Raw genomic sequence first — 249,623 nt, forward strand, 5'->3', positions numbered from 1 at the left:
AAGAAAACCCAAAGATGTTTTACCAATACATTAAGAACAAGAGGATAGCTAAGGAAAAGGTAAGAACTATCAGGGATGATAAGGGTAACTTGTGTGTAGAAGCAGAGGATGTGGGTAGGGTTTTAAATGAATATTTTGTCTCCGCATTCACAAAGGAAAGGGATGATCCGGATGTAGTAGTTAAAGAGGAGAGGTGTGAAATATTGGATAAGGTAAACATAACGAGAGAGGAAGTACTAGCGGGACTGGAATCCTTGGAAGTTGATAAGTCACCAGGGCCGGATGGATTGTTTCCTAGGCTACTGAAGGAAGCCAGGGAGAAAATAACAGATGCTCTGAGGATCAATTTCCAATCCTCACTAGATACAGGGGAGGTACCGGAGGACTGGAAGACTGCAAATGTAGTACCATTGTTTAAAAAGGGTACGAGGGAAAGGCCAAACAATTATAGGCCGGTCAGTCTAACCTCGGTGGTGGGCAAACTATTAGAATCAATACTGAGAGATAGGATAAACTGTCACTTGGAAAGGCATGGTTTAATCAGGGATAGTCAGCATGGATTTGTTCAGGGAAGGTCATGCCTCACAAATCTGATTGAATTATTTAAGGAAGTGACAAGGAGGATTGATGAGGGTAGTGCAGTGGATGTTGTCTACATGGATTTTAGTACGGCATTTGACAAGGTCCCATATGGCAGACTGGTCAGAAAGGCAAAAGCCCATGGGATACAAAGAAATGTGGCGAATTGGATCCAAAATTGGCTCAGTAACAGGAAACAAAGGATAAAAGTCAATGGATGTCTTTGCAAATGGAAATCCGTTTCCAGTGGTGTGCCACAGGGCTCAGTGTTGGGTCCCTTGCTGTTTTGCGGTATATATTATTTATTTGGACTTGAATGTAGGGGGCATGATTGGCAAATTTGCAGATGATACAAAAATTGGCCGTGTAGTTGTTAGTGAAGAGGATAGCTGTAGACTCCAAGAAGATATCAATGGGTTGGTGGAGTGGGCGGAAAAGTGGCAAATGGAGTTCAACCCGGAGAAGTGTGAGGTAATGCACTTAGGGAGGGCAAATAGTAAAAGGGAGTACGCAGTAAACGGGAATATATCGAGAGGGGTAGAGGAAGTGAGAGACCTTGGAGTGCATGTGCACAGGTCCCTGAAGGTGGCAGTACAGGTAGATAAGATTGTGAAGAAGGCATACGGAATGCTCTCTGTTATTAGCCGAGGTATAGAATACAAAAGCAGGGATGTAATGATGGAACTATATAAAACGCTGGTAAGGCCACAGCTGGAGTATTGTACACAGTTCTGATCACCACATTACAGGAAGGACGTCATTGCTCTGGAGAAGATTTATAAGAATGTTGCCAGGGCTTGAAAATTGCAGCTATGAGGAGAGATTGGATAGGCTGGGGTTGTTTTCCTTGGAGCAGAGGAGGCTGAGGGGTGACTTGATTGAAGTGTACAAAATTATGAGGGGCCCGGATAGAGTAGACAGGAAGTACCTGTTCCCCTAGCAGAGAGTTCAAGAACTAGAGGGCATAGATTTAAGCTAATTGGCAGAAGGATTAGAGGGGAAATGAGGAAAAGCTTTTTTACCCAGAGGGTGGTGGGTGTATGGAATTCGCTGCCCGAATTGGTGGTAGAGGCAGGGACCCTCAACTCTTTTAAAAAGTACCTGGACCAAAATTGCTGTAAGCTGCAGGGCTACGGACCGGGTGCTGGAAGGTGGGATTAGAATGAGCACCTGGCTGTTCCTCGAGCCGGTGTGGACACAATGGGCCGAATGGCCCCCTTCTGTGCTGTATCTTTTCTATGGTTCTATGATACCACAGGTTCAAAACCGGAATAATTGGTTAGTGTACTCTAATAGTATCAAGTTGCAAAATAATCATTCCTCACTTCCAGCGAACAGTATAGCATAACACTCTAGCCTGGACTTTCTCTTCTTACTACCCAGTAATTTCAGTGGACGCAGGAACGCCTGCCCTAAAATGGAAAGACGTATTTAAATGAAGCTGTAAAGATATGGTGATGTCATATGTCCCATTTTCCATCATTACCGGCTCACTGACACTCAAGAGATAATCATATCTGAACACAGAAAAATATCCAGGGTTGCTAGGCACTGGGGAAAAAGCAGAAACAAGTCTAAAGAGCCAGAAGCAGATATTATGAAGCTCTGCAGGATCCTATTTCTCCACCTTTGGTGGGAAATATTACTACATTTTTTTTGCTGCTGTCAACTTTGCCATCGGCCTTTCTACTGTTTACTGTGGGGCTGCCTTTCCCCCAAACCTACTTCAGAGAAGACACAAAAATAACTTTGCACAATGGAAAAAGAGCAGGAGGGATGGAGGGAGGCTATGCTGGGCTGCACCAAAGACAACATGGCATTCACCCCCCCATCCAGTACTTCCACACGTGAGGATACAAGCAGAGGCCCCAAGGGTAGTCTGTCCCCATTTGGTCAAGGAGCTGCAGCAGCCTGAAGAGGATGTGGAGGACGACCTTCCCTGGCTGCAAGGCACATTTGTCCCACACTAAGACCTCTCTTGACTGCCAAATCTGGCCACTGCCACTTCCAAAATCTTGCCAAGAAAACTGTCTGCAGACACGAGTTCTGTGCAATCGTAATTTTAATGAAAACCCATGGTGCGTACGTGCCTAGTGCTTCTTACCACTGTGCTTCCCTTTGGTGCCTGTATGTGCAGTGTGAACTCTTAACCTCAATATAGTGCTCCTGTGGCAGGAGGGTATGAGATAGTTGGCTGATGTGTGTCAATATGAGCCCCCTGGGACTGAGGTCTCAGGAAGGCTAAATCCCAAGATGGACCTGCTACAGGTTGCACCTCTTGTGTTGCTGCCTGGACAATCTAAGTCTGCCTTCTTTCTACCAGCTTTGGAGGGGACTGTTGAGATGGTTGCATGTGAGACTATCCTGAAAGCCAGCACCACCATCTGAGCATATTCCTGTCATGTCACTAGTACCAGGCACTGGCTCTGCATGGTCACTGATCTTTGGGAAAGCAGACCTAGTGGTTCAATGACATCAGTGAGGTCCTAGAGGAAACTTCTCCCATCTCCAATCCCTTGGAGGCCAGGGGACAATCTGGTACCCCAGCAGTCTGACCATCCATGGAATAGGGACAAACAACCCTTAGGGCCTCTGTCATGCGGGCCCCCTTGCTGATGCCTCTGGAGCTGCCACCTCCCTATGGGGGACTACAGTACAGCAAAGCCATGAATCAAGGGACCACATACGTAGGTAATAGACTCCTCCAATTGAACTGCTAACTGCTCCCCAGTGCCTGTACATGTGTTTGATGCTCTGGAAGCATCTTTCTTTTAAATGTAGCACCTGTGAGATCTGGGTCCTCAGACTCTTGAGCCAAAGGGTGATGTATTCTGGCCCCCTGGTCGGCAAGATCTTCCTCATCATCTTCCATCTCTTCCCATCATTCGTGCTCTGTGCATCAGCCAGCGCACTTCTCTCTACTTTACTCTTTCTTTCTACTGGGTAAAAGGGAAGGAGGTAATACTGAATTTGTTCAAGATATTGGTGAGGTCACAGGTGAAGTATTACAGCAATTCTGGGAATCCTATTATAGAAAAGATATTGGAGCCATAGAAAGAGTATATCAAAGATTTACTACAAGGATACCAGGAATGAGAGGTTAAGGTTATGAAGAAAAACTCCCAAAAATTGGACTTTTTTCACTGGAACAGTTAAGGGTGATAAAATTTCAAAATTATGAAAGATTTTCTGACTGATACAAATCCCCTAACAAAACTGGTGGAAGTGAGGATAATACATTAGGGATGAATGAACTTGTTGGAGATATACTTTGATTCAGGTCAGAAAAGGATGTAGCAATAACCAGATTCTTTTGGGATTGATCCAATCCGAAAAGTGATAAAAATTAAGTCATGTGATGTCTCGAGAATGGCCCAAAGAAATGTTTGCAAGCTGGTGTCCTGGGTGGGGGTGGGGACGAGGGGCGGGGAAGAGGGGCGGGGGGGTGAGCACTTTGAAGAAAGGTGGCATCGGTGTCTCATTTTGAGAAAAGTACATAACTTCACTCCTGCCTTCAGCAGTGATGCTTTATTCATTCGAACTGATATTAATAACGAGAGCTTGTTTTTTAATTCATAAAGTAAATGCCACATGCTCAGGTTACAATGTTGGTGCTTAGTTCATCATCAGTTTTTCCACTTTTTTTGGTTTCTCCTTATAATACATATTACTATTTTTTTTCTTGAAGAAATTTTACTACATTGATAGCAGTTCCATCTCTCCATCATTTCTCTGAACCTCTTCACTGCTTCTGTTCTGTCAGATTGCTGGTGTGACATCCAGCCTTGAATGAGCCAAAATTTTCTCCAGCTGAACATCAGCAAGATTGGAGTCATTGTCTTTGACCCTCGGCACTTACTCTGTACCTTGTCCCTAACTGGCCATTGCCTCAGGCCAAACAAACTGATAGCAACCTCGGCGTCCTGTTTAATCCAATGCTGAATCTGTGGCTCCCTATCCTCTCTATCACAAAGACCGCCTACTTCCACTTCTATAACATCACCTGCCTCCACAGCTACCTCAGCCCATCTGCTTCTAAATCCCTTATCCATGCTTTTGTCACCTCGATTTGACTATGGCAATGCTCTCCTGGCTGGCCTTCCATCCTCCACCCTCTGTAAACTTTCGCTCATCCAAAGTTCTGCTGCCCATATCTTATCCCACGCCTAAATCCGATTCACCCATCTCCTCTGTCCTCACTAATCTACATTGGCTCCCTGTCCCACAATACTTCTAATTTAAATTTCTCGTTCGTGTGTTTAAATCCCTCCATAGCCTCTCTCTTGCCTATCCCTGCAACCCTCTCCAGCACGACAACACCCTCACCCCTCCCTATCTGTGTAACCCTTGTTAATTGTATCCATGTGTTTTATATCAATTAGTGTTAATTGTATTCAGGAGGAGCATATCAATTGGGAACTCTCTTGTATCCATTTATAAGAGAACTGATTTAGGATGTGGTGGTGGTAATGTGGATCTCTTTGAATAAAGGCTTGGAAGCAACTGAAGACTAGGCTCTAGTATTCCATCCTTCACCACTTGGCTATCCAGTTTGTAGTATGGTGGCAGAGAATGGTCGCCTAAAGGTGGGGGTTGGAAATTATGATTTTTTTTTTGGACTTAAAACAAAACTTGAAAGCCTAGTGGCCATTATGGAAAATGGCAGAAAGCAAGTTTAAATTGTCGAGGTACGATTTTTCTCCAATGTTCTCGGAGTTTGAACCGTTTGACCAGTGAAAGAATGAGGTTGATATGTGGACACTGGTTACTACTCTGCCAAAGAGAAATCAAGGCATGGCCTTGGTGTTGTCACTTCCTGAATGAAGTAAAATCAGAAGTAAGGTATTTTCTTAGATGGAAGCAGATCTTTTGGATAATGATGGATGTATGGTATTTTTCGATGAGATCTGTTTTGCTGAAAATAGGGTGGATTAAGCCATCAACTGTCGGATTGTTTTACTAAAAGAAATACATGTACAATGAAATTATTAGAGATCCTGGAGAAGGGTCACCTCACAATGTAATACTTTGAATAGTATAAGTTGTACAGAGTATGGAAGTTTTGATTTTTGAAGTATGAGTGTGAAGTTTAATTTTTTATTTAGAGAGAAGGGAATCTGTTAATTGTATCCATGTGACTTATATCAATTAGTGTTAATTGTATTCAGGTGATGCGTATCAATTGGGAACTGTCTTGTATCCATTTATAAGTGAGCCGATTTAGGGTGTGGTGGTGGTAATGTGGAGCCCTGTGAATAAAGGCTTGGAAGCAACTGAAGACTAGGCTCCAATATTCTATCCTTCACCACCTGGCTATCCAGTTTGTAGCAACCCTCTCCAGCACTACAACCATCCATCCCCCAAACTCTCCATTCCTCTAACTCTAGCCTCTTGTGCATTCCCTACTCCCTTCTTCCCACCTTTGGCAGCCATGCTTTTAGTTGCCTAGCCCTACACTGTGGAATTCACTCCAAAAACCCCTCCACCTCTCCATCTCCCTCTCCTTCCCTAAGGTCCTTTTTAAAATACAGCTCTTTGCCACCACTTTTGGTCACTACTCCTAATCTTCTTTGGCTCAGCATCTATTTTTTTGATTCCACCTCTTCAAAGTGCTTTGGGATGTTTTGCTACGTTAAATGTGCAATATAAATGTAAGTTGCTGTTGCTCCTCTGTACTCAAATTTCAGAAATGTAATAACAGCCTATAAGAATGAAAAAACAGAAAAATTAAATAAGAAACAGAATTTTCAGTGCTGATCAGATCTTTATCAATTGAGAGGACAGCCTTATCCAAAACTGAGAGGATATACTTAACAGGAAAGGCTGAACAGGCTAGGATACTTCGCTCTAGAAAAGAGAAGACTGAGGGTTGACCTGATAGAGGTCTTTAAGATAATAGGGTTTGTTAGGTTAGACGTGGAGAAAATGTTTCCACTTGTGGGGGAATCCAAAACTAGAGGTCATAAATATAAAATTGACACTAATTAATACAATAGGGAATTCAGGAGACACTTCTTTACCCAAAGAATGATAAGAATGTGGAACACGCTACCACAAGGAGTTGTTGAGGGAAATAGCATAGACGCATTTAAGGGGAAGCTCAATAAGCACATGAGGGAGAAAGTAGCAGAAGAGTATCCTGATAGGGTTAGATGAAGTAGAGGAGGCCGTGTGGAACATGAACACCGGCATAGACCATTTGAGCCAAATGGCCTGTTTCTGTGCTGGAGTTTCAATGTAACTGAGTAGCTCCAAAGCCTATTATCACCTACGTTCTTCAACATGAGATTCCATTTATTTTGTTATAAATGTCAACTCTGCTCTGGAATGCATTGTAGTGAAGCAAACTCTAGAGATCCTCAATCCATTGACTGTCGCTGGGGATAGAGTCTTCAGGCTGCATGATAAACTTATCTTGTGATGTGGCTACAGAAGTACACTAGATCTCCTCACATCCAGGAATCCAAACTGACAGAAACCTACTTTCAGAAAGCTCCCTACCTTCTTCCAAAGCTTCTTACGCTTGGGCACTTGAATATCACATGAAGCACAGTTCAGACCTTTCACGTTTCAACATCTCTCATTTACCAAGCTCAATCAAAAGTTGCAATACAGTATTAATAGCGGTGCATAAAATAAAAGATTAAAATCAATGTACATAAATGCTGTAGTCTTTTTGTATTGTTATACTGGATTACTTTTATAATTCTACTCTAAACTTTTATGCCCTTTTAAAATTGGTATCAATACGAAACATTTGCTACCTTACCCGTGACCGGCTCTTGTTTAACAAGAAATGTCTGTCCACTCAAAAGACTTTTATCCCTGAAATAGTAACTCACAGGTTTTCAAACAGGGAAATGTTGAATAATTTTTGAAGTTTAGAAATAATATTTTCTTGATTGTTTCTGTGAACAGGTCACATCCCTTATGATCAGAAATCTGCATTATTTTGCTTTCTGCTTTTGTAGAGTCTATGAGCTGGGAATTAACCCAATTCTGGTGCCGCTACTAGAATTTACATGGGATTCCCGCTACATCTTCAGGACATGTGGAAATATTATACATGAACTTTTTTTTTTATTCGTTCATGGGATGTGGGCATCGCTGGCGAGGCCGGCATTTAATGTCCATCCCTAATTGCCCTTGAGAAGGTGGTGGTGAGCCGCCTTCTTGAACCGCTGCAATCCATGTGGTGAAGGTTCTCCCACAGTGCTGTTAGGAAGGGAGTTCCAGGATTTTGACCCAGCGACGATGAAGGAATGGCGATATATTTCCAAGTCGGGATGGTGTGTGACTTGGAGGGGAACGTGCAGGTGGTGGTGTTCCCATGTGTCTGCTGCTCTTGTCCTTCTAGGTGGTAGAGGTCGCGGGTTTGGGAGGTGCTGTCGAAGAAGCCTTGGCGAGTTGCTGCAGTGCATCCTGTGGATGGTACACACTGCAGCCACTGTGCGCCGGTGGTGAACTGTAGACAAAGCAACTAATCATGTTTATTTATAAAATACAACAAATTAGATTACATGACTAATAACATACAGTTCATCAGAGCTCTCACCAATCCTTCCCCACAAGTTAGAAGTCTTTGGAGTGAAATAGCCACTCAGAGTAAAAACTGTCTCTTAGAACGAAAACAAAGGCCTGAGAACTGGCAGAGTGAATTTTAATAGGCCAGCCTTCTTGTACCCCTTGGTCAACAGGATGCTGGCCCTGAAATTTCATGAGGGTTCTCCCACCATAACTTTGTTGACAGACCAATAGAACCCTCCAAAAAAAGACAACGATCTGGAGTAAACGGGTTCCACCGGGTCTATGCCAGATTTTTAGGGGCTCTGCCAGTCTCCAGCCAGAGTTACACAGGAGACTGAGAAAACCCTCATGGAATTTCAGGGCTTTTGTCTCAAGACATATCCCCCAGAAAGGGAGTTTCACATGAAATACATAAACCAAAAACTCACAAATTATTTTATTCTTAACAGCTTTTAGAATTCAGCAAAAACTAAAACTGTGCCGACAGATCCTGCTTTAATCCACTTAATGTCTTTGAAGAATGTTAAAGATATTAAAAAATAGAAATACAATAGACTACCCTCCTGAAACTTCAACTCATCAAAAACTCCGCTGCCCATATCCTATCATACACCAAGTCCCGCTCACCCATCACTCCTGTGCTCCTGACCTACATTGGCTCCCAGTTCCACAATGTCTCAAATTTAAAATTCTCATCCCTATGTTTAAATCCCTTCATGGCTTCACCTTTCTTTATCTCTGTGACCTCCTACAGCCCTATACACCCCTCCAACTCTGGCCTTTCATGCATCCCCTCCCCCTCCCCCTCCCCCCATTCCCTTTGCCTCACCATGCCTTCAGCTGTCTAAACAACACCGACTGGAATTCTCCCTTTAAATCCTTCCACCTCTCCATTTCCCTCTCCTCCTTTAAAAACCTCTTTAAAACCCACTTCTTTGACCAAGCTACCCCTCCTAAAATCTCCTAGTATGGCTCAGTGACCAATTTTTTGATTATGCTTCTGTAGAATGCTTTGGTATTTTTTCTACCTTAAAGGCACGATACAAATGCAAGCCGTTGTTGACTAGCACTTTGTAGCTTTAAGACGGTGTACGGCCACTTTCATGCATAGCATTATTATAACCATGACAAAACCACATTTAAGTCTGTTATTACACAATGATGTAATTCAAATAAAGAATTCCTAATTTTTGAATTAAGTGGCTGCAACCAATTTGCAGAATCCATCCTTTTAATATTTGCATAATACAGACACAAAACACAGAATGCAAATTTGACCTGGTATTTACACCACAAGTTAATTTAAGACTTAATTAAATCAGTAGCATTCCCCAAAACAAAGGGCAGCTACCCCTTTGAAAGAAACAAACCACATTCATCTAATTTAACCCTTGTTCACTTGTTTGGAAGGGAACTGTTAGTATTTTTTCTCTACCAAAAAGTACAAATTTTATGATTTTGTGACACTGACAATTTAGTTTCCACAATAACATCTGCATTTTTCTTTCTGTTTCTCCCTCTTTACCTCCATCTGTCTTTGTTTCTCTCAATTTTTCTCAGAACATCCTGTAGAACCAGCTCTCCTTTAGTCTCAATACAGCTACACAACATGGCAGTGTGTGTCTCTCTTTTCATATAACATATGAACACATATAAATGCTGTTTGAAAATGACCACCAACTAACATAAACCTTTGATTTTTTTTTGGATCTGTTCATTTTGATTAATGTGCACTCGATATTTAATTCTGATATAAAGCATTTCAGGTTATAGTGATCCAGAAGGCAAAACATTCTCCTTCAACATACCTTAGATGTGTAAATTTAATATATTATTAAAAAAAACATTTCATCTGAACCATAAATCATTTCACTTATCTACAAGTCACCCCAGCATCCTCAGAATGTGTACAGTCATTATGTCCAATTATTGCTGGACAATTCCAGATACTGTCTTCTTTGCCAGTACACAATGTTTCATCTAGCCATATTGGCCCTACACCTGCAAAAAAAGCACTAAAATCAGTTTCATTGGTTAACAAAATATGAATAGATTAACTGCAAGACAATACTTTACATAAGCTCTGACTGATCACAGTTTAATTACAAATTTTAAGTAGAAAACTGTTTAAAGGAATCCAGAGTCACTACGTGTCATCTACTCAGCTTTGAAGAGGCCACATACATTATACTAGTTATGTTTTGAGAAGCATTTCAAAGATGTGACCTATATCATCTGTGAAACTGTAGATAAAAGCTTAATTATGCAAAACTAATAGTGGTTTCAGTAACCCCTCCCATACTAGATACCCTGATTAAAATTAATACAGTTCTATACTTCAATAGGCAGAAGAGTTCAACATTTCTGATCCCAGTGCAATGTAAATAACTTTAAAGATAAAGTTGGAATCTTAATTATGATGATTACACAATTATGTAAGCAAATTGGCTAAGGCAGGGCCAGAGATGAGCGATATTACGGAGGTGGAGTAGGCGGTCTTCGTGATGGAGAGGATATGGGGTAACTATCTCAGTCAAATAGGACACAGAGGTTGTGAACAGTCTGGTTTAGCCTGAGGGGGAATGGAATCAGTGGCTAAGGAATGGAGTTTGTGGCGGGAGCCTAAGAAGCCCATTGGTCTTCCCAATGTTTAATTGGAGGAAATTTTGGTTCATCCAGCACTGGATATCAGACAAGCAGTGTGACAACACAGAGGCAGTGGTGGGGTCGAGAGAGGTGGTAGTGAGGTATAGCTGGGTGTCATCAATGTACATATGGAACCATTATCTAGTGCCTTTAATTTGGAGAAATGTCCCGAGGCACTTCACGGAGACAGAGTCAGAAATAAATGGCACCAAGTCAAAGAAGAAGATATTAGGAGGGCTGACAAACAGCTTGATCAAAGAGCTGAGTTAAGGAGGGTCTAAAAGGAGGAGAGACAGGTGGAGGGGCTTATCACAGAATTCCAGAGCATTGGGCCTAGTTGGCTGAAGGCACTGAAGTATACTGGCAGCAAAGGTTGAGCTGAAGTTTACGGAAAGTGGAGGATGGGAGGCCATTCAGAAAAGCATTGGAGTAGTCGAGTCTGGAGGTGACAAGGGCATGGATAAGAGTTTCAGGAGCAGATGGGCTAAGGTAGGGGCGGAGGCGGGCAGTTACTGAGGTGGAAGCTCCGCTCGGCTCGATTATGACTCTGAGGTCAATTTGGTTTAGCCTGAGGCAATCGCCAGGGAGGGGGGGATGGAATTGGTGGCAAGGGTACGTATTTTGTGGCAGGGACCAAAGACAATGGCTTCGGTCTTGCAATGTTTAACAGGAAGAAAGTGCGGCTCATCCAAGACTTGATGTCAGATAAGCCGCCTGAAAACACAGAGGCAGTGGAGGGGTTGAGAGAGGTGGTGGTGAGGTAGGGCTGGAGAGGTAGAGCTGGGTGCCATCAGCATACATATGGAATCTGACCCCAGATCTACAGATGATGTCACCAAGGGAAGCTTGCAGATGAGGATCAAGAGGACCCCATAGGTAACTGAGAGATTGTGAAGAAAAGACATTACTGAAGATGCTCTGGCCACAATCAGATAGGTAAGAGTGGAATCAAGCAGGGGCAGTCCCACTGAGCTGGACAACAAGGAAGAGGCATTGGAGGATGATGTGATCGACCACGTCAAAGGCTGCAGAAAGGTCAAGAAGGATAAGGAGCAATAATGCAACATGGTCACAGTCACAGAGGATGTAATTTGTGACTTTGGTTAGGGCTGTTATGTTTCTGTGGCAGGGATGGAAATCTGATTGGAGGGATTCAAAATGGAGTTGTGAGGAATGGGCAATAAATGCTGGCCTTACCAGCGGCGCCCACATCCCATGAACGAATTTTAAAAAAAGGAAGAGGGTTACAGATTTGGGAGGTGACAACACATTCAAGGACTTTGGAGAGGAAAGGGAGGTTAGAAGGGGGCAGTAGTTTGCGAAGACAAAGGGGTCAAAGCTAAGTTTTTTGAGGAAGAAGCTGATGATGTTGGTTTTGAAAGGTAGAGGGGCAGTACTTGAGGAGAGGGAACCATTTACAATGTCATCTAACATGGGCACCAGGAAGGAAAGTTGGGTGGTTAGCAATTTATTGAGAATGGGCTCGAGATCAGGACATGAGTCTTAATGACTTGATGGGGTTGGAAAGGGCATGAGGGTAAATAGGAGCAAAACTAGAGAAAGATGCGGGTTGAGGCAAGAGCAGGGTGGAGCCTGGGGAGAGGTTTGGCTTGGTGGGAAAGGGGAAGGGGAAGGGGGAGAAAGCAGTAGAGGCAGCTGAAGGAATAGTCTCAACCTTAGTGACATAGAACCACAGGAACCGCTATTGCTGGTATTTACCTGTTCCAAATTTAGAATTAGAATGAATAGCAGATGCATCTTGGTACCCAAGCATTTTGCAAACTACTGTTGCATCTTGAAAATCCCACTTATCGTCACAGATTGTTCCCCATTGTCCATCATGGAACACTTCCACTCGACCTTCATACAAGCTCCGCCCATTTACCAGCCTCACAGTGAGAGGAGAACTACCTAGTGATGATAAACAGAGACTGTGAACAAAACAGGAAACCAAATTTGCACAGACATGTTCGAATGATTTTTTGCTATTGACACCTACTTTGTCATTTGCCTATTGCACCATCGACTGACAGCTGCCCACTAACACCTCACCCCTTCCAGACAGGGCACAATTACTTTTCCATTGAGGTTTCCCTCTATGTTTTCTTCTTGGATAAAGATGAAGAAGAAGAGATGGAGCAATGGAGGGAGCCTAGGCTGGTGATGCTGCGCCGTAGACAGATGGCACTCCCTCGCAGATATCCCCATAACAGAAAATACAGGCAGAGGAGCTCCTACCTGCATTTGGTCGAGGACTAGTGCCTCTTGAGGCTCTGCATTACAAAGGAGGCTGTCACAGAGTTATGCTGCAAGCAGATCCTCAGCCCATCTCCACTGTATACATCACCCTGCCAGTGACTATTAAAATCACCACCGTCCTTAAATCTGATGCCAGAGGGTCATTCCAGGCTGCTAATGGAGACGCTTATAACAAACAATCAGTGATATATTATTCTCTAGAGCTAACAATTTCATGGACAACCAGCGCCAACATTATTATTAATTCTCAAGTTTTGGGCATCACTGGCAAGGGTGGCATTTGTTGCCCATTCCTAGTTGCCCTGAGAAGGTGGGGTTAGGCTTTCATCTTGAACTGTTGCAATCCGTGTGGTGAAGGTGCTCCCACAATGCTGTTAGGTAGGGAGTTGCAGGATTTAGACCCATCGACAATGAAGGAAGGGTGATATATGTCCAAGTCAGGATGATGTGTGACTCAGAAGGGACCTTGGTGGTGATGGTGTTCCCATGCACCTGCTGCCCTTGTCCTTCTAGGTATTGGAGGTGGCAGGTGTTGCCTGACAAAGCACTGCAATTTTGCCAAATGGCAGGAATCTTCGAACTCCAAGAGTTATCGATGTGGCCATATACACCCACTTCATCAATGGCCAGATGTGCACCAACAGGAAAGAATACTATTCTCTCAATGTGCAGCTTGGATGTGCTCACAACTCTCTAAATAAAAAAGTTTCTCCTAAATCTCTTGCACTTAATCTTATATTTATGTCCCTTCATTCTAGACCCCTCAACCACTGGAAGCAGTCTGTTTCTATCTACCCCGTCCCATCTCTTCATAATTTTAATCATCTCTATCAAATCACTGCATAACCTCTTCTGTTCTAATGAAAATAATCCCAGTTTTTCATGTATTTCTTCATATTTCTACTTCCTCATACCAGCTAGCATCCTAGCCTCAACATTCTTCCTATACAATGGAGCACAAAGCTGCACACAGTATTCTATCTGTGGTCTTACTAAGGTTTCAGATGGTCACCATTACATCTTGACTACCATATCTGGCCATTAGTGCTTGTCCTGAGTACCAGGGCCACACGAGAAGACGACTTGCTGTGTGCCAGGGAGATCCACTTGGGACTGAGATGGCCCTCCTATCACGTCAGTTAAGTGCCTGGATGGATCTGCTGCTGGCCTCACCACTGATGCTGCTGCAAGGGCAACCTGGCCCTGCCTCCTTTCTGCCACGTATGGGCATTAGGGTAAGGAGAAGCTGGCAGGAGGGCATCCGCTGCTATCCTGACTGTACCATCATTTGAGCACCCCCCTGCCATGCCATTATTACTGGGCGTAGCTAATGATTCAGAAAAGCAGATTGAATGAACCCCAGTGTCATCAGCCCAAATTAAAGAAAACTAACACAAGTGCCCCCTTATTTTGCGGTGGCACAAACAATACAAAAGAGAAAAGAAACTTATTAAATTAAATAATAATGCTAGTGTCCCTATCCATGACACATGCCAGTCCCTGCGGTGCCCACCGGTCGCAGAAGGCCTCAAGCGTACCGGCGGACATCGTGTGCTCCTTCTCCAGGGCCGCCCTGGCACGAAAAAAGCCACGGAAGAGAGGCAGGCAGCCAGAGCGACCGCTCCCACAGGCCACGTCCAACCTGGACCTGTGGATGGCCACCTTGGCCATGTCCAGGAGCAGATCCACGAGGAGATCCTCCGACTTTCCCGCACCTCTCCAAGATAGGCGGCCAAAGATCAGGTGCGTGGGACTGAAGTGCAGCCAGAAGTTGAGGAGCAGCCCTTTCAAATATGGAAGAGGGTCTGAAACCTCTCGCACTCATTGTAAATATGAAACACGGATTCATCCAGGCTGCAAAAGTCACAGGTGACCTGGGAGTCCGTGAAGTGACTTACGCCTGTTCCTAATGTTCCTATGTTCTCCTTTATAAAGAATGCAAAAGTGGGAAATACCTTTGGGTACCATAAAAGGCATGCAAATGAGATGTCTGCATGCAACCAAAATGGGGATGGTTAAGTGACTGATGCACGTACCAAGTAATTAGATCCCATGTGAGGCTTTTAGTAATGTGATTACATGTGATTACATGTAAGGTTGCGAGTGAAGAAACACTTCCAAGTAAAGGTCTGGGATATAAAGGGCACTGCGTTGCCTCCTGGGCAGTGATGCGAACAATTTCAAATGCTTTAACAGAGTGTGAGGGATGACAATTTTGCAAATTGCACTTCAAAGTATTTCATTGTATGTGAGGTGCTTTGAGACATTCTGAGACATGTGTTCAGGTACAAAGTAAATACAAATGGTTTCTATCTTTTACTTTTCCAACATTCTATCATTGATCAATTTTGGCCAGTGATAGTGCCATTTTCTCTGACTTGATATGATTTAATTTAATTATGCCCCTTTTCTGAGAGGATTTTATCTAACCCTTTATTTCAATGATATTTTAAACCCAAACCAGAATTATGTTGTGAGACAGTTTTGTACTGCCTCCTACAGTAATTCATTTAAAAATATTTTTTACATATCCTCAATTCATTTCTTAGCCCACAGATTTCTCTGATAGTTTTTATTAAAAGCACTTTTGAAAGATCTAGTGAATATATCAGATCTATTTGAACACATTTTTAAATCTAACATTAATGGAAAGCATATACTGAGGGATTATTAAATAAGTATATCTTTTTAACTTTCTGCAACATAACAGCGACTACTCTTCCTCAGGTAATGTTATAGTGACTCCTTTTATAGAAACCCACATTGAATCCATTCCATTCAGTGATTTTTACTACAAATATTTTTCCATTGATAATTCATTTGTTCAGCCTACTAAGCAAATCTAATGTTCCCGAGGATGTATGTCTGTCTAAAGAGGAACAGGAGCAGTAGCGTATGCAGTGGCATAATGCTGAAAAAAGGCCAATAACAATAATCTCGCACTCAACATGTAGGTTCAGAAGTTTTGTGTGGCTGATCTAATAGCCCAACACAAATCTGTATTGCACATTATCTCATGTGTTTTGGTGAAGGCAAAGGAGACACCTGCTCTGACATGGGCAACAACATTATTCAGCTTCCCAATGATATCTAAAGTAACAAAAGCCTGGATCATTTGATCATAGTTGTCTGGATAGAGCTACGAGACAACTACAGCAGAGAATACACTATTGAAAAGACAATCTTCACTCAAAAGAGGAACAATGTAATACATTGGACTGTTTCCTCCTCAACATGTTTTTCGATATGAACAGCTATCATAACCATGACTTGGGTCTATGGCCACCAAAGTATCATGATCATGGTGTTGGGTAGGCATCATCATGACAGAAATACAGTCTATAAATGTGTATACCTGGAGTATTTCATAGTTGCTGTACTGATCACTCACTACACTGTCTTCAAAAACATGAATTTCTGTCCCAGAAGAATCAGCAGAAACAGCTTGCAACAATCCATATCACTTAATAAAGCAAGTGTATACAACAAAATGTATGTCATAATCACCAGCTTCACCAAGAGAAACTCATCCGCAAGATGTTTCCAACAGTTTTGTATTGGATGAAGCTTTCAATGTGCTTGAATTTAATTCTTCTTATTATGCTTCATTGTGTTTAATTTATAAATAATTATTTTATTTAAAGTAGCCTGTACAATTCTGCAGAAGTCTTTCTTAATTCATTGTGTTTAATTTGTAAATAAATATCATACTTACCACATACAACACCAATTGTCATATTTATTTTACCCTTGCTGAACCCGACTAAAAGTTTTTTTAAAAGACTTGCATTCATATTGCACCTTATCCGATCTCTCCAAAATACCTCGTAGAACATTACACCCAGGGAATTTCCTTTTGGAATCCAAGAGCACGGAAGGAAAAAACTTGCATTTGTATAATTTCTTTCGCATCTTCAGATGTCCAAAAATTCTTCACAGCTGATGAATTACTTCTGAAGTGTATTCAACATTGTAGGAAACACAGCAGCCAATTTACGTACGGTAAGGTCGCACACACAGTCAATGAAATAAATGACCGGTTAATGTTGGTTTGTTGAGAGATAAATGTTGGCCATGGCACTAATGAGAACTCCCCTGCTCCTCTTTGAATAGTACAATAGGATGTTTTATCCACCTGAACCTCCAGCAAAGCAGCACACCTTAAGTACTGCACTAAAGTATCAGCCTAGATTATGTACTCATCTCCTACACTGAGACTTGAACCTGCAATCTTCTGATTCAGAGGTGAGAGTACTACCAACTGAGCTAAGCTGACAGTCAAGAACAAAATAGCACAGCATCTATCTCATGGATATTTCTGCTGTTCAAACAATATTGCAACCCTGTGCCATAATCCAGCAATAATATCAGCATTCTGAGCAAAGTTCACACACTCTGACCTGCCTACCTGTTTCAGACGGGAGGCCACTTGTAATATGCAAATCAGTCTCCTATGACATACATAGGATGCCAACAGCAATTCTGAAGGACGAACGAGTGGCCATGCTCCATCCGCCAACTGCCTATTGTGCACCTAAAATTAAAATTGGCTCCCATGTCTTTTCAATTCAGGTGCTAACTGACCTGTGTATATTTCCTGCAATTCTTTTATTTTGAATTTATCTATTGCTAACTGCAATAGATAAATTTAAACAGCAATTATGTTCTTTATGATGGCAGCCACATAGCATTGTCATTTTGTACTTACGTGTATTGTCACTTTCACCCTTTTCGCCTTTAACTCCAGGAGCACCTTTTAGAAAGAAAAAAAATAACTTGTATTTATATAGCTTTTTTTTTCAAAAAATATACTTTATTCATAAAATTTGCAGCAGTACATACAATACAGTTGTCATATCACTTTCCAAATGTACACAATACAGATTATACAATTTGCACGTTACGTCAAATGCAGTACAATGAACACATTGGACATAATTACAGTTCATGACACTCTAGGGTGTCTCATTGCATCATACTCAACACAGATTATTGCTTACAGATTCATTTCTGGTCCATTTCAGATTCATTACAGGTACATTACAGCAATTTCAATTTTACATTCTGCCCGAGGGGGTTTTTCCCTGATTGCAGCCCCTCGGTTTACAATGGCGGGAAGGCTCTAAACAGTTGCCTTTCCCCACAGTATTTATATAGCACCTTCCACATCCTGCTGTACCAGTATTGCTTGGATAATAAGAGTCCAAATGGGATAGAGGAGCAAAGGGGTACAGATACACAAATCACTAAAAGTAGCGACAGGTTAACAAGGTCATAAAAAAGGCAAATCAAGCACTAGGATTCATTTGTAGAGGGAAAGAATTGAAAAGCAGAGAAATTATGTTAAACTTGTATAGAACCTTAGTTAGACCACACATGGGGTACTTTGCACAGTTCTGGTCTGCATATTATAGAAAAAATGTAGAGGCATTAGAGTGGGTGCATAAAGATTCACAAAGATGATACAAGAACTGAGAGGCTGAACAGGCTGAGGCTCTTTTCTCCAGAAAAGAGAAGACTGAGGGGTAACCAGATAGAGGTCTTTAAGATAACAAAAGGGTTTGATAGGGTAGACGTAGAGAAAATGTTTCCCATTTGTGGGGGAGTCAAAAACTAGAGGTCATAAATATAAAATAGCTGCTAACAAATCCAACAGGGAATTCAGGAGAAACTTCTTTACCCAAAGAGTGGTAAGAATGTGGAACACGCTACCACAAGGAGTAGTTGAGGTGAATAGCATAGATGTATTTAAGGGGAAGCTAGATAAGCACATGAGGGAGAAAGGAATAGAAGGATATGCTGATAGGGATAAATGAAGTAAGGAGGGAGGAGGCTTGTGTGGCGCATAAACATTGGCATGGACTAGTTGGATCGAATCGGCCTGTTTCTATACTGTAGTTTTGATGTAACTCGATGTAAAGTGCTTCACAGCCAATTAATTACTCTTTAAAAATAGTCACTGTTAATTTGCAGGCAAATGTCAAAACCAATTTGTGTACAGCAAGGTCCCACAAATAGCAATGAGATAAATAATCTGTTTGGTGGAGTTGATTGAGGCATAAATGTTGGCCAAGACACCGGGAAAAACTTCCCATCTCTTCTTCAAATAGTTGAGCATAATCCAGCAATAACATCAGCATTCAATCGTAGCTTTCAAAAAGGAATTGGATAAATACTTGAAGGGAAAACATTTGCAGGCCTACAGAGAAAGAGCAGGGGAATGGGACTAACTGTTTTGCTCTTACAAAGAGCCGGCATGGGCTCGATGAGCCAAATAGCCTCCTTCTGTGCTGTAACCATTCTATGGTTCTGTTTTAAGCCAGCTCCCAGCAAATGATTTAACGGATGCAGCTTTCATCGTAAATTAAAATTGGAAAACTCATTATTTACTTTACAATGGAGGTCTCACTATTCAGAGCTATATTTATCACTACATTTATAATATTTAGCAATTGATGGAAATGACCTGTCAGAATCAATCCTGGAAGGGTAGCAGTATAATTAGATATACTACCAGAGATACTCCTCATAAAGTCTCATAATCTTCTCACTGCTAGGGATTGGACAAGCATATATCCATAGCAAGGGATCATATTTCACTCTTCACTTGTCTGCCAGGGTTAGAGTGGGCATATACCTAGTACGTAGCCACATACCCTCTTCCCATTAGACCAGGGATAATGGTGCAAGGCAAGGAGGGTATTAATGGGACAAGTAAAGAAACAAAAGATTGGTCTAGAGAGATGTAAATGGCAACAGCAGAACCATTACTAGCACCTGCTGTCCAAAAGAATGTGAGCAGTGGTTATGATCTGAAGTTATTGAAATCAATGTTGAGTCCACAAGGTGCCTGATTGAAAGATGAGGTGCTGTTCCTTAAGCTTCCGTTGTGCTTCATTGGAACAGTGTAGGAGGCCAAAGGCAGAGAGGTCAGAGTGGGAGTGGGAACGGGATGGAGAAGTAAAATGGCAAGCAACCGGAAGGTCAGGGTCACACTTGCGGACTGAACGGAGGTGTTCAGCAAAGTTGCGTTTGGTCTCCTCATTGTAGAGGAGACCGCATCGTGAGCAGCGTAAACAGTATACTAAATTGAAAGAAGTACAAGTAAATCGCTGTTTCACCTGGAACCCTGGACGGTGGGAAGGGAGGAGGTGAAGGGGCAGGTGTTGCATCTCCTGCGCTTGCACGGGAAAGTGCCACGGGAAAGAGACCGGGTGTTGGGGGTGATAGAAGAGAGGACCAGGGTATCGTGGAGGGAATGGTCCCTTCGGAATCTGAAAGGGGATGATGTGTTTGGTGGTGGCATCGCACTGGAGGTGGCAGAAATGACAGAGGATGAAACGTTGAATGTGGCAGCTGGTGGGGTGGAAGATGAGGACAAGGGGGACCCCATCATGGTTCTGGGAGGGATGGGAAGGGGTGAGGGCAGAAGTGCGGGAAATGGGACGGACATGTTCTAGGGCCCTGTCAATTACAGTGGAGGGGAATCCTCAATTGAGGAAAAAGGAAGACATATCGGAAGCACTGATGTGGAAGGTGGCATCGTCAGAACAGATGCGACGGAGACTGAGAAACTGGGAGAATGGAATAGAGTCCTTACAGGAGGCAGGGTGGGAGTCGGTGGGCTTATAATAGATATTGGTTGACAGCCTATCTCCAGAAATGGAGATAGAAAAGTTGAGGAAGGGAAGGGAAGAGTCGGAGATGGACCATGTGAAGGCGAGGGAATGGTGGAAATTGGAAGCAAAGTTGATGAAATTTTCCAGTTCGGGGCGAGAGCAGGAAACGGCACCGATACAGTCATCAATGTACCAGAAAAAGAGGTGAGGGAGGGGACCTGAGTAGGACTGGAGCAAAGAATGTTCCACGTATCCCACAAAAAGAAAGGCATAGCTAGGACCCATACTGCTTCCCATAACGACACCTTTTATTTTGAGGAAGTGAGTGGAGTCAAAGGAGAAGTTGTTCAACGTAAGAACAAGTTCAGCCAGGCAGAGGAGGGTGGTGGTGGAAGGGGACTGGTTGGGCCTCCATTCAACAAAGAATCAGAGGGCCCACAGGCCGTCCTAGTGGGGGATGGAGGTGATGGGGGAATGGACGTCCACGGTGAAAAGGAGACAGTTAAGGCTGGGAAACTGGAAACTGTTGAAGTGGTGGAGGGTGTCAGAGGAGTCACGGATATAGGTCAGAAGAGACTGGACAGAGGGAGAAAAAATAGAGTCAAGATAGGAAGAAATAAGTTGCGTGGGGCAAGAACAGTCTGAAACGATGGGTCTACCGGGACAGTCCTGTTTGTGGATCTTGGCAAGAAGGTAGAAACGGGCTGTGCAGGGTTGGGGGACTATGAGGTTGGAGGCTCTGGGGGGAAGATTTCCAGAAGAGATGACGTTAGTGGCAGTCTGCGAAACTAGAGCTTGATATTCGGCGGTGGGGTCATGGCCCAGGGGGAGGTAGAAGGAGGTGTAGGAGAGTTGTCATTCAGCCTCCGCAAGGTAGAGGTCTGTTTGCCTCACAACAGCGCCACCCTTGTCAGCAGGTTTAATGACAATGTCAGTGTTGGACCTGAGAGAACGGAGTGCTGTGAGTTCAGAGGGGGGTAGGTTAGAGTGAGTGAGGGGAGCAGAGAAATTGAGACAGCCGATGCAACGCCGGCAGTTCCCAATGAAAAGATCAAGAGGGGGTAAGAGACGAGAGGGAGGGATCCAGGTGGAACAAGAATTCTGAAGACAAAAGATGAAGGCAGCACCATATCACACATCCAGGAGTGAACTTAAACCCAACAGCATGTACTGAATGGAGTTTGGGTTGGGTCTTGCAGTAATTGTTAATAATTAAAAGATCTGCATATTGCATAACCTTTTTGAGTGCACTGACACTTCTAAAAACATCATTTTACATGGAGAATGTGTTGTTCTTAACATAATATAGTCACACCTCCAAAACATTGGATATCATCCCCATGATGCTATACAGGGTTCAACACTGCAATATTCAGTATTTTGAAGGGGATAATGGGAGTGACAGCTAATAGCAAGACAGTCGAAGAGGTTAAACAATATTTTATGATACAAGTATGAAAATTCACCTGATCAATATATCAGGGATAATTTTCAAATCTATGCTGCCACCAAGCATCACTGCCATCCACAGCACATATCGGAGATTTGGGCACCCGCTGCCCATGATTTTCCAATGAAGAGCAGCATATACCTGAATTTCCAATATGCACTGCCAGCAGGTGAGGCTCCCTAAGGGCAGCACAGACCTGTAAAATTACCCATTGTTTAAAAATAGTTGCAACCTGTGCATAATGTTTATTGAGAATGCTGTATTTTATTCTGTCTCCCTTTAAAATAATTCCACTTCAAAACTAGGGTGTAAGATGGCCTGGACTATGGACTTCTCCATAGATATCATCTGTGATAGACTTATGGGAAGTGCACATGTGTGGCGTACAACTGACCATGACTAAACTACCCTTCCCCTTCATTCTAAGATGGATTGCTCCATTGACATACAAAGCTCCTATCCAGCTGACTTGTTTAGACCTATCAAAACTCACACACAATGACCCACCATTACCACGCACATCATTGGAGCAGATCATCATGATATCACATCAGAAGACAGATCTACACATCTTTACCCAATCCCAAAGGCACCAGGGGTTAAATTCGGGAGCGCCCACTTCTGGCCGCTTCCTTGGCCTAGCGTAGTGCCTCGCACACAAATGGTGAGGTCCAAGGAGCCCCAGACATTGGGCCTTGGACCTCATCATAATGTAGACGGTGCTGCAGTAGGAGGCCGCACAGGTAAGTGGTCAGGTCGGATCGCTGGGGTTGGGTGGGTCGTGGAGAGAGTAATCAGGGTCCGTGGAGAGAGTAATCGGAGGCCGTGGAGGCTGCAATCGGGGCTCGAGGTGATTGCGATCGATGGTCAAGGGGGAAGGTCATCGGAGGTTGGGGCTAGGGCCTGGAGATCAGGGATCGCGGGACCACGAGTGCCGACGATCGTCATGATTATTGTGGTAAGTACTTATCTTTTTATTTCTTTATGCGATGTTTAGGGTTAGTTTTCTCTGAGCAAACCAATGTTGCCACAGGGACCTGAAGGAGGTATTAGGCCCCTTATTTGCATATGCAAATGGACTAACATCTGCTTCAGGCGTGGGTAAAGGATGCCTCCTGTTATGGCAGGCAGCACACTTCCGGTCAGAAGTGTGCAGAAGCTGCCTGTCTGCCATTTTGGGCCTTAGGAGGCCGCGTAGAGCCTGTAAAACAATCTTAGAGGGTGCCAAGCATAAAACATGGTAGCAAGAAGCTAGCAGAAATACAGAAAAGGCTCATTTGGAGCAGACTCAAAGCAGGTGTTTGCTGCATGACTTGTGAATCATTTGGTCACGAAATTCAGATCAGGTTTGGTGCAAAATTCAGTTTAGGCTGGGATTTCAGTTCTAGAGAAGGATTTACATCTGAGATGTTAGCTTATCTTGCTTCTTTTTAGATATTCACAGACCCGTTGTTTATTTCCAGGCATTTTCTGTGTTCTACTCAGAGTTCCAGAATTTGTAGCATTTCTTTTTACCTCTCAATTGAATTAAAGTCAAATACAGATCGTGAACTAGCAAATTCTCAGTGTTTTTTACAGTTTGGTGCAAAATAGAGATGCTTGATTGTTGCCACACTAGAAATACCAAATCTTATCTGGGGACTGTGCTATAAAATAGTTTTCCAAGTCTCTGTACAGAGCAGTAAGTTTGACAAACTATATTACTCTGAATGAAGAAGCAGTCGCACTTATTCAAGGCCCACTGAAAGGTTATCCAGATACTCTGCTTTCAGTCGCTCGACTATAGCCATATTGACACTTGAAATCAAACAAGAAAGTCCTTATTAATTAGAAGTTGATAACTTACAATCAACCAATTTGAGCTGGAAATAACAATGTGCCTTAAATACACTCTTAAGAGATCTTAAGGATTCCCCAATCAGTGGCTGCTCTCTCCTTGAAGTTGATTGTCTAACATAAGGAAAATTTGTGGCTGGTGCTTTTTGTGAAGCCATTCATAAAATCTCTAAGGGTCTCTCAAGTGGTCTCTCCTACAGAATCAATAAATCCATCCAGAAAAATATTGGCATCTTTATCATCTGATCTGTACCAAAAAGACCTTTCAAATAATCTTGGATAAAATCACAACCCCATCTTTTTAAAATCCTCATCAATTCATTTCATTCTTCTTGAGCGTTGACAAAGGAAGAAACCTTTACTTTAGTTTTTTTAATGATGACTAGTCAATAGAATAAAGATAACAAATGGACTGTAGGTGAAGATTCTTGGACAGTTGGAAGCAGTGAAGGAGGAATTATGAAAATATCAACAGTGACTTGGTAACCTTGAGCTTTTCCAAAATATGAAGGTGGCTATCCAACGAGCTCTTACCGAAGTCCCTTTGAACATTTAACCACCTACCACAATTAATACAGCCACAAAGGCTTTGCATACATGCATCATATTTTTCACCCATTCACTTAATGATATATTTATGCAATCATGAACTTAATCTATTTAGAAGAATGTTGCAAAACTTTCAAACTATGTTAAGAAGCTTGTTACCCATAGTTCCATTCATAGCCACCACATTTTTGCAATCCAAAGGGCAACATTCTTGCAAATATATAATTTATTATTATTAATGGGTTTAATCTACAGGGCCAACTGCTCCGCAATATTTGATAAGCAGAAACCAGACATGGACAGATGGAAAGTGGTTTGGGCACTGAGACTTGATCTCTGACACAAATTGGTGCTTATGCCCAGTCCCAATTTGTTCTTAATTTAATGATTACAGAGAAAACTACTACTGTTATATTTAAGTAATGGTTATGATTTAAGTAATTTTTTTCTGTTTTACTGCATAAAACAGTGTTGGATTTGATTTCAACTACTTTATGTGTTCATGCAAGATTGCATCCTTTGGAAAGTTTCAGTTTCAACACTGTTCAGGTTGGCAGGCTGTGCAGAATGATCAATAGAATAGGAAATAATTACATACCAGGATGTCCCATTGATCCTTTACTTCCTGGAAGTCCAGGATATCCAGGAAGTCCACGGTCACCTTTGATTCCAGGGGAGCCAGGAAGTCCAACTAGCCTTGGGAATCCTGGAAAACCTAATCATTAAAAGTAAACAGTCGGGTTCAATTATGAGGAAATCTCTTTACTGCTACCCCCACTCTGTCTACAAGTGAACCTCATCCTACCACAAGCTCCTGGTCCACAGTCTTTAATTCTGGATTTTTTCATATTGTCTCTTGCCTGCCCTCAGTTTAAAACTGCTACATCTTGCTTAATCTCTATCATATCTATGTAACCCAGAATTCCCTTTATGACTATTTGCATGCATGTTTTGGCTGCCATCCTGACCCAGACCCATTACTTCTATCTCCCTTTTTTGGCCCTCCTTGAGCCCTACTCTGTTCTCTCCTCCTCCTCCCCTCACCCAGACTTTCATGTCTCCCCTCTCAGCTCTTTGTCCCCTTTGATCCTAATGTAATCCATCACTACCCATCAGGCTACGTCCACTCCTGCTGCCATCAAAAGCTTGAGACACCTTGAACAAGGCAACTGATTCTTTGTGTGCCCTCTTGGCATTCTCCAATGGGTCCTTTGTGGCACCCATTGCTGCCTTTGTTAGAGTAGCAATTCCAACCGCCCCAACCTCCAATCTCACCAACTTTTCTGCCCAGCATGTTTCATGGGGGCTAACCACCCCAACCTCCATCCTGTCCTGTTCGTTCCATCCACTTCTACCCCATGACCTCTGCTGGTCGATAGAAAATCACCACTCCTCTCTGCATTTCCCTCCAGAATGTTGCTCACTCGCGAATAAGGCCATTGGCGTCCACAACTTCATTGTGGACGATAGTATTGACATCCTGGTTTTGGAAACATGGTTCATGTGTGGTGACACCATTTCCCCTACCGAAGTCTTCTGGTGATTTGCTATATCACAGCTGACTCCTAACTCCAGGGTCTGGAAAGCGCTGACAGCATAGAAATTCAGAGCAGTAGTTACCTTGACTTCCACTGACAGCGCTATTGTGCTTGTTGACGTCGACTGCAAAAGGCTTCAACAAGCATATTCAAACATTAACAAACCCGTAACAATGTTTTTATCCCCTCTCCACTTTTGTTATTTATCTGCATTTTATGAAAGGGAGGAAATCACTGTTAGGTATTAGTTACACAGTGAATGGTGATTGGATATAATATGTTAAAATGCAAATAAAAGGCTATAAGATGTTAGCAGTCCAGCAACAGTTTGACAACTCTGCTGCAGCTTGTATTCTTGTATTTTAAAAAGCAACCTTTAACCATCTGCGGCAATTAGTCCCTATAATATTGCATTTCTGCATTATTGTCGCAGGTAAAATAGCAATGTAACTTTGGTAATTAATTTAAACAAGCTTGATGGACAATCCTACATTTTCCTTTAAAGATAGGATAGCAGTTTGGTACAACCTTTTGAACAGAAATGGTGTTTAAAACCCCCAACTGTATCTACCGCCAATCAAACCGGCCCAATGTAATTTTAAGCGAATTTATTGAAAACAGACTTCCTTATAAGTTTACAGTTTCCATCTGTTTTGTGATAGTTTACACCATGCGAGAAATACAGGCCATTGTTTTATGACTAAAAGAAAAATTCTTGAAAAGCAGAATTGACCAACATCAGTTGCATCAGAATACCTGTGACAGGTAAAAATGTATGAAATGCTTGCTGCAATACTATTGGCCTTGAGTCACTTCACGTTGTAATGGAATGACTGCCTCCACAGCAACCAAGTACAGTTTCCTAGGACTAGTAAACAACCCACAAAGTATTTTTTTATATAGTCTGAGTGTGCATTTGTGCCATTACTGCCCTGAGAAAAAGATTGATTTTTTTTGTGGCATAGTTCCGCATGATCAAACTAATACTCATGACACTGTTGAATGTGCTTTTTGGTGTATCAAAATCAACAATTTTCTAAGGTCCCCAGATAGCAATCAGGACTAAGAATCCTGGTTGATTTTTTTTCTCTCCCTAGCCATGAGCACTAACACCAATTGTAACATCCCAGCTTCTACCCAAGCTTTATCATTTATTTTATAATATTGATTATAGTACTTCGATCACAATCAGTTTTTCATTATTTAAATCATAAAATCGAATGCTATTGTTAAATTGTTTCTCGTATTCTGCACAAAATACCTCTTAACCCTGGAAGTCCAACTTCACCTCGATCTCCTGCATCACCCTTTTCTCCTTTGGGCCCTCTGGGACCTTTAAAAACATAACATGAGTTAAAAAAAGAAAATATTGGAAATGCGCGGCAATCAGTCAGCTCCCGTAAAGATAAAGACAGGTTACAACGTCTCAGGGGCATACCCTAAAATGAAATTGATCTCAGGATGATATGGCTGGATAACATGACCATAAACCCTTTTATTTCATTCCACTTATTCAGATCATTTGACCATTCCTTGCAGTTTTTTTTTCTTATTCATTCTCGGGATATGGGTGTCAGTAATAAGGCCAGCATTTATTACCCATCCCTATTTGCCCTGAGAATGTAACTGAATGTCTTGCTAGATTACTTCAGATGAAAGTAACCGCATTGGTGTGGGACTGGAGTCACACATAGGCCAGATCGGGTAAGGACAGCAGGCTTTCTTCTCTAGAGGACATTAATGAACCAGTTGGATTTTTACGATAATCCAACAGCTTCATGGTCACTTTTTCCGATACCAGCTTTTTATTTCTAGGTTTTGTTCTACTGTAGTTTGCTGCAGTAATCTTCAGAGTTTAGCATGCATTTGTGAATGAATCAACCTGTGTTCTCTTAGTATGTCTCTAAAGTATACTTTCTACAAAATATGTTAGAAATGTTTGCTCCCCCTTTAGTGCTTTTAGACCAACGAGGGAGCTTCCTTTTTCCACTATTTGGGGGCTGCCTTTAACAATCTGCAAGGCCTGGAACATTCAAAATACTTTAACCAACAGGAGAAGAAACAGTCAAAGAGCAGTCAGCGCAGATTGCAGAAGCATGAGGATCCAGTGGAGTAGACCAGACCAGGAAAAGGGAAGCACCGGCCAGCCAATCTTAATATATTTTTAGTGTAAGGCAGGGTGATATGATTTGTAGTGTATGGACCTTGAACTTGTAGTGTATTGACACTCTAATTTTTATCACATATAGGTGTCCAGATTTTTCTTTTTAATAGGGAACAGTGCACATGGTACTCACAAATCCTGTGAGGTTTGCAGTGATTTAGAATGTTCCCCAATAAACGTAAAATGTTGATTAGAAAAGAAAGTAAATATAATGGACATAGTGGGAAATCCACCTTGGGCAGTATTGCAAATTGGGCAATGTCAAATCCACAGCCCTTTTTACACTCCACCCGATATTCGTTTCAATGGAAACGAATATCGGGCGGAGTGTAAACGGGCTGCCAATTCGCTATTGCCTGTTTTACACTATTGCCCAAGATGGATTTCATCCCCAGTGTCTGCTCATGATTCTGCAGAGCCCTAAAGTCTTTAATCATACACAGCCCTCTTTCCAATTATAGCACATGGATCTGGCCCCTACCCCAAATGTTTGGACAGCCCTGTGCCAGTATATAAAGTTTTTGAGCCACATCTGTCACCCTTTGTCATTTATGCAAATTTCTGTGTCACACACTAAAAAAAGTATTTTAAAAAAAGAGGAAAAAACAAACCTTGCTGATTTCTTCTGACCTTGGGGAGAAGCCAGGAATTTACAAGCAGCTGCCAATCTACAGGGAAACTTCCCCAGCAACAGAAAATATTCTCTAATTGACCTGGGTGTGGACCTGTGTAAGTAGCTTCTCGTTGACCTGTGCCTATGTACAACAGCTAAGGTCTATCACAAAGCTCCACCTTAGCAGCAGAATAATACGTTATGTGTTACATGGTACAAAGCGCCTTTCCTGATAAAACAGAGCATCCTCCAACTTAGCATGAGCAATACCATAGTAGATTGAAAAGTTGTAATCAGATTTTTATAGCACATCCTGACTGTTTCAGGCTTGACACTTATCCTCTTATGCACTATTTTTTTTTTCTGCTGTCAAAGAGGCTTTTGGAGCAGTTATTTTAGAAGTCACTATAATTACAATTGCAAGACCCAGCTCATTGTGGAATTTAAATGTCTTGAGCTCCAAGTTCAGTAATCAAGACAGCTGGTTGTTGATCTGTGAACCTATAATGGCAGCCATTTGCTGATGGACCCACAGCACATATCAGTGGGACAGGTTTCTGCCAGCTGTGAGACCCAATATAGAATTTGGCACAGAAGGAGTGCAGTCCACCCATTGTGCCTCTGCCGATCCTGCCTCCCCACCACAACTATCTACTCTAATCCCATTTCCCTGAATTGTAATATTTTTCCAGTGTTTATCCAATTTGCTTTTAAATGTTGTGACTTGCTTGACTTAAATATTCACCTTTTGCTAAAGGATTTCATATCCTAACAACCATTTGGGTAAAAAAGATTCCCCTACCTCCTTTCCCTACTTTTCCAGGACTAATCCTAATTTCATGCCCACTACGGTAGCATAGTGGTTATGTTACTGGGCTAGTAATCCAGAGGCCTGGACTAAAATCCAGAGTCATGAGTTCAAATCCCGCCACGGCAGCTGGCGAATTTAAATTCAATTAATTAATTTGAGGAGAGGTTGAGTAGATTGGGACTCTACTCATTGGAGTTCAGAAGAATGAGAGGCGATCTTATTGAAACATATAAGATTGTGAAGGGTCTTGATCGGGTGGATGCAGTAAGGATGTTCCCAAAGATGGGTGAAACTAGAACTAGGGGGCATAATCTTAGAATAAGGGGCTGCTCTTTCAAAACTGAGATGAGGAGAAACTTCTTCACTCAGAGGGTGGTAGGTCTGTGGAATTTGCTGCCCCAGGAAGCTGTGGAAGCTACATCATTAGATAAATTTAAAACAGAAATAGACAGTTTCCTAGAAGTAAAGGGAATTAGGGGTTATGGGGAGCGGGCAGGAAATTGGACATGAAGCTGAGTTCGGATCGGTCAATGCCCTGTGGGTGGCGGAGAGGGCCCAGGGGCTATGTGGCCGGGTCCTGCTCCGACTTCTTGTGTTCTTTAGATTTGTGGTTGGGATCAGATCAGCCATGATCTTATTGAATGGCGGAGCAGGCTCGAGGGGCCGATTGGCCTACTCCTGCTCCAATTTCTTATGTTCTTATGTTCTTATGCCCCCTTGTTACTGATTCACCAACTAGTGGAAATAATCTTTTCACTATTTACTCTCTCAAACCCTTTTATAATTTTGAACACATCTACTAGATCGTCCCTTACTTTTCTCTGCTCCACTGGTACAGCGCTATGTTTTAAAGGCTCTCATCTTAACAATACCCTCTCAATCCTGGTATCATCCAAATGAATATACATTGCAGCTTTATCGTGGATCGAAGAGAGTGCAAATTCCTAAATGAATGAAGAGACTCTGAGTTGTTAAATTTATCTTAGGGACACTGAGTTTTATGATTTGAAATCATGTGCAGGAAGAGATTAGAAGCAGTGGCTTCTGCCAGACTCTGCAGTTTCATATGCTGACTTGCTTTTGGTGTTTAAAAATTTAAAAGGGCGATGACATGTGAGTGTGAGGCAGGGACGCAGAGAAACTTTGGCTTTATGTTATATTCTCTGCTGAATTATTTTGCTACATAAAGAAACTAAGCAGGCTCAGCCGAGGCAATTGTTTATCAGATTTCTGCTCTGCACATTGGAATTATCTGGCTATGTAATACATGAGTGTTTTCTCAAATATTTGCTAGGTGTGCATGGATAAAATTCAACAAACTCTAAGTTAATCTACTGTTAAATTATAACTTTTAAATAAAAGTTGGAAATTATTTTCTGTCCACTTGCCTTTGATACTTCCCAGTTTTATCTCTTGTTCCCTCATCTTTGCTCGAACATCATTTTTTTTGCTGGTCTCCACAACCTTTCTCTGATTTCCCTGCTGTTTTTTCTCCATGATTTTTCACGATCTTGGATCGTTGCTGCTCCTTACCATCTTTTTGCTGTTCTTTAAGCAAGTCTCTTTGCTAATCCCTGCTGTTTTACTGAAGGTCTCCTTGACCATTGAACTAGATTAATTCCTGGGATGAGAGGGTTGTCCTATGAAGAGAGGTTGAATAGAATGGGCCTATACCCTCTGGAGTTTAGAAGAATGAGAGGTGATCTCATTGAAACATATAAGATTCTGAGAGGGCTTGACAGGGTAGATACTGAGAGATTGTTTACCCTGGCTAGAGAGTCTAGAACTAAGGGCATAGTCGCAGGATAAGGGGGCGGCCATTCAAGACTGAGATGAGGAGGAATATCTTCACTCGGGGGGTTGTGAATCTTTGGAATTCTCTATTCCAGAGGTCTGTGGATGCTGAGTCATTAAATATATTCAAGGCTGAGATAGATAGATTTTTGGACTCTAAGGGAATCATGGGATATGGGGATTGGGCGGGAAAGTGGAGTTGAGGTCGAAGATCAGCCATGATCTGATTGAATGGCGGAGCAGGCTCGAGGGGCCGTATGGCCTACTCCTGCTCTTATTTCTTATGCTCTTATGTTCTTAAATACATACTGATGATGTATAATTACCTCGAACTAGGGTAATGTTCTGTAAAACCAGCGAGTGCTCCCAGTCCTTCAGTCTCAGGTCTTCAGTGACATTGTTTAAAATGGTCATCTCTGCCTTCAACTCCTTCTCCAAATTGATTTGAGCCACCCTCACGGTCTGTGCATCATCAGACACATTTCTCACATGCAGAACGAGTTTTTCCAGCTTCTGCTGTTGGACAAAAATGCTTTCTATGCAGGTGGTATTCACAGAGCGTGTTGTTGAGATAGCACCTTGAACACGATGATTTAGATGCTGGACTTCACTCTGCATTTCCTGTAAAGCTTCCCCATGCATTTCAGTGGAATTGAACATCAAAACCATGTTGTAAGTTTCCTCTTCACTATCCTTTTGTAATTGCTGAAGATTGTTGTCTAAATAGTTTAATGAACTATTCAGCAACTGGGCTTGAAGAGCAATCTCCGAAAGTATATTTTCCATTTTCACATTACGTTGAATGAGTTTATTCAATGCATCTTTCTGCCGTTGCACTGTCTCTTTAAGCCCTGCAGTCTCTTTTTCTAATTCACTCAAGTTCTTGCCATTTTGGCCTGTTTCCAATCTCATTTGAACTGTTTTGCTTTCTGTATCTGGACAAATTCCTGAATTATTCTCTTTTCCTGATGATTTCTGAACTAGAGAAGTAAATGGAAAAATAAAAAAAGTTGTTTGTTAGAGGAATTGCACAGAGGGCAAGGAAAAGGTGGGTTACTTAAAAAAACATAATGGGTTGTGACTTCCTGAAAAGAATAAACATGAAGTGATGGTGATCCTGATGGCCCAAAGGTGAGCCAGGAATGATTGCTATTACAGTAATCACTCCAGGGTGCATGATTATGAAGAATAAGACAATGCACAGCACCAAAGATGTGGGTTTGTGTCTGCAGTGCTGGGTTCCCAATCTCAGATGGGTCACTGCAGAGACATCCCAAGCAGAAACCAAGCATTTCCAATTAGGGGGGAAAGGAAAATCAGAGGGCAATTTGTCACAGGGCATAGGCACGAGCATTCGGGGGATTAGGGGGATGTGCTGCCCCATTTTTTGCTAAGGGGCATGTCCTCCTCCTTAAATCCTGAAATTGCCCCTGATGCCCTCCACAACTCTTCATATGTAATTGTGCCTCCTTCACAGGGCCCCTCTCACATGCCCCTTAGCTGCCAGTTCTGAGTGGCAATAGCAGAGGTCATCCATCTTCTTCGCCACAGTCAGTATGTAGTCCAGGGAGTCTACAGAAGGGGAAGCAATAACTTGGAAAAAAAACATAAGTCCACAGACCACAGCAGCGGCATCATTTCATACACTTTTTAATCTAGCATTTTCTACTGTAATTCAGGAAAGTACAGGTATGCCTCAGAAGGTACCTGGGATAATTCTAGATCACTTGTGCTGGCTCCTTGGTTCCAATTTTGCAAGCAAACCTCCCAATGCACTGTTCTACCCAGGGCAAGTGATCAGTGCAGTCAGGAGGTTTGTCCGCAAGAGAAAGTCAGGAGCCCACACAACCATTGCAGGTGATCGGGAATTCGTCCAGATCGATCAGGAGACTTATAAGATAAAACAACAGTATGTTCATATTAACAGGTGACTAATACCCCAAGTACATGCATGTCCTTTATGCTGGGTCAGCTGCACAATATAACAAGGCAAATGCCTGAAATTTCCACAAGGGTTCTCAGCAGGAGATTGGCAAAATCCCCAGAGAAACAGCGGAAAAGGCTAAAAACAGCTGTTCACGCTATTGCTCCAGGTTTTTTGTTAATCTTCCACTGAAGTTATAGCGAGAGTTTAGGAGAACCCCATGGAAATTCTCCCCAAACAAATCTCTTCTCATATGGACTGATGACCAGTCCTACCGTAACAAAGTAGTTACATCACAGCAACTTCACTGTATCAATACTCTAGAAATACATCTTTTTTAAACTCTAGCAAAGTGTTTGAAAACATTTGGATTAAAGTATGATCCAGGGGTGACTCAGGGGGCTGAATTCTAATTCCATTGGTGGTGTTAGCAGCAGGGCAAGACTTCAGCCCGCTCACTGACTCCGTTACTAACACATTGAAGTTTCCTCCCAGAACCCTCATTGGCCACGCAGGGTGGGTTAGGAGCAGTAATCCTGCTCCTCATTGAGTTACTGATGCAGGAGGGAGGGAAATCGAGTGCTGCTGCAGCCTTCAAAAATTGTAAGGAATCTTACAACACCAGGTTATAGTCCAACAGTTTTATTTTAAAATCACAAGCTTTTGGAGATTATCTCCTTCGTCAGGTGAGTGAGTGAAAGGTTCTCAAATCGCATATCTTATATTAGGCTGGGACACGATCACACCAATCAAAGGTGTCGTTGGTGTTCAGACAGGTTAGCCACGGAAAACAGTACATCCCAGTATACTGAAAACACAATGGGTCAGATTACACAGACAAAGAGAGAAAGAGAAATTGAGGTGGGGGGTGCGGGGAGCATCACTTTTTATCAACAACAAGCACAACAACAAGAATGTCTGAAGGAGCTGCAGCCTTCGGGGGCAGGGGGCAGCAGTAGGAAGGGCTCCCAGATTCTCAGTTGTATCTGTGGCGGTGGTGCTGGCTGAATTCAGGGCGAGAAGGGCAGGAAACCAAATAAGAGGATGTTTCGAGGGAGATTGCAGAAGCAGTCAGTGCAACATCCACCACTACAGGAACTGCCACACAGTGTGGCAACAGCTTCAGTGACCTCACAAGGATGGCCACAGTACGTTAAGGCACCGTTGCCAATCCACTTCCTGTTCCATTAATAGAGGCTTTACTTTCTTCCTTACCTCTCGTACTCTGTCATCACCTTGGTCTCAGGGAAACTCCGCACTCAAGTATTAACAGCCTGCCACAAGGCGTTCTGCTGCTCTTCAAGGATAGTTCAATTAAAGGGACAATGCACCTGCATCTCTCATCATTGTGGGATGGATGGACTCATATGGGGGGGGAACAAGTCGCCATAGCACTCATATTGTTTTAACATTGTGCTCTCTCCCTTCAACGGAAAAGATGGCACACAACCACCGGTAGAAAACTGCAACTGGGGGAAGAACATTGAAAATCCTGAGTCTACATGAACAGGAAGCTCTGGAAATAATTGACAGACAGACAGAAGAGGCTGTGAGAGACGGCAGCAGAAGGGTGATAAAGGCAGGACGAGAATCATCATCCTCCAGTGCTTTCTCAAAGTATTGCAATGCCTTCATACTCAGCCACTATTTCTTCAAGGTCAAATATCATTGTGTGCACAGCTAAACAAACTCTTGTGTGTTTCATATCCTAGGGGATGTCTTGCAGGAAGAGGCCGGTCACTCCGATGACCACCTGAGCACTGCCACTTCCAAATCTGCAATTCCTGCCACGTCATCACCAATTCTGACGAGGACTCTCGCCTACAGACACATCATCACAGAGACACCCTCTCGGCAGGAAGTAGTTGGTGAGTCAAAGGTTTTCATCAGGTAAAACACTCAACACTGCTGAGAATGAGGACCTGGGAGTGGAAGAGAAGGAGAGTGCTGTTCCTTCATGTAGGATGGAGAAATGACTACCCTCAGCTGAGAAACCTAGGGACCCATATCTTGGGCCCAATCTTCAAAAGACTGTGATTATGGAACATCGATCTCATATGCAGGCAGCGGAGGCAGTTTCCATGCATGTGATTGAGATCATGGAGAATTGGGAGGGGTTGACTACCCACATCAGCAACACATTGCAAGAAGTTTCTCAATATCCAGAACACCCTGGAGATGTCTGCAGCACCAAGGTGCCACAATGAGCAAGTAAGTGAGCTGGCACAAAAGAAGGAAACAGTGTTAAGAAGTAATTGTGGATAGGGTGGGTGGATTGTTTGGCAACTTCATTTGAATGTTGTTCTACTAACTAAACACAGCTTGACCACACAAAGTTCTCAGTTCATTTCTATGTATGTTTGCAACTTTTGGCAGCTATATGGTGGTAGGGGAAATGTAAACTTCTGACTTATGAAGGAAATGGGCAGAAGTCTTTTTCAGTGGGGGACTTTTTGAGAGTGTTAGGGGGAGAACAGGAAGACGTCAAGTGGCTTTATTTGATGTGTCAAGTTTTATTCATTGAAAGCACTGGGCTATAAGTTATGTCCACTTTGCTCTGATTTCAGGCTGTCATGTTTCACGTCCTCTGCTTCCTGTACAGCCTCTTCATGCTGTGGAAAAGGAGGCCCTTCCACTCCCCTCTAATCACTCCCCTTCAGCTTCCGGAAGCAGCAAGCCTTTTTTCATTGAGATGTTATAGTACACAGCAAGGTGCAACAATTCTGGAGACTCTTGCTGGGCTATACTGCAGAGATCTACCAGATTTATCCAAGTACCTAAAATAAGACTTCAGAATTCCTATAGACCGCTCAATCACACATTGTACCACCACTGGTCTCATTATATCTGTTGTGCCCTTCTGTCTGTGGCAGCGTTACTGGAGTCATTAGCCATCATCAATCAACCAACCTGATACACAGCTTTGAGTCATTGGGGCTGATAAGTAGATGAAGCTTCCTCGATCATAGGCATTCACATGCAGGATAAGGCGATTGACACTGCATACTAGCTGTACATTAATGGAATGAAAATCTCTCCTGTTCATGAAATATAAGGGTTGACATATGGGGCTTTGAGTGCCATGTGCGCGCTATTAATTGCTCCTTGCACCTGTGGGAACCCTGTTGGTCTGTATCAGAATTGAAGCTTTCTCTTCTTTGTTTTTCTGGTTCCATTAGGCAGGATATGAGGTGTGCAGCCTGCCTGAAGAGAGGATTAGCCACCTTCTTTATGAAATGGTGAGCTGCTGGCTGAAGGTCATCAAATGCTGCCTGCAAGGATCGAGTAGCAAAGAAATTCAAGGCAGTAGGAGCTTTAACTGCTACAAACAACGCTGTTCTGTTGGTAAAAGTGAGCTGCATGTCTTCAGCCAGGAGTTGATACATGTCCACAATACCCTCCAGGGGGAGCACAGCTTTTTGAGGCAGTGAACTGAAGAGAAATCTAAGTAAGACTTCTTGGGGTAGAAATTAATCTAGGCCTGTTTTTGGGCCCAGATTCAACACTGCACAAGCAGGGAGCGCCCAAACAGGGAGGCCCGAGGCAGTCACAAAATAAAGCCTCAGGCCTCATGTACATCTTCAGGACGAGCAGCCAACGCCTGTCACGCCTCCACAGGCAGCTCACACAACAAGGAAAATGAATTTTGGGCCATCGGCAGAAGCCCTCAGGTAAGTGGTTGGATCGGGCAACAGGGAGTGACGATCACCAGGACGGTGAAGTCAGGAGCACTCCTGCTCCCCCTAGCTTCACAGAAAGGTTTTTTTATTTTAAAAAATTAAAAACTTATCCGTAGTTGGTAGTTGCAAGGGGCCACTGAAGAATTCTGAGTGGGGTCTCTGTTCATCGGTAACAAATTTTGTGGAGGGGTCCGCCAGTAGGCGGTAGGTCTTAAACTAACACATTCAAGGGGCCCAATGCCTGTTTTAGGCATCCACCCAGGACATCCCCCTTGTTCTGTGAACCCTGGTGAGTGGATATCTGCCGGTAGGGAACAGACACCTTCTGTGATGCCTCCAATCTAGCCTCTTCCATCTCCCCATCCTCCTCCTTTTCAAAAAATAGGAAATTGGGAAATCCGTAACCTGAGTCCAAAACTGTACTTTCTGCAGAGCTGATTCAATAGATCAGTTATATCATGACAGACTCTCCAGAGCATGAAACATCTGAAATTGAGGTGCAGCCAAAGTAGAACCAACCTCCTCAATGAGGTCTGAGGATAGCACTCTGCAGCTCCCACCATCGCTAATAATAGCAGTAATAATTTGGATTGAATTCGGGGAAGAAATTAGGGAAAGTGGAGCAGGGGGTTTGCCAAGCCCTCTTGACCCCACAGGACAACCTACAGGTGAGCGTTAAAGGAAAATGGCGCTACTTCTGCAGGATAACTCTGCTTGTTTTTACCGGCATAGTTCAGGTGGTAACCATTACAGCCCCATTTAATTCAGTTTTGCGGCCCATCGCCGCCTGAAAACCAGGGCGGTAAATCAAAGGAAAATCCAGCCCAGCATATTTTATTTGTGGTTTAATTCATTTTAGGCACTGCACTTTTACATTTTGTTGCCTATGGAATATTTGGTAAAGACCATGGAACATAAATGGACCCAAAATCATGTTCAATTGGGAACAGAGCGATAGGAGCTGGATGGCAGGCTATAAAGGGAGATGGAATTGGCCTGTGAAGGCACTGAATTAGGATGGCATGGCAAACTGAAGGAGCTGCCTATCCTTTCCTTATTCCAACATAATTGCCCTGAAATTCCATAAGGCTACCATCAGTCTCCCACCTTAACTTCAGTATAAACTTTCCCACCGTTTCTCTAGGGTTTCTGCTGTTTCTCTGGGGTTTCCACAGGTCTCCTGTCAAAGTTATGGCGGGAGACCAGGGGCAATCTACGGAATTTTAGGGGATTGTGTTGTTTGTGTTTTGTTTCTTCATTGTAAAAATAACAATGTTTGGGGCGGTCTGGTTAGCAGTAGAACACTGAGCAGCTGACTCACAAGATCTTGAATTCATATCTCTATCTTGACAGACATTCTGACTCTGGTTGAGTCTCAGCTCTGCCTCTACATGGAGCAGTGCACCACATTCACTCCAAGAGGGAAGAAAACTGTCAGAACCAGGTGAGCACAGTCTGCAAAAAGGATAGCTCATATGGCTGATCACAAATTAACGAGTTTGATCAGCAGATGAAACAGGTGAATGAGGAAGTGTACTTGTGATAGAGGCATCTGTGAGGGCTTAGACATGGGAAGAGGAGGTGAAACATCAGCTCACTATACTAGCACATTGTAGATGAAACAAAGAAATTTTTACCTGCCATGGCCACAACTGATACTAGGATACAGAAGACTATCAGGTACAGAGCAATCACTGCTGTCCGCAGGGTCCAAGATGGCATTGGTATATTGAGGTAAGCTCTGCTTTCATTTATACTACTGAGCTCTGAAAAACAGTGTAACTTTATGACATATAATATACTTACATTTTCTTAGATGAATATTTGAAAAGATTAAAAATTAAAGCGAATTAGACCAAAGTCTTTCCAGCATTTTAAAAATCAATTTACAAACTATTAACCCAGTTGCTTCATTGTGAAAGTACCAACATGCTTATGCTCATGGCCTCTACCTCTTGTTCTCTGCTCTCTCTCCTCTTATGATCAATCCTATGAGGGATCTTCTCCAACCTGACTGTGCCAGTTCTGATGAAAGGTACCACTTGAAACATTAAGCTATCATTCTCTTTCAGATAGTGATTGAACTGCTGTGCACTTCCAATATTTTGGTCTAGAAATTCCCTGGGAATGCAATGCCGGTAGGTACACCAGGATTGTGCCTGCCGGTGACCTCCCCTGCTGCTCCCACTGAAGTGCATGAGGTCAAGGGGAGGGGCAATGAAGAGCAAGTCGTTGGCGGTGTCTCTGGAGCGCCCACCCCCGCCCCGACCCCCACCAGAGAGACTGGAAACATTGGCCTAGGCTTCCCAGACTGGTGGGTTGCCGGTGCCTCCCCAAAAGGGGAAGAAGCTGCTCTCAGTGGCCCCTTGCGCGAGGGCTGCTTGCAATGTTAAAGAAAACTTTTCCCTGGATCTTTAGGCTCCAGACCCTGATTCTGAGATAAAAGAATATCAGCCCCTATCGGTGTTTATTTGAAACTAATATTTTTTCCGGATAGGACAAGCAAACTTACATCCAAATCAAACCCATCGCCAAACTGAGGAAAAATCCACAGAAGCGATGGACCTGGAGTAGAAAATTGCAGGCTTTTATAATATAAATATAAACCTAAAGGACATAGAATTCAGTGTTCCCTAAAGGTTACTTTGAAATCCTTACGGCAATTAATTGTAATTATCTGGAAATCCTGAATTAGTTTCTTTTGTATAGGATGCCCTAGTTAAGCTTGAAAACTTGTTGATTCTGGCTTGTGCCTAAGGGCTTTTCTTATAGACACAACATGGTACAGCAGAGAAAGTAAACTAGATAAAATCCAGAACAACAATTCAAATTCCTTACAGTAATGGCACTGTGATGTTTAATGTTCTGTTTAAATTTTACGATATTTGTAAAGCAACTGGAAGTTCTGGATACAACAGAGGCCAGCTCAAAGTAAATTTAAACTTGCTAGTGTAGTTTAAGAAGGCATGAAACAGAAATATTCTTCCTCTTCCTCCCTACCCTGGAATGATAAAGATGACAAAAAACAGAATGTGTTGGAAACATTCAGCAGATCAGGCAGCATCTGTTGAGAATAGACAAGTCAACATTTCGGGTATCTTCAGCACAACTTCATCAGACCCTTCTGTTCTAATGAAGGGTCCATACCCAAAATATCAACTAATCTGTTCTGTCCATAGATGCTGAGTGTTTCCAGCATCTTCTACTTTTGTTTCAGATTTCCAGCATCTGCAATATTTTACTTTTTACAGTAGCCCAGAGAATATTCTAGCACCACTAACTCTCCCAAACAATTAAGTCACAATTGTCTCCTCTGCCTCAGTTTGGGAGCAGGAGTCAGCACTGGTCGATGCTGCTGTATTTTCTACTTCCTGAAATAGAAGCACATTGCTGAGGAAGTGGTGACTAAGGAACATTAACACAATGTTTAATTTTCTCAGCTCAGCAAAAAATATTCAGAAAAAAAAACAAGTAAGCATTTCTATGCAATGGGATAAAAGAATTCTTATTCCATTCAATTGTAAGGTTTTGCATTGAAATATTCCTAATTTACACTACTAGGTTCATAGCAGAATATTGAATATTAAGACAATTAGGGTGACAAGGACTTGAATACTCTGGCACACATAAGTAGATGGATGGTAGTGAAGGGGCGCATTCCCGCACTCCGCCATTGGTGGCCGCATCTTCAGCTGCCTAGGTCCTAAGCACAGGAATTCCCTCCCTAAATCTCTGTCACTCTCTCCTCCTTTAAGTCACTCCTTAAAACCTACCTCTTTGACCAAGCTTTTGGTCATCTGACCTAATATCTCTTTCTGTGACTCAGTGTCAAATTTTGTCTCATAACGCTCCCGTGAAGAGCCTTGGGATGTTTTTACTACGTCAAAGGCATTATATAAATCCAAGTTGTTGTTGTATAGACAGTGAGCAGAAAAATCATCGCATTCAATTCGTTGAAATGAATGCAAGCGGAGGGAAAGGTGACAAACACCATCTTTACAGATGGCCAACAGCCTATTAGTAATGTAATGTTTGTTGGCAATTCAGTGAGTTCCCAACATTCATACAGCCTTGAACAATGCCCCACAGAGGAGTAAGATGTGAGAAGCAGTTTCATTTTCAAGAAGAACTTGGCATGACAGAAATTGCACAGAGCCAGTTCAGGCATACTGAATCTCAGTGAACATAGATTCCACTATAATTAATGACTTGGAAGAATGGTAAGTATTTAACCTATATAAAAATTTTATTATTGTGGGAAATAGAGCAGAATGAACAACCACTGCCTTATTGGATAGCATGAGGTTGTTCCAAATAGTATTTATCTCACAAGACAATTCCCCCCCACCCCACTTTAAGTAAAAAAAAAAGAATAAAATTCAAAATCCATGGGGTCAGATTCTGCTTTTAAATTATTTGGGAGCATCAAGATTAAATTAAGTGGGATCAAGAAAGAACAGAAAGAAAAAAAGATAATGAGTTATGTATAGAAAAGGGGATAGAAAGATACAAATACAGAAACAAATTCCTTCTCAATAATTATAAACTTTAAATGTACTTACTATCATCACATAAATTAATTTCTGAGTGAGAGTTAGAAGATTGCATCATACTGGCTTCTTCTTTCAAGTTTTCCAGTAGAGTAATATTATCGCTGCCCTCGGGCAATTTCTCCCACTTTGCCATATCTTGGTACCGTCTGGCTGAAAATAAGGCATTCAGACTCAGTGAATGGGCATATATATACACCTGAATAGATAAAGATTAAAGCAGACATGGTAAAGCACAATGGGGTTGTAAATATATTCCTACGTTTTTAAAATATAATTCCATTCCCGTATTCACTCAAAATTTAAGAAAAGAAAGACTGAGGAGTTAAATACAAATATCGCAGACATTATTTCAACTCTAGAATATTTGCTCTGACAATGCTCTAAATGGTGGGATACAATAGGCTTCTTTAGAACAGTCTAACATTCAGAGTCACTGATAGATCGTCTCGGCCTTTTACCTAAAATTACATTTATTTTTCACAATCCACACTTTGTTTTTTTTGTGTGTATCAAAGCGACAGATATCAAAGTGAGGGATTGGAGTATCATCAACCAGCCACAGAACAAGCACAGCATGGGTAAATCTTCAGACATAGAGGAAAACGGATGTCTATTCCATCCCAACATCTTTGCCTTAATACTGAGCTCACAAAAAAAGTGCCTAGTATATCAGTGTGACTTTTTTTAAAATTCTGCTTCATTCATCATTATGACCTTGAGTAACATGGCCAATTTAGTCCAAATATACTGAATTGTGGATGGTTCTTTGTTATGGGCCAGCACCTACTAATAACTACATCAGGGCTGCCCAAACTCATTCTGTATCAGAACCTTGCAGCCAGAAAACAGAGGTGAATTTCATAATATCGGACTGAGCTGGATTCCTAAACCAGAACCCAGAACTGAAAGCGCAGTAGGTTAACTTACTCTGTTTTCCAGTCTCCTCCCACACCCTTTAACTTATATCTGGTTTTTAAAAAAAATCAATGGCATCAAGATTTATAGCCATCTTGTCTACTACCGTAGTTTATTTGAAATGCCTGCCAAGTAGTGGGCTCCAGATTACACATACCCTTCTTTTCAATGGTTACTAATGAGCAGCAAATGGAGAAATCAGCTTCAGTTTGCAATCAAGAACAAGACATAAGGATGCTGGTGATCCTGGGATGATTATGTTGGCAGAGGTGCCCCCTCCCTCCCCACCACCAATAATCACGGCACAGTATTCAGACTAAGAACAACAGTGGTCAGTGTGTGATCACCCACTAGTGGTGTGCTGTAGCAATGGCTCCACTAAGTGTCGGCCAGATCTGTTTTTTTAGTGAAGGGATATGCAGAAAGCTTCTTAATAGTTGAAAGGTTGAGAGAGCCTAAGCTGCCCTGGAACATGACCCGTGCAAACACCAGTGGTGTACTAACAGTGTGAGGAACACCAGTTAACAGCATGCAGATAAACCACAATTATAGCGGATTCAGTGGAAGTTTGATAGGGAATTTGAGGAACGGAGTGGAAATCAGTACGTGCATGTAAAAAGAACCCAAGATAGGGGGGAAAGAAAACAGAACCAAGGAAAAGTAACCGAGGTATGGAGAAACTTCCTAGTTCTTCCTAGAAAGAACTAGGAAGAGAGATAGCAGAAAATGAAGAAAAATTGCACGAAAATAGAACGTCCTGTATTAATGAAACAAAACAGTTACAAAACCATCTATATTAAAATCCTTTTGCTATGACACATGCACACAAATAAATTAAAATTTCATAGAATTTAACAAATTTAACAAATATATAGCAAGTTTTTACATTAAATATTGCTCAACCCAAACCAAATCTAAATCAAAGATTCAACAACTACTCACAAGGTTATTTGAATTTTTGTATTTTGGAACCTTGAGGAGAACACTCTAATCTTCACACATTAGGAACACAGAGTAGAAGAGAGCTCTCCTCAGTGTACTCCACACGCAATCACAAGACTGCGTGAGTGGGATCTAAGATATGATTAGTTCGCAGCACAGACAGGCAGGTCTGCGATCAAATCAAATGCAGGTTGCAAATTTTATTAGGGTATAGGTGTAACAAAAAAAAAACAGGGTTTGTTCAACTGGAGAGGGAACTTAGTAAAACTGTCATATAAATCTATAAAGATGATTGTCCTGGGTCTTCTATGGACAATTGGATGGCAGAATTTAATTAGTCCAGGAAAACAGGCCAAAGACCATGAATATAAACTTACTGTAAGTAATTATTAGGATTAATGTACTTGACGTGTTTGAAGTACTGACTATTAATCCATGAATGGTGATTTCACGGGGTTTAAATGGGGCAAGTATAATGCTGTCTAGAGATTGAGGAGTGATTGGTAGAAAAATAAGTGAGTCAAAACTCATATTTGGATGTGGTTGTGAAGAACAAGTAGTAACCCTTAAAACGAGATAGTAGAGGTGGTAACCAGTATAGTAGAGAGCTTTTTTCACAATAATTTCACTGTAGAAGATAGCTGTAGGTAATTAGAGTGACGAGTGTACTTGAGTTCAGGGAGAAAATGATCAGAAACTAAATACTTATTAACATACTAGGCTCAGATAAAATGTATTTTAGAATGCTTAAAGAGTGAAGTAGAAGAGAAATGTTGCAAAGCTCATTGAAGGTAATTGTAAAAAAGAGTAGGATGTTCAGAGGTGATGGGTATCACTCAAAGGGATGCAGACAAACTTAGAAACTGGGCAAATGAAAGTCAAGTGTTGTTTAGCATTGAGAACCACAACTTAATTTATAGTGTAACAAAATATAATAACTGTAATTTGTATTGAAGAGTCTATCAATAAATGAAGTGCAGCAGTTAATACAATTGTCACATTGCCTGGCAGCAATTGCCAAGTTAATTGGATTGCTAGTGTATAAGTAGATCCATTAAGTAGAAGTCTGAGGATAATACACTAAAAATCTATAAACCATTTGTGAGTACACACTGGAATATTGAGTCAGTACTTATGAAGATACAAAGGTGTTAAAAGTAAGTTAGTGAATGTCCACAAAGGATGGGCATAATCCAGATTCATCATGGAGCAAAAGGATACATGGTCAGTGCCAAGGCATAAGAAAATTAAAATGGTCAGAGCAGCTTATAGTACAAAACCTTGCAAAGGTGAGTTGCACAAGCTGAATGGACTTTCCTATTCTTACCCTCTGTTCTTATTGGATTAACACAGTAAATAAATAATAATTTAAGTGTTATCATGTTGTGAGTATTAATTGAGATGGATCTGCTTCAGATTTCATAGTTAACTGAGCATTAGTGTAAGTAAACAGCAAGGACACTTTTGATATAAATGTAAGAATGTTTTGTTCACTCTAAAATCATTTTAACATTGTTTCAATGTACATGCATTGATTTGGTTGTGCTGTACCTGATCACCTAGTGATGTTGATTTTAGGTAATCACTTCCTGTAAATAACATTGCATTGGATGAAAATCCGGTTTGCTAATCAATATTCAGAATACCTGCTCAGATATCTATTTGTGCTGCCTGCTTTGCCTTACCTTTTTGGCCAGTATACTTTAACTAGCATTGCTTTTCTTTTAAATTGTAGCATCTTATAAGTGGTTCTGTAAAATTCTATTCACATGTGGTATAATTATACTAGATATGCTTATCCTTCACTGAACACAAATCTATTTGACCTAATACTAAACTCAGGAGAGCAATTTTTACAAAGTCATTAGAGGATTGTTTAAAACTGAAATAGAGACTTGTATACAAAGGATGTAGGATATAACTTGTCCATATTTGTTCCTTTCCAATGACTTGTCGGCATTCCACCATTTCTAATGAAGGTTGGAACGGATTAATAAACTGCAGCTCAACCATCCGATTTGAATATTACAAAAGGACAGAATGCTTGCCTCTGTGATTTTGGTAAACTCCACAAACAAACGAAATCAGCAAAAAAATTCATAATTGTTAAAGACTGCACTGTGCGCATTTCCTAGTTTGACTGTGACTGTCCTACTTTTGTTGACTGCATTCTAATTTTAAAAACAAATCCGATAGCTTAATGCCCCGAGTACAGTGTGTGTTCATTCCTCCCTCACCACCAAACACTCCACGTAATGTCTGACCCTGAATAGGAACTGCGATTTCAGCCCATACCAACAATGCCCCCCACCCCACCCCCTCCCAACATGTAACCCTGAACAAGTGCCAGAGTTACTCAATAATGCTGATATCTTTTTCCAGCCAGTACATTGTCTGACCCTGAAAGGGAACAAATTCAAAATCTGTGTATTGTGTGTATTCTACTCAAAAAGGATTCTGTTGGAGCACCTTTTGACCATGATTTTCACAACTATAATACTTACGTTTTCAAGTATATATCAAAATATTTATTTTTATATAAGAGTAGGTGCCATCAACAATGAATGAAACAAGGGATTATGCTTTCCTGAGGCCATCATAAGATCCTGATGAAGCAAGAGACAAGAAAGACCATTCGGCCATCTGCTCCATTTCTTCTACAGACCATGCGTAATTTCCCCTATTGTGGATTCTACTCAATTTATTAATCTCCAGAAGGAAGTTTTTGTAAAGTTTCTCCCTGTTCCAAAAATATCTATCTTACAAGTTACAAGTTATTTTTTCCACCTGTTTCTTTTCATTGCCTCTCTATGATCGAAGCAGCTCGGAAACTATTGTAGTCCCATGTATTCCATGTAGTATTTGATCATCTCTTTTTATACTCACTTAAAAGTGCTCCTAGCCATATATTTGTCTACGTTTTTTAAGGGTTTAATTAGCAAAGAACTCACTGTTTGTGCTAAGAGTTTATCTCACACATTCACTTTTCTAATTTCTAGTTTTGCTTGAGGCTTATTCATTTTGTATTCACATCCTCTAGTTCTGTTCCCACAATCCAAACAAAGTAGTCTGCTTATCATTACTTCATCTATGTCCCTCAGTGTTTCAAGGATCTGAATCATGTCCTCTCTCAATCTTTTCCCCAGTAAAAACAATGCCAGTTCTATGAGTCTGTCTTCATAACTTCGAACCTAGGTCCTTATGATTCTTCTCTGGTGTTAATTTTTATGTTTAAAAACATATTTACTTAATTGCTGCATCGAGCCATTTTACATTCATTATGTATCATTCAAAGCAAACATTTAAAGGTTTTTTTGGACGATAGAACAAAAAAAAAATATGACAGAAATTACCTTTTGGCCACTTGCTTTCTACAAAACTGGAGATCCACAGAACTCTGGTGCTAAAGTAAAGGAAGTAATTTTTATGGGAGCTGTTCGGTAAATTCGTGTTCAATTCCAGCTTGGTTAAATGTTAAATTTCTGGATTCTTTATAAGGTTCACCTGAAAGAGTTAGTCTGCGATGCAATCTCTGGTTTGGGGAAATGAAAGAGAGACCAGTCATCAGTTTCTGGATTGTACGTTTGTAACAAATTTCAAAATCCCATTATAAGATCTTGTAAGAATCAGAAAAGATAGTTTACAAGTCTTGGTAACACCTTCCTTATTTTTAGAGTGAAACATTCTCCACACATCACAGGAGTGGGCCCTTTGTCCTGTTAATCTTGGGTAGTCACATGGATGAAATGTAGACTGTGGTCATAAACTTTATTGTCAACATGTGATTGGCTATTCACACCATCAATAAAAGGCAGTTAGTGCACCCAAGCGTCAATTCATGGTCAAAATTGTCTTACATTTGCCAAACCTTACTCTTTGGTCCTGACTCCTTTCCAGGGTCTAACCTTCTGGCAGATTAAGTCCTCTCTTAAAACCCCACCACAATGGCCTCCTCCTCCTAAGTTTTAGTACTTTGTTACAAATATACAAAGCAGAAAGTTGTGCCAATTGTTAGCATTTTTATAAATACTGTAAGTTCAATCAGCATTTGATTGAGAGAATTCCAGGATGCGGCTGTTGTTTGGATGCAAAGGAGTTTCAATCCAACCTCTGAGCTCTGCGAGGCTGTAACACTGGAGAATGCATTCCACCATCCATGTAGCTATGTATTGTTTGTTTAATGGTTTTGATTCCATAGGAAATGAATAAATTGTGGCTTACATAAATGTTCCATGCATTTAGCATAAAATTGTACAGCTCTAAGAACATCTAAGTAGCTAGTAAACTACGTAAACCAACACTGTCACCAGAACCAAATAGCATGCTGTATTGGAATGCCCTCACACAAGGGGAGATGTTGACTGGCCACACGGATAGCTGTCCAGGTGCTTGGCAATTTTCAACATCTGGAGGTCTTGTATGTGCTTCCAGCTGCTCAAAACCACCATGTGCAAACATGCACTGGCAGGAGACCTCCTGTTGTTAAAGAACTGTCCACACTTAAGGTGACAGCCCTGGGCGTTTTGGACTGCGGCTCCACAGGAGCTGAGAATGGAGAGGCATGCTGTCACTGCCAGCAAGGATCCTCCTTTTTAGTTTTCATTGCTATCCTTACTCGCTTTCTCACTCGCAAAGACATATGTTCGACAACTGCAACATGGCATGGAATATATTAACATCTTACCTCTCTTAGAAGATCAAATGGCTTGTACTACATTTTGCTTTCCTCATTCAATAGTCTTTCCAAGATGAGGTGGCTGTGGCTGGTGAGAACCAGGAACCAAGGACTTCACAGCTGGTTGGTCATGTACCTTACACAACTCAAGCACCATCACAGATGTTAGCACCCCAAGGCATTTGTACAATGAGTTTAAGAAGGGAGGACTAAGTGAGGCACCCATCACAAGTGAGAAGGATCAAGTGGAAATGGCAGCCAAAGAACAGCAAGCTGCTGCCCAGGAGCACAGCCTCAAACAGTCCTCCAGTGCTTAGGCAAGGAATTGATACCCCACTGCGTCTGCCGTCAGAGAGATGAATGATCGATGAGCAAACGGCATTCATAATATTTTTTGAAACCGCATTGGACCACCTACAAGGGTTGTTGGAGAAGGCACAGCAATGTAACTCCAACCTCAGCAGCAACGTGAACGATTTTGTCAACTGCAGTGCATCATGGAATTATAAAATGGTTACAGCACAGAAGGAGACCATTTGGCCCATCAAGCCCATGCTGGCTCTTTGTAAAAGCAATCCAGTTAGTCCCATTCCCCCGCTCTTTCTCTGTAGCCCTGCAATTTTTTTCCCTTCAAGTATTTATCCAATTCCTTTTTGAAAGCCACAATTGAATCTACTTACACCACCCTTTCAGGCAGCGCATTCCAGATCACAACTATTCGCTGTGTAAATAAGTTATTCCTCATGTCGCCTTTGGTTCTTTTGCCAATCACCTTAAATCTGTGTCCTCTGGTTCTCGACCCTTTCCCCAAGGGAACAGTTTCTCTTTATTTACATTATCAAAACCCTTCATGATTTTGAACTCTTCTATCAAATCTCCTCTTAACCTTCTTTGCTCTAAGGAGAACAACCCCAGCTTCTCCAGTCTATCCACGTAACTGAAGTCCCTCATCCCTGGAACCATTCTAATAAATCTTTTCTGCACCCTCTCTAAGGCCTTCACATCCTTCCTAAAGTGCGGTGCCCAGAATTGGACACAATACTCCAGCTGTGGCCAAACCAGTGTTTTATAAAGGTTCAACATAACTTTCTTGCTTTTGTACTCTATGCCTCTATTTACAAAGCCCAGGATCCCGTATGCTTTTTTTAACCGCTTTCTCAACCTGTCCTGCCACCTTCAAAGATTTGTGCACATATCATATCCCGGGTCTCTCTATTCCTGCACCACCTTTAGAATTATACCATTTAGTTTATATTGCTTCGCCTCATTCTTCCTGCCAAAATGTATAAAATTTCATCTGCCATGTGTCTGCCCATTCCACCAGCTTGTCTATATCCTCTTGAAGTCTATTACCAACCTCCTCAATGTTTACTACACTTCCAAGTTTTGTGTCATCTGCAAATTTTGAAATTGTGCCCTGTACATCCAACTCCAAGTCATTTATATCAAAAAAAACAATGGTCCTAGTACTGACCCCTGGGGAACACCACTGTATTCCTTCCTCCAGTCCGAAAAACAACTGGGATATGCAACAACTTCATAGTCATCTGCAGGTGAGCCCAGAGGACAGAAGGGCCAAGTCCAGATGAAATATCCCTCACAAATGCTGTGACTGGGGTTATGGAAACCATGGGCTCCAATTTACCGGAGTTTGTCACGACTGGTGAAGGGCCGATTAGGGACCATAAGGAGATCTGCTCATGGAAGCAGTGGGCATGGCTGAGGTATTAAATGAGTACTTTGCATCAGTCTTTACCAAGGATGAAGATGCTGCCAGAGTCTCGGTAAAGGAAGATATAGTTAAGATATTTTTTATTCGTTCATGGGATGTGGGCGTCGCTGGCAAAGCCAGCATTTATTGCCCATCCCTAATTGCCCTTGAGAAGGTGGTGGTGAGCTGCCTTCTTGAACCGCTGCAGTCCGTGTGGTGAAGGTTCTCCCACAGTGCTGTTAGGAAGGGAGTTCCAGGATTTTGACCCAGCGACGACGAAGGAACGGCGAGGGTGGTGAATGGGGTATCAATCAAGCGGGCTGCTTTGTCCTGGATGGTGAGGAACTTCTTGAGTGTTGTTGGAGCTGCACCCATCCAGGCAAGTGGAGAGTATTCCATCACACTCCTGACTTGTGCCTCGTAGATGGTGGAAAGGCTTTGGGGAGTCAGGAGGTGAGTCACTCGCCGCAGAATACCCAGCCTCTGACCTGCTCTTGTAGCCACAGTATTTATATGGCTGGTCCAGTTAAGTTTCTGGTCATTGGTGACCCCCAGGATGTTGATGATGGGGGATTCGGCGTTGGTAATGCCGCTGAATGTCAAGGGGAGGTGGTTAGACTCTCTCTTGTTGGAGATGGTCATTGCCTGGCACTTGTCTGGCGCGAAAGTTACTTGACACTTATCGGCCCAAGCCTGGATGTTGTCCAGGTCTTGCTGCATGCAGGCACGGACTGCTTCATTATCTGAGGGGTTGCGAGTGGAACTGAACACTGCAATCATCAGCGATCATCCCCATTTCTGACCTTATGATGGAGGGAAGGTCATTGATGATGCAGCTGAACGTGGTTGGGCCTAGGACACTGCCCTGAGGAACTCCTGCAGCAATGTCCTGGGGCTGAGATGATTGGCCTCCAACAACCACTACCATCTTCCATCGTGCTAGGTATGACTCCAGCCACTGGAGAGTTTACCCCCTGATTCCCATTGACTTCAATTTTACTAGGGCTCCTTGGTGCCACATTCGGTCAAATGCTGCCTTGATGTCAAGGGCAGTCACTCTCACCTCACCTCTGGAATTCAGCACTTTTGTCCATGTTTGGACCAAGGCTGTAATGAGGTCTGGAGCCGAGTGGTCCTGGCAGAACCCAAACTGAGCGTCGGTGAGCAGGTTATTGGTGAGTAAATGCTGCTTGATAGCACTGTCGACGACACCTTCCATCACTTTGCTGATGATTGAGAGTAGACTGATGGGGCGGTAATTGGTCAGATTGGATTTATCCTGCTTTCTGTGGACAGGACATACCTGGGCAATTTTCCACATTGTTGGGTAGATGCCAGTGTAGTAGCTGTACTGAGACAGCTTGGCTAGAGACGCAGCTAGTTCTGGAGCACAAGTTTTCAGCACTACAGCCGGGATGTTGTCGGGGCCCATAGCCTTTGCTGTATCCAGTGCACTCAGCCGTTTCTTGATATCACGTGGAGTGAATCGAATTGGCTGAAGACTGGCTTCTGTGATGGTGGGGATATCAGGAGGAGGCTGAGATGGATCATCCACTCAGCACTTCTGGCTGAAGAGGGCTGCAAACGCTTCAGCCTTGTCTTTTGCACTCACGTGCTGGACTCCACCATCATTGAGGATGGGGATGTTTACAGAGCCTCCTCCTCCTGTTAGTTGTTTAATTGTCCACCACCATTCACGATTGGATGTGGCAGGACTGCAGAGCTTTGATCTGATCCGTTGGTTGTAGAATCGCTTAGCTCTGTCTAAAGCATGTTGCTTCCGCTGTTTAGCATGCATGTAGTCCTGAGTTGTAGCTTCACCAGGTTGGCACCCCATTTTTAGGTACGCCAGGTGCTGCTTCTGGCATGCTCTTCTGCACTCCTCATTGAACCAGGGTTGATCCCCTGGCTTGTTGGTAATGGTAGAGTGAGGAATATGCCGGACCATGAGGTTGCAGATTGTGCTGGAATACAATTCTGCTGCTGCTGATGGCCCACAGCACCTCATGGATGCCCAGTTTTGAGCTGCTAGATCTGTTCTGAATCTATCCCATTTAGCACGGTGATAGTGCCACTCAACACGTTGGATGGTGTCCTCAGTGCGAAGACAGGACTTCATCTCCACAAGGACTGTGCGGTGGTCACTCTTACCAATACTGTCATGGGCAGATGCATCTGCGACAGGTAGATTGGTGAGGACGAGGTCAAGTAGGTTTTTCCCTCGTGTTGGTTCGCTCATCACCTGCTGCAGTCCCAGTCTGGCAGCTATGTCCTTCAGGATTCGGCCAGCTCGGTCAGTAGTGGTGCTACCGAGCCATTCTTGGTGATGGTCATTGAAACCCCCCACCCAGAGTACATTCTGTGCCCTTGCTACCCTCAGTATTTCCTCCAAATGGTGTTCAACATGGAGGAGGACTGATTCATCAGCTGAGGGAGGACGGTAGGTGGTAATCAGCAGGAGGTTTCCTTGCCCATGTTTGACCTGATACCATGAGATTTCATGGGGTCCAGAGTCAATGTTGAGGACTCCCAGGGCCACTCCCCCCTGACTGTATATCACTGTACCGCCACCTCTGGTTGGTCTGTCCTGCCGGTGGGACAGGACATACCCAGGGATGGTGATGGAAGAGTCTGGGACATTGGCTGAAAGGTATGATTCTGTGAGTATGGCTATGTCAGGCTGTTGAAGAATAGTCTGTGGGACAGCTCTCCCAATTTTGGCACAAGTCACCAGATGTTCGTGAGGAGGACTTTGCAGGGTCGACTGAGCTTGGTTTGCCTTTGTCGTGTCCGGTGCCTAGTGGTCCAATGCCAGGTTTTATTCTTATTATGATTTTCTTTAGCGAGATTTTACAACTGAGTGGCTTGCTAGGCCATTTCAGAGGGCAATTAAGAATCAACCACATTGCTGTGGGTCTGGAGTCACATATAGGCCAGACCAGGTAAGGATGGCAGGTTTCCTTCCCTAAAGGACATTAATGAACCAGAGATAGACTGGATGGGCTAAAAATTGAGAAAGAAGAGGTACTAGAAAGGCTAGCTGTACTTAAAATAGATAAACCACCTGGTCCGGATGAGATGCATCCTCGGATGCTGAGGGAAGTAAGGGGGCAAATTGCGGAGGTACTGGCCATAATCTTCCAGACATCCTTAGATACGGGGGTGGTGCCAGAGGACTGGAGAATTGCAAATGTTACAGCCCTTTCAAAAAAGGTTGTAAAGATAAATCCAGCAACTCGGTGGTGGGGAAACTTTTGGAAATGATAATCCGGGACAGAATTAACAGTCACTTGGACGAGTGTGGATTGATTAGGGAAAGCCAGCACAGATCTGTTGAAGGCAAATCGTGTTTAACCAACTTGATAGAGTTTTTTGATGAGCTAACAGAGAGGGTAGATGAGGGCAATGCAGTTGATGTTGTGTGTATGGATTTTCAAAAAGCGTTTGATGAAGTGCCACATAGTAGACTTGCTATTAAGATTCGGCCCATGGAATAAAGGGGTCAATAGCAACATGGATACGGAATTGGCTAAATGACAGGAAACAGAGAGTAGTGGTGAGTGGTTATTTTTCAGACTGGAGGGAGGTGTGCAGTGGTGTTCCCCAGGGGTCGGTGCTGGGACCACTGCTTTTCTTGATATATATTAATGACTTGGACTTGGGAGTGCAGGGCATAATTTCAAAATTTGCAGATGACACAAAACTTGGAAGGGTAGTGAACAGTGAGGAGGATAACGATAGATTTCAAGAGAATATGGACAGGCTGGTGGCATGGGCGGACACGTGGCAGATGAAGTTTAATGCGGAAAAATACGAGGTGATGCGTTTCGGTAGGAAAAATGAGGAGCGGCAATATAAACTAGAGGGCACAATTCTAAAAGGGATGGAGGAACAGAGGGATTTGGGAGTGTATGTGCATAAATAGTTGAAGATGGCAGGGCAGGTTGAGAAAGCAGTTAAAAAAGCATGCAGGGTCCTGGGCGTTATAAATGGAGGCATAGAGTACAAAACCAAGGAAGTCATGATGAACCTTTATAAAACAATAGTTCGGCCACAACTGGAGTATTGTGTCCAGTTCTGGGCACCGCACTTTAGGAAGGATGTGAAGGCCTTAGAGAGGGTACAGAGGAGATTTACTAGAATGATTCCAGGGATGAGGGACTTAAATTATGGTGATAGACTGGAGAAGCTGGGATTGTTCTCCTTGGAAAAGAGAAGGTTGAGAGGAGATTTGATAGAGGTATTTAAAATCATTAAGGGTCGAGACAGAGTGGATAGAGAGAAACTGTTCCCATTGGTGGAAGGGTCAAGAACCAGAGGGCATAGATTTAAGGTGATTGGCAAAAGAACCAAAGGTGATACGAGGAAAAACTTTTTTACACAGCAACTGGTTAGGATCTGGAATAGGGAGTGGTGGAGGCAGATTCAATCATGGCCTTCAAAAGGGAACTGGATAAGTACTTGAAACAAAAAAATGTGCAGGGCTACAGGTATAGGGCAGGGCGGTGGGTCTAGCTCATGTATAGAGCCGATGCGGACTCGATGGGCCGAATGGCCTCCTTCCGTGCTGTAACCTGCTATGATACTGTGATCCTATGGAGTTGACAAGCTGATGGATCGGTTTGCCAAAGCCATGTTGGCGGGCTTCACATTCCTCAATGATAGCCTACTGCCTGCTCTCACACAGTTCACTGGTCATCCTGCATAACTCACACTTTAGACATGGCAAAGGAAAGGACTGATGAGCCAGCTTCCTGAAGGTGACCATACATATATCCAACCCAGCCAGCTCCCTCAAAGGAATAACGAAGTACTAGTTAGCAGGCAGGCATTGAAAGCCTCTGCCTCCTCAGATGTAGCAGGACTATCTCATTAACATACACCCAGAGATACAATACCACCACCAGTCCTTGAACCCTGCACTGAACACCAGCAGCTTACCACCACACTTGCTCCTCCCACTCAGAGAGCACTTGGATGTAGCATTAGATTAGGAAGCAGAAGAAACACACCTTATATGGTCACCAGGGGGAGGGATAGTGGTAGCTATTAGAAACTTCCAAATGCAAATGTCAGATAATGAATTATGAGCATTTTATTTCTCTTTTGTGTGCACAATTTTTATTTGGAAGGGCCATATTATGGTCCCAAGTGATGGTAAGATGGTGTGAGATGGCAGTTTAGCTAAAGTAGATGGAAATGTCCAACATTATGTGGTGTTTTATTCACCTGCAATACCTGTGCATAGGTTGGATCTGGGAATTACAGGGAGCAGTTAGCAATAAGAACATAAGAACATAAGAAATAGGAGCAGGAGTAGGCCAATCGGCCCCTCGAGCCTGCTCCGCCATTCAATAAGATCATGGCTGATCTGATCCTAACCTCAAATTTAAATTCATGTCCAATTTCCTGCCCGCTCCCCGTAACCCCTAATTCCCTTTACTTCTAGGAAACTGTCTATTTCTGTTTTAAATTTATTTAATGATGTAGCTTCCACAGCTTCCTGGGGCAGCAAATTCCACAGACCTACTACCCTCTGAGTGAAGAAGTTTCTCCTCATCTCAGTTTTGAAAGAGCAGCCCCTTATTCTAAGATTATGCCCCCTAGTTCTAGTTTCACCCATCCTTGGGAACATCCTTACCGCATCCACCCAATCAAGCCCCTTCACAATCTTATATGTTTCAATAAGATCGCCTCTCATTCTTCTGAACTCCAATGAGTAGAGTCCCAATCTACTCAACCTCTCCTCATATGTCCACCCCCTCATCCCCGGCAATGAGTGTTTACCACCAATCTTGCTGGTTGCACTTCTATTTCCAACTCTTCATCCCGCTTGTCATCCTTTGCTACTGCTGCACAGTGGGCCTCCTCCTCGTCCTGCTGCATGCATACTTCTCTTTGTATTGTGAAGTCACGCAGCAGACTGATTGTTTTGAACACCTTTACTGGGTTATAGAGAAGCGCCCGACCTGAGCAATCCAAACATTGGAATCTTAGCATCTTAATAGTATGCCCAACAGTATTTGTGGTTGTGGCATGTGCCTCATTGTATTTATGTTCTGCTGCTGTTTGGGGGCTTCCCAATGGGGTCATCAGCCATGTTACTAGTCAACCAGCAAACGTCAGTCTATCTGAGCCTTCCAATGATGCAGATATGGTGGACTGCATCATGGGTGCTTGAGACTTGAGCTTGAGGCAGTTGATAGTCCATCATGGACTGAGACTATTGCTGTTTATTCTACATCATATTAGAGTGAGAATTAGCAGAATTTCTGAACAGGTTGCCTATAAGGATAAAGAATAGGTGACATTGTTACAGGAAAAAGTTTGATTTTCTTTGCTGTTTATAGTCTGTGGCTACATCATATGAACATACAAAATTGACAGGCAGGAAAAGACCAGCTGGTCCATCAAGCCTGCCCCACACCATGATGGCTGGAGCATCATGACTAAACACTTCCTCACTGCCACCCCCCCACCCTCCACCCACCCCCCCCCCCCCTCTTGCCATGTAATCTTCTGGGAGAGGCAAAAAACAGAGAAAAAAAACAAGGGCCAATAAGGGAAAAAATGCTCTGGAAAATTATAATAATGATTATTATTGTTATTAATAATAAAATGATCATAGAATATGCATCAACTTCACAGCTATCAGAGGACAGAAGGGCCCAAACGTAATATCCCTCACAAAGGCTGTGACTAGGGTTGTGGAAACCTTGGGTTCCAATTTACCGGAGTTTGCCACTACTGGAGTTGACAGGCTGATGGACCGGTTTGCCAAAGCCATGTTGGCGGGCTTCACGTTCCTCAATGACACCCTAAAACCTGCCTCGAAATAAGGTATTTACACAAATCAATGAATCACACTGTGTTAAAAAGCTCAATAATTATCCATAAAAGAGGAAAGAAAAATCTATTATTGCCTCCATAACTAACACCAGTGGTCTTAGTATGGTGTATGCAGTAAGAAACATCACAGACGTACTGTGTGTCTATCTCTATGCATAACCCTTAAGGAGCATACTTTCCCAAATCGGTATGCTGGAAGATACCGATTTTGGAAAGCAGTCGTCTAATTTGTGTTGATTTTTAAATCTTAAAGAAACTAACTGCATTTCACAACAAACTTCTAACAAATAGTTCAGCCTTTATTTACTAAAAACCCTTAGATTTAGCTGTTATGTTTTACAAATTAATTTGTACAAGAAGTTAGCTTTATTTTTTTTAAAATTGAAATTACTAGTAACATAGTAACTGCTGGTGCTGCTCTGGGAATGGGTAGCTTTAGTTGTTGCTCACCTGCAGCACCTGCAGAGCTTTGTCACTCCAACAACAACTTTTAAAAACTCAATTTAAAAAGATGTTTCATCTTTGATCTTACTTCTTCTGTACCATTTTTATAAGCACAAGTGATGTAATACAAAAATGATCAGAATGCAAAATTCAGGGTTCAACTGTTTTATTAACCTCCTCAACATCTGGAGTTTATTATGTCACAGACTCAAAACAGTGAGTCATATTCCTTCACTCAGCCCTTGCACTGTTCAGTCGGGCAACATATGTTGCGATCTGTACAATAACCATGCTTACACAGCTTTTAATCCATCCTCTTGGGAACCAGGACACTGACATATCCTAAGTCTGAGATTTATCATAGGGGCACTGAATCGAATTTAGAATCGCGTTATGAAAAAAATTAAAAATCACACTGATTTACAATCGCCGTAAAAAAAATCAAAAATCACTGATTTATAATCAACATAAAAAATTAAAAATCACACCAATTTATAATCACCATACAAAAAATTTAAAATCATATTACTTTGTCACATTATTAAAAAAAGTGCAAAGTCACTAAAACCTTTTTAAACCAAGAGATGCTCCCAGCTGATAGTTTCTGCTGATTATGAAACTCCTTCCAGTTTCACTGTCCAACCATTTTCTGAGGGGAGAGTAAACAGAGAAATAGAGGACAGCAAGACGAGAATGCCATGCTTGGGAGAAACCTTCCATTTCAGTGGCTGTGGAATTCCCAGCATTGTCACCTGGAGAGAGAACACAAGGACATGAACAAGAGGACATTCAATCCATCAAGCCGGTTTCTTCCCCAGACCACGTACAATCCACTCTACCATTGAGTCTACACAACCATTTAATCTCCTGAGGAAACTTTTACAAGTCCCTCCCTGTTTCCCACAGGTGAATCAAACAAATTCCAATATCCATTCAACCAAGCGCTCATCTGGTTAACTTCCTCAGTATGACATTACGGTAGTTCAGCTGTTCAGAAACCTTCATGTTACATGCAGCAGTTAGACTTCTCTATCTGTATTCATCCTTTTAACGTTTGATCTAATTTATAGCCAGATATATCCAGATACTTATCTTTTGAAAAAGGTTATTTGAATTTTTGACCCTTGAACTGGGAATCTATTCCATGAACAGATCTATCAAATCTCATTCATCTGCAGTGAGACTCACTGATTCCATTTTAAAACTGCAAGCTATCTTGAGCATAAGGAAAAAAATGGATGAGCTAGAAGTGGCGGTAAATAGGGATCTAATAGAGTTACTGAAACCTGGCTAAAGAGGCTGAATGCGGAACAAATGTGCAGGTTTATGTGTATGTGGTCTTTCAAAAGGCGTTCGATAATGTACCACATAATAGATTTGTTAGCAAAATTGAAGCCCATGGAATTAAAAAGGCAGTGGCTGCATGGATACAAAGTTGGCTAAGAGACAGAAAGCAGAGAGTAGTGGTGAACGGTTGTTTTTCAGACTGGGCGGGAAGTATACAGTGGTGTTCCTCGGGTTGGTATTTGGACCACTAATCTTTTGATGAATATAGCAGAAAATATAACGTATATCAGGAGCAAGAGAAGGGTAAAGAGGGACTATAGATCGGTCACCAGTAGCAGGGGAGGAAATAGTTTCTGAGGATAGGAAAATGGCAGGATGATTAAGTCATTACTTTTTATTGTTACCAAAGTCGGGTGGGGGGGGGCGGTTAGAAAGAGATGCCTGGGCTGAGAAAGGAGTACAAGAGAGTCAGCAGACAGAAATGAGAATAAGGATTACATATCAAATGGCAACGTGCTTGGGGTTACAAAGCAGGAATAGGTTGTTAAAACAGTTCAGTGTTTACAGAATGAAGAAGGCAAATAAAACATTGTGATGTGTAGCTAAGGGTGCGACATAGGTCTAAGGGGCTGTTACTGAAGTTGTATCTAGCCTTGATGAGGCCACATCTACAGTATCATATTCAGTTTTGACCCTCGCATTACCTGAAAGATGTAGAGGGAGCACAGCGGAGGACTATGAGGCTGATTTCAGGAATTAAAGGACCAAGTTATGAGCAAAGGTGATCTACCCGGCGACTTTAGTCTCTGGAGAGATGGCGGGGACTTGACAGAGATCCTTTCATAGATATAAAGAATTTGAATTCAGGACAGTTCTTCTGTCAGGCACAGCATCCGAGGACCAGAAAACACAGTTTAAAGTTAAGGGTATTAAAAAAATATAAGCAATTCTTTTTTGGTAAGAAGGTGGAGCAGATTACCATCAGGGGCGATGGAACCACGACAAGTTTTTAAAAAGGACTGGATGAATTCCTATTAAGAAAGGATTGTAGGGATATTAGTTCCAGAATCATAATAAGGAAACTAAGGTGTGGTTTGGAAGGGATGCTAGATGGACCAATGATCTTCTCTTGTGTTTGAATGGGTTTCTGATCTATTTCACTCTTTTTGATTATGTAAATCCCATACCTAACATTTCCCTAATGTTAACAACAGCGTCCATATATTCACTATGCTGTGAGCAGAAAAAAATTGCAGTGATAAAGGACCAAGAAAGAAGCAGTGAATTGGAAGGAGAATGAGTGGGAAAAGTAACGCCAATGAAAAGTGCTGAGAGCTAAGGAACTGTCGATAGCCAGAGATAAAGACTAAGGTGTATTCAGAGTGACAAGAGAGGAACATAGTTAAAGAAAAATATATAAAAGTGAGATAAAGGAATAAAGAGCATAAACAGAACAAGTAAAAAGCAAACATTAATGAATTAACAAGACAAAAAGAAACAGGCAAAGAAAGAGAAAATGAGGAAGGATTATCAGATAACTCAGCTTTGTTATAATCTTAGAACAATAATTACAGGACTTGAGTAACTTCTTTGTATATTTAGCAACTTTCTAGATAAATACCAGAGGCAAAAGCAACAATGGAATTTCACTATCCGCTGTCCATGGGACTGACAGTAGTCACGGAGATGTCTGTTGTCCAGCCCCTCCTGTGGTGCCAGAGGAGGCAGCTGTGAAAACGCCTAAAAAGGCCAAGAAGCAAACATAGAAAGAAACAAATCCTAAATACTTACCTTAGTGTCCGGTGAGATCTTTGGAGATTCCAGTTCTAGGATATTGTCAGTGGGCCACTTTGTGAACACTGCATAAACTGTTGATCCCTTACTGGTGTACCTACAGGCAAAGACACATCGTAAATGTGAACACTGAAGTAAAAGCAGAGACTTCAGGGAAATGTGACTGAAGAATAACAGCAAAGTCACAACACATTAATATTTCTACTATAACTGTTAAGCTGATTCTTTGAATATTCGATCCATAAGAAACTATCCAAAGAAATCATAAGACTATTGAACTGTTTAATTTAATAACTTTTTTTTCTCAATTTCCCCTAAAGACACTAAAATCAGTTACAATAAATTCATTATTTAACACAATTTATACTGGTTTTAGGTTTTGCATACCCATTATACATTTCCAAGGCCTCAGGTATTACTGAACACAAAGTCAGTTGCTCAGAAATTCATTGACAAAGATTCATGGGGAACATGAGTGCTGGGACTGTGCAAAGATACATCTGAAATTTGACAGAAAAGATAGAAGCAGAGTCTCACGAAACCCAATTGACATAACATTACTTCCACCAACTTAATATTTAGCAATTGCACATAGGTACAGTAGCAGTAGAGTTCTAGATTGTCCTTAGGGCATTTTCACTGCTCAGGGCATAATTCCTGGGTTTGGAGCTTAAGTTCATTAGGCCTAGGGTGGGAATCACCAATGAAAAATTTTGCTCAAAAGTAATGATGGTTGGGAAATGATGATGAACAAGTACCGATACATAATACGCTGCTACACATTTGGCACCAGTATGAAAAGCTATATGTGAGCTCCCTTGATGGCTGTCAGTAACTGCACTGCATGGTGTGAAAGACTATAAGTGCATTGCAAGACCATTAAAATCTCAAGACTGACATTCAAATGCTACACTATGTCCCAGTTTTCCAATTGAATTTTATTATATTGGCACGAGCAGATACTGAATAAGAAATATACTCGATCAGAACAGATCAGGATGTTGCTGTAGAAACACTAAAGTCAATCAACTTAGATTACTCTCTGAAAATTTGTCTAATATTTCTTTTTTAACATTTGTAATTTTTCTTACTTTTGTTGACCAAAATCCTTCTTCTTTCTTCAAACCCCTCCATGGCCACACCCCATCCCACCCTACCTCAATACTCACTTCCAGCTGTATATCCCTGCACACACCGTCCACTCTGTGCTTTCGTTGCTCCACGACTCTCTCCACTCCATCGTCGGTTACTGTTCCTTCAACCCCTGCCCTCTAGAACTCCCACCCCCACCACCTCTGACCTGTCATCTCTCTTTCTCTCCCTCAGCCTCTCTTTTTCCATTTCCCCCTTTTGCTTAGTGTCCACTCTTTGTCCATGGCCCTCTCTGCATGTCAGCAGTGCCAAAGAAATGCAAGTTGTTGTATATTTCTTGTTTTGTCTTTAAACATGAAGTGAAAGTGTAGATAAGTATGAAGAATGGTGCACTAAAGTGAATGGAAAAGAAACAGTTGTGCTATAGTTAACCCTGATAGACATACCATACTATATTAGTAGCGTTCTCCATCTGAACTCGCCATGGTTTTGATGCATATATTGCTTCACCATTAACACGTAGCCATTGTCCGAGGCCACGCAACCTTTCTTGGAAAATGAGAGGGATCATGCCATCTTTGGTCGGACCAATGTTGAGCAGTAAGTTGCCTCCGTAACAGACAGTGTTCAGTAAACTCTGAGAGAAAGAGGAAAGAGAGAGATTGAGCTATTGTCCAATTGATCCATAGTTCCCATTCTAATCCTTGGCCTCATAACAGCAATCGCACATTCAGTTTTTTCACATGTTCACAATATCAAACACATTCAGAGAATTCACCCCATTACCATTGTCTACACCACCCCATTTTATGCTAAATAAATAGATCTAATTCCATATGATTAACTAGCTTTGAAGGGCAAATATCTTCACAAAAATAAGTAGCAAACTTATTTCCATTTATTTGCAAAACCCATCAGCATTGATGTAAATCGTGTCAAAGCACATCATTATGTCACTCAAGTGTGATGAAAATTCTAATTTATCTCACAGCTCTTTTCTCTCCCTAAAAAAAATGGTTTGTCAGACACTTTTTCACATAAACTACACCTCTTTAAATGTAAAGAATTACTTTTTGCTGCTGATTGTTACAGCTCGTCAATTTTCTCCCCTCCTCCTCTAACGATGTTGGCTCCTTGCAGGAGTTGGTTTGACAAACGATTTTCAGTACCTTAATCAAAACCCTAATATTCATCTGCGAGTGGTGGTATTGAGAATCAACAGTAGGGGCATCACAGCTGAACCCAACATCCATGCACTCTCAGCATAGGCTGCTTGTTGGTGATCAGAAGCATCCTTCCCAAATTGAGGGGCATTCAGGCCAATTATAACGTCTCAGCACAGACTGGGAATCAAACCAGGAACCTTCCTGATTTAAATGACTCAGATACTCAGTAGATAAACTCTCTGATTCCCTTAGACAGCTTTTGTGATCCTCTTGTTAGCAAACCAAACTCACACCATGGGGCTATGAAGCTTCACCTGCATTTATTTTCATTCTAGTGATGTTCACCATTGATTAACCAGGAGCACATACACTGATAATGGATGGCAGGTCCATCACTTCACTCAGCTGCATGTTTCTGCGATATCCCCATGACCATTTGTCGATCGAGGTGCACATCTCCCATTTGTGGTTTTGCAGCTTGCTTGGGCTGAATTTGTCCTGACAGTTGTAGAACCCGCCATGTTTACAGGAACAGCCAGCTCCCCAGCGGTCATTGGTTACCACAGTATCCTAGCAACAGAAATAAAGATGCAAACAGACTGAAAACTGAGGACAAGTGCAAAATAGTAAATATCCTGAATTATTAATTCTTCCAAGTATTCATAAGTGAAGAGATGAGCAATATGTTCCCCCTCCCACCCCCCAAAAAGGTATCCCAAGTAAAATCGAAGACTTCAGTAGAAGTCCAATAATGCCTTAAAGGGCTCAAAACAAATAAATCCCTGGGGATTGATGGTATTTTCCCATAGTGCTGAGAAAGACTAGGGAAGAGATTTGTGAGGTACTGACAAACATTATGACTGAGTCACTGGACACTGGGGAGGTACCAATAGATTGGAAACAGGCTATTGTGGTACACATTCAAAAAGGGTGGCAAGACAGATGCATGCAACTACAGATCCATTAGTCTTACTTTGATTCTATTTAAAATAATGGAATCAATTTTTAGGAGTAACCTGAGAATTATCTGTACAATAATAACCTAGTTAACAGCAATCAACATGGATTCAGAAGAAGATTCTACCTCAACTTCTTTGTGGAAAGTCTTATGATATGTTGTACCTAGACTTCCAAAAGGCTTTTGACAAAATTCCACGTGAAAGGCTATTAGTTAAACTCAAACCTGTGGTAATTCAGGATAAACCTTAGGAAAGGATAAGAAAAAGTCCAAAAGGTGAGAAACAATGAGTACTCGTTAGAAGCGTTGTGTTGGAGCGGGAGGAAGTTCTGAAGGGGTGCCTCGAAGCTCAGTGTTAAGACCACAACAGTTTCTGATTTACATAAATGATGCAGATTCAGAAACTCGATGCAATGTAGTCCAATTTGCAGGTGATACCAAACTAGGAGGGGCAGTGGAATTGGAAGAGGCAGCTCAGAAACTACAGAATAAGCTGGACAAACTAGGCAAGTGGGCAGAACAATGGCAGGTGAAATTTAATGCAGGCAAATGTAAAGTGCTGCACCACAGGAAGAAAAAATTGGTGGCACATGAATGATGGAGAAACAGCCACGAATGAAGCTGAAAGAGACCCATGCATTTTGGTAGAGTCAATGCTAAACATGTGTAACCAATGCAGAGCAGGAACCGACAAAGCCAATAGAATGTTGAACTACATAATCAAAACAGTAGCACATAAATCAGAAAAGGTAGTGATCAAACTGTACAGTGCTCTAGTCAGACTGCACCTTGAATACCATACCCAGTTCTGGTCACTAAGAATCAAAGGAGATATTCAACCACTGGGGCAAAGCCACAAGGCTGATCTGTAGTATCAGGGGTCTAAGTTATGAGGAACGACCAGAGATACAAGAGCTTTTCAGTATGGAAAGGTGATCTTATAGGAGGTATAAAAGATAGTCAAGGGAATGGCAAAGGTAAATCTGGAATATTACTTACAATTAGGTTGTGCGAGTAGAACAAGATGATACAGATTCAAACTAATAAAAGGCAATTTTAGGGCTGAGATCAGGAAATGCTCCATTCACACAATGGGGTCATTTTAACTTTCAGTGATGGCGTAAAACAGGCAAATATTGGATCAGGCATCCATTATACACCCTGTCTGATTTTCCTTCAATGGATAGAAAAATCAGGTGGGTGTATAACACGCGGCCTGTCCAATATCACCCATTTTATGCCAAAGCCAAAAGTCAAAATTACCTCCAAAAAGTGAGCAACACTTAAAATGGACTTCCAGAGAGCAGTGGAGGCAAAAATATTGGAATAGTTTCGGGAACAATTAAAAGTCACAATGGAGGGATTTTAGGATATTTCTGGTGGATGAATTTAGATAACTGAATGGCCTTCCTTAATTATAATCCTCCGTAATGATCTTGTGAATTTTGTTAATAATTACCTTGACAGGGCTATCATTATAAAGCCAGGCCAGAAATCCAGTGGAGTTCCAGTACCAATCTGGTGCTTCCCAGTCTCCATCTGACCAGATTATATCTGGTTTATACCTGTCGGGGGGGAGGGAAACAATTCCAAGTTATTCCCAGAGTGTGACTATGGAAAAACAGATCTGATTTACCAGTGAAAATGGGTCTCACCATTAGTTGTGATGACAATTCAATTGTACAAAACCATAGCACCTTAACCAACTTTAATGCAACTTCCATATTTTCCCTTAAAGACACACAATATGTTTACTGTGTTTGTAATATGATTTATGACACTGTGATGTTGGTGCCATCAGTCTGTGTCTACCCTGGATTCATTTTTACCTAGAGTTAAAAACTAACAAAAAGGAATTGCAAAAAATTCATACTAGCTCAATTGCTAAATTTAAATCTAAGATAGATAGCTTTTTGGCAACCAAAGGTATTAAGGGATATGGGCTAAAGGCAGGTATATGGAGCTAGATCACAGATCAGCCATGATCTTATCAAATGGCGGAGCAGGCACGAGGGGCTGAATGGCCTACTCCTGTTCCTATGTTCCTATATCACAGTAGATATATGCCTGGAAATGATGCTGTAAAATGTAACTGTGCAAACACCTCATTATTTGTGTGGAATTCATTTGTCTGCTATTTTAGCAGAGATGTTACACTGTTTGCAAAAAAGGAATTTCATGCTTTCATACACCAATATCACACTGTATAATTTCCAGGCCAGTTTACTTACTGGGGGGCAAGAAAGTCACCTTTCGACTGAGATGTTGGAGTGAGTTATTCCAGTCAATTTTAGAATTAAATCTGCCTGAAAAATTCTCCAATACATGACACACCCTTTCTCTCTCCTCTGCCCTCAACACCATTTAAGCTGATAGTTCCAGCTGTAAAGCAGATAATGGAAACAGCCATTTGTGCTGTTTGAAATACTCTTGCCTGGTAAAGGCAAAGAGTGAATTGAGTCTGAAGTAAATGCCATCTCTCCGTGCAAACACTCTGCTTTTATCAGCAATCAGATGCACTCATAGACAATATTGCAAAACTCTAACATTAAGACCACCATATCCCATTACCTCGTGACCAGATCGTGCAGCTCTGGCAGTGTTTTTTCCACAACAAATTTCTGGGTCTTGTAATGGTTCTGTTTATCGTACAAGTAGAGAGGGTTAAACCACTCAAAGAGAGAATGGTACACTCCATAATATAAATTCCTGTTGCAACAGAAAAATAAGTTTGATACATTAAATTTCAAAAAGCACCATTAACTTCTTTTTTAAAACTTTGACAAATAATTGGAAAAAAACCACAGAAAACAACTATAAATAATAACAGGATCAATCTTATTACCCCTTTGACATAATAGGTAGGGCACCAGCCGGAGATTGTACTAGTGAAGGAACTGGAGCCCACAGAGCATTTGAGAATCCACAAGGTTATAACTACTAGAGGTGCTGAAGATCAAGAGGTGTAGCAGTGAGGGGAGGCAAAGTGAGAGTCATGCCTCCAATGCACTGGCTGAGACTGTACTGAGGGAGGAGGAGAAGGAGAAGGACAGAGAGAGCTACATGAGGCAGACAGTGGGCTTTGAAGAGTGCTTTAAGGACTTTCTGCGGTTTAGCTAGGACATTATCCCCAGCAATGCATTTCAATGGCTCAGGCTCAGTGAATAATCCTCGGTCTTTGAGAATAGGAACCTCAGCTAAATGTTAACAGCTTCCTTTAGCGATTCCTCTTTCAGGCTCAGTACAGCCTTTGACTAATTTCATGTGTTTCTTTCTGAAGTTTCAAAAGCTGTAAATGGAAATACTGCACTTTTGGCAACTTAATCAGCAAGTTTCATTTCAGCTCTCTTCAACACTATGGGGATATTCCTATTGAATTTAGAAGATGTCACAGAAAATAATGGTGTTGATTTTATGAATGTTAAACCATCAGTGATCATAATACATTGCTGTTGTTCTATTTAACATTTCTGTAAATACCAGAAATAAAAAGAAAATCACATCACCAGAAAGTGTGTTTTAGGACAAGGAGGCTGGAAGTGTCTACATAGTTGCAGGTTCCCAGCACAGGAAAATCTAAACACATTGGACCACGGTACTAATTCCCAGAGTATTTCCAATTTTGCATTAAACCTTTGGCACTGGCTCAAGACGGCAGATTTCGGCACCAGTCTGTCCACATTCTGTGGGCTCATCATGGGTTTCTAATGTCAAATTGTATCAGTGTGATTATAAATACACTGCAGTTTCTCCAAATACCTAAAATTAAGCACAAACCGTTTTCGAACTGCAGCTGCCAGATCACCCACTAGATCTCGATGCGGACCCGTGTCAATTGAGTTCCAGTTCCAGGACACAGGCGATCCCCAGTTTGTGAAACCTTCGTGGTGTTTGGTCGTCAGCACCACATACCTGAAATCACAAACCACAGGATAGAAAGCTGTTGGGAATTACACAGGGTTACAAACATTTAATACCAATGTCCCTGGCACCCCTGAATAGATCCAGATTAACTGAGGAGATTGAACAGCAGTCTGTGACATACTGCTGTTAACTCAAAGTAACGTCAGCCTTATGAGAAGAAAAAGGTTTAAAACAATCTTTGCACAGATTGATACTTGATGTTCTCTTCAATTCAAGTTTTATGTCTGGCTTTTAATTAAAAGTTTTGTAAATTGGAGTAAGTTCTATGGAGATGTTGTTGTGTTATTCTAACCAATATATTTTCTGAGGCCACACAAGTGACATTAAGAAATACGCGCACACAATGTGTAGCAACAAATCTGCAAGAATGATGTAGCTAACGTACAGATTTAATGTGATTCTGGGAGAGTTATTTAGGTAACTGAATCTAGATTTACAAACAACAGCACTAAAAAGGGACTCTTCATAGAATATACCAGTCCCTCACTGAGGATGTGGGGTCAGCCAATTTTCACCTCGTATGAAAGACTGTAGCATAATCCATTGCAGATTAAATTCAATCAATATTACAGTGACTATGTCACAAATATAATGTTTCAGCGAGGACATTACAGACGCATCAACTAAATAGAACATTCTAGCCATCAAGGTCAGACATGAAAAGTGAGGTGGGATCTTCCACACATCAATAGGACAGATTTCATTTTTAACAATATATAAAAATAATGGATGTATACAATGGATTGCAAACAAAATAACCTCATCTCTGGGTTCAGATGCAATAATCTCATTTACAACAACATCGGAACCCCTTTAGTTGTATTTTCCTGTATTTGCTCCACACATCTATCATCATCTATACATTTTACTCCATTGTCCAGTAATGAGCCCAGAACAGAGGGATTTGATGGAGTACAAACCTCATTTGGGATGAAGTTTGTGGGAGCACAGGCTCATATTGTTGGAATGAGGGATCAAAAATGCTTCCAGTGATCTGCCTTTACTGTCTTCAGAAGCCGATGGACCTACTATGTGCTTCCAACATTTTCTGCTTTTACCTCTATCATTAGCATGGTACAACTCTGATTAATTTATTGAAGGAATAATTCATACTGATTTGCTTCAGTGTTCACAGTGAAGAAGGAAGAAACAATACGAAAGATTAGTGAAGGGTAGAAAGTTAAAAAAAAGCACAATAAGGTACCTGATGCCAAGACAGTTTCCATAAGAGTGTATTGAAAGTAATAGGCAAGGAAATTTTGGATGCATTAGTTCTAGTCTTCCAGAGCCACTGTGAGCAATGTCATGGGGAATCTGCTAAACATACATACATACATACACACACATATATATAATATATATATATATATATTAAAAAAACCTGGATTTGGGAATAGAGGGAAGTGTACCCAAGTTTGCAGATTATACTAAGCTAGGAGGTATGCTGAATTGCAAAGAACAGGAAATAAATAATTCGGTTAATCAAGCGAATGAACGATGGTAGATGCAGCTTAACATAAAGTATGTAGTCGGACACAAGAATAGCAAATAGGAGTACAATCTAAACGGTAAAGCACGGGAAGGGGGGAAATAGATGAACAAAGGCATCTCGGGGTTCAAGTACATAAAAGTCATTAAAAGCTAGCTTGCAGATACAAAATGCAATTAAAAGACAAATGTTATGCTCGGCTTCATCACAAGTTTAGAATACAAGAGCAAGGTAGTCCTACTGCAATTATACAGAGCACTGATCAGACATCATTTGGAATAGTGCATTCAGTTTCGAGCACACACCTTAGGAAGGATATACTGACCTTGGAGAATATTCAGCAACTATTCATCAGGATGATACCTGAGCTAAAGGGACAGTTACAGTCAAAGACTGGGTAAACAACAACTTGCATTTATATCACGTCTTTAACGTAGTAAAATGTCCCAAAGCGCTTCACAGGAGTATTATCAGACAAAATTTGACATCAAGTCACTCAAGGAGATATTAGGACAGTTGACCAAAAGCTTGGTCAAATAGGTAAGTTTTAAGGAGCATCTTAAAGGAGGAGAGAGAAGTAGAGGGGTAGAGAGTTTTAGGAAGGGAATTCCAGAGCTTGGGGCCTAGACAGCTGAAGACCATGTCAATCACGGATAAGGCCATCTCTGATCATAAGAACATAAGAAATAGGAGCAGGAGTAGGCCATATGGCCCCTCGAGCCTGCTCCACCATTCAATCAGATCATGGCTGATCTTCGACCTCAACTCCACTTTCCCGCCCGATCCCCATATTTCTTGATTCCCCTAGAGTCCAAAAATCTATCAATCTCAGCCTTGAATATGTTCAATGACTCAGCATCCACAGCCCTCTGGGGTAGAGAATTCCAAAGATTCACAACCCTCCACGTGAAGAAATTCCTCTTCATCTCAGTCTTAGATGGCTGATCCCTTATCCTGCGACTTTGTCGCCTAGTTCTGGACTCTCTAGCCAGGGGAAACAACCTCTCAGCATCTACCAGGTCAAGCTCCCTCATAATCTTATATGTTTCAATGAGATCACCTCTCATTCTTCTAAACTCTAGAGAGCATAGGCCCATTCTACTCAACCTCTCTTCATAGGACAACCCTCTCATTCCAGGAATTAATCTAGTGAACCTTCGTTGCACTGCCTCCAAGGCAAGTATATCCTTCCTTAGATAAGGAGACCAAAACTGTACGCAATACTCCAGGTGATCAGAGATGGCCTTATCTGTGATTGACATGGTCTTCAGCTGTCCAGGCCCCAAGCTCTGGAATTCCCTCCTTAAAACTCTCTACCTCTCTACTTCTCTCTCCTCCTTCATAAAGCCTTGTACAACTGTAGTAAGACTTCCTTACATTTGTACTCCAACCCCCTTGCAATAAAGGCCAACATGCCATTTGTTTTCCTAATTGCCTGCTGTACCTGCATATTAACTTTTTGTGTTTCTTGTACAAGGACATCCGAGTCTCTCTGAACACAAACATTTAATAGTTTCTCACCATTTAAAAAATATTCTGTTTTTCTATTCTTCCTACCAAAGTGAATAGCCTCACATTTCCCCACATTATACTCCATCTGCCACCTTCTTGCCCACTCACTTAACTTGGTCACATCCTTGAATCCCTCTCCACCCACATCCCCCTTCCCCCTCCCAACCCCACTTCCTTCTGTGTCCTCCCTTGGAAAAAGCTCACCCCCAAGTCACTAACAAAGACACTTTCAAATTCCCAACTGTCTAGCCTTTGGCCCTCCATTCACCATGACATTTCTGCAGCTACCAATCTGCTCAATCACACCCTCACCTTCACCTCTGATGCCCTTGTCCCCTTTAATACCATTACTCTCTCTCACCCTGGTATGGCCCTAATCTCTGCTCTCTTAAGTCCAAGGGACACAGACTTGAAAGTTTATGGCGGACAACTGGTTTAGCCATTCATCGCCAGATCTTGCTGGACCACATAAAGCACTATCGGGTCCTGCTCTCCTCTGCCAAAACTGCTCACTGGTCCAGGATCATCCTGGAATGGTAAGATAACCCCCTGCTTCTCCTTTCCACTGCAAACCATCTTCTTAAATCGCTCTCCCCTGCCTCCCCAACCCACACCTCCAACAAAAAGTGCGAGGAGCTCATGGAATTCTTTGTCATTAAGATTGAAACCATCCGTTCAGCTGCCTCTGCCACTTCCCTCCCTTCCCCTAGCCCACCAAGCCAAACTTCCCCTACGGTTCACCCCGCCCTCTCCCTGAACTCACATCTTTCTTCCCTCATGCCCTCTCCGAGCTCATCTTGACCATGAGACCAACCTCCTGCTCCCTCAACCCTACTGCTGACCACCCAACTTCCCTTCCTGGCCCCCATGTTGGCTGATGTTGTTAATGGTTCCCTCTCCTCAGGTACTGCCCCCTCCCCTTCAAATCTGCCGTCATCACACCCCTCCTCAAAAAATCCACCGTTGACCACCTCTGTCCTTGCAAATTACTGCCCCATCTCCAACCTCCCTTTTCTCTCCAAAGTCCTTGAACGTGTTGTCGCCTCCCAAATCTGTCCCCATCTTTCCCGCAACTCCATGATTGAATTCTTCCAATCAGGTTTCCAGCCCTGCCACAGTACTGAAACAGCCTTTCTCAAAGTCACGAATGACATCCTATGTGACTGTGACCATGGTAAACTATCCCTCCTCATCCTTCTCGACCTGCCTGCAGCCTTTGACATCGTTGACCACACCATCCTCCTCCAACGCCTCTCCTCCGTCGTTCAGCTGGATCCGACTGCCCTCACCTGGTTCCATTCTTATCTATCCAGTCGTTGCCAGTGAATCACCTGCAATGGCTTCTCTTCCCGCTCCTGCACCATTACCTCTGGAGTCTCCCAAAGATCTATCCTTGGCCGCCTCCTAGTTCTGATCTATACGCTGCCTCTCGGCAACATCATCCGAAAACACAATGTCAGATTCCACATCATAGCTGACAACATCCAGCTCTACCCCACAATCACCTGCCTCGACCCCTCCAGTCTCTCATTTGTCACATTGCTTGTCCGACATCCAGTACTGGATGAGCAAAAATTTCCTCCAACTAAATATTGGGAAGACCGAAGCCATTGTCTTTGGTCCCTGTTGCAAACTCTATTCCCTAGCCACTAACTCCATCCCTCGCCATGGCCACTGTCTGAGGCTGAACCAGACTTTTCGCAACCTTGGCGTCCTATGCGGCCCTGAGTTGAGCTTCCGACCACATATCCGCTCCATCACCAAGATCGCCTACTTCCACCTCTGAACATCACCCGTCTCCGCCCCTACCTCAGCTCATCTGCTGCTGAAACCCTCATCCATGCCTTTGTTACCTCTAGACTAGACTATTCCAATGGTCTCCTGGCTGGCCTCCCATCTTCCACCCTTCATAAACTTGAGCTCATCCAAAACTCTGCTGCCTGTATTCTAACTCGTACCAAGTCCCATTCTCCCGTCACCCCTGTGCTCGCTGACCTACATTGGCTCCCAGTTCGGAAACGCCTCGATTTTACATTTCTCATCCTTGTTTTCAAATCCCTCCATGGCCTTGCCCCTCCCCATCTCTGTAACCTCCTCCAGCCCTACAGTCCTCCGGGATCTCTGCGCTCCTCCAATTCTTGCCTCCTGCACATCTCCGATTTTAATCGCTCCACCATTGGCGGCCATGCCTTCAGCTGCCTAGGCCCAAAGCTCTGGAATTCCCTCCCTAAACCTCTCCGTTTCTCTACCTCTCGCTCCTCCTTTAAGATGCTCCTTAAAACCTACCTCCTTTGGTCATTTGTCCTAATACCTCCTTATATGGCTCGGTGTGACATTTTGTTTGATAACGCTCCCGTGAAGCGCCTTGGTACGTTTTACTACGTTACAGACGCTATATAAATGAAAGTTGCTGTTAATGGCTATGGAATAAAAAGCAGGAAGTTAGGGTTTAAAAGAGCTGTCAAGATTAACAAAAATGGCACAGCAGGCTTCATGAGTGGAAAGGCTTACTCCTGTTCATATGTTCCTACTGGGAATCAAAACACCCCTTCCCCATATTTTGAGGAAAACATTTCCAGTGTGAATGCAGAGAGGAAAAGTGTTATTGGGGAAGCTTCTCACACCAGAGAAGGTTAGGGAACAGACTGGGGAAACATTGCCTAAGAAAATTAAATTTCTAGGGATAATCTTTTTGGGGTAGAAATTTAGCCGGGTCCATTTTTGGGCCCAGAATTGGCGCTGCTCAAGCTGCAAGCGCCCCAACCAGGAGGCCAGAGGTTGGGCTGAAATTGGGCCTCAGGCCTCATTTCAACAATTTAGATGAACTGCTGGTGCCTGTCGTGTCTCCACAGGCAGTTCGCCGTTGCAGCACATGAATTTCGGGTGGGTTGCCTCACCGGCAGCGCCCCCTCCCCCCCCATGAAGGATATACCAGCTTTCAAGAAAGTCTAGCGACAATTCACCAGGATGATACCTGAGATTGGCCCAGAATTGGGTGTCAAAATAACAGTGAGGCAAACGGCGCTCACCGTTATTTAAGCGTAAATCGCACAGCAACTTCAGGCGAGGGCAGATGCGCGGCTAAACAAGAAAATCCAGATGTTGCTATTCGAGATACGCTGCTCCACCGTTAGCTTTGTGAAAATGGCATCTCTCTGTCTGACTTACCATTGAAATACAGTGAATGGTGTGAAGTTCCTTTTTTTGCACAGCAATTATGAACCAAACTTGTCACAAAAGTTAGAGCTTGTCCAGTTCAGTCTAAATACCCATTTTAACGGTGTGATAAGTGTTAATTACTGCCAAACAATCTCTATAACACTGAAAATTAACTTCACAAGTGTGGAGTCTCATTCCTTCAGGTTTTAATTGTTGTTGGAGTTTTTTTTAATATAAACTATAAAATATTATTAACTTTTCCTTTCTGTCTCTTTTTTCTCTCGGTCTCTTAATCCAATCTTTCTTTCCCTCTCTTTATTTCTCTTTCTGTACCTGATTTGACATTGAATTTACTATTCTAACTTACATTTCCTTGTGCAGACTCTAGACTATTTTGCTTGCCCTGCTCATACAGGTCACAGATGCCCTGTAGAGGGCACCGTGCCATTTCTATCTCATACTTCTGCAGCTTCCCGTTCAAAATCTCATGGAAATTAAACTGGCAAGGGCAAGTCTAACTAACGGCAGACGCCATTCGTTGACCAGCTTCAGCAAATTCCAGGCCAATGAGACTTTCATTGACGGCAACCCCTACCCAGTCTGGCTAACAACGTGGCTTTTTTTATTCGTTCATGGGATGTGGGTGTCGCTGGCAAGGCCAGCATTTATTGCCTATCCCTAATTGCCCTTGAGATGGTGATGGTGAGCCGCCTTCTTGAACTGCTGCAGTCCGTGTGCTGAAGGTACTCCTACAGTGCTGTGAGGTAGGGAGTTCCAGGATTTTGACCCAGCGACGATGAAGGAACGGCGATATATTTCCAAGTCGCGATGGTGTGTGACTTGGAGGGGAACGTGCAGGTGGTGTTGTTCCCATGTGCCTGCTGCCCTTGTCCTTCTAGGTGGTAGAGGTCGCAGGTTTCGGAGGTGCTGTCGAAGAAGCCTTGGCGAGTTGCTGCAGTGCATCCTGTAGATGGTACATACTGCAGCCACAGTGCGCCGGTGGTGAAGGGAGTGAATGTTTAGGGTAGTGGATGGGGTGCCAATCAAGCAGGCCGCTTTGTCCTGGATGGTGTCGAGCTTCTTGAGTGTTGTTGGAGCTGCACTCATCCAGGCAAGTGGACAGTATTCCATCACACTCCTGACTTGTGCCTTGTAGATGGCGGAATGGCTTTGGGGAGTCAGGAGGTGAGTCATTCACTGCAGAATTCCCAGCTTCTGACCTGCTCTTGTAGTCACAGTATTTATGTGGCTGGTCCAGTTAAGTTTCTGGTCAATGGTGACCCCCAGGATGTTGATGGTGGGGGATTCAGCGATAGTAATGCCATTGAATGTCAAGGGGGGGGTGGTTAGACACTCTCTTGTTGGAGATGGTCATTGCCTGGTACTTGTCTGGCGCGAATGTTACTTGCCACTTATCAGCCCAAGCCTGGATGTTGTCCAGGTCTTGCTGCATGCGGGCACATCCTGCTTCATTATCTGAGGGGTTGCGAATGGAAATAAACCTGTGCAATCATCAGCAAACATCCCCATTTCTGACCTTATGATGGAGGGAAGGTCATTGATGATGCAGCTGAACGTGGTTGGGCCTAGGACACTGCCCTGAGGAACTCCTGCAGCAATGTCCTGGGCCTGAGATGATTGGCCTCCAACAACCACTACCATCTGCCTTTGTGCTAGGTATGACTCCAGCCATTGGAGAGTTTTCCACCTGATTCCCATTGATTTCAATTTTACTAGGGCTTCTTGGTGCCACACTCGGTCAAATGCTGCCTTGATGTCAAGGGCTGTCACTCACCTCTGGAATTCAGCTCTTTTGTCCATGTTTGGACCAAGGCTGTAATGAGGTCTGGAGCCGAGTGGTCCTGGCGGACCAAACTGAGCATCGGTGAGCAGGTTATTGGTAAGTGCCGCTTGATAGCACTGCCGACGACACCTTCCATCACTTTGCTGATGATTGAGAGTAGACTGATGAGGCGGTAATTGGCCGGATCTGGTCCGACAACATGTGATTGACTCTTAATACCCTTTGAAGTAGCCTCACAAACCGCTCAGTTGTAAAAACAATTAGTACCAATCACATTAACAAGAAAACCACAATATGGCTTGGCGGGGGAGGGGGTGGGCACAATCACCAAGGACTGCAGTGGTTCAAGAAGAAGCCCAACACCACCTTCTCAGAATATCCAGGGGTGGGCAATAAATGAGGCCATGCCAGCGTTGCCCACACCCAGAACAAAAGAAAGATGAACTGTTAAGGGTCACTATTAGGATAGGGAAAACACTCCTTTCGGTTTGAAATTGTGACTTATTTTGATGTCCGGTACTCTGTAAGCACAGCTCCGCAGGCATTACACTGCTTTGCAATCTCCGCCACTCTTGATGATTCCTAACATTTGCTGGGTTTTGCAATCTTGTACCTGGCTCCGGATTCCTGGATCAGTTCCGCCCACTGATCCGGATCGAAGAACTCCGCGGTAAATGCCGGAGCGAACTCGCTGTACTTGAATCCCGGTGGGTAGTTCTTTATCATAAACTCCACATAGTTGAGCCGATGCAAACCTTCCCAGTTCCACCAGAACCACTCGCTCCCGTAGCTGGGCACGGAAAAGACTCCCCAGTGGATGAAAATCCCAAATTTACTCTCGTCGTACCAGGGGGGCAAGGGTCTGCTGTCCAGACTCTTCCAATCCGGCTGGTAGCGGCGATCGGGGGCAGCCCCCGGCCATAAACACCCAGTAAGACAAATAAAACTAACAAAACTCTTCAACCCCATGATCTGCAATTCGCACTACTTGTAAACAGGGGCGGAAATAGTCTCTCGCGTTACTTCACTCTTAAAGACTCTGCTGCAACAAAGTATTCAAATGTTACAATTGTATATTTCCATTTATTTCCAAACTCCGGGTGTAGCTCTGTACAACATCCTCTCCCCCCCAGACTATCAGACAGCAATTTTTTCACCTTTGAAGGTTTCCGGCAAATTATGATCGTTGGACAGGAATTAGCCTTAAAGTGGCAATGTCTTCACCACAGAGTGCGAAATCTTGGAGCTATCGTTTTCACCCTAAATGATGTCACTCACAAGTAACGCCACAATGTGCTCGGTGCGATGTAATTAATTGTGTTGTGTTTCGTAAACAAAAAAAAACGTTTTCTCAAATTGCCCCCTCTGACATCTTCCTGGAATTTACTGCGAAGTGAAACGCCTAAATTGTACCCGAAATTACACCTATTCTTGCGCCCATTCAGCCGATGTCTATTTACCTTCAAACCTCATTAGCATACACCAGAAGGTAAAAATGGGTGTAAACAAGCAAAAATCAGCGTAAACAATCGGGACTTGAGAAAAGCACCGAACTCACACCGTATATTCCTTTTTGAAGTATGAAATTCTTACTCTTTAAGTATCATTAATACATATTAGGCACAGCAAGTTTAAGAACATGCAATAGTAGAAACTTTACAATTTTAACGTGACTTATACTGTGCCATAAAAATGCATTCAAAAAAACAGAAAATACAGAGCAGGTCTTTAGAAGTGAAGGAGCCTTCTGTGTCAGGGGATGATGATTACTGTGCCGATTTTCCTTTATAACATTCAGAATTACATAGCAATGTGGATGAACATAGTTCTCCTGTGGAGCTAAGATGGGTAAATGGAGTTGAGGTACAGATCAGCCTACTCCTGTTCCTCCGTTCCTTTAAATGTGAAGCAGTTTTTAATAACATTACAGGCACTAAATAAATGCAAGTTGCTGTTAATGGATAAGGAATAAAAGGCAGGAATTGGGGTTTAAAAGAACTGTAATGATTAACAAAAATGGCACAGCAGGCTTCATGGGTGGAATGGCCTACTCCTGTTCATATGTTCCTACTGGGAATCAAAACACCCCTACCCCACATTCAAATGCATTGAATGGCATGAAGTTCCTGTACTTGCATGGTAAATATGAACTAAACTCGCCACAGAAAATAATATCCTCAATTGGGCTCCAATTTACCGGAGTTTGTAACTACTGGAGTTGACAGGCTGATGGATCAGTTTGCCAAAGCCATAATGGTGGGCTTCACATCCCACAATGACAGCCTCGAAATTAGGTTTGTACACAAATCAATGAATCAAACTGTGTTAAAAAGAACAGTAATTAACCATAAAAGAGAAAAAGAAAATCAATTACTGCTAAATGGATAGAGGCTTTGCCTATTCCCATAGCAGATCTGCCCTGTTAAGGTGACTCAGTACAGATAGTTGTAGTTGTGTCTTGCCTCCTTGACTGACACGAGTGGTCTTAGCATGGTGCGTGCAGCAAGAAACATCACAGACATACATACTATGAGCCTGTCTCTGTGCTTGACCTTTAAGGAGCACTGAGGCTGGAAGATACCGATTTGGGAAAGCAGTCATCTAATTTGTGTTGATTTTTAAATCTTAAAGAAACAAACTGCATTTTACACCAAACTTCTAACAAATAGCCTTTACTTACTAAAAGCCCTTAGATTGGCTGTTACGTTTTAAAAATTAACTTGTACATCAAGTTAGTTTATTTTTTTTAAAAATGCAAGTAACTAGTAACATAACAACTGCCAGTGCTGCTCTGGGAATGGGTAGCTTTAGCCGTTGCTCAACAGCAGCACCTGCAGAGCTTTGTCACTCCAAAACCAATTTTTTAAAATTCAATTTAAATCAGTTTGATCTTTGACCTTCTGTACAATTTATATAAGCACAAGTGATGTAATACAAAAATGATCAGAATGCAAAATTCATGGTTCAACTGTTTTATTAACCTCAACATCTGGAGTTTATAATGTCACAGGTTCAGATTAAGTACCTCAAAACAGTGGGAGCTTTATTGGATAACCCCCAAAACCGGTTCCAGGGTCACAGTGAACAATTAATCCGCGCTCAGTCGTTAAGATGCAGGCAGCACGTAACATTCGTGCTGCCTGGGGATTTACATGATTGCTGCGAGCAGCCAGGCCTACCTGCACTGTTCAGTGGCTGCTCACCAGCAGGGGGCCCGATATCGCACCACTTAAAGGCGGCCTGCACCTCTTATTTGCAAAATATAAGATGGGGGTCTGCACAGAGTCTGGACGGAGATCAGACATCGCACACGTAAAACATAAATGCAGGTCCCATCCCTATGTTTACAAACTGTTGTGTTATGTTAAAACATTGAATAAAGATTGCGCACTATTAAATCCCACATCCTCCATTCTGCACGCCAGACCTCACCAATCGCCGATCTGAGTTTGTACCAGGCCTGCGAGAGAGCGTGCGCCAAGGTTCTCTGCTGATGCACTAGAGGCCTTGGTGCAAGAGGTGGACAGAAGGAGGGGCATACTGTATCTGCAAGGGGACTAGAGACCCTCCAGACATATGCTCCCGAGGCAGTGGGAGGCAGTAGGGATCGAAGACAATGCCAGACACAGCACCAAGAACATGGATGCAGTGCAGAAAGAAGTTCAAAGCTTTGACACGAGTGGTCAAGATGAGTGAGGTGAACTGTTAAGTGGCATCTCCTACCAACTGCACCACTAGCCGTATCCACAGCTCCACGCACTACACCCCCCCATCACCCACCTACCAACAAACTCTTTCAATCAGTACTCAACTCTTCCAATCAGATGCTTCCTCTCACCCTCAAACATTACGATTGTTGCAAGCCGTACATCCACAACTCACAGGTCACACACACTGGCAGCTGTTCAACCACAACAGACATCACCCAAACATCTTGCAGGATACTCACCAATACACGCCCCACTTTCCTGCAGGAGAAGGTGGCGCATAACAGGAGGCAGCAAGTGGCAGTGGCTCCATGGAACATGAACCTGCTGTCCTCTCTCAGGATGACAGCATTCCTGTCCCACCCCTGCCACTCTGCCAATGCCCTTGCTGTTGCCTCTCAGCTAGCCAGCCCACTCCCTGTAGAGTAATGAAACTTTATTATAGGAACCATAGGAACAGGAGTAGGCCATTTAGCCCCTCGAGCCTGTTCCACCATTCAATGAGATCATGGTTGGTCTGTGACCTAACTCCATATACCCGCCATAGCCCCATATCCCTTAATACCTTTGGTTAACAAAAATCTATCAATCTCAGATTTAAAATTAATAATTGGACCAAAAGGGTTAGGAGCAGGAGTAGACCATTTGGCCCTTCGAGCCTGCCCCGCCATTTAATGAGATCACGGCTGATCTGATTTTTACCTCAACTCCACTTTCCTGCCTTTTCCCCATATCCAATGACTCCCTTGCTGATCAAAAATCTGTCCAACTCATCTTCAAATGTATTCAATGACTCAGCTTCCACAACTTTTTGGGGTAAAGAATTCCAAAGATTCATGACCCTCTGGGAGAAGAAATTCCTCCTCATTTCCATCTTAAACGGGTGACCCCTTATTCTAAGACTATGCCCCCTAGATTTATATTGCCCCGTGAGGGGTAACATCCTCTCAGCATCTACCCTATCGAGTCCCCTCAGAATCTTATATGTTTCAATAAGATCTCCTCTCATTCTTCTAAACTCCATTGAGTATAGACCCAACCTGTTCAATCTTTCCTCATAAGACAAACGTTCCATACCCGGAATCAACCAATCAATTGAGCTAGCATCAACTGCCATTTGCAGAAGAGTGTTCCAAACTTCTACCACCCTTTGCATATAGAAGTGTTTCATAACTTCACTCTTGCAAGTCCTGGCTCTAATTTTAGGCTATGTCCCCTAGTCCTAGTATTCAAGTATAGGAGACCTCCAAAAACAGGTACAAATGCATCAGCAGCCAGAAGCAATAATCCAACAACTAACCTGTAAATCCCGCATGGTCCCTTTAAATAGCACTGGTGGGTGGGGTCCTCCATTCTGTTTAGGACATGTTCAGCCGCACGAGGTTAAGACAGTGTGATGGCTGGAGCATTGTGTTCCAAATTCACATCTGTCCCTTTAAAATCAGCGTTGCACACTGATTTACCACATATACTCCTTACTTTACATGCTGCTGGCGTTGGTTATCTGCACGTGCGCAAATGCCTTTACCAAGATGGCGTCCGGCCCACGTCATGCAAGAAGTCTGCGTGCACATTCCGGACACCTTTTAGGGTCCTTAGGAGGCCGCGCAGCGCCTACAAAATGGGGCCTACGCGGCCCAATTTATAGCCCAGTGAGTCATATTCCTTCACTCAGCCCTTGCACTGTTGGGCAACATATGCTGCGATCTGTACAATAACCTTACATAGGAACAGGAGTTGGCCATTTAGCCCCTCAAGCCTCTTCAGCTTTTACCTCCAAGGCTTTTAATCCATCCTCTTGGGAACCAGAACACTGACATATCCTAAGTCTGAGATTTATCATAGGGGCACTGAATCAAATTTAGAATCGCATTATGAAAAAAATAAAATCACATTGATTTACAATCATCATTAAAAAATCACTCTGATTTATAATCACCATACAAAAAATTTAAAATCATATTGCTTTGTCACATTATTAAAAAAGTGCAAAGTCACTAAGACTTTTTTAAACCAAGAGATGCTCCCAGCTGATAGTTTCTGCTGATTATGAAACTCCTTCCAGTTTCACTGTCCAACCATTTTCTGAGGGGAGAGTAAAGAGAGAAATAGAGGACAGCAAGACGAGAATGCCATGCTTGGGAGAAACCTTCCATTTCAGTGGCTGTGGAATTCCCAGCATTGTCACCTGGAGAGAGAACACAAGGACATGAACAAGAGGACATTCAATCCATCAAGCCGGTTTCTTCCCCAGACCACGTACAATCCACTCTACCATTGAGTCTACACAACCATTTAATCTCCTGAGGAAACTTTTACAAGTCCCTCCCTGTTTCCCACAGGTGAATCAAACAAATTCCAACATCCTTTCGACCAAGTGCTCATCTGGTTAACTTCCTCAATATGACATTATGGTAGTTCAGCTGTTCAGAAACCTTCATGTTACATGCACCATTTAGACTTCTCTATCTGTATTCATCCTTTTAACGTTTGATCGAATTTATAGCCAGATATATCCAGATACTTATCTTTTAAAAAATGTTATTTGACCTAGCATTAACCGCTTGAACTGGGAATCTATTCCATGAACAGATCTATCAAATCTCATTCATCTGCAGTGAGACTCACTGATTCCATTTTAAAATTGCAAGCTATCTTGAGCATAAGGAAAAAAATGGATGAGCTAGAAGTGGTGGTAAATAGGGATCTAATAGAGTTACTGAAACCTGGCTAAAGGTGATGAATGCAGAACAAATGTGCAGGTTTATGTGTATATGGACTTTCAAAAGGCGTTCGATAATGTACCACACAATAGATTTGTTAGCAAAATTGAAGCCCATGGGATTAAAGGCACAGTGGCTGTGTGATAGTAACAGACTTCAGGAGCGCATAGATTGGTGAAATGGGCAGACACATGACAGATGAAATTTAATGCAGAGAAATGTGAAATGATGCATTTTGGTAGCAAGAATGAGGAGAGGCAATATAAACTAAATGGTACAATTTTAAAGAGGGTGCAGGAACAGAGAAACCTGGGGGTGTACATACACAAATCTTTGAAGGTGGCAGGACAAGTTGAGAAGGCTGTTAAAAAAGCATATGGGATCCTTTATAAGCAGAGGCAAAGAGTACAAAAGCAAGGAAGTTACGCTAAAGCTTTATAAATCATTGGTTAGGCCCCGGCTGGAATACTGTAGCCAATTCTAGGTTCCATACTTTAGGAAGGATGTCAAGGGCTTAGAGAGGGTGCAGAGGAGATTTACTAGAATGGCACCAGGAATGCAGGACTTCAGTTATGTGGAGAGACTAGAGAAGGTGTGGTTGTTCTCCTTATAGCAGAGAAGGTTAAGGGGAGATTTAATAGAGGTGTTCAAAATCATGAATTGATAGAGTAAATAAGAAAAAAGTGTTTCCCTTGGCAGAAGGGTCGGTAACCAGAGGACACAGGTTTAAGATTCGGTAATTAGCAAAAGAACCAGAGGCAAGATAAGGGGAAATTTTTTTACGCAGCGAATTGTTATGATCTGGAATGCACTGCCTGAAAGAGTGATGGAAGCAGATTCAATAATAACTTTCAAAAGGGAATTGTATAAATACTTGAAGGGGAAAAACGTGCAGGACTATGGGGAAAGAGCAGGGGAATGGGACTAATTGGATAGCTCTTTCAAAGAGCCGTCACAGGCACGATGGGCCGAATGGCCTCCTTCTGTGCTGTATTATTCTATGATTCCATGTGTGCTTCAGGGAAATTAGAAAAGAAGGAATGGCACTGTTTATCAGGGTAGGTTGCTGAGAGGAAAGAATTGGGAATTGGCATAGAATCCCCTTGGGTGGATCTGGAAGATAGAAAGGGGAAATAAATTACAGGCAGGAATAATGTTACATGCCAGCAAAAAATAAAATGGAGGTGGATGTACAGCCGAGGAAAGTCATGAAGATGAGTAATAAGGTCTCAGTTGCAATCATAGCAAATTTTAATCTTCTTGACATAGACTGGGACTTGCAGTAGAGAGAATCAGGATCTGTGAGGTAGTTTATTGAAGCATTTAAAGAATCTTTTCTTAAACAGCAGGTGAAGCAAACCAGAAAGGGATGAGCAGTACTGAATTTGCACCTAGCTAATGAGGAGAGAACAATAAGACAAGTGAGGGACCATTTGGGATCCAGTGATCATAAAAGTTAAAATAAGTTTAAGTGAGAACAGAACTATTAAGAAATTGCATTTCAGGAGAGGAGAGAAGATGAACTGCTGTATGAAAGGAATAAAATAGGAAGAAGTATTGAAACGGAAGAATGTGGAAGGAAACTTTTAAGGAGACATTTTTTTACATTGCAGAGTTAGTTTATCCCAGGAACTAACTGAGGATGTAACAGGAAATCAAAACCAACATGAATGGAACGGGATGTCGTCGAAGGCATCAGGTGAAAGGAAAGGCATATATAAATTCTGAAACATCCAGGGAAGGAACAGGAAGGAACAAGGCAGAAAGAAGTGAAAAATCAAGCTGATGAAGGCCAAGAAACTGACGAGAGATGAAATACAGGAAACATTAGATGAATATAGCAGAAAATATAACAGGCAATAGCAAAGCATTCTTTAACTATATCAGGAGTAAGAGAAGGGTAAAGAGGGACTTTGGATCAGTCATGGTAGCAGGATATAGAGAATTTGGATTCAGGACAGTTCTTTTGATAGGCACAGCATTCGAGGACCGGGAAACACAGTTTAAAGTTAAGGGTAACAAAAGAAAATAGGAAATTCAAGCAATTCCTTTTTAGTAAGAAAGTGATAGAATTGTGGAACAGATTACCAGCAGGGGTAATGGAACCCCGGCAAGTTTTAAAAAGGACTGGATGAATTCCTATTAAGAAAAGGGAGTATAGGGATATTAGTTCTAGAATCACAATAAGGAAACTGAGGCGTGGTTTGGAAGGCTTGCTAGATGGACCAATGATCATCTTTTGTGTTTGAATGGGTTTCTGATCTATTTCACACTTTTGATTATGTAAATCCCATACCTAACATTTCTCTAACATTGACAACTGTATTCAAATATTCACTATGTTGTGAGCAGAAAGAAATTGCAGTGATAAACGACCAAGAAAGAACTAGTGAGTTGGAAAGAGAATGAGTGGGAGAAGTAAAGGCAATCAAAAGTATTGAGGGCCAAGGAACTGTCGATACCCAGAGACAAAGACTAAGGTGTATTCAGAGTGACAAGAGAGGAACATAGTTAAAGAAAAAAATATAAAAATGAGATGAAGGAATAAAGAGCATAAACAGAACAAGTAAAAAGCAAACATTAATGAATTAACAAGACAAAAAGAAACAGGCACAGAAAGAAAAAATGAGGAAGGATTATCAGATAACTCAGCTTTGTTATAATCTTAGAACAATAATTACAGGACTTGAGTAACTTCTTTGTATATTTAGCAAAGTTCTAGATAAATACCAGAGGCAAAAGCAACAATGGAATTTCACCATCCATTTGTCCATGGGACTGACAGTAGTCACGGAGAAGTCTGTTGTCCAGCCCCTCCTGTGGTGCCAGAGGAGGCAGCTGTGAAAACGCCCCAAGAAGCAAACATAGAAAGAAACAAATCCTAAATACTTACCTTGGTGTCTGGTGAGATCTTTGGAGATTCCAGTTCTAGGATATTGTCAGCGGGCCACTTTGTGAACACTGCATAAACTGTAGATCCCTTACTGGTGTACCTACAGGCAAAGACACATCGCAAATGTGAACACTGAAGTAAAAGCAGAGACTGCAGGGAAATGTGACTGAAGAATAACAGCAAAGTCACAACACATTAATATTCCTACAATAACTGTTAAGCTGTCTGGCTGATTCTTTGATTATTCGATCCATAAGAAACTAACCAAAGAAATCAATAAGACTATTGAACTGTTTAATTTAATAACTTTTTCTTTCTCAATTTCCCCTAAAGACACTAAAGTCAGTTACAATAAATTCATTATTTAGCACAATTTATACTCATTTTAGGTTTTGCATACCCATTATACATCAATACTGAATGTTGGTATTTCCAAGTCCACAGGTATTACTGAACACAAAAAGTCAGTTGCTCGGAAATTAATTGACAAAGATTCATGGGGAACATGAGTGCTGGGATTGTGCAAAGATACAACTGAAATGTGAAAGAAAAGATAGAAGCAGAGTCTCACGAAATCCAATTGACATAACATCACTTCCACCAAATTAATATTTAGCAATTGCACACAGGTACAGTAACTGTAGAATTCTAGACTGTCCTTAGGGCATTTTCACTGCTCAGGGCATAATCCATGGGTCTTTAGCTTTAGTTCAGTAGGCCCATGGCGAGAATCACCAATGAATAATTTCGCTCAAAAGTAATGATGGTTGGGAAATGATGATGAACAAGTACCGATACATAATATGCTGCTACACATTTGGCACCAGTATGAAAAGCTATATGTGAGCTCCCTTGATGGCTGTCAGTAACTGCACTGCATGGTGTGAAAGACTATAAGTGCATTGCAGGAACTTCAAAATCTCAAGACTGACATTCAAATGCTACACTATGTCCCAGTTTTCCAATTGAATTTTATTATATTGGCACCAGCAGATACTGAGTAAGAAATATACTCGATCAGAACAGATCAGGATGTTGCTGTAGAAACACTAAAGTCAATCCACTTAGATTACTCTCTGAAAATTTGTCTAATATTTCTTTTTTAACATTTGTAATTTTTCTTACTTTTGTTGACCAAAATCCTTCTTCTTTCTTCAAACCCCTCCATGGCCACACCCCATCCCACCCTACCTCAATACTCACTTCCAGCTGTATATCCCTGCACACACCATCCACTCTGTGTTTTCCTTGTTCCACCACTCTCTCTGCTCCACTGTCAGTTGCTGCTGCTTCAACCACTATGCCCCTGCCCTCTAGAACTCCCACCCCCACCACCTCTGACCTGTCACCTCTCTTTCTCTCCCCCAGCCTCTCTTTTTCCCTTTCCCCCTTTTGCTTAGTGTCCACTCTTTGTCCATGGCCCTCTCTGCATGTCAGCAGTGCAAAAAGAATGCAAGTTGTTGTATATTTCTTGTTTTGTCTTTAAACATGAAGTGAAAGTGTAGATAAGTATGAAGAATGGTGCACTAAAGTGAATGGAAAAGAAACAGTTGTGCTATAGTTAACCCTGATAGACATACATTAGTAGCGTTCTCCATCTGAACTCGCCATGGTTTTGATGCATATATTGCATCACCATTAACACGTAGCCATTGTCCGAGGCCACGCAATCTTTCTTGGAAAATGAGAGGGATCATGCCATCTTTGGTCGGACCAATGTTGAGCAGTAAGTTGCCTCCGTAACAGACAGTGTTCAGTAAATTCTGAGAGAAAGAGGAAAGAGAGAGATTGAGCTATTGTCCAATTGATCCATAGTTCCCATTCTAATCCTTGGCCTCATAACAGCAATCGCACACTCAGTTTTTTCACATGTTCACAACACCAAACACATTCAGAGAATTCACCCCATTACCATTGTCTACACCACCCCATTTTATGCTGAATAAATAGATCTAATTCCATATGCTTAACTAGCTTCAAACGGTTAATACCTTCACGAAAAAATGTGGCAAACTTTTTTCTATTTATTTGCAAAACCCATAAACATTGCCGTAAATCGTGTCAAAGCACATCATGATGTCACTCAGGTGTGATGAAAATCCTAATTTATCTCACAGCTCTTTTCTGTCCCTAAAAAATAAATGGTTTGTCAGACACTTTTTCACATGAACTACCCCTTTTTAAATGTAAAGAATTACTTTTTGCTGCTGATTGTTACAGCTCGTCAATTTTCTCCCCTCCTCCTCTAACGATGTTGGCTCCTTGCAGAAGTTGGTTTGACAAACGATTTTCAGTACCTTAATCAAAACCCTAATATTCATCTGCAAGTGGTGGTATTGAGAATCAACAGTAGGGGCATCACAGCTGAACCCAACATCCATGCACTCTCAGCATAGGCCGCTTGTTGGCAATCAGAAGCATCCTTCCCAAATTCAGGGGCATTCAGGCCAATTGTAACATCTCAGCACAGACTGGGAATCAAACCAGGAACCTTCCTGATCTAAATGACTCAGATACTCAGTAGATAAACTCTCTGATTCACTTAGGCAGTTTTTGTGATCCTCTTGTTGGCAAACCAAACTCACACCAGGGTGCTATGAACCTTCACCTGCATTTATTTTCATTCTAGTGATGTTCACCATTGATTAACCAGGAGCACGTACACTGATAATGGATGGCAGGTCCATCACTTCACTCAGCTGCATGTTTCTGCGATATCCCCATGACCATTCGTCAATCGAGGTGCACATCTCCCATTTGTGGTTTTGCAGCTTGCTTGGGCTGAATTTGTCCTGACAGTTGTAGAACCCGCCATGTTTACAGCGACAGCCAGCTCCCCAGCGGTCATTGGTTACCACAGTATCCTAGCAACAGAAATAAATAGCAACAGTAGAAGACCAAACATTTTTACAAGTGTATGTGATTTGGAGGGAGGTGGGAATGATTTTAATAAATCCACCTGCATACCTTAAGATGTGATGCCAAGTAACTTCCTGGGGAATAGAGAGAACATTCAGGTGTATAAGAGTGCTCAGAAAAGACAGAATGGACAAAAAAGGTGGTGTAACCCTATATGTCAGAGACATCTGGGAAGTAAATGAAATTGATCCTGTAGGAGGTAAAAAGCTAAAAAATGAACATCTCTTAGTGCGAAAAAAAAATCCAAGCTAACTCAGGGGGGTATTCTATAGACAACCAGGTTAGCATGGATATGAGGGCAATTTGCTCTACGAAGAGATAGGAATGGCATGTGAGAACAGGAAAGCTATTTTAATGGGACACTTCCATCAACTCAATACAAACTTTGGAAAATCCAAGCAGTTTGGAGTTAGAGTTGGTAAATGTAATGCAGGACTGCTTCATGACTCAGTGCACCAAGGCAGCTGGAAGAGGCAGTGCTCATCTTGCACTGGTATTTGTAAATGACGCAGAAAACATACACAAAGTGGAATTTGTACCAGCTCTGGGGGGCGGCAACCACAGAATGATCAAGTTTAAGATGATCTGGAGTCAGAAACATCCAAGACCAGAAGCCAAATACATAACTTTAAATCAGATAAATTAACGCAAGTATATAGTGGGGGGGTGGGGAGGGGGGAATTGTTCAATAACACTTCAGTAGAAGGCAAGAGTAACACCTTTAAAAAATATAATGCTAAATAGGCAGGGTAAAAATGAACCAGCATCATCTAAGCAAGCCTGATCCCAAACAGATTAACAAACAAGTGAGATTAGAACATGAGAGATAGGAGCAGGAGTAGGCCATACGGCCCCTCGAGCCTGCTCCGCCATTCAATAAGATCATGGCTGATCCACAGTCATCTGAGGTAGAGAATTGCAAAGATAAACAAACAAAGACTAACTCCACAAATGCTGCAGGGAGCAAGGGGAAGGGGACAGTGGGATGAATACAAGAAAACACTAAAATATGTTAAAGGTGATCACAGCAGCAAAGAGAGACCTAAAAAAGGGCATAGCAGCTGAGGCTACATAAACAGTAAAAAAAATGTCAATACCAGGACAGTAAGAGGGGAGTCAGAATAGAAGTGAAAGCCAGTAAAGATGCAAACAGACTCAAAACTGAGGACAAGCACAAAATAATAAATATTCTGAATGATTACTTCCTCCAAGTGTTCACAAGCGAAGAGATGAGCAATATGCTCCCCCACCGCCGCCCCCAAAAAAGGTATCCCAAGTAAAATCGATGACTTCAATAGAAGTCCTAGAAAGGCTAAAAGGGCTCAAAACAAATAAATCCCTGGGGATTGATGGTATTTTCCCACAGTGCTGAGAAAGACTAGGGAAGGGATTTGTGAGGTACTGACAAACATTACGAGCGAGTCACTGGACACTGGGGAGGTACCAGTAGATTGGAAACAGACTATTGTGGTACACATTCAAAAAGGGTGGCAAGACAGACGCATGCAACTACAGATCCATTAGTCTTACTTTGATTCTATTTAAAATAATGGAATTAATTGTTTGGAGTAACCTGAGAATTATCTGTACAATAATAACCTAGTTAACAGCAATCAACATGGATTCAGGAAGAGAAGATTCTGCCTGACCAATCTCCTCGACTTCTTTGTGGAAAGTCTTATGATATGGTGCACCTACACTTCCAAAAGGCTTTTGACAAAATTCCATATGAAAGGCTATTAGTTAAACTCAAACCGGTGGTGATTCAGGATAAACCTTAGCAAAGGATAAGAAAAAGTCCAAAAGGTGAGAAACAATGAGTACTCGTTAGAAGCGTTGTGTTGGAGCGGGAGGAAGTTCTGAAGGGGTGCCTCGAAGCTCAGTGTTAAGACCACAACAGTTTCTGATTTACATAAATGATGCAGATTCAGAAACTCGATGCAATGTAGTCCAATTTGCAGGTGATACCAAACTAGGAGGGGCGGTGGAATTGGAAGAGGCAGCTCAGAAACTACAGAATAAGCTGGACAAACTAGGCAAGTGGGCAGAACAATGGCAGATGAAATTTAATGCAGACAAATGTAAAGTGCTGCACCACAGGAAGGAAAAACAGGTGGCACATGTACTCCATGAATGATGGAGAAACAGACAAGGATGAAGCCGAAAGAGACCCAAGAGTCTTGATACAGTCAAGACTAAACACGCCTAACCAATGCAGAGCAGGAACCGACAAAGCAAACAGAATGTTGAACTACGTAATCAAAAGAGTAGCACATAAATTAGAGGAGGTAGTGATCAAACTGTACAGCGCTCTGGTCAGACTGCATCTTGAATACTGTACCCAGTTCTGGTCACTAAGAATCAAAGGAGATATTCAACCACTGGGGCAAAGCCACAAGGCTGATCTGTAGTATCAGGGGTCTAAGTTATGAGGAACGACCAGAGATACAAGAGCTTTTCAGTATGGAAAGGTGATCTTATAGGAGGTATAAAAGATAGTCAAGGGAATGGCAAAGGTAAATCTGGAATATTACTTACAATTAGGTTGTGCGAGTAGAACAAGATGATACAGATTCAAACTAATAAAAGGCAATTTTAGGGCTGAGATCAGGAAATGCTCCATTCACACAATGGGGTCATTTTAACTTTCAGTGATGGCGTAAAACAGGCAAATATTGGATCAGGCATCCATTATACACCCCGTCTGATTTTCCTTCAATGGATAGAAAAATCAGGCGGGTGTATAACAGGCGACCGGTCCAATATCGCCCATTTTATGCTATCAACGAAAATCAAAATTACCCACAAAAAGTGATCAACACTAAGAATGGACTTCCAGAGAGCAGTGGAGGCAAAAATATTGGAATAGTTTCAGGAATAATTAAATGCCACAATGGAGGGATTTTAGGATCTTTCTGGTGGATGAATTTAGATAACTGAATGGCCTTCCTTAATTATAATCCTCCGTAATGATCTTGTGAATTTTGTTAATAATTACCTTGACAGGGCTATCATTATAAAGCCAGGCCAGAAATCCAGTGGAATTCCAGTACCAATCTGGTGCTTCCCAGTCTCCATCTGACCAGATTATATCTGGTTTATACCTGTCAGGGGGGAAAAACAATTTCCAGTTATTCCAAGAGTGTGACTATGGAAAAACAGATCTGATTTACCAGTGAGAAATGCAGCCTATAAAAATGGCTCTCACCTTTGGTCGTGGTGGCAATTCAATTGTACAGAACTATAGCACCTTAACCAACTTTAATGCAACGTCCAAATTTTCCCTTAAAGACAAAGAATATGCCTACTGTGTTTGTAATGATATGATTAATGACACTGTGATGTTGGTACCATCAGTCTGTGTCTACCCTGGATCCGTTTTTACCTGGAGTTAAAAACTAACCAAAAGGAATTGCAAGAAATTCATATCATAGTAGATATATGCCTGGAAATTATGCTGTAAAATGTAACTGTGCAAACACCTCATTATTTGAGTGGAAATCATTTGTCTGCTATTTTAGCAGAGATGTTAAACCATTTTGAAAAAGGAATTTCATGCTTTCATACACCAATATCATACTGTATAATTTCCAGGCCAGTTTACTTACACAGGGCAAGCTTTCAACTGAGATAGCTTTTTGGCAACCAAAGGTATTAAGGGATATGAGCCAAAGGCGGGTATATAGAGTTAGATCACAGATCAGCCATGATCTTATCAAATGGCGGAGCAGGCACGAGGGGCTGAATGGCCTACTCCTGTTCCTATGTTCCTAGATGTTGGAGTGAGTTATTCTTGTCAATTTTAGAATTAAATCTGCCTGAAAAATTCTCCAATACATGACACACCCCTTCACTGACCACTGCCCTCAACACCATTTAAGCTGATGGTTCCAGCTGTAAAGCAGGTAATGGAAAGAGCCACTTGTAATGTTTGAAATACTCTTGAGTCTACCTGGTAATGGCAAAGAATGAATTCAGTCTGAAGTAAATGCCATCTCCCTGTGCAAACACTCTGCGTTTGTCAGTAATCAGATGCACTCACAGACAATATTGCAAAACTCTAACATCAAGACCACCATATCCCATTACCTCATGACCAGATCGTGCAGCTCTGGCAGTGTTTTTTCCACAACAAATTTCTGGGTCTTGTAATGGTTCTGTTTATCGTACAAGTAGAGAGGGTTAAACCACTCAAAGAGAGAATGGTACACTCCATAATATAAATTCCTGTTGCAACAGAAAAATAAGTTTGATACATTAAATTTCAAAAAGCACCATTAACTTCTTTTTTAAAACTTTGACAAATAATTGGAAAAAGAACCATAGAAAACAACTATAAACCTTATTACTCCTTTGACAGGGTAGGTAGGGCACCAGCCGGAGATTGTACTAGAGAAGCAACTGGAGCCCACAGAGCATTTGAGAATCCATAAGGTTATAAAGATCAAGAGGTGTAGCAGTGAGGGGAGGCAAAGTGAGAGTCATGCCTCCAATGCACTGGCTGAGACTGTACTGAGAGAGGAGGAGAAGGAGAAGGACAGAGAGAGCTACATGAGGCAGACAGTGGGCTTTGAAGAGTGCTTGAAGGACTTTCTGCGGTTTAGCTGGGACATTATCCCCAGCAATGCATTTCAATGGCTCAGGCTCAGTGAATAATCCTCGGTCTTTGAGAATAGGAACCTCAGCTAAATGTTAACAGCTTCCTTTAGCGATTCCTCTTTCAGGCTCAGTACAGCCTTTGACTAATTTCATGAGTTTCTTTCTGAAGTTTCAAAAGCTGTAAATGGAAATACTGCACTTTTGGCAACTTAATCAGCAAGTTTCACTTTAGCTCTCTTCATCGCTATGGGGATATTCCTGTTGAATTTAGAAGATATCACAGAAAATAAAATAAAGGCGTTGATTTTATGGATGTTAAACCATTAATGATTATAATACATTGCTGTTGTGTTATTTAGCATTTCGTAAATACCAGAAATAAAAAGAAAATCACATCACCAGAAAGTGTGTTTTAGGACAAGGAGGCTGGAAGTGTCTGCATAGTTGCAGGGGGTTCCCAGCACAGGAAAATCTAAACACATTGGACCACGGTACTAATTCCCAGAGTATTTCCAATTTTGCATTAAATTTTTGGCACTGGCTCAAGACGGCAGATTTCGGCACCAGTCTGTCCACATTCTGTGGGCTCATCATGGGTTTCAAATGTCAAAATGTATCAGTGTGATTATAAATACACTGCAGTTTCCCCAAATACTTAAAATTAAGTACAAACCGTTTTCGAACTGCAGCTGCCAGATCACCCACCAGATCTCGATGCGGACCCGTGTCAATTGAGTTCCAGTTCCAAGACACAGGCGATCCCCAGTTTGTGAAACCTTCGTGGTGTTTGGTCGTCAGCACCACATACCTGAAATCACAAACCACAGGATAGAAAGCTGTTGGGAATTACACAGGGTTACAAACATTTAATACCAATGTCCCTGGCACCCCTGAATAGATCCAGATTAACTGAGGAGATTGAACAGCAGTCTGTGACATACTGCTGTTAATTCAAAGTAACGTCAGCCTTATGAGAAGAAAAAGGTTAAAAAAAATCTTTGCACAGATTGATACTTGATGTTCTCTTCAATTCAAGTTTTATGTCTGGCTTTTAAATAAAAGTTTTGTAAATTGAAGTAAGTTCTATGGAGATGTTGTTGTGTTATTCTAACCAATATATTTTCTGAGGCCACACAAGTGACATTAAGAAACACACACACACAAAATGCAGCAACAAATCTGCAAGAATGATGTAGCTAACGTACAGATTTAATGTGATTCTGGGAGAGTTATTTAGGTAACTGAATCTAGATTTACAAACAACAGCACTAAAAAGGGACTCTTCATAGAATATACCAGTCCCTCACTGAGGATGTGGAGACAGCCAATTTTCACCTCGTATGAAAGGCTGTAGTATGTTTCCCTATAATCCATTGCAGATTGAATTCAATCAATCTTGCAGTGACTGTCAAAAATATAATGTTTCAGCGAGGACATTACGGATACATCAACTAAACACAACATTCTAGCCATCAAGGTCAGACATGAAAAGTGAGGTGGGATCTTCCACACATCAATAGGACAGACTTCATTTTTAACAATATATAAAAATAATGGATGTATACAATGGATTGCAAACAAAATAACCTCATCTCTGGGTTCAGATGCAATAATCTCATTTACAACAACATCGGAACCCCTTTAGTTGTATTTTCCTGTATTTGCTCCACACATCTATCATCATCAATACATTTTACTCCACTATCCAGTAATGAGCCCAGAACAGGGGGATTTGATGGAGTACAAACCTCATTTGGGATGAAGTTTGTGGGAGCACAGGCTATATTGTTGGAATGAGGGATCAAAAGTTCTTCCATTTTGATGACTGATCTCTGCCAGAACAGTGATCTGTCTTATCTGTTTTCAGAAGCCGATAAGCCTACTGTGTGTTTCCAACATTTTCTGTTTTTACTTCCGATTTCCGGTTTTTACCTCTATCGCTAGCATGGTACACCTCTGATTAATTTATTGAAGGAATAGTTCATCTTGATTTGCTTCAGTTTTCACAGTGGAGAAGGAAGATACAATACCAAAGATTAGTGAAGGGTAGAATGTTAAAATAAACATAAATAAGGCACCTGATGCCAAGACAGTTTCCATTAGAGCATATTATAAGAAACGGGCAAGGAAATTGTAGATGCGATTGCTCCACTCTTCTGGACCCACTGTGAGCAATGCCATGAGGGAATCTGCTAAATTCTTATTAATATATATATAATAAAGAGTTTAGCAGATTCCCCCTCGGCATTGCTCACAGTGGGTCCAGAAGATTAGAACTAATGCATCCACAATTTCCTATATATATAAAAATGACCTAGCTTTGGGAATAGAGGGGAGTATATCCAAGTTTGCAGATTATATAAGCTAGGAGATATGCTGAATTGCGAAGAAAACAGAAAATAAATAATTAGCTTAATCGTGTGAACGAATGAACGATGGTAGATGCAGTCTAACATAAAGTGTGTAGTCGGACGCAAGAATAGCAAATAGGAGTACAATCTAAATGGTAAAGCATGGGAAGGGGGGTAATAGATGAACAAAGGCATCTAGGGGTTCAAGTACATAAAAGTCATTAAAAGCTAGCCTGCAGATACAAAAAGCAATTCAAAGATCAATGTTATGCTCGGCTTCATCACAAGTTTAGAATACAAGAGCAAGGTAGTCCTACTGCAATTATACAGAGCACTGATCAAACATCATTTGGAAATAATGTGTTCAGTTTTGAGCACACACCTTAGGAAGGATATACTGACCTTGGGGAAATTCAGCAACTATTCATCAGGATGACCTGATGAAATGTATCCCAGGACGTTATGGGAGGTTAGGGAGGAAATTGCGGGTCCCCTAGCAGAGATATTTGAATCATCCACCGCTACAGGTGAGGTGCCTGAAGATTGGAGGGTAGCAAATGTTGTGCCTTTGTTTAAGAAGGGCGGCAGGGAAAAGCCTGGGAACTACAGACCAGTGAGCCTGACATCTGTAGTGGGTAAGTTGTTAGAGGGTATTCTGAGGGACAGGATCTACAGGCATTTGGAGAGGCAGGGACTAATTAGGAACAGTCAGCATGGTTTTGTGAGAGGAAAATCATGTCTCACGAATTTGATTGAGTTTTTTGAAGGGGTAACCAAGAAGATAGATGAGGGCTGTGCAGTAGACGTGGTCTACATGGACTTCAGCAAAGCATTTGACAAGGTACCGCATGGTAGGTTGTTACATAAGGTTAAATCTCATGGGATCCAAGGTGAGGTAGCCAATTGGATACAAAATTGGCTTGACGACAGAAGACAGAGGGTGGTTGTAGAGGGTTGTTTTTCAAACTGGATGCCTGTGTCCAGCGGTGTGCCTCAGGGATCGGTGCTGGGTCCGCTGTTATTTGTTATTTATATTAATGATTTGGATGAGAATTTAGGAGGCATGGTTAGTAAGTTTGCAGATGACACCAAGATTGGTGGCATTGTGGACAGTGAAGAAGGTTATCTAGGATTGCAACGGGATCTTGATAAATTGGGCCAGTGGGCCGATGAATGGCAGATGGAGTTTAATTTAGATAAATGTGAGGTGATGCATTTTGGTAGATCGAATCGGGCCAGGACCTACTCCCTTAATGGTAGGGCGTTGGGGAGAGTTATAGAACAAAGAGATCTGGGAGTACAGATTCATAGCTCCTTGAAAGTGGAGTCACAGGTGGATAGGGTGGTGAAGAAGGCTTTCAGCATGCTTGGTTTCATTGGTCAGAACATTGAATGCAGGAGTTGGGATGTCTTGTTGAAGTTGTACAGGGCATTGGTGAGGCCACACTTGGAGTACTGTGTACAGTTCTGGTCACCCTATTATAGAAAGGATATTATTAAACTAGAAAGAGTGCAGAAAAGATTTACTAGGATGCTACCGGGACTTGATGGTTTGACTTACAGGGAGAGGTTAGACAGACTGGGACTTTTTTCCCTGGAGAGTAGGAGGTTAAGGGGTGATCTTATAGAAGTCTATAAAATAATGAGGGGCATAGATAAGGTCGATAGTCAAAATCTTTTCCCAAAGGTAGGGGAGTCTATAACGAGGGGGCACAGATTTAAGGTGAGAGGGGAGAGATACAAAAGGGTCCAGAGGGGCAATTTTTTCACTCAAAGGGTGGTGAGTGTCTGGAACGAGCTGCCAGAGGCAGTAGTAGAGGCGGGTACAATTTTGTCTTTTAAAAAGCATTTGGACAGTTACATGGGTAAGATGGGTATCGAGGGATATGGGCCAAGTGCAGGCAATTGGGACTAGCTTAGTGGTATAAACTGGGCGACATGGACATGTTGGGCCGAAGGGCCTGTTTCCATGTTGTAACTTCTATGATTCTATGATTCTATGATACCCGGAGATAAAGGGACAGTTATGGTCAGAGACTGGTTAAACAACAACAACTTGCATTTATATAGCACTTTTAACATAGTAAAATGTCCCAAGGCACTTCACAGGAGCATTATCAGACAAAATTTGACACCAAGCCACTCAAGGAGATATTAGGTCAGCTTGGTCAAATAGATAGGATTTAAGGTGCATCTTAAAAGGAGGAGCGAGAGGTAGATAGGCGGATAGTTTTAGGGAGCGAATTCAAGAGCTTGGGGCCTAGACAACTGAAGGCAAGGCCACCAATAATGGGGTGATGAAAATCAGGGGTGCACAAGAGGCCAGAATTAGAGAAATGCTGAGTTCCCAGAGGGTTGTCGCGCTGGAGGAGGTTACAGAGATAGAGAGGAGCGAGGCCATGGAGGGATTTGAATACAAGGATGAGAATTTTAAATTTGAGGCATTGCTAGACTGGGAGCCAATGTAGGTCAGCAAGCACATGAACTTGTGTTATATTCTCTGGTAATGAGGAGACCAAGGCATGATTTAAATAGGGTATTTAAAATAGTGAAGGGAATTGATAGGGTAAATGGAGAATGATAAATGGAGAATTACCTCTTTCTGATAACGAAACCAGAGGTGACATAATCTTGTTATCAAGCTAAGCCGGTTAAAAGCAAAGCAGGAAAACCTATTTCACACCAAGGGTTGAGAATGTGGAATGCACTGCCCCAGAAGGCTATAGATGCAAAGTCAATTGAGCAGTTTAAAAGAGCAATAGACACTTGGGAAGTCAGATATTAAATGTCACCCCTCTTAATATCTCCTTTGCTAGCTTGTTGTCAATTTTTGTCTGGTTACGCCTCTGTGAAGCAGTTTGGGGACTTTTTATCATGTTAAAGGCACTAAATTAATTGCTGTTAATCGATATGGAATAAAATTGCTGTTAACGGTTATGGAATAAAAGGCAGGAAATTGGAGTTTAAAAGAGCTGTCATGATTAACAAAAATGGCACAGCAGGCTTCATGACTGGAGTGGCTTACTCCAGTTCATATGTTCCTACTGGGAATCAAAACATCCCAATATTTTGAGGAAAACATTTGCAGTGTGAATGCAGGGAAGAAATGTGTTATTGGGGAAGCTTCTCACACCAGAGGTTAGGGAACAGGCTGGGGAAACATGACCAAGAGTAGAAAAGAAAATTAAATTTCTAGGGATAATTCTTTTTGGGGTAGAAAATTGGCCGGGCCTGTTTTTGGGCCCAAAATCGGCACTGCTCATGCAGGAGGCCAGAGGTTGGGCCAAAATTGGGTCTCAGACCTCATTTCAACAATTTCAATGAGCTGTTGGTGCCTGGCGTATCTCCACAGGCAGTTTGCCATTGCAGCACATGAATTTCGGGTGGCTCGTCTCGCCGGCAGCTCCCCCACCCATGAAGGATATACCAGCCTTCGAGAAAGTCTAGCGACAATTCACCAGCGTGATACCTGAGATTGGCCCAGAATTGGTAGTCAAAATAACAGTGAGGCAAACGGCGCTCACCGTTATTTAAGCGCAAATCGCACAGCAACTTCAGGCGAGGGCAGATGCGCGGCTAAACAAGAAAATCCGGATGTTGCTATTCGAGATACGTTGCTCCACCATTAGCTTTGTGAAAACGGCATCTCTCTGTCTGACTTACCATTGAAATATGTTGAACAACGTGACATTCCTGTACTTGCAAGGTAGATACAAACTAAACTCGCCACAGAAAGTTAGGGCTTGTCCAGTTCCGTCTAAGTACCTTTTTTAATGGCATGATAAATGTTAACTACTGCCAAACAACCTCTTTGGCACTGAAAATTAACTATTACAAGTGTGGAGTCTCAGTCCTTCAGGTTTTAATTGTTGTTGGAGAATTTTTAAATTTAAATTCATTTTTTAAAACTTCTCCTGTCTCTTTTTTCTCTCTCTTAATCCAATCTTTCTTTCCCTCTCTTTATTTCTTTTTCTGTACCTGATTTGATATTGAATTCACTATACTAATTTACACTTCCTTGTTCAGACTCTGCGCTGTTTTAACCAAGCACTGGGGTTCATTTCTAGAGGGATAGAATTGAAAAGCAGAGAAGTTATGCTGAACTTGTACAGAACCATGGTTAGACCACACTTGGAGTAGTGCTAACATTTCTGGTCTTCACACTATAAAAAGGATATAGAGGCACTGTAGAAGGTGCAAAAAAGATTTACGAGGATGATACCAGAAATGAGAGGTTATATCTTTCAGGAAAGATTGAATAGGCTGGGGTGCTTTTCTCTGGAAAAGAAAGACTGAGGGCTAACCCGAAAGAGGTCTTTAAGATTATGAAAGGGTTTGATGGGGTAGACGTAGAGAAGATGTTTCCACTTGCGGGGGAGACCAGAACTAGGGGCCATAAATATAAGATAATCACTAACAAATCCAATACGGAATTCAGGAGAAACTTCTTCGCCTGGAGTGGTAAGAATGTGAAACTCGCTACCACCAGGAGTAGTTGAGGCGACTAGCACAGATGCATTTAAGGGGACGCTAGATAAACAGATGAGGGAGAAGGGCATATAACCGGCTACAGCAAATTCTGGGCCAATGCGACTTTCTTCAGTGACGGCAACTCTTACCCCGTCTAGCTAACAATGTCACTCTGGTCCCACAACATGGGATTGACTCTTAATGCTCTCTCAAGTAGCCTCACAAACCGCTCAGTTGTAAAAATAATTAGTACCAATCACATTAACAAGAAAACCATAATATGGCTTGGTGGGTGGGCACAATCACCAAGGACTGCAGTGATTCAAGAAGAAGCCCAACACCACCTTCTCAGAATATCCAGGGGTGGGCAATAAATGGGGCCATGCCAGCGTTGCTCACACCCAGAACAAAAAAAACTGTTGGAGTGTCAAAGGTCACTATTAGGATAGGGAAAACACTCCCTACGGTTTGAAATTGTGACTTATTTTGATGTCCGGTACTCTGTAAGCACAGCTCCGCAGGCATTACACTGCTTTGCAATCTCCGCCACTCTTGATGATTCCTAACATTTGCTGGGTTTTGCAATCTTGTACCTGGCTCCGGATTCCTGGATCAGTTCCGCCCACTGATCCGGATCGAAGAACTCCGCGGTAAATGCCGGAGCGAACTCGCTGTACTTGAATCCCGGTGGGTAGTTCTTTATCATAAACTCCACATAGTTGAGCCGATGCAAACCTTCCCAGTTCCACCAGAACCACTCGCTCCCGTAGCTGGGCACGGAAAAGACTCCCCAGTGGATGAAAATCCCAAATTTACTCTCGTCGTACCAGGGGGGCAAGGGTCTGCTGTCCAGACTCTTCCAATCCGGCTGGTAGCGGCGATCGGGGGCAGCCCCCGGCCATAAACACCCAGTAAGACAAATAAAACTAACAAAACTCTTCAACCCCATGATCTGCAATTCGCACTACTTGTAAACAGGGGCGGAAATAGTCTCTCGCGTTACTTCACTCTTAAAGACTCTGCTGCAACAAAGTATTCAAATGTTACAATTGTATATTTCCATTTATTTCCAAACTCCGGGTGTAGCTCTGTACAACATCCTCTCCCCCTAGACTATCAGACAGCAATTTTTTCACCTTTGAAGGTTTCCGGCAAATTATGATCGTTGGACAGGAATTAGCCTTAAAGTGGCAATGTCTTCACCACAGAGTGCGAAATCTTGGAGGTATCGTTTTCACCCTAAATGATGTCACTCACAAGTAACGCCACAATGTGTTCGGTGCGATGTAATTAATTGTGTTGTGTTTCGTAAACAAAAAAAACGTTTTCTCAAATTGTCCCCTCTGACATCTTCCTGGAATTTACTGCGAAGTGAAACGCCTAAATTGTACCCGAAATTACACCTATTCTTGCGCCCATTCAGCCGATGTCTATTTACCTTCAAACCTCATTAGCATACACCAGAAGGTAAAAATGGGTGTAAACAAGCAAAAATCAGCGTAAACAAGCAAAAATCAGCGTAAACAATCGGGACTTGAGAAAAGCACCGAACTCACACCGTATATTCCTTTTTGAAGTATGAAATTCTTACTCTTTAAGTATCATTAATACATATTAGGCACAGCAAGTTTAAGAACATGCAATAGTAGAAACTTTACAATTTTAACGTGACTTATACTGTGCCATAAAAATGCATTCAAAAAAACAGAAAATACAGAGCAGGTCTTTAGAAGTGAAGGAGCCTTCTGTGTCAGGGGATGATGATTACTGTGCCGATTTTCCTTTATAACATTCAGAATTACATAGCAATGTGGATGAACATAGTTCTCCTGTGGAGCTAAGATGGGTAAATGGAGTTGAGGTACAGATCAGCCTACTCCTGTTCCTCCGTTCCTTTAAATGTGAAGCAGTTTTTAATAACATTACAGGCACTAAATAAATGCAAGTTGCTGTTAATGGATAAGGAATAAAAGGCAGGAATTGGGGTTTAAAAGAACTGTAATGATTAACAAAAATGGCACAGCAGGCTTCATGGGTGGAATGGCCTACTCCTGTTCATATGTTCCTACTGGGAATCAAAACACCCCTACCCCACATTCAAATGCATTGAATGGCATGAAGTTCCTGTACTTGCATGGTAAATATGAACTAAACTCGCCACAGAAAATAATATCCTCAATTGGGCTCCAATTTACCGGAGTTTGTAACTACTGGAGTTGACAGGCTGATGGATCAGTTTGCCAAAGCCATAATGGTGGGCTTCACATCCCACAATGACAGCCTCGAAATTAGGTTTGTACACAAATCAATGAATCAAACTGTGTTAAAAAGAACAGTAATTAACCATAAAAGAGAAAAAGAAAATCAATTACTGCTAAATGGATAGAGGCTTTGCCTATTCCCATAGCAGATCTGCCCTGTTAAGGTGACTCAGTACAGATAGTTGTAGTTGTGTCTTGCCTCCTTGACTGACACGAGTGGTCTTAGCATGGTGCGTGCAGCAAGAAACATCACAGACATACATACTATGAGCCTGTCTCTGTGCTTGACCTTTAAGGAGCACTGAGGCTGGAAGATACCGATTTGGGAAAGCAGTCATCTAATTTGTGTTGATTTTTAAATCTTAAAGAAACAAACTGCATTTTACACCAAACTTCTAACAAATAGCCTTTACTTACTAAAAGCCCTTAGATTGGCTGTTACGTTTTAAAAATTAACTTGTACATCAAGTTAGTTTATTTTTTTTTAAAATGCAAGTAACTAGTAACATAACAACTGCCAGTGCTGCTCTGGGAATGGGTAGCTTTAGCCGTTGCTCAACAGCAGCACCTGCAGAGCTTTGTCACTCCAAAACCAATTTTTTAAAATTCAATTTAAATCAGTTTGATCTTTGACCTTCTGTACAATTTATATAAGCACAAGTGATGTAATACAAAAATGATCAGAATGCAAAATTCATGGTTCAACTGTTTTATTAACCTCAACATCTGGAGTTTATAATGTCACAGGTTCAGATTAAGTACCTCAAAACAGTGGGAGCTTTATTGGATAACCCCCAAAACCGGTTCCAGGGTCACAGTGAACAATTAATCCGCGCTCAGTCGTTAAGATGCAGGCAGCACGTAACATTCGTGCTGCCTGGGGATTTACATGATTGCTGCGAGCAGGCAGGCCTACCTGCACTGTTCAGTGGCTGCTCACCAGCAGGGGGCCCGATATCGCACCACTTAAAGGCGGCCTGCACCTCTTATTTGCAAAATATAAGATGGGGGTCTGCACAGAGTCTGGACGGAGATCAGACATCGCACACGTAAAACATAAATGCAGGTCCCATCCCTATGTTTACAAACTGTTGTGTTATGTTAAAACATTGAATAAAGATTGCGCACTATTAAATCCCACATCCTCCATTCTGCACGCCAGACCTCACCAATCGCCGATCTGAGTTTGTACCAGGCCTGCGAGAGAGCGTGCGCCAAGGTTCTCTGCTGATGCACTAGAGGCCTTGGTGCAAGAGGTGGACAGAAGGAGGGGCATACTGTATCCGCAAGGGGACTAGAGACCCTCCAGACATATGCTCCCGAGGCAGTGGGAGGCAGTAGGGATCGAAGACAATGCCAGACACAGCACCAAGAACATGGATGCAGTGCAGAAAGAAGTTCAAAGCTTTGACACGAGTGGTCAAGATGAGTGAGGTGAACTGTTAAGTGGCATCTCCTACCAACTGCACCACTAGCCGTATCCACAGCTCCACGCACTACACCCCCCCATCACCCACCTACCAACAAACTCTTTCAATCAGTACTCAACTCTTCCAATCAGATGCTTCCTCTCACCCTCAAACATTACGATTGTTGCAAGCCGTACATCCACAACTCACAGGTCACACACACTGGCAGCTGTTCAACCACAACAGACATCACCCAAACATCTTGCAGGATACTCACCAATACACGCCCCACTTTCCTGCAGGAGAAGGTGGCGCATAACAGGAGGCAGCAAGTGGCAGTGGCTCCATGGAACATGAACCTGCTGTCCTCTCTCAGGATGACAGCATTCCTGTCCCACCCCTGCCACTCTGCCAATGCCCTTGCTGTTGCCTCTCAGCTAGCCAGCCCACTCCCTGTAGAGTAATGAAACTTTATTATAGGAACATAGGAACAGGAGTAGGCCATTTAGCCCCTCGAGCCTGTTCCACCATTCAATGAGATCATGGTTGGTCTGTGACCTAACTCCATATACCCGCCATAGCCCCATATCCCTTAATACCTTTGGTTAACAAAAATCTATCAATCTCAGATTTAAAATTAATAATTGGACCAAAAGGGTTAGGAGCAGGAGTAGACCATTTGGCCCTTCGAGCCTGCCCCGCCATTTAATGAGATCACGGCTGATCTGATTTTTACCTCAACTCCACTTTCCTGCCTTTTCCCCATATCCAATGACTCCCTTGCTGATCAAAAATCTGTCCAACTCATCTTCAAATGTATTCAATGACTCAGCTTCCACAACTTTTTGGGGTAAAGAATTCCAAAGATTCATGACCCTCTGGGAGAAGAAATTCCTCCTCATTTCCATCTTAAACGGGTGACCCCTTATTCTAAGACTATGCCCCCTAGATTTATATTGCCCCGTGAGGGGCAACATCCTCTCAGCATCTACCCTATCGAGTCCCCTCAGAATCTTATATGTTTCAATAAGATCTCCTCTCATTCTTCTAAACTCCATTGAGTATAGACCCAACCTGTTCAATCTTTCCTCATAAGACAAACGTTCCATACCCGGAATCAACCAATCAATTGAGCTAGCATCAACTGCCATTTGCAGAAGAGTGTTCCAAACTTCTACCACCCTTTGCATATAGAAGTGTTTCATAACTTCACTCTTGCAAGTCCTGGCTCTAATTTTAGGCTATGTCCCCTAGTCCTAGTATTCAAGTATAGGAGACCTCCAAAAACAGGTACAAATGCATCAGCAGCCAGAAGCAATAATCCAACAACTAACCTGTAAATCCCGCATGGTCCCTTTAAATAGCACTGGTGGGTGGGGTCCTCCATTCTGTTTAGGACATGTTCAGCCGCACGAGGTTAAGACAGTGTGATGGCTGGAGCATTGTGTTCCAAATTCACATCTGTCCCTTTAAAATCAGCGTTGCACACTGATTTACCACATATACTCCTTACTTTACATGCTGCTGGCGTTGGTTATCTGCACGTGCGCAAATGCCTTTACCAAGATGGCGTCCGGCCCACGTCATGCAAGAAGTCTGCGTGCACATTCCGGACACCTTTTTGGGTCCTTAGGAGGCCGCGCAGCGCCTACAAAATGGGGCCTACGCGGCCCAATTTATAGCCCAGTGAGTCATATTCCTTCACTCAGCCCTTGCACTGTTGGGCAACATATGCTGCGATCTGTACAATAACCTTACATAGGAACAGGAGTTGGCCATTTAGCCCCTCAAGCCTCTTCAGCTTTTACCTCCAAGGCTTTTAATCCATCCTCTTGGGAACCAGAACACTGACATATCCTAAGTCTGAGATTTATCATAGGGGCACTGAATCAAATTTAGAATCGCATTATGAAAAAAATAAAATCACATTGATTTACAATCATCATTAAAAAATCACTCTGATTTATAATCACCATACAAAAAATTTAAAATCATATTGCTTTGTCACATTATTAAAAAAGTGCAAAGTCACTAAGACTTTTTTAAACCAAGAGATGCTCCCAGCTGATAGTTTCTGCTGATTATGAAACTCCTTCCAGTTTCACTGTCCAACCATTTTCTGAGGGGAGAGTAAAGAGAGAAATAGAGGACAGCAAGACGAGAATGCCATGCTTGGGAGAAACCTTCCATTTCAGTGGCTGTGGAATTCCCAGCATTGTCACCTGGAGAGAGAACACAAGGACATGAACAAGAGGACATTCAATCCATCAAGCAGGTTTCTTCCCCAGACCACGTACAATCCACTCTACCATTGAGTCTACACAACCATTTAATCTCCTGAGGAAACTTTTACAAGTCCCTCCCTGTTTCCCACAGGTGAATCAAACAAATTCCAACATCCTTTCGACCAAGTGCTCATCTGGTTAACTTCCTCAATATGACATTATGGTAGTTCAGCTGTTCAGAAACCTTCATGTTACATGCACCATTTAGACTTCTCTATCTGTATTCATCCTTTTAACGTTTGATCGAATTTATAGCCAGATATATCCAGATACTTATCTTTTAAAAAATGTTATTTGACCTAGCATTAACCGCTTGAACTGGGAATCTATTCCATGAACAGATCTATCAAATCTCATTCATCTGCAGTGAGACTCACTGATTCCATTTTAAAATTGCAAGCTATCTTGAGCATAAGGAAAAAAATGGATGAGCTAGAAGTGGTGGTAAATAGGGATCTAATAGAGTTACTGAAACCTGGCTAAAGGTGATGAATGCAGAACAAATGTGCAGGTTTATGTGTATATGGACTTTCAAAAGGCGTTCGATAATGTACCACACAATAGATTTGTTAGCAAAATTGAAGCCCATGGGATTAAAGGCACAGTGGCTGTGTGATAGTAACAGACTTCAGGAGCGCATAGATTGGTGAAATGGGCAGACACATGACAGATGAAATTTAATGCAGAGAAATGTGAAATGATGCATTTTGGTAGCAAGAATGAGGAGAGGCAATATAAACTAAATGGTACAATTTTAAAGAGGGTGCAGGAACAGAGAAACCTGGGGGTGTACATACACAAATCTTTGAAGGTGGCAGGACAAGTTGAGAAGGCTGTTAAAAAAGCATATGGGATCCTTTATAAGCAGAGGCAAAGAGTACAAAAGCAAGGAAGTTACGCTAAAGCTTTATAAATCATTGGTTAGGCCCCGGCTGGAATACTGTAGCCAATTCTAGGTTCCATACTTTAGGAAGGATGTCAAGGGCTTAGAGAGGGTGCAGAGGAGATTTACTAGAATGGCACCAGGAATGCAGGACTTCAGTTATGTGGAGAGACTAGAGAAGGTGTGGTTGTTCTCCTTATAGCAGAGAAGGTTAAGGGGAGATTTAATAGAGGTGTTCAAAATCATGAATTGATAGAGTAAATAAGAAAAAAGTGTTTCCCTTGGCAGAAGGGTCGGTAACCAGAGGACACAGGTTTAAGATTCGGTAATTAGCAAAAGAACCAGAGGCAAGATAAGGGGAAATTTTTTTACGCAGCGAATTGTTATGATCTGGAATGCACTGCCTGAAAGAGTGATGGAAGCAGATTCAATAATAACTTTCAAAAGGGAATTGTATAAATACTTGAAGGGGAAAAACGTGCAGGACTATGGGGAAAGAGCAGGGGAATGGGACTAATTGGATAGCTCTTTCAAAGAGCCGTCACAGGCACGATGGGCCGAATGGCCTCCTTCTGTGCTGTATTATTCTATGATTCCATGTGTGCTTCAGGGAAATTAGAAAAGAAGGAATGGCACTGTTTATCAGGGTAGGTTGCTGAGAGGAAAGAATTGGGAATTGGCATAGAATCCCCTTGGGTGGATCTGGAAGATAGAAAGGGGAAATAAATTACAGGCAGGAATAATGTTACATGCCAGCAAAAAATAAAATGGAGGTGGATGTACAGCCGAGGAAAGTCATGAAGATGAGTAATAAGGTCTCAGTTGCAATCATAGCAAATTTTAATCTTCTTGACATAGACTGGGACTTGCAGTAGAGAGAATCAGGATCTGTGAGGTAGTTTATTGAAGCATTTAAAGAATCTTTTCTTAAACAGCAGGTGAAGCAAACCAGAAAGGGATGAGCAGTACTGAATTTGCACCTAGCTAATGAGGAGAGAACAATAAGACAAGTGAGGGACCATTTGGGATCCAGTGATCATAAAAGTTAAAATAAGTTTAAGTGAGAACAGAACTATTAAGAAATTGCATTTCAGGAGAGGAGAGAAGATGAACTGCTGTATGAAAGGAATAAAATAGGAAGAAGTATTGAAACGGAAGAATGTGGAAGGAAACTTTTAAGGAGACATTTTTTTACATTGCAGAGTTAGTTTATCCCAGGAACTAACTGAGGATGTAACAGGAAATCAAAACCAACATGAATGGAACGGGATGTCGTCGAAGGCATCAGGTGAAAGGAAAGGCATATATAAATTCTGAAACATCCAGGGAAGGAACAGGAAGGAACAAGGCAGAAAGAAGTGAAAAATCAAGCTGATGAAGGCCAAGAAACTGACGAGAGATGAAATACAGGAAACATTAGATGAATATAGCAGAAAATATAACAGGCAATAGCAAAGCATTCTTTAACTATATCAGGAGTAAGAGAAGGGTAAAGAGGGACTTTGGATCAGTCATGGTAGCAGGATATAGAGAATTTGGATTCAGGACAGTTCTTTTGATAGGCACAGCATTCGAGGACCGGGAAACACAGTTTAAAGTTAAGGGTAACAAAAGAAAATAGGAAATTCAAGCAATTCCTTTTTAGTAAGAAAGTGATAGAATTGTGGAACAGATTACCAGCAGGGGTAATGGAACCCCGGCAAGTTTTAAAAAGGACTGGATGAATTCCTATTAAGAAAAGGGAGTATAGGGATATTAGTTCTAGAATCACAATAAGGAAACTGAGGCGTGGTTTGGAAGGCTTGCTAGATGGACCAATGATCATCTTTTGTGTTTGAATGGGTTTCTGATCTATTTCACACTTTTGATTATGTAAATCCCATACCTAACATTTCTCTAACATTGACAACTGTATTCAAATATTCACTATGTTGTGAGCAGAAAGAAATTGCAGTGATAAACGACCAAGAAAGAACTAGTGAGTTGGAAAGAGAATGAGTGGGAGAAGTAAAGGCAATCAAAAGTATTGAGGGCCAAGGAACTGTCGATACCCAGAGACAAAGACTAAGGTGTATTCAGAGTGACAAGAGAGGAACATAGTTAAAGAAAAAAATATAAAAATGAGATGAAGGAATAAAGAGCATAAACAGAACAAGTAAAAAGCAAACATTAATGAATTAACAAGACAAAAAGAAACAGGCACAGAAAGAAAAAATGAGGAAGGATTATCAGATAACTCAGCTTTGTTATAATCTTAGAACAATAATTACAGGACTTGAGTAACTTCTTTGTATATTTAGCAAAGTTCTAGATAAATACCAGAGGCAAAAGCAACAATGGAATTTCACCATCCATTTGTCCATGGGACTGACAGTAGTCACGGAGAAGTCTGTTGTCCAGCCCCTCCTGTGGTGCCAGAGGAGGCAGCTGTGAAAACGCCCCAAGAAGCAAACATAGAAAGAAACAAATCCTAAATACTTACCTTGGTGTCTGGTGAGATCTTTGGAGATTCCAGTTCTAGGATATTGTCAGCGGGCCACTTTGTGAACACTGCATAAACTGTAGATCCCTTACTGGTGTACCTACAGGCAAAGACACATCGCAAATGTGAACACTGAAGTAAAAGCAGAGACTGCAGGGAAATGTGACTGAAGAATAACAGCAAAGTCACAACACATTAATATTCCTACAATAACTGTTAAGCTGTCTGGCTGATTCTTTGATTATTCGATCCATAAGAAACTAACCAAAGAAATCAATAAGACTATTGAACTGTTTAATTTAATAACTTTTTCTTTCTCAATTTCCCCTAAAGACACTAAAGTCAGTTACAATAAATTCATTATTTAGCACAATTTATACTCATTTTAGGTTTTGCATACCCATTATACATCAATACTGAATGTTGGTATTTCCAAGTCCACAGGTATTACTGAACACAAAAAGTCAGTTGCTCGGAAATTAATTGACAAAGATTCATGGGGAACATGAGTGCTGGGATTGTGCAAAGATACAACTGAAATGTGAAAGAAAAGATAGAAGCAGAGTCTCACGAAATCCAATTGACATAACATCACTTCCACCAAATTAATATTTAGCAATTGCACACAGGTACAGTAACTGTAGAATTCTAGACTGTCCTTAGGGCATTTTCACTGCTCAGGGCATAATCCATGGGTCTTTAGCTTTAGTTCAGTAGGCCCATGGCGAGAATCACCAATGAATAATTTCGCTCAAAAGTAATGATGGTTGGGAAATGATGATGAACAAGTACCGATACATAATATGCTGCTACACATTTGGCACCAGTATGAAAAGCTATATGTGAGCTCCCTTGATGGCTGTCAGTAACTGCACTGCATGGTGTGAAAGACTATAAGTGCATTGCAGGAACTTCAAAATCTCAAGACTGACATTCAAATGCTACACTATGTCCCAGTTTTCCAATTGAATTTTATTATATTGGCACCAGCAGATACTGAGTAAGAAATATACTCGATCAGAACAGATCAGGATGTTGCTGTAGAAACACTAAAGTCAATCCACTTAGATTACTCTCTGAAAATTTGTCTAATATTTCTTTTTTAACATTTGTAATTTTTCTTACTTTTGTTGACCAAAATCCTTCTTCTTTCTTCAAACCCCTCCATGGCCACACCCCATCCCACCCTACCTCAATACTCACTTCCAGCTGTATATCCCTGCACACACCATCCACTCTGTGTTTTCCTTGTTCCACCACTCTCTCTGCTCCACTGTCAGTTGCTGCTGCTTCAACCACTATGCCCCTGCCCTCTAGAACTCCCACCCCCACCACCTCTGACCTGTCACCTCTCTTTCTCTCCCCCAGCCTCTCTTTTTCCCTTTCCCCCTTTTGCTTAGTGTCCACTCTTTGTCCATGGCCCTCTCTGCATGTCAGCAGTGCAAAAAGAATGCAAGTTGTTGTATATTTCTTGTTTTGTCTTTAAACATGAAGTGAAAGTGTAGATAAGTATGAAGAATGGTGCACTAAAGTGAATGGAAAAGAAACAGTTGTGCTATAGTTAACCCTGATAGACATACATTAGTAGCGTTCTCCATCTGAACTCGCCATGGTTTTGATGCATATATTGCATCACCATTAACACGTAGCCATTGTCCGAGGCCACGCAATCTTTCTTGGAAAATGAGAGGGATCATGCCATCTTTGGTCGGACCAATGTTGAGCAGTAAGTTGCCTCCGTAACAGACAGTGTTCAGTAAATTCTGAGAGAAAGAGGAAAGAGAGAGATTGAGCTATTGTCCAATTGATCCATAGTTCCCATTCTAATCCTTGGCCTCATAACAGCAATCGCACACTCAGTTTTTTCACATGTTCACAACACCAAACACATTCAGAGAATTCACCCCATTACCATTGTCTACACCACCCCATTTTATGCTGAATAAATAGATCTAATTCCATATGCTTAACTAGCTTCAAACGGTTAATACCTTCACGAAAAAATGTGGCAAACTTTTTTCTATTTATTTGCAAAACCCATAAACATTGCCGTAAATCGTGTCAAAGCACATCATGATGTCACTCAGGTGTGATGAAAATCCTAATTTATCTCACAGCTCTTTTCTGTCCCTAAAAAATAAATGGTTTGTCAGACACTTTTTCACATGAACTACCCCTTTTTAAATGTAAAGAATTACTTTTTGCTGCTGATTGTTACAGCTCGTCAATTTTCTCCCCTCCTCCTCTAACGATGTTGGCTCCTTGCAGAAGTTGGTTTGACAAACGATTTTCAGTACCTTAATCAAAACCCTAATATTCATCTGCAAGTGGTGGTATTGAGAATCAACAGTAGGGGCATCACAGCTGAACCCAACATCCATGCACTCTCAGCATAGGCCGCTTGTTGGCAATCAGAAGCATCCTTCCCAAATTCAGGGGCATTCAGGCCAATTGTAACATCTCAGCACAGACTGGGAATCAAACCAGGAACCTTCCTGATCTAAATGACTCAGATACTCAGTAGATAAACTCTCTGATTCACTTAGGCAGTTTTTGTGATCCTCTTGTTGGCAAACCAAACTCACACCAGGGTGCTATGAACCTTCACCTGCATTTATTTTCATTCTAGTGATGTTCACCATTGATTAACCAGGAGCACGTACACTGATAATGGATGGCAGGTCCATCACTTCACTCAGCTGCATGTTTCTGCGATATCCCCATGACCATTCGTCAATCGAGGTGCACATCTCCCATTTGTGGTTTTGCAGCTTGCTTGGGCTGAATTTGTCCTGACAGTTGTAGAACCCGCCATGTTTACAGCGACAGCCAGCTCCCCAGCGGTCATTGGTTACCACAGTATCCTAGCAACAGAAATAAATAGCAACAGTAGAAGACCAAACATTTTTACAAGTGTATGTGATTTGGAGGGAGGTGGGAATGATTTTAATAAATCCACCTGCATACCTTAAGATGTGATGCCAAGTAACTTCCTGGGGAATAGAGAGAACATTCAGGTGTATAAGAGTGCTCAGAAAAGACAGAATGGACAAAAAAGGTGGTGTAACCCTATATGTCAGAGACATCTGGGAAGTAAATGAAATTGATCCTGTAGGAGGTAAAAAGCTAAAAAATGAACATCTCTTAGTGCGAAAAAAAAATCCAAGCTAACTCAGGGGGGTATTCTATAGACAACCAGGTTAGCATGGATATGAGGGCAATTTGCTCTACGAAGAGATAGGAATGGCATGTGAGAACAGGAAAGCTATTTTAATGGGACACTTCCATCAACTCAATACAAACTTTGGAAAATCCAAGCAGTTTGGAGTTAGAGTTGGTAAATGTAATGCAGGACTGCTTCATGACTCAGTGCACCAAGGCAGCTGGAAGAGGCAGTGCTCATCTTGCACTGGTATTTGTAAATGATGCAGAAAACATACACAAAGTGGAATTTGTACCAGCTCTGGGGGGCGGCAACCACAGAATGATCAAGTTTAAGATGATCTGGAGTCAGAAACATCCAAGACCAGAAGCCAAATACATAACTTTAAATCAGATAAATTAACGCAAGTATATAGTGGGGGGGTGGGGAGGGGGGAATTGTTCAATAACACTTCAGTAGAAGGCAAGAGTAACACCTTTAAAAAATATAATGCTAAATAGGCAGGGTAAAAATGAACCAGCATCATCTAAGCAAGCCTGATCCCAAACAGATTAACAAACAAGTGAGATTAGAACATGAGAGATAGGAGCAGGAGTAGGCCATACGGCCCCTCGAGCCTGCTCCGCCATTCAATAAGATCATGGCTGATCCACAGTCATCTGAGGTAGAGAATTGCAAAGATAAACAAACAAAGACTAACTCCACAAATGCTGCAGGGAGCAAGGGGAAGGGGACAGTGGGATGAATACAAGAAAACACTAAAATATGTTAAAGGTGATCACAGCAGCAAAGAGAGACCTAAAAAAGGGCATAGCAGCTGAGGCTACATAAACAGTAAAAAAAATGTCAATACCAGGACAGTAAGAGGGGAGTCAGAATAGAAGTGAAAGCCAGTAAAGATGCAAACAGACTCAAAACTGAGGACAAGCACAAAATAATAAATATTCTGAATGATTACTTCCTCCAAGTGTTCACAAGCGAAGAGATGAACAATATGCTCCCCCACCGCCGCCCCCAAAAAAGGTATCCCAAGTAAAATCGATGACTTCAATAGAAGTCCTAGAAAGGCTAAAAGGGCTCAAAACAAATAAATCCCTGGGGATTGATGGTATTTTCCCACAGTGCTGAGAAAGACTAGGGAAGGGATTTGTGAGGTACTGACAAACATTACGAGCGAGTCACTGGACACTGGGGAGGTACCAGTAGATTGGAAACAGACTATTGTGGTACACATTCAAAAAGGGTGGCAAGACAGACGCATGCAACTACAGATCCATTAGTCTTACTTTGATTCTATTTAAAATAATGGAATTAATTGTTTGGAGTAACCTGAGAATTATCTGTACAATAATAACCTAGTTAACAGCAATCAACATGGATTCAGGAAGAGAAGATTCTGCCTGACCAATCTCCTCGACTTCTTTGTGGAAAGTCTTATGATATGGTGCACCTACACTTCCAAAAGGCTTTTGACAAAATTCCATATGAAAGGCTATTAGTTAAACTCAAACCGGTGGTGATTCAGGATAAACCTTAGCAAAGGATAAGAAAAAGTCCAAAAGGTGAGAAACAATGAGTACTCGTTAGAAGCGTTGTGTTGGAGCGGGAGGAAGTTCTGAAGGGGTGCCTCGAAGCTCAGTGTTAAGACCACAACAGTTTCTGATTTACATAAATGATGCAGATTCAGAAACTCGATGCAATGTAGTCCAATTTGCAGGTGATACCAAACTAGGAGGGGCGGTGGAATTGGAAGAGGCAGCTCAGAAACTACAGAATAAGCTGGACAAACTAGGCAAGTGGGCAGAACAATGGCAGATGAAATTTAATGCAGACAAATGTAAAGTGCTGCACCACAGGAAGGAAAAACAGGTGGCACATGTACTCCATGAATGATGGAGAAACAGACAAGGATGAAGCCGAAAGAGACCCAAGAGTCTTGATACAGTCAAGACTAAACACGCCTAACCAATGCAGAGCAGGAACCGACAAAGCAAACAGAATGTTGAACTACGTAATCAAAAGAGTAGCACATAAATTAGAGGAGGTAGTGATCAAACTGTACAGCGCTCTGGTCAGACTGCATCTTGAATACTGTACCCAGTTCTGGTCACTAAGAATCAAAGGAGATATTCAACCACTGGGGCAAAGCCACAAGGCTGATCTGTAGTATCAGGGGTCTAAGTTATGAGGAACGACCAGAGATACAAGAGCTTTTCAGTATGGAAAGGTGATCTTATAGGAGGTATAAAAGATAGTCAAGGGAATGGCAAAGGTAAATCTGGAATATTACTTACAATTAGGTTGTGCGAGTAGAACAAGATGATACAGATTCAAACTAATAAAAGGCAATTTTAGGGCTGAGATCAGGAAATGCTCCATTCACACAATGGGGTCATTTTAACTTTCAGTGATGGCGTAAAACAGGCAAATATTGGATCAGGCATCCATTATACACCCCGTCTGATTTTCCTTCAATGGATAGAAAAATCAGGCGGGTGTATAACAGGCGACCGGTCCAATATCGCCCATTTTATGCTATCAACGAAAATCAAAATTACCCACAAAAAGTGATCAACACTAAGAATGGACTTCCAGAGAGCAGTGGAGGCAAAAATATTGGAATAGTTTCAGGAATAATTAAATGCCACAATGGAGGGATTTTAGGATCTTTCTGGTGGATGAATTTAGATAACTGAATGGCCTTCCTTAATTATAATCCTCCGTAATGATCTTGTGAATTTTGTTAATAATTACCTTGACAGGGCTATCATTATAAAGCCAGGCCAGAAATCCAGTGGAATTCCAGTACCAATCTGGTGCTTCCCAGTCTCCATCTGACCAGATTATATCTGGTTTATACCTGTCAGGGGGGAAAAACAATTTCCAGTTATTCCAAGAGTGTGACTATGGAAAAACAGATCTGATTTACCAGTGAGAAATGCAGCCTATAAAAATGGCTCTCACCTTTGGTCGTGGTGGCAATTCAATTGTACAGAACTATAGCACCTTAACCAACTTTAATGCAACGTCCAAATTTTCCCTTAAAGACAAAGAATATGCCTACTGTGTTTGTAATGATATGATTAATGACACTGTGATGTTGGTACCATCAGTCTGTGTCTACCCTGGATCCGTTTTTACCTGGAGTTAAAAACTAACCAAAAGGAATTGCAAGAAATTCATATCATAGTAGATATATGCCTGGAAATTATGCTGTAAAATGTAACTGTGCAAACACCTCATTATTTGAGTGGAAATCATTTGTCTGCTATTTTAGCAGAGATGTTAAACCATTTTGAAAAAGGAATTTCATGCTTTCATACACCAATATCATACTGTATAATTTCCAGGCCAGTTTACTTACACAGGGCAAGCTTTCAACTGAGATAGCTTTTTGGCAACCAAAGGTATTAAGGGATATGAGCCAAAGGCGGGTATATAGAGTTAGATCACAGATCAGCCATGATCTTATCAAATGGCGGAGCAGGCACGAGGGGCTGAATGGCCTACTCCTGTTCCTATGTTCCTAGATGTTGGAGTGAGTTATTCTTGTCAATTTTAGAATTAAATCTGCCTGAAAAATTCTCCAATACATGACACACCCCTTCACTGACCACTGCCCTCAACACCATTTAAGCTGATGGTTCCAGCTGTAAAGCAGGTAATGGAAAGAGCCACTTGTAATGTTTGAGTCTACCTGGTAATGGCAAAGAATGAATTCAGTCTGAAGTAAATGCCATCTCCCTGTGCAAACACTCTGCGTTTGTCAGTAATCAGATGCACTCACAGACAATATTGCAAAACTCTAACATCAAGACCACCATATCCCATTACCTCATGACCAGATCGTGCAGCTCTGGCAGTGTTTTTTCCACAACAAATTTCTGGGTCTTGTAATGGTTCTGTTTATCGTACAAGTAGAGAGGGTTAAACCACTCAAAGAGAGAATGGTACACTCCATAATATAAATTCCTGTTGCAACAGAAAAATAAGTTTGATACATTAAATTTCAAAAAGCACCATTAACTTCTTTTTTAAAACTTTGACAAATAATTGGAAAAAGAACCATAGAAAACAACTATAAACCTTATTACTCCTTTGACAGGGTAGGTAGGGCACCAGCCGGAGATTGTACTAGAGAAGCAACTGGAGCCCACAGAGCATTTGAGAATCCATAAGGTTATAAAGATCAAGAGGTGTAGCAGTGAGGGGAGGCAAAGTGAGAGTCATGCCTCCAATGCACTGGCTGAGACTGTACTGAGAGAGGAGGAGAAGGAGAAGGACAGAGAGAGCTACATGAGGCAGACAGTGGGCTTTGAAGAGTGCTTGAAGGACTTTCTGCGGTTTAGCTGGGACATTATCCCCAGCAATGCATTTCAATGGCTCAGGCTCAGTGAATAATCCTCGGTCTTTGAGAATAGGAACCTCAGCTAAATGTTAACAGCTTCCTTTAGCGATTCCTCTTTCAGGCTCAGTACAGCCTTTGACTAATTTCATGAGTTTCTTTCTGAAGTTTCAAAAGCTGTAAATGGAAATACTGCACTTTTGGCAACTTAATCAGCAAGTTTCACTTTAGCTCTCTTCATCGCTATGGGGATATTCCTGTTGAATTTAGAAGATATCACAGAAAATAAAATAAAGGCGTTGATTTTATGGATGTTAAACCATTAATGATTATAATACATTGCTGTTGTGTTATTTAGCATTTCGTAAATACCAGAAATAAAAAGAAAATCACATCACCAGAAAGTGTGTTTTAGGACAAGGAGGCTGGAAGTGTCTGCATAGTTGCAGGGGGTTCCCAGCACAGGAAAATCTAAACACATTGGACCACGGTACTAATTCCCAGAGTATTTCCAATTTTGCATTAAATTTTTGGCACTGGCTCAAGACGGCAGATTTCGGCACCAGTCTGTCCACATTCTGTGGGCTCATCATGGGTTTCAAATGTCAAAATGTATCAGTGTGATTATAAATACACTGCAGTTTCCCCAAATACTTAAAATTAAGTACAAACCGTTTTCGAACTGCAGCTGCCAGATCACCCACCAGATCTCGATGCGGACCCGTGTCAATTGAGTTCCAGTTCCAAGACACAGGCGATCCCCAGTTTGTGAAACCTTCGTGGTGTTTGGTCGTCAGCACCACATACCTGAAATCACAAACCACAGGATAGAAAGCTGTTGGGAATTACACAGGGTTACAAACATTTAATACCAATGTCCCTGGCACCCCTGAATAGATCCAGATTAACTGAGGAGATTGAACAGCAGTCTGTGACATACTGCTGTTAATTCAAAGTAACGTCAGCCTTATGAGAAGAAAAAGGTTAAAAAAAATCTTTGCACAGATTGATACTTGATGTTCTCTTCAATTCAAGTTTTATGTCTGGCTTTTAAATAAAAGTTTTGTAAATTGAAGTAAGTTCTATGGAGATGTTGTTGTGTTATTCTAACCAATATATTTTCTGAGGCCACACAAGTGACATTAAGAAACACACACACACAAAATGCAGCAACAAATCTGCAAGAATGATGTAGCTAACGTACAGATTTAATGTGATTCTGGGAGAGTTATTTAGGTAACTGAATCTAGATTTACAAACAACAGCACTAAAAAGGGACTCTTCATAGAATATACCAGTCCCTCACTGAGGATGTGGAGACAGCCAATTTTCACCTCGTATGAAAGGCTGTAGTATGTTTCCCTATAATCCATTGCAGATTGAATTCAATCAATCTTGCAGTGACTGTCAAAAATATAATGTTTCAGCGAGGACATTACGGACACATCAACTAAACACAACATTCTAGCCATCAAGGTCAGACATGAAAAGTGAGGTGGGATCTTCCACACATCAATAGGACAGACTTCATTTTTAACAATATATAAAAATAATGGATGTATACAATGGATTGCAAACAAAATAACCTCATCTCTGGGTTCAGATGCAATAATCTCATTTACAACAACATCGGAACCCCTTTAGTTGTATTTTCCTGTATTTGCTCCACACATCTATCATCATCAATACATTTTACTCCACTATCCAGTAATGAGCCCAGAACAGGGGGATTTGATGGAGTACAAACCTCATTTGGGATGAAGTTTGTGGGAGCACAGGCTATATTGTTGGAATGAGGGATCAAAAGTTCTTCCATTTTGATGACTGATCTCTGCCAGAACAGTGATCTGTCTTATCTGTTTTCAGAAGCCGATAAGCCTACTGTGTGTTTCCAACATTTTCTGTTTTTACTTCCAATTTCCGGTTTTTACCTCTATCGCTAGCATGGTACACCTCTGATTAATTTATTGAAGGAATAGTTCATCTTGATTTGCTTCAGTTTTCACAGTGGAGAAGGAAGATACAATACCAAAGATTAGTGAAGGGTAGAATGTTAAAATAAACATAAATAAGGCACCTGATGCCAAGACAGTTTCCATTAGAGCATATTATAAGAAACGGGCAAGGAAATTGTAGATGCGATTGCTCCACTCTTCTGGACCCACTGTGAGCAATGCCATGAGGGAATCTGCTAAATTCTTATTAATATATATATAATAAAGAGTTTAGCAGATTCCCCCTCGGCATTGCTCACAGTGGGTCCAGAAGATTAGAACTAATGCATCCACAATTTCCTATATATATAAAAATGACCTAGCTTTGGGAATAGAGGGGAGTATATCCAAGTTTGCAGATTATATAAGCTAGGAGATATGCTGAATTGCGAAGAAAACAGAAAATAAATAATTAGCTTAATCGTGTGAACGAATGAACGATGGTAGATGCAGTCTAACATAAAGTGTGTAGTCGGACGCAAGAATAGCAAATAGGAGTACAATCTAAATGGTAAAGCATGGGAAGGGGGGTAATAGATGAACAAAGGCATCTAGGGGTTCAAGTACATAAAAGTCATTAAAAGCTAGCCTGCAGATACAAAAAGCAATTCAAAGATCAATGTTATGCTCGGCTTCATCACAAGTTTAGAATACAAGAGCAAGGTAGTCCTACTGCAATTATACAGAGCACTGATCAAACATCATTTGGAAATAATGTGTTCAGTTTTGAGCACACACCTTAGGAAGGATATACTGACCTTGGGGAAATTCAGCAACTATTCATCAGGATGACCTGATGAAATGTATCCCAGGACGTTATGGGAGGTTAGGGAGGAAATTGCGGGTCCCCTAGCAGAGATATTTGAATCATCCACCGCTACAGGTGAGGTGCCTGAAGATTGGAGGGTAGCAAATGTTGTGCCTTTGTTTAAGAAGGGCGGCAGGGAAAAGCCTGGGAACTACAGACCAGTGAGCCTGACATCTGTAGTGGGTAAGTTGTTAGAGGGTATTCTGAGGGACAGGATCTACAGGCATTTGGAGAGGCAGGGACTAATTAGGAACAGTCAGCATGGTTTTGTGAGAGGAAAATCATGTCTCACGAATTTGATTGAGTTTTTTGAAGGGGTAACCAAGAAGATAGATGAGGGCTGTGCAGTAGACGTGGTCTACATGGACTTCAGCAAAGCATTTGACAAGGTACCGCATGGTAGGTTGTTACATAAGGTTAAATCTCATGGGATCCAAGGTGAGGTAGCCAATTGGATACAAAATTGGCTTGACGACAGAAGACAGAGGGTGGTTGTAGAGGGTTGTTTTTCAAACTGGATGCCTGTGTCCAGCGGTGTGCCTCAGGGATCGGTGCTGGGTCCGCTGTTATTTGTTATTTATATTAATGATTTGGATGAGAATTTAGGAGGCATGGTTAGTAAGTTTGCAGATGACACCAAGATTGGTGGCATTGTGGACAGTGAAGAAGGTTATCTAGGATTGCAACGGGATCTTGATAAATTGGGCCAGTGGGCCGATGAATGGCAGATGGAGTTTAATTTAGATAAATGTGAGGTGATGCATTTTGGTAGATCGAATCGGGCCAGGACCTACTCCCTTAATGGTAGGGCGTTGGGGAGAGTTATAGAACAAAGAGATCTGGGAGTACAGATTCATAGCTCCTTGAAAGTGGAGTCACAGGTGGATAGGGTGGTGAAGAAGGCTTTCAGCATGCTTGGTTTCATTGGTCAGAACATTGAATGCAGGAGTTGGGATGTCTTGTTGAAGTTGTACAGGGCATTGGTGAGGCCACACTTGGAGTACTGTGTACAGTTCTGGTCACCCTATTATAGAAAGGATATTATTAAACTAGAAAGAGTGCAGAAAAGATTTACTAGGATGCTACCGGGACTTGATGGTTTGACTTACAGGGAGAGGTTAGACAGACTGGGACTTTTTTCCCTGGAGAGTAGGAGGTTAAGGGGTGATCTTATAGAAGTCTATAAAATAATGAGGGGCATAGATAAGGTCGATAGTCAAAATCTTTTCCCAAAGGTAGGGGAGTCTATAACGAGGGGGCACAGATTTAAGGTGAGAGGGGAGAGATACAAAAGGGTCCAGAGGGGCAATTTTTTCACTCAAAGGGTGGTGAGTGTCTGGAACGAGCTGCCAGAGGCAGTAGTAGAGGCGGGTACAATTTTGTCTTTTAAAAAGCATTTGGACAGTTACATGGGTAAGATGGGTATCGAGGGATATGGGCCAAGTGCAGGCAATTGGGACTAGCTTAGTGGTATAAACTGGGCGACATGGACATGTTGGGCCGAAGGGCCTGTTTCCATGTTGTAACTTCTATGATTCTATGATTCTATGATACCCGGAGATAAAGGGACAGTTATGGTCAGAGACTGGTTAAACAACAACAACTTGCATTTATATAGCACTTTTAACATAGTAAAATGTCCCAAGGCACTTCACAGGAGCATTATCAGACAAAATTTGACACCAAGCCACTCAAGGAGATATTAGGTCAGCTTGGTCAAATAGATAGGATTTAAGGTGCATCTTAAAAGGAGGAGCGAGAGGTAGATAGGCGGATAGTTTTAGGGAGCGAATTCAAGAGCTTGGGGCCTAGACAACTGAAGGCAAGGCCACCAATAATGGGGTGATGAAAATCAGGGGTGCACAAGAGGCCAGAATTAGAGAAATGCTGAGTTCCCAGAGGGTTGTCGCGCTGGAGGAGGTTACAGAGATAGAGAGGAGCGAGGCCATGGAGGGATTTGAATACAAGGATGAGAATTTTAAATTTGAGGCATTGCTAGACTGGGAGCCAATGTAGGTCAGCAAGCACATGAACTTGTGTTATATTCTCTGGTAATGAGGAGACCAAGGCATGATTTAAATAGGGTATTTAAAATAGTGAAGGGAATTGATAGGGTAAATGGAGAATGATAAATGGAGAATTACCTCTTTCTGATAACGAAACCAGAGGTGACATAATCTTGTTATCAAGCTAAGCCGGTTAAAAGCAAAGCAGGAAAACCTATTTCACACCAAGGGTTGAGAATGTGGAATGCACTGCCCCAGAAGGCTATAGATGCAAAGTCAATTGAGCAGTTTAAAAGAGCAATAGACACTTGGGAAGTCAGATATTAAATGTCACCCCTCTTAATATCTCCTTTGCTAGCTTGTTGTCAATTTTTGTCTGGTTACGCCTCTGTGAAGCAGTTTGGGGACTTTTTATCATGTTAAAGGCACTAAATTAATTGCTGTTAATCGATATGGAATAAAATTGCTGTTAACGGTTATGGAATAAAAGGCAGGAAATTGGAGTTTAAAAGAGCTGTCATGATTAACAAAAATGGCACAGCAGGCTTCATGACTGGAGTGGCTTACTCCAGTTCATATGTTCCTACTGGGAATCAAAACATCCCAATATTTTGAGGAAAACATTTGCAGTGTGAATGCAGGGAAGAAATGTGTTATTGGGGAAGCTTCTCACACCAGAGGTTAGGGAACAGGCTGGGGAAACATGACCAAGAGTAGAAAAGAAAATTAAATTTCTAGGGATAATTCTTTTTGGGGTAGAAAATTGGCCGGGCCTGTTTTTGGGCCCAAAATCGGCACTGCTCATGCAGGAGGCCAGAGGTTGGGCCAAAATTGGGTCTCAGACCTCATTTCAACAATTTCAATGAGCTGTTGGTGCCTGGCGTATCTCCACAGGCAGTTTGCCATTGCAGCACATGAATTTCGGGTGGCTCGTCTCGCCGGCAGCTCCCCCACCCATGAAGGATATACCAGCCTTCGAGAAAGTCTAGCGACAATTCACCAGCGTGATACCTGAGATTGGCCCAGAATTGGTAGTCAAAATAACAGTGAGGCAAACGGCGCTCACCGTTATTTAAGCGCAAATCGCACAGCAACTTCAGGCGAGGGCAGATGCGCGGCTAAACAAGAAAATCCGGATGTTGCTATTCGAGATACGTTGCTCCACCATTAGCTTTGTGAAAACGGCATCTCTCTGTCTGACTTACCATTGAAATATGTTGAACAACGTGACATTCCTGTACTTGCAAGGTAGATACAAACTAAACTCGCCACAGAAAGTTAGGGCTTGTCCAGTTCCGTCTAAGTACCTTTTTTAATGGCATGATAAATGTTAACTACTGCCAAACAACCTCTTTGGCACTGAAAATTAACTATTACAAGTGTGGAGTCTCAGTCCTTCAGGTTTTAATTGTTGTTGGAGAATTTTTAAATTTAAATTCATTTTTTAAAACTTCTCCTGTCTCTTTTTTCTCTCTCTTAATCCAATCTTTCTTTCCCTCTCTTTATTTCTTTTTCTGTACCTGATTTGATATTGAATTCACTATACTAATTTACACTTCCTTGTTCAGACTCTGCGCTGTTTTAACCAAGCACTGGGGTTCATTTCTAGAGGGATAGAATTGAAAAGCAGAGAAGTTATGCTGAACTTGTACAGAACCATGGTTAGACCACACTTGGAGTAGTGCTAACATTTCTGGTCTTCACACTATAAAAAGGATATAGAGGCACTGTAGAAGGTGCAAAAAAGATTTACGAGGATGATACCAGAAATGAGAGGTTATATCTTTCAGGAAAGATTGAATAGGCTGGGGTGCTTTTCTCTGGAAAAGAAAGACTGAGGGCTAACCCGAAAGAGGTCTTTAAGATTATGAAAGGGTTTGATGGGGTAGACGTAGAGAAGATGTTTCCACTTGCGGGGGAGACCAGAACTAGGGGCCATAAATATAAGATAATCACTAACAAATCCAATACGGAATTCAGGAGAAACTTCTTCGCCTGGAGTGGTAAGAATGTGAAACTCGCTACCACCAGGAGTAGTTGAGGCGACTAGCACAGATGCATTTAAGGGGACGCTAGATAAACAGATGAGGGAGAAGGGCATATAACCGGCTACAGCAAATTCTGGGCCAATGCGACTTTCTTCAGTGACGTGGAGATGCCGGTGATGGACTGGGGTTGACAATTGTAAACAATTTTACAACACCAAGTTATAGTCCAGCAATTTTATTTTAAATTCACAAGCTTTCGGAGATTTTCTCCTTCCTCAGGCAAATGTTCCTCAGGTAAACATTTGCCTGAGGAAGGAGAAAATCTCCGAAAGCTTGTGAATTTAAAATAAAATTGCTGGACTATAACTTGGTGTTGTAAAATTGTTTACAATTCTTCAGTGACGGCAACTCTTACCCCGTCTAGCTAACAATGTCACTCTGGTCCCACAACATGGGATTGACTCTTAATGCTCTCTCAAGTAGCCTCACAAACCGCTCAGTTGTAAAAATAATTAGTACCAATCACATTAACAAGAAAACCATAATATGGCTTGGTGGGTGGGCACAATCACCAAGGACTGCAGTGATTCAAGAAGAAGCCCAACACCACCTTCTCAGAATATCCAGGGGTGGGCAATAAATGGGGCCATGCCAGCGTTGCTCACACCCAGAACAAAAAAAACTGTTGGAGTGTCAAAGGTCACTATTAGGATAGGGAAAACACTCCCTACGGTTTGAAATTGTGACTTATTTTGATGTCCGGTACTCTGTAAGCACAGCTCCGCAGGCATTACACTGCTTTGCAATCTCCGCCACTCTTGATGATTCCTAACATTTGCTGGGTTTTGCAATCTTGTACCTGGCTCCGGATTCCTGGATCAGTTCCGCCCACTGATCCGGATCGAAGAACTCCGCGGTAAATGCCGGAGCGAACTCGCTGTACTTGAATCCCGGTGGGTAGTTCTTTATCATAAACTCCACATAGTTGAGCCGATGCAAACCTTCCCAGTTCCACCAGAACCACTCGCTCCCGTAGCTGGGCACGGAAAAGACTCCCCAGTGGATGAAAATCCCAAATTTACTCTCGTCGTACCAGGGGGGCAAGGGTCTGCTGTCCAGACTCTTCCAATCCGGCTGGTAGCGGCGATCGGGGGCAGCCCCCGGCCATAAACACCCAGTAAGACAAATAAAACTAACAAAACTCTTCAACCCCATGATCTGCAATTCGCACTACTTGTAAACAGGGGCGGAAATAGTCTCTCGCGTTACTTCACTCTTAAAGACTCTGCTGCAACAAAGTATTCAAATGTTACAATTGTATATTTCCATTTATTTCCAAACTCCGGGTGTAGCTCTGTACAACATCCTCTCTCCCCCCAGACTATCAGACAGCAATTTTTTCACCTTTGAAGGTTTCCGGCAAATTATGATCGTTGGACAGGAATTAGCCTTAAAGTGGCAATGTCTTCACCACAGAGTGCGAAATCTTGGAGGTATCGTTTTCACCCTAAATGTTATCACTCACAAGTAACACCACGATATGGTCGGTGCGATGAAAATAATTGCGTTGTGTGTTTCATAAACCAAAAAAAAGTTTTCTCAGACACTGCCCACCCACCCCATTGTAAACAATTTTACAACACCAAGTTATAGTCCAGCAATTTTATTTTAAATTCACAAGCTTTCGGAGATTTTCTCCTTCCTCAGGCAAATGTTTCAAGACATGTTTCCACCCCATGACATGTTCCTTGAATTTACTGCGGGATTGAAACGTGTAAATTGCACCCAAAATTACACCGATTCCTGCGCCCATTCCACTGATACCTATTTACCTCCAAATTTACTGCTAATCTCATTAGCATACGCCAGAACGTAAAAATGGGTGTAAGCAAGCAAAATCATCGTAAGCAATCGGGACTTGAAGAAAGCACCCAACGCACAATATATTTTAAGTATGAAAATCTTACAATTTAACTATCACTTATGCATATTAGGCACAGCAAGTTTAAGAACATGCAATTGGGAAAACTTTGCCATTTTTAATACTGATGCCATAAAAATGCAGTCAAAGAAACAGAAAATACAGAGCAGGCCTTTAGAAGTGAAGGAGCCTTCCATGTCAGGGGATGACTGTTATTGTGCAGATTTTCCTTTTGTAACATTCAGAATATAGTTCTCCTGTGGAGCTAAGGTGGGTAAATGGAGTTGAGGTACAGATCAGCCATGATCTAATTGAATGGTGGAGCAGGCCCCAGGAACTGAATGGCCTACTCCTGTTCCTATGTTCTTCTAAATCTGAATGCACACTAACCCCTCAGTGCACAATGACAAAGAAATAGGTGCAACTTTGCCAACAAAGTCACTGTACCTGTACATGATCCTGCAGTGTGAACACAATGTACAGTGGCACATCCTAAATGTTAAAGCTTCTGGACAAATTTGTGTACATTTTCTTTTGGAGAAATAACTTCTTAAAAACAAATTATATGGAGAGTATCTTACATTGAAAGTAGACCCCACCCCTGAACTTTCCCCTTTAACCAATTCTGTCCTTTATCGCCTGTTATTTCTCAACATTATGAAAGTTGAATTTCTTTTTTTTCTGTATTGACTAATGTAAAATGAAGGTTTATTTGACAAATAAATACTTGCATCGGTCAATGTTGGAATCTAATTGCCTGGTGCTCCACATCTGACTCCAAGTATATTTCGGGGCCACACATTGTTCAATGTTAGGAATTACACTTTTAAACAATACTGTACTAGTGAATTGGGAATACTCTAGTCAATCTGAAGGATGAGATCACATGTCTAGCCATTCAATCACCTTCTGACTGTCTTCTGTCAAGTTTGAACATGCAGCCTTCAGCCCCAATCAAAATGCTGTATCTTTAAAAGTTGTGATTGAGCTATCTTTGAAACCGTGAATCTTTGGAATTCTCTACCCCAGAGGGCTGTGGATGCTGAGTCGTTGAGTATATTCAAGGCTGAGATAGACTGATTTCTGGACCCTAGGGGAATCATGGGATATGGGGATCGGGCAGAAAAGTGGAGTTGAGGTTGAAGATCAGCCATGATCTGATTGAATGATGGAGCAGGCATGAGGGGCCACGTGGCTTACTCCTGCTCCTATTTCTTATGTTCTTATGTGCATACAAGTAGAAACTCCTTACCTACCCCTGCTCAATCACTGTAAATGGTATATTGTTCTATGTGGCCTATACTGCACTGCATTTCCTGCTGTGACATAAATCTTGATCCACATTCCGCACATAAACCCAAATTCCACCCAATAAGGATGAGACTTTAAACAGGAGTCAAATTAATATCTTCTTACAAATGTCAGGATCCTATTGACGTGCTTCAGAAATAGATAGAAATACAATGTGTAATGCTAATTTTACTTTTTAATGCATTTATATAGCCCTTTTCATATTGCAGGATGTCCCAAGCACTCACAGCCAATGAATTACATCTGAAATGTAGTCACTTGTTTAGTAGCAGAAATGCAGCAGCCGGACTTGCACACAGCAAGGTTCCACAAACAGCAATGAGATGACCATTTAATCTGTTTGGGTGGTGTTGGTTGAGGGAGGAATGTTGGCCAGAACTTGGAGAACACCTTGCTGCGCTTCAAAAAAGTAACATGGGATCTTTTCTGAACAGGCAGACAAGCCTCAGTTTAACATCTCATCCGAAAGAAGGCTCCTCCACCAATGCCACACTTCCTAAGTACTGCATGGTGTCAGCCTAGATTATGTGCTCAAGTCTTTGAGTGGGGTTTAAACCTTCTGACTCAGAGATTAGAGTGCTACAAATTGATTCAAGCTGACACTTTTCTTCAATGCCCCCACATCCGATTAGCACCACCACATGATTTCTGGTTTGCTGTGAAGAGGACTGATGCTATCTAATGTAGTCTAGAAACATTCTTACTTCCTTTTTACCACTTCAACTTGGAGATAAAGGAAATTTGTTTACGCATTCCAGTAAATGTTTACACTTATTTTGGGGTGGGCACATCCATTTGGGCCAGCAGGGGACCCAATATTAGGAGGGGATTAACTGATTTGATTGGCGGTTCGCTGGCTAATCCCCGTACAGAGAAACCAGAGAGTGGGTAGGACGTCAAGCACTTGCTTCCCATCCAGGGAACAAAGAAGCACATGGTCAAGGTTAATCCAGTTTGAGCTGGCAGGGAAGCCAGGCCTAGAGAGTGAGGGTGCTCGCTAAATTCAGGGCAAATCAATGAGGATTTTCTGGTCAGAAAAGTGTAGGTAGCCCACTAACAGGGGCATTGTGTCATACTTTTGTTATTTTCATTGTTAACAACAACAACTTGCATTTATATAGCACCGTCAACTTCGAAAAATATCCCAAGAGGCTTCACAAAGTGTAATTAAACAAAAAGGACACCAAGCCAGAGGAGGAGATATTAGAAAGGGTGACCAAAAGCTTGATCGAAGAATTGGGTTTTAAGAAGGATCTTAATGGAGAAGAGGAAGATGGAGAGGCAGATGGGTTTAGGGAGGGAATGCAAGAGCATGGGGTCTCAGTTACTGAAGTCGCAGGTGCCAATGGTAGGGCGAAGGGAAGAGGAGATTCACAAGAGGTCAGAGTCACAGGAACAGAGAGTTCCCGAGGGGGGAAAGAGAGGAAGTTGTAGGGATGTTGGAGGTTACAGGGGGGTTAAGAAGGGTGATACAAAAATAAGTTGGATTGAGATTTATTATAAAATGTTTCTCTGTTCACCCACTTATTGTTTATAAAAATAAATCCACTTGTTGATTTCTAATTGGCCTCATCTCAGTCAAGTGCTCATCAGACCACCTTTGAGAAGGCTGAAGTAGCACATGTAGAGGCATGAGTGGAAATACAGTATCAATTCATGTAACAAAGGGTTTCATTGTTACAAACCCAGGACACTATTATAGGCCTAGATACTGAGCAGCAGAAAGTAAACTTCTTATCGTAAGGGAGCTGGGGTCTACTTATGGGAGAGACTGATGACAATGAAACAAAGAGAATATCTAGTGGAAACCCAAAATTTGTAACAACTTGCTTAGGATAACAGTGGAGATAATCAATCCATAATAGTCAATTCTGCTGTACTGAAAATGCCATCCCCAGTGACTGACACGGTTTTTGAAAAATGTTCCATTTTATTTTCATTTTCTCAGACAGTTATTCACACTCCGTTGAATAAACTGATTTTTTTTTCTCTGGTCCCCAAAGTACGAAGAAAATCAATCTGGACTTCCAACTTGGACATGATTTGAAAACACTGTAATTCTAAAGCTAATATGATGCATTACAGGTCTCAGCTATTAAATTCATATGCCCTAAACGATTACATACATATCACGCACTCAATCCATACCTAAATTAAATAAATAATTAGTCCCACAACAGAACCGTACTTTTATCGTGAAGATTTCACCTCAGAACAAAATACAGTCATACAGAGTAATAAACCATATTGCAGTGGAGCAAGCTTATAATCAATTCTGGTGAGATCAAATCCTAGTAAACATTTTTAAAATACATAAAAAACATTTCCATTTATTGCAATATCACATAACTGATTGTTTCTAGAAACAGTCTTATTTAAAAATTTGGACCTTGACTGATTTTAATCCATGATCACTTAAAACCAAATTCCTTGTTCTCCTTTTCCATACAGCTATGTGAATTGGGTCCTCTTGACACTAAGACTAGTTAATAAATAATACAAACTATATATCCTGCAGTGCCTACATGGAAGGCATCCAGTGAATGAGTAGAATTTGTATACTTCTCAAAGAGTCACCTGAAAGTGAACTAAAGTTTGAAGCACAGGCATGCAGTCAGAGAGACCATTTCTAGCAATCTTCTGCATTCTGGACCTGGAGAGAGTGGCAGAATGGCTGAAAATACCTTTATAATCCTGGACCACGAAAAGGATTTTGGGGTAGTGGTAATAAATCAGTCTATGAAGATCTCCGTAGAGTGAGTTCGTGATTAATAAGGCGTCTTGGAATGTTTTACCTTGTTAAAGGCGCTATATAAATGCAAGTTGTTGTATATATGTGAGTACTACAATTCTGCACTCCAAGGAGTCCAAGCCCAAGAACATTTTATAAACTTCAATATATCTTAAAAAGAATATTAAAATGTTAAAACAGGTGGAGATGAGAGCAACAAAGATCAATAAGCTATGAAGACAGCCTAAGGGAAAGAAAATTGTTACTTTAACAAACTGAGGAGCAAAAGGAGATAATGGATGTTAATTTCCTATACTTTACCTGACCAAGAAGCAAACAATATGGTTTCATGCAAAGTGAATTGTACCTGCTGCTGGTGGAGAGAGTATACTAAAAAAAAGTCAATTTGGCAATGGTGATAAGCAATCAAAATGGAAATTGTTCTTACTCCGGCTATTGAGTGTTCATACCTGAAGCATGAATGATTGATCAAATAGAGATTTTGATGGATAAACAAATTGGGGCTGCCTGCAGCACCACTTCACTAGTTGGAATTAGCTTGATAGTCAAATGTCCCTTTCTCTTTCCACATATTCTTATATTCCTAGAACAAGCCAAAAAACATGGTCTTTGTATTTGTTCATGTTTGGTTTAGTGACATCTGGCTGTTAACATACAATTCAAAGACCACTTTGAATATAAAAAGTTGCTGCTGAATAACTCCAGCATTGTGACAATATCATACAGGACAGAGTTTACCAAGTGAACTGGTAACATCTGGCAGCTGAAACATTTTTAATATTACAGTGTGAAAGAAACCTAGAGAGATCTCTTCAGATCAAATCCTGTAGATCCACCTCTTTAACAAATAAAAGCTGACCAAGAGGTTCTCCACCGTAGGACTGAGTCCCTTGTAGTTTAAAAAAACATATGCGATATTCATCATGTGACACCCAAAAACAATAAAGTTTTAAAACAGTAACTGGACATTTTGAAGAAAAATTAACCCCTTCCCCCCCAACCATTAAACAGGAATGAGAAACAACTAACACAATTGCTGTCATTAACATTTTAAGGGGCAAAGAAATGTACAGAACGATGGAACGTTTATTAAGAACCACTCAATAACTATCATATTTTTTCTTCCTTTTAAAAAAAATGTTCTGGCACAGAATTTGCTTACTCAGTCACTGTTTTCAATTTTTTCATAAATGTGGACTTTTTCATCTGCATCGTCTAGAATTTCATGTACTGCATGAACTTCGTTGCTTCCCGGACCTTCTCCACCTGAGCTCAGGATCTCTGTCTCCCCATCTGGTTCTGTGGAAATCCATCCGGATTCTTTGTCACTTTCCTGAAATTCCAGATCCTGGTCTGGCTGTGCATCTAGGTCAATAGGCTCATCATCATGACCAGAATTCATCAGACACGCACAGTTATTGCACAGCCCGTAGCACTTGCCATCGTGTTGCACAATTTTAGCTGCAATGCCGGTGAATGGCTTCCTGCAGACTTTGCAGATAACAAGCTTTCCAGACTTGTGGATCTGGGAAAAGTTCAAACAAAATATAAACATGAGGGAAACTAGAACTACACATATCAGGGATTGATCGAGAACTCATTGCTTGTGATAACTTCAGTGCCAATATACAAATTGTACCACTTTTTGAAGGGGGGGGGGTGGTGGCAAGTGATGTGTTTCTAAGAAAATATGGAAACAAAGCCAGTGTATAATGGATGCAAATAGCACCTATTGACCGTATCAAGTATTCATCAGTAATACAATGCTTAAGGTCTTTTTGTACTCAACAACATAGCTTTCAAGTTCAATTCCATCTCTGGTAAATGGCAATGGATCTACCATATATACCATACGGAGGTTTAACTTACACAGCCGCAGCTGTGACACATAATGACAAAAGGCTATGAGGTAGAGTGAAAGCAGGGTTTTATTAGTTTTAGATGTTCTTAGTAAATCATAAATCTTCTGTAATCTAATGGACAGATATTGAATTTACTATAACCTGTTATTTTGTACAGATGTATAATGTTAAGTAGGGCTTTTTATTGAGAAACAAAGGTGAAAGGCCAATTTCATGAAGAATGCCACCAAGATTAAAAGGTAGCAGGAGAGAAAAACGAGGTAAATCAAGTAGTAGAGATTGATCACACCAAGCTTGGGTTTTAAAACCCTGTAGATTATAGGAGGAAGGTGTTCCACAATTTGGCACTTGATTTCATCCAAGTGATCTTGCTGGTACTGACCAATCTTATTCTTCCCCATTCCACCTTACTGTTTACGTTATTGTGCAACAGGTATTGGTTCTACAGAAAATACAGAAAGCTGCAGCTTAAACTGTGACTAATACTGCTAAGAAAAATGATTTGCAACCTCGAAATGCAACAAGATTTCACACTCACTGTTAGGACATGGCTACGGAGATGCTCAAGTCGTGTGAATCTCTTTCCACAGGAGTCGCAAGGATACGGTCGCTCTCCCGTATGCGATCGAAGATGCCGCTTCAAGTCAGATTTCCGCTTCACTGTATGTGTACAGAACGGGCACTTGAATCTCATCTTTGGTAACATATTGCAGTCTCCTTAGAAAAAATGCAAACGTTCATTGCAATCTTCTTATATAGAAATTAAAATATTAGTATTGTTCTAAATATCACCAGATGAGACAATGCAAACATAAAAATAAAAGTTATAAAGAAAAAAAATAAGCTAGCCAATGGCATTTAAATGGTTGGCAGTCTTGGAATACTGAAAATGTCCTGATGCTACATTTAAAGCTGTACTCTCATCACAATCTTTTGCACTTATTCAATCCATACATGAAGGGACAACACACAGCATCTTACCTTTTTCCTCCTACATATCTGAAATTTGCAATCAGACATCCATTAAAAAGGGCAACAGTGCCTTTCAAACAAATGACTGGACTATTGAAATACGTATATGCAGCCAGAACTCGCACAGATTTGATCTCATATGTGGGGTTTACCGTCTTCAGGTAAGTAAGGCACTAGATAAGGCAGCTTTACATAAGGAGAGATACGCAGACACTGAAACACTCTGGCACTGTACCCCCACCCGCTTCTCTGACATTAAAGGATATGCACCACTCTTACCTGCACTTTCTCCACTCCAGTCACCCACAACCTCCAGAATTGTAGGCATCGGAGGATACCAGTCTTCAGCCTTTCGACCTCTACCTCGAGAAGGTTGCCGTATGGAGTCACCGTTCCTTCGTGGCAATGGCCAGTCCCTGGGCAGAACGTCTGGCTCATGCCTGAACTGATAACTCACATGAGGGGCACTCAGTTCAGAATCTGGTGTTCTTTTCTCCTCAGCTTGGGAAACAGTGTTTGTGTGTTCAGATGTTCTCGCAGTCACACCAGAACCACACAGACTACTGGCTTTGAAAACAGAGAGTTCTGATACTTCCAGATGTGCTCGATTACTGACAAAAGAGTTCGGCAGCTGATCTCTGGGGGAGTGTTGAAGGTTTGCAACTGGCTGATGAAAGTTGAAGTTTCTCCAGGAATGTCCAACTATACCCCCCAGATCTGGGTTTTTCTGAGTATGAACAGAGCTAGTCTCCAGACCCCGACTGCTGGTATATAAAGATGACACATCCCCACACTTACTCTCACCATTACTGGAATGGCTGAAGTATCTCTCTTTCTCACTGATGTCCAGAGAGGATTTGATGAAGCTCTTGCAGACACTGATCACATCTGTCATTTGCAAGTAGCTGGCAGCTGACATCACATCAATCACATTTTGGCTTGTGAGAGACAGCCTCCCTGAATATATGAAGTCTAAAATAATTGTGAATGCATCAGCAGAAAAGACATCGAAAGTGGCTACCGTGGGCTGTCCCACATCCTGGGCATTATGCAGAAGAAGCATCCGGAAGTAGCCACTGCTGGCAAACAAAATGTTCCGATGACCCTTGAAGACTCTTCCCTCCACGATGATGCTGCAGTCACAAAACATTTCCTGTTTGCGCTGTTCATTTAACTGTTGAAGCAAACGGGCTTGGTGTGAGGAGATCTCCATTTTGAGAGCAGCCTGCCGTGACCTCACCCTGCTGTAGGCATGAAGAACATCACTTTACTAACAATAGAATGAGGTCTCAATCCATTCCAAGTAACATTTAAAAAAATCATGTTAAATGGTTTTCTGTATTAGACAATAAGAGATGTAAAAGATGCAATATGCACTTTAATAAACCAAATATATTACAAACCACATTCATAGAGTATTCATCTGAATTGCCCTATAGTAAATCTATACACTTACACCACAATTCTCAGTTGATTCTTGTTCCTATTTATTTTTATACTTTTAAAACTGTTTCTCAAAGCCAATCTGCAAGCAAGCATTTTGTGTAGAAAGCACCCTTCAGTGACATTACAAATAGCATGCAGGACTTTGGGCAGTACACCCAACTCATTTCAATGTAGCAGAACTGAAAAGTTCTTTAATGAGTGTTTTTGGATGGTTTTAGTCACCCTATATAATCACAAAGTTGTTTTTCTGAAAATCTAAATTCTTCCCCCCGTCCCATAAAAATAAATATAGATTAATATACATGTCAGTAACAAGGTGGCCATTTTATTCACAAGTGAAACCACAAGATTAAATTACTGCCTTCTTACTCATATCCAACCACGTGCTATGTTTTGACATACTTCTGTAAAATGAAACATGTCATCTCTCAATAAAACACTATCTTCCAACTTGACCCCATTACATGAAGATCTAGCTTCACATTGTAAAATGCACCACCTACTCTTACTTGATGCAAAACTACAGGAACAATTCAGCAGTCAGAATGGCGGCAGCTAATAACAATAGCAAAGATACAAATTCAAATATATAAGATCAGGAAATGTAAAGAGACCCCAATATGTAAAAGGCTGGAAGGTTGAATAATGCTAGAGTGAATGTTATGCTTTTCTGCTTGGTTGCTTTTGTGGGGCAGGCAGATATTTCAGTTTCCTCTTCTTGGAAGTGTTACTTGTGGCTATTCACCTTAGTCAGAAAGTTAAATAAATGAGAGAGGGTCTAGTATAGTGAAAATTGTACATGTTGAGGTGGTAAGAGCTCATAAACAACTTAAACTTTGCTATCACAGTCTGTCTGAACATTCTGAATCTGTTCCCCTTGCAAGCATCCTATTTACTCATATTCGCAAAAACAATGCCATAGGAAAATACATAGGTTGGTATGTGTCATATGGCAGTAACATTGAGGAGTTCAGAAGACATCACAAATCACAGCACTAAAGCTGGAGTCAAGCTTTTTTTTTGCAGCTTTCTACGTTTACAGTTAGGAAACTGAAATTTATACTTAGAATGTTTATTTTATTTTTTTGATCTGCTTTGAAGATTTGCTTGTAGGAATTCAAATTTTGTAGGGAATCAGGGTGTACCAAGGGGCTTAGATTTGAACTCAACCATTCAACAAAGGAGTTCTATGCCTTAATTTGGCATGAATGCTGTAGAATTGCTATTAATGTTATGATCTTACCAGCAATCTGCGTTAAAAAACTTTTCTTTTTACCATGGAGAATACTATTATTTTTACCTCACTGAGGCTATCTTATTGCAAGTGAGCACAATTCAGCTGCATGTTCTTATCCCATATCTTGACCAGCTGTCTCCATTCTTCAGGATAAGTCGGATAGCATAGTATAGCGTCAAATGTGAGTAAAAAAAATCTATATCTTTAAAAAACCTTATTTCTACACACTTCCTGCCTACAAAACCTAACTTCCTGTCATCAACTTTTTCCATTATAAATTCCTATGTCCACAATTGTAATGGAAATTACTTATGTTAACTTATCACACTGCAATTACACTTTTTTGCCATGATGTGGAGATGCCGGTGATGGACTGGGGTTGACAATTGTAAACAATTTTACAACACCAAGTTATAGTCCAGCAATTTCTCCTGAGGAGAAAATCTCCGAAAGCATTTGCCTGAGGAAGGAGAAAATCTCCGAAAGCTTGTGAATTTAAAATAAAATTGCTGGACTATAACTTGGTGTTGTAAAATTGTTTACTTTTTTGCCAGTGATGGTACTATAGTGCCTCAGTTTAGCATCTCCCCCACCAATAGCTTGCACTGGAGAGACTGAAATGCTCCAAGAACTTTACTTCTCTTACCAAACTGCCAAAAGTTTTGCTAATTGCTATATAATAACATAAAATCAAAATATTATAAAAAAGGTCAGAATGTATGACTTTAATTAAGAGCTACACAATCTGATTAGTTATCCTCTGCCCTCCAACCCCACTTGATTCAGTCTCAAGCCCCAGTATGTAACACACAGGAGATTAACTACTATTATATATAATTTTTTTTTTTAAAAAGTATCCCAGGATAAATTTAATTTATGTTAAAAAAAAGCATACAGCACTTTTTAAAAAAAAATTAGTAAAACTGAATTTAAAAAGTGAAAGTTTTAGGTTAATTGGCAGATTTCTGCCTAACTCAGTTTTTCCTCATGTTGTCTTTGGTTCTTTTGCCAATCACCTTAAATCTGTGTCCTCTGGTTCTTGACCCTTCCACCAATGGGAACAGTTTCTCTCTATCTACTCTGTCTAGACCCTTCATGATTTTGAATACTTCTATCAAATCTCCTCTCAACCTTCTCTGCTCTAAGGAGAACAACCCCAGCTTCTCCAGTCTAGCCACGTAACTGAAGTCCTTCATCCTTGGAACCATTCTAGTAAATCTTTTCTGCATCGTCTCTATGCCTTCACATCCTTCCTAAAGTGCGGTCCCCAGAATTGGACACAATACTCCAGATGTGGCCGAATCAGTGTTCCTTACAGGTTCATCATAACTTCCTTGCTTTTGTACTCTATACCTCTATTTATAAAACCCAGGAACCCGTATGCTTTTTTAACAGCTTTCTCAACTTGCCGTGCCACCTTCAATGATTTGTGCACATATAACCCCAGGTGTCTCTGTTCCTGCACCCCCTTTAGAATTGTGCCCTTTAGTTTATATTGCCTCTCCTCGTTCTTCCTACCAAAATGTATCACTTCGCACTTCTGTGAGTTAGATTTCATCTGCCACGTGTCCCCCCATTCCACCAGCCTGTCTATGTCCTCTTGAAGTCTATCACTATCCTCCTCACTGTTCATTACACTTCCAAGTTTTGTGTCATCTGCAAATTTTGAAATTATGCCCTGTACATCCAAGTCCAAGTCATTAATATATATCAAGAAAAGCAGTGGTCCTAGTACCGACCCCTGGGGAACACCAACTTCCTCCAGTCCGAAAAACAGCCATTCACCACTACCCTCTGTTTCCTGTCACTTATCCAATTTCGTATCCATGCTGCCACTGCCCCTATGCTGACAAATCTATTATGTGGCACTTTATCAAATGCCTTTTGGAAGTCCATATACACCAGATCAACCGCATTGTCCTCATCAACCCTCTCTGTAACCACGTCAAAAAATTCAATCAAGTTAGTAAAACATGATTTGCCTTTAACAAATCCGTGCTAGCTTTCCTTAATTAATCCACACTTGTCCAAGTTACTGTTAATTTTGTCCTGGATTATCGTTTCTAAAAGTTTCCCCACCACCGAGGTTAATCTGACTGGCCTGTAGTTACTGGTTTATCCTTACACCCTTTTTTGAACTAGCAGCAAAGCTGCTGTGTTAATAGCTTTTAAAATTTTTCAATAAGCACAAAATACAATTACAATCTGCTTCTGCATAAAGCATTACTCCATAAACACATCACCCATGTGCTCGCTGACCTACATTGGCTCCCGGTTCAGCAACGCCTCAAATTTAAAATTCTCATCCTTGTGTTCAGTTTGTTGCAAGACCTTATTCCTCCCTATCTCCGTAACTTCCTTCAGCCCTACAACCCTCCAAGAAATCTACATTCCACCAATTCTGACCTCTTGTGCATCCCCGATTTCCTTTGCCCCTCCAATGGTGGCCGTGCCTTCAGTTGTCTAGGCCCTAAGCTCTATAATTCCCCCCCTAAACTTCTCCGTCTCGCTACCTCTCTCTTCCTTTAAGATGCTCCTTAAAACCTACTTCTTTGACCAAGCGTTTGATCACCTTTCCGAATATCTCATTATGTGGTTCTGTGTCAAATTTTGTTTGATAACATTCCTATGAAGCACATTGGGTCGTTTTACTATGTTAAAGGCACTATATAAATGCAAGTTGTTGTTGTACAACTTTGTTGGCATCAACCAGGGTAGTAATGGGGTGGTCAAATACGCTCTGGCTAGAGAGAGGGGAAATTAGTTCCAACTTCCCAAATCCCATTTCTATCTTATGATATCTGCTGGAAAATGCATGTACGTGTGGCCTGCTGAGGAGAAGGGGATTGCGCTCAGCAGGGATGCCCTCCAAACTCAAATAGCCTGCTGCTATTCACACATTAAGACAATCACTTCAGGACTACCTAAACCAAATAGTAAACAATTTTACAACACCAAGTTATAGTCCAGCAATTTTATTTTAAATTCACAAGCTTTCGGAGGCTTCCTCCTTCCTCAGATAAACCAAATAGAAGTAGAAAAGGAGATAATTTGAAGCGGAATGCATTATGGTTTTTTTCTTAAAATGTAAGTATCCCAAAAAAAATAAAAATGCACAGCTCAAGTATTACCATAGCAGGGACATCGCCGCTTTAAACTGCGCGGACCCGTTTTGCACGAAAGTCACTGCGCGCGTAGTACCGCTCCCAGAACCCGCCCATTTTCTGCATCTGATTGCAATTGGTCGGTTCAAGTGTCAATCAAACAGCAGTTGCACAATGGATAACAATAGTGAGAAACGCCCGGATCCAATGCGATCCGCCCGCTGAGAGCCAGCAATCGCGCGCAGCCCGGGACAAACCGCCTGATCCCGAGACCAGCAATCGCGCGCAGCCCGGGACAAACCGCCTGTTCTCGAGACCAGCAATCGCGCGCAGCCCGGGACAAACCGCCTGTTCTCGGGACCAGCAATCGCGCGCAGCCCGGGACAAACCGCCTGTTCTCGAGACCAGGAATCGCGCGCAGCCCGGGACAAACCCTCACCAAGCTCCTGGGTCCAGTATCGCCCCCAGCCAAGGAAATCCAGCCTCTGCGGACTGAAACACCCGTTTCCCGAGCCGCTGCCGCACAGCCCGGCTGCTGCTAACAGCCCACACCATCCCGGCCCGGAGATCGCTCAACCGGCCACAGCGTTCTCGGGTTGCGCCCCCCGCCCCTTCCTCTCCTCTCTCTGTCGAACTCGGCGGACCATCCCTCAATGTAGAGACCCTGCGGACCATCCCTCAGAGGGGTTGCTGATTACTACCCCCACCCCCACAAGCCCCGGGGTTTTTCCCTTAGTCTTTTTCATTGAATCCCGGCAAAAAGCCCTGAACCCCCTTCTTACCCAGGACCGACGCTGCACTCCACCCGGTCCGACCCGGACGTGCTTTTAACGCCCGGATTTACACCCGGAGGCACTTAAAGGCGAAATCTAACATAAACCATTAATGTGTAGTATTCATTCCAATTGCAGTGTTTGTACTTGCTTGGGCCACCTTCGTGCTTCCCGTCAGTTTCCGAGGTTGTAATTTCATTTTAAAGGGTTTATCTTGAAACTTAAAGCAGCAGCCATTGTGCATTGGGCTGCAGACCCTCCCCAGGGTTGTTTTTACATTGCAAGAATGTCAGGTATTATGATTGCGTAGTTGGTACTCTATAGCAGGTGCACAGTGGCAGGTAACCCTACAGGCTCTGTATTAGTAATTGTTCATTAATGCACATTTAAAAAGGAAGAAAAGTAACACTACAAAATGATGTTGGAACAGCTAAGGACGAGGCTGAAAGATCTAGGAGTCTTGGTAGACTCTATGCTATAATGTCCAATCAATGGAGAGCAGAAATCCAATGGGATGGTAAACTGCATATCCGAAACAGTCAGAAGGTAGTGATTAAACTACAATATTCTGGTCAGACTAAACCTGGAGTTTTGTGTCTGGTTCCGAGTGCCAAAATCACAAGAGATTTGAAAAGTGCTGAAGGCAGTGCAAAGAAGAGCCACACGGTTGATCTCGCGTATAAGGAAGGAAACGCGGGCTTTATCCCTAAAAAGGAACGGTCTGAAAGGTGATTTTGTTAAGTACGCAAGATTGTTGGGGGTATAGAAAAAGTTAACCTGAAATATTACTATAAAATGCAGAGGAACATGGGGACATAGGTTCAAACTAGCAAAAGGTAATTTTAGGACTAGTAGCAGGAAATTCTTCACACAAAAGAGTGATCAGTGATCAATATGTGCAGTAAACTTCCAGATGGAGTAGCAGAGGCAAAAACCCTGGACTCAAAATTGAATGTAATGGGAAGGGGCAGGGGGAACGGTACAACAGGGTGGATGAATGAAGATGATGAGACAAATGGTCTTCCTCATTTGTAATTATCTTGTGATCTTAATATAATCCAACATTAAACAGCTCCTGCTATACTCTCACAGAAGTGGGGGGAATCCAAAACCAGGGGTCATCAATATAAATCCAATAGGGAATTCAGGAAAAACTTTCTTTACCTAAAAAGAGTGGTAAGAATGTGGAAAGAGCTACCTCAAGGAGTAGTTGAGGCAAATAGCATAGATGCATTTAAGGGGAATCTAGATTATCACATGCAGGAGAAAAGAATAAAAGGATATGCTGATAGGATTAGATGAAGTAAGGAGGGAGGATGCTTGTGTGGAGCATAAACGCTGGCATAGACCAGTTGGACCGAATGGCCTGTTTCTGTGCTGTAGACTCAACGTAAAGAAGGAAGCTTCCGATTATCAACACATCTTGGCACAAATAATGCTTTCCGACATCAGTCTCAATATGCCTTTTGACCAGTTTGTATCTGTTCCCTTATCCTGAAGGTGTGGTTTAGCTTAATCTTTTTCTATTCCATTATACATATTTTTAAGGCCCCTCTCATTTGCCTACAGAATAAGTGCATTTTTCTAACTTTTCCTTAACACAACTATATTAGGCATCAATCTAGTGGCTCTTCTCTGCACTCACAGTTCTTGGATGAATTAATGGAGTTCCTTTGCTTGCAAATGGTTGATTTCTTTTCCCTCTCCTTTAGAATTATTACAAATGGTTACAGTTCAGTTTTGAATGCATGTTTGGAGATTCCCAAACTGGGATTCTAAGCAAGACAAAAAGTGAAACCAGTACATTATAAAAGGCATCTAAATTCAGAGGTGTTCCCTCGCACACAAGAAGCACTATATGTCAATGACCTAGCAGATTGCAACATTGTTAATGAGACTAAAGTTGTGAAATGACTATTTTCTCCCAATACTCTGCATTCATTAGCTGTGTATTGAAGTGAGGAAAACTTATGCAACACAGTACATCACAAACTTTGCTGCTCCTTGGCCACAATACAATGATGCTATAACATGCTGTGCTATGAAGTGATAAAACACCTGCGATACACCATACAACACTTAGTCATCGTTCCAGACACTTCATTCCGGAGAGATGAAGGCAGTTAAATGCCCCAGGGCCAGAAACGGAAATTTTAAAAAATCTCATAATTGAACATACATTAAAAACCAGCCCTCTTATTTGGGTATGGTACCAGTGCACTTAAGAATCACATTACAAGATTTTGTTTACAAATTGTATTTTGCAGGGGCCCATTTGTATAATTCAGAGTGCTAGGTTTGAACAATCAAAACAATTCAAGGCCAGGAAGGTAGCAAATAATGGTTAAAACAGCAAATTAAACAAGTTCACAATCTTAATTGCATACTCCAGTGAGTGGCAACACTAAAAACCTGTTCATCAAAGAATCAAATTTCAATTTTCATCTCAAATTAGATACATTCAAGGCTACCTCCCAACCTATCTTAAATGGTGCTCCATCATGCCTTCATCAGCTAAACAATGAGAAAGAAAAAGGAAAAAAATGCAGCTACTGGTCTCAATTCTCAGCAGACTAACTTTCTAGCAGACAAACTGGTCAACCAAAAAACTCCAATTCAACTCACCTCAAATTCAGTGGAATAAAGACAATATGAGCACAGCATCAAAGACAATTCAACACAACTTATGAAATGGATTTTCTTTCTAGCCAAGATCAAATGCACAAATATCCAACCTTAGCTGAATTATACTACATATAAAAACAACATATTGAATAATGTATTAAAATAAGTTTATTAAAAGGCTTAGTTTGCAAGCCAACACCAAGGCAATTTCTTTTCCCCATGTTGGAAAGATAAGGCAGTTTGTCCAGAAATATGAAATAATGTCCCTTATCAACCCACCAAGATAACCTTAGTAAAACAATCTCATTTCTTTGCTCCTTTCTGTTTGATTATTATGATAGTTTTAGCTCTGCCAGGTTTGATGGATTCTCCAGTCTGGTGGTCTTGTCCTGATGGTATCCTCCTATTGGACCCACCCCAAAAATTGTAAGCCTTCAAATTTACATCCAATACAATCTCTTGATTCTCTCTCACTCCTATTCCACCTCACTTTCTTGGAATTTTGCTCATGTTCACCCTATCTCCAAGAAGGCAATCTATTTCCCATCTATCGTTCCTAAAACGGTACTTTCTAAAATTCTGGAAGTTGAGAATTATCCATCACCGTGAAAGTTTTAACTTAATCTATAATCACTAATATGGTTAAAGCAACACTGTGGAATTCCTCTATCATCCTTCATTATCTTGGACATCTCTCAAGCCTTTGACGGGGTCTGCACCATACAATTTTAGTTACTATCATATGGCCTCACACCACAACTTGTTCATGGCTATCCATGTTCCATTCAAACCACTCTATTGCTGCTGCAATTGATCTCATCTTACTGTTTTTCCATTGTCACGGATTTCCCAGGGTTCTGTCCTCTCCCACCCATCCTGTCTTCACATCAATGGCCTCCTCCACTTATCACCCAAGTCCATCCATTTTTGCTGTTGATTCTACTTTACATTTATCAAGTTCCCTGAAATCTCACAGTGCCTCCGGTCATCTCAGTGTAATTTCTGAAACCTTACATCTTGATCTGAAAAGTATTCAGTACTTTAAATCTTACTTTAATTCTTTAAAGACACTTTCTTCATGTCTGAGAAGTCTAAACAGCAGCTGCCAATTGTATCTTTGATGGCTTCAATTTCAATCTTCATCTTTGGACCATTTTAGTTTTACCATCTCTTTTGACCTCAAATGGAACTTCCATGTCTCAAGAAGCTTGGTTTCCCCCTTCATACAATACTGATCCCTCTCTCTTCAACAATTCTTAACCTTGTCCAAAGGCTAAGTCTGTCCAAGAGTTCATACTGCTACCATATTTTGGGAAGCTTTTCTAGCCAGTCTCTCACACACCCATCAAATAACAAGTTTGTTATTTTCTCCTCTTGGATAACTATAAATGCAGATTGTTGTTGCTGTGAGCATCCATCAAACTTCTGATGCCACACTTTGTACAAATGACAAATCACAATTGAACAATCTTATATAATATATACAAAAAGAGAAACAAACCCAGTTAGTTATTATTTTTTTTCTGATTGAGGGAACAAGGAGAGGAGCCAAGCAGCTACCAATCTAGATAAACTTTCAACAACCATAACTAGCCTCTAACAAACCTCAGGACATAAGAAATAGGAGCAGGAGTCGGCCAATCGGCCCCTCGAGCCTGCTCCGCCATTCAATAACATCATGGCTGATCTGATCCTAACCTCAAATCTAAATTCATGTCCAATTTCCTGCCCGCTCCCCGTAACCCCTAATTCCCTTCACTTCTAGGAAACTGTCGATTTCTGTTTTAAATTTATTTAATGATGTAGCTTCCACAGCTTCCTGGGGCAGCAAATTCCACAGACTTACTACCCTCTGAGTGAAGAAGTTTCTCCTCATCTGTTTTGAAAGAGCAGCCCCTTATTCTAAGATTATGCCCCCTCGTTCTAGTTTCACCCATCCTTGGGAACATCCTTACCGCATCCACCCGATCAAACCCCTTCACAATCTTATATGTTTCAATAAGATTGCCTCTCATTCTTCTGAACTCCTATGAGTAGAGTCCCAATCTACTCAACCTCTCCTCATATGTCCGCCCCCTCATCCCCAGGATTAACCGAGTGAACCTTCTTTGTACTGCCTCGAGAGCAAGTATGCCTTTTCTTAAGTATGGACACCAAAACTGTATGCAGTATTCCAGGTGCGGTCTCACCAATACCTTATATAACTGCAGCAATACCTCCCTGTTTTTATATTCTATCCCCCTAGCAATAAACGCCAACATTCCGTTGGCCTTCTTGATCACCTGCTGTACCTGCATACTAACGTTTTGATTTTCTTGCACCAGGACCCCCAGATCCCTTTGTACTGCAGTACTTTCCAGTTTCTCACCATTAAGATAATAACTTGCTCTCTGATTTTTCCTGCCAAAGTGCATAACCTCACATTTTCCAATATTGTATTGCATCTGCCAAATCTCCGCCCACTCACCCAGCCTGTCTATATCCCCCTGTAGGTTTTTTATGTCCTCCTCACTCTCTACTTTCCCTCCCACCTTTGTATCATCTGCAAACTTTGATATGTTACACTCGGTCCCCTCCTCCAAATCGTTAATATAGATTGTAAAGAGTTGGGGACCGAGCACCGACCCCTGCAGAACACCACTGGCTACTGGTTGCCAGTCCGAGAATGAACCATTTATCCCAACTCTCTGCTTCCTGTTAGATAACCAATCCTCCACCCATGCCAGAATATTACCCCCAATCCAGTGATTCTTTATCTTGAGCAATAATCTTTTATGTGGCACTTTGTCGAATGCCTTCTGGAAGTCTAAATACACTACGTCCACTGGTTCCCCTTTATCCACCCTGTACGTTATGTCCTCAAAGAACTCAAGCAAATTTGTCAGACATGACTTCCCCTTCATAAAGCCATGCTGACTTTGTCCTATTAAATTATGTTTATCCAAATGTTCCGCTCCTGTCTCCTTAATAATAGCCTCCAAAATTTTACCCACCACAGATGTTAGGCTAACTGGTCTATAATTTCCAGCCTTCTGCCTACTACCCTTTTTAAATAAGGGTGTTACATTAGCAGTTTTCCAATCTGCCGGGACCTTTGCCGAGTCCAGAGAATTTTGGAAAATTATTACCAAAGCATCCACAATCCCTACTGACACTTCCCTCAAGACCCAAGGGTGTAAGCCATCAGGTCCAGGACTCCTTATACTACTTCCCCACAGGGAATACCTGAGCAGTAGCATTAAAGTGAATGGGCAGATTAGCAGTCAAACACTACAAACCTGGTCCAGAACCCAGTCTATCCATGAGCAGTATTACAGGAGATTAGCTTGTACATACAGCATCTAGAGAGCATCTGTTGCGCTCCAAAGTGTCATATTTTGTTGCAGATGCAATACCAAGAAAGAAAGCCAGTCATTGGTCTGGAGCTTGAAATTTATAAGCAATTATAATTGCCCACTGATTGGCCTCAGCTGTTTACAGCCAAGTACAGTTACCTGGATTACTCACAGGGAATACTACAGCAGTATTCTTAAAAGGACAGGCCAGGTTAGCGGCCAAACAGCAGAATCATGCCACTGATCCTAGACTATCAATCAGCAATGTTATGACAGATCTACTAGTCCCCAGCAAATAATAACTGCCACCTTTTGGGATTTTTGATCTTTTTCACAGAAAAGATTTGGGAATGAGTTATGTTTACGTGTTATGTTTTAAAGCAGTGAATTTGTACAGGTTTATAAAGCCGCAGGCTGCAGCCTCAGAGGTGAGGTTTGAAGTGTTCCCGACAACTGGGGATATTAAGCATTTAGTTTTCTTCAATCAGGTGAGCTAACGGAACATCCACACCTATTATGGTGGGGATGATTTAATTATTTTGAGCCCAGCATTTGGTGCCTGGTGAGAACATACTCTTGGGCGAGGGGGCAGTCAGTTTGGCTGCCAGGCTCACTACAAAATCCCTGAATGGGGAATGAGTCGGTCACACTGCTCTTTCACTTCCTATGAATGCAGGGTGAGAAAAGGAGAGGGGGAAAACAGACACGGGGCAGTCATTCAAGTTTATTTTTAAACTCTATTACAAGTGGAAGGCCTGGAAGCTAAGATGCAGGAGGTCAGTTTTTGCAGTTAGTGAGTTGTTTAGAGAGAAAGATAATGTCAAAAATAAGTAAGTCAGCCCACAATAAGGACAGAGCATGTGGTTTATTATTTTTTTCCCTCATTTTCAAGGAGAGAAGCAAAATTGAGTGAAGAAAGTGAGGTTTGTTTACAACTGTTATGTTCATTTGCTGTCTGTAAAATAAAGCAGCTTAACAATTCAGATTGGGACTCATCTCACTATAGTGTTTTTCAGTCTGCCAATGGACAGACTGGAGAGGTTCACATGAGGACACATGCAAAAGACACCATATCCAGTGAGGATCACAAGGGGTTCTATTGTTACACCTTCAAGTTATGTTATCATATAATTAGATAATGGGCAGTAGGGGCACATTTCTGAACACAAGGTGCTCGGACCACTAAGGGGAGTGGCCAGCATCACTGTACCTAAAAGAATATCTAAGTTGGACCCAAAATTTGTAACAGTAGCGTTAAGGAAAAGTAGTTATCTCCTTCATTGACTTTATCTACCTCAATTTCCCCATTCTGCAGAATTGGCTGCACCACATATCTAAATAATACAAAATATCTTAACTACATACAATATGAAAATGCATTTTAATAACAGTAATACTGTAGAGATACATGGCTACAGTGTAGCTAACCTTTTAAGCACTAGATCACATTTGTTGTGCTGATGGGACTATGGAGATTCTAGTTATTCAGCAGGCTAACAGTTAAAGATGTCACAGTCCAGGGCAGATACCAGAGAATTGACTTTTGTCTGGGATCTGCAAGTTAAGTTAACAAATAATCACATTTTTTTTTTAAAAAAGTGTAATCAAAAAACTGCCATTTTGTTGGTTGGTCATAAAATACTTGATTTTATAATTTTGTTGCACCTACTGGCAAGTTCACATTAACAGTGTCCAGTGTCACAATCTGTGAAATTCAACACTGAAGCACCAAAACAGAGATGGTTCAGTGAAATGTGGAGGGAAAAAAAGCAATGTTCTTCAAAGGAAGTAAACAGATACTCTGAAGCAATAAGTTCACATCAATAGTGTCCACAAAAACCAAATCACAATAGCACATAGGATCCTATACATTGCAGAGTTGCTGTCGTCGTCAATTTGCTCTGCACCACCTAAGAACTGATTTATGACAATGCTGCACTTTAATAATCGTGATCATGACACCTTATTGCAGCTCAGAACACATATTAACACTAAACACAAAAAGACCTGGGGTCTGCATCTTTTTTTTACTGTAGGCAAGATTGCTAGTGATCATAAAGAAAATTTCTAATCACACTGCAATCCTGTTTAAACACATCTTTACTTTTGAAAATTTTTCCACAGGCATTTTAGTGGCATAGCATATTGATGCTGCAAACAACTTTGCCACAGAGAGTGGTGGGATGTGGGCTTGTAATCTGTGAATCTCCACTCGGACTTTCTGATCTGTTGGGGGTAAAGAGGCAAAATAAAAAAGACAGGACACCACAAGCTACACATGCAGACATCCCAGCAGCCACCTCAGGAGCAACTACAATGGAAAGGGCCTGCTTAGCCTTTTGGTCAGGAAACGATGCAGTGTGGCATGTGATCAAGAGGTGGAAAATGAGGGCCTACAAGAGAGGGCTAATACATTTTTAAAACTGAACCAAAAAAAAGTTCAATCTTAATGAACTTTAGAAAAACCTATACAGGCAAGTACACCCTTAATTCCCACCGTTCTTCGCCAATTAGAGGTCACCCAGCATCAGTTACAGAGTCTAAAGCAACAGGGAGCCTACTGCAACAGACACTTCATTAATTCTTCAGTCAAGCTTCAGAACACCCTGTAATCAGACAGCCACGAATTCCATTCCTTCTCCAGAACAAAGATTGCAAATTGGGAGGGTTTAGGAAGACAAAAAAAAAATCCCTTTCTATGAATTTTTTCAAGATCATATTTCTACTTCATAGTATATCATAGTAGGTACAGCACAGGAGGAGGCCATTCGGCCCACTGTGCCTGTGCCAGCTCTTCAAAAGAGCTATCCAATTAAACTTGTTGTCAGCAGTGATATTGCTACAGTAACACTCAATACCACTAACAATTCCACTATAAAGGAACACTCCTTTTAACACTAATTCAGCATTTAGAAATTTTAAAAAATTGTACAAGATTCTAATTCATGCATTTTTGTGATTACATTATTTTTGAGACAACCTGCTTTTCAGAGAGATTTTTAAGCTACATCTTAAAAATTAAATAACAAACATTCATCAAACAGTACATTAGCTATTTTACATCTCTGAAGGTTATGGTGTCATCCAATGGGGTGGAAAGTGCTCAAATTGGGGGCAAAGGGCTGTGTTCTCACACAGTACTGTCACAACAATTGAAATGTTACATTAGGTTGAGAGCATAGTTCAATTCTGCCTTATTCTCAGCACCCTGTGTGGATACCGTGAGGATTAGGGGGTTATTTATTTGCATTACACTACCTCCCACATCTTAGGATGGATGTTATGGTGTTCTTGAATCAAAAACATTACCTACTTTCAGAGTTTTAATGGATTTCAACTGTTGGGAATTTACGGAGAACGAAGTGTTCTTCAGCTGTGCCATGTCCCCCCACCCTTTCTTCCCCCTTCCCCAGCTGACTGGCAAACAATCCAATTGCTGCACTACTGTTAATAGCTCCTTGATGCAGAGTATGGTGCATTAGTCTGTTCCTGAAAACAAAGACTTTCTAGTCAATTTGCAAGGGGAATTAAAATTTCTAATATATTGGCAGTCTTATTTTGCACAGCCACCATTTTAGATTAGAAACTTTAAAGCTTTTTTTTGTTCATCAAGTTTAAAGCTGTAAGGGATCTTGATGCTGAACACTTTTCTTTTTTGGGCACTCGGCCTTAGCATCAAACGCTCCAGGTTAGATATGGGCTAGTTATCTGTAAATCTTCCGTTATTTTGCATCAACAACGTGGGATCTAATGTCTCTCCACTTAAGTCTCTCGTGGCCATGAACCAACTGTTGCTAATCTGCTTCCAATATTGGCAACATTGCTAGACGCAGACTCTTCACTCCCCATATTTTAGTTTCAACTTGGCTCCACCCAACAGCTGCATAGGCAATTTAATTTGTGTTGTACCACCAGGTGTTGGAGCTGCAACAGGCTACTTTTAATCCCGGCCTTAGCCAGGTACCCAATGCAATAGTCTCCCACACCACCTACCTCTGTGGCCTAAATAAGACTGCCAATAAATTATGAAGCATTTATGCAACATACTCACACTTATTAGTAACTGGAGCACTTACAGTTAGCAGATAGAGGAGACTTTTATCTCATTACACTGGGCTGGATTTAATTTCCAGGTCCCCGAATTAAAAGAAGAGTGCTAATTAACTTCACCACCTGATCTTTATAACTCAACTCCTGTAAGGGGATGAGAAAGGGGCCAGTGGCACTGCAGATTAGTCTAACAGTTTGCCTGCATCATTTGGCTAGCTGGCAAGTAAAAAAGAAAATCCACCAGGAGAGTTTGCTCCTGTGCACTACCTTTTTAATCACTCAGAGTGCCATTGGTGAGATTTGGAAGCTAGTTCGGTCTGTCACAGAGCAATGACGCAGGGAACTTGCACGGGGAAGAATATACTTGAAACCAATATGAATGGGGTGGGGGAGAGAAAGATGAATCAATGTTGGTTATTAATCACTAGCTTTCATATTTTGAGATTCCTGCCCATGGCTGAAGATTTCTGGTCTTTTGTTTTAAGCTTTAAAAGGATTCTCTCTTCCCAGTCAAAGAGGACAATGTTAGTCTCAGTACAATTGAGAAACTTTACAACATGCACATGTACATTAAAAATCACATCCACTCAGTAATTATTAAAAAAAGGTAAGCTTTAAAATACAGTGCCAGAACCAACAGAAAAGATCAGACACCAAGGGAACAATGCATTAAAGAGACACAGGGTCACTGTTTCCACCCCATTATGCGGACGACACAAAACAATGACAGCTTATTGAGTCAGGGCTAGCAAATAGCAATATAACCTATTAGACAAGGATGAGGATTCCTTTACAGATGAGCTATCTTGTCTGCTACTTGTCCCCTTAGACAGGTCAAATGTGAATTTAAAAAAATTATTGCAGTTTAAAGCAGCTCTGATACATCCATCAGAACAGGTACAATTTTATAACGGACACGTTTCGGCTTCTTTTCCTGGAGGACAAGTTCTTTTTAAATACTATTTTCTAGCCCTTGAAGTTCACCTTCCAAAAGTGAATAGGGTTCATCAATATTTATCATCATTCAAGCAGTTCATTTTCCACCTCTGTTTAGCCAAACCTGCAGGCTGCCAGGAATGGGAACAAATTTAAATCACATACAATTAAAAAAATGACAAGACGAACAGAAGAGACAATAATGAGAATGGTTATAATTATCATAAATATATAGTTAAGTGCTGGAGAACCTTCCTCAGTTGTTTGGAGTCCACCCTGCCTCCTTCCACCTGTGTCATATCCTGGTTAATGTTCAGTGTCTCACACACACAGCTGGGCAAATCCAGTGGTTCTGGCTTTCGGTCCCTAAAAATAAGTCTATGAGAACCATTGCAGCACAGATTTTACTCAACCCAAGGAGCACCAACACAACAATATCCACGATGTACAAGTTATAAAACATCCACATATTAACCAACAGTGAATACTTCAATACACCAAGACCATCATATTTTAGTGCTATTTTAAAAAACATTATGTACATATTTATTCAATGCACAGCATTTTAAGCTGTTAGATCTTGAAATTCGTAAGTGATTTGCCAGTGGCACAGCCCAGTCAACCACTAATGTTTGCTTACCCAGAACAAGTCACCTACAGTAAAATTGTTCCAGCCCTGTTGTATTTGTGTAGAATATCGCTTGGGTAGAATATAAAGTATTTCTCACAAACAGAAATAGTCAGCAAAGGCTGAAAAGGGATTGGCTCTGGATTTTCTGCTAATGCAGAAGATTTCACTTTGGTTTTACCAGCAGATATTTGGCTCTTTCCATTTGAGAAAATGTCACAGAAAGAGGCTTCCCAACTTCCTCCATCTAGACTGGCAGCTATTCTGTAGCATTCTTCTCTCCAGTTTACTGACCTCAATGGACTCCTAGGGTAGGGGTTCTGTCAAACTGCTCATGTCCCATTCAGAAATCAATGAGGGATCTGTAGTGGCTGGAGTTTCTTTGGCCTTGAAGTTTCCAACTATATACAATGGTACACAACTGCACCTGTTCAACATGATGCTTAGGGAGGAGTATTTGCAACCTGCCTAGAGAGGAAAGGGTTAAGGGTGGCACTAAATAAATCCTTCACCATCTGTCAAGCTTCTCTGAATCTGCTGCTTGTCATCCACATTGTCTCCAGCAGACTCATTCTCCTCACTTGATTCTATGTACACAGGCCAGTTGGCATCTTTGTCCTCCTTCTCCTGGTTCTCCAAAACCTGCTCAGTCTGGCTCAGATTGACTGGTGATGTCTCCTCGTTGGTGGTCATCACACATGTGCAGCTGTCACACAAACCAAACCGTCTTGCGCCATGCTGCAGGTTGCTGGTAAACGTTCTCCTGCATCCTTTGCAGACAATTGGTCTGTTAGATCGATGTACCTGAGGGAGGTGGAATTCAACATGTTTAGTTCAATTATGAACAAACACACAGATGTTTTCATCAAATGGAACACAACAGGCCTTCAAAGTTAGAACTAAATAAAGTCATTACTATGGCCCACAATATTTATTTTAACAAATTGTTAGGTATTTTAAAAGATATTTCTTGATGTTTATGGACTAAAAGTCACATTTATGTCAGCGATTAATCATGGATCACACCAAATTTAAATGGAGGACAGGATAGCGACCAGTACATTTAGCAGTAAATCAGGGATAGTGGTAGTATAATTGGTCCAGGTGCGGCGTGTCCCCACACATGGGCAACTTGGCATGGTCACATACCATCCCGACTTGGAAATATATCGCCATTCCTTCATTGTCGCTGGGTCAAAATCCTGGAACTCCCTACCTAACAGCACTGTGGGAGAACCTTCACCACACGGACTGCAGCGGTTCAAGAAGGCGGCTCACCACCACCTTCTCAAGGACGGTTAGGGATGGGCAATAAATGCTGGCCTTGCAAGTGACGCCCACATCCCATGAAAGAATAAAAAAGGAAAAAAAAAAGAGTAAAATTGATGAAAATAGAAAATTATGACTAAATAACAGTCACTGAAACTTGGCTTGGAATGGAATATTCCTACTAGAGATTAAATAGCGATATCATAGCAATAAGGATTTAAATAAATCAGCCACCAACAGACACCTGCGTGTGTCTAAAGGACACAGCAAGCTTCTTTTCAGTTTCTGTTAAGCTGACAATCAGTGTTGAACTGAAGGGTAATCACTTTAATCTTCTGTTGGTCTTGCTGTTTAATAGCCTTTATGGCAAGTATCAAAGTACTGCAAAACTAATATCATCACCTGAGTCACTGCCCTGCTGCATTCTAAAGGTGCAGTGTTAGAAGCAGAAATATCACTCTCGGTAACTGGTCCAACCAACAAATGCAGAATAGCTGAACGCAACAGTGCTATGTTGGTTTGTCGGTACAAGCTTCTTAGGTGCTGAACACTCTACCATAGTTCTACAAAATTCAAATTACTTACAAGAATATTGTATATCATTAGACTCATCTATCTAGCTACAAGCTGGGTCAGAGAATGACTCACACATAAATAAAAGGGACACTGCTCCCTGTTCTGTCTGCTCAGGTACTCACTGACTAAACTTGCAGCTTTGTTTTAAAATAAAAACAGAAAACGGTGGAAAAGCTCAGCAAGTGAGGCAGCATCTGTGGAGAAATAAACAGAGTTCTCTAACTCTAACATCTTCCAGTTTTGATGAAAGGTCTTCAACCTGAAATGTTAACTCTGTTTATTTTTCCACAGAAGCTGCCTCACTTGCTGAGCTTTTCCAGCATTTTCTGCTTTTATTTCAGTTTTCCAGCATCCGCTGTATTTTGCATTTGAGCTTTGTTTTAAAATTATAAGGTGTCAGAATGCCTCAGATGGTGGTCCATGTTGAGTTAATTGATCTCAGTTGGTATGACAGAATGGATGTGGTTACGGGTCTGTCTTAGATATTCTCTCGGGTACAGTGTCGTTGGTCACTCCCATAACGGTCCAAGTGTCTTACGTTCAGCAGTGTGCCCATACTGCCCAATATCTAATTATACGATAGCATAAACCCATGGGAGGAAGTGTAACAATAGGACCGCCTTGTGATCTGATAGCATATCTTTCACACATACCCTCATATGTGCTTCTCTAATCTTCTGAAGGCAGACTGAAAGTCATAAGTGAGGCTCAGCCAGATATTAATCGTTAAGCTGCTTTATTTTACAGACAGCAAGTGAATGTACAAAGTAACATACGTAATCAAATCTAACCTTGATTCAACTAATCACAGAACCCTCCTCAAGAAGAAGGATAAAAAAATACTAATTAGCAGGCTTGCTCATCCTTTTACTGGTCAGCCTTCTGATCCCAACCCGCTCTGGGTTTCTGATGCCAGGCTGACTCCCCAGACCTAGCTGGCTGACTGAGTGACTGCTCAATTTGTCCCTTTGTACTTTCCTCTCTCTGTTCCCAGAGGGCAGTCCCTCTGACTTCTTCCCTGTTCGGTGACTCAGCAATAGATTGGTCAATAAAACTGGATACCTCACCTCCTCCCTTGAGTTGCATGTTCAAAGAAAAACATCTGAGTCTATTCTCAAAATTAATATGGGCTACCCAGGTTCAATAGATCTGGGATGAGGCAAGACAATTGATCCTTATTGTCTCAGTTTGAATAGCCATTCCACAAACTGGACTGTCTCGCTTTAATACACAACTTTAATCCCTAAAGCAAATTCCTACTTTTTTTTTTAAAAACCTGTGTGAATTCACTGTTTTAAAAATAACACTTACGCATAACTCATTCCCAAGCGGTTTCCACAAAGAAAAGTCCGATTAAAAATCCTATACCACATCTGGCCTCAGCACCCGTCTAGATGAAGTGGAAAATGAAAAATGGCCAAGGTACCTACACCTGGTCATGATCCAGTGACTCTTGCTAGAAAGTTCATGTGGGCATCTGTGAGAACAAGATCATGATCGGCTGTAATGGTCCCCATGGTCAAATAACCTACAGACATTCATTGTGCCAAGTCACACATAAAGAATGGGTATTTGTTTACTATTTTGTCCTGCTTCACCTCTTTCAACCTTTTGGAGAAATTGCCAAACCAAAGAATTCAAACTAAAATGTATGTATATTAACACAAAGTATGATTAGCAACCCATCCACCGTCCTAAACATTCACTCCCTTTGCCACCAGCACACCGTGGCTGAAGTGTGTACCATCTACAGGATGCACTGCAGCAACTCGCCAAGGCTTCTTCAACAGCACCTCCCAAACCTGCAACCTCTGCCATCTAGAAAGACAAGGGCAGCAGGTATGTGGGAACACCACCACCTGCACGTTCCCCTCCAAGTCACATACCATCCCGACTTGGAAATATATCGCCATTCCTTCATTGTCGCTGGGTCAAAATCCTGGAACTCCCTACCTAACAGCACTGTGGGAGAACCTTCACCACACGGACTGCAGCGGTTCAAGAAGGCGGCTCACCACCACCTTCTCAAGGACGGTTAGGGATGGGCAATAAATGCTGGCCTTGCAAGTGACGCCCACATCCCATGAAAGAATAAAAAAGGAAAAAAAGAGTAAAATTGATGAAAATAGAAAATTATGACTAAATAACAGTCACTGAAACTTGGCTTGGAATATTCCTACTAGAGATTAAATAGCGATATCATAGCAATAAGGATTTAAATAAAGTAATTCCAACAGCAGAATCCCTTTGAACTGAACTGAGAAATAACAAGATCAGTCACATTACTGGCAGTCTGTAATATACTGTCAAACAGTGGAGAAGAAATTGAGGATGACATCTGTAGGCAAATGAGAGACATGCATTAACAGAGTTACCACTGTAGATTTTGAATTACTCAAAAAATAGACTGGGATAAGGAAAATATTTGTAGTGATAAAAGAGGATTTTTTTTCCAGTGAATTTAGGACAGTTTCCTTAGTCAATATATTGCTACCCCAAGGAAGGAAGGAAGGAAGGAAGGAAGGAAGGAAGCACTACTTGACATGGAAACAACATAAAAGTAGAGGAATTTGGGAAACTATGGCCACAACATAACTAGGTTCAGTGTTGATTGGGGGAAAAAAAGCAAAGTATAGTGAGATAAAAAGGTACTTCACCAAATTAAATGGAAGGCAAAATTAGTAAACAGAATTGTAGAGCAGTAATGAGAAATATTTAAACAGGAAATGGAAAATCAAGCACATTCTAGCAAGGAAAAATGGAAGCGTATTGAAGGTTGTGGATCCAAAGATGAATCAGGCGATGAGATCAAATTTGAAACTAAAAAAAGCACAGATTTCTAAAGGGCAGGTTGTGCTTGACCAACCTTATAGAATTCTTTGAATAAATAACAGAGGATAAGAACATAAGAAATAGGAGCAGGAGTAGGCCATATGGCCCCTCGAGCCTGCTCCACCATTCAATCAGATCATGGCTGATCTTCGACCTCAACTTCACCTTCCCACCCAATCCCCATATCCCTCGATTCCCCTCGAGTCCAAAAATCTATCTATGTCAGCCTTGACTGTATTCAATGACTCAGCATCCACAGCCCTCTGGGATAGAGAATTCCAAAGATTCACCCTCTTTATGAAGAAATTCCTCCTCATCTCAGTCTTGAATGGCTGACCCCTTATCTTGCGACTATGCCCCCTAGTTCTAGACACTCTAGCAAGAGGAAACAATCTTTCACCGTCAAGCCCCCTCATAATCTTATATGTTTCAATGAGATCACCTCTCATTCTTCTAAACTCCTGAGAGAATAGGCCCATTCTACTCAAACTCACCTCACAGGACAACACTCTCATCCCAGGAATTATTCTAGTGAACCTTCGTTCTACCGCCTCTAAGGCAAGTATATCCTTCCTTAGATAAGGAACGTAGTACTCCAGGTGAGGTCTCATTAAAGCCTTGTACAACTATAGTAAGACTTCCTTACACATGTACTCCACCCCCCTTGCAATAAAGGCCAACATGCCATTCACTTTCCTAATTGCCTGCTGTACCTGCATACTAACTTTGTGTTTCTTGTACGAGGACACTCAAGTCTCTCTGAACACCAACATTTAATAGTTTCTCACCATTTAAAAAATATTCTGTTTTTCTATTCTTCCTACCAAAGTGAATAACCTCACATTTCCCCACATTATACTCCACCTGCCACCTTCTTGCCCACTCACTCAATCTGTCAATATCCCTTTGCAGACTCTTTGTGTCCTCCTCACAGGTTACTTTCCCGCCTAGCTTTGTATCGTCAGCAAACTTGGATACATAACACTCGGTCCCTTCATTTAAGTCATTAGTTAATAGGTAGAAGAAATTAAGTGGATGTATTTTAAATGGATTTTCAAAAAGCAGTCAATAGAATAACGCACAAGATATATGGCAAAGATAATGGCACACAGAACGAAGGGTCACATCTCTGATCGTAGATTCCCCACAATTCATGTTAAACTTACAGGTCTTCAGTTACCTGGTTTCTCCCTCCCTTCTTAAATAATGGAGTAACACTTGCAATTTTCAAATTTAAGGGCACAATTCATGAATCTAGAGAGCTTTGGAAAATTATGACTAATGCATCTGCAATTTCCTCACCTATTTCTTTTAATACCCTGGGATGGTAACCATCAAGTCCGAGATTTTTCTACCTTAAGTTCCATTATTTTCTCCCTTGACTTATTTTTAGATTCCCTTGTACCGCTGGTATTTTGTCCTCTTCCTCCACTGTGAAAACGGATACAAAGTACTCATTTAACAAGTCTGCCATTTTCTTATTATCCATTATAGTCTCGTCTGCATCCATTTTTAATGGGCCGACATTCCCCTCTACCACTGTCTTTCTCTTAATATCATAAAAACATTTGCTGTTAACTGTGATTTTTTTTTTCACATTCCCTTTTTGCACCTCATTACCTTCTTGATATCAACTTGTTGATTTTTATAGCTCTCCAAGTCCTTTGGAATTTCACTTTTCCTTGTATTTGTGTAATCCTTTTCATTTAGCTTGATCCTGTCTCTTATTGCTAATGTAACACCCTTATTTAAAAAGGGTAGTAGGCAGAAGGCTGGAAATTATAGACCAGTTAGCCTAACATCTGTGGTGGGTAAAATTTTGGAGTCTATTATTAAGGAGACAGGAGCGGAACATTTGGATAAACATAATTTAATAGGACAAAGTCAGCATGGCTTTATGAAGGGGAAGTCATGTCTGACAAATTTGCTTGAGTTCTTTGAGGACATAACGTACAGAGTGGATAAAGGGGAACCAGTGGACGTAGTGTATTTAGACTTCCAGAAGGCATTCGACAAGGTGCCACATAAAAGATTATTGCTCAAGATAAAGAATCACTGGATTGGGGGTAATATTCTGGCATGGGTGGAGGATTGGTTATCTAACAGGAAGCAGAGAGTTGGGATAAATGGTTCATTCTCGGACTGGCAACCAGTGGCGTTCCGCAGGGGTCGGTGCTGGGTCCCCAACTCTTTACAATCTATATTAATGATTTGGAGGAGGGGACCGAGTGTAACATATCCAAGTTTGCAGATGATACAAAGATGGGAGGGGAAAGTAGAGAGTGAGGAGGACATAAAAAACCTACAAGGGGATATAGACAGGCTGGGTGAGTGGGCGGAGATTTGGCAGATGCAATACAATACAATATTGGAAAATGTGAGGTTATGCACTTTGGCAGGAAAAATCAGAGAGCAAGTTATTATCTTAATGGCGAGAAACTGGAAAGTACTGCAGTACAAAGGGATCTGGGGGTCCTGGTACAAGAAAATCAAAAAGTTAGCATGCAAGTGCAGCAGGTGATCAAGAAGGCCAACGGAATGTTGGCTTTTATTGTTAGGGGGATAGAATATAAAAACAGGGAGGTATTGCTGCAGTTATATAAGGTATTGGTGAGACCGCACCTGGAATACTGCATACAGTTTTGGTGTCCATACTTAAGAAAAGGCATACTTGCTCTCGAGGCAGTACAAAGAAGGTTCACTCGGTTAATCCCGGGGATGAGGGGGTGGACATATGAGGAGAGGTTGAGTAGATTGGGACTCTACTCATTGGCGTTCAGAAGAATGAGAGGCGATCTTATTGAAACATATAAGATTGTGAAGGGGCTTGATCGGGTGGATGCGGTAAGGATGTTCCCAAGGATGGGTGAAACTAGAACTAGGGGGCATAATCTTAGAATAAGGGGCTGCTCTTTCAAAACTGAGATGAGGAGAAACTTCTTCACTCAGAGGGTAGTAGGTCTGTGGAATTTGCTGCCCCAGGAAGCTACATCATTAAATAAATTTAAAAACAAAAATAGACAGTTTCCTAGAAGTAAAGGGAATTAGGGGTTACGGGGAGCGGGCAGGAAATTGGACATTAATTTAAATTTGAGGTTAGGATCAGATCAGCCATGATCTTATTGAATGGCGGAGCAGGCTCGAGGGGCCGATTGGCCTACTCCTGCTCCTATTTCCTATGTTCCTATGTTATTGGTTGACCATGGTTGCTTAACTACAGAAGTGGAGCCTTTGCCTTTTAGGGGTATGTACTGGTTTTGTATCATACTCCTTTGAATACTTCTGTGTTAAGGAACTATGTTTTTTTAAACTAAAAATATAAACGATCTAGACTTAAGAATTAAGACCATATTGGCAAATTGTGACAAGGACTATGAAAGGCTCCAGAGGGACAAAGATAGGTTACTTGATGGTCAGCAGCAGTTCAATGTAGATAAATGTGAAATAAGAATAGGGGAAGCAAGTGCAACTTAAATGGTAAAATTTTAAATGGCATGGAGGAACTTTGTATGCAGATACACAGGTCAATAAAGGAGGCAGTTCAAATAGATATAGTCATAAGAAGGCAAACAGAATCCTTGGAGTAAATTTTAACTTCCAGCCAGGAAGAGAGTGGGAAAGATTTCAGGGCGCAAAACCCAGAAGGTAAGTGGGCGGGTCACAAATGAGGCCCATCCACGGCACTTCCAGGTTTCACACCCGGCAGCCAACCTGATTGATAGACAACCCGGGGGAGGGTCAGCCAACATTGGGGATCAGATCCAGCATCGGAAAGGGGTCCTGCCGATCGCGGGGGTCCTGTAGGCCAGGTGAGCTTGTTGCTTGTTGGGCCTGGATGAAGCACTCCTGTTCCTCCAGGCCCACAAGCAGTGCAATAAAGGCACTCACCTCATGGAAGGGGCCCTTCCCGCCTGCTTTCGCCTGACGTGATTCGGAGGCGATGGGAAACCTGAACAGGTACGGTTAAATTTGTTTCAATATTACAATACACAAAATATTAAGTACCTCAAGAAATCTTAAAAAGACAAGTCTAAAAGCATTGTGTCTTAATGCGCGGAGCATTTGCAATAAGCTAGATGAACTAACAGTGCAGATAGATATTAACGGTTATGATATAGTTGCGATTACGGAGACATGTCTGCAGGGTGACCAAGGATGGGAACTGAACATCCAGGGGTATTCAATATTTAGGAAGGACAGGCAAAAAGGGAAAGGAGGTGGGGTAGCGTTGTTGGTAAAGGAGGAAATCAATGCAATAGTGAGGAAGGATATTGGCTCGGAAAATCACGATGTGGAATCTGTATGGGTGGAGCTAAGAAACACCAAGGGGCAGAAAACGTTGGTGGGGGTTGTCTATAGGCCCCCAAATAGTAGTGGAGATGTAGGGGAGGGCAATAAACAGGAAATGAGAGACACATGCAAGAAGGGTACAACTATAATCATGGGTGACTTTAATCTACATATAGATTGGTCAAACCAAATTAGCAATAATACTGTGGGGGAGGAATTCCTGGAGTGTGTACGTGATGGTTTTCTAGACCAATATGTTGAGGAACCAACTGGAGAACAGGCGAGTCTAGACTGGGTATTGAGCAATGAGAAAGGATTAATGAACAATCTTGTTGTGCGGGGTCTCTTAGGGAAGAGCGACCATAACATGATAGAATTCCTCATTAAGATGGAGAGTGAAGTAGTTGAATCCGAAACTAGGGTCCTGAATCTAAATAAAGGCAATTACGAAAGTATGAGGTGCGAGTTGGCTATGATAGATTGGGGAACTTTACTAAAAGGGATGATGGTGGATAGGCAATGGCTAATATTTAAAGAACGTGTGCAGGAATTACAACAATTATTCATTCCTGTCTGGCGCAAAAATAAAACAGGACAGGTGGCTCAACCATGGCTTACAAAAGAAATTAGGGATAGTATTAGATCCAAAGGGGAGACATAAAATTGCCAGAAAAAGCAGCAAGCCTGAGGATTGGGAGCAGTTCAGAATTCAGCAACGGAGGACAAAGAGGTAGATTAAGAGGGGGAAAATAGAGTAGGAGAGTAAACTAGCAGGGAACATAAAAACTGACTGTAAAAGCTTCTATAAATATGTCAAGAGGGAAAGATTAGCGAAGGCAAATGTAGGTCCCTTACAGTCAGAAATGGGGGAAATTATAATGGGGAACAAAGAAATGGCAGAACAATTAAACACATACTTTGGTTCTGTCTTCACAAAGGAGGACACAAATAATCTCCCAGAAATGTTAGGGAACCAAGGGTCTAGTGAGTGGGAGGAACTGAAGGAAACCAGTATTGGTAAAAAAAAGTGCTAGGGAAATTAGGCTAAAGGCTGACAAATCCCCAGGGCCTGATAATCTACATCCCAGAATACTAAAGGAAATGGCCCTGGAAATAGTGGATGCATTGGTGATCATCTTCCAAAATTCTATAGACTCTGGAACAGTTCCTACAGATTGGAGGGTGGAAAATGTAACCCCACTATTTAAAAAAGGAGAGAAAAAAAAACAGGGAATTACAGACCAGTTCGCCTAACATCAGTAGTGGGGAAAATGCTAGAGTCTATTATAAAAGATGTGATAACAGAACACTTGGGGGGCATTAATGGGATTGGACAAAGTCAGCATGGGTTTATGAAAGGGAAATCATGCTTAACAAATCTACTGGAGTTTTTTGAGGATGTAACTGGTAGAATAGATAGGGGAGAACCAGTGGATGTGGTGTACTTGGATTTTCAGAAGGCTTTTGATAATATCCCACACAAGAGGTTAGTGTGCAAAATTAAAGCACATGGGATTGGGGGGAATATACTGGCATGGATTGAGAATTGGTTGACAGACAGGAAACAGAGAGTAGGAATAAACAGGTCTTTTTCCGGGTGGCAGGCAGTGACTAGTGGGGTACCGCAAGGATCAGTGCTTGGGCCCCAGCTATTCACAATATATATCAATGATTTGGATGAGGGAACTAAATATAACATTTCCAAGTTTGCACATGACACAAAACTGGGGTAGAATGTGAGTTGTGAGGAGGATGTAAAGAGGCTCCAATGTGATTTAGACAAGTTGGGTGAGTGGGCAAGGACATGGCAGATGCAGTATAACGTGGATAAATATGAGGTTATCCACTTTGGTTGTAAAAACAGAAAGGCAGATTATTATCTGAATGGTGGTAGATTGGGAAAAGGGGAGGTGCAACGAGACCTGGGTGTCCTTGTACACCAGTCGCTGAAAGCGAGCATTCAGGTGCAGCAAGCAGTTAGGAAGGCGAATGGTATGTTGGCCTTCATTGCAAGAGGATTTGAGCACAGGAGCAGCGATGTCTTACTGCAGTTATACAGGGCCTTGGTGAGACCACATCTGGAGTATTGTGTGCAGTTTTGGTCTCTTTATCTGAGGAAGGATGTCCTTGCCATGGAGGGAGTGCAACAAAGGTTTACCAGACTGATTCCTGGGATGGCAGGACTGACGTATGAGGAGAGATTGGGTCGACTAGGCCTATATTCACTAGAGTTTAGAAGAACGAGAGGTGATCTCATCGAAACTATAAAATTCTAACAGGACTAGACAGACTAGATGCAGGGAGGATGTTCCCAATGACTGGGGAGTCCAGAACCAGGGGTCAGTCTCAGGATACGGGGTATGGCATTTAGAACCGAGATGAGGAGAAATTTCTTCACGCAGAGGGTGGTGAACCGGTGGAATTCTCTACCACAGAAAGCAGTGGAGGCCAAGTCATTAGATGTATACAAGAAGGAGATAGATATATTTCTTAATGCTAAAGGGATCAAGGGATATGGGGACAAAGCAGGAACAGGGTACTGAGTTAGACGATCAGCCATGATCATTTTGAATGGCGGAGCAGGCCCGAAGGGCCAAATGGCCTACTCTTGCTCCTTTTTTCTATGCTTCTCAATGAGATACATTGCCCTTTTAAGTATTGGCCCACAGGCTTTAAGTGGGGGTGGGACTTCCTGGTGTCTGCTCTCCACAGACATACAAATCTGCCTGGGTTAAATCCAGAAGTGAGCACATTGGAGCCGCGATGCGGTCCCACTCCTGCTCCGAAAACTTAGCATTTTCACTGCCCACCCGTTCTTGGGGGTTAAAATTTACCCCCTTGATTTTGTATCTAGGGGCACAGAATACAAAAGTAAGGAATCAATGTTGAACTTGTACTAGACCTTAGGTCATAGTGAGAGTATTGTGTTCAGTTTTGGGCATCTAGTTATATAAAAGTAGATAAAAGCATTGAAAAAGGTGCAGCAATTATACACTAGGAAGTTATTAGGGATGAGTGATTATAATTATGAACAGAGAGTTGAGAACTGAAAGGCTTCCTTCAGTGGAGTTAAGGTTAAAATGTGATCGGCTAGAGGTATTCATGTTTATAAAGGGTTACAATAGGATAAAGAGTAATAGGATTTTTCCAATCAGTAAAAAAAAACCTATCAAGATATTACAAATTTAAAATAAGTACATAAATAGGAGCAGAAGTAGCCATAATAGGGTAATAATAGTGGGGGATTTCAACTTCCCCAATATTAACTGGGATACTCAGAGTGTAAAAGGCTTAGAGGGTACAAAATTCTTAACGTGCATCCAGGAGAGCTTTTTGAGCCAGCATGTAGAAAGTCCTACAAGAGAGGGGGCGGTACTGGACCTAATTCTAGGGAATGTGGCCGGCCAAGTGGAAGAAGTGCTAGTAGGTGAGCACTTTGGTGACAGTGACCATAATTCGGTGAGATTTAAGGTGGTCATGGAAAAGGACAGGGAGGGGCCGGAAATAAAGGTTCTAAATTGGGGGAAGGCCGATTTTAATAGGATAAGGCAGGATCTGGCCAAAATGGACTGGGATCAGCTGCTTGTAGGAAAATCCGCATCGGAGCAATGGGAGTCTTTCAGAAGGGAGATTGAGACCAAACAATGGCAACATGTTCCCGTAAAGGTCAAGGGTGGTTCCAAGAACTCCAGGGAACCTTGGATGTCAGGGGATATACGAGAATGGATTAGGAAGAAAAGGAGGGCTTTTGGCAGATACAAAAGGCTAAAGACGGAGGAAGCCCTAGAGGAGTACAAAAAGTGCAGGGGGATACTTAAAAAAGAAATTAGGAGATCAAGGAGGGGCCATGAAATAACACTGGCGAGCAAAATAAAGGAAAATCCTAAGATGTTTTATAAGTATATTAAGGGTAAGAGGATGACTAGGGAAAAAATAGGGCCCATTAGGGACAAAAATGGCAATCTGTGTGTGGAGCCGGCAGATGTAGGAGGGGTTCTAAATGAATTTTTTGCATCTGCTTTCACTATGGAGAAGGACGATGTAGACATAGAAATACGGCAGGGGGACTGTGATATACTCGAACATATTAACATCGAGCGGGAGGAGGTATTGGCGGTTTTAGCAGGCCTAAAAATGGATAAATCCCCAGGCCCGGACGAAATGTATCCCAGGCTACTGTGTGAGGCAAAGGAGGAGATTGCGGGGGCTCTGACACATATATTCAGAACCTCTCTGGCCACAGGGGATGTGCCAGAGGACTGGAGAACCGCTAATGTAGTACCATTATTCAAGAAGGGGAGTAGGGAAAAACCGGGGAACTACAGGCCAGTGAGCCTAACATCAGTGGTAGGAAAATTATTGGAAAAAATTCTGAAGGACAAAATTAGTCTCCACTTGGAGAAGCAAGGATTAATCAGGGATAGTCAACATGGCTTTGTCAAGGGAAGATCATGTCTGACTAATTTGATTGAATTTTTTGAGGGGGTGACTAGGCGTGTGGATGAGGGTAACGCAGTGGATGTGGTATACATGGATTTCAGTAAGGCCTTCGATAAAGTCCCCCACAGGAGACTGGTCAAGAAGGTACGAGCCCATGGAATCCAGGGTGCCTTGGCACTTTGGATACAAAACTGGCTTAGTGGCAGAAGGCAGAGGGTGATGGTCGAAGGTTGTTTTTGTGACTGGAAGCCTGTGGCCAGTGGGGTACCACAAGGATCGGTGCTGGGTCCCTTGCTGTTTGTGGTCTACATTAATGACTTGGATATGAATGTAAAAGGTATGATCAGTAAGTTCGCTGATGATACAAAGATTGGTAGGGTGGTAAATAGCGAGGAGGATAGCCTCAGTCTGCAGGACGATATAGATGGGTTGGTCAGATGGGCGGAACAGTGGCAAATGGAATTTAACCCGGAAAAGTGAGGTGATGCACTTTGGAGGGACTAACAAGGCAAGGGAATACACAATGAATGGGAGGACCCTAGGCAAGACAGAGGGTCAGAGGGATCTTGGTGTGCAAGTTCACAGATCCCTGAAGGCAGCGGAACAGGTAGATAAGGTGGTAAAGAAGGCATATGGGATACTTGCCTTTATTAGCCGAGGCATAGAATATAAGAGCAAGGAGGTTATGATGGAGCTGTATAAAACACTGGTTAGGCCACAGCTGGAGTACTGTGTGCAGTTCTGGTCGCCACACTACAGGAAGGATGTGATCGCTTTGGAGAGGGTGCAGAGGAGATTCACCAGGATGTTACCAGGGCTGGAGCGCTTCAGCTATGAAGAGAGACTGGGAAGATTGGGTTTGTTTTCCTTGGAGCAGAGGAGGCTGAGGGGGGACATGATTGAGGTGTACAAAATTATGAGGGGCACAGATAGGATGGATACGAAGGAGCTTTTTCCCTTCGTTGAGGGTTCTATAACAAGGGGACATAGATTCAAGGTAAAAGGCGGGAGGTTTAGAGGGGATTTGAGAAAGAACTTTTTCACCCAGAGGGTGGTTGGAGTCTGGAACTCACTGTCTGAAAGGGTTGTGGAGGCAGGAACCCTCACAACATTCAAGAAGCATTTGGATGAGCACTTGAAATGCCATAGCATACAAGGCTACAGACCAAATGCTGGAATATGGGATTAGAGTAGACAGGGCTGATGGCCGGCGCGGACACGATGGGCCGAAGGGCCTCTATCCGTGCTGTATAACTCTATGACTCTATGACTGCTCCGCCATAGAAGATCATGGCTAATCTTCACCCTCAGCTCCACTTTCCCACCCGATCCCCATATCCCTTGATTCCCTTAGAGTCCAAAAATCTATCGATCTCAACCTTGAATATATTCAATGACTGAGCATCCACAGCCCTCTGGGGTACAGAATTCCAAATATTCACAACTCTGAGTGAAGAAATTCCTCCTCATCTCAATCCTAAATGTCCGACCCCTTATCCTTAAACTATGTCCCCTGGTTCTAGACTCTCCAGCCAGGGGAAACATCCTCTTAGCATCTACCCTGTCAAGCCCTCTTAGAATCTTATATGTTTCAATGAGATCACCTCTTATTCTTCTAAACTCCAGCAAGTATAGGTCCATTCTATTCAATCTCTCCTCTTAGGTCAACCCTCTCATTGCAGGAATCAATCTAGTGAACCTTCGTTGTATCGCCTCTAAGGCAAATATATCCTTCTTTAGGTAAGGAGACCAAAACTGCACACAGTACTCCAGGTGTGGTCTTACCAAAGCCCTGTACAATTGCAGCAAGATTTCCTTACTCTTGTACTCCAACCCCCATGCAATAAAGGCCAACATACCATTTGCCTTCCTAGTTGCTTGCTGTACTTGCATGTTAACTTTGTGATTCATGTACAAGGACACCCAAATCCCTCTGAACACCAACATTTAATAGTTTCTCACCATTTTAAAAAAATTCAGTTTTTCTATTTTTCCTACCAAAGTGAATAACCTCACATTATACACCATCTGCCCCCTTCTTGCCCACTCACTTAACCTGTGTATATCCCTTTGCATCCTCTTCACAGCTTACTGTCCCACCTAGCTTTGTATCATCAGCAAACTTGGATACATTACACACGGTCCCTTCATCCAAGTCATCAATACAGATTGTGAATAGATGAGGCCCAAGCTCAGTCCCCTGCAGCACCCCACGAGTTACAACCTGCCAACCTGAAAATGACCAGTTTATTCCTACTCTCTGTTTTCTATCTGTTAACCAATCCTCGATCCATGCTAATATATTACTCCCAATCCCATGAGCCCTAATCTTGTGTAACAGCCTCTTATGTGGCACCTTATCAAATGCCTTTTAAAAATCCAAATATACTACATCCATTGGTTCCCCCTTATCTACCCTGCTAGTTACACCCTCAAAAAACTCGAACAGATTTGTCAAACGCGATTTCCCTTTCATAAAACCATGTTGACTCTGCCTAACCATATTATGATATTCTAAGTGCCCTGTTACTATGTCCTTAATAATAGATTCTAGCATTTTCCCTACTACTGATGTCAGGCTAACTGGTCTATAGTTCCCTCTTTCCTCTCTCCCTTCTTTCTTGAATAGCGGGATTACATTTGCTACCTTCCAATCCATGGGGGCTGATCTAGAATCTAGGGAATTCTGGAAGATCAAAACCCTTGCATCCATATCTCTACAGCCACCTCTTTTAAAACCCTAGGATGTAGGCCATCAGATCCAGATAAAATAATATCAAAAAGAATTAAAGTTGAAGTTAGAAAAAAAAATTTTTAACCAACAGGTGGTTAAAGTGTGGCATTCTCTGCCAGATATCATTGCTGAAGCAAGTCTACAAATACTTTTAAAAGGGAATCAGTTTCTTGAAAAAAAATAATAAAGGGTATGGGGAGCAAGCACACGAGTAGGATTACACTAAGTGAAGAAAAACACCAGTGCTGAAGCAAAGACTTGGGTCAAATAACCCTTTACTGTGGTGTAACATTCTATGATTCTAAGACCAGCGCAAGATAGTGGAATACAACCAGCACCAGTGGGTCCCTACCTAGAATTAGTCGGTGCCTTCAAGAGAGGAGGGGAGCATATTGGAGGTGGAAGGAAATAAAAACAGGAAAACAACATACAGACAAGGCATAAGTATTGTCCTGTGAAGATGTTTGCTGACATTGTTCAAGATAATAAACGCTGGCATTTTTCATACACACAGAGTCAAGGTTCACTGTGGTAGTAACCTTTCACGGCCTCAAGACGTCCCAAAGTGCTTTACAGCCAATTAAGTACTTCTGAAGTGTAGTGACTGCTGTAATGTAGGAAACATGGCAACCAATTTGCACAAAGCATGGTGGTCAATGTGATAATGACCAGATGTTACAGTGAGTTACATTGGTACTACTGCACAGAAACAGGCCATTCGGCCCAACTGGTCTATGCCGGCATTTATGCTCCACACAAGCCTCCTCCCTCCCTACTTCATCTAACCCTGTCGGCATACCCTTCTATTCTTTTCTCCCTCAGGTGCTTACCTAGTTTCCCTTAAATGCATCTATGCCATTTGCCTCAACTACTCCTTGTGATAGTGTATTCCACATTCTTACTTTTCTTTGGGTAAAGAAGTTTCTCCTGATTCTGTATTGAATTGATTAGCAACTATTTTATATTCATGACCTCTAGTTTTCGATTCCCCCAAAATTGGAAACATTTTCTCTACGTCTACCCTATCGAACCCTATCATTATTTTAAATCTATCAGGTCACCCCTCAGCCAGTTCCTAATAAGGATATCCTCTCAGTCCTGGTATCATCCTTGTGAATCTTTTATGCACCCTCTCCAATTCTCTATATCCTTTCTATAAATATGGAAACCAGAACTGTGCACAATACTCCAAGTGTGGTCTAACCAAGGTTCTATACAAGTTTAACATAACTTCTTTGCTTTTCAATTCTATCCCTCTAGAAATGAACCCTAGTGCTTGATTTGCCTTTTTTATGGCCATATTAACTTGCGTCACTACTTTTAGTGATTTGTGTATCTGTACCGCTCGATCCCTTTGCTCCTCTATCCCGTTTACTCTTATTATCCATGCATTTGTTGCCTTCTTATTCTTCCTACCAAAATTCACCACCTCACACTTATCTATATTGAAATTCATTTGCAAATTTTACACACCCATTCTGCGAGATTATTAATGTCCTCTTGCATTTTGACGATGCTTCTTTTGTTCTGCTTTTAGGTGTTGGTTAAGGGATAAATATTGGCCAGAACACCAGGGAGAACTCCCCTGATCTTCTTTGAAATAGTACCATCGGATCTTTTACAACCACCTGAGGGGGTAGAGGGGGCCTTGGTTTAACGTCTCATCTGAAAAATGGCATCTCCGACAGTGCAGCACTCCCTCAGTACTGCTCTCAAGTGACAGCCTAGATTTTGTGCTCAAGTCCCTGGAGTGGGACTTGAACCCAAAGCTATAATTTATATAGTTTATATTGGCCAAGAAGTTAAAGTGATGGGATCACAGGTATCTATCCATTGTGGAGGGTGGGGGGGTTGGGCGTGGGAGAAGGTTCTATCTAATGCCCATTTGATCATCAGAGCAAGAATATGGTAACTTTACTCACACTTAAAGCATGGCTTCGGAGATGTTCAAGTCTGGTGAATCTTTTTCCACAGGTCTCACACGGGTATGGGCGCTCCCCAGTGTGTGAGCGCATGTGTCGTTTCAGGATTCCTTTCTGTTTAGCTGTGTAGGTGCAAAACGGGCACTTGTAGATCTTTTTTGGCACAATTATCCCATTCCCTAGAAACAGAAACCATCAACATCACAACATGGAAAGGCTCAGATTAACCATTTGGCAGGGGCGGGGGGAACAAAAATTAAAATACAAATAAATAACTTGACAGGATATTATTTATCAAACATCCATATGAATAAATCTCCATATGGGACAATGTAGTACCAAGTGTACTTGAGAACATTTTACTGGGATAGTAATGACCCCAAAATCAAATTTTGAGATTTTCCATCAGTTAAGCCTCTGCACTACAATTTGTTTGAAGTGCTACCGAAAACTGGAGACAACGATGTTAATTTGAATCCTAGAGTATTTAATTTGTGCTTGTTATTCCATTTTTTGTCACACGTTTTAATAAGGCAGGAGAGTAGTCCACAGGACACAATTACATCACCATGCTGGCAACTGCATGTGATGCTACAAAATGTTGTTTTACTTTTGATTCCCCCCCTCCCAGCTAAATTTCTTCCGCCACTCATCTCCTTTCACAAAAGTATTGATTCTTTGCTGAAGTACAGTTCCACAGATGCCAGTACCTTGCCCAAGTGGACATTATTCATGCGAGATCCTCAACAGTGAATGACATCAAGCCATTCATCCACTGGAGCATTATTAGTCGAGCCCAAACCTGTTGTCATCCAAATCCATATACACAATCTTCCAGCAGGGGTCAGGGTTAGAAAGAAAGGCCATTCCCCCCTCCACCCACCCTATGCCAGGTGGGTAAAGGCCAACTGTTATGTGTTATTGCTACCCCTGCTGAGATCACCTAACTCAATACAGGCTGGGATCAAACCTGGGAACTTCAAGGTCTAAGTGGCTAAATCACTCACTGGTTAAAGTTGCTGAGCCATCAGAAGAGCATTATTTAGTTGTAATCAAAATTGAGATTAAAAATATGAAATCCATGTTGGGAAAATGGTGTGGGTTTCCGCATGGTGTAAAGGCAGAAGCTGGTGTGGAACTAGACCATAAAGACCAAATCACAGGTTTGATTCCCAATTTTTGCCAATTTAGCCAATCTGAACCCCAAGTGTCACAACTGACCTCAGCACTCCAGGATAGGATAGGGGGGGAAAAAAAGTCAGGGTTCCATCTTCTGGTCGCTATCTGATAACTCCTGCTGGAAAGTACCCCCATGTGGGGAAAAATAGGATCAGGCTTCATTGTGATGCCTTTTACGGTCTAATAGCTGGCCAATATTCACACTGAAAAAATGAAAGATGGTGGTGAGCTACCAATTCCCATTGAACCATAACCCAGCGATGGTGGGGGGGGCGGGGGGATAAAAAGAGAATACATTGCCAAAACAAAAGATTAGAATAACATACAGCTGATGTAGAATCACCAGTGGCGCAGCTCTGCAGAGGAAGTTTCTGAAGATGACCATTCCTGGGTGTTACAAGAATTGAACCTGGCCCAACACACACCTTTTAAAATTGGACCACAGTAAATAGTGCTGCTCATTTCCATCCCTGTGTTACAGGTTATTTCAACTACCACTCAAATGTGCTTCCCAGCAGGCCAACCAGTGGGTGATATTGATGGTGCTTTATCAGGAGTGTGCATGAACAAGGGAAAAGAAATGCTAGTGAGTTAGCACCAAAATGGGCAAGGTTCCCACTCTATACTGTGTAGCAGGGTGACATAGGGCCAGTAGGTCAGCCGTGGGCTGAGGAAGGCCCTGATCCCTGAATAAAGGCATGGCCTTTTTAAGAAACCTCACCTTTAAGAGGGGTATGGCCCTTTTAAGAAACTTCACCTTTAAAAAGGCTGGAGAACTTCCCCAGTTAGGTGAGACTAAAAGGGTGAGATCGAGAGAAGTAAGAGTCCCTGAATGGGAAGCTGGAAGGCAGCTGGGGCTGGCCTGGGCTCGAGACCTGAAAGACACAGAGCTGAAGGGAAGTTGCAAGGCAGCCGAAAGAGACTGTGAAATGGGAAAGTGTACTAGGCTTTGCCAAAGGTACTGTAGTGTGACTTTGTGTGGAGTGAATTAAAAGAAGTGTTTTGAGGTACAAAATGGTCAAGGTCTATCGTTTGTCGTATGAAGGAGGTTACGAGACGGTAGAACCCTGTGACAACTGATAAGGTATTCCACCATTGAACAAACATTTTATCTTCCCCTTCAATGTATGAAGCAAGGATCCAATGTCAACACAGTTGTTTCTTTGCTGTGCACCTGTTTAATTCCATTTTGTTTATGTTGCCCCTCCTCATTTTTCCTTCCAAAATGCATCGCTTCACACTTCACTGCATTAAATTTCATCTGCCATATATCTGCCCATTTCACCAGTCTATGTCCTTCTGAAGTCTGCTACTATTCTCCTCACGGTTTATTACATTTCCCCAAGTGTTGTGTCATCTACAAACTTTGAAATTATGCCGCCTATACCAAAGTCCAGGACATTAATATATATCTAAAAGATATATTAGTGAAATTAGTTAAACTACAGGAGCACAAAATAGGAGGACCTGACGGGATACATCCAAGAGAGAAATGGTAAAAGAAATAGCAGAGGGCCTAGAAATTAAATTTCTATTGAGTGTGGATGTGTGCCAGAGTACTGGAGAATAGCCAATGTAACACCCACTTTCAGAAAGGGAGAAGGTGTAATTATAGGCCATGTAATTTACAATTGTGGTAGGGAACATTTTGGAATCTTTAATTAAAGATGAAATTACTAAATATCTAGATGAAGAGAAAATAATTAGAAGCAGCCAACAGGGATTTCAGAAAGGAAGATCGTGCTTGACAAACCCGATAAGAGTTCTTTGAAGAGATGACAGATGGGGAAGCACGGTGGATGTGGTATACACAAACTTTCAAGAAGCCTTTGACACGGTACCGTACAGGCCACCATTGGAGAAGATTAAGGGATATGGAATTAAGGGAAGGGCAGCAAATGGATTAAAAACTGGTTAGAAGGGAGGACTCAGAGTGGAAGTTAAGGGCAGCTTTTCACAGTGGATGGAAGTGGGTTACAGTGTCCCACAAGGTTCTGTTCTGGGACCACTTCTGTTCACTGTGTACATCAATGATTTAGATACAAAGCTACATGAAGTGGTGGCCAAATTTGCACAATACTAGAACAGGAGGCAAAGTAAATAATTCTGAGGAGCAAAGGGAGCTATAAGGGGATACTGATAAGATGGTGGAATGGGCAAAAAAAGTGGCAAATGGAATTCAATATCAGTGAGTGTGAGGTGGTAAATTTCAGTAAAAATAAAAAAGTAATAATTATACTCTATTGGGGGGAAGGCTGGGTTATGGAGAAGAGCAGGGGGTTTTGTGTGGGGGGGGTGGCGATGTTCAGATTCACAAGATATTAAAAAGCAGCAACTCAAGTGGATAAGACCATTTTTTAAAAGTGATGGAATACTGTGTTTTATGGCAAGAGGTACAGAATATAAAAGTCCACGGTGTAATGGTGAATCTATATAAAACCTTAGTAAGACCATAGTTGGAGTACTGTACAGTTTTCAGCTCCACACTACAAGAAGAATGTTGAGGCATGAGAGGGTACAATGAAGATTCACTAGGATGCAGCCTGGTATGAGGATATACAAATATGAAGAAAGACTTGAAAAATTGAGGGCAAGAATGTGGAACTCACCACCACATGGAGTGGTTAAGGCAAATAGCATAGATGTATTAAGGGTCGCTAGATAAGTACATGGGGGAGAAAGGAATGGAAGGATATGTTAATGGGGTGAGATGAATTAAAGGGGTGAGGAGGCCCATGGGGAGCATAAACAGTGGCATAGACCTGTTGGGCCTGTCTGTGCTGTAAAATTCTGTGTAATTTGGGCTGTTTTCACTAGATTATGAAGTGAATTGATAGGTGTATAAAATTATGAAGTGTTGAGACAGCAGACTGTTTCCAGTGATTGTGGGACCTAGAATGAGGGGGGACATAGATATTAGATTAAATGCAAGAGATTTAGGGCAGAAAGCAAGAGAAACTTTTTTTTAAAAAAACACAGAAGGTTGTGAGGCTGTGGAATGCACTACCAGAATTAGTGTTTGAAGCAAGGCCATGTCAAAATTTAAGAATAAGTTGGATAGATGGTTGTAGGAAAGGGATATGGAAATAGGGTGGGCACATGGAATTAGGACTACTGCTCATGTGGAGGATAAAACCAGCATGAACTGGTTGGCCCGAACGGCCTGTGTACGTGTTATAATTTCTGTGTAATTCTATGTAATAATTATAGTGGCTTCTTTGATGCCTTTATTAGCATTTTGATTACAGGGTGTGGGTACCAGCTTTCTGGACCATATAGTTTCCTGCATCAGCAGTGTAGCAGAAATGAACTGGCAAGTTCTTTTGAGATCACGAGAACTGGTTTCGATCAGATACTTGAGGAAAACAGAGTACAAGAGAAAGCACTGAAGTAACTCACAGTTGGGATAAGATCTCTGAATGCATCTCTGCCAGTCAGTCCCAATCAGTGTTATTTACTTCTCGTGATTTCCATGTGATTAGCACCGGCCGTTTATAATGCATTGATCGAAATGCTTTTGATGTTTAAAAGTGGTATTTATGGTGACACTTTAAAAGAAACTGATATACAGTGCAAGATTTTCCACCAATTTATGGTCAAGGAGTTGAAAATCTAGCCCATATTTATCTGTGCAATGGTCCTTTTCATTAGCATTAGTGTGAAACCAATTCCCCTCTCCTCAAACTCTTAGCTCCTTCTTGGGGTAAGATTTCAAAGGGGAAAACCATTCTCCAGTACCTCATCCAAGTGGTCATTATTCATGTGAGCCTTAACAATTGAGTGTTGGCAACCTATTCAACCACAAGGGCATCACAACTGAGGACTACTGCGATCCTCACCCAAAATTCACATGCACTCACTTTACAGCAGGACTCTGTAAAGCGAGTTATGATCTGGAGTGGACTACCTGAAAGGGTGGTGGAAGCAGATTTAATAATAGCTTTCAAAAGGGAAATGGATAAATACATGAAGGGAAAAAATTTACAGGGCTATGGTGAAAGAGCAGGGAAGTGGGACTAAATGGATAGCTCTTTCAAAGAGCCGGCATAGGCACGATAGGCCGAATGGTCTCCTTCTGTGCTGTATCATACTATGAAACTACTATAAATTATGAGTTACTGGATAGTGACGCAGAGCAGAAACCCTCTTTAACCCAGGGGCTTGAAGGCCAATTACAGCAATCTTCCCACCACTCTGACCATCAGATAACTCAGCATGGACCACAGATCAAATCTGGGACCTTTGCTAACCATCAGGGTAGTCCTAGGTGAATTATATTTCATGAAAAGCATTTCTTTTCTCATAGCTACTATAGATCTTACATTTTGCAGTGGTATAAATGTGAATGAATATAGGTTTCCTACTTGCTTTTGGATTGGTCCATGCTAACCAAACGTATATGCTTAGCAGGGACTAATCAGAATCCAGAACCTTAAGAAAGCAAGCAGCTAGATTTGCTGTTTATGAATACATTGACAGTCAAACCCAAAGCTCAAATCTTGACTCTACAAACATCCATCTACCCTCCCCGACTCTTTAGACTTCCCAATGCAACTAGGCAGACATATCTTTTAGCCTGACCCAACGCTACAGCCAGTTCTTTCATTACCCAGGAACACCACAGGTGAACCACTACTAGTTTAAGAAAAAAAAATTAAAAATCCACCTGAATTCTCACAAAACATGAAAGACATTTTAAAAGACAATAGATATGTAAGTGGGTGTAATTTAAATAAAGAGCTTCCCCTCTCTGTACTTTGCTACAATCAACGGTTAGAAAGTTATTTTTAATCTTTAACAATTGCTTTAGTTTTTCACCACTTTTCCAGGATTACACATTTTTAACTTTTATTAAACCATTTCTTTTCGTACCTGCCTTAAGAAAATAATTACAGCAGGCAAGGGGACGTGTCAGAGAGGAGCTTACTAGTCCAAGATCTTTTTTTTTTATTCGTTCATGGGATGTGGGCGTCGCTGGCAAGGCCGGCATTTATTGCCCATCCCTAATTGCCCTCGAGAAGGTGGTGGTGAGCCGCCTTCTTGAACCGCTGCAGTCCGTGTGGTGACGGTTCTCCCACAGTGCTGTTAGGAAGGGAGTTCCAGGATTTTGACCCAGCGACAATGAAGGAACGGCGATATATTTCCAAGTCGGGATGGTGTATGACTTGGAGGGGAACGTGCAGGTGGTGTTGTTCCCATGCGCCTGCTGCTCTTGTCCTTCTAGGTGGTAGAGGTCGCGGGTTTAGGAGGTGCTGTCGAAGAAGCCTTGGCGAGTTGCTGCAGTGCATCCTGTGGATGGTGCACACTGCAGCCACAGTGCGCCGGTGGTGAAGGGAGTGAATGTTTAGGGTGGTGGATGGGGTGCCAATCAAGCGGGCTGCTTTATCTTGGATGGTGTCGAGCTTCTTGAGTGTTGTTGGAGCTGCACTCATCCAGGCAAGTGGAGAGTATTCCATCACACTCCTGGACATTTTAAAACACTCAGATCCTGGATCTACAGGCTCCCTATAAAATCAACACCTAAACACAGACAGGACTAGAGGCAACATCAACCTCTTCAGTGTTAGGAAATTTTTTTTTTTTTAAAAAGCTGATTTAAGGAGAGAATTTGCTTCATGAGGCAGAACAGTGATGTGAAATAATTTAGCAGTACAGCAATCATAAAAATGTGTTTTAAAAAAAAATTAAGAACAGGTTGCCCTGCAGTCAATACAAGGCCAGAGATTGAACTTCTGATTTGCTCTGAAGTCTCTGTTGCATAAATAGGATCTTGTTCACAGCAAAAACCAGGATGAATTGTGGGAATTATGTAATTGTGATCCCCAAGAATATCCCTGGATAAGCATTCTAATTTGTTATTTAGTGTTGATATATGTCACATTGGAACAAGAAAATGTGCAATATACGGGAAAACGCAGAGCTCAAAACAAAGGCCGAAGAACTGAGCAGCATGATCTGCAATGTACAAGAATTGCTAGTCCACAACAAACATACACTGGTCCGACAGAACAAAACACAAACTCCACTCGCCGCATCTTAAACACAAGATCAGTATGCTAACCATACTGATCTTGAGCTATTGGACCAGTGTTAAACTAAACCTGATCTGAATTTGTGTGGATTTTATACCGAAAAAAGCCTCAATGGCACTTTACGGCAATCTAAAACTGACATGGTTGACTTTTCCCAAACGCTTTGGTTGCTAACGAGGCCAACTTTTTTCTCAGTATTACATCAGGAGCACATGGTTTGCAAGTGAAGTTAGTTGTTCCCCACGTTCTTGTATAGAAATCATTTTGGCTATCTGAATTTCACAGTACCTAAGTTTTTTGGTTAGTCACCACCTGAAAAAGTAAATGCAGTACATCATTATCAGGATTCAAATTCCTATGATAAATGCTGCTCCTCCTTAGTACTGCTGTTGTGATCCACTCAGGCATTGATTAGTAAAGATGATCTCACCTGCATCCTCCCCATACCAATCACTCTGTACATCCATCATATTAGAGAAGGAGCCCCCTCCATCCTCCGGACGCCCCCCGACCCCTCTGGAAAAGTGCTGGATCAGGTCCTCTTTCCGTTGGACATTCCCAGTCCTCAGTAAAACCTCTAAGAACTGTTTCATCTGATAATTTTCATAGGCTATCTCCATAGCTGGAGCAGACTGCAGCCTCTCCTCAGTCTGATCTGTGGCAGATGGTGTAAACTGCCGGAATCTGTCGACTGATTCTACTTCATCTTCGTCAAACTCAACTTTAGGTTCTGGAAGTTTAGGTAGCGATGGAGGGTGAAGTTTCTCTGGAGAGAGGTTATCCTGATCTTTCTGTGCAAGATCTATGGGATGATAAACACTGCACTCACTCCAGGGAAGCCCTTTATTATTGTCAGGGCTTGACTCCTTCTGCTGTTGAACTGACGGAACAGGGTTTGGACATTGATTCCTGCAGAAGGACACAGGGTCCCCAAAGGCTGCTACATTATTCCCGTTCTCCACATGATTGCAGTTATCATCCTTCTCATCTTTCACACAGATGTCAAGAGACGATCTGATGTACAATTTGCAAAAGCTGACCACGTCAGTCATCTGCAGGTAACTAGCAGCTGACATAACTTCAATAACATTCTTACTGCAAAGGTTCAGCTTTCCGGAATAAAGAAAGTCCAGAATTATGGAAAAGGCCTCAGATGTGACGATGTCCAGAGAGGCAGTGCTAGGACGCCCGCTATCATGGATATAGTGAATCAACAAGGCTCTGAAATAGCCACTGTTAGCAAATAGAATATTCCGGTGAGCTTTGAAGATCCTCCCCTCCACAATAATGCTGCAGTCACAGAAGAAGTCCTGCTTCCGCTGCTCATTTAGTTCTCCTAGAAGTTTAGTGTAATATGATGTAATCTCCATCTTTCATGAGCAGGACTTTGTCAAAAGATGTTTTGTTACCTGTAAAAGAAATAACTTTAAAAGGTCAGAAGAGGATTTTTAAAAAGATGATTTTGTTTTGTGTTCATCAAAGTCAAGGATATTAGTGCTGTAGATGGAGTTCTTTTCCACATTGCCACTCAGTGTCAGCATCAATCACTCTCAGATCAAGTATAATAAAGCTTTTCAGAATAAAGGAAGTTTCGAATTATGGAAAAGGCCTCAGATATCACAATATCCAGGAGATAAAGCTCGCTTTGCTCTGTCCCAAAAATGCACTTTAACCCCAATGTCAGAGCCCATTCTGTACTGCACTAATGAAGTTTTCCACATCAGCTGTCCTTACAGCCTCTCCATCCAGACCACCAATGTAATGTCCACTTGAACAGTTTTGTGCTGTGCAATCATTCTCACCAGAAACTATGCAAAATGAATACTAAACACATGGCTGGTACTGTTAGAGAATGAATGGCACCTCCAGATCAGCATTCATGAATGCAAAGGTGTCTAGTGATCGTACAGGCACTAACTGACTGAGCCATTGCTGATCTCAGTTAAGCACCCATTAGGGTTTCCAGTGGGTCTATAAGTAACAAAATAAAATTGGACATTTAATTTGGATTCAAGACAAGAGACACATAAATGTACATATAATGCCAGATAAACTGGATGTTTGGTTGTGATTTTAAAATGTTTGAACTACACGGATGGATAGAAGTAAAATAACTATGTACATAATCAATCAAATCAGTGGTCCAGAATATTATAAGTACAGTGAGCTAGGCTAGCTAGCTTAGCCGCAGGGACTTTCCTCATTCCTTATAGGAAGCAAAGTGATTTATTGTTTTCAACTTTTTAAATGCATAACCAAACATATAATTATGTGTATTTAATTTTATCAGTAAATCCAGTAATAAAAAAAACCCTATTATAGCACAACAGTAGTAATACACTGTTGGTTAGTTGGAGTGAGTTTCTTTATTTTTGCCTTTCAGTAACACAACTGCATAAAAAAAAAATAGTAATACTTGCATTCATTAAAGCACCTTTCACGAAATATCTCAAAGTGCTTCACACAATAAATTGCTCGTTGAAGGGCAGTGCCTGTTTTCATGTAGCTATTGGATTGAATTTCATTCTGCCCTGTCAATTTCAAACTAAAGTGATTCACAAGAGAGGTTTTTGTTTAAAATAGTTTAAAGTACTAGACTTGTTAATGAAAACTGGATATGGAGTAGCAAATAGTTGAATACCTATGATATCTAAATTTCCAAAATCTGAATACTATTTATTGATAGTAGCAAACCTGTACTTGGGAAGCTCAATTCTGCTATTGTTTCAGGCTCTTCTCTAATGGGCTAATTTTTAAAATATTCGGTTCTTGTCTCTTTATGACGTCACGGAGACTTTATTTGACCCATAACAAGAAGTCTTTAGAAAATAAACTTCCTCTGAAATACCAGGCCCATCAAATTAAACACCGAAGCTAAGGATTAAAATTTAAACCATTTCAGTGGTCCTAACTGTCCTGCTTCAACGCAACACCTAATAGTTCCCGATGAATAATACTACAACAGGTCAGAGTTTAGGGTTACAACCTCTCATTCTCTTCAGCAGATATCCCTTTCACTTCAATTGTTATCTCATTGACTCGTTAAAGGCCAGAATCACCAAACTGGCTCCATATTTACCTTTCTCCCTTTGGTAAGAGCAGATACCTCACCGATGCCTACACGCCTCGTCAATCTAACCTTACACCGGAATTATCAGCAGCGCTTATTGATTGACAACAGCGCGCACCAATAAGAAGCTTCAGCTGGCGAACAAGCGAGCGCTGCAGCTAATGGGCGGTGGGTAGTGGGCGGGACTGCGGGCTACCAAGTTAGGTTACACCGGCTGAGGGCCTATGCGCGTGCGCATCACAGTGCATTAGGGAGTTGGCGTTTCTTTCTTCATTGGTCGCTGCGGCAACCTGACCGGAAAGAACTACATTTCCCAGAGTGCAGTGCGTCGAAACCCTTCTGGTCCACGTCAGTGGGATGGTAAGTGGCTGGAGTCCGGTGATGGTTTCCGCTCTCTTCATTGACATCCCATGAAACCATTAATAATCGACCCGATTCTCACCTAGCAACAGTCCGGCTAATGTACCGAATCTCGTGTCGGTGGTCGGAGATGAGAGGTGACAGGAGTGTTCACACTGCCCGCTCCCGTCTAGCACGGCCCGGGTTGTCAAGTGAGGGCTCGTTGTTAACGCTCCGCTTCTCACAATCCCACTGCAAATGCGCCAAATCCACCCATTATCCCTAAATTGCGTCCTATTTGATGCTAGGATGTGGTGCTCTGTGTTATTTCTTTGTGTATATTTTTTTTCCCAGTAAAATGAAATTCAACAGTTTCACTGTTGACCAACGTATAAGCAGTAATCTTAGCTCCCAACATGTTAATGTGGGATAAGGCTGAGGTTGTTCATACATTGTCTTGAATAGAAAGGAAAATCGAGCAGGATGTATAACGGATGGCCGATTCACTACCGCCTGTTTAGTGTTGAATTTTAACCCCATGCTGCCCCTCTATCCAGCTGGGATTTAAGTTTACCACTGTTGGCTAGCGCCTTTTGTAATTTAAAGCTCTGTTCTCTCCTTGAAAGGACGTTAGTGGCTTTGCAATGTGACAGTAAAGGTGTTGGAATAGATAATGTTTGGACAGTTCAAATGGTGTAAAAATAATATAAAGCAACACAGGTTCAAGTCTCATTTTTGTTTAGGTCTGAGATTGGGTTTCTTTGATGTTTTGCCTTCTTGCATGGATATTGGTTATACATGTTTATTCTTGCATAATTTGCAATTTTAATTATACCAAGATCAAATACTATGGTTGGAACTGACCACTAGAATATATCACGTGTGGATTCACACAATGGACTGTTTCTGTGAACCAGGATGTAGGCAAAATAACAAACCGCAGTCATCCATGCCTAAATGCAGTCAGTGGTTTTACTTGACTAATCTACCAGGTCCAATGCTACTCCAGAATTTTAAAAAAATAAATCAAGCTGAATTGCACAAAATATCTCTACATTTAAAAAAAAACTTGCTTTTCATGTCCTTAGGATGTCCCATAATACTTTAAAAGTGATAAATTACTTTTGAAGCAGTCATTCTTCAGTAGGGAATCATGGCAACCAACTAGTACATAGCAAGGTCCCACAAATAGCAATCTGTTTTAGTGGTGTTGGTTCAGGGAGGAATATTGGCCAGGATGCAGAGTGCACTCCCTGATCCTGTTTGAAAAAGTGCCACGGGATATTTTAATGTCCCCTTGAACAGGCAGAGTTTTGGTTTAATGTCTCACATGAAAGATATTTATATACTATTAGAAGTTTTGTGCCAATAAGAATGTATGGCTATCGATTGATCCATGTGGTATTATTGGTCAGCACGGATCCCTAGAAACTTCAGCTCTCAGACATCCTGTTCCCCTACTTCAAACCCCTAGTGCTTATTCTCCAGGTTTCCCACTTTCTGTCAGGCCTCATTCCTTGCTTCTTACTTGCCCTCACCCAGTCTCAAACCATCCTCTTGCTCGCTCCTGGCCCTCTAATTGGGTTGCTACTAATGCATCAGGAGATATACAAGTGTGAATGCATATACCTGCAACTGTAGACTGAGTAATTATGAGTCTTGCTCTCACCAGTAATGTGCAATGAACCGGTGCCAAAAATCTTTTTATTTTGTCCAGCTAACCTGTTGAGGTATTTTAATCCAAAGTCTGTACACAGGAAAGGCACACAGTAAAATATATTTGAGGGCTGCTGCTTGTATCTTGTTCTTGCTCCCTCTCATTTTGCTGTTTTGTTTTTCTCTACCTCATTTCCTATCTTTGTGACTTGTTCTTCACTCAGTTCCTTCCTATATTCTGGACTTGCCAAAACTATATTGTGGTTGAATTTGGCTCTGGCTGCAGTATATGCAGACGGAGCAACAATGATTGCTGAGATTTTCCAAAGAATCCCTACCCTATTAACTAGTTACTTTAGATAGACAATAAGTGCAACCTTGCCAGTGTTGCCCACATCCAAGAAAAAATTGTTAAAATTCCTTTATGGGTTTAGTTTCTTCTGGCTGAAGTTCCAACAATAATTTTTGTTCAGAAGTTTTTTTTTTAAAAAGTCCTATTCACCAAGCGATGAGTAACTTTCAAAATATGTTTCCACAACTGGCTTTGAAAGACTAAGCAGCCGCCAATAAAAATGGATATGTTATGGATATTTTCTTTCTCCAATAGTATAACTCAATGGCCCAGAATTTGCTGGAGCGGGGCAGCTCACACCGTGCCCCTTTTGTTAGACTTTTTTCTTCATCCTTCAGCTTGAAAAATTTGCACGCCGCAAATTGCTGGAAGTGCTTGCTGATAACGGTGCAGCGAGGTCAACAGGGCATCTGGGACCTTGGTGAATGACGGGACCAACAGTCTTATCTCCTTAACCGATGAGATTTAAGGATAAAGAAAGGAACAGAGGAATGACGGAGAAGGAGATAGGGTTGATTAGAGTCAAATCCGATGCAGAAAGAGAAATAAATAGAGGAAAAGAATGATTGGATTAAGAGAGAGAGAAAAAAGAGACAGAAAGGTAAATTAAGAAAAAAATAAAAACGTTTTTAAACTTTAAAAATCTCTAAGAACAGTTTACTATCTGCAGGAATGGGCCTCTGCAGTTTCACTTGTTCCCTTTCTGTGCCGGAAAGATCGAGTGGCATTGCAGGAACATAAATCTCATAATTAAAAGGGTCCTTATGTTGTTAAGTACCAGCCCCAACTTTCTGCGGCGAGTTTAATTACTTTCAGCAGTGCAAATGCTGCAATTCCTTGAAACTCATGGAGAGGTTGACGGTGAGCTCCCATTTATGCGAGGTTGACAGTGAAGCGGCACAAATCATCCAGCAATTTGTAGCGATTTGCAACTCACTGAGTATCTCTTCCTCACTGTAAATTGCTGGGTTATTTACACACTTATAATCACATGCACATTAAACTTACTGTTATTTTCCCAGCAAATTCTGGGCAAATATTAAAATGAAACAGAAAAAGGAGGCTTATAATTAATATAAGGTTCACAATACAGTAGAGATCCGGACTGAATACATAAACTACAGAGGAGATCTAAAAAAGGTAATTAGAGGGGCAAAGAGAGAGTATGAGACTAGATTAGAGGCTAATATAAAAGGGAACCCAACAGTCTTTTATAATCATATAAATACTAAAAGGTTAGTCAAAGGAAGGGTGGGACCGATTAGGGACAAAAAAGGGGAGCTTCCTGTGGAGGCACAGGGTATGGCTGAGGTGCTAAATAAATACTTCACATCCGTCTTCACTAGAGAAGAGGATGCTGCCATTATAGCAGTAAAGGAGGAGGTAGTAACAATATTGGATAGGATAAAAATAGATAAAGAGGAGGTACTTAAAAGATTGGCAGTACTCAAATTAGAAAAGTCACCCGGTCCAGATGGTATGCATCCTAGGTTACTGAGGGATGTAAGGTTGGAAATTGCGGAGGCTCTGGCCACAATCTTCCAATCCTCCCTTAGATATGGGGACGGTGCTGGAGGATTGCAAATGTTACACCCCTGTTCAAAAAAGGGGAGAGGGATAAACCCGGCAATTACAGGCCAGTCAGCCTAACATCGGAGGTGAGGAGACTTTTAGAGACAATAATCCGGGACAAAATTAATTGGCACTTGGAAAAGTATAGGGTAATAAATGAAAGTCAGCACGGATTTATTAAAGGAAAATCGTGTTTGACTGACTTGATTGAGTTCTTTGATGAAGTAACAGAGAGGGTTGATGAGGGCAGTGCAGTTGATGTGTAAATAGGCTTTTGATAAAGTACCACATTATAGACTTGTTAGCAAAATTAAAGCCCATGGGATTAAAGGAATAATGGCATAATTGATACAAAATTGGTTAGGGGACAGAAAACAGAGAGTAGTGATGAACGGTTGTTTTTCAGACTGGAGGGAAGTATATAGTGGTGTTCCCCAGGGGTCAGTATTAGGACCACTGCTCTTTTTGATATATATTAATGACCTGGACTTTGGTATAGAGCCTATAATTTCAATGTTTGCAGATGACACGAAACTCGGAAATGTAACAAACAATGTGGAGGATAGTAACAGACTTCAGGAGGACATAGACAGACTGGTGAAATGGGCAGACATACGACACGTGGCAGATTAAATTTAATGCAGAGAAGTGTGAAGTGATGCATTTTGGTAGGAAGAATGAGGAGAGGCAATATAAACTAAATGGTACAATTTTAAACAGGGTACAGGAACACCTGGGAGTGCACATACACAAATCTTTGAAGGTGGCAAGATAAGTTGAGAAGGCTGATAAAGAAGCATATGGGATCCTGGGCTTTATTAATAGAGGCATAGAGTACAAAAGCAAGGAAGTTATGCTGAACCTTGATAAAACACTGGTTAAGCCTCAGCTGGAGTATTGTGTTCAATTCTGGGCACCACATTTTAGGAAGGATGTCAAGGCCTTAGAGAGGGTGCAGAAGAGATTTTCTAGAATGGTACCAAGGATAAGGGACTTTAGTTATGTGAAGAGACTGGAGAAGCTGGGGTAATTCTCCTTAGAATAGAGAAGATTAAGGGGAGGTTTGATAGGTGTTCACGATCATGAACGGTTTTGATAGAGTAAATAAGGAGAAACTGTTTCCAGTGGCAGAAGGCTCGGTAACCAGAGGACACAGATTTAAGGTGATCGGGAAAAGAGCCAGAGGTGACATGAGGAAACATTTTTTTACGCAGCAAGCTGTAATGATCTGAAATGCACTGCCTGAAAGGGTGGTGGAATCAGATTCAATAGTAACTTTCAAAAGGGAATTAGATAAATACTTGAAGGGGAAAAATTTACAGGACTATGGGGAATGAGCAGGGGAATGGGACTAATTGGATAGCTCTATTAAAGAGCCGGCATAGGCACGAAGGGCTGAATGGCCTCTTACTATTGTGATACTATGATATATCAATAGGAATAATTGAATTGAAACTAAGAGATATTAAATAATATTTAATATTTTGCTTGAGAGCGTATTCCCTCTTGCAGTTGTTCTGAAAGCCAGTAAAGTCTACATATTGGCGTACATGCAAACACAAAAGTTGTCACAGCCCCAAAAAAGCTGACAACTCAAGCATGGCCCTGATTATAAGCAAATGACAAGTAGTTACATTGTAACTTAACCTGTAAGTATACCAACATTCCTGTACACATATTAGAGGGTTAAAAAAATATGAAAGTAGTTTTGTATTTCACAATTGAAAGATTTTTAATCTAAAAAAGGAAAAACAAAGTGAACATTTAGATTTTCAACAGGGTAACCGGACACCACTTCCCCGAAAGTTACTTCAACGGTCACTCTCCCACATCCAACCCCCCTGCTCAGGTACAGAGGCAGTCTAACCCCTTCAGATTCAGTTCATTGAAGGCCCCATCCAACTCCCCAGCTTTTCACAGTGGCACCCATGCCTCCTCCAACCTTCATACTGGCACTCCCCCTTTCTCCCCTCATTTCAGCCTGGAACTCTTCACCCCACCCCCTCCAACCCAGTTCATGCTTGCACTCTTTCCCTCAATCCTACAGTTAATTCTGGCATTCTTCCCCATTTGACATTATTCCTCAGACTTTTTTCCCAGCACCAGGCTCCCTTGAACAAGCCCATAACCTCCCCCTACACCAATATTGTTATTCTCCATTGGATTCACCTTGCACCCATCACTGGCTCTCCTACAGCAGCAACCTCAACTACCTCATTCTCCATTTCCAGTCGACTGTGTCACCCAGCTCGCTTCTCGGGTCAACTTCTCTGACCCTCTCCCCTTCCTGCTCGCCTCTTTCACTCTTTCCCCCTTCTGAGTCTATCGGCAGTTCATCAATCACCACCCACTCTACCGCCCTCCAGAATATTTTCTTCCTTTCGATATCCTGGCACTGGCAGAAACCAGGCTTACAGGTGGTGATTCCTTCCCCATCACCGAAAAGCCTCCTTGCTTGGCCATACATTCCGTTACTTGCCCCACTTACACTGCTGCGGTGATAACATAGCTCTTTTCGCCAAGTCACATCCTGACTGTCCCTATTACTCTGGCACCTTCTTCTCCTTTGAACATCTCACCCACTTCCGTCTATCCCACCTCTAACTCAGAAGTCTGCCGTGTATCGATTTCCCAAGCCCTATGCTGACATTCTTTAAATGTCCCTCTTCTCTCCACTGCAGCAAGCAATTTCTCATCCTCACTGATGTCAACCTACACTTAAACTCCCCAGACCTCCTCCTCTGACTGCTCCTCTCTCTTAACCTCACTCATCCTTCATATAAACTTCTCCACCCATTCCCACAGCTCCCTCCGGACCATACCATCTCTCATGCCCTCTCCAGTACTAAGGTTTTGATCACCGACAAGGCTTTCTCTGATCACTTCCTCATCTCTCTTTCCGCTCACATCTCCCTACTTTTCCCCCAATCCTATTACCCTCAGCATCCGCCCCTGTAAAAAGCTCTCTCTTAGCTCCCTCACTAATTCACTCTCAAACTCCCAACAACTTCTCCTTTGATCCTCTACTTGTCACAATGCCTCTGCTGATGTTGATTTGATAAAATGCTCCCTCAACTCTACCATTGACATTTTCACTCCCACTATATCATTCACCAATTCCCAGCCTTGCTGTTCCTTGGAACAGTCCCCATCTTCACATCTCTGAAGTCAGAGGATCCGCAAACTTGAATGCACCTGGTGTACACTGGCTTAGTCGTTCGTCATAATGTTTAGCCTCATCATGTCAAAGATTGCCATGCCTCCCTCTTCTCAGCCAAAACTGTCCAATATTTCAGGATTTTCTCCTGAATGAAAACCGGCACCTCAAACCCTCTCCAATCTCCACCCCCCCAATACCAAGTCTGAAGAGCTCATGGATTTCCTTATTTTTAAAACTGTTCTCTCCAACTACTATCATATCTTTATTTTCTCCCTTAACTTTCCAATATCCTCAAACATGTCGTCTCCCAGCTTTATGTCTATCTCTCCCAAAACTCCCTTTTCAAATCCTTCCCGTCGGCTCCTGTCATTTTTACCACACCAAAATGGGCCAGTTTCCTGCACTATCAGCAGGTTGGTCAGAATTGATAATTGAATTGGTTGGTTAGTGTACAGATCTGCGCTGCTAGGGTGCAGGTTTGCAGACACAATTCCTCACATATCTTGGCTGTCATCTCTGCTTGGTTGTTGTGAGAGGAGCTGGGGCAAGAGAGAGAAAAATAATCCTCTCTTCTTCACACTTCTGGAATGAAAAAATGAGCTACAATAGGAACAGACCATCTGCCCCTGTCAGCTGGCTGAGGGAAATGTGTGTCATCTGACCAGTGCATTATAAAGTGCGTAGTACTCCAGGAGTGGTCTGACCAGTTCATTATAAAACACATGGAGACCTACAATAGAGGAGAGAATATAGGTTTTAAAAATGTGAATAATATTATGATGGTTACAACTTTTTTTTCTACCTTTTTTGTTTTTCTTCATTGGGAGTGTTACAGTTCGCCCATACTGGTTGAGAAAGCAATTCAGATAGTGTTCTGAAATATATGTATTAGTCCTATTTATATCGAGTCTGTGAACACTTGCCTCTATCTATAACTCCATTGCCTTTTTAAATATTGGTCAGCTTTTCCAGCTATGGTTTGTTGCAACTGCACCCTAAAAGATCGAAGGTCACCTACTGATGTCAGCAGTTTATACTTTATATATTCAGCAGTATAGTGTGAAGTGAGTAAATATTATTGATTGTATATTGAAAGTACAAGTCTTTCTTGGAGAAGCAAGATGGGCATTGTATTTTTTGTGGCAGAAGAAACTACTGAAACCTGGATTCGCCACCAGGAGGCACCAAAGAGCTAACCAAATGTTCTGTTTTGAAGCTCTGATGGATTTCCAAGACACTGGTAAGAAGTTGAAGGGGGAGGGCAATCATAAAGTTAATAACACAAACTATATTACATTTAATTACCCTTATAATAGTGTTGTTATCCTTAATCAGCACAAACTAATATCTGATGTGCTACTATTTATACAATATCTGCAGTTCTTTTTATCTGCATACAAGATGTGCCAGATATTGCAGAGAGACCACCTCACCAGGGATTCTGTTTTACTGGAGCAAAGGGACACTTTAAACTCTGCAGAATTCAAAAACAACAGATTTCTATTAAGTCTCAGAAACGGTGAATGAGAAACAAACAGCACAATAGTACATGTTGAAATACATTGTATAATGTGATCCTTATAAAACAGTGTATAACTTACTATGAACAGTGCCAAAGGAGATCAGGTAGTTTAACATTGGTATGATAGAATGTGTTTCATGTCTATCATGTCACACATCTTATGTCACACTTTGGTAACATAATTTTTGATTGGCTGAAATAAAAAATCACAACTCTGTAGCTATCAGAACTTACCAATCAAATTATTTATTTTACTTAATACAAGTCTCGAGTTGTGTTTGCTCAATTTTAACAGTATTTGAGTTTGTTTTTACAAATGATTCGTAAACAAGCTGGAAGATGAATTTAAGAAGATTTTTAAGTAAATGTTACACGTCAAAATATTTTCAACTTTTCTTTTACTTCAGAGATTCTAGCTCAGAGAGAGACAAAAGCAAATGATTTACAACAGCTAAGACTTTTCCAAAATAATTATTGTTTATTTCAGGATTTATACATTAGCTATTTCACAATACTAAACCTCAAGATCTTCCCCCATGTGAGCCATGCCCAACACCTCCCCCTCCCCAGTGTTGCTAATCTCCATCACCTTCTTACTGCCAAACTCTACAACCCTGTCTAATTCTGTCAAACCTCAGGATCTCTCCTTCCACTGTTCTCCAAAATCCCAACATTCCCTCTACACAGTGGTTGAAACAAGATATTCCCCCTCTCCAATGCTACGAAAACTCAAGATCGTCCTCATACCCAGTATTATCTTATCTATAACTCACCATAGTAGCACCACAGCAGATCTGCTAACAACATATTAAAAACAGTCAATCAATACACACAGATGACATACTGCTGATCTCACATTTTGTTACAAGTGCAAATCAATTTTAAAATGTGTGTACTTCTCATCTGGAGCTTGACACTGACAAGCATATTCCAATTTACAAAGTTCTCTGACCTATTCAAGAATTGCACTCAATGTCCTGAGGATCTGTTTACTTAAAAATTAGACTTTGTGGCCTGTCCTCTGACTGTGACTGTGGTGCACTATCCCTCCTTATTCTTCTCAAACTCTCTGCAGCCTTTGACACGGTTGACCTCACCATCCTCCAACGTCTCTTCTCCATTGTACAGCTGAGTGGGACTGCCCTTGCCTGGTTCCATTCTTACCTATCCATTTATAGCCAGAGAATTTCCTGCAATGACCTCCCTTCTTGCTTCGCACCGTTACCTCTGGAGTCCCTCAAGCATCTATCCTCAGCCCCCTCCAATTTCTAATCTACATGCTGCCCCGTGGTGACATCATGCAAAGATATGACGCCAAGTTCCACTTGTAAGCTGACGACACGCAGCTCTACCTCCCACCACCTCTCTCGACCCCTCCACTGCCTTTGTGTTGTCAGACTGCTTGTCCGACAACATGAGCTGAAATTTCCTCCAATTAAACCTTGGGAAGATCAAAGCCATTGTCTTCAGCTCCTGCCACAAACTCCGTTCCCTGGCCACCAATTCCAAACCTCTCCCTGGCCACTGTCTCAGGCTGAACCAGACTATCTGCATCCTCATTGTCCTATTTGACCTAGAGCTAAGCTTCCAATCCCATATCCTCTCCATCACATAGACCGCCTACTTCCATCTCTGTAACATCGGTCATCTCCACCCAACTGCAACTGAAATTCTCATTCATGCTGTTGTTACCTCCAGACTCCACTATTCCAATGCTCCCCTGCTGACCTCCCATCTCTCGCCCTCCATAAACTTGAGCTCATCCAAAACTGCTGTCTGTATTCTAACCCACACCAAGTTCCACTCACCCATCAACCCTGTGCTCACTGACCTACATTGGCTCCAGGCTCACTAATGCCTCAGTTTTAAAATTATCTCCCTCGTGTTAAAATCCATCCATGGCCTCACCCCTCCCTATCTGTGTAACCTCCTCCAGCCCTATGACCCTGCAAGAACTCTGCGTTCCTCCAACTCTGGATTCTTGTGCATCCCCCACTCCTTTCAACCCAACATTGGTGGCTGCGCTTTCTGCCATCTAGGCCCTAAGCATTGGAATTCTATCTCTCAGTCTCTCCACCTCTCTTTCTCTTTAAGACCCTCCTTAAAACTTACCTCTGACCAACCTGTCCTAATATATCCTTCTTTGGCTCGGTGTCAATTTTTGTCTGATTGCACTCCCATGAAATGCCTTAGAACCTGTGTTAAAGATGCTCTATAAATGCATGTTGTTGTTGTTAAAGGGACACCTTAAAACCCATAAAATGCATTCTGCATCACATGCACATTCTTGTCCTTATTAAGCAGCAAACCTGTTATGTCTGGCACCTTGTTTTGTCCATTATACTTCAATGTCCATCGTACTTCACATCACACTGTCTATATGTAAAGTTTTGTGTCACAATGTCACCCAATTTTATCTTCATAAAACAATGATAAATCAGAACTCTAACTGCGAGCAATGATGTAAATAGATAAATTAAGAAAACACTAAAGCTGAAACTGAACCAATTAAATCATTCAAAATAAAAAATCAGAATCCTTTAGCCCATAACAAATAAAAACTCAGCTTTGATAAATTACAAAAATCTATGAAATTTAAAAAAGCAGAGATTTTGAACGAATCAAATAACTCAAAATGTTTTACAAAACCTTTCATCTGTCATTTCACAATCTCATCAACTCAATGTCCAGGGCTCAAAATGAGGTTTTTTACATCATAAACCATGAAAAATTGTATATTTCACAATATTAAACTTCCCTATAAAACTGTCTTTTGTATCTTTAATATTTTTTACTTAGAGGCCTCAGCCTCTCTCAAAAGCCTGCAGTTGGAATTGGGATTCCTCCCAGAGCTATCACTCTATTAGCTGAAGGGATGTTATCAACTACACATCTGCTTGTGATTCCGAGGGTGCCACAGTCTGATTGTGTACGGTAGAGAAGCTCCCAGCATGCATCAGTATCATTCTCAGTGCAACTAGAAGCACGTCTTTCCACAAGTTATAACACAGCAACAACAACTTGCATTTATATAGCGCCTTTAACATAGTAAAACTTCCCAAGGCGCTTGACAGGAGCGTTATCAAACAAAATGTGACACCGAGCCACATAAGGAGATATTAGGACAGGTGACCAAAAGCTTGGTCAAAGAGGTAGGTTTTAAGGAATGTCTTAAAGGAGGAGAGAGAGGTTTAGGGAGGGAATTCCAGAGCCTAGAGCCTAGGCAGCGGAAGGCACGGCCACCAATGGTGGAGCAATTAAATGTGCAAGATTTATGTTTTTTTCCAATTAATTTGAAAACAAGTGGAGGGTGAATTTTGAAACCTTTTTCAGGTAAAGCTTCGGGTGCTTTTTTTGCTTCAGAGAGAAGGGCTGGCTCAAAGAGGGGATGATTATCGCACCTGTACTTTATTTTGTTTATACTGAGAATTCAGAATGAATAATTGTTCATTTTACTCAGTGCAAAAGTTAAAAGTATGTATTTCCTGAAGCTATAACACCGTTTATGTGTATTTTTCCAAATAATTTGAGATCAAGCTGCAGGGTGTATTTTGGAACCTTTTTCGAGTTAATTATTTTGAAATGCTTATTTTTTACTTGAGAGAGAGAGGCATGATTACAACACTTGTGCTTTATTTGGTTTATACTGATAATTCAAAAACAGATCATTCTTTACATAAAGAGTTAATCTCAAAGCTTGCTTATCCTCAGGCTATAACACTACCAGTGGACTTGTTCTTCCGAAATGATCTGACAACATTTGCAGTTACGCAGTTTCAGTGAAATTTCAATATTTTCATTTATCTATCAAAATAATTGCAAAATGCATGTGTACTGGTGTGAAGAGGATGGAGCTGAATCAGCACCGAGTGGGGCCAGTAATAACACTCATTTATCGAAGGGCTTCAGATGACATCAAAATCCACAAAAGAAGGTTTTCAGAGGTTTATGAAGGTCATTTACCCTCAGGATCAAATTATAGTCCTATTTAAACTCACTACAGTCTCAATAAGGGGAATACAGTACTAATGACAGTCAAATGGAACTGATATAATAATTAAAGACTAGAGGCTCCTGCAATTCTAATATTGCACAATAATATTACATAATTTGCAGGAGAGTATGATATTGAGAATAATGGATATGCAGGAGTGATTGTAAAGCAATAATTTCATCAGCAGATTGAAATGACGTAATAAACAATAAGAACAAAGCCAGAGCAGTCTGTGGTGTTTTTTATTGAGAAACCCAGGTGAAGGTCCATGGCCCACAATGCAGAGATTACAAAGATTAGAGAATGGAAGATGGGTAAATTAGATAATAGTGATTATGTTCTAAAAGCCTGTAGATTTCAGAAGGAACAAAAGACTGAGGGCGGTAAGGAGTTCCAATTTTGAATGAGAATGAATTAGAGGAGGAGATGATACAATGGGGGTAAATTTCACCTTCACTGCTTGGGCAGTAAACTGGCAGGAATGATTTCTCGCTATTACAGAACCCGTCCAATTTGCATTTCCATTGATTTCACTGGAAATGAACATCAGGTGGGCAATCCACTCCATCAGTTTACTGCCCAGACAATGAAAGTGAAAATGACTCCCAGTGAGCCTTGATTTCAACACAGTGAGGATGTATGGAACAGGGAGTAGGAAGAAAGTGTATGAACTCTCCAAGATCAATTCTGTCCTGAAGTCACTTCCAATGTCCATTACTTTTCTTTTCATATATCTCGGGTTTTATTCCATTTGTTTTTACTTCTTATTGGTTGCGGCTGATATGGCAGAACTATGCAGTAATGGTGTTCCATTTAGTAGTTTTTCCCATGCCAATTTCCTCTGAAAGGTGTTGACTTTGCATTCTACACGTGCCAATTGCCCTGGTACCTTATCCAAGTACCCATTATTCTTTTTTGAGTATTGACAGTGAGTATTAATAAGCTATTCAACCTCGTAAGGTATCAGAGCTAAAGCTGATATCTACTGCCATCACCTGAGTTGAGTTCAGCTATGTCGGCACAGACTGAGGATCCAATCTAGTTTGTGTGTATCAACCTTTATTGGATAACCTCGCTAAGCTATTGGGAAACTACAGATAAGATGTTCAATGCAGTTTCTTCAGGAGGATGCCAACACTGAAGTATTAATGATCGTGACACCTGAATATTATTAAAAATTGTGTGTAAAGCAGGTGCTTCTTGTCACACAGAATATTTCTCACACAGAAGTCACACACAAGATATACTTTTAATCCGAAGATAATCTTTTTCATTTTAGTGCAGTCATCAGTCACTGGTCCACTGAAGTCAATTCTTCATACTTTTCTATCAGTAAATATCAAATGATTCTGTTTGCCACATCATTAAATACTTGGCATAGTTTGTTCTTGAAAGCAAATTTTTAAAATATATATATATTTCTAATTATACCTTTACAAAGAAAAACCAGTGCAGAAATATGATTAAAGTGAAGTATCGACAGCAGCTTCTTGGCAGAAGGTCAAATTTTAGCATTAGAGTTACTTTGGCAAACAACTGATAAAATAAAATATAAATCAGCAACACCTGTGTACTGTCTCTCCTTCCCATTGCACTATTTTGTCCCCTTTTTATGTCTCTATGGGCTTTATTTCTTTCTCCCACTTTCCTTTTATGTCTGCCTATATCGGTTTGTCTCTCTCCCTCTTTGTCTCGCCCTATCTCTGTGTGTAATATATATATATGTATGTGTCTGCCTCTCACCCACACCATTTTTGTCTGTCTGCACTTTGCACCTTTCATGAGTGAGCCTCGAGGACATAACTATCATCTGGAAATGTTCCTTACCAGGACCCTATGCTTTGTACTGAGCTAATGAAAACTCTTTATATATCTCCCCCTCTGTGTACCTTTCTACGTGTGTCTCTCTTCACCTTCATTTACCTCCATGCCTCACTCTGTATCTGCCTGGCTGCCACTTTCCCTTCAGTGTTTGTTGGTGTCACTGTAATTGGCACTCTTAGAAAATTTGACATTGGTATGCCACTAAGGTTTAAAAGATGTCTAGATTAGCTCACCTTTAAACCACCTTGCATAACCCAGACCGAATTATATTATCAGTTACACAAGCCAAATCAAACACAACAGATAACACAGTATAACACTGGGTGAACAACAATTTGAATTTGTACAGTGCTTTTAGCATAGAAAACATCCCAAGTGCTTCACAGATAGGCATTGGAAAAGACACCAAGCCTGGAAGAAAAAGATTTGGAGATGAAGCAGAAAGCTTGCATGAAGAGATGGATTTTGAGAAGATATTTAAAGGTGGATAGGTGGAAAGAGAGCTGAAAAGATCTAGGGAGACAGTTCCAGAGAGTAGGCCCAAATCAGCTGAAGGCTATACCACAAGTGGTGGGACAACGGGGTAAGGAAATGCCAGAATCAGAGGAACAGAGTGTTCAGAGAGGTCATGGAGCTGGAGAAGCTTGAAGAGGTAGGGTGCAGCTAGGCCATGGAGGGATTTATAGACATGGATGATAATTTTAAATTTAACATGTTGGGGGATGGATGCCAGTGAAGGTCAGCAGTGATCAACAAATGAAACTTAGTACAAGTGAAAAGGAGCAGAGTTTTGGACACCTGTGGTGATTTGTCCTCCATAGTCATTGTCTTCTTCCTTAAGTCATCACCTTCTCGTCCTAGCTTAATTAACATTGCACGTACATTATCTCTCTATAATAATGTTACTTTCACTCTTGCTGTGATGAGCTATTAACTAACAGTTTTGTCTGTTTCAGCTTCACCCAGAACTTCCATATGAACCCATTTAGTTCCTAGAATGCCAATGGTGTGGCTTAGAAGGACATTTTCCTACAATACATCATTATATGGTGCAGTGCTCTCAAATGCACAACTAAATGTCACTGTTTTGTTTAACTAAAACAGCAATATGAGAGGTATCATGGGACATGTTATTTCCCATACACTATAGCACCACACTGGTGGGAGGTTGTAATTACAGTATGACAAGTTTACAGAGGCAGCTCCATTATTAATGCGGACATGGGAATTTATAATGGAAATATAAAAATAAGGACAAAATGTAGGACTTTAAAATGGATACTGAATTATATCTGTGTGCTGTGGTCCAATTACCCTCACTTTCTAATCCTGCTTCACCGAAGGCCACACTTAGTCTTGACTCCCCATGTGCAACACCACACGAGATCAACAATTATATAACAAGGCGATATAGTGTTCCATTTTTTTTTCACATACATACCTTTGCTTGGAGATGAGAGCACACTGACATTTGTCTTTACTAAAGTCATGTTTTTTAAAAGCTACCCACAACTCCTACAGAAATTACAATTGTGGAACACTGGAGCCTTGTTTTGGGAACACAATAAAAAAATCTCACCATAAAGTACAATTCAAATCTGTAATTATGAAGAGTTTAGGCACAGAACATTCCAGAGAGTTTGTCATTTTTCACTGTCAATTTCATGTTTCTTTAATAATTCCAATGGGACAAATTATAATGTTTTATAAATTTTTTAAAATATATAAATATAGAACAAAGAAATGACAGCATTTTGGCACATATAATATCACTTCAAACCTTTGATAATTCTCAACCCTAGAACCATCAAAGCATAAACAAATGGTGCTTGTTTACATGTGACCCATAAATAGTAATGTTACTATAGTACTGTGGCATTACTTTGTGTTCACAATGCATCCACTCCCTTTGGTTTAAGCTGGAATTGTAAACAGATTTACAAAATTTACTCAGCGTGGGAAAGATTTAACAACTTGTATGTTTTTTATGAGATGTAGGGTTCCAAATGGAATTCCTCCATAAGCCAATGTAACCACAATAATGTGACAGAGACAGATTGGTCTGAGTTCAAGTTTTGTGGCCAAAGGCTTGAAATGTCATCTCTTAATTCATAAAAGGTACCAGGACAATATCTCTCCACATTAAAAAGAAAACAAACAAGGAAACAGAATGAACACTGAGCGCCCTGTTGCTCTGGAAACCAACAATACCTTCTGTGAGCCTGTACAATCTGCCCAGCTGTTTGACTGCAGGCTCCAAAGTGAGTTCCATGAAGTCGGGTGTGAGTCACAGGCTGCGGTGTGGGAATGCTTGAAAGACCTGATTGCAAACAACAAAGCAGCATTCTCCTTCCTGTGTCACCCTATTGTGTGACATTTCTGTTCTACACCAAAGACTTGTGTTTTCTCTTTCACAGTGGCAAAAAAATAGGGTTGTAGTCTGGGTGACAGAGACACAGATCTTTGTGTTAGCCCTCAAACACAAAGAAGTGCACTATAATGTAGGACTGAATAGGAAAAGCCCTAGTGTCCAGTATTTGAACAGGAATGTTACAGTAAAGTGATGATTTTCACAAAGAAATATTTTGTCACTCAGTATAAGAACATCACTTAAAATTGCAGTCACCCAAAGTTTAGGCAGAAATTGTTTAGCGTTTTGTTCATCCGTTTGTTGGTAAAATGGGCAGACATCCAGTTTTAAGCATTTTTTATTTTCTTTGAAGAGTTTTTATGTACTAATTTCTAACACGCCATTTCTATTCAAATAACATAGAGAAGCTTGCCTGAAAGTTCTGCCAACTTTCATTATGGCTGGTGCATGTACAATCCATTCCAGGACTTCCATTTAAATCTAAAAACTGAAGAAAGTCACATAAAATACAATGTTCTTTCATGATAAGAGTGCCCATTGGAACCTTGATCCAGAGAGATCATGGTTGAGTACACATTGGCATCTAGACACTAAGGGACGAGGATAGATTAGATCACTGGAAACTATAATGGCACATTGCAATGAAATAAAGATACTTTCCTTTCCCCTGTGTGAGGAATTGAACATATTCTCTGCTTTCAAATATGGCGCAAATGTGAAATGGGGACCTTCACTATAATGCCACTGCAGAAATAAGAATGATGATTTGGCATATCCCAGAAAGCAAGTAAAGATTCTGCACCATATTTGTCAAGTTGCAGCACAAAGGAGAAGGAGGGAAGATAGGTGGTGAAGTTGCTTTCAAAAAAAACTTTTCTACTTTTAAAATTGGAATGTAGTAAAATTATAATATTTTGAGAGAATGTAATAGATTTGTCAATTTCTGATATGGATCCAGCGAACCTTTTAAATTAAGGTTAAATGTACAGCCTTTTTTTTGAAACGCACCCATTCCCTAATTTTAGTTTTCTTGGGACCATGTAAATAAAGATGTACCTCAAAGGGATTGGTTAATACAGTGGATTACAACACTGTCTTTTCACCCCAGAGACCTAGGTTTAAATCCAGTCCAGAACAATGGTGAGGAATTCGCTGCAAAGATGATATTGGCGATGAACAGCATAAGTTAGATTGTCGTGCTCCCCGATCCTCCAGTGGCAGATTTACGCCAAACTTTACTGCCGAATACATTGGAACACTCTGCAACTAACATAACATCGACTTAAGCAGCACAGCCAACGGATATCTCTGCAGCAAAGGGAAAGGGCAAAGTGTTAAGTATTCTCTTCCAAAAACAGCTTACCAGTTTTCAAAAGGTAATATAATAAACACTTTTTGTAACAAGTGAACTAACGTATTCTATATTACAGGTAACTGTAATATTCCACTTAGGATTTAATAAAACAAATTTCATGATAAAATATGCATTGCATTACTATTTAAATTCATTAAAATTAATCATGCATTGTTCAAAAATGTTAGCAGCATTTACAGGTCTCTTGCTTCATTTCAAACAAATGAAGTGTAGCAATATACATCAGTGCAACTGACAAGTCACTAAATATCGCATAAAGAATAAATAATGTGATAATCGTGTGATAATAGAAAATGTCCCTAGAGGGGCATCTGTATGCACACGATTGACAAGCAAACTGGCCAATGAAAAGTTGCACATCTCTGGCAACGTTCCAGTAGGAACATTTATTAAATATTTTGTCCATTCAGAGTGCTGTGTGGGTGGGATATCTGAAAATTCATTTTCAGTGCCAGATTAGTGGTAGAAACTGAATGGGCCAGAATTTATTAAAGCCAGTGAACGAACAGTTAGTTAGACTTGCACTTGTCCATATACTTTCCATGAGCTATTGTGCTGGAAGTTGCTGTAAATTAGACAGCCAAACAGCTCGGCACCCTCTACAGGGCTTTCCGGACATATGTGAACAGGGCAAGCAACTGTGTATCTTCTTAACCAATCAGATTGAAGAATCGTTATTGCGCAGTGCAGAGTCTGAACTAGGAAGTGAAAGTTAGAATAGTGAATTCAATGTCAAATCAGGTACAGAAAGGGAAATAAAAAGAGGGAAAGATTGGATATAAAGAGAGAGAAAAAAAGAGACAGAAAGGTAAAGTAAACATTTTTTTAAAAATCTCCAACTACAATTAAAAGCTGAAGCAATGAGGCTCCACACTTGTAAAAATTCATTTTCAGTGCCAGACAGGTTGTTTGGCAATAATTAACACTTATCACGTTGTTAAAAAGGGTACTTAGACTGAAAAGGACAAGCCCTAACTTTCTGTGGTGAGTTTAGTTCGTATCTACCATGCAAGTACAGGAACTTCACGCCGTTCAATGCATTTCAATGGTGAGTCAGTGAGATGCCGTTTTCACGAAGCTAACGGTGGAGTGGTGCATTTTGGACAGCAACTTCTGGATTTTCACGTTTAACTGCGCATCTGCCCTCACCTGAAGTTGTTGTCCAATTTGCACATAAATAAGTGAGCTCTGTTAGCCTCACCATTATTTTGCCAGTAAATTCTTGCCCAATATAGCTGAGCTGCTATGGTCACACACTGTGGGATTTTAACTTTAGGCGATAGTGTAAAATAGCTGATACTGGATCTGCTGCCCGTTATACACAACTCCCGATTTACAGAGTCAATATTCTGCATTTCAAAACCAAAATGTTTGTGATTTTTCTTTTCCTGTAATTATGCCAAGTATACTGAGCCCACCAGAGGTCATTCTGTCACGGTCTAACTGGCAAAAGCCATCAAAGAAGTGTTAATCCAGCAAATTTGCGATTGCCATTGATTTTAATAGGGAGCAGAGCCAGTATTATCAGTTTTTAAGTGTTCTGGCAAGGGTCTCAGCGGAGCGGTGCAAAAATCCCAGAAAATTATGGCGTGGCGTAAGTAATAGAGTAAATCACTTACGCCATTATTTAGTGCCACAAAATGGGCCCTACAACATAGATGCGTCATTACACTGGCACAAGTCTCCAGGAAATTCTGAACCCATAAGATCTCTCTCATTCTTCCATCGTGTTCTCGGTAAGCACAAGTTGATGGCATACAACTGTAATCTAATTCAAAAGTAATGAGGGTGGTTGGTACAGACACTCACCGTTCCATGGTCTCCTGGAATCTGAATTAAAATGGTACCAATATAAAAGCAGCTTAAAATACATTGGGTGGAAGTGCTCCACCTGTAGGTTTATTTGATGGTAATAGTGTTCTAACTATAGATAGTTACAGCTGAATTGTGTAGTGACGTTTGTATAATGGTAATTTACCACTGACAATAAGTAAAGCTATGAAATCATTGGTTGGTTTAACCAATTTAACCAAGTGGAAATTAAGTCCTCCGTTCTTAATCAGCTATCTCATGATAATACCAGCATTTTAGGTTTGCAGAAAATTGCACGTTTAACTAAAAGATTCAAGAAGCCAAGTTTTACAAAACAGAAGGGGCCACTGTCAGTCCTCTCAAACTTCACAGAACAGCATAGTAAGAAGTTGCTGCGAAATTGTAATAAAAGAACGTGCCAGATGTCAAGAACATATCCAACCACAAGTCATATGGAGCAACCAGAAGAGGAATCCATTACCTGAGTGTTTGCCAAGCTAAGAGTTGGAGAACACCCCCAAAACCCACCAGAACTTGCTCCAGGTCCTCCACAAGGATCAACAAGAGAATATACACTGTCACAAGTACAATCTGTACTATCATCACTATCAATTACCACAACATGAGATTATACTATTCACAGTAGAGGAAGCAAATGCAGACACATCTTTTTGACTCCAAAACCCACACACACTAGAAGAGGACAGATTGTCAATATACAGCCTCCTTGCTTCACCTTTCAGGAAAATAAGAAGAGATGAATGAAAGTATTAGAGAGCCTTAAGCTTATCTGTACTCTATCTTATAGCGGCACAGTGTGGTGCGCCTAGACATGCAAAGCACCATAGGCAGTTTAGGTGGTTTATTGGAATCCTGCGTTGCAGAACTTCAGCCCATTTTCCATATTAGTAACAGTGATGTTGGGCTGCTCTGCAATCCACTCTGCATTTTGGGTTAGCGGACATTAGGGATGCATTGGCATGTGCGAGATTACCAGATACTTGGGATGTCATCCAGACTGGACACAGCTACATAGTTGAAGCCACCATGAGCTCATGAATCACAGTATATTTAGGCTTGGCTCACTATGTGCAAGACAGTGGCTTACTGGTCATCATCCTATCTATGGTGGTGGTAACTTAAAGCCTTGAAAGTACATTGATGAAACAAAGCTCTGTGTTGCTTCAAATCATAAAATCGCCGTTATATAATTTTATATACTATGGATAGGCCAACATATTGTGAATTTAAAATGAAACTCTTTTTAGTTTTCTGTGAGGAACTCTTCTGGAAACCTGCCGGATTCATTAGACAGTGTCCTGGAAGACCCATTTTTTTTCTGTTTCTGGCAGGTTTACATTGGGGTTGTGGCTGGTTGCACGAGACAGGCGCTTTGAGAACCAGTGACGCAAATAGCCATCTGGCATCAATATAAAAGCAGCTCAAGAGTTGTACTTGGGACCAGATTATTTGATAGCAAGTTGGGTATCAAAAACATCATGAAACCCATCAAAGGCAGAAGGCTGCAATTCATAATCTTAAAAGAAAAATTGATTTATAACAGTTTTCCTAGTGACAAAAAACTCCTTTGATATTGGGACTTGTATGCCGCCATGGAGAAACCAAAGGGATGGTATAATAGGTGGAGTTTTTCCTGCTATATCAATTCTTTTGTTTCAATTAGTTGTTTTCCCTATCATAAGGGGGACTTCGTGCCCACATTATGATGCTTTTTATTTTTGAAACAGTTTAAAGTAATGTTAACTTAAGCATAATTGCTGATTATTCTTTTGCATTTGTATAATTAAAATCTTCTAAATAAATTCAATTATTAGTTTTAGAATCATAGAATCTTACAGCACAGAAGGAGACCATTCGCCCCCATCGCGCCTGTGCCAGCTCTTTGAAAGAGTTATCCAAAGTCCCATTCCCCAATAGCCCTGCAAATGTTTCCTTTTCAAGAATATATCCAATTCTCTTTTGAAAGTTATTACTGAATCTGCTTCAAGCACCCTTTCAGGCAGTACATTCAAGATCATAACAACTTTGCTTGAACGATATGATCTAGTAGTATGATGTTATCTGAAGCAAAATAACTATGAAAATCATTAATAGAATACATTAGTACCTGAAGACAGAGGCATGAAATGTTGGCTTTATGCCATCCTTTTGTGCTATTGAATTTTTTTTACATTTTGTGCATTTAATATAATTTGTCCAAACTGTATATATAAGAAAATAAGAAACATCAACGATGAGTAAAGGCCATTCCACCTATCAAAGCTTATCCCTCTAGTACCCTTTATCTCCCATGAACTCTGTACCCTTGCCTTCGATTCTATCCCCTCCTGGGTCACTGTCTCAGGCTGAATCAGACTATTCACCACCTCAGTATCCTATTCAACCCCAAGCTGTGCTTCTGAACCCATATCCTCTCCATGACAAAGACCGCCTTCTTCCACCACTGTAACATCACCCACCTCCACCCCTGCCTCAGCACGTCTGTTTCTGAAACACTCATCCATGCCATTGTCACCTCCCAGACTTGACAATTCTAATGCTTTCCTGGCCAGCTTTCCATCCTCCACCTTCCGTAAATTTCAGCTTATCCAAAACTCTGCTGCCCGTATCCTATCCCATACCAAGTTCCACTCACACATCAATCTTGTCCTCACTGATCTACATTGGCTCCCATTATCACAAAGCTTCAAATTTATAATTCTCATCCTCATGTTTAAAGCCCTTCAAGACTGCACCTCTTCCTATATCTGTAACCAGCTCCAGCTCTACAACACCCCGCCGAACTCTCCGTCCCTCTGACTCCAGCCTTTTGTAAACCCCCTTCCCTTCACCCCACCATTGCTGGCCTTGCCTTTAGTCCTCCAGCCATCACATCCTGGAATTCCTTCTCTAACCTCTTCACCTCTCTCTCCTCCTTTAAGACTCCCTCAAAAGCCACCTCTTTGACCTAGCTTTTGATCACATCTGCTAATATCTTCTTTGACGCAGTGTCCATTTTTTGATTATGCCTCTGCGAAGTGTCCATTTTTTGATTATGCCTCTGGGATGTGCGTTGTGACAGTTTACAACAATAACAATTTGCATTACTCTAATGTAGTAAAATGCCCCAAGGCGCTTCACAGAAGCGCTATCAAACAAAATTTGACACCGAGCCACATAAGGAGATATTAGGACAGGTGACCAAAAGCTTGGTCAAAGAGGTAGGTTTTAAGGAATGTCTTAAAGGAGGAGAGAGAGGCAGAGAGGTTTCGAGAGAAAATACCAGAGCTTAGGGCCTAGGCAGCTGAAGGTATGGCCGCCAATGGTGGAGCGATTAAAAGAGGCAAGAATTGGAGGAGCACAGAGATCTTGGAGGGTTGTAGGGCTGGAGGAGGTTACAGAGTTAGGGAGAGGTGAGGCCATGGAGGGATTTGAAAAGAAGGACGAGAATTTTAAAATTGAGGCGTTCCCGGACCAGGAGCCGATGTAGGTCAGCGAGCACAGAGCTAATGGGAGAATGGGACTTGGTGCAAGTTAGGATACAGGCAGCATAGTTTTGGATGAGCACAAGTTTACGAGAGGTGGAAGATGGGAGGACGGCCAGGAGAGCATTGGAATATTCGAGTCTAGAGATAACAAAGGCATGGATGAGGGTTCAGCAGCAGATGAGCTGAGGCAGGAGCGGAGACTGGCGATGTTACTGAGATTGAAGTAGGCGGTCTTGCTGATGGAGCGGATATGTGGTCGGAAGCTCATCTCAGTCAAATAGGACGCCAAGGTTGTGAATGGTCTGGTTCAGTTTCAGACAATGGCCAGGGAGAGGGGAACGGAGAAAAAAAATTCAAATGAGGTCCTGACGTTAAATTTGGCAGGACCTCCAGATTACCTGCCTTTCCGGGCTTCCCGGCTGCTACGACCCCCATTCCCGCTCCCTCCCTGTAAATATCGGGGCCAAAATGTCTAGGATTTATGACAGTTATTCACGTTTTTATTAATATTAATACCATAAATAAAACCCATTCTTCATCTCGCCCACACATAATATGCCAAAGTCTTTTCATATAAAGAAACAAATCATGATTTAATTGGGAATAACATATTTGGTATTTATTCAAGCATGTAAGATGCAGCATCAGTTTGCTTTGTAGAGAAAGAGTTCAGATGTATGATTTTTCTGTGTTTTCATGCCTATGAAGTTCAGTAGTAATCAAAGTTTGAAGTCTCACAATAGTTGATCCTGTACTACACCACTTGCCACATGTTCCCGACAACAGAACTCAAACAATTGGGGAATAAAAAGTGGAAAATATTGGTAGAAAGTGCACTGGCGCTTGAATGTCTCTGCTGATAAAAGCAGCAGCTTGGATTTTGGGAGATGGATGGTGCTGAATGGCACAACGGAACTTGAAGCTCAGTGACCAGCTTCCTGCCATTGAGTCTGACAGGACCACATCCATCATGTGGGCAGTGGCTTTGACAAAACAATGACATATCCTTCAATGCAACACATTGCCCAAATATTTTTAAAACTGCCACCCATCTTATAATGGTTTGAGGTATGTCAACTTAACGTTATCTAGAATTATTCAAAGCTGTTAGTTTAAGTAGAGTTAAAGGGGAACTGTTTTCATCACAAGGTATTTGGGAAACCCATTTTTTTTCTTCTGATCAGTAGAAGAGGCAGAATAGCCATACTTCATTTTTGTCATAATTGATGCCGTGATTCATTTTTACATGATATAACGTCATCATATGGTATAGTTATGAACAAAGAAAAACAAGTTTATCAAATACTTTTCATGAAGGCAGTGCCTCTTTAAAACAAAAAAAAGATATTTCTCCAACAGTTGGAAGTTTTCCAGAAACATAAGGGGGAATTTTAACTCTCTAGGATGGGAAGGAAAGGGGATTAAAAATGCAAAATTCTGAAACGCGAACCCAAAAGGCCTCCAACTTCCGGTTTTAATGGAAGCGGGTTGGGGGACAGGCGACTAACCTGCTCCCCAGAGGTAGGTCGGTCATTTAAATATTTTAACGAGGCTGCGTGCCTCAAATTTTAGCATGGTTTTAAATTTAATGGCTGCTGGCCGGGTTTCCCAGGGCTTGGAGGCGAGAAAGGCCGGATCCAGCAGATAAGTGCCTTTCCAGCACTGCTTGTAGGCCAGGAGGAGCAGGAGCCTTCACCCCGGCCCACCAAGTAAACCTGCTTCTCTCCCCCCCCCAATCGGCCACCCCCACTCCCTTCCAATCAGACCCCTCCCCGCGATCAGACCCCCCCTCCCCGCGATCCGATACCCCGCCCCCCCAATCTCCTCCCCGACCCTCCACGATGTCAGCCCTCCATGATCTCTCTACCCTGATCCCCAGCTGTGGCCTGGTGCCACAGGCCTTCCCATGCGGCAGCCAGGCAGCCTCTCAAATCTGGCTGGCTGCCAGCCAGGAAACGGAGACAAAAAATTTAAATTATGTCCTGCCATTAAATTCTGCATTTCCGGGTTTCCCGGCCGCTATGACCCGACCCCTCCCCAGCTCTCTCCCCGCAAATATCAAGGCCATAACCTTTTCTAGATTTATTTTTAATATGAAACCATGGTACGTGTATTTCCATTAAGTGACACAAAATAAATCAATCTATTTATTCTGTTTATTAGTTTATTTCCTGTGGCGTCACACAATGGAGTCAAGCCTAAGTGTGAAAGGGGGTTAGAGTGTTGGGAGAATTAGACCAGAATATGCCAACATAATTCAATACACTATTTTAAAGACATACATTCTGTCCTCATTTTTATATGATTCTTCAATTTTTTATTTTACTTATAGTTAAATAACAAAATAGCAGTTTGTGAAGCAGAAAAGTAGAGCTGGCTGAAGCATGGAGTTTTCTCTGCAATACAGGCTGAGGAATTGGGAGATACAAAACTGAAGTGGGGCCGGAGGGTGTAATTACAGCATGACAAGTTTACATAGGCAGTTTCCATTATAAATGCGGATATATGAAATGCTGACAGGAAGTGCATGCAGATGCAAGATTTTTAATATATTGTAGACATTCTGTAATCTGTGTATTTTTCATAACTTCACCATGAATATGTAATTTGGCCCACCAGGCTAACAGCAACAAGGGCAAACTGAACTATATCAACCAGTGAGATTGCTGTACATAAAAAATCTGATACTTTCTGTAAAACGACACCATGCGAGCACTGGAGTAGTAGGGCATTGTGAGAGTGCAGCGTGGCCATAGCATTTGGCTAGAACAATGCATTGGTGCACAATACCAGTGCTGGACAGGCCATTTGAGAGAGAAATTCTTCAGTGGCCACACTGGATTGTTCTTGCATTGATGAGCCAAATGGCCTCCTTCCGTGCTGTAACCTTTCCATGATTTCTATGATTCTCTTCCTGCCTGTGGTTTGAAGCTAACATTTGTCTTTGTGATGCTTCATATATAGTCTGAATTATATGCAACTGATCCTTTTGCATCAGGTGAGATACTGATGGCAGGAGGTCTGTTTGACAGATTTACTGATTAATTAGGTACCACTGATGTCAGCCCCTCCATCATGTTACCTGGAAGGACATGGCACTCTGCTAAATTACACAAAAACTTGCAGAAGGCTGTATTCCACCTGCTTTGCTATATGAAATACCTTTCCTTTGCAGGTACGGGCATTTTGGATGGGCTTGCCATCTATGAAACAACCAAGTCTGTGTATCTACACAAAAGAGAAAAAGTTGCCCTATATGTTCTGATGTTCTCTGTGTTGTTATTGTAAAAAAAAAATCTGTTACCGCATATGCTTGATAATCATAATGAATTTTCCTCTTCTTCCTCCTCCGTCCAGTTATACCCTGCTAAGTTCCAAAAACAACCCTACAATCCTGGTTGGGTGCTGCAACTGGCATTGTTGCCTTTGCTCCAAAAATGTGAATGAAGACATGAAATTTCAATCTGTTGGTTGACGTAATTGCAAAAAATTAAATATTTTTCAAAATTTCACCAAATACTGTGTACAAAATCTATTCTATAATTTCCATTGAAGCTTTATGCTATAACTGTGGTATTATTCTTATAATCTCCCTATATTCATGTGCTCTGTAACAGCAGTACAATGCCTCTGTGATTCTATTGACCCACTGAGTTAAATCTTCCTTGACTCACTAATGGACCTTGAGTGTGGACTCTTGTTACATATGTTCTCTGTTTGTCACATTGGGAATCTTGTGTCTCTCTTGGGATTATTGGGAGTTGTAAAGAACAACTTCTGTCTTTAAATGGAAACATACAGGAGTTTCCCCACAAGATTCCTGCAAGCTTTCATGGCATCATTTGAATATCCAGAGACAATGTTATGTCAACGCATTGCTGTAATGTCTGTGAGGGAAGGAGAGGCATGTCTATTTCTGTCATTATAATGATTTATTCCTTTCCCCTTGGGTGCTGCATGACAAATGATGGAAAGTTTCCTGGCACCAAAAGCGGCTTAATGTTCATTCCCACTATAAACCCTGGCACTCCAGGGCAGAACTGGATTTTTGAGAAAAAAGCTATTTGTGTTTGATCTTTTGTGGTTTACAGAGCTATTAAAGGGTATAGTTGTCTTGTGGATTTTTTTTCCAATAGCTCCATTTCTGAGATAGGCTTGAACCTGCATTGGTTCCTGGGGAAGGCTTAAGCATCTATTTTAGCAGAATATTACCACAAATCAAATTTACTGCATTGTGTTTGTGTTTTTTTGTTGTTGTAAATCTTACACTTTTTGGGTAAAGTGCATTAAAAATAGCTGAACTGATAACCAGGTTAGCAAGCCTGCTAAAGTATCTTTTTGCAATGCATTTTTGGAAATTAAATCTACGGGTGGTATCGGATATGGAGCTCCAACACACTCTACCACAGAATGAGGGGATGATGTTTTGTACTTTTTGGCTGTGCCATCTGCAGGGAGAGATAGAGGTGGTTCTAGAGGGATACATACCTAGATTAATTCGTCTCTGGTTGTCAAAGCTACTTGGGTAGCAAATATAACACTTTTTCACCTGTAAGTTTACCACTGATATAAGATATAACCTAGAACAACCTATACATGCTTATTTAGATATTCTAGGTATTAAAAAGGCTAAGTATCCCAGCATGCTTTTTCATCAGGCCAAGAAGTCCTTGATTAGATTTAGCAGTTATCAATCTCCCACAATAGCTAGACTGATGGGCTGTGAATAACAAGACAAGGGATGAGTCCTTGGCTAGATCTGGCAGTTAATCAAAGTCTTTGATTAGATTTAGCTGCTATTAATCTCCCAGACTGAAAAGAATACGAACAACAAGATAAGGCAAGGTATAAAACAGTACAGGAAGTTCCAAATGTTGAGACAGAGAAGGAAGAGTCCTGACATCACGGTCCTCCCAACAGCATTGGGTAACATCGTTTCTGTTGTATTAATTACTTTAACTCGTCGAAATCACTGGGCCGTTCTTGAGCGTAAGAATTGTGCTTTGCTAGTGAGTCAGCTTGTTAACTCTGTGACTGCTATGTGTTCTTTTAAATCTACTATTAATAAAATATACTTACTACACACCATATTGGCTCAGTCTCCTTTCTGAATCTCTCATACCAATAGTAAAGCAATGCAGTGCAACATAGCTGGGAATTATTCAAATTAAATACATGTTTTGCGCTGTTGGTAACTAAAGGAAAATGCCAAGCCCGAGGAAGGTGTTAAACAAAGCGCACGAGCTTTGTCATTTTATGACGTCATTCATGAAAAGCAGAGGAAATGAATGAGTTATAAAATTCATTTACATATTGCAAATTGAAGCTAAAATAAAAAGAAACGAGAAAACAAAGAAATATGCAGAGGACTGTTGAAACTATTACAAAGGCTAAAGGGTAACCAGGGTGAAGACTCCACATTACTAACATCTGAAAAGCAATGGCAAAAATGAAGCTGTGCCTCCAAGAAATCAGCAGAAAGTGTCCCAATTTTTCCATCTGATGAGCAAGAAGGGTATCATCTCCTTACATTCTAAAAAAAATTATTTTTTCACGATATCTGTTGTGTCATTCTCTATAAAAATGTCAATTGTAAGTAATGACGCCTAATATGACATGAACGCTAGTAATACAATATATATGTAAAATATATATATTGGGGCAGAAATTGTGTGGAAAAGAGCGGTGAGCTCAACAGCACTTGTTAGTGGCAAAATCGAGAAGCAAGTTCCGGCGTTCGCACATGCACAGTGAAATGCAGAAATCTGCAACTTGATCCTACTGGTTGGCCAGCAATATGACAGCTTCGCATTAAAGGGATATCACCCGCTGCAATCAGTGAAATCATTGACAAAGCGCCAACTTGTTCATCTGCCCAGCTGGAAAGTAACAAATCTCGCCACACAACAGGTACGGTTAAAAATACAGGTCTAAACTAAGTTTTAATAATACAGTAAGTCTTAATGACTGCCGAACAACTAAAAATTAACTTTTAAAAATATGGGGTCTCATTACTGCTTATTTTGGTAGTTTTTGGTAATTAAAAAAAAAACTTTAAAAATTAAAAAATGACAATTTATTTACTTTTCCCTTCTGTCTCCTTTATTTAATTTGATTATTTCTGATCCTCTTTTTTTCCGCTGTCTATAAATGTTTTTACACTTGTATGTTGTACCTTTCACTTCCTGGATTTAATGTTCCAAGCCTACAGAAACTGTTCCGCAGCATGTCAAAAATGCTGTGATCTGATTGGTCAAGTGGAGAGATCAATCCTCTCGCTTCTCCCATGGGTCTTTGCTTCGCTGGGCTCTTCTCCGCTCCCTATTCGAGGAATTGCACCCAGTAAAGACCGCGGTAAGTTAGTGGGTTAGTATAAATCTATAGAGCGGCGAGCACTGTTGGTGCAATTTCTGGGTCATGATGTACGATGATCTTTTCTCACATTTATTACCTTCCATAAAATTTTGGCAGCAAACCTACAATTCAGTGTCTTTGAAGAAATCTTTAACAAAGCTCTTCAGTTCACCTTCTCAAGGGCAATTAGGGATGGGCAATAAATGCCAGCCTCGCCAGCGACGCCCACATCCCATGAATAAATAATTTTTAAAAATAATGTTTTTTTAATCTACAGATAGAATTCATCCCAAAGGTGGAGATACGGAAGACAAAATGCAAGGGATGGATGCTGAACAGTATCCAAGCAGCAGAACACAGCCAACATAATAGAAAATGTGAAGGTTGTTATCTTGCAAAATGATGAGGTGTCCTTGCTTGAACCTGGAAAACATGAGGATCCAGAACAGTCAAAAATGGTAAGGAGATCTCCCCTACTTCCACACAACAGCAGGACACAAGTGCACTGCAAAGTCAGAACACCGAACATGATTTTGTTACTATGCAGAATGACTTTGCAAGTTAGCCCGACATCATCAGCTGTTTAGGTCAGCTATCTTGTCAATCTGCTGACTTCACTAGTCTGCAACCTGCCACGCTTCTCCACTTAGCCCCGTATATTATGAATTAACTTCCTTTGAGCCCAACGAAAGCCAGCCTGGTGGGATTATTGGGACGGCCTCCTGGTATTGTGGCTGATGTGCCAATTCTCTCCCAGGCTGACACTGTAGAGGATCTTTCGACTCATAGCTCCCAAAGTTCATCTCAAGTAGGAATTTATTTTTCTACAAATATAATCATCAGTAAAATGAAGTGCTAACTTTTTTATGCCTTTTGTTAAAGACTTCTTAATAAGGTCACAGACAGTCCAATGGGAATGGAGACCTGGCATTAGGGGTCTCCAACCATATTTCCAGTTCACTGTGCCTCTTTTTCAGGCACACCTAGGGCACTACACCCAGAAATATCGGCCCCCCTGCTTAACTAGACACATCTTCTTCATGAATTTTTTTCTCTCTAACTATAAGGAGGTGATTTATACACCAGTTCAATTTTCTCTTTGTTGGCCAGAACAGTAACTGTTAAATAACAGTGACTTATGGTCTGATATGATTTATAATCCGGTTCCACAGTTAATGTTACAACCATAGAAAACAAAAAAAAATGGCAGAGGATTCCACTTAACATTTCAAATGTCCTTTGTGAAATATCTTGCAAACCGTGGGAGTTCTGGAACTGCAAGAGCAGGTTGTGCAGATCTGATTTCCACTATTATTGCAGTAAATAAAGCCAGTGTAGTTGAACAGAAGAGATTACTGTTGCTTCAAAGTGGATGACAGGAGGATCTGATTTCTAATCCACAAGGTAGTGATTGTAGGGAATGTTGTGAAGTTATATTTTCCGACAGTTGTTAAATACAACCCGTGTCAGAGTTTAAAAGAGAGAAAGTTTATTAGTTTCAGTGAAATAGTATCCTTCCTTTTTCAAACTTCAGTTTTGTCAGAGCCTACAGTCACTGAATCCATTATATTGGGTCAGCAAACAATTGGCTGAATTATTTGTCATCTCCTGGCTTCACTGTCCACTAAACATGTCTTATGTACACCCCATGATGTAGTGGATATTGTGAGTTTCAATTTCATGGTAATTGTAGGGATGGTCATGAACAATTAGACCTTCAGTTATTGTCTTAAAAACAAGTTAACACCTAGCTCAAAAAACAACACAAGACCCCCAAAATTCTTAACAAAAAATAATAAAGAGTAAAAAAAAGCTTGTTTTTCTCTCTAATTAACCAATTGCTAACAAAATCAAATTCTTCTAACAGATTTTCCCTTTACATGTCACATGTTGCAGCATAAAAGCCATATTTTAAATTTACAATAAGACTTAGTTTAATATAGTGAGAGTCAATCCACTCCCGCACTGCTAGCTGTTGCTCCAGTTAGTTTTCACCCATTGTTACGTTCCTCAACCAGATTCCCAACCATTATCACCTCTCCAACACCTTAAAAAAAGTAGTAAATCATGGAGGCAGAAATTGCTTCCAAAATAACAGAGCTTAACAGCACTCTCCGTTGTTAGTGACAAAATGGAGGAGCAGTGAAATGCAGAAATCAGGAACTTGCTCCTAATGGTTCACTGGTGATATGAAAGCTTTAAATTAAAGGGACATCGCACGCTGCAATCAGAGAAATCATTGAAAAAGCGCCAACTTGCTTATCTGCCCAGCTGGAAAGTAACTAATTATGCTACCAAACAGGTACAATTAAAAATACAGGTCTAAACTAAGTTTTAACAGCGCGGTAAGTCTTAATGACTGCCAAACATACAAAAATTTACTTTTAAGAATGTGGAGTCTCATTACTCCTTATTTTAATAGATTTTGATCATTAAAAAAACATTTAAATTAAAAAAACATTTTTAAAAAACTTTTCCCTTCTGCCTCTTTTATTTAATTCAATTATTTTTTACCCTTTTTTTGCTGTCTATAACAGTTTTTACAATGATTTAAAATATTGTACCTTTCACTTCTTGGTTTTCACGTTCCAAGCCGGCAGAGACAGTTAACGCAGCTTGTCAAAAATGCTGCGATCTGATTGTCCGAGGGGAGAGATTGCTCCTCTCGCTTCTCCCAGGGTCCTAGCTTCGCTTGAACTGACGCTGGGCTCTTCTCTGCTTCCTATTCGAGGAAGTGGCTGAAGAAAAGATAGCGGGAAGTTGGGTTATTGGGTTAGTATAAATCTATGGAGCGGCAAGCAGTGTTGGTTCACCGCTCTGAGTGATTTCTGCCCCATTATCTATGTAAAAGTCTTGTGTCTAGCACGTGTGCTTCACACTCCAGACATCGCTCCCCTGAGGTCACATTTTGTTGCAGATACAAAACAATCTTAAAACAAAAAGAGAAAGACAACCTGGAGACACAAATTTATGAGCAATTGCAATTGCCCTCTGATTGCACTCTGAGGTTTCCAAGCAGCTACAGTTGCCTAGATTTGGCTATTTAAATAACTTCCTCACAGGAAGTACTTGACCTGTGGCTGTCAAGGGGCATGTTAGCAACTAAATATCATAATCATGCTCCAGACCCCAAACTAACTGTGAGTAATATCACTGGAGATCTGCTTGTTATTATAGAAAAAACGAATCACTCCATGTGTCAGTTTTCTGGAATCTGATTGGGCCTTTAGCTGAAACCTACAACAAAAAAACATTTTCTGTGATCTAGTTGGTCCGTCAGGTAAAGCCAATGCTGGAGCCCAGTTTGGTGAATCCAGTGCTGAAGACTGTTGTGATCAAAGAGGCAGACTGCCAAGTTTGAGTGTGATTTTTGTGGTATGAGAGACAGGTTTGCAGAGGCTAAAGGGTCGACTTTAACTCTTGATGGCAATCCTACGGGAGTGTGAGTCAGAGGCCCTGCAGACTGTAACTGCCAGGCTTCATTTTTGGCTGAAAGCTGCAGCTAGCTGACGGGGAGGGACGAAAATTGGGCGGCCCAGGAACCCCCGCTAGCATCAGCAGAAAGATCTTGCGAGGGGGAAGCCCGGGGCAGCAAAGGCTTGGACTTTCCTTGTGGGACCTGGAGGAACACTCCTCCTCCTCCTCCTCCAGGACCCATTAAGAAAAGTTTTTTAAAACTTACTTCAGAAGGCCTCGCTTGTTTCCCGACAGGTTCACCCGGTGGGACAACCAAGGCGGGCACTCTGCTCAGGAGCGGGTCAAAATGCCATCGGGGTCACATGTATGTCACGGGACCCTGATTTGCATTTATTAAAAAGGCCCCCGCCGGAGTGCCTCATCAAAACCAATGGCGTTAAAATCACAGATAGGCTGAAGCGGAGCAGGAAATGGAGCCGCTCCATTTTAACTGCTCCCCTGTTACATTCTCGCTGATTGGGGGAGTTGAAATTGTCCCTTAAGACACAGGGACTCGGATCTAAAGATAGTAGGAGATGTAGCCCAAGAGATATGGGATTGAAGGAGAGGTGAGTCAAGATTTTGGGACAGAGGGAGGGAGACCAACTAACAACACGGGGCCCCACTTCTCAGCCTTGGGCTAATATTATGGTGTATTGAATGAAAGTTCATAATATTGTCCTTCAAGCCTGTAGGACATCGAAAGGTTCAGCTGACATTGACAAACAATTGCCATAGTTTATGAAATAGTCCAAAAACTTCAACATGTTATAGCCTTATGTTATATCCTTGACTAGAACTTCCTGGTACACTGAGTGTCACTATCTGCACTGACAGCTGCCACCCACATAAAACGGACTAAAAGATAATAAAACCCCAACATTAAATTGAAACTGTATGTACTGTAATAAAAGTAACCAGGGACTATTCTCAATGATATCATCGAATATCGGAGTTCAGGTGATGGCTGTTAATTGTTTAAACTCTTCTCTTGCAGTTTATGATGTTACCTGAACCCCTCAATTAAAATCCTGACCTAATCCCTCCCAGGTATCTATCATTTTCTATGTAACATGCTCCTAAGTATTTGTTATCCTATATATACTGTAGATATACTATTGATATCATCTTTGCACTGTTTATAGATTATGGAAATTCCTGAAACAGATCTCAAAGAATAACCCTATTCAGCTAAATGCCATACTGTATTTCCAGCTCACTGAGTCCTGAAGGAGAGTGTAGTGGGACTAGAGGCTGTGTCTGAAGAGACTCATTTTACTTTTGTATGGGAATTAATAGTCAGCTCTAGGGGAGTTCAGTTCAGTACACAAAAACAGACACTTTACACATCTCTGTGAGCTATGACTGGGCTTGTTAATAGTTCAGCCCCTACACACAGAACCAGCAGAGAATGTGGGAATGAAACACTGTGATTGCACAGTAATGAGACACTGTAATTGATCAGTCATAATATGATTGTAATGAATCTCATTATTATTGGTAAATAACCATTCGGAAGATGCTGTTCTTCTCGCTGAGTGATTTACATCAGTGAGTGTGGGAATAGAGCTGTGGGACAGGGCGGTTGCTCTCAATTCCTGCCCACACCCAGTCTCTTTCTATTCTCTTATCCTGATGCTATTATTTTTTTCTTGCTGTTGTTGCTGATTTCACAGAAGATTGTTTTCCCCAGTTGAAAGGGTGTGGGTGTTTTCTCCCCAGTTTCAGACTTATGCAGCAGTGAAAAAGCAGTGACCCTCACAGATAAGCAAGAGGAATTTAGGCTGTGGGACAGTACTGGATTCGACCCAGTAGAGTGCAGCCGCACAGGCAAGGGCAGGAAGAAGGGGAGGATATACTATTCCTCTTGACATCTCTGACCAAAACACCAGAAATATAGGAGATGATATTTTTTAAATGTATAAGTCAATTTTTTTTTGGAAATCCTCTTTCAAAATGAGCAACTTTCTTAAAAGAATTCTCCTCAAAAGACCACATTCAGTGCAGTACACTTTTAATTCATTAATATTCACGTTTAAAGAAATTCAACCAGGAGCAAGACAACAACTGGAATGCTGTCCCACTGGGTTGCTGTTATTAATTTAATCTAACTTCACCAAAATGACATCCATTAACATTCCCCTGAGACTCACTGATGAAATGCTGAATTTACTAAAGCAGTAGCTATCTCTGAGACTCATTCCTAACTGCTTAGAAATGATAAGGAGTTATTTCATTTAGATTCTGCTTCTCAAAAACAAGAGATTTTAGGATTGCAATCAGCATAAAAGATTAGAATGAAATGCTTCTAAGGAATATCGCCTTCGCTAATAATGGGGTACTCTAGCTTTAAGTACATTAAGAGAAGTGTATTGGCTATCCCTGGTATTGCGGTCACTCTACTCCACTCCACTAACCAAGGGAGTAGAAATTGTTTGAGAGTAATGAGAGTTGAGCTTAGGTGCTTTTTTTGTATATTATCAATTTGGTATATTCCAAATCAACAAACATCAACTTTGATTTATATATATTTAAAAAGAATCAACACGTAACTGCTGTCTTAGTATTGCCATTTTTCCAAAATGGCTCACAGGCAGGGTGACTGTTTATCAGAGAGACTCGCACACAAAGACAAGCAACAATAACCCAAACTATTTGGAACTGGCTTCCCCTCAGCCTTTAAAAGAAATGTGCAGCCATAGAGAAACAAAACAATGAAATTGCACTGTGCAGTATCAATAACAAATAAGTTAATGGGACTGTATCCAATTCTTTTGTCCAGTATTTAGATAATGTCTTTGTCAAAGTAGCAGACAGAGAAATTTCATATAAACACATCCATTACTAATATCACAAAGCATATTATGAACTGGGGAGATTAGTTAATTTTTCCAAGTAACTCTAAGTTGCAAGTGAATCTGAGACAGTAATGTCTGGAGCTCCAGCAGCAGCAGTCAACTACACATAAATACTACATCTCTGCGACTCTGCCCGTGCCTTCAATGGAGCACAGAGGCAAGTTTACAAACCTGCGTGACCAAAAACCCTTCTAAAAGTACTGCTTAAGTGAAGGCGACTAAGCGGTTGGTGGACAATGAGTTTTTTTTCGTAAGATTAGTATATGTGGAACTATTTGACGTGTATTTCAAGTGGTAATGTCAGTGCAGCTTTCATATATACATCACAGTGGAGCACATGGAATAACAAGTATGACAAGCTCTCCGATCAATGGAGTCAATCAATTCTAATTATGGGGTGTACTTCGATGGAGTTTAAGAATGTAGTTCAAAGGAATTGTGTCTGAACCTTCCGGAATACGTCCAGTCAGAGTTGCCAACCCTATTCCAATAATGTGCAACTGGTGTGTGATCACCATGCAGGTCTGTGCTCGCTTTCCTGGCAGGTGCCATGATGCTTTTATCTTGCACCAGTCCTCCATCCCCCCACTCTTTGCCCCTGCACAGCAAGCAAGAGGCTAGCTGCTGGGGAAAAGGGCTATCCCCTGCATACTTGGCTTATGACTCCTCTAAGAAACTCACACTCACTGACCAAACCGCCCTACAACTAGATCCACAGGTCAACTAGAGCTTTCATTGAGCGGACCATTGGAGTACTCAAGCAATGGTTCTCATGTCTAGACAGGTCTTGTAGCTTCTTCCAATACAGCTCATGTAGAGTGTCTCGTATCATAGTGGTTTACTGCATAACTTTGCTGCAGAACAGGTACAACACATGGAACCACCATTGGATCAGGACCTTCAAACAAATTTCAAAGGCAACACCGATGACATCGGGAATGACGATGAAGCTGATAGGCACCAACCATCAGCCAGAGCTCTTCAGCGGCAGCTCTTTAGCTGGACAATCCCTGCAACCCTCCCCTGGCATTGACTCACTTGCCCAACAACTGTCTTAGTCCTTCCATCCTCTAATAAACTACTTCCGCCCAAAGGCTAACATTGATATGCATGTCACCTGACATTGGAGGCTCACCAGCTACTACAAGAACATTTTGCACACAAAACAGATTATCATATTACTGGCTTAAATAAATGCCAGCAATTGCTGGTGTGCAGAAAACATTTTTCTTTTGAAGGCTGGCCTTAAAGTCTGCATCTTTGTCCTCTTCAGCAGAGATGGGACCCAAGCTTGCCCTCTGGTCAGCCATTTCCTTGTCTGTCCTTTCCACTAACACCTACTCACTTGTGCTGAGTGAATCACTCTTGTAGACCCCTCTAATTCACTATCTAAACCACCCAGTGCATCAATATATGTGCTGATGCTTGAGAAGTAACGGTGCAACTTAAGGAGAGTGTTCACCCCTCCATCTGTACAATTACAGGGCCTGAGCCATCAGAATGACTAAGAAAAAGGGCAGAGGGACAAGAGTTAGGACATAATGGCAAAGGTAAGCAGAAACAGATGAATGGCAGTGTAATGCAGCACCAGAATGCCATGCTCTATATGTGTGTGCGCGCTACAGAGTTAAATGGATAAAGGAAGGGAAAGTGCCTAACCTCCAACCTTGCTCTCTCCAATGCTGCGTGTCTTCCCTCTGCCAATTATGTCGATGATGGCATCCTCCTTTGGAGTGAGTGTTTATAACATGGCTGCACCTCCCCCAGCTCTTTCAGTCTCTCTTCTGTATTGTGCGAGCTTTCCCTGCGAGAAGAGTGGGTTAGGATGTTTTCTGTGAAAGGGTTGTGAAGTTGTGTGAGGCAGCTTAACATAATGTGCATCCTGTGAGGAAGAAGCAGCCAGTGTGTGCAAGAGGGGGACTTCGCTAGATGTAAGAATGTGTCTATCCTTGAGTAGAATCATAGAAAGGTTACAGCACGGAAGGAGGAGGCCCATCGAGTCCACGCTGGCTGTATGCAAGAGCAATCCAGCTAGTCCCGCTCCCCCACTCTTTCCCCGTATCAAAGAAGTTAACAAAAATGTGAGAATCAATCCAAGTACATATAATATAAAAGCAGAATATTGTTTGTGCCAGTTTTGAGTTTGAGGGTAGTAGCAGGTGTAGAGTGTGTGAGTGTAAGCAAAGGGAAGTATTGAGAAATGTCCCATTGTGAATGAAGGAGAGACATATGCAGCGGGGAGGGAAGAATTGGTAGTGCTGGGGGAAACGTTTGGTGTTGCAGGGCTGTATTCAGAGTAAGAGAGATGTGAAGAGGAAAAAAAATTAGGTAAAGTGGTAAAAGATGGATCTAATGAGTTTCGTTCTAAACTGTAGTCCTCTGTGGTTTGGGTGCAGTGCAGCTGGAGACAGTGTGGGTGCTTGTTGGGCTATTGTTGTGTGATGTGGGTTTAGCATGATTATGCTTTGAACATTCTCTTCAAACAATCTTTCAAATGAAAGAGCTCTAGTAATTAGAATCTGATGTGATGTCATCTCCATGAAATATGATAAATATTCCATACAAATGACACCATCACATATGGTATATGTACTTTTAAAACCAAAAGGCAACTGTGATGTGATGGCTAAAATCTTAAAACTCTACGTAAAAGGAGAATAGATGGCCATGCTTAATGCTTTTTTAGGCATTTGTACCCTAAAGATAAGAATACTCATTCCTTGACTTAACTGTCTTGTGCAGCTTATTTTGTTGATCATGTTCAAACTTTTAAACATGGGAGGACAAGTTATTAAATCTATATTTAAAAAAAAACAGCATGTGCGATCCTTAGTTTTATAAATAAGGGCATACAGTAAATAAAAGGAAGAACTTGCATTTATATAGCGCTTTTCACGACCTTCAGGCGTCCCAAATGAAGTACTTCTGAAGTGCAGTCACTGTTGACAGAAACAAAGAAGTAATGCTAAACTTGTACAAATGATTGGTTAGGTTGTAGCTAGAGTATTGCGGTCACTTTTAGACGCCTACTTTAGGAACGATGTCAAGATCATGGAGAGAGTGCAGAAGAGATTCACTTGGATTATACCATCTTAGGAGAGACTGGAGAAATTGCAGTTCTTTTCATTAGAAAAGAGAAAGTTATGAATAGATCTAATAGAGGTATTCAAAATTATGAAGGGTGTTGATAAAGTAAATAGGAAAAAAACTTTGCACTGGTCAGTGAGTCAGCAACTAGAGGGCATAAATTTAAAATCATGTCAAAAGAATGAAGGGAGAGGTTAGAAGATTTTGTATTATGCAGAGGGTTGTTAGGATTGGAAATGACCTACCAGAAACAGCAGTGGTAGAAGCAGAATCCATAATATAGTTTTTAACAGGGAAGAGGGTAAATGTTTGAAAAGGGTGGGGGAATGGGACAGTCGGCCTAGTTCTGTGTTGTAAAATTCTATGATTCTATTCTTTGAAAACTTTACTAAGAAACACATACGGGTGTGCTTTTGAAAAATAGATATTTTTTGTGGTGAATAGTTATCATAGAATGTCACTTAATTATTTTTATATTCAATGTCCTTCAATGCAAAACCCAGAATCCCATTTGCCTTTTTACGGTCCTTTTCACCTGAACTCCCACCTTGAATGATCTATGTTGCTGTATCCCTAGATCTCTTGTTCCTCCATTCTGTTAAGTGTTATCAAAGTAAGACATGTCAATCCTATGAATAAAACATTTCCACTTTTGCTATGCAGTGTCAGTATCAGTTTTGTTTTGGTCAGCTGGATGGCTAACCATGTTTAAGAATGTCCAAATTAAATTGCTGAAAAGTGCACACAGCTAGAATCTCTTTTCACTCTATTATGGAGTTGCTGTATTTTCCCTATAGTGACATAGCCCAAATTACCTAGATCCTAAATTTAGGCACAGGTTGGTAACAATCAAGGCTTTAAAAGACCTGTTGCACATATCCTTAAAATCTGTGGGTCTCTTAAAAAGCCCTCCCGCCTGCAGGTCTGCCAGAATCCTCCTCCCAGCAGTTTCAGTGGATGAGCTGGAGACTCAGGCCCTGAAATTAGCGTGGAGGTGGGATGGCAGCAGGGCTGGGGGGGGATTGATTGGGCGCATGGGTAACCCACCCAATAAAAAATGTCCGTTTTCCACGCAATCGGGGGTCAATTGGAGCGACTTAACATGGCTTCCGGGTTTGCCGTCCGAAAGCTGCGCAGCGGGCGGACTGTGCACGCGCATCATCAGCTGGAGGAGCTCTATTTAAAGGGGAAGTCCTCCAATGGCTGCTCCTGGAGCAAACAACCACACACTACAATGGAGCAGCACAGGGGAAAGGCTGCTCCAAGATTTAGCGATACCTCACTCCAGGTGCTACTGGATGGGGTGAGGAGGAGGAGGGATGTCTTCTACCCGGCGGACGGGAGGAAGTGGCCTGCCTCTGCCACCAAGAAGGCCTGGCTCGAGGTGGCAGAGGAGGTCACCAGCGGCAGCAACATCTCCCGCACCTGGGTCCAGTGCAGGAAGGGCTTCAATGACCTAACCAGGTCAGCCAAAGTGAGTATACTTATTGATTCTCCTATATTCCGTCTTCCACATCACCACCCCACCCCCAACTCATTCTTCACTGCCAACACTAGTCTATCACATCACTCCCCACACCCACTTAAGGCTCATCCTCAACTTACTTGCACTTCTTCACCTCCCCATTACTCACCCCACCACTACACTCAACCCAATCCTCATACAATGTCATGGCTCTGTCTCATACTCACCCTCTGATGCATCTCTTTCACGGTCAGCCGCACCCAAGCCAATGCATTCATCGGTTGGTCCCGTCACCATCACTCACTCACGCGTCTGTACTTTCTCCCCTTACAGGAGAAGAAAGCTCAGAATGCACGGGAGAGGGCGAGGACCAGAGGGGGGCCGCAACAAATCGTCATCCTTACAGACGCAGAGCAGGAGGCGCTGGAGCTCAGCAGAACCCTCGAGTGCCTGTCATTCGGGGACGCTGAGACTGGCACCCAACAAACGGCTGATGACAGAACTTTAAAATTCACCACACACAATATGAATTGATGTCAACATGCCTCGCCATCTTCAGCACCTCAGTGTGCTCATTGCAACATGACACATCTGTGATCATGCTTAATACTGCCTTCTGTTCTCTTACAGGGCCTTCAGCTGTGACTGCTGTGACGGCAGAGGGCGATTCCTCAGAGCACCTGCCGGCCTCTGAGGGTGCACCGTCACATCTGAGTGAGCCATCCACCAGCGCAGCTACTCACACCTCGGTGGGTCCTAGTCCTCAGTTAGTTGGGTTCGCACATGGTGAGTTACCACACATGTGAGCACGAGCAGACACTGGTGGCAGGGGCAGCTGTGGAGAGTCTGCATCGGTGGGAGCACTCCTCTCCAGGCTCTGCTCAGCTGGACACAGATGCTGAACCCTGGGGCCATCCTTTAAAAGGAGAATGATTGAGGGACAGCAGCACATTTGCGAGGTGCTGGAATAGGTGCCATGCACACTCTCCACGATAGCACAGAGGATGGAGGATTCCAACTCCGGCATGAGTGGAACGGCGGCACAGGTCCGGGAGGGAATCTCTGAGATACTGTCACAGGGACATGAACAACTCCCTGAGATACTGTCACAGGGACGTGAGGGCATCTCTGAAATAATGTCACAAGGATATGAGGGCATCTCTAAGATAGTGTCACAGGTAAGTGCGGGAATGTCTGCGATGGAGGGAAGGCTAGCCTCCACTGAGCTTCAAGCACGGCTCACAAATGAATCCATTCAGGGCCTGACAACGGCCATTCGGACTCACAGTGAACAACATTCTGCCACCTTATACAGGCAGGCAGATACACTAGCACTGGCCTTACAAGGCTTCACACATGTCCTCCAAACTGTGGTCCAGCAGAGTGGTAGGAGGAGGGATGATGGCAAAAGGAGACATGGAAGTGGGGACGCCACTCAACATGCTCCCACGTCTCACCCAGTACCCACAATACTGCCTCCTCTCCAGGTGGCCGAGTCTGCCCCTGCACAGGTGCAGGTGGAGAAGTCTTTGGAGGGGCCCTCACGGGCACCAAAATCCAGAGGGCGTGGGCCCAAAGCATCTAATCGGTCAGGGCATGAACAAGAGAAACCTACCACTACCTCTGCTGCAGCCACAGGCAATGCACCACGTAGAAGTAGTCGGAAACGAAAGGCAAAGGTTTTATAAGCACGAAGGGTGTGCACAAGAGTGTTTGACGGTTGGTCATGTTTTTTATTTATATTTGCTTTTTGTTTAATGTGAGTTTAACATTATTATTGTCACCACTACTGCCACGTCTTGGCCATTCTTGACTGGCTTCTGTAATAAGGCCCTTTCATGAGGTTCACCATGAACGCCGACACTTGATGCCACCCATTGGGTCACTTTACAGTGGGTGTGTGTGTAGTTGCAGGACTGTTTTGTGCAGGGAGGGGTGGGGGGGGATTGCTGGTGTGGGCGCTGCTCTATCCAGGTGGTGTGAGGACTGGACTCTTCACACTGTCTGATGTTAGGAGAACGGTTCACATATCAGTGACTCCCTGGCTTCATGAACAGCCAAGTGAGCCGCTGCTCTGCCCATGGGTTGCTCCTCCTCCTCAATGTGGGTGGCAGATATGGATGGGGCCTCCTCAAGTGGCACCTCTCTCTGTTGTGCCATGTTGTGCAAGGCACAACACACGACTATAATGCGTCCCACTCTGTCTGGTGCGTATTGAAGCACTCCCGCAGAACGATCAAGGCACCTAAAGCATGCTCAATTGTAGACCTTGTGGCGATATGGCTGTCGTTATATCGACGCTGTTGCTCGGTGATGGGGTTCTTCAGAGGTGTCATGAGCCACGTGTGCAAGGGGTATCCCTTGTCCCCGAGGAGCCAGCCCTTAAGGGTGCTCGGTGCGTGGAAGAGGGGCGGGATGTTGGATTCCCGGAGGATGAAGGAATCGTGGCAGCTGCCAGGGAATCTGGCGCACACATGAAGGAATCTTTTGCGGTGGTCACAAACTGAGTGTTGATGGAGTGATACCACTTCCTGTTGATGAACAGTCCTGGCTCGTGTGGAGGTGCTCGTATTGCTATATGGGTGCAATCGATTATACCCTGCATCCGTGGGAAGTCAGCCATAGAGTGGAATCCCACTGCTCTCTCCGTCTGGCTGAGGTCGTCCATGGGGAAGCTGATGTAGTGCGAGGCCCTGCGAAACAAGCCGTTGGTGACCTGCCTTATGCTGTGTGTAGGCGACTGAGAGACCCTGGCGATGTCACCGGTGGCACTCTGGAATGATCCAGAGGTGAAGAAGTTGAGGGCAGTGGTGACTTTGATAGTGATGGGTAAGGAGATGCTGCTCGGCCCAGCCGGGAGCAGCTCGGCATGAAGGAGGCTGCAGATGTCTGCGACTACCTGGCGACTGACTCTGAGCCTCTGTATGCAATGCTCCTCAGAGAGGTCCAGGAAGCCTTGGTCTGTAGAACCTGTGGCGAGGGTAGTGCCTCCTGCGACTTCACTCTCTCTTGTTGCCCTCTGTGCTCTTGTGCAGGTGCCTGTGGCGCAGCACTGTGTTGTGGAGCTCCACATGGCGGAGGTGGACGCCATGCCTGGCGAGGCTGGTGATGTTGCTCGTCCTTGGATGTAGTGGTGAATGCAGCCATGGCTCCCCCCATCCCTACGGTGTGAGTTTGAGGGGGTCCGCAAAGTAGTTAAATATGTTTGAACAGCAGAGTTTTGGGTGGAAAGTAAGAATTTTGAGGGAAAACACAAAGATCTTGCCGCCAAAACTTTGTCTGAAGTGACAGAGTGCCTTGCTGCAATAAATGACGTTTTCTCCCCATCTGTCAAATAAGCATTTGCATCTCCAACTGGCTGCTGACTGAAACACATCCGTTGCAACATGGAATGTTTCCCACTGCATGGGAAACACGCTGAGGATGCTTCAAAATCGCACTCCTGCCAAAACGTGGAGACAATTAAGTACTTCAAGTACTTCAACTAGCTCAACAACTATGCAAAGTATCATCCTGCCGGTTTTAACTGCCGGTGGGACTTCCACATTGGGGAGGCGCGCGCACACCCAGGCGTGTCAATGGGGAACCCGGAAGTCTGCGAGTTGGAGCCGGGCTCTGAACCCGCTCGGGACTGCAGCGATTTTCGGAGCCCCCCCGCCACTTCACCCGAAAATCGAGCCCTCAGTGTCAAGAACACCCGTGGGGCAGCGTATGGTATGGCACCCTTCCTACCCCCTTTTGCATAGGTTAATGGAGTTCCCATCTGCTTCGGGTGGAAGCTTCAGCCGCCTACCCCAGACCCGACCAGAAGATAGAGCGGGGCCTAAAACCAGTGGGAATCTGATGGAAATGAATACCGCCAGATTTCCCAACTCTACTGCACTGCTTGCGCTCCAAATTGGGGCACTAAGAAGAAGTAAGTGAGACCCTTTATCTATGCTCCTGGAGTTAACCCTGTAGGATTTAGACACAGCAAGTAGCTTCACTACAGAGCACTCAATATATTTGTTTATCTTAAGCTATCTGCAGTATGGCACCATATTATTTTTAGGGGTTTCATCCTTGGTCTGTGTTGAGTTTGCTGATCTCAGCTGGAGTGGTGAGGGTGGTGAGTTGGCCTTAGCATTTCTGGACTAGGGAATAGAAAAATCAGCCAGAGTTCCCACTCTTGATCGGTATCCAGTTATCCTTATTGGGGAGTTTTCATGTGTGGGCATTAGTTGAGGACAGGTTTGGATGTGCTATGATGCCTACACATAGATGAATACTCTGATGAGATTCACACATGAAGAATAGTCACCTAGGCAAGGTGCTAGTGGGCAACCAGTATTCATGGATCATACCCTATCAGCTGCCAGCACCTTCCTTCATGTTGTCATGAACTGTAGTGTATTATTTCATGCCAAATTTGGTAGATTTCAGTTCATCAAAATGGTAACTTTACTGCAGGCAATTTCATGCAACAAGAATTATTTAGTGGGTACAACAGAAAACCAGCCAATCACGACACATCTGGAATAATGCTCCCTTCACATTTTTAAGCAGCAAACAAGCCACTAACCTGGCATAAAGGACAAGCATTTTGTTAATTCAGTCGTAGAGTTTACAACATTTTACGGTAGTGGCATCCAATTCAAAAAGCATACCATGAAGATCTTTGTGGAGCACGTCATGAAGAAACAGGAGGACCTTTTTGGTCAGGCAGGGCAGCTCAGAAACACGGTCCGTCAATAAAAAGCTATCAATATGGCACGGAATTCAAGCTCATCTAATCTGAGAAGATGAAAGGAGGTCTGGCAGCGGTTTCATGAACTGAAAAAGAGCAACAAGGAAAGACCATAACATCACTTTAAAGTAGCAGCAATGTATAGAGTTGATCTTAAATGGTGGTTGTTTTATTGGTATTTTCAAAAAATGTTGTACTTACAGAAATTATTGAATTTTCTTGTACAAAATCACCCTCCCCTAATATGAAAATGAAGGAAATATATGAAGATTAATGTAAATGGTGGTTGTTTCATTGATATCTTCAAAAATGCTGTACTAATATTCGGTTGCCTGCCCTCTCTGGTAGTCATAAACGATTCCATAGCACTATTTAAAGAAAGAAAAAGGATTTTCATTTATGTATTCTAGATGCCCTCTCTTCAACTAGTCTGAACATATGAACTGTAGGCTTAGGATCCACAAAGTTTGCTAAGTGAAGATTGTGGTTTGCAAATGTGTCTCATTGACCACAGGCCTCTCTGTAAGGGTTCTGCAGAGGTGTCACCAACCACATAACCTATATTTCCCAGGAGTCAACCATTCATCATTTCTTCTCTTTCAAAGGCAGTGGCATTTAATTGATTCAGTAGGATTTGCTTGAAGTGTTAAAGTCATTTCGAAGAGGGTGGGATTATTTAAAATAGATCACCAGTATGCCATGTTCTTTTCAATTACACCATTTTGTAAGGGGTGATTTTAACCCTGACAGTGGGCAGTTAAAATCAACCAGGTGAATTACCCACTGATCTCCCACCTGGATCCTGCCATCTTGAATTTTAACCTGTTCTTCTGTGCAGGCGGCAAAGGCACCGGCTTGAAGGTGGCGGGGTGCTTCTTTAAATATGCAGATCAGGGTCTGATGACATCATGAGGCCCTAACTGCAGGTTTAACTCTGGCCTGAGCGGGGAAGCCATTGAGGCTATTCCACCAGGTGAAGAAATGGATCCGGGACCAGAAAAGGCCATTTAGTGGAATGGCAGAGCTCCTCTGGGCCCCGCAAGGAAAGTTTAGGTCTCTGCTGTCCCAGGTTACCCCCCCCCACTGAGATCCTCCCTCCGCATGTCTTACCTTCTTGTCAGCGAGCCTTCCTTTGGTGCCAGCCAAAAGCCTCAGGCTGCTCAAACTTATGCTCCACTCCCGCCCACCAGCCAGCTACCATTTTCCATCTGTTTTGGGCAGGCAGCTGACTGGCGGCATGCAGATGAGGCCCAGAGTTAAAATCGCCTGAGTCTGCCGGGCAGTTTTGGTGCTCGCCGCGCACTGCCCCCCGCCCCCCGCCTCCCCCCCCACCCCGACCAAATCCCGCTCCCAGTTAAAACTTCCCCAATAGAGTTTAAATGGTACAGCTTTTACGCTGATGGTCTTCATTGTGATTTCAACACAGTGGAGATAAATGGAGAAGGAAGAATATATATTTAGAGCTTAAAAGGAATAAGAGGGGAAAATTCAGAAGGGGACTATTCAGAGCAGTAAGACAATAAAAGGTTGCAACACACTGGTGGTTAGATGTGAGCGAGGAATCAGACAACAAGCTTTTCTTTGTGTACTGTAAAGAGTGTCAGAGTCTTCCCCAGATGTGATATTGGATAGAGTTGAGCTTTATAAAGAGTTTAGAACTGTTAAGAACAGTGTTTAACAGTGTTACAAGTTTAAGGTCTGCCTTAGATAAACACTTGAGTACAGTAGTATGGGTCACTTCTACAACCGGTCTGAATATCTTACATTCAGGAGTGCGCCCATACTACTCAATATCTAATTGTACGATAGCGTAACCCAAGGGTGTAACAATAGGACCGCCTTGTGATTTAAACTGGATATTGTGTCTCTGGCATATGCCTTGCCATGCACTTCTACAATCTTTTCAAAGGCGGACTGAGAAACACTTGTTGAATTGAGCCCAGGTACAAATCGTTTATCTGCTTTATTTCACAGACAACAAGTGAACATACAAAGTAACAGTCAAAGCAAATTCCACTTGCATAACTCAATCTCACTTCTCTCCCTGAAAAATGGAAAAAATAATAAAATACATGCCCTATCCCTTCCATAGAAGCACTTACTTGTTTGTGGCATGCCTTACTATCCAGAGAACTTCTAATTGCAAGACCTGATCTCCTGAATTTTTAGCTTTCAGCTCCAGTCCTTGTTCAAAATCTGATTAACCCGACCATTAGTTTTCATTTACTCTTTTTTTAATTCGTTCATGGGATGTGGGCGTCGCTGGCCCATCCCTAATTGCCCTTGAGAAGGTGATGGTGAGCCGCCTTCTTGAACCGCTGCAGTCCGTGTGGTGAAGGTTGTCACACAGTGCTGTTAGGAAGGGAGTTCTAGGATTTTGACCCAGCAACAATGAAGGAACGGCGATATATTTCCAAGTCGGGATGGTGTGTGACTTGGACAGGAACATGCAGGTGGTGTTGTTCCCATGTGCCTGCTGCTCTTGTCCTTCTAGGTGGTAGAGGTCGTAGGTTTGGGAGGTGCTGTCGAAGAAGCCTTGGCGAGTTGCTGCAGTGCATCCTGTGGATGGTACACACTGCAGCCACAGTGCGCCGGTGGTGAAGGGAGTGAATGTTTAGGGTGGTGGATGGGGTGCCAATCAAGTGGGCTGCTTTGTCCTGGATGGTGTTAAGCTTTTTGCGTGTTGTTGGAGCTGCACTCATCCAGGCAGGTGGAGAGTATTCCATCACACTCCTGACTTGTGCCATGTAGATGGTGGAAAGGCTTTGGGGAGTCAGGAGGTGAGTCACTCGCCGCAGAATACCCAGCCTCTGACCTGCTCCTGTAGCCACAGTATTTATATGGCTGGTCCAGTTAAGTTTCTGGTCAATGGTGACCCCCAGGATGTTGATGGTGGGGGATTCGGCGATGAATGCCGTTGAATGTCAAGGGGAGGTGGTTAGACTCTCTCTTATTGGAGATGGTCATTGCCTGGCACTTGTCTGGCGCGAATGTTACTTGCCACTTATGAGCCCAAGCTTGGATGTTGTCCAGGTCTTGCTGCATGCGGGCTTGGACTGCTTCATATTTGAGAGGTTGCGAATGGAACTGAACATTGTGCAATCATCAGCGAACATCCCCATTTCTGACCTTATGATGGAGGGAAGGTCATTGATGAAGCAGCTGAAGATGGTTGGGCCTAGGACACTGCCCTGAGGAACTCCTGCAGCAATGTCCTGGGGCTGAGATGATTGGCCTCCAACAACCACTACCATCTTCCTTGGTGCTAGGTATGATTCCAACCCCTGGAGAGTTTTCCCCCTGATTCCCATTGACTTCAATTTTACAAGGGCTCTTGGTGCCGCACTTGGTCAAATGTTGCCTTGATGTCAAGGGCAGTCACTCTCACCTCACCTCTGGAATTCAGCTCTTTTGTCCATGTTTGGTCCAAGTCTGTAATGAGGTCTGGGACTGAGTGGTCCTGGCGGAACCCAAACTGAGTATCGGTGAGCAGGTTACTGGTGAGTAAGTGCCGCTTAATAGCACTGTCGACAACAACTTCCATCACTTTGCTGATGATTAAGAGTAGACTGATGGGGCGTTAATTGGCCGGATTGGATTTGTCCTGCTTTTTGTGGACAGGACATACCTGGGCAATTTTCCACATTATCGGGTAGATGCCAGTGTTGTAGCTCTACTGGAACAAGTTGGCTAGAGGCGCAGCTAGTTTTGGAGCACAAGTCTTCAGCACTACAGCCGGGATGTTGTCCTCTTCTGTTAATTGTGACCCCAGGAAGCAGAGGGGCAGTGACTCTGACATCTTCCTGTGCAGGGATTCACCAGCAGGCCAATTAACCCCCTCTCCTAGGAGTATATTCTCTGCTATGGATAGAATCATCCTCACCACAATGGGTGTGAATATTGCTACAATGTGATGACTAATTGCTTAAATGTGCCTGCTCATCCTGGATAATGGGCCTGGGATGAAACAATAAATCCTCATTGCTTCAGTTTAAAATAGACAGTGAGTTGTGGCACCCCGCACACTGGTTCGGCTGGCTTTAATGCATGTTCTTCAAAGTCTACAGCCTATGGCTTTTCTATTTAAGAACATAAGAACATAAGAAATAGGAGCAGGAGTAGGCCAATCGGCCCCTCGAGCCTGCTCCGCCATTCAATAAGATCATGGCTGATCTGATCCTAACCTCAAATCTAAATTCATGTCCAATTTCCTGCCCGCTCCCCGGAACCCCTAATTCCCTTTACTTCTAGGAAACTGTCTATTTCTGTTTTAAATTTATTTAATGATGTAGCTTCCACAGGCAGCAAATTCCACAGACCCACCACCCTCTGAGTGAAGAAGTTTCTCCTCATCTCAGTTTTGAAAGAGCAGCCCCTTATTCTAAGATTATGCCCCCTAGTTCTAGTTTCACCCATCCTTGGGAACATCCTTACCGCATCCACACAATCAAGCCCCTTCACAATCTTATATGTTTCAATAAGATCGCCTCTCATTCATCTGAACTCCAATGAGTAGAGTCCCAATCTACTCAACCTCTCCTCATATGTCCGCCCCCTCATCCCCGGGATTAACCGAGTGAACCTTCTTTGTACTGCCTCGAGACCAAGTATGTCTTTTCTTAAGTATGGACACCAAAACTGTATGCAGTATTCCAGGTGCGGTCTCACCAATACCTTATATAACTGCAGCAATACCTCCCTGTTTTTATATTCTATCCCCCTAGCAATAAAAGCCAACATTCCGTTGGCCTTCTTGATCACCTGCTGCACCTGCATCTAACTTTTTGATTTTCTTGCACCAGGACCCCCAGATCCCTTTGTACTGCAGTACTTTCCAGTTTCTCACCATTAAGATAATAACTTGCTCTCTGATTTTTCCTGCCAAAGTGCATAACCTCACATTTTCCAATATTGTATTGCATCTGCCAAATCTCCGCCCACTCACCCAGCCTGTCTATATCCCCCTGTAGGTTTTTTATGTCCTCCTCACTCTCCACTTTCCCTCCAACCTTTGTATCATCTGGAAACTTTGATATGTTACACTCGGTCCCCTCCTCCAAATCGTTAATATAGATTGTAAAGAGTTGGGGACCCAGCACCGACCCCTGCGGAACACCACTGGCTACTGGTTGCCAGTCCGAGAATGAACCATTTATCCCAACTCTCTGCTTCCTGTTAGATAACCAATCCTCCACCCATGCCAGAATATTACCCCCAATCCAGTGATTCTTTATCTTGAGCAATAATATTTTATGTGGCACCTTGTTGAATGCCTTCTGGAAGTCTAAATACACTACGTCCACTGGTTCCCCTTTATCCACCCTGTACATTATGTCCTCAAAGAACTCAAGCAAATTTTTCAGACATGACTTCCCCTTCGTAAAGCCATGCTGACTTTGTCCTGTTAAATTATGTTTATCCAAATGTTCCGCTACTGTCTCCTTAATAATAGACTCCAAAATTTTACCCACCACAGATGTTAGGCTAACTGGTCTATAATTTCCAGCCTTCTGCCTACTACCCTTTTTAAATAAGGGTGTTACATTAGCAGTTTTCCAATCTGCTGGGACCTTTGCTGAGTCCAGAGAATTTTGGAAAATTATTACCAAAGCATCCACAATCCCTACTGCCACTTCCCTCAAGACCCTAGGATGTAAGCCATCAGGTCCAGGGGATTTATCCGCCTTGAGTCCCATTAATTTACTGAGTACCAATTCCTTAGTGATTTTAATCGTATTTAGCTCCTCCCCCCCCCTAGAGCCCCCTGTTTGTCCAGTGTTGGGATATTCTTAGTGTCCTCTACCGTAAAGACTGAAACAAAATATTTGTTCAGCATTTTTGCCATCTCCGTGTTTCCCACCATTAATTTCCCGGTCTCATCCTCTAAGGGACCTACGTTTGCCTTAGCCACCCTTTTTCTTTTTATATAACTATAGAAACTCTTGCTATCTGTTTTTATATTTTTTGCTAATTTATTTTCATAATCTATCTTCCCTTTCTTAATCAATCCTTTAGTTACTTTTTGCTGTCTTTTGAAGACTTCCCAATCTTCTATCCTCCCACTAAGTTTGGCTACCTTATATGTCCTTGTTTTTAGTCGGATACTATCCTTAATTTCTTTCCTTCGCCACGGATGGCTGTCATTTCTTTTACACCCTTTTTTCCTCAGTGGAATATATATTCTTTGAAAGTTGTAAAATAACTCCTTGAATGAACACCACTGCTCATGTACCGTCTTACCCTTTAATCTATTTTCCCAGTCCACTTTAATCAATTCCGCTCTCATACCATCATAGTCTCCTTTATTCAAGCTCAGTACGCTTGTTTGAGAACCAACCTTCTCACCCTCTAATTGTATATGGAATGTAACCATGTTATGGTCACTCATTTCAAGAGGATCCTTAACTAGGACATTATTAATTAATCCTGGCTCATTACACAGGACCAGGTCCAAGGTTGCTTGCCCCCTTGTAGGATCCGTTACATACTGCTCAAGAAATCCATCCCTAATACACTGAATAAACTCTTCCTCAAGGCTGCCCTGCCCAATTTGATTTATCCAGTTAATATGATAGTTAAAATCCCCCATAATTATAGCTGTTCCCTTATTACATGCCCTGACTATTTCCTGATTAATACTTCTTCCAGCAGATTGCAACTATTAGGAGGCCTATATGCTACGCCCACTAGTGTTTTTTTCCCCTTATTATTCCTTATCTCTACCCAAACTGTTTCATTATCCTGATCCTTTGTCCCAATATCATTTCTCTGTATTACAGTGATTCCTTCCCTTATTAACATAGCCACCCCACCTCCCCTTCCTTCCTGCCTGTCCTTCCTGATTGTTAAATACCCTGGCATATTTAATTCCCAGTCGTTGTCACCCTGCAGCCATGTTTCTGTAATGGCCACAAGATCATACCCGTACGTAGTTATTTGTGCCGTTAACTCGTCCATTTTGTTACGAATGCTACGTGCATTCAGATAAAGAACTTTCAAATATATTTTGTGACACTTAGTTCCTGGTTTTTCCTTTTTTAACACTTCCTGACACGCTTTCCTCTGTCTCCCTGCTCAGGTTCCCAACCCCCTGCCACAGCTTTGATGCTGGGTTAATCGCCTTACGCTTTCTAGTTTTTATTTTATCTGTCGTGCCTAGAGTACACTTTCTTTCCGCTGCTCTACGCTTTTCCCTCTCACTTGTTCTTGAACAACTGTTTGTACTATTTGTATGGTAGATTTCCCCTGGGTCTTCCCCTCCCTTGCTGCTCTCAATTTTATTCCCTTCTGACTCCCCGCTCAGGTTCCCATCCCCCTGCCACTCTAGTTTAAACCTTCCCCAACAGCACTAGCCAACAGCACTAGCAAACACCCCCGCGAGGACATTGGTCCCGGTCCTTCTCGGGTGTAACCCGTCACGCTTGTACAGGTCCCACCTTCCCCAGAACCAGTCCCAATGTCCCAGGAATCTAAATCCCTCCCTCCTACACCATCCCTGCAGCCATGCATTCATCCTGTCTATTCTCCTGTTCCTATACTCACTAGCACGTGGCACCGGTAGTAATCCTGAGATCACTACCTTTTGAAGTCCTGCTTTTTAATTTATATCATAGAAGTTACAACATGGAAACAGGCCCTTCGGCCCAACATGTCCATGTCGCCCAGTTTATACCACTAAGCTAGTCCCAATTGCCTGCACTTGGCCCATATCCCTCGATACCCATCTTCCCCATGTAACTGTCCAAATGCTTTTTAAAAGACAAAATTGTACCCGCCTCTACTACTGCCTCTGGCAGCTCGTTCCAGACACTCACCACCCTTTGAGTGAAAAAATTGCCCCTCTGGATCCTTTTGTATCTCTCCCCTCTCACCTTAAATCTGTGCCCCCTCGTTATAGACTCCCCTACCTTTGGGAAAAGATTTTGACTATCGACCTTATCTATGCCCCTCATTATTTTATAGACTTCTATAAGATCACCCCTTAACCTCCTACTCTCCAGGGAATAAAGTCCCAGTCTGTCTAACCTCTCCCTGTAAGTCAAACCATCAAGTCCCGGTAGCATCCTAGTAAATCTTTTCTGCACTCTTTCTAGTTTAATAATATCCTTTCTATAATAGGGTGACCAGAACTGTACACAGTACTCCAAGTGTGGCCTCACCAATGCCCTGTACAACTTCAACAAGACATCCCAACTCCTGCATTCAATGTTCTGACCAATGAAACCAAGCATGCTGAATGCCTTCTTCACCACCCTATCCACCTGTGACTCCACTTTCAAGGAGCTATGAATCTGTACTCCTAGATCTCTTTGTTCTATAACTCTCCCCAACGCCCTACCATTAACGGAGTAGGTCCTGGCCCGATTCGATCTACCAAAATGCAGCACCTCACATTTATCTAAATTAAACTCCATCTGTCATTCATCGGCCCACTGGCCCAATTTATCAAGATCCCGTTGCAATCCTAGATAACCTTCTTCACTGTCCACAATGCCACCAATCTTGGTGTCATCTGCAAACTTACTAACCATGCCTCCTAAATTCTCATCCAAATCATTAATATAAATAACAAATAACAGCGGACCCAGCACCGATCCCTGAGGCACACCGCTGGACACAGGCATCCAGTTTGAAAAACAACCCTCGACAACCACCCTCTGTCTTCTGTCGTCAAGCCAATTTTGTATCCAATTGGCTACCTCACCTTGGATCCCATGAGATTTAACCTTATGTAACAACCTACCATGCGGTACCTTGTCAAATGCTTTGCTGAAGTCCATGTAGACCACGTCTACTGCACAGCCCTCATCTATCTTCTTGGTTACCCCTTCAAAAAACTCAATCAAATTCGTGAGACATGATTTTCCTCTCACAAAACCATGCTGACTGTTCCTAATTAGTCCCTGCCTCTCCAAATGCCTGTAGATTCTGTCCCTCAGAATACCCTCTAACAACTTACCCACTACAGATGTCAGGCTCACTGGTCTGTAGTTCCCAGGCTTTTCCCTGCCGCCCTTCTTAAACAAAGGCACAACATTTGCTACCCTCCAATCTTCAGGCACCTCACCTGTAGCGGTGGATGATTCAAATATCTCTGCTAGGGGACCCGCAATTTCCTCCCTAACCTCCCATAACGTCCTGGGATACATTTCATCAGGTCCCGGAGATTTATCTACCTTGATGCGCGTTAAGACTTCCAGCACCTCCCTCTCTGTAATATGTACACTCCTCAAGACATCACTATTTATTTCCCCAAGTTCCCTAACATCCATGCCTTTCTCAACCGTAAATACCGATGTGAAATATTCATTCAGGATCTCACCCATCTCTTGTGGTTCCGCACATAGATGACCTTGTTGATCCTTAAGAGGCCCTACTCTCTCCCTAGTTACCCTTTTGCCCTTTATGTATTTGTAGAAGCTCTTTGGATTCACCTTTGCCTGATCTGCCAAAGCAATCTCATATCCCCTTTTTGCCCTCCTGATTTCTCTCTTAACTCTACTCCGGCAATCTCTATACTCTTCAAGGGATCCACTTGATCCCAGCTGCCTATGCATGTCATATGCCTCCTTCTTATTTTTGACTAGTGCCTCAATCTCCCGAGTCATCCAAGGTTCCCTACTTCTACCAGCCTTGCCCTTCACTTTATAAGGAATGTGCTTACACTGAACCCTGGTTAACACACTTTTGAAAGCCTCCCACTTACCAGACGTCCCTTTGCCTGCCAACAGACTCTCCCAATCAACTTCTGAAAGTTCCTGTCTAATACCATCAAAATTGGCCTTTCCCCAATTTAGAATTTTAACTTTTGGGCCAGACCTATCCTTCTCCATAGCTATCTTAAAACTAATGGAATTATGATCACTGGTCCCAAAGTGATCCCTCACTAACACTTCTGTCACCTGCCCTTCCTTATTTCCCAAGAGGAGGTCAAGTTTTGCCCCCTCTCTAGTCGGGCCATCCACATACTGAATGAGAAATTCCTCCTGAATACACTCAACAAATTTCTCTCCATCCAAGCCCCTAATGCTATGGCTGTCCCAGTCAATGTTGGGAAAGTTAAAGTCCCCTACTATTACCACCCTATTTTTCTTGCAGCTGTCTGTAATCTCCTTACATATTTGCTCCTCAATTTCCCGTTGACTATTTGGGGGTCTGTAGTACAATCCTATCAAAGTGATCTCTCCCTTCTTATTTTTCAGTTCTACCCATATGGACTCAGTGGGCGAACCCTCGGATATATCCCCTCTCACTACTGCCGTGATGTTCTCCCTAATCAAGAACGCAACTCCCCCTCCTCTCTTACCTCCTGCTCTATCTTTCCTATAGCATCTGTACCCTGGAACATTGAGCTGCCAGTCCTGCCCCTCCCTTATCCATGTTTCAGTAATAGCTATAACATCCCAGTCCCATGTACCCATCCATGCCCTGAGTTCATCTGCCTTGCCCATCAGACTTCTTGCATTGAAATAAATGCAGTTTAATCTAGTCTTCCCTTGGTCTTTGCCCTGCTTTCTCAGACCATCTGTCCGGTCATGTTCTGTACACTCTCCCTTACTGCCTTTTGTTTCTGTCACCACTTTATTTCCCACTGACTTCCTGCATCGGTTCCCATCCCCCTGCCACATTAGTTTAAACCCTCCCCAACAGCACTAGCAAACACTCCCCCTAGGACATTGGTTCCAGTCCTGCCCAGATGCAGACCGTCCAATTTGTACTGGTCCCACCTCCCCCAGAACCGGTTCCAATGGCCCAGGAATTTGAATCCCTCCCTCTTGCACCATCTCTCAAGCCACGTATTCATCTTAGCTATCCTGTCATTCCTACTCTGACTAGCCCGTGGCACTGGTAGCAATCCTGAGATTACTACCTTTGAGGTCCTACTCTTTAGTTTAACTCCTAACTCCCTAAATTCAGCTTGTAGGACCTCATCCTGTTTTTTACCTATATCGTTGGTGCCTGTATGCACCACGACAACTGGCTGTTCACCCTCCCCCTCCAGAATGTCCTGCAGCCGCTCCGAGACATCCTTGACCCTTGCACCAGGGAGGCAACATACCATCCTGGAGTCTCGGTTGCGTCCGCAGAAACGCCTATCTCCTAACTCCTTAAATTCGCCTTGCAGGACCTCATCCCTTTTTTTAACCTATGTCCTGTGCAAATTCACTAGTTTCCCAGGGACAAAGCAGAATCCTTAAGCAGAACTCAATCTCAAAATCCTTTCCTTGAAGAAAAAAATTATCATAAATCTCAAAATGCAGCTTTAGCATTGGAGAACATGTGAGAGTTCCACTTGACTTCAGAGGAGATACTGAGGCCAAGGATGAACTTGCGTTTATTTAGAATCTTTCACATCCTCAGGACATCCCAAAAGACTTCACAGCCAATGAATTAATTTTGAAGTGTGCACGGTGTTGTTATGTCAGCAAACATGGCAACTAATTTGTGCACAAGATCTCACAAGTAGCAAATGAGATGAATAACGAGTTAATGAGGAGAACTCCCTGCTTTTCTTCAAATAGTGCCATGGAATCTTTTGCATTCACCTGAATAGGCAGATGGAGCCTCCATTTGGTGTCTCATCCAAAAGATGGCACCTCTGACAATGCAGCACTCCCTCAGTACTGTACTGAAGTGTTAGTCTAGCTTACGTGCTCAAAATCCTGGCTCGGGGCTTGAACCCACAACTTTCTGACAATAGATGAAGAAGGACTAATTGTGGAGCCATTAAGGGTAAGAAGTGGTAGCTGTTGATTAGCTTTGCAAGAAACATGAAGAACCTGTGGGGGTCATTTTCAACTTTGACCCCTGGGTGATAATGTGGCAGAGCAGATCGCTCACCCGTTAAAGAACACATCTGATTTTCATCCCGATCTATAAAGGACAGCCAATCTACCCTAAAGCATTACCACCCAGGTGGTAAAGTAGAAAATTATCCCTATGTCTTTGAAGAATTGTCACATTGAAGGACATGGAGTGGATAAAATGTAGTGAATCAGCTACTGCACTGTGAGACATCTAAAGGTTTGTGACTGAATTTGATTTATATAAAGCGGAATCATCAGCAAAAGAGTGGAAAGCATCATTGATATGAAGAAGGAACAGAATAGCAGAGAGAACAGGTCCCTGGGAAACTAGGGAATTAATGTAAAAGAGTCAGAGGATGAGCCATCAGTTAAAACGCATTGAGATCACATTGTGGATAGTGCGGAGTTAAATTGGACACTGTTACTATTGATGGCAATTTAGGCTTTTGTAAATTGTTACCACAATCATTTGTCCTCCATACCACTCAGCAGAATAACAAAAGGTGCTTTGAAATCTTAGAACAATAGTTTGGAGTGCTCATGGGGTCTGGAGGGGAGGGCCAGTGAGGATCACATTATCTTCAGGGAAGAGTTGGTTTAAAGTATTTTTGGCATGTTCAAATCCGCCTGAGTAGGTTAAACAAAAAGAAAAATCAACTGAAAAATAATCCGAATCTCCAGAAGTGATTATTTCTTGTTTTTTCCCCTCCAGGTCGGAACTCTCCCCCACTGTGATGGATTCCTATATCCTGATGACAGTAATCATCTTGGCGCCTAACGCTCTAATCAGCAAACTCATCCTCCCTTCAGAATTTCCCACACAGTGAGTCGGAGCTGGCGCTGAGAACGTGTCAACAGTGGAAAGGACCAGTGTCTCCTTATCTGCAAAGAAATGCTTCTCTGTTTGGAGCTGATGACAGTGAACAGAATGGCCTTTCTCCTGTCACATTTTTGTAATTAGAGGCTATATGGAACTGCTGCTGGCATTATTAAATTGTGAGACTGATAGTCCCGAGGACACAAGATTGGGCTTCAGGATCAGGAAATTAAGTCCTTGGCAGGAGGTCAAATCTTAAACATTTTCTGCACTTTGCAACAAGCAAATGTAGCGTTGCATAATAATCATAATTTTAAAAATTCCAGGAGTCTGCGGATTTTGTAGATTTTACCAATGTATAATTTGGTTGAGTTTGTAAAGTTCTTGAAAACAAAGTAATTATATTCATAGTCCTGCCATATACTGCTCATTCAGGGCACTGCCAGAGTTGATCAAATACAGTCAAAGTCCTAAATCTTTTAATTCCTGTTTATACCATATGGCTGGTGAATTTAGTACAGCAGAGCAAATTCTGTACAACAGGGTAAAGCCTTCATAATTCTTGGTGTCATATCAATAAAAGAAAACCTCACTCCCAGCCTTGGGTTTCACAGCAGCTCCACTGCAGTGTGAACACAGCCTCAATGTGGTACTGGTGTCCGTCACTTTGACCTTTGGAATGGTAATATCATGACATGACATCCATTATTGCTTTCCCTCCCAGGAGGATTTTATGAACTGAGATTTACATTAATGGATCGTGTCCCTTCAGCCAGGTAGAAATGCAAATAAAGATTTAGTTAAAAACATCACAGATTAGGATGATGCAGTGAGGCAAGTTTGATTCCACATACCACCAACTTCCTGAACTCAGCTGTCTCATTGTGGGTAGGTCAAGCACCATTCCATAGAGGGAGGAAAAATCTAATGGAGAGTGTCCCTGGCCTACTATTGTGTACCTTTCATAGCTTGAGATTCAGAGAGGCACTGGCAGAGGCCTTAATAGCAGGTCGCCCTCTCATCTTCAGTCAGTGTATCCACCAGGAAGATGAGGGGCTTGCAGAAAAACAGAGTGAATCGTGCACTCAAAAAAACCCTGAAAGAGAAACTGAGTTTGAAAGAGAACAGCATAATTATATAAATGAGGAAAAAGAGCTAAGATCAGGTTTTTAACAAATGTAATTAGTAACTTAAACAATGAATGATCTATTTTTTTTTAAAGTGCAGCATTTTGTTTTCTCGCTAATTTTGTCCCCTCCACTCCAAAGGTGTTGACTCAATGGGTCCGATATTTACAGGGAGGTGGGTGAGTGCGGGGTAGTGCGTTAGTGCGGGGCAGACCAGGCAAGGCTGGGGATGTGGAGGTCCTGCTGAATTTAACGACAAGACCTCTTCATAATTTTTTTCTTCCGTTTCCCGTCCGGCAGCCGGACAGCCTGAAAACCAGCGGCAGGAGGCTGCAGCTAGGGACTCTTGGGAACGGTCCCCGGCAATTGTGGGGGGGGGGCGGGGAGGCAGCTGCAGATCGGGGCTTGTTGAGGGGGGAGGAAGTGAATGGCAATCAGGGGGGAGGGAGCTACAGATTGGGGCTTGGGGATGAGGGAGGTCAGATCGCGGGGCAGGCTAAAGATTGGGGCTTGAGGGGGGAGGTTGCCAATCGTGGCAGGGGCTAGAGAGAGGCCATGATCAGCAGAAGACAGGTCGAAGGTTTGCTTGAGGGACTAGAGGGAGCACTCCTGCTCCTCATGGTGCACATGGAGTATTCAAAAGAACACTTAACTTCTGGAGCCGGTAGCTCCCGCCTCCCTTTTGCTGCCAGGTTTCCCGAGCCATGAGAAACCCAGCCGGCAGCAGTAGGGGGTTGATATCAAGGCCAATGTTGGCTACTGTTCTATGGAAGGCAGTTGTCTTCAACTACTCACCCAAGTAACCGTTATTTTCGTGTGAGCCATGATAACAAATGTTGGTGGGGTATTTGACAGGGGGTATTAGCACAGCTGAACCTGATTCTGTCCCCACATGCACAACTGCAGCAGGAGGTCACCAGATAGTGATCAGGAGAATGGACCCTGTCTCATTTTCCCTCATTAACTCATGGATGCTGTGGCCAATTGAAGTGCCTCTGCCACAACTTGGTTAAAATCAGTGTAGACAGGGAATTGAACCTGGGACCTTCCTGGTCACCATGGATTAGATAAAATGACTGAGCCATCAAGGCAGCTAGTGAACACTTTCCTGTACACCATGCATACAGTATCAAAACACAAACAACATGATTGTAATATCCTAGCACCTGTCACATGAGACAATTTCACCTTATTTGTTTTCTTAATAATGCATTCCTTTGCATAAAAATCAGCTCAGTCTTTATTTAACACAATCACAAGGGAAAGAGCAGAACACTAACTAAGCATTACCTCTGAACATTATCGAAGATGCAGGAGACACCTGGAGCTGACAATGTTCTCACCAGAACAGAAGAGTTTCCTTTGGTCCATGTGTGAGAACCAGGACCAAGCTATGAGGCAGATTTGTGACAATAAGGGGAAACAGTTGCAGGGAGGATTTTGACCTACATCAACCTGCAGCTAAGCACTCTGGAGGGGGAATCAGCCTGTCTGCCAAAATTCTCAAATGAGGACGTGGATGAAACAGTGAGTGATGAGTAAGCTTGTCCTGTGTAGGTCCTTTCATCACACTGAAGGCTGATGTCTTTCGCATAGCCAATGAAGAAACTCTGAGACTTAGGATGACAGCTGCTGGAGGGTAATACCTTAAGTAATATGGACCTGGTTGGATATGAGAACATGCATTCATTTATCCTGGGTTCAGTGCCTACCAGGATTGGGTTGCAGAGAGATAAGAAGCTGCTACTGACGTTTCACACCTACAAGTGGTAGAACCACGGTTTGATGGGGTATGATGTGTATCCATGCTATGATCAGGATTTGGCAATGCTTTCACACATTTTTTGATGTGTGGTGTTGCTCACGATACCATTTGAGGAGCTCCTGATACCTGCTGTCTGGTTAATGAAGGTTCAAATCAGCATTTGTCAGTTGTCTAATGACCAACTAATTACTATCCTCCTTGGGGGGAAGATAAGGAGGGTCTTTTGGGGGTAGATAATAAGATTGGTGATAGAAAATTAGGACCAAGTCAACCCTCTGCGATGAATTTGGTAATACAATATCTGAGGCAACTAGGTCCATTGTACTTAAGGGCTCTTAAGTTGATGATTGACCAACCAAATTGGTTCATTACAGAGACATGGAGAGGTAGATTTGTAACTTGGAGTTGAAATTCTTCCAATTCAGTTAACCCTGAAACCAATACACTAACAGATAGTGTGGTCCTAGCTGGTCAATTGAAAGCTTATCAGTGCTGTGTTCATAGGCTGCAAAATATAACTCCAGCAGTACCCCAAAGACACTTGGGGATCCGTGAGCTTTGGCTTTTGTCAATCTGCACCTACATTCTCTGGCCTTAGGTATGTGGGGTGTGTCTTCATAGAGAAGCAATGTGTACCCATATCTGGCAAACAGAAACACTACCATTGTGGATTTCTCAATAGATTGGTCTGGAGACTCTTAGCATGGTAAAGGGTTTTTACCTGGCTAATCAAAAAAACAAATGGTCACCAAATGAGTTACTATCCTGAAATTAGCAGACACACTGCCATTAACTATGAGAACAAACAGGGCCTTGGAACAACTTTGTGATCCTCAACATAACAACTGAAGTGATGGCAGCGACTGAGGACTTGTGAGGAGGAGATGTCCCAAGGCCACAAAACGTCGCAAAGGCCACAACGTGAAATATTTTCAAAGATCACAAATGGTCGGCAATATCTTCAAGCCTCACATTTGGATGGCACTTATACAAAATGGCACTGAGTAGTGTGCAAAACCATGTAGCCAGAATACAAACACTGTTCTTTTACATACTCTCATTCGTGTGCAAACCCATCCAAAATATGGAGGCTTGTTTGACAGAAGAGGACAAAAAGCAAATTTCTTAAATTTAATTGTGTTAGGCCTTTGGACTACTTCAGCATAAATAGGGCAGTACTTACAACTCAAAATAGAGTTGATGTTAGACTCAATTTGGCATTTTCTTGGTGAAATGGATTAACATTAGCCAGAGGCGTTTAAGCACCTCATGGTATCCCAATTTATATTCTTTTTAATGCCTTTTTCCTGAATGATTATATTCCCTGCCAATGACTACATGTAGAAATAGCCTGTATTCATCAGATTCCTGATACTGCTTAGTTTCAATTACTGTAACCTGCTAACCTTATCAAATGTGGTGATGTGGTGTGGACATGATATTTACAGCCTGAAGGGGTTAAATTTCCTGTCATTCTGCAGAAAGGTGACATGAATGCACCTCTGAATCTCACCACACTAGTGTTGAGGCAGTTCAAGGATTGAAATTCCTGACATCAATACTTTCTGACAGCTGGAACTCTGGATTGGAAATTTCCCAGACCTTGGAGGAGACTGAAAATAAAAAGACTCCCGTAAAAGTCACTACAAATGTTTTCAGTTATTTAGTGATTGTGTCTGAAATAATTCAAACAGCTCAAATCTAAAATATTGTAACAAAAATCGAGGGTAGTTTTGATTGCCAGAACACCATTCATTATTAATGATTAAGCACGTACAGGAGCAAGGTTTTACTCTAAGAATAACAAATTATCCCCAGAATAAATCTATGCAGTCAAACTGATTCTTAAGAAGTGGAACACAGTTATAGTAAAATCATAGACTTATCACAAGAAACTCAGCACAAAGGAGATATTTTGATCTTGTTTCACACTGGAGTTTAAGAAAGGCACTTGTGAGCCAGTATGATCAGCACAACATGTTGATGCTCCAATGCACCATTGTTTTGGACGTGAATATGATTTTAGCGCACTCATTAACAGGTTAACATAAATTCCTGTCTGTGATGTTTTTTACGCAGACATTAATCCATTTATTTTAAACAAGGTTAACATCCAAGATAGCAATCTATATAAAAGCATTAAAGGTGTACTAAAAATAGCACACAGAGGAAATTAAACATGCCAGTGAGTTCTCTGTCTTGGATGTACTTTCATGAGAAGGCACTGAAAAAAGACCAGAGACTCTCCCATGTGGAAGGAGATAGAATGCAACATAAATCATCCAGGCCTGTTCCTACAAACGGAACGAAAGCAACATAGCAGAGGCTTGGAAGGAAGTTGTTTCCCTGTCAGAATGGACAGAGAACGTTGTGTAGTGGGGAAAGGAATCTTTAGCAGGAGAGGAAGAGATAAATGGAAACAATAAACATCAAGCACAATGCTAGCAGCACATATTCATGTGGCACCTGCAGTTGTACTGCTAACGCCATCACTTTTTGCATGGTGTCTTTAGTCACTAATTTGGGGCAAACTACCATCTGTATTTTTAGCTCTCAACTATTGAAAACCAGATGTGCACAACATTAACCATAACCCCTCCCAAATACAGAACAAGGGTTCCACATACAAGCCACACGGAATACAATGACAGGTTCTCAGACAGCGAGGGAGAGAGATTATCCACCAACCCTTAAAACAAAAGCCATCAAATGTTTCTTTTTTTTTTAAGTTAAAGTTTATGTTGCCCATGGGGAGAGTCATTTGAGACTGCTCTTGTACACTTCATGAGATTGGTGCATTTCTCCTAACTCAGCCCAGACAAGGGGTCGAATTCTATATATGGCTCAGATTCAACAATAAGGATATTAGAAGATGCCTTCATCATAGTAAACTAAACTGACTGTTTTGGATTTCCAAACTGGCCATTGTTTGTTGTAGGTCATAAATTCTGATAGTGTTACCCCCTTAAAAGTGTCCAAAATAGCAGTCACAATACCTTGTACTGTCTCTGGTTATTGATACATTGATATGCTGATGTAGAGTTACATTTTTGATGATGTTCCGCAGTTTCTTCCTAGACAATGTGAATAGTGAAGGTGTGGCCTTTGTTCTGCAGGAGTGGAGGAGCTAACTACCGAGCACTGCACTTGGACACATTCCCACTCCAGCGTTCCCATGCAGTGAATAGATTGAGAACTGAGGATTATGTGGTAAAGCCTTTCACTGTCCAGCTTGTTCAACAGTGTACAAACTCTACCGAACAGATATATAATACCATGAGTTTATTTAAACAAATCTGGGCGCTTATTGTCCTCAGCCAAACGAATCACCTGGAATTCAAGCCAGCCTTCAGATTCAATGTTTACAAACAGTTTCACCTTCTAGAGTGGTGCATTTATGATAGCCAAACCCATGGATCATTTTAATCCGTACACATCAGAAATTAATATGCATACATTTTATCTATGCACTATTTTGAAATAAAAATATTAATTCCTGTCACATCCTGCCACATCCAGTCATGAATGGTGGTGGACAATTAAACTAACAGGAGGAGGCTCCGTGAACATCCCTATCCACAATGATGGCAAAGTCCAGCACGTGAGTGCAAAAGACAAGACTGATGCATTTGCAACCATCTTTAGCCAGAAGTGCCGAGTGGATGATCCATTTCGGCCTCCTCCCGATAACCCCACCATTAAAGAAGCCAGTCTTCAGACAATTCGATTCACTCCACATGATATCAAGAAACGGCTGAGTGCACTGGATACAGCAAAGGCTATGGGCCCCGACAACATCCCGGCTGTAGTGCTGAAGACTTGTGCTCCAGAACTAGTCACGCCTCTAGCCAAGCTGTTCCAGTACAGCTACAACACTGGCATCTACCTGACAATGTGGAAAATTGCCCAGGTATGTCCTGTCCATAAAAAGCAGGACAAATCAAATCCGACCAATTACCGCCCCATCAGTCTACTCTCAATCATCAGCAAAGTGATGGAAGGTGTCCTCGACAGTGCTATCAAGCGCCACTTACTCACTAATAACCTGCTCACCAATGCTCAGTTTGGGTTCCGCCAGAACCACTCGGCTCCAGACCTCATTACAGCCTTGATCCAAACATGGACAAAAGAGCTGAATTCCAGAGGTGAGGTGAGAGTGACTGCCCTTGACATCATGGCAACATTTGACCAAGTGCGGCACCAAGGAGCCCTAGTAAAATTGAAGTCAATGGGAATCAGGGGGAAAACTCTCCAGGGGCTGGAATCATACCTAGCACAAAGGAAGATGGTAATGGTTGTTGGAGGCCAATCATCTCAGCCCTAGGACATTGCTGCAGGAGTTCCTCAGGGCAGTGTCCTAGGCCCAACCATCTTCAGGTGATTCATCAATGACCTTCCCTCCATCATAAGGTCAGAAATGGGGATGTGCGCTGATGATTACACAGTGTTCAGTTCCATTCGCAACCCCTCAGATAATGAAGCAGTCCGTGCCCGCATGCAGCAAGGCCTGGACAACATCCAGGCTTGGGCTCATAAGTGGCAAGTAACATTCGCGCCAGATAAGTGCCAGGCAATGACCATCTCCAACAAGAGAGAGTCTAACCATCTCCCCTTGACATTCAATGGCATTACCATTGCCGAATCCCCCACCATCAACATCCTGGGGGTCACCATTGACCAGAAACTTAATTGGACCAGCCACATAAATACTGTGGCTACAAAAGCAGGTCAGAGACTGGGTATTCTGCGGCGAGTGACTCACCTCCTAATTCCCCAAAGCCTTTCCACCATCTACAAGGCACAAGTCAGGAATGTGATGGAATACTCTCTGCTTGCCTGGATGAGTGCAGCTCCAACAACACTCAAGAAGCTCGACATCATCCAGGACAAAGCAGCCCGCTTGATTGACACCCCATCCAACACCCTGAACATTCACTCCCTTCACCACCGCCGCACAGTGGCTGCAATGTGTACCATCTACAGGATTCACTGCAGCAACTCGCCAAGGCTTCTTCGACAGCACCTCCCAAACCCGCGACCTCTGCCACCTAGAAGGACAAGGGCAGCAGGCGCATGGGAACAACACCACCTGCACGTTCCCCTCCAAGTCTCACACCATTCCGGCCTGGAAATATATCGCCGTTCCTTCATTGTCGCTGGGTCAAAATCCTGGCACTCCCTTCCTAACAGCACTGTGGGAGAACCTTCACCACACGGACTGCAGCAGTTCAAGAAGGCGGCTCACCACCACCTTCTTAAGGCCAATTAGGGATGGGCTATAAATGCTGGCCTTGCCAGCGACGCCCACATCTCATGAACGAATAAAAAGAAAATTCAAATGTCCAATGATTTATTATATACTGTGTGAATTCCCACATGGATTATAAAATATTAGCTACCAGGCCTTAATGTTGCTCTTCCCTAGGGACTGTACCTTGATATTGTGGAAAGGCTTTAGTGATCCTATGACCCTAAGAGTTATGCTGGGGTGAGTATAACCCCTGGTAGGGCCGCCCCAGCTAGGCAGGTGGAAAGATAGGAGCCAGACTAAAGGCAGTTGACCGGTGCTCCTGGTATTGAGTTGTGAGTCAGGCTAACGGCCTGACCACGTAAAAATGCTTTATGTTATGGAAACATAAAGAGACAAGACAAGTCTATTATAGACTTGCAAATATAAACATCAACTGTGAAGAACCACGATCTGCTGGATGTACGGCAAGATGATACTTCAATAGAGTCAAATATCTTGCTCTGGACAGACAGCATTGGAAGAAATGGTTATCTCGTGCCATCAGGCACAGGAGACTCTAACTAGCTAACTAATTTAAAGTGGGGCAGAGTTAAAAGTTAAGTGATTTGTTCTCAAAAATGTAAATCTCATGAAAACATTTTCTCCCCTTTGACTTCCTTTTCTTTGTATTTCTTTGTCTTGCTCTACTTTTCTTTATTATTTACAGCCACTAAGAATTAATATCCCCTTAAATGGTTAAGTAGTGAGCAGCAAAATTGAAGCATATTACTAATTACCTTGACTGAGCAGTGACCATGAGTATTATTTACAGTGTTGATACTTAACAAATGAAAGGAAAGCCAGGTGACCCACCAGCAGTTGTCCCAGAAGTTATGTTATCTGACCCAAGCACAACTTCTTGGACATGTCTGAAGAGATCTGCTTTTGCCGTCTATGTTTCAGCAAAGAGACTGTCACCAAATTATGCCTTCCACGGGACCCTGACATGCGGATTACATCTAGCCCTGCCTGTTGCTGTGAAAGTTTCCATCTCTGGGTACTTTTATGCTACTAGCTTATTTGAAGCCACCACTGGAGACATTTGCTAGATCAGTCAGATGTCAGTACAGCACAGTACCAATCAAGTCACTATAGCCTTGCTTGTCAGGGGCAATACATTGTCACTATCCCCATGGAAAAGAGGGAACAGCTCGAAAGGGTACAGCGCTTCTACTGGATGGCTGGGTTTCCAAAAGTGCAAGGCCTCATTGATGGGACCAATATAAGCATCAAGGCACCAACAATAATCCTGTGCAAAGTATTCCTTTCCATGACAATTACAATCCAGGTGATCTCAGCATAATGTCAGTCACTGTAAGATAACCCGGCAGCAGCCACAATGCTTTCATCTTGCAAAAGTCCATGGTGCTACCATTACTTGAAGAAGCAGACAGACTAATGGATGGCTGCCATAGCTATTAACACCAGTGAAGAACCCCCACAATGAGACAGAGAGAAAATACATTGAGGCTCATGCTTCCACCCAAATTCCGGTGGAACGTACAATCGGTATGTTGAAGCAGCACTTTCACTGTCTGAACAGATTAGATGGGATCCTACTCTACAGCATTGAGAAGGTAGCCCAGGTCATTTGCATCAGCTGTGTATTACACACCTTTGCCATTCATAGAGGGAAGCCCATGCTGCCAGAAAGGGTGGAAGTCACAACTGCAACCTTGGCTATACAGGAGGAAGCAAAAGAAGAGGAAGAAGAGGTGGTCGAGACTGATGTACAGCCAAGCAGAGCAGTATGTCAAAGAATCAAGGAATTACTGACAATAACTTTTGGTTGAGAGCGGTCTTTGAGCCTTTACATGAACAGTCCTATGGTCTGTCGCTGGGCTGAAACCCTGCCTTCGCTCCATCCCTACATGTTTGCTCCCAATACGAATATTCATATGTTCCTTCTGGCCAAAACTATAGACTCAAGCATTCCAGGGGCAGCAGGGGTTAAGGTTAAGCATATTATTCGAGCACAGTGAGGCAGTTTTACTCTAAACTTGGTCCATAATAGAACTGAATTGTGAGCTCTTACTACTGACACTGAGTAGCAGGAATGGAATGGTGTAATCACTCCCAGTGCTGATTTATTTCACTTTGAGGAACGCATTTTTCAAAGAGGGAAAATCTCTCTTCTAGGCAGCACTCCACTTAGCAGCCTGAGAACCGAGAAAACCCAGACAGCCAACACGAGAGGTTGATTGATTGAATGACAGATGGTTTCAGTACCAGAACTAAAATGATAATTTACCAAAGTGAAAGGTATGTGAAACAGAAATCTATTACTCATTTTGGAGCATAGTGACAGCGAGGGAGATATTTTTTAAAATAGTCTTATTACGTAAAAATAGGAATGAACGTTCCATCAGTTTGAATGTCATTATACCAGAAGCATTAAGGCCAGATTTATGCGCTGAGAGGGTAGGAGTGAATTGTGTGTAAATGAGAAACAGACAGTATAAATTTGCAAACAGCAGAGAAAGTGCAACTACACTATGAAAGAAAGTGGGAGAAGCTGATGAGTGTGCTCAGGTCTCATTATGGTTTGGTTCTGGTCCAGCTTGTTAAAATATTTAGTGCTTGTCTTAGCGTCTACATATTTATCTAAAGCATTGAGAACAATGGAAAACATTGAGAATGAAAATATTCATAACTCACCCCACACATGAAATAAACTGTGCATCATACTTTTCCCTGTTGTTTATCCACTATTAATTGTTACTTTTAACATACTGTACTTCAAAGGGTAATACCTTCCTTAAGAACAATAATAAAATATAAACATCGTAGCTAGAAATTCCTTTTTGTATCAGCGCTGCTCACCAGCTTATCATTCTCTGTGTTTTGTGTTTGATTTTATACTGAACCAGTATAAAATCAAACTAAAACAGTAACAGGAGTATTTCATTCATCGATATAAATTTATATATAGTCATCATAAAAATTGAAAGAAAAAGAACAGGTCTAATTTTTGCATGAACAATTATAAGTTATTAACTATGTGGATGATAATCAGGCCTGGTTGATTGCACCAGCATACAGGAGTTTTTTTTATTCTTCTCTTTCTTATCCCTGGGAACAGAATAGTGTCCAGTTATTTGGTGGCAGATTTGAGTTCTCTGTGTCTCTCAGCTCTCACATCTTTGCTATTGTTCAAACCAGAGTCAAATAAGCAGGGAGGAGACAGAAACAAACAAACTGAGCGTGGGAATGGAGCACTAACTGCCAAAACAAAAAGCAAATCCAATAAAACAGCTTTTAACTAACACTGTTTCACTGCCCAGTGCACTTATAGTCTAATGCAATAGTTTTTAACAAATATTGTACAGTCAATAATTGTACACACAAAGTGCTCCATATATTGAGCAGACATACTCAAATCTGAAGTAAACAGTACCAAGTATCTATATGTATTAAACAGACGCAGTCTCATTCAAATATACATTAAATCGACACACCCGTGCTCTTTAATAAATTAAGCCAACACACTTGCACTCAAATATACACTGAATGGACAGCTTGAACACCTTGCACTCACCTATACATTAAACACAAATACACATTAAGTAGACATACTCAATTTATCTTTACAATAAACAAAGTTACATTCATCTATGCATTAAACAGATGCACCTAAATTCAACTACATATTAAGCAGGCATGCTTGCACTCAACATGCTCAAATGGACAAGCCATCAAACACAAATATTAAAATTTGTACAGGGTCACATATTTGAAGACCAGCAGACATATCAAGAGATCTGCAACAGAACAAATGCATGTGCACACACTCACTTCTTCAAATATTCATAAATCAGCACATGTACATTGACATATTAATTATCAAGTATACACATTAAAAATTTATAATCCAACACAAACTCAAACATTAATAAATCAGCATTCATACATATATTTATAACCAATCGCAAACAGGGAATCTGAAATAAATTAAAGCGAAAAAGAACTAATTGCCACAACTGCTTTTGCTTAGAGTCTGTTCCACATATTTAAACTCAATGAGGGAAAAGAACCTTCACATCTTTAGTCTCACTTGAGGCCTATTTTCTGCTGTTACATTATTTTAGCAAAAAAATGCACGTGCCTAATCAGTGGTGTACTGCCGAAAGAAAGCTCTAACTGACTTTTTCACATTTACTGCTGCTCTGAGGATTGCTTCTATCTAACAATGGCTTTACAGAAATTAACAAAGAGCAAGAGAAAAGTTTTTTTTTAAACTTGTTAAGGCCTTGTTAAAGGCAGCCATGAAAAATGTATGCAGAACTAGGCAGATTGTTGAAAAGTGTGTACTTAACTCCAGATCAGACCTTAAGTTAATAATCATAACAGCGGGTAAGATTTTGAATTATCGCACTAGCTCACTTCAGTGCAGGCAACCGCTCATCCAAATTAACTATATCATGTATATGGCGACAACTGATTGCTGAACATGGACCATGTATTCTAACATCCGCTGCTGGAAAGCAGGCTCACTTAGGTGTCTATCTGCCAACAACTCAAGAGAGGCAATCAATAGATTGGAACATCACCTTGTAGCTTCTATCTCTTTCTCAACCCTAATACTGGTAATCTTTCTCCACCAGTGCTGTCATTCCATGCTTCCTCCTCAACCTCACCAGGAAATATCTAGTCTATCTATGATAGTGTCTGATTCAAGGGAGGGTGGTGACATTTTGTGGTGTATTGTGCGTGTGTCTTAAAAGCCACTGAGTTCTGCTTGTTCTATGAAGACAGCAGATGAGATACTATGAGTAGATAAGCACACTTACCCATTTGGGCATTGTGTTGTCATTACATGCATCATTGTGCATTTATGCACCATCAGTTTATGTAGACATGGTGATATTGTGCATATGATTAATATGCATCATAGAAGTTGGCCCGTGCAGTCTTCCAACATCCCACATAAATTCACTATCTCTTCACATATTCATGACAGCTATTTGTTGGTGCAGTCTACCATGCATTTCATTCCATGCCTGGCAATTATGTGTGAGTTTTCCCTTTAAATATAAGAGTAGTATGGATCGAGGTCCACGGAAATTCATTTCTGCAATATTTTCTTTTTGCCATCATGACTTGCATGAAGTAATTTGCATAACCCTGCTAATTTCCCTTGCATTACTTTACTTTCTACATCCTTGCAAGTATTTGTGTGGCCATGTGTGAGTACTACATTTTTGGCATATATCTTTAACAACTAAGACTTTCTTTCATCTCCATAAGTGTGCTGTCTGCTTAACTATGTGTTTCTTTCTTAGCAACTTCTTCTGCATCTCCCACCAGGTCCTCATAGTAGTGGATATGGAATTCACTTTCTCTGTGACATATTGCCATACTTATTGGCTCCGAATCCTGTTATGAGGCCGTCCTTCTGCACCAAGAAGATTTTGCCCTAACTCCATCACAGATAACCAGGACATGCTGGGAAGGTAAGCTTTACAAACTTGCCACTCAGCCAATTTGCAAAACGATTGCACATTCCACAGCGGAATTACTGAACTTTTCCCTGAGGGTGGCTCAACTGAACAAGATTTCTT

At 41.9% G+C, this 249,623-nt stretch overlaps 6 protein-coding genes and 2 long non-coding RNA genes across 15 annotated transcripts; 1 reads left to right on the forward strand and 7 right to left on the reverse strand.

Moving 5' to 3' along the window:
* Nucleotides 1-8,934: 8,934 nt before the first annotated feature.
* Nucleotides 8,935-43,492, reverse strand: LOC137342812 (macrophage scavenger receptor types I and II-like). Of its 3 annotated transcripts, none has more exons than XM_068006999.1 (9): nt 43,400-43,492; nt 41,552-41,688; nt 38,627-38,755; nt 31,712-32,365; nt 27,265-27,336; nt 25,064-25,180; nt 17,720-17,764; nt 12,472-12,663; nt 8,935-10,107 (listed from the first exon to the last, which is right to left on the reverse strand). In XM_068006999.1, exons 2-9 carry the CDS (start codon nt 41,673-41,675, stop codon nt 9,980-9,982), a joined length of 1,461 nt encoding a protein of 486 aa, XP_067863100.1. In that variant the 5' UTR covers nt 41,676-41,688; nt 43,400-43,492; the 3' UTR covers nt 8,935-9,979. The 3 variants fall into 3 exon arrangements, with proteins under 3 accessions (XP_067863100.1, XP_067863099.1, XP_067863101.1); XM_068006998.1 differs by having other exon boundaries at nt 41,552-41,692; XM_068007000.1 differs by having other exon boundaries at nt 41,552-41,738; nt 43,400-43,478.
* A 167-nt stretch (nt 43,493-43,659) lies between these two features.
* On the forward strand, nt 43,660-236,203 carry LOC137342813 (uncharacterized). Of its 2 annotated transcripts, none has more exons than XR_010967343.1 (4): nt 43,660-43,777; nt 207,942-208,122; nt 212,118-212,170; nt 235,776-236,203. It is a non-coding gene; the product is annotated as an uncharacterized lncRNA (long non-coding RNA). The 2 variants fall into 2 exon arrangements; XR_010967344.1 differs by lacking the exon at nt 43,660-43,777 and adding an exon at nt 178,168-178,205.
* Nucleotides 57,228-76,302, reverse strand: LOC137342542 (tissue alpha-L-fucosidase-like). Its single transcript, XM_068006485.1, has 8 exons — nt 75,877-76,302; nt 67,153-67,287; nt 65,947-66,084; nt 64,835-64,940; nt 62,787-62,987; nt 61,698-61,888; nt 60,157-60,256; nt 57,228-57,830 (listed from the first exon to the last, which is right to left on the reverse strand). Exons 1-8 carry the CDS (start codon nt 76,230-76,232, stop codon nt 57,690-57,692), a joined length of 1,368 nt encoding a protein of 455 aa, XP_067862586.1. The 5' UTR covers nt 76,233-76,302; the 3' UTR covers nt 57,228-57,689.
* On the reverse strand, nt 78,220-101,573 carry LOC137342543 (tissue alpha-L-fucosidase-like). Of its 2 annotated transcripts, XM_068006487.1 has the most exons (8): nt 99,519-101,563; nt 92,778-92,912; nt 91,595-91,732; nt 90,504-90,609; nt 87,250-87,450; nt 86,163-86,349; nt 84,587-84,687; nt 78,220-81,158 (listed from the first exon to the last, which is right to left on the reverse strand). In XM_068006487.1, exons 1-8 carry the CDS (start codon nt 99,872-99,874, stop codon nt 81,018-81,020), a joined length of 1,365 nt encoding a protein of 454 aa, XP_067862588.1. In that variant the 5' UTR covers nt 99,875-101,563; the 3' UTR covers nt 78,220-81,017. The 2 variants fall into 2 exon arrangements, with proteins under 2 accessions (XP_067862588.1, XP_067862587.1); XM_068006486.1 differs by lacking the exon at nt 78,220-81,158 and having other exon boundaries at nt 84,592-84,686; nt 86,167-86,349; nt 99,519-101,573.
* On the reverse strand, nt 101,880-123,920 carry LOC137342545 (tissue alpha-L-fucosidase-like). 2 transcript variants are annotated; one of them, XM_068006489.1, is made up of 8 exons: nt 123,409-123,917; nt 116,426-116,560; nt 115,243-115,380; nt 114,163-114,268; nt 110,909-111,109; nt 109,822-110,008; nt 108,246-108,346; nt 101,880-104,817 (listed from the first exon to the last, which is right to left on the reverse strand). In XM_068006489.1, exons 1-8 carry the CDS (start codon nt 123,762-123,764, stop codon nt 104,677-104,679), a joined length of 1,365 nt encoding a protein of 454 aa, XP_067862590.1. In that variant the 5' UTR covers nt 123,765-123,917; the 3' UTR covers nt 101,880-104,676. The 2 variants fall into 2 exon arrangements, with proteins under 2 accessions (XP_067862590.1, XP_067862589.1); XM_068006488.1 differs by lacking the exon at nt 101,880-104,817 and having other exon boundaries at nt 108,251-108,345; nt 109,826-110,008; nt 123,409-123,920.
* Nucleotides 124,569-137,961, reverse strand: LOC137342541 (zinc finger and BTB domain-containing protein 8A-like). Of its 2 annotated transcripts, none has more exons than XM_068006484.1 (4): nt 137,937-137,961; nt 131,647-132,611; nt 130,934-131,112; nt 124,569-130,058 (listed from the first exon to the last, which is right to left on the reverse strand). In XM_068006484.1, the coding sequence occupies exons 2-4, from the start codon at nt 132,578-132,580 to the stop codon at nt 129,696-129,698; spliced, it is 1,476 nt and encodes a 491-aa protein (XP_067862585.1). In that variant the 5' UTR covers nt 132,581-132,611; nt 137,937-137,961; the 3' UTR covers nt 124,569-129,695. The 2 variants fall into 2 exon arrangements, with proteins under 2 accessions (XP_067862585.1, XP_067862584.1); XM_068006483.1 differs by lacking the exon at nt 137,937-137,961 and adding an exon at nt 137,594-137,895.
* On the reverse strand, nt 145,255-177,911 carry LOC137342546 (zinc finger and BTB domain-containing protein 8B-like). Its single transcript, XM_068006490.1, has 4 exons — nt 177,855-177,911; nt 175,206-176,184; nt 167,565-167,743; nt 145,255-150,305 (listed from the first exon to the last, which is right to left on the reverse strand). Exons 2-4 carry the CDS (start codon nt 176,143-176,145, stop codon nt 149,997-149,999), a joined length of 1,428 nt encoding a protein of 475 aa, XP_067862591.1. The 5' UTR covers nt 176,146-176,184; nt 177,855-177,911; the 3' UTR covers nt 145,255-149,996.
* LOC137342815 (uncharacterized) lies at nt 195,489-215,781 on the reverse strand. 2 transcript variants are annotated; one of them, XR_010967345.1, is made up of 3 exons: nt 215,638-215,781; nt 210,229-210,402; nt 195,489-195,943 (listed from the first exon to the last, which is right to left on the reverse strand). It is a non-coding gene; the product is annotated as an uncharacterized lncRNA (long non-coding RNA). The 2 variants fall into 2 exon arrangements; XR_010967346.1 differs by lacking the exon at nt 195,489-195,943 and adding an exon at nt 207,444-208,087.
* Nucleotides 236,204-249,623: the final 13,420 nt, after the last annotated feature.

The sequence above is a fragment of the Heptranchias perlo genome, chromosome 26 (genome assembly GCF_035084215.1).
Source record: "Heptranchias perlo isolate sHepPer1 chromosome 26, sHepPer1.hap1, whole genome shotgun sequence".
In the NCBI taxonomy this organism is placed as follows: domain Eukaryota; kingdom Metazoa; phylum Chordata; class Chondrichthyes; order Hexanchiformes; family Hexanchidae; genus Heptranchias; species Heptranchias perlo.

Bases quoted from the DNA above. Each gene is read 5' to 3' on its own strand.
- LOC137342545 (XM_068006489.1), bottom strand. From the start codon at position 123,764: ATGGGGTTGAAGAGTTTTGTTAGTTTTATTTGTCTTACTGGGTGTTTA. The intron at 114,269-115,242 runs GTAATGGGATAT...CCCCCCTGACAG, and splicing joins CTGCACGATCTGGTCATGAG to GTATAAACCAGATATAATCT. The intron at 104,818-108,245 runs GTAAGTATTTAG...TTCTCTCTCCAG, and splicing joins AGATCTCACCAGACACCAAG to GTGACAATGCTGGGAATTCC.
- LOC137342542 (XM_068006485.1), bottom strand. From the start codon at position 76,232: ATGGGGTTGAAGAGTTTTGTTAGTTTTATTTGTCTTACTGGGTGTTTA. The intron at 66,085-67,152 runs GTTTGTGCTTAA...CTGTTGCAACAG, and splicing joins GCAGCTGCAGTTCGAAAACG to GAATTTATATTATGGAGTGT. The intron at 57,831-60,156 runs GTAAGTATTTAG...TTCTCTCTCCAG, and splicing joins AGATCTCACCGGACACTAAG to GTGACAATGCTGGGAATTCC.
- LOC137342546 (XM_068006490.1), bottom strand. From the start codon at position 176,145: ATGGAGATTACATCATATTACACTAAACTTCTAGGAGAACTAAATGAG. The intron at 167,744-175,205 runs GTGAGATCATCT...TTCTGTTTCTAG, and splicing joins TTGGTATGGGGAGGATGCAG to GGAATGGGATAATTGTGCCA. The intron at 150,306-167,564 runs GTGAGTAAAGTT...CACCTCCCTCAG, and splicing joins TCCGAAGCCATGCTTTAAGT to GTACATCGATCTAACAGACC.
- LOC137342812 (XM_068006999.1), bottom strand. From the start codon at position 41,675: ATGGCAAAGTGGGAGAAATTGCCCGAGGGCAGCGATAATATTACTCTA. The intron at 17,765-25,063 runs GTATGTAATTAT...TCTTTCTAAAAG, and splicing joins AGGATCAATGGGACATCCTG to GTGCTCCTGGAGTTAAAGGC. The intron at 10,108-12,471 runs GTAAATACCAGC...CTTTTTTTGCAG, and splicing joins TAATTCTAAATTTGGAACAG to GTGTAGGGCCAATATGGCTA.
- LOC137342543 (XM_068006487.1), bottom strand. From the start codon at position 99,874: ATGGGGTTGAAGAGTTTTGTTAGTTTTATTTGTCTTACTGGGTGTTTA. The intron at 86,350-87,249 runs GTACGTGCTCCT...TCTTTCTCTCAG, and splicing joins ACCTGCCATCCATTATCAGT to AATTTACTGAACACTGTCTG. The intron at 84,688-86,162 runs GTCTATCAGGGT...TCTTTGCCTGTA, and splicing joins GGAGAACGCTACTAATGTAT to GGTACACCAGTAAGGGATCT.
- LOC137342541 (XM_068006483.1), bottom strand. From the start codon at position 137,829: ATGGTCCGCAGGGTCTCTACATTGAGGGATGGTCCGCCGAGTTCGACA. The intron at 132,612-137,593 runs GTGAGGGTTTGT...TCATGCCTACAG, and splicing joins ATACTGGACCCAGGAGCTTG to CAGGGTGAGGTCACGGCAGG. The intron at 130,059-130,933 runs GTGAGTGTGAAA...AACTTTTCCCAG, and splicing joins TCCGTAGCCATGTCCTAACA to ATCCACAAGTCTGGAAAGCT.